Genomic DNA, 234,092 nt, shown 5'->3' with positions numbered 1-234,092 from the left:
TTTATACCTCACAATAGCAGCACTTAGTTAACCGGAGCAGCTCTAGCAGGGCAGAAGTAGATGAGCTGACTTGTTGGAAAGGGGATGTAGTTATTAAGCTGCATACACACTTAAATATTTTCTGTCCAACCATCCAAGTAGTTGATTGTTTGGAATGAAAATCTGGTAAGGTTTGAAAGCAAATGACAATCAGCAATTTGCTCCCATAACGCTGGAAAATGGATAAAAACTGTTTGTTAAATGTTTGATCTAAGCCAGTGGTTCTCAAACTCGGTCCTCAGGACTCCACACAGTTCACTTTTTGCAGGTCACCCAGCAGGTGCACAGGTGTATTCATTACTCACTGACACATTTTAAAGATCTACAGGTGCAGCTAACTATTTCACTAGTAATTATGTGAGGAGACCTGCAAAACATGCACTGTTTGGGGTCCTGAGGACAGAGTTTGAGAACCAGTGATCTAAACAATTTGTTCAAACTTATCTGAATGTCCATTTTCATCTGTTTTCTGGCATTTAGGAGCAAATTGCTGATCATCAGTTACTCCCATACGTTACCAGATTTTCATTCCAACCAATCAACTAGTTGGACAGAAAATCTTTACGTGTGTATGCAGCTTTACTGTGGAGAATTTGCCTATAGCAACCAATCAGCTCCTGTCATTTCATAGATTGTGCTAGATAAAGAATAGTTACAAGCTGATTGGTTGCTATATATCTAGCACAATCTAATCAGCTTGTAACTATTCTTTATCTAGCACAGTCTATGAAATGACAGAAGCTGATTTGGTTGCTATAGGCAACTTCTCAACTTTAAAGCTGACAATCATCTAAGTGGGCAGAAATGGCTAAATTAACCCTAGTGTATGTGTGCATCAGGGACTATAGACTGTAAGCTCCTCTAGGGCAGGGACTAATATGGAGGAGTCGTTCTCTGAAAAGCTTTGTGTAATATACAGGTGCTATATAAAAAACAGATAAATACTAGTGTCTCTTGTTTACACCATAAGTTCTATTGCGGAAAATAACTGGGGGGGGGGGGTAAATATCAGTTTTTAGACCTAAAAATGCATAATAACAAATAAGTTAACAGCACATAGTAAACAAAACACCATCTAATGTTACAAAAGAAATAGATTTTCTTAAAAATTTATTAAAAGGAGCGTAAAAGGACAGGGAGCATCCATAGCCCCGTTCAATTGGCAGGTATTAGGGATTTTGTTGGCAAAAACATATTTTTACAAAACAAAAAGTAAAGGTGCATACATACACAACGATTTTTTGAACTATTATCGATAAAGATATCGTTCAATCGTTGAGAAAAATCGTTCACTTTCTGAGTTAAAACGATTATCGTTCATGCGCGTTCACGTTTGTAGTTCAGCCAGACTGACCAACTCAACGATTTTCAGTAATTGCATATGCAAAAATCGTTTGTAGTTTACTAAAATCGTTCATTTACTAAATGCAATGAACGATTTTCGTTCATTTTTCCCTTGAAAAAATTATCGAAAATAGTTCATGAAAATTGTTCATTTACTAAACCGTTGTCTGTGTATGCAGCTTTAGATTGAGCTCTAACAATTTTGGCTGAGCAGCAAATTTTCCAGTGTATTTACATCAGCACTTTTTATCCTGAACTGCAAATCGCAAAAAAACAAAAATAAGAAACTGCAAAATCAAGTAACAGTCGCACATGCATGATTTCTGGCATTATTGCACATCATCGACATAATAAGTATGCCAAATTCAAAATGTCGTCCACATTTCATGACGTTTCCCTCTGTACCACCATTTAGCAACTGCAAACAATAAAAGATTCCAGAAGGTAAACTGCAGCATCAAGACCATGTGATTGTAAACTGGATTCTTATAGGGAGACTGAGCTTTGAAATTGACAGAACCTATAAAAGAAAAATATATATCATTATAACAGAGCAGAGGAGATATTACAAGAGGTTTGAAAATTAAATATCAATTTCAAGCGAATACAATGGTGGAATACATACAAGGACAAACAAATGTACACAATATATTACAAGTACTGGGTTTTGCTTAACTGGATATTTAAGAGGGTGGAAGGGAAGGAGAGGGTGCAGAATGGACAATCTCCAGGGTGCCAGCTTAGAGTATTCAAACTCCTTGAATCTTAAAATACAACATTCATGGTCTCTCTAGAAATTCCTGTCACGTCTCACTTGACCTTCTCATTCAGATATTATACCACTGGAATTAGTTATTCCTAATACTACCTGCAGGCAGCCTATTTCTACCTATCTGCACTGTAAAAAAATTACTGCTGTACCATCGTTTTACTACAGAAAAATCTTTGTTAAACATTTATTTATTTTTAACACCGCTCACTTGGTGCCAGATGCAAAACACCTAGATTAGGAAGCATGTCTCGCTACCCTGCACAATACATACGGTTTGGGGCCCTACAGCATGCAGGCCTAGGATGTGCATCTATTTTCATTCATAAAGTGCTTGGAATACATTTATATAACCACACGTTTGCTGTGAACAAGACATATGTACCTTTGTATCTGTTTTGTATGTGAAATCTTCAGTGGCCACCTGGTTAACCAGCACTTTGTTGGGAGGCCTGGGCACCCCGTACACTTCCACTGATGCCAGCTTTAGGCTGTCTGCTTGGCAGTTCACGTGCAGCACCTCACTCAGCAGTGCATTCTGTGACACAGAACCAGTATGAACTCAAAATATGCCCAATAGTACTACTGAGAAAACCATTACGTATTGAGAGATCACAAGCCTTACATTTGTAGCAATAAACAGCAATTGAGTATAATCCCTCCTTTCAATTGTATCTAAACTGTCTCCATCATCCCAAAATAGATCTCCCCGTGCAAATCCCTGGTCCGTAAGTGCCACCACCAACGTCAGACTATTGTTGCGGGTCTCCTGTGTAGTCATACCTGGTACCTGGGGAGACAAAATTGAGGATATTCTAATCTAATTCAATACAATTACAACAAACATTCAGAGAAAGCATTTAGCTACATGGCTGGCACAGTGACCGATGTACTGACAGAACTTGGATATGGCTGCATGGCAGGATGTACTGTATGTGGTTTATCTTGCTATAGTTCAGCCTGTAATATGTTAGAGACTACACTGAATGAAGCCATGCTGTGGGTTTGAAAAGCACATTAAAACATACATGCACTTTACATGAATTGGGCAGGACAGGAGGCTAGCAAGTGCCAGGCTTTACCTCTATTCACTGTTTGTATGACTTGTTACATAAAGAGTGTCATGAAAGTTCATACACTCAACTTTCCTGTACTTTAGTAGCTGTCAAAAAGTTTTTCAAGTAATCTGATAATCAGAACTCTTCAGGCAGACCCATGGGCCTAAAGCAGAGAGGACCTGTGCCAGTCTACAGCACAATTCTGCCTTACATTCACCTGTGCCTGTAGGTGCGGGAGAGGGGAAGGAAGGGGACATTCTAACAGGATAAGTAAAGACCGGTAGTAACACACATTATAGGTATTCTAGGAGGTGCAATACACGCTGAGGACAGATACGCTGCCTACTTAAAAGGTGGGCACCTATTGTGGTCATATGCTATCTATTGGTGTTTTTCACACCTATTTCTACTTCAGGGTCCATAGGGTATCCACAGGATACCTTGGGGTATAGGTGTGACGTCAGTCGCAGGGCACCAAAGAGTTAAGCTTTCAGCCTCCCAGGATGCACTAGGTCCCCCTCCTATACCCCGCCCCCGGGCCAAGGCACCTCAGTTTAGTTTGGTGCCCTGCCGGAGTCGGGTGCACCTGTTGGAGTGGGGGCTAGAAGAGCCCCTGAAGCTTATTCTTCATGCAGCTGTGGCTGCACAACTGGATGAACAGCATGGACAGTCAGTCCTGACGTCCATGCTGTCTTCCCTACACCCCGCCGGTACCAGAACGCCGGTACTGATCCGGGGATGCTGGTGGGCGTCTGGGGTCACAGCTAGCGGTGACCCCAGATGCTCCGGACCATGGCCGGATTCAAGGGGGACAGAGGTAAGCAGCGGGGTCCCGCGGTGGGTCCCCGCTGATCACATGGTCCTAAGTCCCCAGGCAGGGGGCTCCCTGGGGACTGGCTGCAGCGTGGAGCCAGGCGACCAACCTGCGCTTCCACTACCCCCTGGGACAGCGGACCGCAGCAGAGCGGTAGCGCTGCGGCGTCCCAGGGGTTAAATGCATGCCAGGGGAGCGCGCCTTCCCTGTCTCACAGCCGGCGCCTCCCCCGCTGCACACAGCCCTCTCTGCATGCTGCCGACTGGTCCTGTGGCAGCGCTCCTCCCCCAGGCCAGCCTCCTCTCTGCTCCTCGGCGGCCATCTTCTCCAGAACGCATGGTGAACGCTGCTGGAAGCGCTGGACGGAAGCATCGTGGTCTGGGTCCCCCCGCATACCTCTCCTCCGCTGTGGTCAGGTCTGTGTATGCAGCGCTGTGTCCTACCAGGCCCTGTGTCTGTGTAGTTGAGTGATCAGCGCTGTTAGTGCAGGAATTGTTATTTTTCTGCATTGTATGTGACTGTGCTAGCGCTGCTGCCTGTAATCTTTTCTTCTCTAAACTGTCAGCTTTATTACTGTCCCTGTTCTTTCTGCTAAAGCCCCTAAAGTGATTTTCCCCTCCGGCTACAGTGTACCACGTGCAAAGTACCGTTAGCGGAGGGGGAGGGTAGCGCGGAGGGCCTTTGCCGGCAGTGTTTGTCCATGGCGCGGCCTATTACGGTTACAGCACCGGTACAGGAGCCGCCCTGGGCTTGTTTCGCTCAGGCGTTAACAGCTTTAGTGGGCCAGTTAGCTCCGCAGCCCGCGTTTACTCCGATGGGTTTGTCCCAGCAGTCTGTGGTGTCGTCACCTATGCAGGGGTTCCCACGACAATTGGTGGTACCCCACAGTCTCCCTATTTCCCCGCTCCCGGGTTCTCAGGAGCCAGCGTGGGTTAACTCCCTGACGAGTTCTGTACAGCACTTGTCGGATGTGTTGCAAGGGGAGTCTGTGATGCGGTCTCATAAAAGGCCGGTGGCGTCTCTGTCCGCTCCTTATGAGGATGACGAAGGGACGTCTGATGATGGGGAGATTCTAGATCCTTACGATCAGGAACCTCTCCATACTAAGGACGCTGATGCTAAGTCCAAAGTATATATTCCTGGACTTATTCGGGCGGTCCGCACAGCCTTGGTGATTGAGGACGAAGTTCCCCCAGCGGCTAAATCTAAGTATGCCTTTTTCAAAGATGTGAAGGGCGATGCCACAGTCTTTCCTCTTTCGGGTCAGTTGGTGGACCATTTAGAGGAGGCGTGGAAACAACCTGGCAAAAGATACCAGCCGCAGAGACGCCTGGCGGTGGCTTATCCGTTCGCGGATAATTATTTTGCGAAGTGGGAATCCCCTCCACAGGTGGATTCTCACGTGACCCGTCTTGTCCGTAGTGCCACATTGCCGATGCCATCCATGTCCTCCCTTAAGGATGCTACGGACCGCAAGGTAGAAATCTGCCTGAAGTCCGCTTATTCCCTTGCAGGGGGGGCAGCACGGCCGGCTATGGCCATTTGCTGGGTTGCCAGAGCGATGGAGCGCTGGGCGGATTCATTAGAGGCTTCTTTTGAATCCGACTGTCCGGCCGATCAGGCGGAGTTGATTGGCAATCTCCGTGATTCGGCCACCTACATCAACGAGGCGGCTCTAGACATTAGTACTCTGGTGTCTAGAATTTCTTCAGCAGCGGTAGCTGCTCGTCGCACCTTGTGGCTGCGATCCTGGAAGGCGGACGCAGATTCCAAGAAAGGTCTGGAAGCGTTGCCGTTTACCGGAGAAGTTCTCTTCGGTCCGGATCTGGATAAGATTGTGGCCACGCTGGCGGCAGCCAAATCTGCCTGTCTCCCGTCGGCCGCTGCTCCTTCTGGTTCGGGACCATCGTCCTTTCGGTCATCTAGGGCCCAGGGCAGGCCCAAACCACAGTCGTTTCCTCGACAGGCTGGCCCTAAGAAATCGGTCAAGCCCCGGAAGCAGGCATGGAGTACCAGACGTCCGGCCCCCAAGCCAGATGACAAGCCTGCGGCCTGACGGTCCGGGCCTCCCTTTGGGGGATCCCAGGGTGGGAGGCCGCCTGCTACAGTTCGCCCAGTGTTGGTCGACCACTACGACAGACACTTGGGTTCTGGAGGTGGTTTCCCACGGATACGCCCTCTCCTTCCGGCACAGACCCCCGGCTCGCTTCTTCACCACGGGTCTCCCATCAGACCGGAACAAGGCTACGGAGCTGCGGAAGGTATTGCACACTATGCTCCAGGCTGGAGTTATAGTGGCGGTTCCATTCTCCCAGAGGGGCCAGGGTTTCTATTCGAATCTATTTTTGGTACAGAAACCCAATGGGTCATATCGTCCAATTCTCAACCTCAAAGCACTCAACAAGTCTTTGCGGGTCCCGAAGTTTCGGATGGAGACCCTACGGTCCATCATTCTGGCGCTGGAACCTGGGGACTACTTGGTGTCATTGGACATACAGGATGCTTACCTGCATGTCCCTATTCTTTGGCGCCATCAACAGTTCCTCAGGTTTGCAATCAGCAGCGACCACTTCCAGTTTCGGGCGTTACCTTTTGGCCTGGCAACAGCACCACGTGTTTTCACCAAGGTGATGGCGGTCATGGCGGCTTCTCTGCGGCTGCAGGGAGTCCGCATGTTGCCGTATTTGGACGACCTGTTATTGGTGGCAGGATCTCCAGAGCTCCTGTTACGCCACTTGGACCTGACCATTGCACTGCTGCAACGGCACGGCTGGCTAATCAACTGGCAGAAGTCCACTCTAATCCCGTCTCGGAGGATTCTGCATCTTGGAGCCTTATTGGACTCGGGACAGCAAAGGATCTTCGTGACGGAGGACAAGATCTCTGCTTTACAGTCAAGGGTGCGCAGTTGTCTGCACAGCCGCCGGGTGTCCTTACACTCGGCGATGAGGTTACTGGGCTCCATGGTGTCGGTGTTCGACATGGTGGAATACGCCCAGTTTCACTCCAGACCTCTGCAGCACCTGATCCTGTCCAAGTGGAACGGGCTGACTCAGTCTCTGAAGTCCCAGACGATTGTGCTCACCCAGGAGGTTCGCCTGTCCCTTACGTGGTGGTTACAGACGACCCACCTCAACAAGGGACGTCCGTTCTGGGTTCCAAATTGGGTCCTGTTGACAACGGACGCCAGTCTTCGGGGCTGGGGAGCAGTTTCGGGTCCACACTTGTTCCAGGGCAGGTGGACGCCGACAGAAGCGGAGCTTCCAATAAATATCTTGGAACTCCGTGCGGTCTTCAATGCTCTCCAGCAGGCACAGCGGTTTCTCCAGGGTCGCCCGGTGCAGGTCCAGTCGGACAATGCTACCACCGTGGCCTACATAAACAGGCAAGGAGGAACTCGCAGTCGGGCGGCTCTCGTAGAGGTCTCTCGGATCCTGGTTTGGGCGGAGCGCAATCTTCCGGCCATATCAGCGGTCTTCATCCCGGGAGTGCTCAATTGGGAGGCGGACTTTCTAAGTCGCCAGGACGTTCATCCGGGGGAATGGTCCCTGCACCCGGACGTTTTTCAACTACTGGTGGACAGGTGGGGTCTTCCAGAAATCGACCTCATGGCGTCCCGGCACAACAACAAGTTGCCGGTGTACGGGTCTCGCACAAGAGACGAAGGGGCGTCTCTGGTGGATGCTCTGTCCGTCCGGTGGACGTTCCGGTTCGCATACCTGTTCCCTCCGGTCTCCCTTCTTCCACGGGTAATCCGGAAATTCAAACAGGAAGGAGGGACGCTCCTGTTGATAGCTCCCGCGTGGCCCAGACGGCACTGGTTCTCAGACCTTCAGGGTCTGTCCGTGGACATTCCTCTGCGGTTGCCGCTACGACCGGACCTTCTGTCTCAGGGTCCTTGCCTTCACCCGGACCTGACTCGGCTGTCTTTGACGGCGTGGCTGTTGAGACGGCCATGCTGAGGTCCCGGGGGTTTTCCAGCTCTGTGGTGCGTACCATGTTGCGAGCTCGGAAACAGTCTTCCGCGAGGATATACCATCGCGTGTGGCATACGTTCTTCCAGTGGTGTTGACCGAGAGGTTATGCACCGCGGGAGTTTCGTCTGTCTCGGATTCTCGCCTTCCTGCAAGCGGGACTAGATCATGGGCTTCGCCTTGCTTCTTTGAAGGTACAGGTTTCGGCCCTATCTGTCTGGTTTCACCGTAGGATTGCTACAATCCCGGATGTGCGCACCTTTATGCAGGGTGTTCTCCGCATTCAGCCGCCCTTTGTTCCACCTGTGGCGCCTTGGGATTTGGCTGTGGTCCTGAGGGCTCTCCAAGGACCGCCGTTTGAACCACTGGGCTCAGTGGATCTTAAATGGCTAACAGCTAAGACTGTTTTCCTTCTGGCCATTGCTTCGGCCAGACGTGTTTCTGAGTTAGGGGCTCTTTCTTGTAGACCCCCTTTCTTGGTTTTTATGGGAACAGGGCAGTGCTCCGCACTCGGCCCGAGTTTCTTCCCAAAGTTGTTTCCCAGTTTCATATTAACGAGGAAATAGTTGTTCCGGCCTTTAACTCACCGGGTCTTTCCGTGGGTGAGGCCTCTTTGGATGTTGTGCGGGCCTTAAGGACTTATGTTGACCGCACTTCTTCGTTTAGGAAGTCGGACGCTTTGTTTGTCCTCTTTGGCTTCCGTAAAAAGGGTTGGCCTGCTTCAAAGCAAACTTTGGCAGCCTGGATCCGTATGGCTATTTCTGAAGCTTATCTTCATGAAGGCCTACCGGTCCCTCCTTCTCTGAAGGCTCATTCCACTAGGTCTGTGGGTCCTTCGTGGGCAGCTCGACGTGGTGCCTCGGCAGTTCAGATCTGCAAGGCTGCTACGTGGTCTTCTGTCCATACCTTCGTGAGGTATTACAGGTTTGACACCTTCGCCTCTCAGGATGCTTCCTTCGGGCGGCGGATTCTCCTTTCTGCACAGGAGCGTCCCCACCCTTAAAGGATACTGCTTTGGGACATCCCCAAGGTATCCTGTGGATACCCTATGGACCCTGAAGTAGAAAATATGAGATATGGTAAGAACTTACCCTTGTTATCTCTATTTCTACGAAGTCCATAGGGTTCCACAGGACTCCCGCCCTGTCGCACCTGTGCTGCAGATGGGCTTTGCTCTGGTCACCGGTTTTCCGTCTCCCTCTGGTGAGAATGTGATTCTTGTATGTGTCCAGATCTTTGTTCTCTCTCTTCCTTCTCCTCCTCCGGCCTATGGCTTGGTAACTAACTGAGGTGCCTTGGCCCGGGGGCGGGGTATAGGAGGGGGACCTAGTGCATCCTGGGAGGCTGAAAGCTTAACTCTTTGGTGCCCTGCGACTGACGTCACACCTATACCCCAAGGTATCCTGTGGAACCCTATGGACTTCGTAGAAATAGAGATAACAAGGGTAAGTTCTTACCATATCTCATATTTTTGCAAACACGTCTGCATCAGCCCCTTATATCCAGTAGACGTAAGCTATTATTACTGAGAAGCTGAAGGCCATTGGTTCTGGCAGATGATGTAGGACACAAGAGCTCAGACAGTGTTAGATAAACTAGAAGGATAACAAAAATGCAATCTATGGTGCATAGGCCGGGACGTTGCGTACAAGTCTAATTGAATATTAAAAAAATGCTGTATTGCAAGGGGTAGTTTGCCTCGTATATTTAGTACAAAGCCCAGAATACAAATCGGAGCCCCTATTCACAGTCCACATAACAACACTCACTATTACAATGGAGATAGCCATAAAAGCAGAAACCCCAGCCATTGCTTGCACTCATCTATTCTCCAGTAAAAAACACACAATAATTGTAAATGGATTCTTCTACGCCAGTGGTTCTCATACTCGGTCCTCAGAACTCCACACAGGTCATGTTTCCAAGGTCATCTAGCTGGGCACAGGTATAGTCATTACTCAACGGCACATTTTAAAAGATCCACAGGTGGAGCTAATTATTGCACTTATGATTCTGGGAGGAGACCTGGAAAACATGCACTGTTTGGGGGTCCTAAGGACAGAGTTTGAGAACCTGTGTTCTAGGCTGTTGGGAGCTCACAAATGGAGAAGCATCTGATCTGTCAGAAATATAGGCTAACTCTAAAGATTTGCAGGAAACTTCCAGATCCATTTTTTTATAGGAAGACTTTAAATTAGCAACTTTCTGAATTAAAGAACCTCTTAGAAATTAGTTAAAAGGTATCCCAGATAATTGCAGCAGATGCAGTGCCATTATTTAGTTAAAAAAATTCTTTCCATGTGGCCTCTAATTCCATCCCAGATCCCATACGTGACAACCAGAACTGGTTAAATTTCCAGAATAGTTGACCCCGTTGTCCCTCCATGTCCAGACTGACTGTTAATGGGGAATGGTCGAATATACCCCTAGTCTCAAAAATGATCTTATGTACTCTCGATAATAAACCTAATGTAATTAATGCCATATCTATCCTGGAAAACGATTAATGTGTATAGGAGAAACAAGAATATTGTCTCACAGTAGGATATCTCATCCTCCAGGCATCGACCAGGCCCATTCCCTGGACCATATTTGAAAAACCAGATCCCCTCCCCTGTGTACCTGGAGCAGACACTCTATGCCTGTCTAATTATGGGTCGAGGATATTATTAAAATCCCCCAGGCACAAGGCAGGTGTGTCCGGGAATATGGCCATAAACTCAGTCACCTTTCTGAGAACCTCATGTGAGTATGGTGGTGGAATGTATACCGCCAATAATAGTACAGATAGAGAGTTAATTTTGCATTTTAGGAACACATCTACCCCAGGCATCACACTGCACCTGCTCCATAGAAAATTGGACAGATTTAGGCACTAGTATGGACACACCCCTGGATGCAGAAGTGTGTGTAGAATGATGTGTCCAGCCAATCCACAGCTTTTTCAAAGACATCAATTTCCCTCCTATCAAATGAGTCTCCATCAGACAAATTCTATCTGCAGCATACTGTTTCACCTGCCTGAACACTAAATGATCTTTTGACTTTATCATTTAAACCCCTCACATTCCAATTAAGAATATTAACCTTTGGCAATGCCGTCATTTGATATATTTTAAAAAATATTTAAACAGCCTTGGAAACATAGAGAGGAAATGTAAACAATACAACACATAGCAGAAAGAAACCACTACACACAACTAATGAATAAAATATCCCATACCAACTGATATGAGCCCATCCCTTAAAACCTCCCCCACCCTGTATACCAAACCCAACCTAGGCATACCTTATACCTGAACACCCTACCCCACACTATTAAACTGAACTAGGCAATACAATTATAATATATTACCTTACTATTTAGTACTAACAAGTAACTGGAGCAAAATATATAATGGCAATATAACATAGCACATGGAGGTCTCCAGACACGGAGTTAACCCCCGGGAATAAACACACATCTTTGAAAATTCCAGTGTAAAATTAGTCGGTACCTAACCAGCAGAACACACTTGGTAATTTAACTATAAGAGATTAAAAATCTCAACACATAAATGGTGTAAATTAATATAGTCCCCAGACAATATGGAATAACAGATATTAGAAAAATATCCGTAGATATATGTCAGCAGCAGTTGACCCTTATATATATATATGTACTAGGAGCATTGACACACAAATTCAGTGGCGTAACTAAATTTTGCTCCCCCATGCCAAAAAAAGTTTCAGGCGCCCCCTCCCCCCCCCCCTTCCCCGCCCAAAGATCAAACACACCCAAAGACGATGTTAAAGGTGTGTGGTTACATGATACAGTAACGTGCCTTACACATTATGACACACTAAGTAATGCCACTTATAACACAGTGTACCACACCGGAATGCGCCTTACAACACATTATGCCACACAGCAATGCCATGTATAACACATAATGACATACAGTAATGCCCTTATAACAAATTTATGCCACGCTGTAATGCCCGTTTCACATTATGCCACACTGTAATGCCACATACAACACATTATGCCAAACAGTAATGCCCATTACATCCCACCCTGACAGATCTACTTCACCAACCCTCCTCTCTGCTCCTGCCAGTCTGTCACCTCAGCTCAAGAGAGGTTGCACAGATTTTATGTCCGTGTAGAACCAGATTATTGGGAACATAGTTTATAACCTGTAAACTGTGTGTATCAAGTTAGTGCCCCTTATACATTGCCCCCTATACTAGTGCCCCTTATGCAATGCCCCCTGTAATAGTGCCCCTTATGCAATGCCCCCTGTAATAGTGCCCATTGTGCAGGGTCCCCTGTAGTTGTGCCCATTAAAGTAGTGCCCCCTGTAGTTGTGCCCCATATGCAATGCCCCCTATACTAGTGCCCCTTATGCAATGCCCCCTGTAGTTGTGCCCATTATGCAGGGCCCCCTGTAGTTGTGCCCATTAAAGTAGTGCCCCCTGTAGTTGTGCCCCATATGCAGTGCCCCTTCTAGTAGTGCCCCACTGTAGTTGTGGCCTCCCCAAACCTCTCTCCCTCCCTCCCCCCCTCCCTCCCTCACTTACCTGACTTTGCGCGCTGTCATCCGCGTTGTCTCTCCCGCTGCCACACTGACTGGATCTAAATAGATCCAGCAGACGCGGCCGCGCAGGTTCCCCAGGTCGTGGGTGACGTCATGATGTCACCCGCGCACTGCATTACTGGGAACGCTGGCCTCTGAAGTGATCGGAGGCTTCCTTAGCCTCCGATCATTTCAGAGGCCAGCGCTCACAGTAATGCAGTGGCATTACGCCACTGCACAAATTATATATACTATAGCATAGAAAGAATAAACATTAGCCGTGTATCAACAAATGACTGATTTAGTACAAGATATCAATCATTAGCCATTGTATCCCTGGCGGGTCTGCGGCGATCCAGCCAGAGCGGCGCCTCCCGCAGAGTCGTGAAGAATTTGGTTTCACCATCAGCAACTACTCGGCGTTTAGATGGGTATAACATGGCATATGAAATATTGAGGTCCCGTAGGCGCCTTTTGATTGGGAGAAATTGGGCCCTGTCTTTTTGTATTTCCATAGCGAAATCCGGGAACACTGAGACACGAGTCCCGTTCCACTGTAAAGGACCACTAGTACGGGCCAGTTTAAGGACAGAGTCCCGGTCACGATAGTGCAGGAACTTTGCTATTAAAGTCCGCGGTGGCGCTCCAGGCGGCAAGGGTCTAAAAGGCACCCTGTGAGCTCTCTCAATTGTAAAATATGGGGAGAAAGAAGTAAAACCAAACGTGTCAGACAGCCATTTTTCTAGGAATTTTTCAGTGTTGGGACCCTCCTTCTCAGGTAGTCCGACGAATTGGACATTGTTGCGCCTCAAGCAACCCTCCATGTCAGACATTTTCCTCTGTATGGAAAGAAGCTGTGAATCCATAGAATCGACTCGGACACCTAAAGGTGCTATCTTATCTTCCAGGGTTGAAGTGCGGGTTTCCACCTCGCCAACTCTCTCACGCACACACTGCAGGTCATGGTGTATAATTGATAGATCTGACTGCACCTTTTCCAATTTTTTCTGACAACCTAGCCTCACAGGCTGTCTCTGCCTCGAGAACGCGTTGAAGCGCAGCGTCTGATGGCTCAACCGAGGACGCCGACTCTGCTGGATATGTAGGGGGGGGATTTTCTCCCCGTGCAGTAGAAGTGTATTGAGCAGGAGGCACTCTGGAGAATTTCTCCAACTTTGCCGCAGCAGCAGAATTTTTCCCCATCATGAGAGTGTATACGAGAGGGTCCGGTCGTATATTACTGTATAAAGCTGAGAAATAGTAGTGTAGAGGAGTATGTAGAAAGCGTCCCTCTTTTTTAAATATATGATACAGATGAAAACTATAGCAATACTAGCAGTGTCAGGAGGTATGGTGGGGAAGAGGCTGGTCCCGCCTGTATAACTGCATGCACTATAACACTGCCCTACAGTAGAAGCTCCAGGGCTGGGGCCACTTTAAAGAACAGAGGGGGTTAATCTCACCATCTGCCACTTCAGGGAGACAACTTGATGAAGCACCGCTCTACCGCTAGCCGCCGGGAAGGAGCGCCTCCAGCCAGTTACCAGCCGCTGCTGGGACTCTGCACATGCAGGGAAGAGGGCGCCGGCGTGACACGCGAGCAAGCTACGTCTCGTTCTGTTGCAGTGTGCCGGGTAAGACAGCCCCCGCAGCCGCAACCAAGCCGCTCACCACGGCTACTGAATCCTCCGCCAGCCAGACACCGCTATAGGATCCCGTGGGAGCCGTCAAGATTATACAGCCAGATATATGGGTCCGGAGAGCACACCAAGACGCGTGTTAGCTCATGCTCTCCGTGGCCACGCCCCCACCTCAGTACCAATTTAACCACCTGTGCTCAAATATGGATATCTCTAAAACCTGAACTGTTAGGGTGCCTTGAGGACCGTGTTTGGGAACCTCTGTCTTACTCCATCTCTGCATTGTAGTTTGAAATGATCTTCAATTTACATACAACTCCCATAATACTACTACTTTCCAATAGTAACATGGCAATGTAGTACATAACATTGTTTTCTGGAGTAAATGTTTACATTTATCTTTTGTGCAGTTACAGAGCTGCTTACTATTTCTAGCCCATGCAATTAGCTGCCCCAGTGTTGAAGCTTCTTACCAGTCCAGGCAAAATGCTGCCACCGCGAACGTGAACATTAATGGTGTCAATCGGTGCTGGAAGTGTAATCCACTGACCCTTACTTTCAATTTGTAAACCCTGTAAAGAGAACATATATTAATCCATGAATTTTGAACATACATTGCCAAAACAGAATATTTTATAAAAGGCAAGAACCCTGCTCACAAGAGTTTATAATCTAAAAGAAATGTGAACCCCTACAGGCTAGCCTACCCAATCCGGGCGGATGAGAAAGGGGAGGATGGGGTTTAATCTAGTTGCTAAACTTTTTTCAAAGAGCTTAAGGTCAGTGTTTAAGAGGAAGATCGAACAAAATTTAGTTACCAATTGGAGATCTTTACCTAGTTTTGGAATACCCGTAATTTTGGCCCAGGTAGTACTCCGGGAAAAAAAAAAAAAAACTACCATCCAGGATTTGGTTGAAAAGTGGTTGTGAGATGGTAGACTAGTGAACCCTGAAAGGTTTTATAGTAGAAGAAGGGAAGACCATAGTGGCCGGACGCTTTGGGGATTTAAGGGCATTAGAGACATCTTCAGTTACGGGAAGGTTAAGTGTCGCAGAAGTGGAGGAGTCAATCTGTGGTATGGAGCATACACATGGTAATATTTGTCAGATCTGTCAGATGAACGATTTGAATGATTTTACCAAAGATTTGAATGATTTGAACGATTTTTGACTGCATTAAAATTAATGGAATCGTCCAAGTCTGACTGTAAACACATCAGATGTCAGATATCGTTATCTGACCATCGGGAACGCGCATCGTTCATCTGACAGATATGTCAGATTTTCCTTCAGATATGAACGATTTTTTAAATAGTTATCGTTCAGATCTGAAGAAAAATCTGACTGTGTGTATGCACCAGTAGAGAGCAGGAGGACAGATATTCAGGGATGCGGAGAAGCATGATCCTGGAAATTATAGAGGCAGGAAAAGTAATACCTAAAAATAGAGTTGATTTTGGAGGGACTATATTGAAGACTACCAGAGGGATCCTTAAGCGCCGGAATCCCTGCACTGGCCTTAGGAGCCTTCAAGTGATTGGCTAGGAGAGTGTTCGCTTTATTGCTTTTCTCAGAAAATTGCCGACTTCTTTATCTTTTCAGAAAGTATGGCACTGAGGGCAGATTTTGCTGATGTGAGTTGTCTATAGAGGGCATCCGGGCACATTTATGAAGAGACTCTTAAGTGGTGGACCTGATCTGTAAGGAATCTGAGGAGTTGCTTTTGTTCCTTATTTCAGTATGAGGCAAAACTGATGACTTGGCCCCGGAGAATGGACTTATGAGCTTCCCAAACAAATGGGGAGCACCTGGAGTCAGGGACATTAAGGGAAAAAGAATTTTAAAATGTCTACGATCTTTGCCTGGAACTGAGTCGCCAAGAGGGGTGGGGAACCAGGGTGTCCAGAAGGTCAAAGGAGGAGGTGACAGTAGAATGGTTGGACCAACGGTTAGAAATGATCACAGAATTGAGATGTTTGGAGATAGGAAGACTGCAGAGAATGGGGTCAATCCTAGGGGATAGAGTAAAAGGTATAGTTCCTGAAGGACAGATTGAGGGAATGCCATGTATCAAAAAGACCAGCTTCTTTGATATATTTATTGAAGCATCTGGAGAGAGGAGATGCATGAGGACCGACCTGGCAGGTTTGTCTAGAATCGGGTCAAGAACGCAGTTAAAGTTGCCACCGAGAAACAGATGGCCAACTCGGTGCTTATGCAGTGTGCTAAAATAAAAAAATAAATAAAATAAATAAACTTAGGTGGCCTACATTAGGGGCACATACCGTAGCAATTGTGACATCTGTGTGACCAAGTCTGACAGTCAGAATAATATACCGACCATCTGTGTCACTGTGGAGAGAGTTTTGACTGAAAGGTAATTTATTATTAATTAAGATACCAACTCCATTATGCTTGGTTGTGCTGGAGGAAGAGAGCACAGTGGAGAAGCGCTTAGAGAGCAGAGAAAGATGGCCAGGGGCACGAAAATGGGTCTCCAGTAGAAGGACTATATCCGCCTATAGAGGGTGAATGGTGCAAACAAGTGCAACTGTCTCTGGGAGGTGTTAAGGCCTCGGACATTCATTGAGGCTATAGTCAAGGACATACTGGGAAAAGGTCACATAAAAGTACAGAAAGTAGGGCGAGGAGGACAGTATCCTCAGCGTGGATGGAGTAGGAGGAAAGGGAGGGAAAGAGAATAGAGGACAGAAAAAAACCAGACTAAAAGAATAAAGGAGAGTGAACAGGATCTGGGTTTGTAATCCCTGCCAGAAAGATGGAGGGAAGTGTACACAGGTTTCAGGGAGGTGTAAGCTGTAAAGCCTAGAACACTTCTAGGGAGAATGGGCGAGTGAAGTTAACTCAGAGATCCTAATTATGTACAGAGAAAGAATAGGAGAGGTTTGGAAGCAATAGCATCCCCCCTGGGTGTAGGGGGAGAGGGGATAGGAGAGCAATATGTAAAAGACAGGGACTAGGAGTAGTAAAGCAAGAATAGGAAAAAACAGTAGCCGGGAACCAGGAAAGTATGGAAAAGAAGGAGTAAGGAGAGATTATGTCAAAGCCAAAAAAAAGAGTAAATAATTACACTGCATCCGGAAACATTCACAACGCTTCACTTTTTCCACATTTTGTTATGTTACAGCCTTATTCCAAAATGGAATAAATTAATTTTTGTCCTCAAAATTCTACACACAATACCTCATAATGACCACGAGTAAATATTTTTACTCCTTCATCCACTAGGGGACACTGGAGCTTCATGACAGTGGGGTATAGACGGTGGGTTGAGTTGAGCCTGGCACTTTAAAAATCTACAAGTGTGACTGGCTCCTCCCCCTCTATGCCCCATCAGCCCCAGTTTTTAGAATGTGCCCGAATAGAGCCGGTGCACAGGGGCTGTCTCCAGCCCTTAAGTATATATATATTAATTTATAAAGAAGAAACAAGAGGACAGGCAGACTGTTAGCTGTGACAGTCTGCCTGCATCGTGGGAGCCGCCAGAGAGGGGACCACATGGCTACTGCAGCCTGTGTCCGGTCACCCTATGGAGGGGAGGCTGCCTTTTGGCAGTGAAGGAGTCATCAGACTCAGCGGGGCCCGCCACAGCTAACACTGGCTTGTGTCCGGGTCCCTGCTCTCCCCTCACAGCCCAGCGCTCTGGCCGCAGCAGCCCTGTGAGTATGCACACCTCTCCTGTCTAGCAGGAGAGGTGAAAATAATTTGCTGGGGTTTTTAACAGCGCGCGGCTGTCAGTGCCACGCTGGTGTTGCGGAAGAACACCAGCACTGGCTGTTAGGTAGGCTCTGCAGAGGAAGCGGCGGTCCTACCTGTGCGTGCCGGTGCTTGTGTAAAGGCACCGGCACGTTAATCACTGGCGGCAGTCGTGCCGCTGGCCCCCGCGTGCGGCTGGGATGCAGGGCTATGCCGCGCGCATATAATAGCGGCGGCCATTGACAAAAGGGGGTGGAGCTTATAGGCCCTCCTCCTCTTCCTCCTTCACTGCTGGGCTCGTTTGGCGCGCTCTGAGAGGGAGTGGCGCCTCTGTAGAGCTAGAGCGGATCGGAGGGGAGAAGACTGAGCTTCTACAGGGGGTCTGTAATTACAGTAAGGTAGTTCACTACCTTCTGTTTTTTTTTATTGATCTGCTCCTCCCTTATATTGCACTGTCTGCCCCTGTTACTGAGCTGCATTATTATTGAAATTCTGCTCCTCCCTTATTGCTCTGTCTGCTCCCATACTTGAGTAGCATTATTATTGAAATTCTGCTTCTCCCTATACTCCTTTTGCACTACTGAGTTGCACGTGGTGTCTGTCTGTGAATGAATGATGACATCCAGAACAGAAAAAGCTGCTTCACAAAAGCTGTTTGCCTGCAGTAAGTGCAGGAAAAAATTTACCCATGCTCGCTCCGAAGGGTCTTCCCTGTGCGAGACGTGTGAAGCAGAGAGTGCTAGCACGCAGTCTGTCACTCCCTCCTTCATAAATACTTTGGCAGGGGTCATGGCGGATCTTTCTTCTGAATTAGCCGCTTCCCATAGGGAACGGGAGGCCGCCAGAGATCTACCTAGCACATCTCACCCTTCTTTTCTAGCAACAGAACCAGCGTGGGCTCAGAATTTAGTCCGCTTGGTGAATAGCCTTGCTCAGGTTATGGGTTCTGCGTCTAAAGCTCCTGAAGCTACGGTAAGTCGCTCATCTAAGAAGAGGGCTCTTCCGGCGGTTCTCCAGTCGGATGAGGACTCGGCAGCGGATCACTCGTCTCAGGAGGAAGGGGAGATGCTGGACGAATCAGACGTAGAGACTTACTCACAAGAACCTGAGGCAATGCAAGGTATTGATTCACTCATCCTAGCGGTGAGGGAAGTTCTTAAGATTTCTGGCCCGGAAGCTCCAGAATCGTTAGAAGACTCCTTGTTTGCCAGGTCACAGAAGATTGCTATCACATTCCCTGATTCTCTCCAGTTGGACGAACAAATTCCAGATTCCTAAGCGTTTTTTCTCTCTTTACCCGTTTCCTGCCGAAAATAGAAAGAGGTGGGAGACCCCGCCACCTGTGGATTCTTCGGTTTCTCGGTTGTCAAAGAAGACCACGTTACCGGTTCCAGGAGCTACTACATTGAAGGAAACCTCAGAGCGGAGATTAGAAACCACTTTGAAATCCATTTATACGGCTGCAGGTGCTCTTCTCCGGCCGGCCTTGGTAGGATCTTGGGTCAACAAGGCTGTGGAAAAGTGGGCGGAACAATTGACTGAGGGTCTTAAATCCAACACTCCGCGGGCAGATCTGATTACCTTGGCAGAACATATTCAGGAGTCTGCAGTATACTTAGGAGACGCCTCCAGAGATATCGGCCAGGTAGGCTCTAGGATTTCTGGCAAGCGGATGCTGAGTCAAAGAGAGCAGTGGAAGCTCTTCCTTTCACAGGCGATAATTATTTGGTCCAGAGCTGGACAAGTGGATCTCGCTGGCCACTGGAGGTAAGAGTACTTTTCTACCTTCATCAGCACCTCCTCCGCGTCGCTCGTTTAGGGGACCTTCATTTCGTTCCTTTCGAGCATCTGCAAGATTTCAGGGACGATCGCGAGGTTCGTCTTCAGCGGGGCGAGGAGGCCGGGCTAGAGGACGTCAAGCGACTAATGCCCGCCGTCCAGATCCCAAGCCAGCAGACAAGCCTGTGGCATGACGGGCTCCCATCCCATCTCGGAGATCCGAAGGTGGGGGCTCGCCTCCAGCGTTTCTTGGAGATTTGGAGATGGACTTCTCCAGACACTTGGGTTCGGAATCTGGTATCTCAGGGATACAAGATCGAGTTCGCTTTCACTCCTCCTGTGCGTTATTTTACAACAGGTTTGCCCGTCGATCCCTTGAAGCAACTAATTTTGCGTCAAGCGATCGAGAAACTTTTGCTGGCCAAGGTTCTGGTGGCGGTTCCCACTGCACAAAGACAACAAGTCTTTTACTCAAACCTTTTTGTGGTTCCGAAACCGGATGGGTCAGTCAGACCCATTCTGAATCTGAAATCCTTGAACCAGTATCTTTCATTTCACAGGTTCAAAATGGAGTCTCTCCATTCTGTCATTGCGGGACTAGAGGCAGGAGAGTTTCTGGTGTCGATCGATATCAAGGACGCCTATCTGCATGTCCCAATTTGGGTTCCTCACCAGGCTTTCCTCAGATTTGCCATCAAGGAAGCTCATTATCAGTTTCAGGCCCTGCCGTTCGGTCTCTCGTCAGCTCCCAGGGTATTCACCAAGGTGACGGCCGTCATGGTATCCCACTTGCGCTCTCGGGGGGTGACGATAGTTCCGTACCTAGACGATTTACTCATCAAGGCTCCAACGGCAGAAGTCCTTTTACACCAAGTGTCCCTTACACATCAGATTCTCATTCAACACAGATGGATTGTGAACTTCCAGAAGTCTCAGTTGATGCCGTCCCAGAGACTTCAGTTCCTAGGAATGATTCTAGACACTGTTCTGCTTCGTGTATTCTTGCCAAGGGACAAGGCCATAGCCATACAGGAGCTGGTTCGTTTGGTGCTCAGACCCAGGAAAGTGTCCGTGCATCTTTGCATCCGTCTCCTGGGAAAGATGGTGGCTTCCTTCGAGGCCATCCAATTCGGCAGATTTCACTCCAGAATTTTTCAACTGGATCTTCTGTCTCAATGGTCCGGGTCCCACCTACAGATGCATCGGCTGGTGCGTCTGTCTCCCCGGACCCGCATATCCTTGCTCTGGTGGCTTCGGACGGCGCATCTGTTAGCGGGTCGGCGCTTTGGAATTGGACCTTGGTCACCACGGACGCCAGCCTCCGCGGATGGGGAGCTGTGGTTCTGGGCAGTCACTTCCAGGGGCTTTGGTCGCAGCAGGAATCCCTCTTACCAATCAATGTTCTCGAACTGCGGGCAGTCTACAGAGCTTTGATACAGGCTGCTCCTCTGTTACGAGGACTTCCGGTTCGGATACAATCCGACAACGCCACTGCAGTGGCATACATAAATCGCCAAGGAGGAACCCGCAGTCGTCTGGCAATGAGAGAAGCCAGTCGCATCCTTCTGTGGGCAGAAAGACACGTAGAGGTAATTTCCGCAGTGTTTATTCCGGGAGTCGACAACTGGGAAGCGGACTACCTCAGTCGTCAGGATCTTCATCCCGGGGAGTGGTCCCTTCATCCCGAGGTCTTTCATCAATTGGTTTGCAGATGGGGGAAACCACAGATAGACCTGATGGCATCACGGATAAATCATCAACTACCCCTTTACTGCTCCAGGACCATGGATCCGGCAGCGGTGGGAGCAGATGCTTTACTGATCCCTTGGCCGTACAGCCTTGTGTACCTGTTCCCACCGTTTCCGCTTCTCCCTCGGATTCTCAAGCGGATCAAACGAGAGTCGTCCACCGTCATCCTAGTGGCTCCGGATTGGCCTCGTCGGGTTTGGTACTCCGATCTCTTATTCCTTCTGGCAGACGAACCTTGGCCTCTTCCGCTACGATCGGACCTTCTACAGCAGGGTCCATGTGTGTACCCAGATTTACGGTGGCTTCGTTTAATGGCGTGGCTATTGAGACCGCCATACTAAGAAGCCATGGTGTTCCTAGGTCGGTCATTCCTACCATGCTTAGGGCTAGAAAACCGGTAACATCAGCGCATTATCATCGCATTTGGAGGGCTTATATCTCCTGGTGTGAGGGTCGTGGATCTTCCACTTCCTCTTTTCATTTACCTCGTCTTCTTCTTTTTCTTCAAAAAGGCCTTGATGCGGGGTTACGCTTGAGATCGCTTAAAGTGCAGATTTCTGCTCTTTCTATTTTTTTCCAGCGTCGCCTAGCTCTGATTCCGGAGGTTCAGACCTTTTTTCAAGGGGTACTTAGAATTCAGCCCCCCTTTGTGCCACCCACGGCTCCTTGGGACCTGAATCTTGTTTTATCTTTTCTTCAGTCATCCACCTTTGAGCCTTTGCAGGATGTGGAATTGAAGTATTTGACTTGGGAAGATGATCCTTTTATTGGCCCTGGCTTCGGCCAGACGAGTGTCTGAACTTGGAGCCTTGTCCTGCCGTTCTCCTTACTTGATTTTTCACGAAGATCGGGCGGAACTTCGTACCCGCCCTTCCTTTTTGCCCAAGGTGGTCTCGGGTTTTCATCTGAATCAGCCGATTGTAGTCCCAGCGTTGTCGGACTCTTCCGGGGATTCTCACTCTTTGGATGTGGTTTGGGCACTTCGCATTTATGTGGCCCGTACTGAGGGACTACGTAAATCAGAGGCTCTGTTCGTCCTTTATGATGCCAATCGGCGTGGCTGGCCTGCATCTAAGCAGACTTTGGCCAGGTGGATTCGTCTGACTATTCGTCAGGCATATGTTGCTTCTGCTCGACCACCGCCGGTATCCATTTCTGCGCATTCTAAGCGCTCTGTGGGTACTTCTTGGGCGGCACGTAGAGGTGTCTCGGCTTCACAGCTTTGTAGAGCAGCTACGTGGTCTTCGGTTCATACTTTTGTACGTTTCTACAAATTTGACACTTTTGCGGCTTCTGCTTCAAATTTTGGTCGCAGTGTCTTGCAGGGCGTTCAGCACTCTCCCCCCCAGGAGGGTAGCTTTGGGACGTCCCCACTGTCATGAAGCTCCAGTGTCCCCTAGTGGATGAAGGAGAAAACAGGATTTTGGTACTTACCGTTAAATCCATTTCTCCGATTCCACAGGGGACACTGGACGCCCACCCAGTGCTTCTTGCCTGTTATCAATTACTTGTTCTGCTTCAGTTCTGTTGCAGTTTGGTCTGTTTTCGTTGTGTGACTGTTTATCACTGCAGCCTGCTGTGTTCTTGCAGTGTGTCAGTATGTTGGATTGTTTCTTTCCTGTTCTCCTTCTCTGTTCTTCAGTCTGTTCTCCGTCTCCTCTCGGGCTCAGTTCTTTAAAACTGGGGCTGATGGGGCATAGAGGGGGAGGAGCCAGTCACACTTGTAGATTTTTAAAGTGCCAGGCTCAACTCAACCCACCGTCTATACCCCACTGTCATGAAGCTCCAGTGTCCCCTGTGGAATCGGAGAAATGGATTTAACGGTAAGTACCAAAATCCTGTTTTATTTATTTATTTTTTTACGATTTTTGCAAATTTAATTTTAAAAAAATAAACAACTAAGAAATCACATGTACATAAGTATTCACAACCTTTGCTCAATACTTTGTTGATGCACATGTGGCAGCAATTGCAGCCTCAAGTCTTTTTGAATATGATGCCACAAGCTTGGCACACCTATCTTTGGGCAGTTTCGCCCATTCCTCTTTGCAGCACCTCTCAAGCTCCATCAGGTTGGATGGAAAGCGTCGGTGCACAGCCATTTTCAGATCTCTCCAGAGATGTTCAATTGGATTCAAGTCTGGGCTCTGGCTGGGCCATTCAAGGACATTCACAGAAGCCACTCCTTTGATATCTTCTTGGCTGTCAGTGGCTTGGCAGTCTGAGGTCAAGAGCAGGTTTTCATCCAGGATGTCTCTGTACATTGCTGCATTCATCTTTCCCTATATCCTGACTAGTCTCCCAGTTCCTGCCGCTGAAAACATCCCCACAGCATGATGCTGCCATCACCATGCTTCACTGTAGGGATGTTGGCCCTAGTGATGAGCGGTGCCTGGTTTCCTCCAAACAGAACGCCTGGTGTTCATGCCAGAGAGTACAATCTTTGTCTCTCATGGTCTGAGAGTCCTTCAGATGCATTTTGGCAAACTCCAGGCAGGCTGCCATGTGCTTTTTACTAAGGAGTGGCTTGCGTCTGGCCACTCTACCATACAGGCCTGATTGGTAGTTTGCTGCAGAGATGGTTGTCCTTCTGGAAGGTTCTCCTCTCTCCACAGAGGAATGCTGTAGCTCTGACAGAGTGACCATCGGGTTCTTGGTCACCTCCCTGACTAGGGCCCTTCTCCCCCGATAGCTCAGTTTAGAAGGCCCGGCCAACTCTAGGAAGAGTCCTGGTGGTTCTGAACTCCTTCCATTTACGGATGATGGAGGCCACTGTGCTCATTGGGACCATCAAAGCAGCAGATATTTTTCTGTACCCTTTCCGAGATTTGTGCCTCGAGACAATCCTTGGACTTCATGCTTGGTTTGTGCTCTGACATGCACTGTCAAGTGTGGGACCTTATATAGACAGGTGTATACCTTTCAAAATCATGTCCAATCAACTGAATTTACCACAGTTGGACTCCAATTAAGCTGTATGAACATCTCAAGGATGATCAGTGGAAACAGGATACACCTGACCTCAATTTTGAGCTTCATGGCAAAGGCTGTGAATACGTACGTACATGTGATTTCTTAGTGGGGTTTTTTTAATAAAATTTACATAAATCTAAAAAAAAACTGTTTACACGTTGTCATTATGGGGTATTGTGTGTAGAATTTTGAGGACAAAAAAATAATTGATTCCATTTTGGAATAAGGCTGTAACATAAAATGTGGGAAAAGTGAATACATTCAAGAGGTTATACACATGAGAAAGTGTAGTAGAGAGAATATTGCATCTCCTATGCAACTGGATCAACTTGCCTCTTGGAATAAAGCTAGGGGGGCAATTATGCATATAAAAAGGGAGAAGGCTAGGAGGTGGCGCAGAGAACATATAGAGGGTAGTGAAATATAATCCATTGTCATTGAATAACATCTAAACAGTAAACTTTTAAGCAGATATAACAAAGCGAGGCCACAGAGAGAGAGATCACTCACGGATCGGTGAGATCTCCACCCGGGGGAGGGCCAGATTCCTCAAGATGATTAAGTCCTTGCACTCACAAATGTCATGGATGAGGACAGTTTTACCGTTCAGGTCAACTATAAGTTTGAAGCTAAACCCCCAGCGATACCCGATTCTCCTATAGCAAAGAGACCTGATCAAGAGTTCCTTGTCTTTGTAGCTTAGAAATCACGGACGTCGTCATGTGAAGGATCATTGTCCCTGGGTTTAGGCCGAAGAGCGCAGTATACCCTTTCCAGCAATAGCGTCCGGGATCTGAGATCAGGAAGAATGAGAGATTATTCAGATATGGTTCCAAGGCATCGGGGGCAACGTACTCCGGAATATTACAGATGCGTATTTTATTTCTGCGTTCTAGATTCTCCAAATTTTCGTTTGGAATGCAGTAATGATATGGTCCAGGTCCATGCCAGTTTCCTTCAAAGCTTTCTGGTTCTTGCGGCAAGGGTCGATATTTCAGTTTTGATGGAAGCGACCGTTTTGTCAAGCTTGGTTTTGAGAGAGTCCTTAAACTCTATAATAAGGGAGCAGAGGGCCAAGATATCCTCTTTGGTGGATGGAATAGGGGAGTGTGGGCTGTCTATTCATGGCAACCAGAGGAGGGGAGGGGGAGCCCCTGTGCTCGGAGAACTTTGTGCCCCTGGTGAAGTGTTACGAGATGTCACCTCCTCCTTACTTAGGAGTTTTGGCGGTAGACTTCTGCATATGTAAACTACCATAAATAGAAATCGCGGAAGAGAACAATGCCAGTAAATTAGATTGTGCAGGTGTGACAAGGTGCACACGTGAAGAGGAGATAATGGGGTCAGGGCACCCAGGGGGGCTTGCTCACAAGTGTGGCATAATATTAAGAGAGTTAGGCCAGCAGAATGGGTGGAAGGTAGGAGCATGGAGGGGGGTGAGGGGGGAGCACCACACTTTTTTGCAATTATGAGGGGGACCACTAGTGCTTGGAATATCCAGGCATAGTATAAAGTGGAGGTGTAGTGGAATTGGAATCAAAGGGGGCTGAGAGGAGGTGAATGTCCAACAAAGATAATGAAAATTCCCCCACTGCACCACAGAACTCACCACCACCGGTTCCTGTGCAAGGGAGTAGTTTCTCCTCTGGAAGCACTGCAACCACAGCACCGCAGTCTGTGGAAGCCTGCAGCCACAGTGTCCAGGGCCTAGACGGAATGGAGAGAGGTCTGGGGTGAATGAGGTGGGCAGGGAGAATTCCGGAACCCAGCCACACACTACCGCAGGTGAGCCACGTCACTGGAGGTTGCCTGGAAGCGGATGCTCCAGCGCCCAGAGAGTTATAGATACTTTGGTGAGTGGCATGGTGGGAGTGCTGGAACCGAAGACCAGGTTAACTGTGCCGACGCAGAGGATGGAGCAGCTCTCAGAGACTGCAGTCAAATTTAGTCTGGTGCTGCTGACAGCTGGGAAGGCTATAACCTGCAGGGACACTGGAGGTTTCCCCAGCTCTGCAGTTCATTCCCCGAATGCAGCAGATGTTAACAGGTGGGCCAAATCTGGTAAGGAGCTCGGGCAGTCGTATAAGAGGCTTCATTAGCAGGTATTTGCCGGGAGTCCAGGAAACCACATCCGCGCTGGTAGTTTGCTACGCCCCGCCCTCCTGTGCATATTTTAAAATGTGTCAGCCAGTACCTCTGTCCCAACTAGTAGATCTGTAAAACTTGCACTGTAATGAGTTCCTGAGGACTGGAAACACTGATATTGTAGATGAGTTAGCCTGATTCAAAGATGGACGTTAATGCAATAGCACTACTGTGAATTTATGCTAAGGCCGACTCCGATGGGCTGTCTACCGAGATGCCCCCTGGTTGCAACCGTAACTTATTTTATTTATTTATTTTTATTTATTAACAGTTTCTTATATAGCGCAGCATATTCCGCTGCACTTTACAATTGGCGTTCACTACAGTGTGCAAACGGTAGAACCAGTGAGTGCACACATCAGCCGCACAATCAGACAGAAAATGCTATGGTTGCTCAGAATGTCCAAGGGTACATGGCTGCTGGTGTCAGTGGAACTTTAACTTCCGACGCAGTCCCTGACACTGGCACACCCCCGGAATGCCTATCGAAATTGCATGGACCTCCAAGCAATTCCGATGTGTGTCCTCCTAGGGTAGCCATTGGGTGCTTGTGCCTCTGAATCAGGTCCTGTATGGCATGTTGCACTCTAGTCATGGGAATCCCATTGTAAACAAAAGATAAACAAAACCATAAAGATTGATGTTTGCAGGTCTGCATGCTAACTCATCTCATGGCAATGCTTTACTCAGACCACAAAGATACTCAAAGGTGTGGAAAACCTAACCTTGCTATTACGCTCTCAGCAAGACAGAATTTCAGTCCTATTACTAATTTCAAACATTAATGAGGCATTTAGGACCTAGGCCTGGACACTGTATTGATAGTGTACACTTTCTGAAAACACACACTTGCTCAATGCGGATGAATTTTACTTGGGTGTTTTAATTATATGGGGTGCACGTTATATGCACTTGGTGGGCAAAAAAATAAGCAATTTCCGTAATCTGTAAATGACCTTTATAGAGCAGTACACATCTATAAAATAAAGTTGTGTGTAAATAAAATAGTAATTAAAAACATGCAAGGAGAAAATAGGGTTTCCATGTTTTTTTGCTGTACCTAATACTCATATATACCTAATACTCAGATATACCAATCTCAATAATAGGTATATTTGTCTCCTACACCTATTTAGCCATAGTGTGTGTGGGAAAAACAAGAAGCACTCACTGTTTGAAGTGCATACCATGTCCCAAGAGGAAAATATCCATTGACTTCAGTTTTTCCTTGATCAAGTACAGGGGTAATCAGTAGACCATCCCCCCAAAGAAACTGGCGGTCAATTGTCCATGTGTTTGGATCAGTTGGGAACCTAAAGGAGAGAGACATCAGATCTTATTTGCAGACTCTCTCGATGTCAGAGAGCCACCCTGAAGAGTCTAGTAATCTCCCTGAGGCCTAAGCAGGTGAGTGCAACACAGGTGATTTGTGGCAAAGGAAAAATGCTGATTTAAAGAAGATGTGTGCTCCGTTACAGGGCATGGGTGCTGCATTGCAGGGGACGTGTGACAAATTGGATGAACTTGGTGGATGGGACAGAGTTAGAAGGGGGTCATTTAAGATACTACAAAATAGATGAATTCTGTATATTTGTACTGCACAGTCACAAGTATGGTAAAACATCTTGCACTAGTGGGTTCATGGCCTTAAGAGCAGATGTATTGGCCATTTGTGCAGGTTTTCTGTGACCATTGCAGACTTTTTTTTTCTTTAGGGTATTGCCGCATGATAATGCAGCCATACTACTCACAGACCCCTTTGTATACTTCATTTACTCCTTCAGCTTCATCATAACAACCCCCTTCAACATAATTACCCTGCAAACTCCCTCATCCCTCTAATAATTAACTCCCATATCGTCAACTATATTTATATACATTAACCCCCTAATTGTCTCCATCATTTACCTCATGATAAATATTAACACTTTCACCCTCATAATCACCCCCAAATTAAATCTGAGAGCGAGATGCTCTGTTGTGCTGTGGGTACCCTATGGTGACCACTGGGATGTTCTGGGTACCCTATGGCGACCACTGGGGCGCTTTATGCCAGGGGTTCCCAACCACGGTCATCAAGGCACACTAACAGTCCAGGTTTTAAGGATAGCCATACTTGAGCACAGGTGTCTTAATTAGTACCGCAGTTATTTTGATTTAACCATGTGTGCTTAAACATGGATATCACTAAAACCTGGACTGTTAGTGTGCCTTGAGGGCCGAGGTGGGAATCACTACTCTATGCACTTTATGGCAGTCACTGAGATGCTCAACAGTGTGTTAATTGTACACGGTAAATAAATAGTGGTATGAATTGATCTGACAATGGGGGGCCAAAAATGGTGTCTTGCCTGAGCCAATTGGGGTCTTAATCTGGCTCTGGATGGACAGAAGTACATTTTATAACATGCCTCTCAGATGTGGCAGTACACACCCTCTTCAGCACGGTGCACATTCAGATGTGTCCACATACAACTGTCCTCCGTGCGCTACACGTGGGAGCTTCGTGTGACTCGGCAGCGCAGAGCGTCTTTTCATGCGACTTTTTACCTTCAAATGTATGCGAATAGGTAGCACAAGCTTTTGCAGATTAAAATAATATGTAGCATGCCTGTGTTCTGTGTGCGACTGCAGTTGTATCTACTTGCGAAAAGCTACGTCACACACTGTAACATAGCATTTTGCATGCAGATACACCCACAGTTGCTCACAGAACATAGGCATGCTACATATTATTTTAATCAGCAGAAACTGCTTGTGCCATCTTTTCGCATTGCTGTGCAAATAAGACAGGATGGCGTGACTAGAAGCGCAAGGAGGCTAGATGTATAAGGACACATCTGTAGATGTTACTTTCACAATCTTTCTAAAAGGCTTTTCAAAAGTAGGCAAGTATGGGTTGGACCCTATATAGTACACTTAGCAGAGCAGACGCAGCCATAAAGTAGTACTTACTCTAGAAAGAGAGCACGAGCCACAGTCTCCCCTAGGTTGTGGGCTTTATAAAACAATGTGTACAGATATGGAAGCAGCGAGTATCGTATGTGCAATGCGTTCTTTATGGCGGTCTGAGCTTCCTTGCTGAAAACATATGGCTCCTGTGGCTGAAAGAGCAGTAAAATGGAACAACTACAACTGTTACATTTATACACATTCACCCTGAACAGGCTGCCAAATTATTTTCACTTTACAATTTTACTTATAGTAGAGCCTAAAAAATGGAAAATACAAAAAAATTCTAAAAAAAAACCCTTAAATTAAAAAAAAAACATTCACAGCATAGAAAAATAGATATAGTAATTACTCTTCAAATAAGGAGTAATTTTACACAAATACTGTCTATATCTCAATATATATATATATATATAGATCCAAGATTGAGCACTCACATCTCTTCATTTTCTTGCACATCGGTGGAGTGCACACCAGCTGTGTCTCCTAAGTCCGGGGTTCACCAGCAAAGATATATGTTAAGAAAGATGGCACTCACCAGTAGAATTGCAGCTTATTGGTGGATTGTATGGGGACTGTATTTGGTTGCCTCTTTGAAACTCAAGGCTTGATTGCTTGAAAAAGATCCGTTTGGGGACCGAAACGCCGCCTGTATGTAAGCCTACTGTCTACTTGACTAAAATAAGCTGCAATTCTACTGGTGAGTGCCATCTTTCTTGACATATATTTTATAATATATATATATATATATATATTTATTTATTTATTACAGTATTCAGAGACAGCACCCAGCTCTGCCCATGTCTCAGTGGCTCTGAATATCGGTCTTGGTTTGGTAGAGAAAAACATATATGTTACATAAAGAGATGCAGACCTGGTGCTTTCACCAGAAAACAGATGGTTGGAATGTGAGAATTTCTTTGGAAGAAGCAGCAATTGAAACATGTTCACACAAACCAGCTAACAAAATCCGTGAGCACAAAGTAAAATCTTGCAAAACAATGTAACTTCCAGAGTGGACCGTAATGGCCATTACATCGTCCCTCACCCGAGCATCCTGATTGTTATGGTTTCTCATAAATGGATAAAAAGCGCCAAGTTGACTCCATCGTACACACAGCTCCTCTGTGGTATTTCCGGCAAAGCCACAAATGTCGGCCCCCACCAGAGGGACACCATACAGGTTGAAAAGTAACATAGCTGGAATATAGGCAAAAGAACCAAGGAAATATCAAATGTACTGAAGGGAGAATGTGACATCAGCTCGTAGGTTAGATAGTAATGGTCAGTACATAACCTACCTGGCACTGAGTAGTACAGCTGTTCCCAAGTACTCTGCACATCACCTGTCCAGTGCCCAGCATAGTGGCCATGACTGGCAAATGTCGATCGAGATATAATAAAAGGACGCTTTTCCCGGATCTTCACCAAAGCACTAATAAAATGTGTAACAAATTTGAATGAAAGGAAGTCCTTAAAGACAAAAGATCTTATGTAAACAAGTACAGTTTTCAAGGATCTATTAAGAAAAATATCAACAAACATGGTATAACCTTGAGGCACGTTCTGATCAATAGGGATTTATATAGCAGCCTAATCTGTATTCCGTATGTCCACTGACCATACCCTTCTTCAATACTCTGTACTCACTTGAAGGATGCCATTGCCTCAGAGAGTCCATACAAGTTGTGAAGGTTGTAGTGTGAAGACACATACTGCTGACTAGAGGCACAGATGGTAGCATGTTGCAGCGAGCCTCCCATTACACCTGTTAGAAAAATGAAACAAATCAGATACTACCATTGTATTACACTTGTATCATACTGTGGAGAATAATGACATCTGAAGTTCTCTCAACTTGGCTGCACAACTATTTATTCTGCAAAGGGACTTGAATATTGTACTAGAATTGGTGGAGACTGAGCCCAGTCACTTTAATAAGACACATTTTGGGTCTTCCAGTTGCATTTCCCAAGAAAAGGCTGGTTCTAAAGTGGTAGCAGGTTGGTTTTTTGATGTAATGTATGTACAGCTACCTGCTCTGACAGCTCGCAGAGGCGTGTTCTGAGATTGCGGTGTAGGTTTACACCCTGAGGTGTGCTGGGTGGAACATTTCTCCGAATTTTTAATATGCCCCAGTGTTGCAGTTTGGCCACCCATAACTCTAATAGGAGCATCAGAAGGACAATGTGCCAGAATCTGAGACACAGATATACACTGTGGAACTCCCGCTCCAGGTATACATGCACACAGCACATTCTTCACTGTTACTACTCCTTATCTCAGTTACACAAGCTGCATGTAGGGATAGGATTTCACAGGTGCATCTGACTTTAAGTCATTTGAGAAATAAGTGACAATAGAAGCAGCCTCTAAATTCTCCGGTTAAGTCTGTACTTCCCGTGGGGTTATCAAAACTCACCAGGGACGTATGGGGGTTTTTCCAGTTTGTTGTCTGGGCAGTTATCTACTGAACCAAGGACAAAGTTGGATGGCTCGTTCATATCCTATCACAGAAGGAAAAAAAAGGAGCATTTTACAATATTGTATCATATAACTGTATCATATAACTGTATCATATAACTGAGGGTGAAAGTAAACAATTAGCTAGTAATCAATTCAGGTCACATTTTGTAAATGAAATGATAAAAGTGTCCTTCAGATGGACATGTGAAAGGTAGTGTTCTGCGCTGCATAGGAAACATAGCTTCACAGGTTGTCACAATTTTATTCCGATTACTCCTGAATCTGGCCACAGATGCCAATACAGTCTGTCTGAACGACATCTGAGAGATTACATTGACATGATAATCATCTTTAGCGGTTTTAGGTGCCACACACAACTAAATTTACAGCTAAATAAGTCTACAACGGCCTAGTTGTCTGCTAAAATGGTAGCGAGCATGGACATCTGTCCTTGGTTTAATTGTGACATTTTGTGTGGTCACCACTGTATACAATATGGCACATCTCTACGCATTTACAGTAAATATAACAAAAACCAGTACCACCCCAACTTTATCCTTCGCAAATAATTACATTACGTTATTGAAGCGCATAATCATTTCAGGGATAGATTGCTACACTTTAATGTATTTAAAAATGTTGATCATAATACACCATAGATGTCTCTATTGTAACGGTATAACAAAAGATGTAATATTAATGCAATATGCTTAATTAAATTTGGTCTTCAGTTCTTGCAGTCTTTCCATTAATTACTCTCATTTTTTAATGGGTTCAGAATAAAGGCCTGCGCCTTCTTATTAGGGCTGCCTAATTAATGAGACACATTAGTGAAGCCACTATCTTCATTGAAAATGAATTACTAATAAATGTTGATGTATGCAAATATAAGGGTAAGGCAAGTGATATACAGTGATAAACTACTTACTATCCACATGCCATCAAAAGGCACCTGCTCATAGAAACCCTTCACCATATCATACCACCAGCTGAATGTGTCAGGGTTTGTGAAGTCGGGGAACACAGTAAGACCTGGCCAAACCTGCACAACAGTGAATGAGAACATAACGGACAGACAAAGAGGAGACAATACATAGAACTATGAGCAGCATACATCTGTCCCATGACTCCTAAATCACTATGTAATGCAGGACATCACACAGCTGCATAAATTTACTAAAGTGCAGGTTTTTAGAAGTGGAGTTGTTGCCCATAGCAACCAATCAGATTCTACTTAACATATATCTAGCACCTTCTATAAGATAACAGCTAGATCTGATTGGTTACTATGGGCAACATCTCCACTTCTAAAAACTCACTGTAGTAAATATACCCCCTAAAAAAAATGTCCAACAGAGTGCATGGAGTTATACTTTTAATACGGTCGTTTTTGGTAGTGCAAAGCAATGATAATCCCTTATGAACACAGGTAATTGCAAATTTGGAAGCTTGTTTAATATGTTATTAAAAGGAGTGGGTAGACTGCTTAATGTCTGTATACATATTTCACCACTCATGGTGCACACATATAATCTAGTGGTCATTCTAGCACCCTGCACCTGTGCAGTTCCTCTTTCCTGCCTGTGGTGTCGCTCTCTGCCCTGGTGCTTCTAGCACACTCAGCTGATGCAGCAAACTGCCGAGATACAGACCAGAGTGTCTTCGAAGCACCAGAGAAGAGCGACACCCCAGACAGAAAAGAGGAAGGAACTACATGGGTTGTGACAGGTACAGGGTGCTATGAACACTATAATCCCATCAAGCAGAACAAGTATCAGTGGCAAAATATTGTGTTAACAAATAAGGTACTTATTCACAAAAGCAGTTTAAGGAATAAGACGATCGTGTACCTTGCCCACAAGAGGTTGGCCTGTCTCATTAGTAATGAAAACTCTTCTCTTCAGTCCATCATCATAAGGTGGGTAACATCCAGGGGGGCTGGAGCTGCTGATGGCTGGGTCCTGGAAAGTGTTATACTGTAATTCACTACTAAGCATTTTACCTTTAAATAAAAAAACAGCATTCCAAATAATACCCACCCGTTACCCCGGTTTTATATTAACCACCTTACCACAATCATGATGTATCTTAGACCTTGTGCATGGAATTCTTTAACCATCTCTGGATAATCTCCAAAACGTGTTTTGTCATAAGTAAAGTCTCGATATTCATCCATGTAGTCAATGTCATTCCACTGTACATCCTGAGGAGCCCCATATAAACATGTTAATGACTGAAGAAAACTCCTTTACCAGCAATCGATTTACAATGGGGCATTCTCAGCACTTACAGATAGATACATGTGTTTTAAATCTTTGAATATTGAGCAAACCAAGTCTGTCCCTCAGGGAAGTCTAAATGCCCCCATACACTAGCGACGGACTGTCACATTCCTGCGATCCAGAGACGCCGGGTTGCAGGATCGGTGAAATCCAACATATTCACTGATTTGCCGATCACAATCAGCAAATCAGTGAAATTTAACATGTGCAATTTCACAGATCCTCAGACGGCTCATGGAACATTGTTCGCCATCGGTCGGCATTTCCGACCAGCGTTCCGCGTTTCCGAGCTGATCACAGGATCACACAATATGTTGCCTGGTGTTTGGGGGCCTTTAGTGTTGGCTCATTAATGCAAACGAAAAAGCAGTCTAGGTTCTCTCATGGTAATATCCTAACCAGGAGAAATATCCTATTGGTGTCGATAAATTGTATAGGATATACTTTAGCAGCATCAAAAAGGTAGAAATGTGATACAGAAAATGTATATTAGGAATAAAAGGTTATGTTACAGATCAGCCATTCCTTACAAATGTTGTGGGGTGGGGAGGAGGAGGTGCTTAGGTTTAGGGCACCCCGGAGGGACTTGGGGTTAGGCACCCCCCGGGGAGGGTTAGGTGCCACCAGGGGGAGGTCAGGGTTAGGCATTCCCCCGGGAGGGTTAGGTTTAGGGTGTGGGGATTTAGGTTTAGGCAACCCTGTGAGGAGGTTAGGGTTAGGCACCCCTAAGGAAGTGTTAGGGAGGGAAAGAGAGTAGGGTTAGGTTACTTACGGGCCACTGTCGGGATTTCCTCCCTTCGGGCAGCCATCGGCATTTCAATCCCATACCCACAAAATTACATGTATGTATGTATGTATGTATGTATGTATTCCATAACTGGAATGTGCTAATGACAACAGATGTAGGACCTGTGATCAAATGTAAAATAAATTCCATTTCATGTTGCTCTCTTACCAAAGGTATACTGGCTTTACTCATATTCCTCACCACCTCCCGCGTAATATCAGAAGTGGAGTAACCCCAGCGGCATAAGTGGAAGCCCAGGCCCCAAAAGGGTGGCATGAAGGGAAGTCCTGCACAGGAAACAAATCATTGTTACACAGCTGAGGAATCAAGGAGTTCCCTTATTGTGATGGTCAGAAAGTATTACACAGATACAGAATTACAACACAGAAGAGAAAAGGAAATTTATTTCTTATCAAACTTAGGAATACTATCCTGCTTGTAGAAGTGTGATATTCAGACATGGGTGCAGGGAGGTAATTTTTGGGGGAGAAAAAAAAAAAATGTATCAATCTTGTAAAGATATACTCTCCTATCCCGTGTCTGATTGTACCCTACCCTTTAACAGATATATAAGGAGAGATTTACATAACATATTACACAAAGCAGACTTGGTGGAGTAAAACTGTGTAATCAGACACAGAGTTCCTCATGTACTAGGAGCAAAGCAAAAACAGGATCAAAAAAGGAGCAAGTTTACCCCTGGATAAACTATGTTGCAAGGTAAGAGGTGCAAATACATTTTTTCCATGCATGGTACGAGCTGCCACATGATTTTGCGCACAGTACACACACACACACACACACACACACACACACAAATACAGGGCAGCCTTGCTTTTGCATGGCAATTTAGAACTGAGCTAGGACACACAACTTCCCAATTCTAAATCTGTTTGCTCATTTTAAATTCCTCGTCCCTCCAGTGCTCCATGGTTTTGCTCCTTTTGAGCTTTGTCTCTGCCTCCACAATAGGCCCTGAATGTTCCAGTGGAGTTACTTCCATCATACCTCCCATTTATAAAGTGTTGTTCAAATCACCAAAGCCTGCACCAGCAGCAATATCAAAGTTGAAACTGGATTATCTGACCACTTACTTCGTACGAATCTGTTGATCTTAAAAGTAGTCAGTCACTCTTTTTAATGAATGGTCTTCCCCTGACACCCCACACCCACTTTTTACAGATACAAATACATTTGGAGTAATCACCCTATTCCAGCCACCAAAGTGTGTAGGGGGAAAACAAGCAACAAATAAATAAATGAAAGGTTATGTTCTATAGTTATGTATATAGTGCACAGTCTCATTTCCCATAATTCTCACCAATCACTTCCTGATACTGGCGGATCACAGCCTTAGGGTCTGGGCCAAGGAACATATAGAAGTCCAGGATTCCTCCTGTGGTTCTCCAGGTCAGGGCTGGAGCCGGCTGCAGAAGAACATCTACAGAAAAAACGAAAAGAAGAAAGATTGGAAAAACAAAAAAATTATAATGCCGATAGATATTACACAGTGCCCGATCACTCTTGTAGATTTATTTACTATCAGATCCACTACCTTAAATAACTGATCAGGAAGAAAATGTTCAAAATATGGTGTTACCTTCATTCATTTTTATTTGCAATACAATGGATAGCACAGGGGTGTGAGGTATATCGCAATAGGTGCTCAAAACTACACCAAAATATTGAATAGACTCCTTAGACAAAGAAATAAGAAAGTGTTGTTTTACTAAATTAAAAGAAATGAAAGCAGAAGCATTTATCATGATTTATAGAAAATTCTCTGGACAGATCGATTTCAAAAAGTCCGGCACTAATTATTAGCATAAATGCAGCATTTATGCACTGATAGGCGGTTAGATCAGAGCTTTTTATTTGGGCACTTGTTTTCATGGCACATTTTTGCACTTTTTTGACATACAATGTTGATTGCGAAAACATAAGTATTTGCTGCACTAACTGAGACTTTCTCATTGAAACTAAAAAAGTGTTGATATGGTTTACAAGGATTGGAAACAGAGTGTCTATTAAATGTATGTTAAATTGTTTCTATCTGCAGACTGTTGCAAGCATTAGAGTAGTGCTTCTTTACATATTACTGTCACTTGATATAGAACAACTGGGGTAGACAGGGAGGAAGGAGCATGTAGCAGCAAGTTAGGATGAGAGCTGGATGGCTGTGATGAAGTAGTGGGCCTTGAGAGCCCATTTGAAGGATTGTGGAGAATCTGATGGGGAGAGGAAGAGAATTCCAAAGGTGAGGAGCAGCACGGGCAAAATCTTGGGAGGCGGGAGTGGGAGGAAGTAATCAAGCAGTTGGCATGAGAGGCGGCGTGTATTTGTTGAACGAAGAGGGTGGACAGGAGAGTGAAGGGAGATTAGGTCAGATGTAAATGGGAGAGGAATGGGTGAGGGCTTTGTAAGCAAGCTTGACAACCTTGAATTGGGTTCTGAAAGGGAAGAGGAGCCAGAGGAGGGCTTGTAGGAGAGGGGAGGCAGATGTAGAGCGTTTTGAGAGGAAGATGAGCTGAGCAGCAGCATTAAGGACAGACTAAAGAGGAGAGAGATGGGAGTTGGGGAAGCCAGATAGGTTACAGTAGCCCAATCTGCAGATGACCAGTTAGTGTATGAGGGTTTTAGTATCATCCCAGGTGAGAAAGAGTCTGATCTTGGAAATATTTTTGAGATGGAAACGACAGGACTGCGACAGGTTCTGGATATGTGGTTTGAAGGAGAGGGAGGAGTCTAGGATAACTCCGACAGAGCATATTGGGGCTGGAGGAGATAGTTGTGCCATCAATTGATAAAGAAATAGTGGGAGGGTGGGAAGATGATCAGCTCAGTCTTATGCCATACACACTACAATTATCGGGGCGTTCCCCTTGATATTGGCGGATCGCCCCGAAAATTGGAGCGTGTGTGCGGACGACCGAGGGTTAAATATTGCTCGGTCGGGCATGCAGGATTGTCCAGCATGCCCGTCCGATGCGATATTTACCCGGTAACTGTCGGCCGCATCGGGCAGTGTATGCCCAGTGGGGCCGACAGACAGACATTTCCTGTGGACAGGGAAATGTCTCCTCCCCCGGGGGCGGAGCGCGGATGTCAGGCTGATACACTGTGAGATTTCTCTCACAGTGTATGCCGGCGACATCTGCGGCTGGCAGCCGGCCAGATAAAATGTCTGTCGGTCTGACAGACATTTTATCTGGCTGTGTATGCCCAGCATTAGACATATTAAGTTTAAGCAATCGCTGGGACATCCAGGAAGAGATAGCAGAGACACAGTTGGAAATATGAGAGAGGATAGAGGGGGAGAGGTCAGGGGTGGGAAAGGTAGATCTGAGTATCATCAGCATAAAGATAATAATGGAGGTCAAAGGAGCGGATGAGTTCACCTAGAGAGGACTATAGAGGGAGAATAGGAGGTCCAAGAACAGAACCTTGGGGAACACCAACTGTAAGAGGCTGGGGGGGAGGGGGGGGGAAGAGGAGTCATGAGAGGACACAGAAGGATCGGTCAGAGAGGTAGGACAGCCAGGAGGGGGCAGTGTCACGTAGACCAAGGGAGTGATGGATTTGCAGCAGGAGAGGGTGGTCCACAGTGTCGAAAGCAACAGAGAAGTCAAGGTGAATGAGCAGAGAATAGTGGCCCTGGGATTTGGCAGCAAGGTGGTCATTGCTGACTTTCGGTAGGGCAGTTCCTGTGGAGTGGAGAGAATGGAAGCCAGACTGAAAAGGGTCAAGGAGGGAGTGGGAGGAAAGAAAGGCGGTTGTAAACAATACACTCAAGGAGTTTGGAGGCAAAAAGGAGGAGAGAGATGGGTCGGTAGTTGGAGAGAGTTAGGATCAAGGGTAGGTTTTTTAAGAATAGGGGAGACAAGGACATGTTTGAATGCAGAAGGGACAGTCCCAGATGAGAGACTGAGGAGGTGGGGCAATATGGAAACAGGCAGAAGGAGAGAGGTAGCGGAGGAGACGTGAAGGGATAGGGTCAAAGGGGGGGAGGGAGGCCTGGATGAGGGCCAAGACTTCCTCTCCAGATACAGGGGAGAAGGATGTCAGAGTCTATAAAATTAATGGGGAGGGGTAATCCAGGAAATTGGAGTAATCCGAAATACCACAACAGTGAGTGAAGACCAGTTCAAGAGAATGCCCACTCACACGGGAGGATGAGGAGGTCCATTGGGAGAGACCAAATGAAGATGTGAGGGTAAAGAGTTTGGAGGCAGAGGATTCTGTGGGGATATCAATTGAGATATTGAAGTCACCTAGGATAATGGAGGGAAGGTCTGAGGAGAGAAAGTGAGGGAGCCAGGAAGCAAAATTGTCAAGGAACTTGGGGCCTGATTCAGAGCCGGACGCTCTGACAAGAGCGCTCGCTCTGAATCAGGGCCCTCCTACCTAATATTGGAGCGGCCTCCTGGCCGCTCGCATAGCTGTGGGTGATCACCCACAGCTTATGCGAGCGGCCAAAAAGATGGTCGCGATGGTCAAGACCATCGGGCTTGCGACAAGACCCTGCGGTAGGGTCTCGCTGCCGCAAGCCCAGGAGTGCTTTTGGCTCTATCAGTGATGTCAGTGGGGCCGGCCCCAGACGGTAGGCGTTCCCATGGGGACGGCTTGGCCGTCGATATTTCGGGTCTCGCGCATGCGCAAGACGGGGCTCCCTCAGTGCTCGCGAGCAGGTCTGAATCAGGCCCTTGGAGGGAGGGCCAGGGGGACGGTAAATGACAGCTACTCGCAGGTGTACTGGTTGGAAGAGGCATATAGCATGAACCTCAAATGTAAAGAAAGTAAGGGATGGTTCAGAGGGTAAGAGTTGGTAGGAGTAACCTGGAGATGGAAGTTTACCCCCAAACCTGGAGTAAGTTGGAAACAGACAGGTGGCGTAGTGTGTAGGAGTAGTACAAAAAGCAGCCAGTTTCAGGCAGGAGGGTGCGCTATCCATGGATAGCTAGAATAATGGTGACTGTCAGAAGGGGAGCCTTAGCAGTGCAAGGACTGGACTATGGGCCTGATTTGGTGGAGGACGCAGGAGAAGAAACCACTCAGATTCCAATGATCGGGAATCTGTGCATGTGCCGGACCTATACTACGCAAGTGCAGTACAGGTCTGCGACTTTGCACGGAGTTCGGAAGCAAATTGTCAGTGATTGACTGTCTGCTGCCATTTTGGGGTGGGGGTGGCGTAGGCCTCAATTTCCCAAAATGGAGGTGTGTCACCTCCATTGGGATGGAGTGATGAGGCCAAGATCTCTGTCGGCTGATGGACCTTTCCTGGCCTCTTTTGTGCATCTGCAGTAGCCGACCTGAGTGACCCCATGGGCCAATGAGCTGGCCAATGAACACGAAGATGATCCGATGTTACATTGTACAATGCAACTCGGATCAGTAATGCATGGAGGAGAAGTGGTGCCTCCTACTGCATTACCATATTAGTGCTATCGCAGCTACTACCATGATAGCAATTGCGATAGCAACTGCCTCCTCTGCTGAATCAGGCCCTATAAATGTTGTTGCTAAAGAGAAGTTTTTTGGTTCTTTGGAAATAGTGAACTGTACTTGTGGTGTTAAAAACTTAGCTAAAGCTTATTAAAGCTCATTTATGTTGCGAGAAATATGAGTTTATTGAATTTTGTTAATTTTTTGTAACTAAACACGATCACTAACAACTGACTGGTGCCTCTGAGCAATTACCATTATAAAAAAAAACATATATAATTATTTTTTCAATGTCTGATATATATGTGTAATTACCTCGCAAAAAGCCCAAATCATACACAACATAGATTATTTCATTTAATTTTTTTTATTCATAGTGTAGGAGACAATGTGTCTGGAAGCACTAATTATGAACCAGTAGGGTATTGACATACAGGAAGAACACTTACCCATGGCATTACTGTTGAGCAAGAACACTCCATGAGCTGAACCACCTTTTTCCAAAGCCAGGTAGAATGGATGAGAACCATAGAGGTTTGCATTTTTCTAGAACAGTAAGCAGGTAGATGGCAATACTAGCATTAAACAGAGCAGAAACATTGATGTCACTGTAATATAACCATGCCTCACTGAGTCATTGGGGTCTATTTACTAATCCTTGGATGGAGCTAAAATACCAGACAACCAGCTCCTAACTGTCATTTTTCAAACACAGCCTGTGACATGGCAGTTAGGAGCTGATTGGTTGGAACTTTATCTCCATCCAAGCCTTAGTAAATAGACCCTATTGACCCTCGTCTCACTACACTGCTGTGCATTGATTGAGTGCAGCAAAAATGTTCAAAAGCTTTTTCCCACCACTTCTCATATGTTCCTGCCACCAAAATTAAGATTTTTTTTTATTATTCAAAGAAAGGAGAATCATCTATACAAGATACTGTCCACTGAGAAACCTTAAGGCAGAGTCATCCCAACACGGAGGGCATTTGGGACAAATAGTTCCCCCACTAAAAGGAGTAATCTGGGCCAAGAAAGGAGCACTGGCCTCAATAAATAAATATTATGGATTATATCTGAGACAATAGTTCTGACAGGCGACCTAAATCTACTTATGTCCTTATAACATGCAATGTCATCTCTGGGGTTCTAAGTTCTGATTCTAGCTGGTATCCTATCAGATTGCCAAATACCCAATCTCCTGCAGGATTAGACAGAAAGACCCTCCGGCCTCAGCAAATGCTCGCCATTGAATACTGCCAGGACTTAACACCATAGTGCTCATCAATGAGCAGCGTCACGATCACACTTGCCTCACAATGCTGCTTTTCACAGGGACGTCACATTTAATAAAGTAAGCGTTTGGATTTGGAGTTAAACACAGAATTTAGTACAGTAACTGCAATGTAATATACTACTGTAAGTGTATAGACTTTTTACATGTTTCTTCTGAGCAATGCTTTGCCAGCATTCTTTTCTAGTTGCATATAGATCAATTGTGCTGTAATCTATGGTCCACGGTATACTGAAAAACCACACATTTATTGTATTACATGGCATAATTCTAAGTTTCAAATTTTGATCCAATATAGAGAAAAGTAAAATGATATACTGTATTATTCAATTAGAGACTAACATAGGATGGTGTATTACTTCATTATAAGAAAATAGCAGAATCATAATTTTCACAGATCTGAAAATAACTATGGATTCATCATGGGAAAGTCAATAGTTAACTGCATATTATAGTTAAGGCTAACCTGTGGCAAGGAGTGGCTCTAATTCTATATAATTCACTGTCATTTTCATAACACTGAATTTGGATCTTATCTAAGTGTTTGTTGATTTATTAAACAGGTAAGTAAATAATAATAGGTGTGCCCACTTTTGTCTTCCTACAGTAATAGTGAGCCTCGGTTTCCTTACCTGTGGTGTGAGGTCTCTGTTCCAGAATGTGAGCCGGTTCCAATTTAGGTCTAGGTTAAGGGAGGTGAGATGCTCCCCCAGACCATACAAATACCGGGAGGGCAGAGAAGTGGAAATCTGTATGAACTGATCTGCAAATAGCAATGGAGCCAGGGCAGTGTTCATCCTGTAATGAGGAGAAGTCAACCTCAAATATGGGGCTGATAAAAAGAGCAAACCATTGTTCCCAAGGGTCCTTTATATAAAAATAATTGAGCTTTAGTGCAATACATAGAATACACCCTAAACCCCTCATGTCTGAAACAGAATGTGAGCAGATATAAAATGACACAAGGTAGCTGGGCAATTGTGTTATATGGGGTAAACACATCCTAGAAAAATTGTGAAATCATGTGCCTTTGTGATGCAGGGTACACAATAGTCGATATATTGCTCGTAGTATCGACAAGCGATATATCGCAAATGCATCAGCGGTTGTGTACACTAGATATGTCTGTAAATGACTTAGTCCACAGACATATCAGGTCAGCCCTGCAGCACAGCACATCTGCCGGTGTGTATGGGCGACCTGCCAACCGCCTGTACACTTGCTGCAGGGACCGCCAACACGGCCATCTCAACTGGGCGGGCAAATTTAAAATGCCCATCCAGTTGTGATGTCAGTCCAGACATATTGAGTGGCCAATTGGTAAGTGTATATAGCTTACCAAGGCTGCTCTGATGGCAGTATGTACCAGCATTAGTGGCTAAAATAGGCAGACTGTAATAAGTCTGTGTGTAAGAAAATAGCTTCCCACTCAACTAATCTGTTGTGAGAAGACTCTGAGACTTTCACATATTTAGAGTTGTGACTTATTAGTATTATTTTGAATTTGGGGGATCTGCAATAGGCACTTATAAAGACCTTTGGCATGTAAATTAGATTCATTTAGTAAACTGGCTGCTCCAACTACAGAAGAAATTATGTTCTCAAAACGTTTGACTAGTCAAGTTTACATTACCATTTGAGGATTCAATAGATCCTGGAAACACACATTTTAAGAAACTCAATGTGTAAAGGAGAACACAATGGTGGCATTTCAATTATCTGTGATGTGTGGATGCGCAAATCATGGAAGAGCAACATCGCTCATTTTACTGCGCACCCCTAAGGGGGAGGTAAACTGAGTGGCATTGCAGTCGCAATGTGCCGTCATTATGAGTGTTCCTACAGGATGTAGTTACTATTCCAGCAGTTGGGATGCAGGCGCTCAGAGAACCGGTGCCGCAATCACGACAGAAGTTGGAATCCCGGCGCCAGAATCCCGTCTGCCAGCATCCCAACGGCAAGTATTAGGGTCAGGTTTAGGGGTTAGGCACTAGAGGGAGGGGAAGGAACAGGCTGCAGGGGGTGGGAGGGTTAGGGATAGGCTGCGGGAGGGGTGGGTTAGGAGAAGGGATAGTGGTTACTTACATTCAGGCGTCTGTATTCTGACTGTCGGGATGCCGCTGTCTGTATTCTGACCGCCGTGATCTCGGATCTAACCCTTTCCTACACTGTTCTGGCAGCACAATGTATTTGTTCCCAATAAGTTTATTACAGGTGTTATAGTACATTGCATTAGTGTATGGCAATAATCACCATAAGCACTCACAGGATCTGTAAACTGGACTTTCTTCTGACCAGTATACTGAATGGCTCTGCAGTAGTCTGGACATCATAGAGTGCATTGGATGCCTTTCCCTTGGTACAAGGTGTGTCTATTGGAACCTCATAGCGTTTCTGAGCAGGGTCCTTTATCTACAAATGGATATGAAGGAACAAAATATAAATATTATAACATAATGTAAAAGATAAACACATTGAAAATGTCAAAAACCATCCCCACTCCATTTAAATAGGGGAGCACCACCACAGTATCCTGTATATGCTCCATCTATCTATTGCTAAGCCAATTGCAGCAGGAGGTTATGAGAATATGGGCAGAACAGATATTAGACAATGGAGCATTGGTTGCCGGGATCAGGACCCAGCATGTTGCCTTAGTCATGCGTTAGTATAGGACTGCGGCAGCCAGTTACTCTAGCAAATATGTGAAGTTCCAAACACATTTCTATTGCCACCCATTAACGTTAGTGCAGCAATTAAAGTTTGGAATATGTTATTATTCTGTTAAAATATATATTTAGATGCTTTAGCTGTGAGGCCAAACAGGTCAATGAATTAGGAAGGAAGGAAGAAACTAAACTACAAACTGCTGGTGGAAAGATAATCTATTGTATATGTGATAAACCAATCATGATGATTACTCATTGCTTCTACCCATTAAAACAGGATTTTGGTACTTACCGATAAATCCCTTTCTACGATTCCACAGGGGACACTGGAGGACTTCAAGACAGTGGGGTATAGACGGTGCTGAGTGGAGCTAGGCACTTTAAATTTAAATGAAGTGTGACTAGCTCCTCCCCTCTATACCCCCCTATAGGCCAGTATTAGAACCGTGCCCGAGGGGAGCAGAGAAAAAATATTGACAGAAGAGGAGGAGGCGAAAGTACACAACAACTGAAAGGTGAAAAGAAAGTAACATAGAATGAAACAAGAGACGACAAACATGTCTCTAACATTCATAACATCACCCTAGACAAACATGTCGCCAACAGGCATAACAGGTGTGGCAGGAAGAACAGTGCAGGGTGGGCGTCCAGTGTCCCCTGTGGAATCGGAGAAAGGGATTTATCGGTAAGTATCAAAATCCTGTTTTCTCCTTCATCCACTAGGGGACACTGGAGGACTTCAAGACAGTGGGGACGTCCCAGAGCTCCCATCACGGGTGGGAAAGCGCTGAGAACCCTGCAAAACAGACCGACCATATTGCGCTGCAGAAGTCGCAAAGGTGTCAAATATGTAAAACCGAACAAAAGTATGCCGTCCTGACCAAGTAGCTGCCCGGCATAGAGATTCCATAGAAACGCCTCGAGCAGCCGCCCACGAGGCACCCACTGAGCGAGTGGAATGTGCGGTAATGGAAGATGGAGGTTCCCTAGACGAGGCCATATACGCCTGTCGTATGGTCAGACGAATCCATCGAGCCAGTGTCTGTTTGGAAGCTGGCCAACCCGGACGAGCAGCATCATACAAAACGAAGAGAGTATCTGTCTTGCGAACGGCTGCCGTCCTGTCTACATATATGTGAAGAGCTCTAACCACATCCAAGGATCTACAAGAAGGAGAATCCTGTGGAAGAATCGGAACCACAATAGGTTGATTGATGTGGAAGGCCGAAACCACCTTAGGCAGAAAATCCATTCTGGTGCGTAGCTCAGCTCTATCCTCATGAAATATCAAATATGGTGGAAGACATGATAAAGCTCCCAGCTCCAACACCCTCCTGGCGGAAGCTAGAGCCAGCAGAAGTATCACCTTCCATGAAAGATACTTCAATTCCACCGACTCCAAAGGCTCGAACAACGAAGACTGCAAGAAAGACAGGACGAAGTCCAAGTCCCATGGAGCTGTAGGAGGAACAAAGGGTGGTTGTAATCTAACCACACCCTGCAGAAAAGTCTGCACGTCCGGTAATAAGGCCAATTTCTTTTGGAAGAAAAACGAGAGTGCTGAAATTTGTACCTTCAGAGATCCCAACCGAAGGTCTGCTGAGAGACCTGCTTGCAGAAAAAGCAGAAATCTGGGAAGACTGAACTCCGTAGAAGGCAGAACTCTACGTTCGCACCAGGTTACATATGCCTTCCAAATACGATGGTAATGCTTGGAAGTAACTTCCTTCCTGGCTGTAAGCATCGTAGGAATCACCTTGGAAGGTATCCCTTTACGTCTTAAGATGGCCCTTTGAACAACCACGCCGTCAAACGTAGCTACTTTAAGTTTGGATAGAGTAAAGGACCCTGAAGGAGCAGATCCTCTCTGAGTGGTAAGGGCCACGGATTGTCTACCAACAGGAGCTGAATGTTGGAGTACCAAGCTCTGCGAGGCCAGTCCGGAGCTATCAGCAGGACCTTGGCCTGTTCCCTCTTGATGCGTTGAAGGATTCGAGGGAGAAGGGGAAATGGAGGAAATAGATAAATGAATTGGAACCGCCATGGTGTTGACAGTGCATCCACAGCCACCGCTTGTGGATCCCTTGTTCAAGAGCAGTAAAGGGGCAGTTGATTGTTCTGCCTGGATGTCGACCTGCGGAAGACCCCACCATTGGACCAGCTGTCGAAACACCTGTGGATGCCCATTCTCCTGGATGTACATCCTGATGACTGAGGTAATCTGCCTCCCAATTTTCAACGCCCGGAATGAAGATTGACGAAATCGACCTTGCGTAGCTTTCCGCCCAGATCAGAATCCTGCTGACTTCCTTCATTGCCGCATGACTTCTGGTGCCTCCTTGTTTGTTTATGTATGCCACTGCTGTGGCATTGTCGGACTGGACCCTGACTGCTCGGCCCCTCAGAAAGTGAGCTGCTGTCCGTAATTCATAGAAAACTGCTCTTAATTCCAATATGTTGATTGGAAGACTAGTTTCCTGTGCTGTCCAGCATCCCTGGTAGTGATGCTCTAGAATTACTGCCCCCCAGCCTCTTAGACTCGCATCCATGGTAAGAAGCGTCCAATCCCACTCCCCGAATCTCTTTCCCTCCGTAAGGTGAACTGACTTTAGCCACCACAGTAGGGAAATCCGAGTATTGGGTTATAACTGGACTCTCTTGTGAAGAAACAGGTGGGATCCCGACCATTGTGATAGTAGATCTAGCTGAAAAGGTCTGGAGTGAAAACGACCGTACTGGACAGCCTCGAAGGCTGCCACCATCTTCCCCAGAAGTCGGATACATGCATGAACCGAAACCTGCCGACGTCGAAGGACCAACCTCACCATCTCCTGAATGGAAGTTATCTTGTCCTGGGGAAGGAACACCCATTGAGACACGGTGTCCATGATCATTCCTAGAAACTGCAATCTCTGTGTCGGTTGCAGATGCGATTTGGGAAAATTCAGGATCCATCCATGACGAATGAGGAGGTTGTGCGTCATGGTGATGTCCTGTAATAGTTGATCCTTGGAATTCGCCTTCAGGAGTAGGTCGTCCAGGTACGGAATAATAGTGATTCCTTGTTTCCGAAGGAGACCCATCATCACAGCCATAACCTTTGTGAATACCCGTGGGGCCGTAGATAAGCCGAAGGGCAAGGCCTGAAACTGGAGATGTGAATCCCGAACTGCGAATCTCAGGAAAGCCTGGTGAGGTGGCCAAATGGGAATGTGCAGGTAGGCGTCCTTGATATCTAGAGATACCATGAACTCGCCCTCCTCCAAGCCTGCAATTACCGACTGAAGAGACTCCATCTTGAACCGGAAGATCCGTAAGTATGGATTGAGATCCTTTAAGTTTAGAATGGGTCTGACCGAGCCGTCCGGCTTCGGAATGACAAAAAGACTGGAGTAAAATCCTTTTCCCCTCTGATGACTGGGGACTTGGATTACCACTTTCATGGACAGAAGCCTGACTATTGCTTTCTCTAAGACCACACTTCTGTCGTTGGAAACTGGCAAACCTGTGGTAAAAAAAACGATTCGGGGGTTGCAGTTGGAAATCTAGCTCGTAGCCCCAAATTATTATATCTTGGACCCAAGCATCCGCACAGGTTTCCATCCAGACCTCTTTGAAGTCCCGAAGACGCGCTCCCACTCTGGGGTCCCCCAGGTGAGAGGGAAGCCCGTCATGCACTGGGTTTAGAAGTGGACTTAACTTCCTGTAGACTCGAGCCTTTGGTGGCTGCGGTTCTACCACGACCTTTGGTACCACGGGACGTTGATGATCCTCTGAAACGACCACGTGAACGACCCGGGGCCCGAAAGGACCGAAACGAAGGTCCTGAGTAAGATCGTCTAGGTGGAGGAGCTGCAGACGGTAGAAAAAGTGGATTTACCTCCAGTAGCCTGAGATATCCATTTATCTAGTTCTGCCCCGAATAGTACATGTCCAGTGAAAGGAAGTGCTCCCACAGCCTTTTTGGATTCCGCGTCAGCCTGCCAAGTTTTGAGCCACAGCGCCCGCCGTGCTGAAATTGCCAGAGCTGAAGTTCTGGAGGCAATAGAACAAACATCCTTAGACGCTTCTCCAAGGTAAGCTGCCGCTTCACCTATATGTTCTGCTAACGGAATGAGTTCCATCATAGGTAGTTGATCCTTCATTCCGTCCGCCAATTGCTTAGCCCAAATTTCAATAGCCTTGTTAGTCCAGCAGCTAACTATCGCTGGACGAAGAGTCACCCCTGCGGCGGTGTAAATGGACTTAAAAGAGTGCTCTCCAGTCTCCGATCGGACGTGTCCTTTAAAGACGTGACTCCAGGAACAGGGAGCGTAGTCTTTTTTGACAATCGCGATACAGATGAATCTACCGTAGGGGGAGTTTCACAAACCTTTCTATTATCTGCTGGAAAAGGGTAAAAGATAATAAACGCTGGGACATCTGAAACTTTTTATCTGGATGTTCCCAGGCTGTCGTTAGAAGGGAATCCAGCTCTTCCGATATAGGGAAAGCCGTAGCTTGTCTTTGTTTCTTAAGAAAGAAAGACTGTTTTGCAGGACCTGAGTCCTCTTCCTGTATGTGCAATACCTGTCGTATTGCAGCAATCAAGGCTTCTATTCCCTCTGATACCTGTTCAGTATCAGACTCCAGAGGCTCTTTAGGCAAATCTGGAGCATATTCACCCTCTTCTAATTCGGGCATATCCTCCTCCTCCTCTGGGTCATCCCAATGGAGGACTGAGGGTAACAATCTCTTTTTAGAGACCTGCGGAGCGGACGCTATTGTCATGGCTTTGGAAATCCCCTCCATAGAAACAGCTAGGGATCTCGCCCATGCTGGTTCCTCTGTAGCAGCTGACCTATAAGCCTCTCTTTCTCTACAAGAAGCCTCCAGTTCAGCCGAGAGAGAGGACATAACAGATGTAACCTGCGTCCAAGACGGTGGTTCTGACATCTCTGCAGATTGCTGATCCGTATAACAACAGTCACACAATCTGGAGGTAGATGACTGTCCCTGTGTATTTTACTCCACACTTTTTGCAGGTAAATAACTTTTGCGAAGCCTTAGACCTGCCAGTCATGCTACATACAGACGCCACACAAAACACAAAGAGGTTAAGTGACAGGGTAAGAAAAACAGAGTATACTGGGGTACAGAGAGATTGGAGACAGTCACACTTGCCCACCACAGCGCTCCTAGCAGTGCCAGAGCGCCAGGCAAAGATGAATTATTATTATGCTCTCTGTCTACATCAGCCTAAACCCCTGCTGTGATACATACAGGTCCGTGTAGGCTGTCCAGCGCTGCCGCTCCCCGTAATGGCCGCCAGCAAACTGCATGCAGTGACACGCTGGGGCTGATGGGAGGCAGGAGGAGGAAGTCGGAGCTAAGCTCCGCCCCCCGCATTCTAGCGCCGTTATTATAAACTGGCGCGTGTACCCAGTATAACTGTTATATATATATATATATATATATGTACTGCCTCTGTGCAGTATTGCTGAGACGCCTAATGCCGGGAAAACACCGGCTACCCTGCTTGTCAGGGAGCCGGTGCATACAGGAAGCCGCCTCTGTAGCGCTAAGCCGGCTTCCCTGCTAATCAGGAAGCCAGCTGTACTAACATCGCGCCGGTGGCTGAGCCGCCGGTGCGGATCGCTGTGGGGCCGCCTATTGAAGCGCTGAGCTGGCTGCCCTGCTAATCAGGGAGCCAGCTGTACTAAGACCTCACGCCGGTGTGTGAGCCGCCAGCGCAGTATAGGGGCCACCTACTGTACCAATAAGCTGGCTGCCCTGCTAATCAGGGAGCCAGCTGTACTCACAGGGAGACGTGTGGAGGCTTCCTGCTGCTGCCGGCGGCTGGCTCTGACTGGGGGGTCCGCATGTGCCCCCCCCCTGAAGACTGAGGGGACCCACTTGCAAGTGGGTCCCCTCCGGTAGCGTCCCGCGTAACAGACAGCCAGTTGCAGTTACTGCCTGTCTGTCCTCAGATTAGGAATTCTTCTTTTTTTTTTTAAAACCTATCCTAGCCCTAGCAGAAGAGATCCTTTTTTTGTGACCTGCTCCCACTCGGGCACAAACTAATACTGGCCTATAGGGGGGTATAGAGGGGAGGAGCTAGTCACACTTCATTTAAATTTAAAGTGCCTAGCTCCACTCAGCACCGTCTATACCCCACTGTCTTGAAGTCCTCCAGTGTCCCCTAGTGGATGAAGGAGAAATAACTTAATATCAATTAAATATAATTGATCCAATTGACATTCCAATATATTCAGACACTTAATGAAAAATCAAATTAAGTAAAGGATGACTAGTGATGAAAAATACTCACAGTAATACGCAGTCTTGAATCAGTCTGAAATGAAACTTCCAGCTGTAAGGTCATTATATCACTGGGCATGAAGGTCTGTACACTCCGTGTGAGCATGGCAGTAAAGCCATTTTCTGTTTCGGTTTTGTTGGACATCTTATAGTTGGGGTAGGTGGGTGGGTAAAAGCACCAGGGTTGTCCAATGCCTGGGCCATCTGCTGCTGGAGAATAACAGCACCCCCGATCCTCACATTCTTCTTTAGTTACACCTTTCTCTGGGGCACAGTCAAACCGACTGCCAGGGTCCACAGTACACTGTGAAGGGTCAGACTCTTTCACATAAGAGGGAAGTGCACAGCAAGCTGTACAGACCAGAAGAATAACACTGAGCCCCAATGCTAGATTTCCAGATCTCAGCTGTCTTCTTCCCAGAGAGCTTTTCCTGGGCATTGTGAAGCAGACGTGGACCCCCTGCAAAAGCCCAAACAAGTATTAGGAGCTACAAGTTCAGGTAACATGTTTCAAGGAGTCAATTTAACATTAAACATAAATTCTGCAAAGTGACAGGCAAAATATGTCAAATACAAGTCACAAACTGAACAATAAGCACTTCCAATGGCATTGGAAGGACTCATTGTTATATTATCTACTCCTGAATTACAAAGAGGTATAAATGTTTATATGCAACATAACGCTGACATAGGGTGACACCTTTCCAACAAGTCAGTACATTCAACTGAAAGAGCTGCTGTTGTAACGTGGCCACGTCTAAGAGCTCAGTCGTGTAGCGGTATACTACTCCATTTACACAACGGGACTGCCATGTGCTGAATCATGTATCAATCGTCTATCCTCCAATGCAGCACTCATTACAGTGTTGCACACTGCCTTAGGAAGCAACATCATCACAAGGTTTATAAGGCCAGGCATGAAAGGCCTATTGCCAAACATCTTTACATGACCATAATAATGCTCTTGTGACTGAATGGATGCAAATCTTTGCAGCCATGTCCAAACATCTAGTGATAAGATTTCTCAGGAGAGTACAGGCTGTTCTAAGAGCAAAAGGGGGAGGGTAACTCCATAGTAATGCCCATGGTTCCCATGGTTTTGGAACGAAATGTTCAGCAAGCACATATTGATGTGATATTCAGGCATCCAAACACTTTTGGCCTTGTAGTGTATATTCATAATGCATAAATGTTCTTACAGGAAACTCTTAATCTGGCCTCCAACATACTGTGGTCCATTCACTGTTAATATTCATGTTCACGGTTCCATAGGCATTTTGTTAAATTCATTGTATCACCACCACTATATTAGTGGGGTATAGTGCTACCTTACACCGGGGCATATAACACCCAGGCGCCCGACACACTACAATGACCAGTATGCTCTAGGTGCAACAGTACTATTGTTTACACACCTGTTATATGCCTGTGTCATGTGCTACTTGTTCTACCTGCCTTGTTCAACTAACCTAAGACCTGGTTAAGCTAGATCACGTGTGGACTAACCGCAACTAGCACCAAACAACTGCGCAACACATTTAACACCTTATGCATTCTGGCAAAGTGTATTGTCTACTACTTAGGGAGAGCAAGAGTGCACAACAATAATCCCATCTAGTGTTATCCTGCTACTACTACTCTGCTAATATGGGTTACATGAGGTGAATATACAGTAGTGTTCATTCTAGCACCCTGCACCTGTCACAACCCGAGCAATTCCTCTTTCATGCCTGGGGTGTCGCTCTCTGCTCTGGTACTTCTAGCACACTCAGCTAATGCAACAAACTGCTGAGATACATACCAGAGTGTGCTAGAAGCACCAGAGCAGAGAGCGACACCCCAGGCAGGAAAGAGGAACTGCACAGGTTGTGACCAGTGCAGGGTGCTAGAATGAACACTATACAGTAGTGTATAATGCACATATAACCACACTAGCACTATTTTAACTTGTTTGCTGAGCGTGTGGCTATGCAGATTACATGGCTGAATGTTTGACTTCATGCAGCTGTTATGCTGAAATGGACTAACACGCTAATTAGAATACATATACTTTTGCTATGCCGATTTGGTGCAAAATTGTTCCACTGTGAAACTTTCATCCATATTTAGAGTTACTTGCACTTTGTCCTTGGAAAGACTGATCACGGATGTTAATGTGCACATGCAATACCAAAAGGACGTGCAGACACATAAATGATGAATCTTATTCTGAGTTACATGGATCCTGAAATGCACTAGTAATGAGGTGAAAGGGTGGGTACACAATAGAACGACTGGCAATCTTGCAGATGGACGGATCAATTACCCTATGCAAGATTGCTGGAACACACTAGGAAGATTTAATGAACGAATGAACGATCACTCGTTACGTCCTTCATTAAATACACAGCCCTGCATGCTATATGATGCGATTGGCCATGCAGCACAGCTAATCACACAATATCACATGTGACCCACTGGATTGCACAAACACACTGCGCAAAATACCAGATTTGTCGTTCCGATGTGCTCGGAAACTATAAATTGGGCCGATATGGTGCAAGTGTGTACCCACCCCAAGTTTTCCATCTGCATAAACCAGATGCCAGGTTTTATAGTTTGTGATGGCTGCATCTTTTGCTTAGAGTGCATACTGTATATACTTTAGATTCAAAGCTGCATATAACTTAAAATGCCTTCAACTCAAAATAAAGATGTGGAATTCAAGTATCCATATGCATTTTTGATCATAAGCAAATCTTCACTCTGCCCACACTGCAGATATCAGTGTTTCAATGAAGATGCAATACTGGACTGTTAAAATATAAGTTATACCCAAATGGGTTCTCATTAACCAACAGGGTGTGCATAGGTGTGGGCACAAACAAATCTAATTACAGTCTTGTACATCATAAACCCTTAATGACATGCTGGGAAATATAATTTATTGTAGTTGGACATGAAAATATTCTAAATGTAGTTTAAGGGACTGGTCTCTGTTCCAAACAGATTTGGTACATTAAAATGACGGTCACCATTCATAATGGCGACACAGATTTACTAAGTATCATGTCCCGAAACACGGACAAAGGACCTGATTCAGCTTAGAACGGAATTGCAAAGCTGCACGCAGGCTGGCCGGCTTGCGAGGCCAGGAAACTGCGTTCGTGGATGCAACCCCTGGCCTTGCCACTCCTGGAAAACAGAGCGGACATGCCCTAATTTCCGGGAACACAGCAGTCTCCACCCCTTATATGCTTCTGAGGCGTATTTAGAATGGGTGCGTGTGCGGTGCACACGGGCCCCTGGGTCCAGGAGGGCCGCACCGCACACCTTGCACCCAAATTATACTCACCTCTCTGGAGTCCCACATTAGCGCTGTAAAAACGCCTGGAACATGGCAGCCGGTTTCCCATCGTTGTTTTGCGCATGTGCAGTACAGGGAAAATGGCCACTGCACCCATTGTCCCGGTGACCTGCGCATGCGCTATAGACTCTGGGCAAACTCTAGTGCTCAGAGTCTATCAGTGCACATTGGCCGCGTTGCGCTCAATGCGCTGCCGGTCGCTGGACTGAGAGGAAGGGGCCCATGACGGAGACTGCACACGGGCCCCCTCCTCTCTTGAAACACCCCTGGGCAGAGGCATAGAAGGAGCTGCGTGCAATCACGCAGGACCCGTTCTGCACAATCACAGAACGGGTCCTGTGCTCGCACAAATTGCCGACAGTGGGGTATTTGCGTTCAGCATTACACATACGTGGCCTAGAGGCCTCCAGTCTAGAAGCCCTTTAGTTCCTAACAAAAAATCCACCCCAATGCTTAGTTATTTCTGTTTAGCTTATTTTGTATTGTGTGTTTTTTTTTCATTCAAAAAGCACTTGAGTACTATTGGGAGAAAAGTGCTATATTAATTATTATTAGTAGTAGTAGTATTATTATCATTTATTTATATGGCACCACAAGTGTTCCTCAGCGCCTTACAAAGTACATGAACAAATAAGTAACCAGTGACATTCAATACAATACAAAGCAGGACATGGACATGTATAATAAACATTGCTATATTAGCGACCTTTACACCCACATAAGCAGCCGAGTGTTAGTTGCCCTAGTGGGGGTTAAGAGATAAACTAAAATACAGTAGGGAGAAGCACAAGAGGATGGACGGCCCTGCTCGAAAGAGGTTACATTCTTTAACCACTTGCCTGGCACGGTCGTATGAGATACGACCATACCAGACTGAGCTTTCCCTGACATGGTCGTATCTGATACGACCAGTCAGAAATGGCCACTAGGTGGCTATGGGAAATTAATCTTCCCACTGCCGCCTATATCAGAGGTACCTTCTGGTCCCTCTACACCCGTGGCTCCCCCTCCTTTGTGTCCCGATCACTGCTGGCCACAGTGATCGGGCACAGTCAGCACCCCCCTCCCGGCGAACTTCCATGGGCTAGCAACAGTAACCCGATCACTGTGGCCAGCAGTGATCGGGCAGCCGGACCCACCCCTTCAATAAGAAGCAGCAGCTGGTGGCTCTGGTAGCTGCCGCTCTGCTCTGTACCTGGGCCGCCAGCGGGACATCCTCCCGCTGCGGCTCCGGCTCTACAGTGATCACATAGTGATCACTGTGTAGGAGCAGCAGCGGCGGCTCTGGTAGCCGCCGCTCTGCTCTGTATCCGGGCCGACAGCGGGACATCCTCCCGCTGCGGCTCCGGTTCTACAGTGATCACTATGTGATCACTTCTGTGTAGAAGCATCAGCGGCGGCTCTGGTAGCCGCCGCTCTGCTATGTTCAGGGCCACTCCCTCCGGCCTCTGCAGCTCCTCCTCCTCCCTAATTATGTCCGTGTGTATAAGGGCCAGGCAATAATATATATATATATATATATATATATATATATATATACATACATACACACACACACACATATATATATATATATATATATATATATATAATCGATAGATATCGCAGAGCCTCTGATTTGGAATGGCAACCGATGGTCTGACTGAAAACAAGTGGTTTGCCATTGCTGGTGGCCATCAATGTTACACTATCGATGGCAACCCTCAATCGATGTTTCTGAAACATCGACAGTTGTGGTCTACACAGATTTCCTCGACCAATTGCTAAACAATTGATGGCTTCTAACGATGGTTGAACCATCAATGGTACAGCTGTCAATGGCCATCAATGCAGTATAACATACAAATTGCTATTTTTATAGTATACTGTCTTTTAAAAAAATATTTTTTTTAATATGATGGATAAGTTTAAAATTATGTTCTTGACCTAATTCAATCATAAAAGAAACCGACAATTTTGGAGCGGTTTTTGGAAAAATTATTTGTCAGTTAAGTGGTTAAGGGAGGGGACTACTGTTACTGCCATGAACAATGAAATATCACTGTAACCATAGACAAGAAAAAGTATTCTGTCAAAACACTCATTTATAGATCATAAGTCACAAACATATTTACATTACTAACACACATCATTTCCTCCTGTCAGATCAAGTAAACAAAACCAAAAATACTAAACACACTAATCTACATTTAGAGACAGAAATGCACACATAATATGAGATATGGTAAGAACTTACCCTTGTTATCTCTATTTCTACGAAGTCCATAGGGTTCCACAGGATACCTTGGGGTATAGGTGTGACGTCAGTCGCAGGGCACCAAAGAGTTAAGCTTTCAGCCTCCCAGGATGCACTAGGTCCCCCTCCTATACCCCGCCCCCGGGCCAAGGCACCTCAGTTAGTTACCAAGCCATAGGCCGGAGGAGGAGAAGGAAGAGAGAGAACAAAGATCTGGACACATACAAGAATCACATTCTCACCAGAGGGAGACGGAAAACCGGTGACCAGAGCAAAGCCCATCTGCAGCACAGGTGCGACAGGGCGGGAGTCCTGTGGAACCCTATGGACTTCGTAGAAATAGAGATAACAAGGGTAAGTTCTTACCATATCTCATATTTTCTACTTCAGGGTCCATAGGGTAATCACAGGATACCTTGGGGATGTCCCAAAGCAGTATCCTTTAAGGGTGGGGACGCTCCTGTGCAGAAAGGAGAATCCGCCGCCCGAAGGAAGCATCCTGAGAGGCGAAGGTGTCAAACCTGTAATACCTCACGAAGGAATGGACAGAAGACCACGTAGCAGCCTTGCAGATCTGAACTGCCGAGGCACCACGTCGAGCTGCCCACGAAGGACCCACAGACCTAGTGGAATGAGCCTTCAGAGAAGGAGGGACCGGTAGGCCTTCATGAAGATAAGCTTCAGAAATAGCCATACGGATCCAGGCTGCCAAAGTTTGCTTTGAAGCAGGCCAACCCTTTTTACGGAAGCCAAAGAGGACAAACAAAGCGTCCGACTTCCTAAACGAAGAAGTGCGGTCAACATAAGTCCTTAAGGCCCGCACAACATCCAAAGAGGCCTCACCCACGGAAAGACCCGGTGAGTTAAAGGCCGGAACAACTATTTCCTCGTTAATATGAAACTGGGAAACAACTTTGGGAAGAAACTCGGGCCGAGTGCGGAGCACTGCCCTGTTCCCATAAAAAACCAAGAAAGGGGGTCTACAAGAAAGAGCCCCTAACTCAGAAACACGTCTGGCCGAAGCAATGGCCAGAAGGAAAACAGTCTTAGCTGTTAGCCATTTAAGATCCACTGAGCCCAGTGGTTCAAACGGCGGTCCTTGGAGAGCCCTCAGGACCACAGCCAAATCCCAAGGCGCCACAGGTGGAACAAAGGGCGGCTGAATGCGGAGAACACCCTGCATAAAGGTGCGCACATCCGGGATTGTAGCAATCCTACGGTGAAACCAGACAGATAGGGCCGAAACCTGTACCTTCAAAGAAGCAAGGCGAAGCCCATGATCTAGTCCCGCTTGCAGGAAGGCGAGAATCCGAGACAGACGAAACTCCCGCGGTGCATAACCTCTCGGTCGACACCACTGGAAGAACGTATGCCACACGCGATGGTATATCCTCGCGGAAGACGGTTTCCGAGCTCGCAACATGGTACGCACCACAGAGCTGGAAAACCCCCGGGACCTCAGCATGGCCGTCTCAACAGCCACGCCGTCAAAGACAGCCGAGTCAGGTCCGGGTGAAGGCAAGGACCCTGAGACAGAAGGTCCGGTCGTAGCGGCAACCGCAGAGGAATGTCCACGGACAGACCCTGAAGGTCTGAGAACCAGTGCCGTCTGGGCCACGCGGGAGCTATCAACAGGAGCGTCCCTCCTTCCTGTTTGAATTTCCGGATTACCCGTGGAAGAAGGGAGACCGGAGGGAACAGGTATGCGAACCGGAACGTCCACCGGACGGACAGAGCATCCACCAGAGACGCCCCTTCGTCTCTTGTGCGAGACCCGTACACCGGCAACTTGTTGTTGTGCCGGGACGCCATGAGGTCGATTTCTGGAAGACCCCACCTGTCCACCAGTAGTTGAAAAACGTCCGGGTGCAGGGACCATTCCCCCGGATGAACGTCCTGGCGACTTAGAAAGTCCGCCTCCCAATTGAGCACTCCCGGGATGAAGACCGCTGATATGGCCGGAAGATTGCGCTCCGCCCAAACCAGGATCCGAGAGACCTCTACGAGAGCCGCCCGACTGCGAGTTCCTCCTTGCCTGTTTATGTAGGCCACGGTGGTAGCGTTGTCCGACTGGACCTGCACCGGGCGACCCTGGAGAAACCGCTGTGCCTGCTGGAGAGCATTGAAGACCGCACGGAGTTCCAAGATATTTATTGGAAGCTCCGCTTCTGTCGGCGTCCACCTGCCCTGGAACAAGTGTGGACCCGAAACTGCTCCCCAGCCCCGAAGACTGGCGTCCGTTGTCAACAGGACCCAATTTGGAACCCAGAACGGACGTCCCTTGTTGAGGTGGGTCGTCTGTAACCACCACGTAAGGGACAGGCGAACCTCCTGGGTGAGCACAATCGTCTGGGACTTCAGAGACTGAGTCAGCCCGTTCCACTTGGACAGGATCAGGTGCTGCAGAGGTCTGGAGTGAAACTGGGCGTATTCCACCATGTCGAACACCGACACCATGGAGCCCAGTAACCTCATCGCCGAGTGTAAGGACACCCGGCGGCTGTGCAGACAACTGCGCACCCTTGACTGTAAAGCAGAGATCTTGTCCTCCGTCACGAAGATCCTTTGCTGTCCCGAGTCCAATAAGGCTCCAAGATGCAGAATCCTCCGAGACGGGATTAGAGTGGACTTCTGCCAGTTGATTAGCCAGCCGTGCCGTTGCAGCAGTGCAATGGTCAGGTCCAAGTGGCGTAACAGGAGCTCTGGAGATCCTGCCACCAATAACAGGTCGTCCAAATACGGCAACATGCGGACTCCCTGCAGCCGCAGAGAAGCCGCCATGACCGCCATCACCTTGGTGAAAACACGTGGTGCTGTTGCCAGGCCAAAAGGTAACGCCCGAAACTGGAAGTGGTCGCTGCTGATTGCGAACCTGAGGAACTGTTGATGGCGCCAAAGAATAGGGACATGCAGGTAAGCGTCCTGTATGTCCAATGACACCAAGTAGTCCCCAGGTTCCAGCGCCAGAATGATGGACCGTAGGGTCTCCATCCGAAACTTCGGGACCCGCAAAGACTTGTTGAGTGCTTTGAGGTTGAGAATCGGACGATATGACCCATTGGGTTTCTGTACCAAAAATAGATTTGAATAGAAACCCTGGCCCCTCTGGGAGAATGGAACCGCCACTATAACTCCAGCCTGGAGCATAGTGTGCAATACCTTCCGCAGCTCCGTAGCCTTGTTCCGGTCTGATGGGAGACCCGTGGTGAAGAAGCGAGCCGGGGGTCTGTGCCGGAAGGAGAGGGCGTATCCGTGGGAAACCACCTCCAGAACCCAAGTGTCTGTCGTAGTGGTCGACCAACACTGGGCGAACTGTAGCAGGCGGCCTCCCACCCTGGGATCCCCCAAAGGGAGGCCTGGACCGTCAGGCCGCAGGCTTGTCATCTGGCTTGGGGGCCGGACGTCTGGTACTCCATGCCTGCTTCCGGGGCTTGACCGATTTCTTAGGGCCAGCCTGTCGAGGAAACGACTGTGGTTTGGGCCTGCCCTGGGCCCTAGATGACCGAAAGGACGATGGTCCCGAACCAGAAGGAGCAGCGGCCGACGGGAGACAGGCAGATTTGGCTGCCGCCAGCGTGGCCACAATCTTATCCAGATCCGGACCGAAGAGAACTTCTCCGGTAAACGGCAACGCTTCCAGACCTTTCTTGGAATCTGCGTCCGCCTTCCAGGATCGCAGCCACAAGGTGCGACGAGCAGCTACCGCTGCTGAAGAAATTCTAGACACCAGAGTACTAATGTCTAGAGCCGCCTCGTTGATGTAGGTGGCCGAATCACGGAGATTGCCAATCAACTCCGCCTGATCGGCCGGACAGTCGGATTCAAAAGAAGCCTCTAATGAATCCGCCCAGCGCTCCATCGCTCTGGCAACCCAGCAAATGGCCATAGCCGGCCGTGCTGCCCCCCCTGCAAGGGAATAAGCGGACTTCAGGCAGATTTCTACCTTGCGGTCCGTAGCATCCTTAAGGGAGGACATGGATGGCATCGGCAATGTGGCACTACGGACAAGACGGGTCACGTGAGAATCCACCTGTGGAGGGGATTCCCACTTCGCAAAATAATTATCCGCGAACGGATAAGCCACCGCCAGGCGTCTCTGCGGCTGGTATCTTTTGCCAGGTTGTTTCCACGCCTCCTCTAAATGGTCCACCAACTGACCCGAAAGAGGAAAGACTGTGGCATCGCCCTTCACATCTTTGAAAAAGGCATACTTAGATTTAGCCGCTGGGGGAACTTCGTCCTCAATCACCAAGGCTGTGCGGACCGCCCGAATAAGTCCAGGAATATATACTTTGGACTTAGCATCAGCGTCCTTAGTATGGAGAGGTTCCTGATCGTAAGGATCTAGAATCTCCCCATCATCAGACGTCCCTTCGTCATCCTCATAAGGAGCGGACAGAGACGCCACCGGCCTTTTATGAGACCGCATCACAGACTCCCCTTGCAACACATCCGACAAGTGCTGTACAGAACTCGTCAGGGAGTTAACCCACGCTGGCTCCTGAGAACCCGGGAGCGGGGAAATAGGGAGACTGTGGGGTACCACCAATTGTCGTGGGAACCCCTGCATGGGTGACGACACCACAGACTGCTGGGACAAACCCATCGGAGTAAACGCGGGCTGCGGAGCTAACTGGCCCACTAAAGCTGTTAACGCCTGAGCGAAACAAGCCCAGGGCGGCTCCTGTACCGGTGCTGTAACCGTAATAGGCCGCACCATGGACAAACACTGCCGGCAAAGGCCCTCCGCGCTACCCTCCCCCTCCGCTAACGGTACTTTGCACGTGGTACACTGTAGCCGGAGGGGAAAATCACTTTCAGACATGATGGCACCACGTATGTGACCTCTCTCACCAATTAAGTATTAAATAGGCGAGAGACCACCCTGCAGCACCGCACCGCAAGGGCTTTAGCAGAAAGAACAGGGACAGTAATAAAGCTGACAGTTTAGATGAAGAAAAGATTACAGGCAGCAGCGCTAGCACAGTCACATACAATGCAGAGAAATAACAATTCCTGCACTAACAGCGCTGATCACTCAACTACACAGACACAGGGCCTGGTAGGACACAGCGCTGCATACACAGACCTGACCACAGCGGAGGAGAGGTATGCGGGGGGACCCAGACCACGATGCTTCCGTCCAGCGCTTCCAGCAGCGTTCACCATGCGTTCTGGAGAAGATGGCCGCCGAGGAGCAGAGAGGAGGCTGGCCTGGGGGAGGAGCGCTGCCACAGGACCAGTCGGCAGCATGCAGAGAGGGCTGTGTGCAGCGGGGGAGGCGCCGGCTGTGAGACAGGGAAGGCGCGCTCCCCTGGCATGCATTTAACCCCTGGGACGCCGCAGCGCTACCGCTCTGCTGCGGTCCGCTGTCCCAGGGGGTAGTGGAAGCGCAGGTTGGTCGCCTGGCTCCACGCTGCAGCCAGTCCCCAGGGAGCCCCCTGCCTGGGGACTTAGGACCATGTGATCAGCGGGGACCCACCGCGGGACCCCGCTGCTTACCTCTGTCCCCCTTGAATCCGGCCATGGTCCGGAGCATCTGGGGTCACCACTAGCTGTGACCCCAGACGCCCACCAGCATCCCCGGATCAGTACCGGCGTTCTGGTACCGGCGGGGTGTAGGGAAGACAGCATGGACGTCAGGACTGACTGTCCATGCTGTACATCCAGTTGTGCAGCCACAGCTGCATGAAGAATAAGCTTCAGGGGCTCTTCTAGCCCCCACTCCAACAGGTGCACCCGACTCCGGCCGGGCACCAAACTAAACTGAGGTGCCTTGGCCCGGGGGCGGGGTATAGGAGGGGGACCTAGTGCATCCTGGGAGGCTGAAAGCTTAACTCTTTGGTGCCCTGCGACTGACGTCACACCTATACCCCAAGGTATCCTGTGGATACCCTATGGACCCTGAAGTAGAAAATTCAATATCAGTTTGACCCAATAAATATCTGCTGCTATTAGGCAAAATATATTTTACCATGTGATTATTCCTATTAAACATTCACTATCGTATCAGTCAAAGAAACACACATAGCTCCTGCCCCCACCCAGTGATCATACAATGCAGGTACAGACAATAGCTTCCCCCAATGTCCCATTTACCCATTACAAGATTTATACATATAATAAAAAAACAGGTACAGTAGCAGATAATTTCCACGACTATGTAAGCCGATATATATAGTATGCTCATCATGTAACTGCATCCATGAACCTGGATATAATCTAGTGCAGTTTATTCGGAACATCCACTCACCGTTCCCACATACAGCATCTGCTCCCTGACCTATATGTGCCAGCAGCAGCAGGACCTTAATAACAGAGGGTCATGTGACTTAGAAGTCATGTGACTTGGAAGTCACGTGAGAGGACAAGCAAAGCGTCTGAAAAGGGAAGTGTCATGTTTTAGTGCAATACTAGTGCATATAGGGAAACACAGTGACAGAAAGTTCAAAGTTTTGTGGCTACGAACTACGCACACACACTCCACACACAGCCTGCACGTATGCCTTAATAATCAAAACAATACTGACACCTAGCACCGAGCTGTTGCAAAAACTGGGTGAACAGTGAAGAAATATATATAGAGCACATATACACACATATGATATTAAACAGATCAAGTTATTCACATATGGGTTCAGGTTCGGGATACCGGCGCTCGGGATTCCGACGGTCAAAATACCGACGCCGACAGGGTTAGGAGTATCGACACCTCTCGGCAGTGCTATTTTTAGGCAGGAACTCAGTTGCTGAACCTCTCATTATTTATAATGTAATGGCCTGGGCCAAAATATATTTGAATCCCTTTTGAGTGTCTTTGTTTCTAAATATTATATATGTAAGTGTATATAATATATATATATGTATATATAAAATTGATTTTTCTATAGCTCCACCCACTGTTCCTGAACCTAAGGAAGGTATTCTAACCCTTGCTCCTCAGTACCTAAACCTAACCCCCCACACCAAACCCTAAACCTAACCCTCCCCCTATGGCCTAACCCTAACCCCGCTACTTATCTTTATAATGCCAGTGGGCGGGATACCGGCACCGGGATGCTGACAGGTGTCAGGATTCTGGCGCCAGGATTCTAAGTGCCAGCATCCCCTGTGTCGGGATATTGACCATATATATATATATATATATATATATATATATATATATATATATATAGAAGCAGGTGGACGGCACTCGTAGGACTTGTAAATAATCAGGGGAAATACTTGACCTTTAGGCCATTTATTGCCAACGTTTCAATCCCGCTCCGGGGATTTTTCTCAAGGCTCAACAAGAATATACAAAAGACAGACATTTAAATAGAGACAAACAACTCACCCAAGTGCTGAGACTGGACGCCGCGAACAGGAAGGAGTGACGTCACCTGGCTGTGTCCCGCAGTCCACATGTTCACCCCCGCGTCATTAACGTTAACCGGGGCAACCAGGACGCCAGCTCCGACATACAGGAGACGCAGAAGGGATACAGGGACCACATCGCAGCAGAGTATCACTGTCAACAGATCCTGAGAAGGCATCAATGAATAAGTGACATCAAACCACAACCAATAATTTGAAAACTAAAATAAACAAAATTACCAAAAATGCACATAGAGAGAAAATATCTACGAATAGGGACTAATAGTATAGGTACACATGTAAACAGAAAAATGGTAGAATATGTCTAAAATTAGTATCAGAAGCTATTGGAAAAAAAAGTAAAAAAAAAATTAATTATATACCTCAGGCGGTATATGACCCACAAAATATCGATAATGTAGTGGAACACAAAAGAGGGACCAAAGGCAATATGTAAAAATTATTATAATGCAACTTCCGGTGGGCGGGGCACCCAGTGTGGCCGCATTTTACCTGGGCTCCAGCTTTAAACCTCATAATTGACCTAGAACTAGGTTTCTTCAATTGAATTTACTCTTCCAAGTTGACTACTGCAGTGCCACTATATCAAGGACTGGCTTGTTTCAGTTATTGGGTCTGGAACCCCTATTTCTCCGCCGGAGTCAAGCCTGCAAGATTCAGGCATATATGACCACCCACCCGCCATCTTGGGCGCGATAAGTTGGGAGAAGGCTCTCCTGCCATGACTGACATCCCTGCTTGGATTGTCCTCCCTGAATCAGAGACCGTGAGTGCTGCCTGACTGCTCGACGGTGTATGCTCTATGCTGATTAATGCAGCTGTATTACCAATCACTTGCAGCAGCGCTGTAGGCTGTCTACTCGTTACACGGCTCGCTGGCGGTTTCTGCCGGACCACCTTGCTAGATCTGGCTTCTCTCTCCACCGGTCTCTTGGGCTGTACTTCAGATCGCGGTCCTACCTCTCGCACTTCAGCACTATTGAACTGCCGTGAACCCTTCTGGTGTACTGGAGATCTCTGCCTTGTTGAATATGGAGGTCGCATTTGCCATTCGTCTAGCTGAGGAATTGAGCGCCATCCTGTTACCTTATCTAGATGACCGCATCAGTGGTATGCTGTCCCGTTTAGACTCTCTCTTGGACTCTCAGGGTACCCCTTCTTGCGATGAGGCTTCTCTGGGAGAAATGGATCACTCCGAGTCTGACTCTATTTCATTTACAGCAGTCTGCATATCTGTTGTCTCGGAGCCCCAGCATCTGGAAGAAGATAGTCCAGCTGCTTTACTTTGCCTACAGGACACTAACGGTACTAGTGCTCAGTTGGATATGGACTATTATTATGGGTGTTTGGAGGACCTGGAGCCTGCCTTCTTACTGACACAGACCCTGGCTCCTGACCAGAGGATGAAGCCAATGGCAGATTCTTTTCAGGTGCCTAACTGGGTCCTGTCAGATGTCTCCGAATGTAGTTTTTCTCAACTGAATATTTGGTCTATGCCTTCTATCCACGTAATGCCGCTGCCCATATGGCAACTTGATAGTTACCCCCCTTTTCTATGACTGGTCTCTGCTTCTAGGTCTCCTGGGGGCTGTTACTTGAATGCTATTATTCTTATATGCATGATGACCTAATGCCGATTTATATGATATAACCCACCAATACTGATTAGATTGAGTCTGACAATTCATAAGGTTCCTGTCTGTTTTCCTCTCTCTCTCTCTCATATAGCTCATAATTTACTAGTATGTACTGAAGAGATTTACCTAGGAAATGTACTCCTTGCTCTCTCCATGGAGTGGATGTGTTTTTACTCCTTTGTACTATTTTACTGTTTTTATTATATTATATGTTTTGCCCCTAGGATTTCATTTGTTTTGTTCCTATGCAACCCTTTTCCCCATATTACTAAGATACTTTTATTCCATATAGTTATAATTAGGTTATCCCTATTTCAGGGCTTTTTTGGAGAATGCTACTCGATTGATGTTTTCTATTTGTACACCCCTTTGTCCTCTGTACACTGGATTTTTTTAATTTGTTCTATAACTTTGTATAATTACAATAACTTCATATAATTATCTGCAAGTACTTTTTTTTTATTTAGTATTTGGTAGTTTATTGTTAGACCGTGGACTACGACCGTAGTTCCATTCTTCCATTATGGATAGGAAAATTTAGTGTTAGAAGATATGCATTGCTATATAATTCTGCACGGAGTATTTGACACTTTATTCCGCACGTCTCATATAATTTATTGACTGATTTGAGTCAAAAGTTGTATTATTTTATGTTATATTTCCTTTTCACTATGTATATAATTGACTTGCTGTCTGTTTGATTTGCACCAATGCATATGCTTCAATAAAAAAAATATAAAAAATAAAATAAAATTATTATAATGCTCCAATTGATCAAATGAATATCAATCAATCGGAAAAAACATCGATTAATCAAAAAAAAATAACTATAAATCAAAAACATAATCCAGTTAAACTGAAAAAGGAAAAACTATTTATTGGGGCTATTGGAACACCAAATAGACACCAGAAACTACTGGTAAAGACTTGTAAGGTTACTAATTGTAGGGACTTATAATACACCTGAACATAACAGGTCCCAAATCTAAACCAAAAAAGAAAAAAATGCAAAAAATGTAAAAAAGCTTTTTATAGAAAGTTATAAAAAACAGGAAAGTTGTAAATTTTTATTTCAGCCCATGAGGGGCCACACTGTTCATCCGATGGATCCATCGGGCTTCCAATCTTAAAAGGGCTTTTTCCCTATCGCCTCCTCTAATAAGAGGTGGAATGTGGTCAACCACTTTGTACCGTAAGGTGGCTAAAGAGTGATTATTTAATTTAAAATGGTGTGCGACCGGCTCGTCCGATTCTCTTCCATTTAGAGCAAGGCGGATGGCTGAACGGTGTTGCGCAATCCTTTCACTGAATTGACAGATGGTCTTCCCGATGTATACCAGGCCACACGGACATCATGCACCGGAATATGGGTGCATGATATAATCGCCTGTCTCCATATACCTGCAAGTAACACACCCAAGGCATCGATAACAACCTGGTCTTGTAGTAAGTAAATTATCTAGAGATATTTTTAGAAATCCAGTAATGTCATTTCTGACTAGATGATCCATCAAATTTGGGCCCCTATGGTAGGCTTGCATCACTGTATAGTCCTTTAGGCATTTCAAATTAGGATCCGAGGTAATTAAAGGCCAATGTTTCTTAACCGAGTGCCTAATGGAAATGCTGGCTTTGTTGAATGAATTTACAAAAATCATTTTCTTTTGATTTTCATGTTTTGGTTTTGGTAATTGTTGTAGCGATATTTCTCTCGGGATACTAAGGGCCTTAGTTTGAGCCCTCTCCAAATCCTTCAAACAATAGCCTCTACAGAGAAATTTATGGAACATGAGGTCCATTTGTTTTTTTTTCCTCTTCATCACTGACAATTCTTCTGATTTTCATGAATTGTGAGAAGGGTAAACCCATTTTTAGTGCTGGAGGGTGGTGGCTAGTGGCATGCAGGAAAGTATTCCTGTCTGTGGGCTTTGTGAAGATATTCGTATCAATCGTCGATCCGTTCCACAATAGTTCAACATCTAGAAAATGGATTTTGTGAGGATCATGTTCAAAAGTGAACTTGATGGAATGGTGTACAGAATTGATAGACAACATAGTTTCTTCAAACTCCAAAGCTGTACCAGACCAGACGACCAGAATGTCGTCTAAGTAGCGAGTGTAGAGTAAACAATTGGCAATAAATGGCCTAAAGGTCAAGTGTTTCTCCTGATTATTTACAAGTCCTGTGAGTGCCCCCCACCTGCTACTATATCGTTTGGGGTCACACCCTTGGTAAGGCAACAAGGCAAGGTTTTCTACCCTATTGTGGAGTGCCAGTCACTTGTTAAACTAATATATATATATATATATATATATATATATATATACATACAAAAAGAGGTTCGGTCCGGCACTCCTTAGAACAAACAACTGGCTCCGGTGCCCTCAGCAAATACTGAAATGTGAAGTAGAACAAAAAAGGCTGCGGCACTCTGAGACTTGTAGCAAAGTAAATATATTAAATAGTGTCACATGGAGAAAGCCAACGTTTCGGAGCGCTAAGCCCCTTTGTCACACCTTGACAAAGCAAAGCACTTTTATCAGGACTAAAATATACACAATACACACTCACCTTATAAAGAAAGACACCCAGTGCACACCATTACTTGGAAGCGGGATGGAATGTGATAGATCCCCTTCCGTTTCTGTACGATGATGTCATCAGCCAGTGTCCAACATTATTCCCTACCATCAAAGTGGGCATAGAGAGGAAATATATTCTTGTGGTGAGCGAAGCGAGCCCACAAGGGGCTGACCTTCTTATTTTCCTGGAAAGTGTGGGCAGAAACCTTTACTTCCGCCCTCACTCATATCACTTCCAGGTATGGCTACTGAAGGGGTTTTATACTCTTCTGAAGCGGGACGAGTTCCCCGGCCGGCGGCTACTGATAATGACATCATCACGCATGATGCGTCATACTGTGCTGACCCATCGCCATAGCATTCTGACAAACTAATAAAACAATATAGAACTGGAAATATACATATGAAATATAGCCTATTTGTATAGACATATGCTATAATATAGAGATACATAAACATATAAGCATGGAAGACATATATAGATAAGATAACATATAGCTAATGACTACAAGAAAATAAATATTGTGCAAACTACAAGTCATCTGTTAGAAATACCACTAGTAAAGGGGATATAGGCCCTATAGTATATATATATATATATATATATAGACTCATAAGAGCATCTATCCAGTGTAGTCAGATAGTCATCATTAAATCCATCAAACAATGGGCCTCATTTACTAATGAGTTTTAACACCAAAACGAGTGATAAATTTCACTGTGTACGATAAATGGTGCTCCAGCCAATCAGCTCCCAACTGTTAACTGTCAGAAAAATGACTTGTTAGTAAATGGGGGCCAATATACCTATACTATACCAACTAATATAAATTTGTATTAACGATGGTAGGTATATGAATTCTGTCATAGGGATATTCACTGGAAATTACTAAGACCCAGGGAATCATTAAGGCCCTTGGGAACAAGGGTGCCAAGCTTATAGATCCACTTGGTTTCCATTTGCTTGAGCTTCAAACCACAATCTCCACCTCGTAACATACGAGGTACATGGTCAATCATGCAGTATCAAGGGTGGAAAGTGTATGAGTTAATGTGAAAAAGTGCCTAGCAACAGGCTGATCACTATTTTCCGTATTAATAGCAGCTCTCATACCCGACCGATGGGTGGTCATACGTTCCTTAAACATCCTCTCCGTGTTTTCCACATACGCAAGACCACACGGACACGTAATCAAATAGATGATATATTTAGAATTACATGTTAGTCTATAATTTATCTTATAAGGCATCAAATGGGTGTTATCCAATTTTAATTCAGCATCTAATTGTACAATTGGCCATAGTTTTTTTGGAAATATTATTAATGGCTGGACTGGCCTGATTGAATTGAGATAGAATTGATGCTGCGATCAGCTAGTCTGGGAGCAGCGCCTCTGAGTTTAGGAAGAGTGTCAGATGACAGAGTCCAACATGGCTGCGCCCATGCTGTGGTTTAGGAACTCTGGCATGCATCTTGTGTGCCATCATGCTGGGAAGACACGCTGTGAGCAAGGAGCTGCGGAGAGACATCTCCATGCTCAGTGACAGGACACTGAGTGGACAGGGCAGGAGCAGCACAGACAGGCCTAAGTACCACCCAGGAGCGATGTGCAGCTTGAGAGGACCTATGTGCTATCCGGGAGTGATGCACAGCACAAGCGGACCTCAGCGCTAGCCTGGACAGGTCCTGGAGAGATAAAAAAGTGTATTTAATCAAAGTTTCAGGGCTTTATTTGGAGCCCTTTCACCAGGATAGCTAAATTGGAAGGCATCCGGCGCTACTATGTTCCCCTCCATTCCATGGTAATGCCAGGTAAGCATTGTTACACGAAAATTCCCTCTAATGAAAATGCACTTATTACATTGTAATATTTTTCCTTAGAATACCCCTGCTTCAATGACACCAGGAAATTTCTCAAAAAACTAAAAGACGCCCATACACGGGGTGCAATTTGTATACGATGCGATCTCATGTGCAATCGGCCTTTAACTCTCTCCGGCAGCTGAAGTGAACGATGTGCAGCAAAACAGCACAATGTTCACCCAATCTATCGTGCACAAGCTAATAATTTGCATAGTCATTAGATCGAGTGCGATATGACACAGATGCATGTAGCATTGACCAGGGAGATCCGTGCTACCTGCATCGGTGTCACTGACACAGAGCACGTGCGGGATCAGAGAGGCCCGTCTTTGCGGCTGCGGTAAAAAAAAAAATGGTGTGCCCCCAACCCCCAAATAAAAGAGCAACCAGCCCAGGGCTTTTAGTGACCCAGCCTGGTTGCCAAAATACGGGGGACAAATTATGTAGGGGTCCCCCGTACTTTGCGCAACCAGCACTAGACTCTGATCCGATCCTGGTTCTGGAAATACAGGGGGGAAAATATTAGTAGGGTCCACCAGTGTTATCCAGAACCAGCACCGGACTTTTTGTAGTGGGGGGTTAATGCCACAGCCAGGGGAGCCCTTTTACTGGGCCCCCCAGTCAAAGCATTAACCCTGACCGCTAGTCAGCCAGGCCGGGGATCCACAATAAAGGGGTCCCACTCTCCAGGGCACCCCAGACCTAGGCTGATAGTCCGGGGCTATCCCTGGCACCCCTGGGGCGGTGGGTGCCAGGTTGATAGTGTAGTGTAGTGCATTTGATAAAAGTTAAAATATTGTCTGTTGCTATGAAACTGCAGGTCCCAGCAAGGCTCCCCTGCATGCTGGTACTTGGAGAACCACAAGTACCAGCAAGCAGGGCATTGCGGGCCCACTGGTACCTGTAGTTCCACAGCAAAAGCAATATTAAAATAAACACAGGACACACACCATAGACAGTTAAATTATTTAAACACGCATGTACACATACCTATGTATCCCTGAAGCCCCTCGTGTCCTCTTCTCCATGTTGAAAATCCATAGAGTACCTGTAAAAAAAATATCCATACTCACCTTCACCTATCCGAAGTTCGGGTCCTCTTCGTTACAAAGTAGGCATCCCCAGACTTGGCAAAACAAAAACACGGAAATACACGAGCCCCCGGATAATAGTACCGTCCTACAAGAACGGTACTTCCCAAATGAGAGTTCAGCAGCATCACTATGGAAACCCTACCGCTGAGCACTCATTGGCTGAGAGAATCGAGCCTTCCGCCTCTCGATAGATCGAAATCTATGTACTAATGGTGGTGAATGAAGTTAAAGAAACCTTTATAGGAATATAGGGCACCGCTAGTAGGTGAGTGCCCAAGTGATTATCCCGTCTCATTGTATACGTTTTTGTTGGATTGACTCTTAATTATTGCTCCCCTGTCTGAGACATATCGCATCCAGAAAACGGGAGAGGATGGCATATTTGTGATTGCGCCTGTGGAACGCTTACTTTTGTCTGTATATGTATCAGGAGGAGTGGTGCTTCTAAAGCTTGTACTGGGCTGCAGTCTCAGGGCGCAGGCGGTTTGGATTTTTTGTTTTATTGGCAAACCTGAATAAGGCCCAGTGGTCGCTACACACAATGTATACCATACGGATTTGAGTACAGCAGGAACAAAAGATTCTCAGTTGGAAACACCAATGTATGTGAAGCCAGCACCTGCCCTAGAGCTGCAGGCAGGAGAGGAATGTGGGAGAGTGAGATCTGCCCCAGGCCTCCAGACACAGTTATTATTGTACCATGGTGATGTCAGACTGGTCTCCTTCATCTACAGCAAGTCACAGCAGTACAATAAATACACAGAGCAGGCATGTACTGATGGAAAAGCAGCAATGGGCAACCTGTGACATGCCAAATACTGGAGAACTACAAGTTCCAGCAGGACATAATGGGACCTGTAGTCCATCAACAGCAGTTGAGCCCCGAAATATATATGTACTTTTGTGTAGCGCTGCCAGTACTAGATGCCAAGGCTAGGGGCACACTGCTTTCATGGTACAAGTGCTGGGTATGATAGTACCTAGCAATGAGATGAGGGAGACCGGACTGTCACTGTGAGCAGGTGAAATACAGTATAACATTCACTCCTACCTGTCCTGTGAACATTTTTCACTTCCCATTATCTGTTTCCACACTTACTTCTTATGGGTAAATATATTAGGCAAGCCACCACTTCTCAGTGTTTTGCTTTGAATATTATTTTTTTTAATTCTTGCTTAAACAAGTCGGGATTACAAAAGCCACCTCTTTATAAATTCGCCCCTTCAGGGCTATTATTTAAAGCCACTAGCTTGAGGGTTGGAGCTGAAAATTTAAACCGGCACTAACATTCAGTGTACAGCACACCAGGCTTTACCCTGAATATTAGTGCAGCTTTAAATCTTCAGTTCCAACCCACAGAGAAGCCACTGCGTAAATATAGCCCTTAGACTTTGCTCACTAATAACATCTTTCTTAGGTTCTTCTATTACCTGAGGATCACCCTGTTACACCTAGGCCATGATAAGTCCCATTATTCTGGTCATGCATTTCGTATAGTAACCACCACATCTGCCTCACGTAACCAAATTCCACCCACATTATACTGACATTCTGTTAGTGACCACGATCATTCTTTACATGCTGGATACACAACACAGACACTGGAATTCAATAAGCATGTTCTTCCCTTTTTTCTTTTTTATAGACCCAGAAGGTGGTCATGGTCCTAAAAGGGTTGTTTCTAGCTGGAATCTCTGCTGCTTGCCAAGGGTTCTAATCTTTCCCATCTTCTACACCAGGCTAAAGTAGGAGTTTTTTATTTTTTGTAGCTACACCAAGTCATCACATCACCATTACTACTCTAAATAAAGTCAGCATACATTATTAGTGTTGAATCTTATGGTTTTACCTGCTACATTCTGTCAATAGTAACCTTGCTGGAAGATATCGTTATCATTCCCTACCTTGCAAAATGAAACCCTCTTTTGTGGATCATTAAGCTAAAATGTAATAAGCCTTTCTTCAGACCCACAATCTGATGGGTTGAGGGAGGGGCTGAGCACCTATTTCTGCTTGGCCACGTCGCTGTCACCCCTTTTTATATATTTTTCGCAACCAAGTATAAATTTTCTATCAATGTCACAATGTTACGGGACTTATTATATCAGAACTCTACTGGTCATTTTTTAAATCAGCAACATGCATGGACACAAATGGTAACATCTACCAAAACTAGCTATATACTTTCTCTACAAACACTGCATGACAGATGCTACAAATACATCTTGTAAAATACACGATAGACCCTTGGGGATCCAAGCTTCATAGGGTATTTTTTCATATTGTCATTCTTCAGATTTATCATTCAATTGTATTTCTTGTAGACTGTGGGTAGTTCTTTTTCCTGAACAATAAGTTGTTATATGATTTTGTTTACAAGCATCTGTCTATATTTTTATTTTCCTTTATTTAGGTGGTCGCAGCCACCTCTCGGCAGCTGAACCGTCACAATCCCCCCCCCCCACAAACACAACCACTTTCTCCTCCTTTTCCTCTTGTTGCCCAGCGCCTAGGGTTACTTCTTTTTTATTGTTATACCTATTTTCATGTTCCTTTATAGTATAAATGCACATAGACATAGACTTCAATACATCTTGTTTCAGTGTATGTTTGTGATTTTATATATTATAATTTTCCATGTTGTACAGAGCTGCGAATAATGTCACTTGTGTAAATACAGAATATTCATACTGATGTGTACTTCCTAGTACAGTATAAATATATAACATAATATTAGTTATAAAATGAAAGCACAACCTACATAGACTGTAAAGCATTTTGTCTTTTCAGAAGCTATGTAATTTGTAACAGCTAGCCAGCAGATAATGGCTGTATGTTCTGACATCAGCATTGCTCCTTCATCTCTATGTAATATATGCAGGTGATATTATATTATTATTCACGGTGCCCTCTCTGTAGCATTTTCCTGGGATCCGAGTCTGGCTTCCAGGGTGAGACTAATGCTGCGCAGGGAGCTCTGGTACTGGGGATACTCCTGCTGGATCTGGTGAATGATGGTACTGACTGTGTGTATGCGAGCTTCTTGTTTCTGTTGTTCTGCTTCCAATGCTTGTGGATTGCTGAAAACTGCAGTGTATTTTCCGTCTTTTGCAGCTTGCAAATGCTTCAAACGAGTCTGAAAGGCCACAATCTGCGACAGATTCTAATAATATAGAGAAGGGGAATTGGCAGTGAAGTTTTAGCAGAAAAACGACAAAATCAATGTGAAATGAATGGCTTAAGTACTTTAAAAAAGATGTAATAGCACAGTCAGTTTTATGTTTTACAGTTTTAAAAGATAAAGACCAGCTTAAATTACCTGCCGCTTCTTTTCTTGTAGTTGTTCAATGTCAGTCTCCATGGAGCTGGTGTCCAGTTTCAGGCTGGAGAGGTTATGCTGTTTCTCTGCAATGGCCTCACTGAGTGACCTCTGATCAGCTTCAAGGTCAGAGAGGGTGTTGTTGTATTCTTCAGTGTTCTATTCAGTATAGAACAAGCCATAGTTATAACTGGCCACTTCATTCCACTGTACAACATAATGCCCCTCAATATGTCAATGGAATCATTTCATCTGAATTTATCTCCACATTATTTAGAATGATAGGGAACTGCGATATTGGTTACTAAGCCAATGTGAAACAATTCAAATTGAATTATACAGTATATCAGATACTCCAAATCGTTTGTTTCCAAATTAGTTTCCATATGAATCATAGAATACTTGCTTATGTGCAATAACATATGAATGGCTACTTTTTTTTTTTTTTAAAGCAGGCGAGTACCCCTGTTGTGTTAATTCTTTTACAAGAATAACATTACAGCCAAAAGGCTGGTGCAAGTATTGACGTGCGACCGATGGTTCATCTAAAGAAGTACCGGGCGGCATGCACTTTCTTAAAGTGCTGCAAGTGGGTGTCTCAGTATTTTACTGATAGAGCCATACTAGATGCTATTCTCAGTCTCCTTTCTATGCATGTCTATCTGTGTCAGTGTGTGTCTGGATCTCATGTTTGTTTGAGGCATGGGAGAGGTTTGAGGGCCTTGCATGTTTCATTACTATGTCACACAATATCTGATAGCATCCTTGTATATGGCTATGGCTACAGCTATTCACAAGGCTAAACTCTCTATTCAGAGAGCTTGCTTGGATACGCAGGCAGATCAGTGTAAACCTTCCAACACTGCAACGCACTGAGAACAATGGTGATTAAGTGGTCTCCGTCTTTTTCTATCTTTTGAAACTACTCAGTTACAACATTTGGGCCCTGATTCAGACCCACTCGTGAGCGGCTGTCCGCTCGCAAGTGGGTCGATGTTCTGCACTGAGCATGCGCACGACGGAGGGAGCTCCGTCGTGCGCATGCGCCAGACGCGACGAGCGAAGGAAAGTCCTTCGCTCGTTGTGTCTGATCAAAGGGGGCGTGCTGTCGATGTTGATTGACAGGATTGACAGCACGCCCCCTTTGGTGGGCGTGCCGGGGGCGTGCCTCCCTGACGTGGGCGTTCCCACGGGAACGCCTCCCGTCAGAAGCCGGCCCACTGACATCACTAGTGATGTCAGTGGGAGTGATTTTGTCTCTGATAGAGCCAAAATCACTCCGGGGCTTGCGGTTGAAAACCTCAACCGCAGGCTCCGGCTCGCAGTTTCGATGGTCGCGATGGTCACGACCATCGCGGCCATCAAACTGCACGCTCGTATAGGCTGTGGGTGGTGACCCACAGCTATACGAGCGTCCAGGAGGACGCTCCATTTTTATGGAGGGCGGCCCTCATTCAGAGCGTGCGCTCTGCTCAGAGCGTACGGCTCTGAATGAGGGCCTTGGTTTGCAAAGTATCTTGTGGAGCTGCCCCAATTTTTGCTTGATATCACTGGTGGGAGGTCCCTTAAATTATGGTGTACAATGTTTGAGCTAAATATCAATGGTTAGTATGTATATCTTATCATTCAACCTTCACTCCACTTTGGGCTAATTCCCATCATCCAAGTCTGCTAAACCGGGGGAAGAACAGGCCTGGATTAAGCATGGCATCTCTATGCTACATCAGTTATATGCTTATATTATACATAAGACTGTCTCTGATTTGCAGTCTGAGTTCTGGATACATAAGTGACATTTTTTTAATACTTACAGCTCTGGCATTCACATAGAGATACTGGTTGAGTGTAATATTTGGAGCATAATGAAATGCCAGCAGGCTAAATCCCTAATACATATTGTAGGACTATGAAGGAGTTAACTCGTACATCAGGCAAAAAGGGAAGCAGATGTTGGAGGACTATATGTCCGGCAATGGCTTTATACAATAAACTTGCACAAATCTACATTTTACATAGAAAATGATACATCCTCAGCCCATGGATTTGGGATTACAGTGCTTCTTGATTCCAAACTCTAGGCTGACTTTAATGTAATGAAAACCCTTTAAATTTGCACCTAGGAAGCTTCTTGTTCTGGCCTGAAAACCTATTGCCCAGTGTTAGAGGACTCCTGATACACAAACCCTTGATAACTAGAAAGCCATGAAATCAAATAGAACAACTGGATAATGATCGCAGCACAGTGGTTGGATGCATTTGTACCTAAATCATTCATCTGTAACCTTATTTGCATGGGTGTAACTGCCATAGGTACAAGGGGTGCAGTGCTATGGGGCCCAGAGCTGAGGGCGGCCATCTTCCTTGTCACAGTTACATGTGTTATATACATTTTTCACCATTGTGTGGTGAATCGCTTGCAAATCACGCATGCATCGGGCATGTTTTGGTCGGAAGCGACCAGCGATGCACGTGCCCGCTGATCGCTTCCGACATCGCCCGTACATGCTGGTCAACCTGACAATCTCGTCAGGTTCAGCACTGGGGTTGAGGGATGTGCCGGGACTGAACGTTCAGTCTAGGCACATCACTAGCTATACAAACGAGAGCACGACTGCAATGTTGTAATCCTGCTCTCATTTGTATATCTACAAGTGGATACCCGCCATTACACACTTTTACTATGGGGCCTTCAAATAGCTAGTTACAACCCTGCTTATTTGCTAACTATACTGGAAGTAAAATGGTCAGTTACACATGCATAGAAGAAGCATTCTCATTATATGAGCAGCAAGCTTAAAGCTATTACGTTACCTTCTGGATTTCTTTTATTTTCTTCAATAGTTCTTGCAGTTTCCCCCGAAAATCGCTCGCTGTTGGGTGCTTTTTGTCCTTCTCATTCTGATTCTTTCCCCGCATCACAATCGTCTCTCGCCGAGCAATCACTGCTTCCATATCACAGACCATTTTCTCTTGATGTTTCATAAGCTGTGTATGTCGAACCTATAGACAAGTATAAAGTTCAGATATATCTAAAATCTTCACATGAGATGTGTTACTAAAATGTACCATCATTTATAGACTCAGGATCTCATTCAAAGTTAAAAGTAAAATGTGACAGGACAAAAATAAAATAAAATAAAAAAAAAAAAATCGCATTTTTTCTACATATGTAAAGTTTGTCACAAAATGCAAGATGCAACCAACTCTTCATAGGTAGCAAACCAGCCTCTCTCCCCATGAAGGTAACAGGAGCAGATGTGGCAGGAATACAATAGGAGCAAAAGCACAGTACACAATTCATACACATTACAGTAAATGGCGGGAAAGTGTAGATAAAAAAAATACTACCAAGTCGCTTGGAGCCTCTTGAATGAAACTCATACAAGAAGCAAATGTAAGATGTTAACTTTTTTAATGTCCACGCTAATAAATATATCAGCAGCCTTCTCTTTCCCAAACAGAGTTAGAAACATGCTTTATATTTTACGTGTTCAGTACACTAATCCTAGTATAAGGCTGCAGCTCTAGAAGTTTCACCACATTATACATAATTGGAAGTGTCTTAGATGCATCAGGCGAATCAGTGACGGCCAGCGGTTATCACCACCATCATCTCACACCTTACACCAGGGTTCAAGTAGCCGCAAGTCATGTTCTTTCAAACAGGCACATTTGCGTTAGGTGGCCACCGTAGCCACATTTTACGCACACATGCCTTTATTTTACTTTGGCCTTGTCTACACACCCCATACAACCCCCATCCTGGCCCCCTTGTCAATAGGAGGCATAAGTGCAACTTGCCTAGTAAAAAGATGCACATCCCAAAAAAACAGAATATGTGTTGCAGACAAAAAAAAGCGTCAGCTTGCGTTTACATGTGACTCTGAAATGAGGCCCAGTGTGAGAAAGCACACAGAGATTCCGCTTACTTGCATGCGATGGATCTCTGCTTTCATTGCACTGATCTCTCCTTGGCCAGTCTCTGAGTCCACCGCGTTCCGCATCTCCTTTGCCAGCTGAATCTTTTTTTCCCAAAGCATGACTTGATGCCTGTTGGTAGAAATGAATGGATCTTTTATATGAAGTGCTCCTAAAATCCATAATAACTAGAAATGCACAGTTTGTGATGGCGTTAGATGGTAACAGCTTTCTGTTCAGTGTACAACCAAACATATTAACACTGAACGGCTTAGCACAATCGGTCTACATACTTAGTTTAACTGTTACATAATTTATCATACACAAGAAAATAAACAAATACAGGATGCTTTTGCATGTAGTAAACAAATACTGGACAGCTTTGTTTTTACACTGAAATTTAGATTCAGGCCAGGACACGACCCTTCTTAACTATCTCTGGAAATTGTAATTCTGCCCCTCCTGCAGTGCGACATAGTTTTACCAAAGTGCAAATTGCTCCCTTATTTGCTTTGCTCCTAACTCTGAATCAGACCCGAAGTTGGTAATAACTTAATAGTTTGTACCACAGCATAAGGTAGATATAATGTAATATATATTTTCCCTGCATGCAACAAATAATACAAAATGCAATTGCACCCCTTTCATTGGTATGTTCCAGGAGCAATTTGCTCCTTTTTCCTCCTTTTTTTTATTTGCTCCTATAGCACTGAGTGCTAACCACTCCAACCTGGCTGATGCAGGACAGAACTATTATCATTCAGGGTATGGACAGGAATGATAATTGTTTAATGCTGAAAATGGCAGAAAAACAGTCAGGATTATTTGACGTCAATATCAATCAGGTTTGATTATCCAGACCGACGTTCTACCTCTTTCATTTGATCATGCAGTGTATGGCCAGCATAACTCTGAATCAGGCCCTTAATCAATAAAGGGCAGAACTAATTTACAACATTACATACCATTTTGTAATCTAGGTGTAAGTTATTGCCATTTGTAGAGAGCGGATACATTCACGGGTGCAAGGTTACTAAGATTAATGAAGTAACAAAAATCATAAATTAACAGAGCAGTTAGACATCTTATGATAAATTGACAGAAATACTACAAATGGTGTTAGCTAAGCAAAAGTATATCACTTTGACAAATGACTTGGGCACAACTTGAAACAGTATTAAATGTTATAAACAACAAATAAATAAATAACAATACAGCAATGTTGTGCATTTAGGATATATTTTTAATTGGCTTACAAGTAACGTTTTACCAGAGATCCTATCTAGATGTTTGCATCCTTCAATTTCAACATAGTTGAAGAACCTTATTTTATTGAGAACTATGCTGAGTTTCAGTGCTGACATTTATTTGAATAGTGGTTTTTGCGTAAACTGCTGTCTATGGGGGTGATTCAGTTTTGGACGGAATAACAAAGCTGCACGCAGGTAGCTTTGCAATACCGTCCTTGCTAATATGCAAATGCAGCAGGTGGTATATGACACCCCCTGCTACATTTGTGATCCTGGCACTGTGATCAAGGTGGAGGGCGCCGGGCCGCCAGCCAGCTGAGTAAGCAGAGGTTTACTCAGACTGGACGGCTTGCGAGGCCAGGAAACTGCATCCGTGGTCTTGCCACTCCTGGAAAATGGGTCCGCACGCCCTTTTTTCCAGGAACGCCTGTCAATCAGGCAGAGACATAGAAGGGTCTGTGTGCGATCACGCAGGACCTGTTCTGTACCTTCGCAGAATGGAACCTGCGCACGTGCAGATTCCCGATAATTGGGAATCTACATTCAGCATTGCTCATACGTGTAATACTGGATCAGGCCCTATGTGACTTATGAGCCCTTGTGCACTTCTGCTTTGATCTCCACGGTGATCCCTACAGTGGCCATTAATAAGACGTTTAACAACAACAACAACAAAAAATGGCTTCCCTTATCTCCAGTGTTTTTGTTCTTACATATCTTGTACTATCTGCATTTATGGTATGGTTGTGAACATTACCTGCAGCCTTTGCACTTAGCAACATGAATTGTACTGTAGGTGATATATTATAAACTTACCCAAAATACAGTAAAGTCAGTATATAGGCTAAACTGTACTTCATATTCACTGGACAAGCAGAAAAAACATTTTTATTTATATACAATTAGAACATCTTCCTCTGGGAATAATAGACATGTTTTGATTATATACAACAAACAACATTATTGTGTCACCAAGTGGCGCTGGATATACAAATTAAAAAACACAAAGCAAGGAGTGTAAATATAGTACTTAATCCTTATCATGGGTGGAAAATCCTGGCGTACATCACTTTGTATGTAGAATTCTCAGGGTCTCCAAGAGTTTTCCATATGGTACATAAAATAAATGTAAATACAGGAAAAACTTTCTTAATGGTCTAATGTAATATTCCTGCTAACGTCTATATGAAACAGAATGGCGTAGTTTTTGTCAGATGGGCAGATGTATTAAATGCATACCCCAACTCACATTCAAATATGTGGTTATAATCCCAAAGAGGTTTCTTTGTTCCTCCCACCCAATTAATGGAACGAGGCCAGAGTACAGCACAGAGCAACTACCTCCACCGGTCTCGTTCCAGGCTTCCTATCCTCTCTCTCTATATCAAACATCGGGCTGTAGTGCCGCACCTCTCTTCGGTGACAGGATATATCACATGGGGATTAATTTCAAGAACATCCCCGGGACAACTGAAAGAAACCTTTATATGCAGATCACAGCATCTATACCACGTGAGTAGGGTACGCACCATTCTACCCTTCCTGCAAGAAGTGTGGACTTATATAAGAGACCAGTTTGGAACATTAATTGGGTGGGAGGAACAAAGAAACCTCTTTGGGAATATAACCACATATTTGAATGTGAGTTGGGGTACGCATTTAATACATCTGCCCATCTGACAAAAACTACGCCATTCTCTTTCATATAGACGTTTGCAGGAATATTACCATTAGACCATTAAGACAGTTTTTTCCTGTATTTATATTTATTTCATGTACCATATGGAAAACTCTTGGAGACCATGAGAATTCTACATACAAAGTGATGTACGCCAGGATTTTCCACCCATGATAAGGATTAAGTACTATATTTACACTCCTTGCTTTGTGTTTTTTAATTTGTTTATCCAGCGCCACTTGGTGACACAATAATGTTGTTTGTTGTATTGCATCTATTGGAGCTGGGTGAGTCTCCATTTTTGTGTTAGACCAGGGGCAGCAGGTTTTGCGCACCATACTTTTTAGTTATTTTTCTACAATACATGTTTTGATTATGTTTCTTGTGCTTGTATTTAGTTTGATGTGTACGTATGAGCACTAGCTACTCACTCTGTCTCCACTAGGCTGTGCAATAGTCTTTCCTTCTCCTCTTGTAGGTTTCCCAGATTCTCCTGCATTTCAATTGACTCTCTCTCTGCCTCCTGCAAAACAGAAGTGAAACGTTCACTTCTAGGCCCAGCAAGTTCAGCTGGGCGACATGATGCTTCTCCTGGCACTGACCCGCAGAGCTCGCATGAACTCGCTCTCCATCAGCTGGTTGTGCTGCTGTAACTGTTCCTTGGAGCTTGCGTTCTTGCTCAGCAGCAGGTTCAGACGCAGCATGTCATTTTTCAAGTTTCTCATGTGATTTTCAATATCCTTCTGCTCATTCTTCTCCTGTTCAATATCATCTGTCAAGGAACATTAGTGTTGATGGTGACACTGTTAAGCAGCACCACAAAAGATTTCATAGGAAGTGAGAAAAGTGACAATTTATTAACATCTTTGTTTAAAAAAGTAATTCTAGTACTGTTGCAATCTAAGTAAAATTAGCATAATTTACCAAAACGTATTTTTCCAGTAACTTACTCTCTGTACGAATTTTCCTCTGCTGCAATATAGTGAGTTCTTTCTTCAACATCTCCACTGAAGCATCCTGCTCTTCCCTCTGATTGGTCATCCTGACCATCTCTGTCTGCAGACGGAGCCAATACTGCTGCACTGACACAATGTCCGAATTGCATTCCTCTATTTGCTTGGTCAGTGCAGTGATCTGGATCTCCAGAGGTCCCAGCTCTTTACCCTTGGAACAGAAACATTGAAGCATAATAAGTTAAAATATGATCTGTAAGGGATATTTATTGTGGCAATGATGAGTTGCCAGCCATTACACATACAGTATAGTTACAGATGATTAGATTGTACTATGGTGTACAATGAAAGTCCTAATTTGGAAACTTCAGAGAGTGAAGCGAAAAAGACCTATAGAAGTAAACTACAATGAAATTATATAAGCAGATATTGTAAATAAAATGACAACATTATATATGCAGTAAATGATTCATATCATACTTAGGCATACCCCAATCTGTGCAAGAGTTGACTCTATCTGCTTGCTGTATAAATTAATGTTGGATTGCTTCCTCTCAATAACTATGGTGCGCTTGGCAATTTCACTCTGGCTGCGGGAGATCAGCTCATTTGTGTCCTGAATCTTATTCTCTAGATCAGCCAGGTTCCTCTGTAGAGTTTGGATATGCGATGAGCTGTGGTTAATCTCCAGCTGTACCTGAGCTGTCTCATTCTCCATCTTAGAATACTCTAGCTCCTGTAAGAATAAGGCAGACAGATTATACAGTTTATTCAGCCTGGTATATATCTAAACCATCAGCCCAAGAAGTCATGTTTAAATTGAAAGCATATTGGCAGAAAGCAGTGTTAATTTTAGTACGACTTTGTATAAAATGCTTTCTGTGACTTCATTACAGGTATTTCTAGGAATACATCAATGTACATAGAACATCCCATTACTAACTTCGTTACTGGAAGATAGTTACTCAGAATGATGCCTGTCTTTCCCCATATAATACTGATGTAACATAGAGGTAGACTTATGTACTAAAGCACAGGTTCTCAAACTCGGTCCTCAGGACCCCAAACAGTGCATGTTTTCCAGGTCTCATCACAGAACCACAAGTGAGATAACTATCTCCACCTGTGGATCTTTTAAAATGTGTCAGTGAGTAATGAATACACCTGTGCACCTGCTGGATGGCTTGGAAAACGTGAACTGTGTGGGGTCCTGAGGACCGAGTTTGAGAACCACTGTACTAAAGTATAAATACATCACTTACACCAGCTACATCACTTCACTTGTTGCTAATGTTCAACAACATAGTTTAGTTGGTGAACAAACTCACATACCAGTTCTAGCTTTCTTCTATGTAGTTTATTTGTCAGATGGGAGGAATATTTAGCTGCTTTGCCAGATGTCAACTTCTCCTGAAGCTTTTCCATGATCTGAGTTTCCAGAGCTCCCTTTATTTGGGATTCCTTTTCGATCTGCTTCCGTAGTGTGGCCAGCTTACTCCAGTGCCCAGCACGTTCCTGATCAGATAAGACATGTTGGATATTGAATAGTGGATTAATCCTGAATTAACAGATTACATTATAAGGAATACTTTATCATTGGAAATTAGTTATAGTTATGGAAGTGGATTGCATTTGCAAATAAAACAAAAAAAAGTAATTTAAATTGATACCTTTAGTGGCTGTGTATAGTGAAAATGACAGCAAGCTGTGAGATGCAAGGGTTGTGTTATTGCAGAACATTTTTATTTATTTTTTTAATCTTTTTATTTTAAACACACTACATACAAACAATATAAATTTGCCCAAAAAAGATAGCAGAATATGGGTATCAAAAATAGGAAATATAACACAATAACAGAAGTATAACATTCTGTTTTTCCATCTTATTACAAATAGTGTAATTTTATAATTTTTACTAATCTTCAAAAATTCCATATATATAAAACAATATATCAAAAACAACTGTTATATTAAATACAACTTTAAGAGAGGAGAAAGGGAGGGTAAAAGGGGGAGAAAAAAAAAGAAAAGCAGAAGATGGTGTTTTGCTGCTGATATCCACTGTGACATAAATATCAATGGGGTGCTCCTGGCAGTGAGGAGCTGTGATAGGTGAACCAAGGGCTCCATACCTGTTGGTATGTAGGTACTGTGTTGTTAAGCAGGGAAGTAATATATTCCATAGAAGAAATATACCATAACCTGTTCATTAAAACTGTTTTGTTAGGAGGGTGAGGAGATTTCCAATGTTTGGCTATCAAAAGTTTAGACGCATTGCATATATGCCAATCAATTTATTTTCAGGCTTTGACGCCAAACTCAGAGGCTCTTGGAGAAGTATTACAAGCGGATCCATGGGTACAACAAGGGAGATCATTTCTGACATTAAGGTTATCTTCATAGACCAAAACTGATGGATCACGGGGCAATCCCACCAAATGTGGAGAAAAAAAACTTCCATACCGCAATTACACCAACATCTATTGGAGGAGTTTGGATACATGTGATATAGTTTGTCAGGTATTAAGTACCAGCGGGTGTAGACTTTGAAGGATGTTTCCCTGGTGCTTACACTAATAGAGGCTTTTGATATTTGCAGTCATATACGGGCCCATCCCTCGTCATCTAGTTGTATCCCAAAATCACGTTCCCAAGCCAATTCAAATTTTTCTTTGGGAGGTTGTTCGGCGGCCAAAAACATGGTATAACAGAGAGATCACACCTTTACGCACCACCGAATACAGACATTGGCGTTCAAACTGGGTGGGTTGACGAAGAGCTCTAGATTGACATTGAGTCCGTATAAAATGGGTAATCTGGAGATAAGGGTAGTGAAGGTTGGAAGGGAGGTGATATCTTTCTTGAAGATTTGCAAAGCTGGGTGGAGTGAACTCTCCAGAGAAATGCGAAAAAAGTGTTATACCTGATGAGAGCCATGGCGCAGCCCAGTTGGTCGAGAAACCTGGAGGAAATAGAGGATGTTTCCATATAGGAGTTAAAGGAGATGGAAATTATGTGAGTGAAGAACGACGATTAATTGTATTCCATGTCGCCAGAGTAAATTGGATGGAAGGGTGAGAGTAGGCCGAGGCTGGTCTGTGAATCTGTGGAAGCCAGGGAAAAAAGGCTACTCCTAAATCCAGGGAGGATGTGTTTTCTATATCAACCCATTTTTTTTGTGCCTGGGAAAGTGTGCCAGGAAATTATATGGCTCAATTGGGTGGCGTAATAATAATTCTGTATTAGTGGAAGACCTAAACCACCATTTCCCTGTTGGTTTGGACAAAGTTAAACGGCTCAATCGTGGTTTTTTACCTCCCCAAATAAATCTCCCAAACAACTTTTGCAACGACTGTATTACATGCATAGGGACACGAATGAGTGCGTTCATTTTGACTGCATTTATTTTACTTATCCAGGAAATATACAATACTTTCCAAGTCGATATGTCTCTCTGCAGTGCCTGAATCAGGGGGGGAGTAGTTTGCGCGGTACAACTGGGTGTACTGTTTGGTGATATAGATGCCTAAGTAGTTTCACCGGGCGCTATTGAAATTCTATAAGTGGACTCCAAGCTAACCCTTATGTGACGTGGGATATGCAAAGCGAGTGCTTCAGATTTTGATTCATTAACCTTGTATCCCGAGATCTCACCGAATTGGTGCAAATCCAGGAACAAGGAAGGGAGAGATACAGTTGGATTGGACAATGTGAAAAGCACATCATCGGCAAACAATGATATTTTGTATTGTTGGGATCCCAAACTTACTCCAGTGATATTAGAATTTGCTCTAATGTGTGCCGCTAATGGCTCTATATATAGAGCAAAAAGCTAGGGTCTAGCAGCCCTGTCTAGTCCCATTTCCCAGGTTGAACACATCTGAGCAAATACCGTTAGTTGTAACCAATGAAAGCGGATTCTGATTAGAAAGCTGCAGAACATTTTATTTTATGATATATATATAGGATGCAAATGGCATAGTAAGTGTAGTTACAATGACTTAGGGGGTTATTCATGAAAGCTTTGAGATAAAGTACCAACCAAACTGCTCTTAACTGTCACTTTACAGGCTGTGTTGAAAAATGACAGTTAGGAGCTGATTAATTGGTACTTTATATTTCACAACTTTATCACTCTCCAAGCTTTCATGAATACCCCCCTTAATATGGTATTTGGGATTTTGGAGTGGTTCTTATTTACATGACAAAGCAACATTTCTCCTGTTCAAACATCCAAGTAGTGTACTGGCTAAAAGTCTCAATACCTGTACTACATTACAGCTAATAAATTATGATCTGAACTATATTAAAGATAACTAAATAACACCAACATGTGCTACAAAAATATGACATACAATGACATTTAAATGAGAAAATAAAAGGGGCCCTGGCTAAATGAGCTTACAATTCAGGCGGTATAGGGGACCACATGCCAAGGGAGGGGGGGGGAGAGATTTAGAATCTGCACTGGATCATGATAATTATTTGTATGTGTCCAAATATTAGACCAACCTATTGATATCTTGTTTCAAAGACATTTTTTATAGTGTTGGTGGAGCATCATGGAGCATATAGTACAATATACTCAAAAACGGAGGATATAGACCGCAAATGTTGGTCCATAAAAAAACAAAACTCCTTTTTGGAGCACAGTTATATGTAAATTACATATAAGAGTGCAAGAAAAAGGAGTTTTCTTTTTATGGACCAACATCTGTGGTCCATATCCTCAATTTTTTGGTGCAGGGGAACACGCCATATAGAAGGTAGAAGTAGAATTACAATGATAGACGTGGGTGGGAGACACCAGACTAAGGGAGAAGAGATTACAAAGATAAAGGATATGCTTGGTTTAAAACAGTGGTTACCAAACTTTCTTAATCACAGCACCTTTTTCATTTTTTCAGGACACCCCAAGGCCAAAAATGTCTTATTGAGATAATCAGCACGATATATTAGATTAAGTAAATTGTGTTTACCGGTCATCCTTAGTGTCTGTTTAGTGGTTGTGGACATGGTTGTGCTTCTGTTTGTCCGCGTATTACATGTTTGCAAGCCACCATTACTGGTATTGCCTATGCCATTGACCATAAATCATTTGATTTGGGACTAGATCACCCCCTGTAACATTCCTACAGGTGACCTGAAGCACCCCAGGGTGCCACGGCATCCGTTCTGGGAACCACTGGTTTAAGAGATGTGTCTTCAGGGAGCACATGATTGTTAAAGTTGAGGAGTGTATGTTAGGGTGAGGTAGAAAGTCATCTAGATGTGGAAATGAATGGAAAAGGTGACATTAGAAGGTTACTACAGGAGCACAGAGGGCAACTAGTAGAGTGTTTATGGGTAAGGCCCTGAATATAGGTGTGACAGAAATTATGTAGGATTTAATAGGCAACGTTCAACATTATTAATTTTGTTCTGACGGCTATCTGTAGCCAATGTAAGGACCAGGCTCGTAACAGGGTGGTGCGACCTGTGTCATGGCACAGGAAACCGCAGGGCAGGGGGCACCGTTTGGGCCTGTCCATTTTCCTGTTTATTATAATAGGGGAGGGGGGGGGCGCCAATGTTCTCTCTGGCACAGGGCACCAAAAAATCTAGTTACGGCTCTGGTAAGGACTGACAATGAGAAACGAGATGAGGAATGGCGAGATGTGAAAATGAGGATTGCACCAACATTCAGGATTGATTGCTCTAGTTATAGTACAGAAACAGGGAGGCAGAAAGTAGGAAGTTGCAACAATCAGACAGGGAATTCAAGGGACTTCGTTTAGGAGCTTGGTGACATCTTGTGGAAGTGTGTTACTTCTGGAAACAGCATGACTGGAGGTTGGCTGGTATAAAGGAGAGTGAGGAGCCAAAGGTAACTCGGACATTGAAAAAAGAACAGCGCTGCCAGTGATATATTTCAGGAGCAGGTTTGGAAGATGATGGAAAAACCGTATCAGTTCTAATCTATCTATGCTCAGATTTAGGTGTATTTAAGAATTCAGAGCAGATAGTTAGAAGACATTTGGAGATCATTTGCGACCAACTTGCCTACAGAAACTGGGAACGCTGGCCTCTGATCACTTCAGTGTTCCCAGTGATACAGTGCGCAAGTCAAGACTTCACCCTCGCACTGCATCACTGGGAACGTGTGAGGAGCCTGCGCGCCTGCTGTATCCAGTTTCATCCAGTCAGTGGCAGCGGGAGCGATGCCCAGCATGAACTTCAGTCAGGTAAGTTCTGCACGGGGGTATGGGGGCTACTACTAGGGATGCACTGCATAAGTGGCACTACTACAAGGGGTACTGCATACGGGGCACTAGTACAGGGGGCATTACATATAAGGGGCACTACTACAGTGGACATTGTATAAGGGGCAGTACTGTATGCATTGCGTATCAGGGGAAGTACTGTATGTCGTAACGTGAATACTTTACACTACTATGTAGTGTAATGTGAATAAGATTGTGCTGCGGTGTGGCGCATTTTAAATTGGGAATATTATGTATCATTTTGGCAGGCAAGCCCCTACGCCCCTTGCTGCGAGGTCACGTCACGTTTACATGCCAAGCCCGCTTTTTCAGACTCGGTAGATCATGAAAGGTTTTTAACTTTAAAATTAGATCACAGAGTCCAAAAGTATGGCCACCCCTGATGTAAGGGACGTAATGACTTCTCTCCACAGCTCCTCATGGCTACAATCCAGTTGTAGTCAGAACAGTAGGATTTTATAAAGAAACTAATTGAGAATGCACTTACTGTAGTGACCCTGCTTAATGCTTGCTCGGTCTCCTCTAATGTACGCATGTATGTGCTGAACTCTACTCTCAGAGCTTCCTGTCTAGCTTGACACTGAGTAATCAGCTTCTTGACCATGGCTGAGTCGCTCTCAGCACGGTTAATCATAAAAGCGAGTTTCTCATTCTTTTCCTCTTCCTTGGTAACAGACTTCTTGTAGCCTTCTATTTCTGTGTCCATAGATTGAAGCTCTTGCTGCGCCAAACTGAAAAAGCAAAATTACAAATGTTACTATTTATTTTTTCATTGTCCACAAGTGTTTCAACCTTGGTTTTGCTCTCCATGAAGGGGCTTAGCTTGTGACTAAAAGGTGATTCATAGACAATGTAAAATGAATATTAGTTATAAGGGGCCAAAATGTACATCTACAAAGGTGTACAGTGATAGCTGAGGCCCCGCCCCCTCATAGCAGCTGAGGCCCCGCCCTCTCATAGCTTTCATTGGCTGCCTGACTGACACAGTCTCTCTTCTACCCTGCCAGCACTGTTTGTTTTGATGCACAGGCCTGAAAGGTAAATGGAGAGATTATCTAATACCCTAAAGTAATCAATAGATAGGACATTTATCCTAAAAGAAAAAAATTACATTTAGGGTTGTCTTATGAAAAATAGATACATCCACTAAAAATAGACTTGTTCTCTTAGACCTAATTGGACACAAATACAGTGTATGGGTCAAAAAAACCTCTACATGTAACTAATAGTGCAATGCTAATTAGCCAGATTTTTCAGCTATGACTAAACATGTATATGTAAATGTATATTGAAATTCAACTGAGATTCTGGGCCTCATTCAGAGGCGGTCGGAGGATGCAAGCAGTCGCTCAGAAACTGGGCGGCCACTTGCATCCTGACCGCCCGCCTCTGTTGCGGTCATTAGGCTGTGGGTTAACATCCACAGCTCTAACGACCGCTCGGGTGATGGTCGCGATGCCATCGGGGCTTACGACGAGACCCTAGGGTAGGGTCTCACTTGTCGTAAGCCCCGGAGAGCTTCTGGCTCTGTCTGAGCCGGAAGCTCTCCAATGACATCACTAGTGATGTCAGTGGGGCCTCCCCCAAACGGCAGGCGTTCCCATAGGAATACCTCCGTTGGGCTGCCACCCCCCCGGTCCGCCTTCCAAACGGGGCGAGCTGTCAATCAACATCGACAGCTCGCCCCCTTTGGAAAGAGACCCGCTACGACCAGCGCTGTTGGTCGTAGCGGGTCTCACGCATGCGCACGAGGAAGCCGGCTCCCTCGTGCGCATGCGCACTGGCAAAACATCGAGGCGGCCGTGCGGTCGTAGACCGTACGGCCGCCTCTGAATAAGCTCCTCAGTCTCTTGCTGGTCTGCTTTAAGTAATCTGTGAGCATTGGTAGGAAGATTCAATATGTTACACTCAAGGTATTGTTAAACCTGTTACCCAATAATGGACTTCCAGTGGCGGAGCCAAGGTGCGCAGGAGAGTCTGAAGCTGGTTTACAAGAAGTCTTAACAAGAACAATAGATATGAAGAAAGCATGGTCAGAGAAGCCAGGTCCAGTACATAACATGTCAGTCTGGATTACATAGAAATTGCAGTAGCACAGAAGAATAATTACAGGTATATTGCAGGAAATGTGGAATTGAAATTCAGAAGCAGCAATGACAGGGCACAAGTGATGGTATAGCAAAAACACAGGAGGCAGGAGTAGGTAGTCAGAGGTTACTGGATGCAGGTTTGGAGTGGCCCACAGGGGTACAGGGGAAATCCCTGGTGGGCCCCACAGCCTGTGGGTCCACACTTCCTCCTCTAGGTTTCAGGTTCTAGACCTCAAATTATAGATTGTCACTCTATTAGAGAGTCAGTTACCTGCTGGAGCAGGACCACTGATCAGCATGGTTCCCTTCTATAGAAACTACAAGAAAATGTGCCTAATGGTTAGCCAAGCATCTGTGATGGATGACCGCACCCCCTCTGGTGGAAGACCACTCCCCTTAAGCATAGGCCCCTATCACTGCATTTCCCCAGTGGGCCCTTCATGTCCCAGTCCGACACTGACTGGATGCAAGAAATTCAGAAACCAAAACACAAGGTATTGCTTACCTAGCCAAGCACTGAATGAGAGTTTGAGACTTCCCATAACAGGGCCAGAGCATTTGCCGATATCTGATGACAGCGCTGTAGGGAATTTGGCGCCATCGTATGTCAGCTGTGGCCCAGACCTGGAGGAGGTGAGTGCTGTGCCGGCACTGGTGAGCCAAGGTGGCATATTGCCGAAAATCAAAGCAGTGGGCAAGTCATTGGAAATGACTATCCTGGACTTTGTGCGGCATGGCCGCTGAGAATTTATCAGCACTGTTTGTGACTCAGTAATCCTGTCACTACAGTACGTTCCACTTTTGTATCCTGATCACTGGTCTAAATATTACATTGACTATGCTTGGTAGATTTTCCCTTTTTAAGACAAAAAATCCCTGTGAGCCATTTTGTTTCCTGTCTTTAATAAGGATAATCTGTGGCAGCCATCTTTACCAGACTATGGTGAGTAATTCCCTTAGTCCAAAATTCATGTCAATTTATTGATTAAATTCTCCCTTACTGACTTCCACTACATTTAATTATTCTGATGCCTACAAGCCTGTCACCATCACTACATCTAATTATCTGATTGCGTGAGCTTATTGGGACCTCACCACAACCTTACCTGCCGTGACCGTTAAACATTAAAGTGGACATCACCTTTACTTTAGAAAAAGTAATCACAAATTAACCCCGGTGCCTGGTGGGGACCTGTAATGAATGTAGCTCAGAGGATGTAGCTGCCAATTTGCAGAATAGGAGATTGCCTGTCTCCAATACAAAAGAGACTAAAACAGGGATATGCTGCAAAGGCGCTTATAGCATCATGATCGCTCTATCAGACCGAAAGCAGTATAAAATAGATATTTATTATACACATAAATAGAAATAATTGCTCCCGGGAGTAAGTAAATAATATCACATAACAATCATTAAAATCAATAAATAAGAGCTGAATAACTGGTAGTGGCTGATAACAGAAAAAAAGTAAAATGAGATTCGAATGTAGGTAATTTGTGAGACTGGATATTAAGTGAAAGTCACAAAATGGAAATTAAATGTCCAGTGTTGTTTTAAAGTAAAAGGTGAATGTGAATATATCTTCCACGGCCGTATAGATAACCCGCAGATGAGCTGAAGTTATAAGCCTTAGTGGGAATAAAGATAGTTTATGGGACAATACGTAGAAGGCCCTGGTTATTAACTGCAATACAGTCCTCTGTGTCAGACTCCAGTCTGAATGTGCAGCGTGGTGTGTCCAGCGGCTGCTGAGCGCGGTGTAGTTGCCGGGCTGTGAATAGAGGACCACGGGAGCCAACTCCAGATGGTCGTATTCAGCTGACCGCCAGTCTCCCATGTGAGTCTTGGGCCTCCGTAAGCAGGGTCTCCGTGAAGGTGCGTACACTTGCTCCAGCAAGCTGACTAAACAACGCTCTGATGTGTAACGGGTGGCAAGTGGATGCTCCGGAATAGATGGCACCTGTAACTTCGACGCGTTTCCCCGTGGTACACGGCTTTATCAAGAAGCAGGTGTACCTTTACTTTACCATTAAGGTTAGAGCTCAGTTGCAAATATACATACCTGAGAGCCTCCTGTACAGCAGCATAGGCTTCATCCCGTCTGGTCATCCCAATTAGGCTGCTATTCCACTGCTGTAGCAGCTGCTTCTTTTCAAGACCAATTGTTTCGATTTCCATGTTGGCCTGTAATTAAAGTGAACTTTGTTTATCTTGTTTATTCGTTTATTATTTGTTGTTATAATATTAATGACAGTAATTATTCCAGGTAGGAAGTATTAATGCCTACCTCTGACACTGCTTCTCGGGCAGCTTTTGTGTCTTCTCTCTGAGCAGAAATTTGGGATTCATACAAAGCAATCTGCTCCCGCAGCCGGTCAGCTTCTCGTGTCAGTCGATCCACAAACATATCCTAAGAGTGAAGCAACATAATATCATGAAGATGTGTCTGTCTCCAAGTAACAAACACAAAGAAAAAACTTTTGACATGAATTACATACAAAAACTTTAAAAAGAAGATCTATCCTATCACATCATTATTTATGGGAACAACAACATTATGCCTGTAGTCTCTCAACATTATGTTCTTATGGTTTAAGGCAGCTCCTGGGCTATCATAATAATAATAATAATAATAATGTTTATGTCTAAGAATACTGACAATTCCCAGTACTAACTCCTGATTCATTGTTAGAAATACTGGAAGGAATAATGATGGCTTACAGGGATGTGTACTCCTTCCAGATCAAAATGTACATGTATTGTTAATAAATTCCTAATGAATAAGATGGGTTACACATAGATAGATATTAAAAAGATAAATATCTTGAACATACTACTTGTACATTGCAGATCATCATACCTGCTTCTTTTTTTCCACCTCCGCCTGAATCTTCTCAGCTTCAGCCTTTTGAACAGCACGTTTCATCACCGAGATGTCTGAGCGCACACCGCGGTTCATATTCTCCATATAGAACAAGCGCAATGCCAAGTTCTCAACCTCTGTTTGCATAGAGGTCACTGAAATAAAGGAAAGTGGTGGTTTCACTGGAGGTCAATAGAGTCACATGCAGAGTAATAGGGCTGATTCTGAGTCACATGCAAAGTGGCTGTACAGTAGTTGAGGGGAGCAGCGGAAGCCTGATTCTATAGTGGGTGGAAAGCCGTGCCGCCTATTCATTTTACACAAACCGCTAAAACTAAATCATTAGCATCCGCTCTAGTGCCAGCCCCATGCTAGGTGCAAGAGATCTATCAGGAATAGGCTTCCCTTCCCCATACACAGGACTCGCGCAGAGCTTTACATACATGCTCACAACACTCCCACAAGTCAGGGCGGTTCCGTGCGCTGCATTGTTGCTGCCAAGTTGCCACCCCAAAATGCCCAATTTCACGGAAAGACAGGTTTGGCCATGTTCTGTGCGGCTCGAAATAGGACACACATATGCAAAAATAGGTAAATTTGCATGCATGCAAGACCTCACCGTTTGCATCAGTGCACAGAGAACCGTCTGGCTCAGCATCCGCCACTAAGTCTCTATAAGATGCAACTTACAAAGAGAAATCCTTCCGGCAACACTAACCAATAAATTGTGTATATTAATGAGAAAGAACAATGTTTCCACCTTGGCCAAGAAAGCATTGACATATTATAATACTGTATATAAATCCTGTGTTATAAAATATAAACCTATAAAATAAATCACAGAGGATTTCAGTGACAATATAAAGGCTGGATGTTCCCCTCTGTACCAGAGAGGTGAGTGCATATAAATGTAATTTAATGGCATGTTGGGCATATATGCTTGGTAGGAACTTGCAGAGATTGACGCCGGGCTGCAAATTTAAATGTTTTCATCAAGATCCCCATGCTACATACATCCAAATTTGCAGTATACTAATGTTACCGCTGATAACAAAAGTTTAGTTCCAAGTTACTCTAGTGCAGGAATGTGTCTACTGATGTACCCAGTTGCAGGATGAGATTAATTCAGGTCATTTATTGAACAATTCATTTTCTTCAAGAATAGCTCTCATCCTCTGGGGCATATTCAATTCCTAGTAATGTGGCTGCCGGACATCACTGCAATGCTCGGGTGCACATTACCATTTAGTAAGGTAGGCAATCGTTCCTTTTCCTGCGCACCCCTATGGGTTGTAAATGACTGACCATATTGGCCATAAAGTGCCTTCTTTCGACTGTTCCCTATGCTTTTACTGAAACGCATTTAGTGACTTCCCGTTGCATGTTTGCAGAAAAGCACATTTCAATGAAAAAAACACAATTCATTGAGATAAGAAAATTCAAACACATAAGTGACACATACAGTATAATAAAGAGTCTTGGTGGTATACAGGAGCGTTTCTAGAGAGGAGGGGGCCCGTGTACAGTCTCCGATACGGGACACCTCCTCTCTGTTCGGCGGCCGGCAGCGCACTGAGCTGTGCACGGCCAGTGCCGGAGTTATAGACTCGGGGCACTAGAGTGAGCCCATAGTCTATAGAGTATGCGTTGGTCACCGGGAAAATGGCAGCAGCGGCCATTCTCCCTGTACTGCACATGCGCAAACGGCGGGAAAATGGCAGCAGAGGCATATTTTCCGGGAGTTTTTACAGCGTTGGACCCCCGCACCGATGTGGGACTCTGGAGACGTAAGTAATACTATGGGTGCAGGGTGTGCGGTGCGGGGCCCCTGCACACATTATAGATACGCCCCTTTCTTGAAGGAGCTTACACTATCTAGTGCCAGCTCTCAGCACCAGATCTTTCCTTCATACTTTGTTGCGAGTTCTCATTTAAGCTAGGTACACACTAGACCACAGGTTCTCAAACTCTGTCCTCAGGATCCCAAACAATGCATGTTTTCCATGTCTCCGCACAAAATCACAAGTGAAATAATTATCTCCACCTGTTGATATTTTAAAATATGTCAGTGAGTAATGAATACACCTGTGCACATGCTGGGTGACCTGGAAAACATGAACTGTGTGGGGTCCTGAGGACCGAGTTTGAGAACCACTGCACTAGATGACTTGCAAACGATGTCAGCGATTCCCTTGAACTCCTGGACAAACGATAGATTGTACAGTGTGTATGCACTAGAACAAACGACCAAACGATATATCTTGCATAATGTAACCATATGGCCTGATCAACCGGTAGTGTGTAGAGATTAGGGTAATCATTAACAAGATTCTACCTGCATATAGAGAAGATCTGAAGGTGCGACGGACAATACAACGGGAGCGCGAATGGTGCGTACATACTTGACGATTTGACATTCCGATGACGTTCAAAATATCTTCTAGTGAGTTGGGGCCTTTAGCTTGCCTGGTGATGGGTAATAGGGCTAAACAGATCTCTGTTATTTGCCGTGATCTATGGCAGCTGAACTGTGTTAATATGCAGTCAGTGTTGGCCATCATGTCTCTCTTGCACCACACACCCAACTAGAAACAATATTCCTATACATTTCAGGCCCTACTTGATCCTAAGCTTTTTATTTCAAATTCATGATCGCTTAATTCTTATTCCAATAATGTTTACTTCCCTTATTGTATGAGCCCCTGCCATCTCTGTTGGATGGCTATTCTACCATTTACAGCTCAAGAAACTTCTCTGGTTTTAGTGCATGTCTTCCTGCTGTAATACGTTACTTCCTCTACATTGTTAAAATATTTGATACTAGCTGGGATACCCGGCGTTGCCCGAGTTGAAGACTGGACCCTGAAGTACACCTGCAACCTTCATTTATTTACATTGTCCTTGCCTATAACCTGGATAACTATGCACATTAGGAGTAAATGACAGTGCAGACAGGTGTATTCTCATACTGTTTGGAATGGGATATATCAGGAGCAGACTGACTTACAGCACAGAAATCAGTATAATTTCTAAAATCACTGAGTATCAGAAATCACTGCAGAACAGATGGGGTGATTCAACTACAGACGGATATGCTATCACAGCTGCTAATATGTTACCTGCGACATCTGTAATATGGTAATGCAGCAGGAGGTGTCACACCTCCTGCATGCGTTACTGATCTGAGCTGCGTCCAAGGATGTAGCATCGGATCATCTGCGATCCCTTCGGCCGGCTGAGTGACCATGGGGTTACGCAAGCCGGCCGCCACAGATTAGTAAAAAAAGGCCAGGTAATCTCTATCAGCCGACATGCCTCCATTTTGGGAAACTGAGTTCGTCGCCACCACTCCCCATCTAGAAATGGCAACAGACAATGACAATCACTGACAGTCTGCTGCTGGACCGTGTGTTGTATCGCAGACCCATACTACACATGCGCAATAATTGGGAATCTGCGTGACCCTTATCACTGCTCCGCAACTGATCCACCCCTCTGCAGCACAACATTGAAGAACATGTCTAGCAGGGCTACCATTAGGGGGGAAATGGCGGGACTGGAGTCCTGTTCCTGGACAGAATGGGGCCTGTCCGCAGTGGCACTGTGTGGCTGCGATCAATCTCCCCTGCTGTTTGTAATCTCTGTATGCTAAGCCACAGGTTATTAAACTTTGTCCTTAGGACCCCAAACAGTGCATGTTTTCCAGATCTCCTCACAGAATCACAAGTGAATTTATTAGCTCCACCTATGGATCTTTTAAAATGTGTGAGTTATGAATAAACCTGTGCACCTGCTAGGTGACCTGGAAAACGTGAACTGTTTGGGGTCCGGAGGACTGAGTTTGTGAACCACTGTGCTAAGTTTTGCGAGAATCAAAGATTGTGGATTGATTATGCTGTCTGCCACAGTCTGAATGTATCGAGTGCTGAGCTGCTCATGAGACTGCCAGAGTTTGACAGTGTGTGTATGAGCCAGCCCCTGAGCCCCAGAACCTGTGTAATGTAAGAGTGTCCCAGTTTTATGGGATAGTGTGACAATGTGTGGCCCTGATGAAGTTCAAACCTAGGCAAAAACCTAATCCTGGTCAAACTACACAATTATGCCAAATTTGGTGGAGCTAGGTACAAAACTATGGGCGTGCGAAGGGCTTTTTAGAAAGAAAAAAAACTTTTCAATTTCTTCCTGAATGTCTTCTTCTTTCCTCATACCATGTAAACGCCAATGTTTGTCACACCACTATTGCATAACTAGAAGTTCTAAGCCCTAAGCAGTTTCGTCTTGTTAAACAGCAGCTTGTTATCTCTACTGGTGCAATATAACACCTACTGTAAGTGAGAAATGTATTTATTCATATTTAATTATATACAACCAGCATATTCTGTTGTGCTTTTTTAATTGGGAACAAAACAGTAATAAAAACAGACTGGGTAATAATGAACATACAAAGAGGTACGAGGCTCTGCTCACAAGCTTATAATCTATAGGGAAAAATGCATTTGATACATGAGGTTAAGTGCTACAAATTGCAACTTGGTCTAGCTAGAGCAGGGGTGGCCAACCAGTCGGAGGCAAAGAGCCAAAAAATATATGCAGTCAATCGAAAGAGCCGATAGCATGCGCGCGCCATGGCGCGCGGTCAAAAAAAGGGACGTGGCCTATCTGGCACAAGGCCACGCCCCATTTTGTGCGCACGCCTTTGGTATGACATTTGCAGGAGCATGACCTTGTGTCACACCCCCGTTTTTAGTCACGCTGGGAGCGAGCCCAGAATATTAAAAATAAACATTTTACATAATCTTCCCAATATACATTTTGCACTGTTGAAGTGTAAGGAATAGCCAGAGCAACATAGAAAACATTGAAATACCCACGTTCACATAAAATACATATTGAAATCCAGAACCACATAAAATACATTGAGAATGCCAGTGCCCATTATGCTGTGCCCCTTCTGCAATGCCCCCTGTAGTTGTGCCCCTTCTGCAATGTCCCCTGTAGTTGTGCCCATTAATCAATATGTATGTATTTTAAACCCCCAGGAAAAGTCTGTTTTACCAAGCAGATTTGAGTGTCGGCTTTTGGTAAAAGCCGGATAATGGGTCCTCGGGGTGTGGGTGTGAGAGAGAAGGGAGGGCTCCATCCACAGGGCCGCTTCAGGTGTTGGGCTTTTCAGCCTGAGAGCAGGCTAATTAATTATTACACCTGGAAGTGGCTCATAAGAGCTGTGTAGAGTTTTGATGCAGTGTCTCACACACCCTGGGGAGAACAGACATTGAGGTTTTGTTCTGAGACACTGTGACATTGGTATGTACTATGTTTGGGGTAAGGCAGTAGGCACTGCCACATGCAGAGAGGGAGTTACCGGTCTAGTTAGAGCCCAGACGGGCTAGGGTTTATTTTTATGTTTTGTTTGTTTGATTATTGGTGTCTCACAATAAAAACTGGTGCCGACCAGCTTGCACGAAAACCCACGACTACTGCCGTTTCCTGGCTGCTGTGTGTAAGGAGGTGTCCGTCTATCCCAGGAGAGGGACCGCTACCCCGATCTTATCACAAAAAAAAAAAAAATATATATATATATATATATATATATATATATATATATATACATACACACACACTCTTGTGTTACTCCCGGTCACTTTCACAATACAGAACACTGCTAGACTTCCATGTCATTGCTGTTTTGTGCGTCTGTTGCTTCCATATAACACAGTGCAGGTGCTTTGTTCTTGCGGTAAAACAATATCCCTGCAAAGTTTTCAAGTGAGAATGTAGAACACATCCTTAAGCTGCCCTCACACTGGCAGACCAGTCATTTAGCATGAACATTAAACAACTGGTTCTGTGGCCCTGATTCAGAGTCGGACGCTCTGACAGAGCACTCGCTCTGAATCAGGGCCGTCCCCCTGAATTTAGCGAGCGGCCAAAATGATGGTTGCGATGGTCAAGACCATCGCGACCATCGGGCTTGCGACGAGACCCTTGCGGTAGGGACTCGTTGCCGCAAGCCCTGGAATGCTTTTGGCTCTATCAGAGCCAAAAGCACTCCCACTGACATCACTTGTGATGTCAGTGGGGCCGGCCCCAGACGGTAGGCGTTCCCATGGGAACGCCTCCGTCTGGGCAGCCCCGACCCGCCCACCAAAGGGGGTGTGCTGTCACTCAGCATCGACAGCACGCCACCTTTGGTGCGAGACCCATAACGACGGCTTGGCCGTCGTTGTTCGGGTCTCGCGCATGCGCACGACGGAGGCAGCGCACTTGGCCAACATCGACCCGCTTGCGAGCGCTCAGCGCTCGCAAGCGGGTCTGAATTAGGCCCTGTGTCCACAATGACCACACAAATGGCTGGCTGGACTGGTCCGATGTTTTCTTTTAGTGCTCAGGCCACACAAAAGGATGACTAGGTACCTATACATTTCTACATTGCTGATCAAATTATGAGCCAAATGCCATTATAATGAGGGTGGCGCTATAAAGGGGGCGACCTATAATGCAACCTATTTGAATGAACATTTGGGAGGACAATATCCATCCCCCGGGAGCCCTAAAACCTAACCCTCCTCCCCCGCACGGCTTACCTTTGTTCGGTATGCCGGGCGTCGGGCTCCCGGCATAGGTCTAAGGACAGGCATCAGGATTTCGACGCCTGTCATTAGTACCTTGCCGGGATTTGACAGTCGGGAAGCCGGCGTGTCGGCATTTCGACTGTCGGCTTCCTGACTGCATCCCTTTTTTATATAGTTATGGTCTAACAATATGGTCAGACGTTATACTTACCCATCTTACGCTCTCTGTCTGTAGTCTGGTGAGTTTTCTTGTACAAATTCCTGATGGTCTCCAGCTCCTCTTCCATTTGCCGACGCAAGGTGGAGACCTGCGCGTGTTTATCATGATGCTGCTCCAGTCCCATCTGCAGACGAGCCAACTCCTGCTGTATGCCGTAAAGGATCACACCAAGATCCTCACGTTCACTTTTATTCTTCTTCATTGATGTGCTCTGCGAAGATATTAGTAGTACATTGTATAATCCTACATGTATTTTGAGTTAACTATAATAAATTTGTCAATTCATATCCGACTTACTAAAGAAAAAATAAAAGTAGGAGCCTAATATAGGGCATCTCAACCCTACTAAGTATATTTCATTTTACCTTTGGAACACATGTGCATAATTGAGATATGCTAGGTGGTAATATGCCATAGGATAGAGATGCTGGAAAACTACAACCTTATTTAGCTTCAAATAATGCTGAAAGCCACAAAAAGAGGGTGTATGTACGTACAGTCAGTACAGTGGACAAGCAGTAGAAGTATAATATAAAAACAAGAACCACACATTTTGAACCTATGATACTTTGTAGAAATGTGAAAATAGCACAATACAGTATTAATCTCCATATATGGAAGAACTGGATAGTAAGAGTAATGTGTAACAGTGCCTGTGGTAATGACAGGCAAAATAAACAGTGCTGTAGAAGAGAAGGAATGTCTGCATAATATAAGTAGACTTGTTTATGTCTGTGTAACTGTATAGGTGTACATGGCATCAGGGCTGGCGCTACCATTAGGCAGCTTTAGGCAGGTGCCTATGGGTGTAAGCCACTAGAGGGCGCTGTATAGTTAGTGACAGTGAATGACTCGAGAATTAGAGTGTACTACGAGCGGCGGCTACTGCACCGCACTATGGCCCTCATTCAGACCCGCTCGATGGTGAGGCACTGCGCACGCGCAAGCCCCAGAGCGAGTGAGAAATTCACTCGCTCCTGGGCTCGCTACAAACTGGGCGGCTGTCGATGTTGATTGACAGCTCGCCCCGTTTTGTAGGTGGGGAAGGGGGGGAGTGGCTGGACAAACGGAGGCATTCCTGAAGGAACGCCTGCCGTTTGTGGGCGGCCTTACTGACATCACTCGAGATGTCAGTAGTGAGCTTCCTGCTCTATTAGAGCAGGTAGCTCACTGGGGCTTGCGGCAGACGAGACCCTGCCACAAGGGTCTCGTCGAAAGCCCGATGGTCGCGATCATCACCTGGCCGCTCGCAAAAGCTGTGGGTGGTCACCCACAGCTTAGCGAGCGGCCAGGAGGCCGGCTAAAAAAAAAAAAAAAAAAGCGGACATCCTCATTCAGAGCAAGCGCTCGCTTTTTGCGAGCGGCTCTGAATGAGGTCCTATGTCTACTCTGGCAGGCGGCAGCTGACACAGGCCGCTGTGCCCTGCCCTGTAGGTCCAGTAACTTTTCTGACACCTCCTGCTTAAAACCCAAAAAGTCAGAAGGATCGTGAGGCCCCGCTTTCACGGTCTGTATTCATACTGAAAATCAAGATCAAGCGAGCTTTTGCCCTTTTTCGTGTTTTCTGGTGTTTGGGAGGAAATTGCTGATTGTCATTTGCTCCCATACATTACCGGGTTTTCATTCCAACCAACCAACTAGTTGGAGGAAAGCTGGTCTGGTGTGTGGCCAGCTTAACACTTGTCAAGTAACTCCTTCAGCAGAATTCATTATAAAAATATTGAGGCTCATCCTCTAAAATGCTGCATGTGGAAATTGCCTATTTACAGCAATATGCTGAGTTGTATCCAGACAACTACTTTTTTCTTAATTAATTACAAATGAAAAAAAAATCCCTGACATTACCCCCTTTTGCTAAAACACATCTAAATAAACCATGGGGCAATTGGTTGTCTTTATGCATTTCACCATGCGCATTTTCTAGTTTATCTGTAACCCTGGGTGAGGATTAATTCTCTGAGGGACAATAAAATGCACCTTTACATTGGCTGGGCAGCAAGACGCTGTATCTGCTGAAATATGGAAGCAGTGTGGGTCTGCGTTTTTAACACACACTACTAAACAATATGTCTGCCAGAGAAAAGCAACTGAAAATATCAAAATGAGGTTATATGGTGCTTTAAGAAAGAAAAATGTTGCACGACAATTGCATGTGCTTATGTTTTATGAGTACGTAATGTTCATCTGTACATACCATTTCACGCAGCTCCAAGTCCAGGCTTTGTATCTGTTTGGTCAGGTAATTCTTCAGAGCGGTTTGAAATCTTGTCATCAGCGGCTGACATAAAAATATTCTGTGTCATTATCATCATTCCACACACTATATCTAAAGTGCTTCACAAGGGACCATTTCATGCTTGCATTATTTTACTGTACACTATTGTGCTTATTAAATAACATGACACAAACTCTGGCAGTAAATAGGAATTAGCACACCTTATTCCTATTCCTTACTAACTTGCACTAGCTTGATCAAAAGTAATAACTCATAGGTTGTCGGATTTACGTGCTGCTTCATGGAAATATTATATAAAAAAAATGTCTGGCTGTCAGTTTCTTACATGCTCTGGATCCAAAACCACCAGTTCTGACTCCTCTTCATCATTATCATCATCTTTCTGCTCCTCCGTGGGTCCTCCTTCCCCCTCATCATCATTAGTGATGTCCAATTGCTTGCTGAGCTGATGGAGAGAGGAGTATGGTGAGGAGGTCACAACCCCAGTGTCACCTGAAACCGGAGCATAGGCCAGAGTGAAGCAAATAAGTAACTGCTTAGTTTGCCACCAACATTATAGAAGACACAATGGTATTAGAATGTAAGTAGATTGTAACCTATTTGAAGCAGCATTTTATTTAATGTGCATTCAACTACTAGTTTTCTTGTGCAATATTATTTAAAGAAGGTCTTTTTCTTTATATTATGTGTATAAATCTAGAAAGGCACACCTACCCAACTCTGACAGATTCTCCATGTCTTGGGACAAATCAGAGCTGGAGATACTGGCTGTAGAGGAGACAGGGCCGAGGCTACGACTGCTAGGTACCACTGGATTCTCCTCATCATCTGTCTTTTCAATCATCTGCAAAGAAGTAGCATCCTTAAAAAGAAAAAAGCATAATAGCAACAGAAGTGTGATACGTGCTTACATTACATTGCACTAAATGTATTGATTGCTTCCTTTATCCACAGTAAAAATTCTGGTATTCTACAGCAGAGTGGTTAGCCTTCTGTCCCACAACACCCATGGGGGCCGAGAGGGAGGGGGCGGGTACTAATTACTCGGACTGGGCTTGTTGGAGGGGCCCGGGTCTGATGCTGCCTATTCAGCAGCCCAGCACACGCTACTGTTTGCTGGGCTGCAGTGGGAGACCAGAGAGACTGTTCAATGCTGCCGCTGAGGGGAGTGCCCCCCCCCCCTGGATTTGCGCCGGTCTGAGGGTCTCAAAGCACCCCACTCCCGAGCACGCTATAGGGTTTTTCTAAGGGGGCGTGGCCAAGGACCTTTGATAGTAATGGGGCCCGAGCCGGATCTCTATGGCCCTGACAACACCGAAGTCAGTGGTTCAATTCTAACCAGGTCCCTATTTATGTGTGGCTTGTATGTTCTACCTGTGTATGCAAGGGTTTCCTCTGGGTACTCTGGTTTCCTTCCGCAATCCAAAACATACTGATGTGTCAAGTGGCTTTTTAAAAAAACAAAAAATTAAGCCATGTTTGTGTGTCTCCATGTGATAGGAAATATAGATTGTAAAGACCGACCGCCTGATATGCCGCTCCCCCTGCCCCCATAGCGCTGCATGGGATCGCCACTCGGTTCGCCTGATGTTTTGAACATGCAGAAAGATCATGCCAATGACGGACGACCCCACGGGAGTGCGCAATGCATGATATCGGGCATACACACGGAACGATAGTGCTGATTTATTGCTAAAATTCGTCGGATCATTGGCAATATTGTTCCGTGTGTAGGTGCCTTAAGGTGGCTACACACGGTACGATATGTACCCATGGATATGACCGACAATCCGAGGGCCAACATATCAGTGCCTGACCACCCGATATGCCGCCCCCCCCATAGCGCTGCATGGGATTGTCAGTCGCATCGTCTGATCTTTTGAACATGCAGAAAGATCAGGCGAATAGGCGGACGACCCCATGGGAGCGCACAATGCACGATATCGTGCATACACAAGAAACAATATTGCTGAATTATCGTTCCAATCCGTCGGTTCATTGGCAATATCGTTCCCTGTGTAAGGGTCTTTAGCTTTACTGTTGCAGGGATCGATCAGAATGACAAAATATTTTATGTAAAGTGCTGCACAATATGTGTGCTATATAATCAATGGTAAATATATTTGAAATCATACTGCATGGGATAGCTCCTACTGTCCCCAAATATTCCTGTTAGAAGTGTGTGTGCCTGTGTGTGTACAGAAAGTTATGTGAGTGATTACATATTCTCTGTACAGCTCTACCTTATACGAAATAAACAATAATAAAATGTAAATTCATGGCCTATGAAGGTGTTGTTTTTCAGAATAGATATTATTCCATAATAAAAGGACACAAAACATTTCGACTAATGTTAGAAGAAATTACTTTAGTAATCCTATCTTAATTGCGATACAGGATAGACATAGGTCTGTAATGAAGATGAAATGAAAAGAATAACACAATACTCCTTTTTCGTGGCAATGTACACAAACTTTGTTTAATGCACAAAATTATTAAAAATATAGTATAAAATAACCTTCAGGCTGTGTGTATAAGGTGTATATGAAATTCATTTATGTTTCATGTGTGTACACAAACTTTTTTTGATGCACAAAATTATTAAAAATATTGTATAAAATGACCTGCAGGTTGTGTGTAGAAGGTGTATATAAAACATAAATGCATTCTGTGTTTATATTTGGGTCCCATTCCCAAGATATTTCATTATGGTATGCAATTATTCCAAAATACGGACTATCCAGATATCCAAAATGCCCCTCGTCCCAAGCATTTTGGATATGGGAGACTCAACCTGTACTGAGACGAACATACAGCACTAGTAAAATGTTATACCCCTTTTCCACCTAAATTCCGGGTCTGACCCGGAGTTGGAACAAAGTTCCTATCCGGACCAGACCCGGAATTTTGTCGGCACCGACTCGGGATATTCCCGAGTCAGCGCCGCTCACACCGCAGTCGGGTCTGCATAGACCCGGCTTTTGCGGAGTGAAAGTGGTCGCTTGGAGATGACGTCATCTCCAAGCGCCACTGAAGCCGGACCAATTGGTTGGCTAGCAGCGCACTCCAGGTCATCGTGACCAGGAGTGCGCTGTTCTCACAGAAGGGTTTCACGGGCTACGCCCGTGTTAAACCCTGCTAGTTACCTGGGTTGGATTGCCGGGTCCCTCGACCCGGCGATCCAACTCTCTCCCCTTTTACACCAGGGAGCTGCCCGGGTTAACCCTTCAAAAACCCAGGTTTTAGCTCCGGTGTAAAAGGGGTATTATTGTGGTCATGGTGTGGGTAGTTACTGAAAAATGCTTATAAAAGGACATTTGACACACTTTAAGAACCCCAAATAGTTTGCTTTGGGCCACTAACAGAGTTCTATACTGTTATTCTATATTGGTTTACATTTTTGGGGGGTAGAGGCTGATCTCCCCATTTTCACCTATGCTTAATATGTGTAACACCTGCAATAATTATCTCCCAAATGCTACTTGCATAGTAAAGGACAGAAAAGGCAATTTTTGTTTTTATACAGTCAGGTGCATAAATATTGGGACATTGACAGAATTTTCATATTTTGGCCTCTATTCACCAGCACAATGGCTTTGAAATGAAACAAACAAGCTGTGCATTAACTGCAGACTTTCAGATTTAATTTGAGGGTAATTACATCCAAATCAGGTGAACGGTGTAGGAATTACAACGGTATCTATATGTGCCTCCCACTTTTTAAGGGGCCAAAAGTAATGAGACAAACTAAACAATCCTAAATCTAACTTTCACTTTTTAATACTTTGTTGCAAATCCTTTGCAGGCAATTACAGCCTGAAGTCTGGAACGCATAGACATCACCAGACGCTGGGTTTCATCCCTGGTGATGCTCTGCCAGGCCTCTACTGCAAATGTCTTCAGTTCCTGCTTGTTCTTGGGGCATATTCCCTTCAATTTTGTCTTCATCAAGTGAAATGCATGCTCATTCGGATTCAAGTCAGGGGATTGACTTGGCCATTGCATAACATTCCACTTTTTAGCCTTAGTGCATATCGCCACGTGTATAGGCCGCTTTAGATATTGTATAATATAACCATACTTGCATACTCTCCCGAAATGGTTGGAAGGCTCCCGAAAAATTGTGTGCGCTCCAAGCCACCCGAAAAAGTAGGTAAGTCTCCCGGAATTGGTGGCCATCTGCCAGCACCACCCTTAGCTGCCCACTTCCTGAGCAAAAGTGGGCAGTGCAGGGGGCCGATATCGCGATTTGCGCTGTAATATCGGCTCTGTACAGCGGGTAAGGGCCACGATGACGCCCCGCACTGCCCACCCATTGCTACAACAGGCAGCCCTGCAGTGATGTTGACGCAGACCTGGCTGCCCCCATGGAGGGGGCAGCCAGAAAGTAGGTAGGTCTGAATTAAACCCATGACCTCAGTATTGTGAGGCATAAACGCTAACCATTACATCATCCATGCTGCCAACCATCCAAAGCACTCACTTATATTTAGGTGGTGCATGTAAGTGTGACAGTATTGGCACCGCAACTTCTCCAATCACACTACAGTTTATTACAAACCTCTGGAATGGTTGGTTCATATTACTCATCCTCTTTACATATTTGGTGCTGAAATCTTATTTAAATGACAGAGAAGTGCGGAAATGAATATGAGGTAATGGTGGAGGTCTCTGAGTGGGGCAGAGTACAATGACTAGCTATTCAGAGGGTTATAGAATAAGTCAGATTTGTACTAAACAGGACATACCCAATAGGATTTTTTAAAAATATTATTGCTTGGCAATGCCCCTTAATCCCTGGGTTCTGCAACACATTCCAGGGAACCAGGTACCCTACTAGTCTGCCCTAAGAGGGAGTTTCTGAAATCTTCAGGAAGAGAGACGCCTAATGCTACAAGACTTTAATAGATTGCGCCATAAACAGATGACATAAAAAGGGGGCTATTTGGCTACATTTGTAAAATATCTCGAGGACTAGTCAAAAGAACATATCAAAAGAAAGCACTGGAGAAAAACGAAGTGCCAATTGTTCAAATGCAGTACCTGATAGACATACTGTCTTCCCTGTTATAGGTTAGGGTTTACTAGCTAGTATATCAGACATATACCACATGGGTTCTTATATCATAATAAAGTGACATGTACAGTAAATATATATACATGGATATTAATATGGATCAATCACCTTAATATAATGCACCTACAAATGTATATACCTTCTTAAAAATAACTTTCACATGATGATGACTATTTATGTGGATTTGAGAGTTTAAACATTATGTTTATGCATAATTGAAAGTAGGCACTGTATACACCGTTATACATGTGTAATGGTTTCCAGGTAATTCCTGAAGAGCGCTAGAGTTGATAGTTTAGCTACCCTTTCCCTCTATTGACTGCGGCCTATCTCAATGAGTAATTCTCTTATCAGTTGTCCAATGCATTAGTAAGACACCTGACAGCAGAAAATTGAGCAACGACGTCCCTGTCAGTCTGTTGTTTCCAAGGGTAACTGCTTTCTTCTGATCACTCACTCCTCACAGATAGCTGCGGCAAAGGTGGGGAGCAGCAGATTGGGGATAAGCAGTCCTTTACCCTGACGTTTCTAACTCTTATATGAGGTATATCTTCAGACGTGTATAAATATAAATAAATTTGGTAGACCTTATGATACAATTAAGGGTACAAACTTGAACTACGATGCTGTGAAAATCTATTAATAATGAATTTATATATGTATTCATTATATTTCGCCATGAACATAGAGGATCATTATATATTTTTATACTTGTAATATAGATATCAGTCTATTTCTTTCATATGGTGCATTATATTAGGTGATTGATCCATATTAATATATATGTATATATATATTTACTGTACATGTACCTTTATTCGTGATATAAGAATCTTTTTGCTGATATTTTTGTGATTATATGTTTGTTTGTCTTGTGTTGTTTGATACCAGGTAGCATTTATTTTATTAGACAGAATAAAAGTTACAGTTTATACTTTATCTACTACTACATGTATCTACTAAGAGTGCTCACCAAACAGAGCTTTTCCTTTTCTTTGCCCTATTCACTAATTGCCCTGAACTCTAGTGCGCACCGCCACTACCTATTAAACGCTTACCAAATCATTTCCATCTCATTTATCAAAGGAACAGTGGCTAATATATATATAATCATCAGCATTTATATTTACACACACCAGTATACATATCTTTTTTGCCTGTGCGACGTCACTCCCTTTCCCCTTTCCTTGTTATTTACATATCCCACATGGGTACAGACAGATCTTAAATGAAGCCTATCCAAATGACAGAGAAGTGATGTAACGTGATGCAAACCTGCCTGCTTTCTTACCTCATCGCTTGTCACTTGTAGATCTCTTTCAGTACCAGAAACATCTCCGGCTTCAGATCTAGGACTAAACAATTAAATAATTCATTAGGTCTACTATAAAGATTCTATATTGGAGCATACTCATAATATCACATGTAGCATTTGTACTAAGTAAGAATATCATAAACTGATAGTGTAAGTCGTCTTCATTAGAGAAAGATTTTCCCCATTGTGGTTTAGTAGGTAGAATCATGCTGCAGCATTAGGGACGGACATGGTAGAGACAGAAAAGAGTAGTGGTTCAAGTGAGGCTAGAATAGGGTGAGATCAAGACAATTGTGTTGTCTGTGGTGTGCAGGAGGCAAGATGAGGTAGAAGTAAATGAGGTTTTGGATACTGTGAGTTAGTAGCTAGTGATGGCACAAAGATGGGAGATCAGAAGATCCAGGGAGTGTCCAATCGTGACTGGTGGGAGATGATGTTCATTGGAGAGTAAGCATGGGGACACTAGAGGATGGACTCCCAGTAGGACTGTTGATGGGGATGTTGAAATCACTTAGGATAATAGTGGGTAGGTCATTGGAAAGGAAGCAAGAAAGCCAGGTTGCAAGTTGTTGAGGAATTGGTGGGCAATAGGTGACTGTTGTGAGTTATCTAAGACATGAATAAGTATTTAGAATAAATACTAAAAAACTGTAACTCATTAAAGGGGTAGTCCAAAGTAATTTGCTTTTACGGACATAAATATTCCATTCTGGACCCACAATGCCCATACATTTTTGCTAAAAGTGCCTGCATAGAGCACTATCCAAAAGTGGAAAAAGAGTGTCTACCTACTGCATGTTTATGCATTTGTGGAAGGCTAGATACATTGTGCTTGTGCTTAGACCACTGTAATAAAAACTTGCTACAGATTATTAATGTGATACACTGTGCAGCACCTTAATACTATAAATCATCATTCCGACTTTTCTTGCCCTCACAATTCTGACTTTTAAAATCAGACCCAAAACCATTGGTGACTGAAGATAACATACAAATTAGTTCTGATCTCTAATATGTCTAACACAGCAAAAGCTGCACTAACTTTTTATTGTCATAACATTTATATTAATGTTTTGACAGTCAGACCCTACATCAGGGCAGCCATATATAGGGCCAGAGAGATCACTGGTGGAAGGGGGAGAAGGGACAGGCAGGTTAAACTCTGCCAGCGCCCTCAACTCTTTCGCCATTAATATCTCGCCCACTCTCTTGTTAGATGGTTACTCATAGGGGAGACAGGTAGCCATGAGCAACATCAGCTAACATCTCCCAGCTGCCATATACTAGTCACAGACTGAAATCCTCACATACACTAACCAGCAGAGGGAAGGTACTATAATACTTTAGCTCCCACTCCCAGACTGGAGGTTGGCTATACACAAAACACTATACTGGAGATGACTGCCACATACTAGTGATGGATAACATGCAGCCCTCCGAGTCCTCACTTGTGGCCCCCATCCCCTTCTTACTTTGTAGCATTATCTGTTTGTTATAGCTTTTAAAGATTGTTTTTTTTTTTAAAACTGCTGATGTGCTGATGTGTTATTACAGAGAGGTGTCTTTTTCATTAACTAAAATATACAGAGGCATCACAACAGGTAGTGATACCCGGGTCAGCACCTCCCGACCCTTCACACGTAGAAATTATCTGTTTCATTTTAGGGGTGTTTTGCATAGCGCACAGTGTGGATGCAGATGCACGTGTCATCTATCACCGCTGCAGCTCTGCTTCGCAGCACCATCTGAGGAGGTGACACCAAAATAGCAGAGCAGCTTTGCTACTTTGGTGTCATTCCTCGGATGGTGTCACCCCGTCCGACCCGCACCTCCCTAGCGATGACACTCTAAATATATGTAACTTATTGCTGAGACTAAAAGTAAGGTGTAACCCTTTTCAAGGTTAGAGGTACCCTGTAACTACAATACAGAGGCACCTGTATAGACTATAGAGGAGACACGCTGTGCACTGTAAATAGGGTATAGAGGAGGAACGTTGTTCCTGCTGTAACTACGGTATAGAGGTGGCACATCATGCCCTGTAACTATGGTATAGAGGAGGCACACTGGTGCCCTTTAACTACAATATAGAGGAGGAATACCGTGCCATGTAACTAGGGTATAGAAGAGGCACGTCGTACCCTGTAACTAGGGTATAGAGGAGGCACGTAGTGCCCTGTAACTGGGGTATAGAGGAGGCAGGCTGTGCACTGTAACTAGGGTATAGAGGAGGAAGGCTGTACCCTGTAACTATGGTATAGAGGAGGCACACCATGCCCTGTAACTACAATAAAGAAGGTGCCCACTGTAACTACGGTATAGAGGAGGCATGCCGTGCCATGTAAGTAGGCAATAGAAGAGGCACAGAGTGCCCTGTAACTGGGGCATAGGAGGCACACCATACCCTGTAACTATGGTATGGAGGAGGCACACCATGCCCTGTAACTACAATAAAGAGGGTGCCCACTGTAACTACGGTATAGAGGAGGCATGCCGTGCCATATAACTAGGGTATAAAAGAGGCAGAGTGCCCTGTAACTGGGGTATAGAGGAGGCACATCATACCCTGTAACTACAATAAAGAGGGTGCCCACTGTAACTACGGTATAGAGGAGTTGTAAGGTGCCATGTAAGTAGGCTATAGAAGAGGCACAGAGTGCCCTGTAACTGGGGTATAGGAGGCACACCATACCCTGTAACTATGGTATGGAGGAGGCACACCATGCCCTGTGACTACAATAAACAGGGTGCCCACTGTAACTACGGTATAGAGGAGGCATGCCGTGCCATGTAAGTAGGGTACAGAAGAGGCACAAAGTGCCCTGTAACTGGGGTATAGAGGAGGCACACCATGCCCTGTAACTATGGTATAGAGGAGGCACACCATGCCCTGTAACTACAATAAAGAAGGTGCCCACTGTAACTACGGTATAGAGGAGGCATGCCGTGCCATATAACTAGGGTATAAAAGAGGCAGAGTGCCCTGTAACTGGGGTATAGAGGAGGCAAATCATACCCTGTAACTACAATAAAGAGGGTGCCCACTGTAACTACGGTATAGAGGAGGCATGCCGTGCCATGTAAGTAGGGTATAGAAGAGGCACATCATGCCCTGTAACTGGGGTATAGAGGAGGCTCACCATACCCTGTAACTATGGTATAGATAAGGCACACCATGCCCTGTAACTACAATATAGAGGGTGTCCGTTGTAACTACGGTATAGAGGAGTCACGCCATGATGATGACTTTACAGGGGCCACAGAGACTCTATCTATGGCCATGCTCAGGGGCAGCAGCTCTACACCCTGGTTCCCGGAACCGATTCCCCATCGCCAGCAGCTATACCCGACAGACCCCGTTACTCCTATATCACAACTACTCGCGCTGTGCTGTTAGTAATAAAAAATTAATAATAAAATACTACAACGTTAAACAGTGAGGAAAGAAACCGGTGCTCACCTCCCTGTAGCAGACATAACTGTTGCTAAGCAACCCCATCAACTTCCGGGAGAGACCTGGCGTCTGCGGACAGTACCATGAATGAAGGGGTGGGCGGTATGGTAGTGCCGGGTCGGCAGTGTTGTATCAGGGAGGAGGGCTGTATGACGCCCCCGAGAGGGAGAGTGGTGGTTGTGTCCCCAGGGAATATTTAAATGTCCCCTGTTAGGCACAGCAGCTGGCTGGAGTATAGTGGGGAGGAAGAAAGCGGTGTACAGCTGTACATGTAGTAACGGCGCTCTCTTTGCTAGAGTAACAGGAGGCTATCAGGATGCTAATGACAAGTAACGAGCTATAATGCCAGTTGTCTTATCGGTCTCCTCTCCTGATGGGCTGTCTAGCTGTCACATTCACAGACTATATAGTATATGTATACAGTATTCAGAATAAAGGCAGAGGAGTGATATCTGCCCTGTGCCTGAGTACAACACGCTGCACCAGTCAGGGCCACTGGCTCTCAGTATATTGCATCCTCCTGTAGAGTCTGGCAGGGAAGGAGTTACCCGGATCCGCCCCGCCCGCTCACTGTATGCTGCTGCCAGTGGATGATCAGGCCGGACGGGGCAGTGAGCTGCGTGTCCCACTGCTGGCAGCAGGGAGCGGGCTCCGGGCAGTGATCGGGCAGAGCGGCGTGGGCAGGTAGGACAAAGCGCATGAGGAGGGGTCACAGGGACACCACACACATAGGACAACATGGGTGACTGGTACAGGCTCTCAGGGTGCTGTTCACACGGACATGTTTGTTATATACATGTAAGTGCTTCTTCCTATAACAGCTGTCCCCATACCCTAAATACATGAGGTCTGCTAGCACTGCCACTAGAGAATAGCATGCTGTTATTTGTTAGGGCATTTATAGAAATTCTGAAGGGTCACCTGGCTGCTGCTATGTGCACATTAGTGGTGTCAGCTGCATGTTTTGTTTTAGTGAACTTAATTTATTGGTGGTGACCTTTTTGCTAAGGGTAGAAAAAATGTCTACAATGTCTGTTTTAGCTGTGGCATGTAACTATAGTTCATATTTTAGAATGAAACAGACTACAGACATCACCCCCATCTCCCAGAGTTGCTAACTCTCCCAGATTGTAAAGGATGGTGCCAGGTATGAAAGATTTGCCTGTATTTCAGTGTAGATCAGTGGCACAGTAAAATTCCCGTTTGTCTGCATGTTCAATGTGGTTCTTGCAGTTTATTTTTTTAGACTATAGAAGTTAATATTTGTTGAAAAGGGTTATTTCAAATGCAAAATATTACACCATTAGCAGATTCAATAAACAATGCTTCAAGACCGTTTTGTAAATATCCTGCATGTATGCCCAAAGTATAAATACAATTACAATGTCACTCTGCATTCTAAGTATTTTATACCCAGTTACACTATATAAACACCCTTTTACATATAGAGCTGTGAGCATGACTCAAAACATGGCTTTTGTCAGATTCAGCACTTAGTTAGCACATAGTTGCATCAAGTGTCTTTTGTATAAAAACGCACTTCATTGTACTTATGGATTTGCTTGTACCTAGACAGGGATATTTATCCATAATCTAATCTCTCTTCCACCTCTTCCCCCACCCCCCCATATGGGCTCTCAAGACCCAGAAGCCATTCAGCTGTCACACTGACTTGTTCATTGCTTTATACAGTGACCACTGCTCCATGCTCACTGTCTACCTCACCTGTCAGCCTAGGGATGACCATTGATGATTCATAAACATTGATGGTTTATGGCCGATGTTGAATGCTTTTACCATCGATGGGGAGTAGCGGATGGTTTCCCTCCATCGATGGATCAGCATAACCAAATGTGTTTTTGTTTTTTTGTTTTTTGTATTACAAGGTGCCGTGACATGGAGAATAGCTCTGCCCCTGACACTAATGAAGCCCTGTCTCAAGGTCCTGAATGGCCCACAGGCTCAAGAACAGGGATAACCCTCGGTTGGTGAAACCATCGATGGCCAATTGCTATATTGCCATCAATAGTAACCACACCGATGGCAATCCCTATGTCAGCCCCTCCCTTTTAGACTGTAAGCTCTCGTGAGCAGGGCCTTCTACAATTGTGTGCTTTTCTTTCCCTTCCTTACACCATCATCTACAGTACAGGCTACAGTGGCACCCATCTCTTGGGTTCTGCTGCCTATTTGAGTGTTATGACTGCTAATGCAGCAATATTCTGTACTGTAAGTCACTTTTATTCTCATTTGCTAATTCCAAAGTATACGGACGGCACTGCCGCAGCATTACTGGCTTCCTGGTGCCATTCCAGGTACCCTGCTAGCCATAAGCAAGGGCCATGGGGCAGCAATGGTGGCGGCACCAGGCACACACCCCTAGTTACGGCCATAACCTATCTACTTTGTAAGGTACTGCGGACCCCTTGTGACACTATATAAATGATAATAATAGCAGCATTATTATTCTGTCAATACATTATACAGCTGTGTGCATAAAAAAATAGCATACACAGTATATGGTCATCTATATTATTGCTTTCATTCTGAGTAAGATACTTTTGCTGTCTTTATCTAAAATGTTGTGGGATATTTTGTTGGTATAGTTTAAATGGCAGTGATCCTTTTGGCATGTTCTGATCATCCTCATAGCTGCAATTATCTCCATTTAGTTTTGCTAAAACCAAGTTATTCTTTTGTCAGGATCTTATGACCGCTCCTCCCCCATCTCTGTCAGTTATCTCACATTGGATTTGTAGTAAGATGCTTCTGGTATGGAGCCAGAGAAACACAAACATGTGATAGCCACATGGGAGGAAACCGCAGATCCTGCTGCAAAGACGGATTTCACAATCAGAGGCTGAAAGTCGACACGGTCTTGCACACTGACTTGTTCATTGCTTTATACAGTGACCATATCCATCATCTGCTGTATACATTAAAATGAAGAGGCAATGATAATATTAAGGAATCCTACTGTCTTATGACACAGTGAGAAAAATATTAGTTTTGCTTCATGCTTTAGCTTATTTCGTTATTTTAGTCTCATGGAAACTGAATAAAACCCACACAGAAATGTATAGTTTAAAGTAGAGATGTGCGCCGAACCATTTTTGCTGGTTTTGGTTCTAATTCGTCGGCCAGTTTAGGTTTGCCAAACCGCCGTGACTTGTTTTGGATTATTTTCCAAAACTTGACAAAAAAATGCTAATATCATATAATTGTATCCTTTTTCTTGCTCCTACAGTATTATTAACCTCAATAACATTAGTCAATTGTCACCAGCTCACAAAATTGTTTTCATCCAGTTTAGGCAAAAAGGTTGCACCGACCTATCTGGCTTATGAAGCTAAGCGACAGCAGTGGGCGGCACAAACGTGGCAGTTCAACTTCAAACATGGCACATGGCTCACACTGCATGGAGTCACAGGGCTTATATATGCACGTGAACAAAACGCACTAGGGTAAAGTGCACCTAACAGTACAAACAATAGAAGGAAGATTATCTTTATTTTTTACTTCGTAGCTCTACTTTCAGTGCGGCAATTCAAAGGGGTTTTATTTAATTATGTACGTGATTGATAACGCACAGGGGTACAGCGCACACAGGTTGTGCAAACTTATAATCAATTTGTTTAACTTTATTTTACATTTTTTTACTTTTTTTTTTTTACACAACTGACAGTGACAATACACAATGTAGTACAGCTTGTGAACAGCCACTCTAGATGGACACAGCAGAGTACAGTGCAGCAGACAGCAGCGTGCCCCTTTATACACTGACTATACAGAGCACAGTCACTTGTGAGTTTGGACACAGCTCAGTATATTTACAGCAGAGTACAGTGCAGCAAACAGCGTGCCTGCCAGAGAAATGGCGAATCCCGACCTCGGCGCCTTATATACAATCCAAAACTCGCAATCTGATGCCGGGAGGATGACGTTTTGCCTCGAAGTGGAATCTGAGTCTGGTGGGAAGAAACAACCCGCCACTCGGATACCAGAAGTTCGGGCTTGTTTGGATTACATGTAATCCAAACAGTTTATCTCTAGTTTAAAGGGGTTTCTTCTTAGGATAACCCTTTAATTAATAATCCCCCATGTATATAAAATAGGTAAGCTTCCCCTGCTTGACACACTATGGAAGAATTATTCCTCCTGCATTTAGAGCTGGTATTAGGTGGTGGTTGTTGTTATTAGATGGAATTTAGCATCTTTTAAGATGGGTGCAGATTAGACAATGTGTACCCAGCAATCAGACAGCCGACGGGCCGCCATATCGGGTGGCCGGTACACATTAAAAGATCCGGAGCCCGACCGCGCAATATGTCGGAATCACCCGCATCCCACTGCATGGGGCCATCAGTCGCATTGTCAGATTGAGCTGCATGTAGGGCCGACCTGATTATGCGACTGGCGACTAAACGGGAGTGCGGATGGGCTGACATAGTGGGTACACATTAGGCGATTTTGACAATTTATTGGATAGATCAGTCGTATCTGCCAAAATATCATCTATTCTGTACCCAGGTTTACATCTTCCATGAGTGCCCACTCTCCTGTTATCTGTGTCTCAAGATGAGGCAGATGTGTTCCCATGAAAAAGAGAGGAGACTATGGAACGCTAATGCACAAGATAGGGGTGTTGCAGAAAAATTCAAGCCACCATAAAACTGATATAAAGATGCATCTCTTTTAATCAGAAAAAAATAAAGATGCAAATATTAAAAAAAAAAGCCATGTTACATTAAACACGGGACAGACTCTGTCTTAATGATTTTAAATCTCTTAATCACACAGTGTGTTCTTATTCAGAATAGATATATTTATATCAGAGTTATTTCCACATAAAACATCAAGTGCTATATTTACTAAAGTGCGGGTTTTTAGAAGTGGAAATGTCTATGATAACCAATCAGATTCTAGCTATTATGTTCTAGAATGTGCTAGATAAATGTTAAGTAGAATCTGATTTGTTGCTATGGGCAATATCTCCACTCCTAAAAACCTGCATATGTAAATATACCTGTCCTTTGCATTTTTTCGGCATAATTAACGCCAGCATGCATGCAACGAGTGGCAGATGCAAGCAATGATGCATCCCCCACCCTTAGTCTTAATGCCTAGTAGTATTGTCAACTGAAATGCAGGCCAGTCTACAGGGTAAATATTGAGGTGCCTGATGCAGAGTTGGAACCAATATTGAGTGTAAATAGCGCCTGATTCATGTTTGTACGCATATGCCGATGTTTATGCAGATTGAACAAGTAATAGCCACTACGCACGCATAGACATTACGTTCGCACAGAGGATTCATACGCAATGTGAATGACAGGTAGTCAGCGTTTGGGGGAGGTAACGGGGTGATTAGAAAAAGGCAGACGTGTCTGATCATTTAAACACTGTTTTCTGGCTTACATAAATTAGCCACTGTGTTCTTGCTCGCAGCAGTAGAGCTTTCTGTGTGCATGGAGATCCGCTGTGTCTGTTACAGGTTATACTTACTCAGAAGGCTGATGGCCGCCTGACTGCGTTCAAAGTTATGTGCGTGTGCGGCGGATGTGAGATGCTTTCAGTTGGCGTTTCTATGCGCTGGACGGCAGGGGAAGTCATTAGCATATTTGCGCAATTGAGATCTGTGAGGGACTGCGATTGCATTTGCGTACAAACATGAATCAAGCCCATTGTTCAAAACAACATGTGCACAGAAAAATATGTTCATGCAGAGTTGTACGCATCTCAGCATATGTTCCTGGTTTGCTACAAGTCATCATCATCAGTGAGCACCCTCATAAAAGGTGTATTTTACCTTATGGCCATCCCTACATAGTTTACCCGCTAGGCTGCGGCAAGAGCAGGGTGCTGGGGGTCCGACAGGGAGTCTGCGCGTGCTGAGAAGAGGGCGTGGGGGGGGCTTGTCCTTGGGACACGTCTCCAATTTGTCACACTTGTGGGCCTGCCCAACACTTATGGAGGTGCTGGACTTTCCGCAAGCTCTCCCCTCACAGTGAATAGATGCCGTGCTCCTGCGCGTGGCTTCTCTTCACCCGGCGGAGATCGTTAACTGCAACTTGTCCCACCCGTGGGACACAGCGGTCCTTGGGTGGGGAAGGCTCAGGACTTGCTGTTTTAGCGCTAAAACTAGATAGCGGGAACACTACCTTCTGGTGGGTGGCCCCTAACCCGAAGTCCCCCGGGAGCCCGAAACCTAAACCCCCGTGTCTGTCGGCGCCCGGCTTACCTTCATTCGGTATGCCGGGCGTCGGTCCTCCGGCGTATGGTTTTTAAATTTCTTTTATTCTTCAGAGCAATAATACAACAAAGATACATCCGTTGATAGTATTGGCAAGTAATACATAGAACAAAAATCCATTAATGGTAATAACATACAGGTAGTATAAGATCAATAATATGTATATATAATTTTCTTCGTAGAGCAGAACCAGAATAAAACATATATTCCTTAAAATAATCTAGACATGGCCGACACACCCCTCAAAAGTAAATAAAATATCCAAAATCTAATTATAGACAGGTTCCCTCTTAACCTGTGGTAGGAAGCATAATAGGCGGATCGTCTTGTAAAATTCTTGTTTCATACCAAGAGGTATTTCTAAAGCATAAATGAATTTGGTTTCGTAGTTCCGCCGTAAGGGAGTCTATAAAGCCTTCCCACAATTGAAAAAAATCTGCTGTCTTAGCCTCCTTATGTAGTGTAGTCTCTAGCCAGTCCATTTGAAAAGCAAAAAATAATTTAGCCCTAAATAAAGAAACAGATGGGGGATCTGCATGGGTCCATCTCTGCAATATACATTTACGAGCTACCGCAGATATAATCAATAATAATTTTTTACTATCTCTCCTACCCAAAACAAATGGTGGTAAAATACCCAAAATCGCCCACTCCGCTGATAATGGGAGGTAACTAACCAGACATCTAGATGCAAATCTATTAACTGATGACCAGAATCCACAGATAAGGGGACATTCCCACATACAATGAATGAAGGTTGCTTCAGAAGCCCCACATTTAGCACAGTTACTATTATCGGACAATCCCATCAAGAACCTGCGATGAGGGGAGAAATACCCATTATGATGAATATTGTAAAACATTTCTTTATACATGCTCGATGAAAGTACTGATTGAGAATAGAGGAATGAGCGTAATAAACCTTCCATAGTGACATGGGGAAACACACTACACCAAGTAGATAATCCCGTGGAGATTTTTGAATGGTCTAAAGGAGTCTGAAGAATTTTATAGTGAAGGGAAATTACTCCCCTGCCTATCATAGGTCTAGTTAATAGTAGGTCCAAAGAGTTGGACCTTTCTACTGGAGAGAGAACGCGGATCATGGAGCTCACATAATGCTACGCCTGGTACATTGCCAAAGAGTGGGAATGAGGCAAATTATATTTATTCACCAGTTCCGCCACTCGATAGGGTCTACGGTTCTCGATGTCGACCAATGCCTGGACATAAGGTATTCCCCTATCTGGCCATGACGAGAAGGGCACTGAAGCCTCCCCATTTTGAAACTCGGGATTTAGTAGTAATGGGAGAAAAAGAGAATGGTGATAATTTTAATTTCTTTGTTTTCTAGTGTATTGCCAAACTCTCCATGTAACCATCAGTAAGAGATTATTAATAATATCCTCAGAAATCTCCTGTTTATGGGAATGAAGGAACGCCAATATGTGTTGGTCAGGTAAAAAAAATCGATCCATCTGTGAGTCAGTAAATAGGTCAGTCTTGTGTATCCAATCTCGTATATATCTCAAGATTCCAGCATGACTATACAATTTTAGGTTAGGTAAGTTAACCCCTCCATTGGCTCTAGTTTGCTGGAGTTTCAATAAGCCAATACGAGGTCGTTTGTTCTTCCAAATAAATTCCCTAAATGTTTTATACAGGGATTTTTCATCCTCCTGAGAAAGCAAAATCGGCAACATCTGTAAGGGATATAACAATTTCGGGAAAGATATAATTTTCAGTAAATGAATTCTGCCCAAGTATGATAACATGAGGTGCCGCCATTTAGACAAGTCCCCCATCACCTCTCGAATAAGTGATTTCATGTTAAGATCATATAAATCCCTTATATATCGAGGTAATTCAATTCCCAAATATCTAAGTGAGATAGGGACCCATACTACCGAATATAAATCACCCCAGTGTGGTTTTACTATAGGACCCAAGTATAGTGCCTCTGATTTATCTGAGTTAATATTAAAACCCGAAACCTTGGCAAAATCTGACATTTTATTAAAAATTTTTGGAAGAGTTTGTTCTGGATCCGAAATATAGAGTAATAAATCATCAGCGAAAGCCTGAACTTTAAGTTCTTCTCCGGCGTATGGTTAATGACAGGCTTCGAGTTTTCGACGCCTGTCATTAGTACCACGCCGGGATTAGAAAGTCTGGAAGCCAGCAGTCGGCATTTAGACCATCGGCTTCCAGACTACATCCCCTCTGCATTACTCATACTTGTGTGTATGGATGTTAGGCTCATGCACATTTTGAATTTACACAAGATAAATTGTGCAAGCTGCTGTAGCATACATTCGACTGTGCATCAGTCCTTCTGTCTTCCTAGTACTAATCAGTTCTGTAATTTGTGCCTTGCATGATATGTTTAGGAATTCCAGCTTTCCAACATTTCTGAATTTAAGCATAAGATTTATAGTTTTGCTGTTATTTCACTTAAAAATTATTAATATTCCAGCAACTACTTAGCAATGAAAGCTCCTCAGCCTTCAGAGGTGGAGATTTGAATAGATGAAGCATACGTTATACTTATAACCAGGAACTCAAGAGGCTTGCACAGAGCCGTCAGACCAGATGGTAAGGTTTATCAGGTTGGACAACATCTCTCTAAGCATATATAAGTCAGGCACAGCCTATAAACTGTACAAACAATAACTATTTTAGACCTCTATACTGTTTAATTGGAAAACACTTCCAAAGATTCAGCTTTGTGCTATGAGTGAAAAATGAAGTGAACATTAATCGAGTTTATAAATGAAGGATAAATATGCTTCTAGTTTTTTATGTAGTCAGAGTAGCTGACAAGACTTTTGTGATTCATGGATGTTAGAGGTATCCACTAACACAGATAAGAAGTACTGAAAGAGCAAGGAAACGGATGTTTCCTTCAGCCCATGATTGCGCTGCAGGAGTAATGTGAGACAGGAAGTTAATTAGGCAATTGTTGACCAACCTCTACCAATCCTGTATCTAACAGCTAGGCAAAGTGGTGTTTTTTGCTTTGTTTTTTCTTAATCAAATCTTTTTATTCATTTATTCAGATTGTAACATTACTGACAGAATAACAAACCAATTTGTAAGATTATAAATTACAAAGTCAATTAAGCAAAACGTAAGTAGCAAGCTATAACAACATTTCAAATAGTGTAAAGGAAGCAGAGGGAAGGGAAAAATGGTTGGTTTTAAATAGATTACATGACTTGCTTCAGAACAGAGGTGGCCAACCAGTCAGAAACTAATAGCCAAAACATATTTATTGATCCAGCAGATCCATGTATTCACACATCTTCACATGCCCATCAGTCCTCCCCACGTGCTCTCAGTTTTTCACCTCTGTCATCATATGCCCTTACACCCCATCAGATATCCCCACATACCCCTTACATGAACAATAAACCGATATACATGCCTTTTACATGTCTGTTAAACCTTCCAATATGAGTCCTCCCTTCATGCTTCGAGATCTCCCTCATGTCACTTACATTCCCATCAGACCTTCCCAAATGCCATCAATCTCCAGGAACTCAAGAGGCTTGCAGCAGAGCCGTTAGACACCAGATGGTAAGGTTTATCAGGTTGGACAACATCTCTCTAAGCATATATAAGCCAGGCACAGCCTATAAACTGTACAAACAATAACTAATTTAGACCTCTATACTGTTTAATAGGAAAACACTCCCAGCTTTGTGCTATGAGCAGAGCCGGCCCTAGCCAATTTGGTGCCCTAGGCAAGATTTCAACCAGTGCCCCCTAGCGTATGTGTGTGTATATATATATATATATATATATATGTAGTTATGAGACCACTGCGATTTCGCTGGTCTCAATACCGACATCCAAATCGCGACAAGGGACTTATATACCGACGAAGTACCGACGCCTATCTTAATCCCAATGCCTAGCCGAAAGGAGTAAGGCAGGGACACCCTTAGCGTAACCGTGGGGGGAGAGGGTTAGGTTTAGGGAGCGTAGCAGGGTTAGGGTTAGCTTTTTTAGGGGGTGGTAAAGGTTATGCATCACAGGGGGGGGGGTTAGGGTGCAAGAAGGGAGGGTTGAGGGGGAGGGTAAGTATACTTACCTGACCCCTGCCAGGATACCAACCATCGGGATGCTGCTGTCAAGTATTCTGTCAGGAGACAGCAAAGAAAAAGCACTCACGTTTAGATGATGAAGTGTTTATTTACATAGACATCAGTGTTCAGTCATGCAGAGCTGGATTAAGGTTTTAGGGGGCCATGGGCACTTAAGACTGGGGGGCCCTAAAGAGCATAATTTGGGACACTGGGATCGTGTTCTTGAGCACAAGCCTTTGGTGTGATTATTTACACAAAGGACAGCTACTCCAATAAAAGCTGCCCTTTGTGATGTGAGGACTTCCGGGTTTATTACCCGGGAGTCCTACTTCACATGTGCGGCCGCGGGGGACAATGTGAGGGATCCTATTGGATCCATTTTGAGGAGTTAAGCGTAAAGAAGTGGTAAGTATTAAAAATATGGATGCAGGGTGTGCGGTGTGTGTGCCCCGCACACCCTGCACCCATTATATTAACGCCCCTGCACATACATAAACGCACTTATACTTACAGACATATACAGTGGTGGCCAAAATTGCGGACACTTTTTGAAATTTGAATGTTTTTCAACTTCGAATGCTTATAAAAACTTCCACTTCACGCAGTGCAATGATTCATATATCAAATGAAAGGAAATTTGATGCTGAATTCAACACAATAAGCAGAGGTCAGATATTTGCATTACAAGGGAAGTTATGCAGTGAAATCAACACTTATGGAGCATACACACGGTCAGATTTGTCAGATGAACGATTTGAACGATTTTACCAAAGTTTTGAACGTTTGAACGATTTTTGACTGCATTAAAATTAATGGAATCTCCAAGTCTGACTGCAAACACATCAGATGTCAGATATCGTTATCTGACAAACGGGAACGCGCATCGTTCATCGTCCATCGTTCAGGCATGTCAGATATGTCAGATTTTCCTTCAGATATGAACGACTGAACGATTTTTAAATCGTTATCTTTCAGATCTGAAGGAAAAATCTGACCGTGTGTATGCACCATTAGGGTGAAAATCCCTGTGTACTTATGATGTTATTGTCCTATCAGTATTTCATTGGCTCTCCTTTATTTTTCAAGACAGCAGCACAGCGATGTGTCATTGAGCCAACCAATGTTTTGAGCTCTTCCTTCTTTTTTATTTGGTGCCATGAGACAATTATAGCCTCAATTAATTGTTTTTTATTGGATGGACGCCTCAGATGTACCAGTTTTTTAAAACAGAACCACAGATGTTCTATGGGGTTCAGGTCTGGGCTGTTTCCTGGCCATCCCAGCACCTGTATGTCATTCACCGTGAACTCCTTTTTGCATGTCCGTGCAGTGTCACAGGGAGCTGAATCCTGCTGGAAAAAAATGGGGCATTATCTGGAAAAAGATCCCTGATAGAAGGTAGAAGTTTTGGGTGTAGGATGGTGTCAATGTACTTTCTGCTGTTCAGTGTGCAATCTATGACATAAAGGCAGCCTACAGCATCTGCTGTCATACATGCCCAGATCATAACACTTGTAGGATTCTTTGTTGTCGCTTGAATAAAATCTGGATGTACCTCTTCCCCGATGTGACGTCTCTCACATTTTCTCCCATCACTACCAAATATCGATATCTTAGTTTCGTCACTCCATATCACTTGTATCCACTGACCTTCTGTCCGTGCAATGTGTTCTTTTGCCCACTGTATTCGTTTCTATCGCTGCTTTTTATTCAGCAATGGCTTTTTTCGGGGAATCCTACCTTTTAGGCCAACCTCTGTTAGTCGTCTCCGTTCCGTTCTTGTACTGACAAAAATACCAGTTGCACTCAGTTTACTGCTAATGGCCACAGATGACATCCATCTGTCCCTGTAGTTTAGCTTTGCCCTTATGCAGTGCCCCCTGGCTGAAGTAGTGCCCCTATGTAGTACCCCCAGGCTGCCCCCTTATGCAGTGCCCCCAGGCTTAAATAGTGCCCCCAGGTTGGCCCCTTTATGCAGTGTCACCAGGCTGGCTCCTTTATGCAGTGCCCCCAGGCTGGCTCCTTTATGCAGTGCCCCCAGGCTGGCTCCTTTATGCAGCGCCCCCAAGCTGGCCCCTTTGTGCAGTGCCCCCAGGCTGGCCCCTTTGTGCAGTGCCCCCAGGCTGGCCCCTTTGTGCAGTGCCCCCAGGCTGGCCCCTTTGTGCAGTGCCCTCAGACTGGTCCCGGTCCCGGCCCCAGCACTTACCTTTACATGCTGGCTGGTCTCCCGCTCGCCGCTGCTGCTGCCGCACGCTGACTGGATCTAACTAGATCCAGCAGGCGCGCAGAGAAGGCTCCTCACATCGCGGGTGATGTCATGACGTCACCCGCGCAGTGCATCACTGGGAACGCTGGCCTCTGAAGTAATCGGAGGCTTCTTTAGCCGACGGTCACTTCAGAGGCCAGTGTTCCACAGCGAGGGTCGGCAGGGAAAAGTGCCGGGCAGCAGGCTGTTTCTGCCGGGCGATGCGCCCGAGGAGAACACTATATATATATATATATATATATATATATACACACACACAGTAACACAACTTATACACACATCCGTAAATACAGTTGCAGATACAACTACATACATACACACACTTACAGACACACATACAGACAGGAAGTATAGTGCCCCCCCCTTCTCACCTTACAGGATGCAGGTACACTACACTAGCTCCTCCATCCCTTCCTCTCTCCCATGCTGTGCTGGCCTGAGTGAAACTTAGTGGCATGTAGCTCCGCCCCCCCTGCCCGACTTCCCCTCCCTTTCAGTCTCCCTAGCTCGAAGTGCAGTCCTGCTGCACTGGAGCTGTAATAAATGGCAGGGGGGCCCTGAGAGAGGGGGGCAGAGGTGAAGTCCCCCTTATGCTCCCCTTAATCTGGCTCTGCAGTCATGCATTATTACTGCAACAACAAAAGCCCGAAGTCCTGCTAGAGCCCGCTAGAAGCTCATTGGTTGGCGTGTGTCAGATGTGTGGGTGGGGCACCACATGTAAACAAGCAGCCCCGAGCGTCTGTGCTGGCTGGGCTGTCAGTGTGTGTTCACTGCAGTGCGCTATGTCAGAGCGGCTGCTGTAACGGAGGTAACACACACTAAACCACCAATGAAACAAGTGTAATAAAGCAGCCGCTCTACAGCGCGCTGAGTTCCGATTGTGGCAGATGCTGGGGGAGCCAGAGCCGTGGGATGCCCCTAAGGCATTCCAGATGCCCTAGGCAATTGCTTAGAATGAATATGCCTAGGGCCGGCTCTAGCTATGAGTGAAAAATAAAGTGAACATTAATCGAGTTTACAAATGAAGGATAAATATGCTTCTAGTTTTTTATGTAGTCAGAGTAGCTGACAAGACTTTTGTGATTCATGGATGTTAGAGGTATCCACTAACACAGATAAGAAGTACTGAAAGAGCAAGGAAACGGATGTTTCCTTCAGCCCATGATTGCGCTGCAGGAGTAATGTGAGACAGGAAGTTAATTAGGCAATTGTTGACCAACCTCTACCAATCCTGTATCTAACAGCTAGGCAAAGTGGTGTTTTTTGTTTTGTTTTTTCTTAATCAAATCTTTTTATTCATTTATTCAGATTGTAACATTACTGACAGAATAACAAACCAATTTGTAAGATTATAAATTACAAAGTCAATTAAGCAAAACGTAAGTAGCAAGCTATAACAACATTTCAAATAGTGTAAAGGAAGCAGAGGGAAGGGAAAAATGGTTGGTTTTAAATAGATTACATGACTTGCTTCAGAACAGAGGTGGCCAACCAGTCAGAAACTAATAGCCAAAACATATTTATTGATCCAGCAGATCCATGTATTCACACATCTTCACATGCCCATCAGTCCTCCCCACGTGCTCTCAGATTTTTACCTCTGTCCTCATATGTCCTTACAGCCCATCAGATATCCCCACATACCCCTTACATGAACAATAAACCGATATACATGCCTTTTACATGTCTGTTAAACCTTCCAATATGAGTCCTCCCTACATGCTTCGAGATCTCCCCCATGCCACTTACATTCCCATCAGACCTTCCCAAATGCCATCAATCTCCCCATATTCTCTTTGCATGTTCATCAGACCTCTTTGCCCATCAGTAAGCAGGCCCCACTTTCAAACCCTTTAGACCTCCCTATATGCTCAGACTTCCCTCCATACATGTTACATGCACATCAGACCTCCCCACATGCCCCTTGCATGCTCATCAGACCTCTTCGCCCATCAGACCTGCCCACATGCCTTTTACAGCCAGTCAAACATATTCACATGTTCCTTACTTTCCCATTAACATGCAGAAACATCTCCAAATGCCCCTTTCATACCCAGCAGACTTTCCCATATGCCTCTAACATCTTCCCATGTGCCTTCTATATATCCCCCACTTACCTTTAGGGAGAGCACGCTATTGCCCCTCCTCCTCCTCTGATTGGTTGTCTTGCATGACCTCCTTATAGTGTGCACAATATGCCCCTGCCCAAACCCAGCGCACCTACAGCTGGAAGCTATAGTTACAAGTTCAATGAGCCACAGCTTGACTGCCTCTGTTTTAGAATGTGATAGGGCAGCAGTTTAAATTTTTTAGGTCCAGTGCTATAAAATAAGAGCACTAGATGTCTATTTTCAAGGTAGAGACAATAAGTTTATTTTATGGTGTTTACATTTATTTTTATCATAAAAGGCCAGTACCATTAGCCTCAAAAAATGTAACCTCCTTCCCAGTCATAACATGGGGGTTTCTTCTCTGGGTAATCACAGTGAGCAGGGCTGAGAAAAGATGTCAGGCCTCTGCTCATAGGACATGTATATCTATTTGTTCAGCCTGCCACAGTGGTTCCGCTCTCAATACTTTAAAGATTCCTGCATTCTTAATGCTTGGGGGAGTTTTGGGGAGAGACCTGTGGTCACAAACAACAGGTTATGAAGTGGAAGAGAAGATTTAAAAGAGAATGAGATCCTTTACTAGGTTTATTACTTATTCCATGCAGCTCATAACTCGTCTAGACCTTCATGATATCCTCAAGTCAAGTATAATTGCAATGGGACTCTATGGTGAAGTAACTACAATACAGTATATTGGGAATGGGTATGAAATCCCACCGGTCGCATGGCCGGTGGTTCGATTCCCGTCAGCGGCAGCCCGACAAGAGCAGAGTTAGAAGCAGCGGAAGCCCGACAGCGCTGGAAATCCCGATCATGGATAGGTAAGTATGTACTAACCTAATCCCCCTAACCCTAACCCTCCTTAGGGGTGCCTAACCCTAACCACCCCCTTCCCCGCTGCCTAAACCTAAGTCCCCCGGGGGAGTGCCTAACCCTAAGTCCCCCCCGGGAGCCCTAAACCTAACCCTCCTCCCCTGCGGCTGTCCGCTCGCGTCGCCCGGCACCACTACGATCGGGATGCCGGGCGCCGGTCTCCCGGCGTCGGGGAAATGCGGGCGTCTACATCTAGACGCCTGGCATTTCACCCTTGCCGGGAAATGACAGTCGGGAAGGCAGCTGCCGGTATTTAGGCAGTCGGCTTCCCGATTGCTTCCCGTATATTGTATAGCAGAGTGTATATCCCATGAGTACCCACCCCACCTGGAGTGACAGAAAATAGTTTGGGGTGGGGCTTGATATCACGTTCCAGCATAATCAAATAATAATGCTATAGCTTCTTATCCACATGATTCCCCCCTAGTCTTGAGGTATGCTTTTTAGAAAAGTAGCAGTGATTAGAGGTCAGGGCTGTCTCCGTTGCATTGAGTACAATTGGAGGGGTGTAGGCCACTGTTAGTACTGCTAATTTAATCCTATATGGTCACTATCTTCAGTATTTCATCCCTAATTAATATGTCAAATCGCCTTGATTAAAACTTGAAACTCGTTTTTTTTTTGTTTGTGTTTTTATCCTGGTCTATGTGGATCATGTTCTCGAGAGGAGTTAAAGAGCCTCAGTAACTTGAACTATGATTTTGGATCTTAGAAAGTTCAATGCCTTTGTACTAGATAAATCTAAATAGAATAAAGCTAAAGTTCAGGAGCATTCGCCTCAGCGGAAGATAACAGATGGTTTGTATGTGTGAAAAATCATGCTGACACTTTAGTATTTACTGAGAAACAAAACGACAACTATCTGATCTATTTGAGTGTAAGTTCCTGTGTTACCATGGTATATTTAATGTGTTGAAAGGTTGCCCTATATAAACACCACAGAGTAATAATAATGTGCAACAATCTAATCAAACTGTTTCTTCATTCTCTTACATGGGGTTTAATGGCTGAATCAACCTAGCGTTGTACTGAATGCAATTGTAGATAGGTTTGATTAATATAGTTTTGTGCTTTCGTATATAAAGGACCTTATGCAGAGTTAGGCACATATACTTCTCAAACACGGGGCCTCTGGGTCCTGCAGTGCACTTGTAGTGGGCAATTCAATTGTTTATTTTTGAATCGCCCGACGGAGCATTTCAATTGTGCTCCTTTTGAGCGCGATAGCTGCCGGCATTTCTAAAAATGTTCGAGTAACTCCTGGTTAGAGCGCCCTAACTTGGACTTTAGACTGTTTTAGCCGTTTAACACGGCTAAGCCCGGTCTAATAGGGCGTGTAGAGAGCCACAATTAATGAGTGCCCAGAACAATTGAATTGCAAAACTGGGAGCTCATTATCGTGGCCCACATAACTATTGTATTACCCCCGTAGAATGAAAATAATGACGACATGTAAATCGTGAATTTTTTTTTTTTTATAAAATAAACAACACCCCTGATCACCAAATTATTACTCACTCTGATCCACATGGAAAGGGTCCTCTTAATTCAATGTAGGCACCCTGGGAATCTTGTAAAAAAAAAAAAAAAAACACACATTGGCAACGCACAAATACATTAATGGGAGCAATTGCAAGAGTTCTCTCCCTGTCACTGCCATATGGATGCATTGGCGTTCTCGGATTGGTCAGAACGTGTGAACAGCCAGGCATAGAATTTACTGTAGATTCTCTGAATGCCACACCAAAGGATTTATAGTGATTTATGTCCTGTATTTAGGATTTCTTTCCTTAGATCCTGCAACCACCAGCAACTAAACCTTTCATACTTTGGAGAACCTGGCTCACATGCAAGAATTGATAAATTTACTGGACACTTGTAAGATGCTTGAACATGTGGGCATAAATGATTGCTTGTAGGACCTCTCTCACAGTACCCCCAGTTTTAGCGTATCTATTTACATGCTACTACATAGGCTTGGTTGTCAGTGACATCTTCTAATTAAATATTTATTTATTTTTAAAGTAAATGACAGTTATATGGGGTGCACACTGGGCCCACAGATTGGCCGTCCTGCTTTACCGATCCAACGATTGGTAAGGTTTATGTACAAACTATCTTGTGCACACACACCAATCTTCTGCCCAATATGTTGGCCCAGCAGACTCCATTTGAATATGCCTTCCCACTTGGGACGTCATATTCAATGGATTCTGTGCCCGATATAGCGTTCTATTGTGTGAACACAGCGAACAATGAGAATTACATATCTACACGATGTATCGCGTCTGCCATGCAGCACGGCAGATGCGATATACCTGTGAACGGCATTGGTCACAGATATATCGTGTGAACACAGTGACCGATAGTGGGGACGATATATCGGCCAGTGTGTATCCCAGCATTAATCACTCACGCAATTTGTGTAGGCTAAACCTTTAATAAAGTACACAAATTTGGTTTTCTCTGTAAATGTTATGTTGATTAATAAAATCAAGGTATTTCAAATAGGTATATTTTCTTGGTTTACAAAAAGTTTACTGTTGAATAACGGAAAAATGGGTTGAATAATGGATAAATAGACAATCTTTGAAATTGTCTATTTATCTTTATTTAAAACTTTTTTTGTTTTATTGGTAGCTATTACTACTATACTACCGGAATCAGTATGAGATGCCGGTGGCTGAGTAGTCGCCCGTTCAAATACCAAAAATGAAAGGCTGAATGGTGAAGATCCCACCTAGAGGTGGTATGTAGCCTAACCCTCCCCTCTCCCCCCTATCGCTCCCTTAGTGGTGCCTAACATTCCCGGGGGGGGGGGAGGGGGTGCCTAACCCTAAACTCCCCCCTGATGGTGCCTAACGCTTAACCAACCCCTTCCCTAACCTAACACTCCCTGGGGGGTGCCTAACCTTTACCTCCCTATCCCCCCCATCCCCAGCTAAGCACGCATACTTACCGCCGTCCAAACGTTCGGGCTTTCCGACGGTCGGGATGCCGAAGCTTGTATCCTGACATCTATCGGCGTCGGTATTATGCCGGCCGCCGGGATATCGGTATCGGTATTTCAACTGCATCCCATACTACCATATAATGCCAGTTACCAGCGGATACACCACAATTCCATCATTGTCACTTCCATGTCAGTGTGTTAGCCAATAATATACCCCAGAATTGTCAGATTATTTCTCTAATATCTCTGAGGTATGTGAGACAATTGCACCTTGCCAGAATCATTCAGTAGTTCAAAGGATGTGTCTCATCCACTTTGAGGGGGTTGTTACATTTGTAGCAAATGCTACGATTGGGAAGTAAAATATCTCTGGGTATTGAAATGCAAGCGGATTGTAGTGTGGGACAAAAGTATAAATGGAAAAAAAATTGAATGAGGAAATAAAATAAAGCATAAGTTTCTAGCAGTCAGTGTAGGTGTGTATTTGTTTTGGTGTAGTGTAGGTCTCATATGCTTGTCGCTGTATTGCTTCAGATTTCCAGTGTGTGTGTCTTTATTAGGACACGTGTGCTGTTCTTTTCAGTTGTAGTAGGAATAAATAGCCTGTTGTAGTGAACGATTAGATACCCTATGGCCTGCAAAGTGCAAACTCTATTCATATTCTTTCATTTACAGTAGGGAGTACATAATCCCATATGAAATGCCAGTTACAATATTTTCTTTTATAGGTAATTAAAAAAAAAAAAACCTGATCAGCTGTGAAAAAAATAAGTTAACATTTGCTTGGATAGAGTTATTCCCAGTGAACCCATCACAAATCAACAAGGTGAATGATGGTCACTAGAACTGACACTTATTAAATATAGTAATTGAATAATAATTCTGCAAGACATCTATACTGGTTTATATCATGTTACCGTGCTTTGGGGTACTGATCATGTTCTAGAAAGAGTTCCTGTTTCGGTTCTGCATTGTATTTCTGTATTGTATGTTCCATGTATTATTGCATGACATTTTATGCTCTGGGCTTGGTACACTATTCTACACTAAGGGGTAAATTTACTAAAATGGGAGTTCTATTAAGAAGTGATGTTGCCCATAGCAACCAATCAGATTCTCATTTATCTAGCACCTTCTAGAAGATAATACCTGGAATCTGATTGTGTTTATCAGTCATTGTTTTGGTGTCCTTTTTAAATATGGTGGCCAAAACCACCGTAAAAGGAAATCTTTAAAATGCCGCCACTTAGTAAACATACCCCTATGAATCAAATTGTAATACTGGCTATGGATTATTGCTTAATCCAAGGCTTTTGTGCAGTGTTACAGAACATTAGAATATAATCTTCTCAAACAACACTGCATTAGACTCTTCACGCTCTTCAGCATTACTTTACTTTGTGGCACTCCCGTTTAACCAACACAGATTTCTAGCAAAGTAGAATTAAGCACCCTGTTTGCAGAGTGGGAAGGGTATGTCTTAGAATGTGAACTGGTGCCAAACTTCTCCGTGGCGTACTGATTAAATCCTAGATCATATCTAGTGCCATGTGTATAAATACACACTATTTACGCAAACATCATTTCAGCTACACAGAAACTTTTTTGTGTACTTACAGTCTGTTGCTTTTTTGTACATTTTTAGGTTTATTTTTTTTGTTAGAGGTTAATATTTAAGCAATGCACAAAAGTTTTGAAAGAAATGCAAGAAATGCACAAGATTCTTAATTCTATAAAAGCTTTAAGACATCAAGGGCCTGATTCAGACCCACTCGCGAGCGGCTGTCTGCTCGCAAGTGGGTCGATGGTGTGCACTGCGCGTGTATCGCTCCCTCCGTCGTGCGCATGCGCGAGACGCTCGTTGTGTCTGATCAAAGGGGGCGTGCTGTCGATGTTGATTGACAGCACGCCCCCTTTGGTGGGCGTGCCGGGGGCGTGCCTGCCAGACGGAGGCGTTCCCAAGGGAACGCCTACCGTCAGAAGCCGGCCCCACTGACATCACTAGTGATGTCAGTGGGAGTGATTTTGGCTCTGATAGAGCCAAAATCACTCTTGGCCTTGCGGTTGAGAAACTCAACCGCAGGCTTCTGCTCGCACTGGGGATGGTCGCGACCATCGCGACCATCATCCTGCACGCTCGTATAGGCTGTGGGTGGTGACCCACAGCTATATGAGCGTCCAGGAGGACGCTCCATATTTATGGAGGTGGGCCCTGATTCAAAGCAAGTGCTCTGGTCAGAGCGTCCGGCTCTGAATCAGGGCCTTATTCAGAGTCAGATGCACATGGGGCAGCAAAGAGCTTCCACATTTTTTTTAAGTTTGGCAGCCTGTTCCGAAGAGGTCGCTTTCTCCAGTCTGTAGCTCTGGCTCCCTCCCTTTTTTTCATGTACCTGTGTCTGGTGCGGCTTATGTATGACTGGAGGCAAGGCTTCACTGCAAGGAATGAAAATGCTAAAAATCGCAATACACAATGGAAACGGTACAGTTATTGGCTAGATAGAGCATAGGAGTACAGATAGAGCATATGAGTAGTACTCAGGTGTATTGGAGCACCTGAAAGTCATCATCATCGTGCAACTTACACAAGGGTTAAAGTACTTGTAACTGAAATCCCTGCTGGTGGCTATGTTTGTGTCTTTCCACCAGCTATTTTATTTACAGTTCGCGACTAAGCGCCCATACGGTGCCTTTACTGTACTTTGGCTTCGTCTGGACGCCCGTTGCAGTCATGGCCCCTAGACATATACAGTCACACATCAGGTATATGACTGAAAAAAGACTTGCATTGCGAAAACATGAGCACTAAAGTATAGCGCAACTGGATGCAATAAGGCATTGAGGGCCTAATTTATCAACAAGTTTTATCACTCATAACCAGGGACGGATTAACGGGGGGGCGACAGGGGCGGTCGTCCCTGGGGCCCCACACATTAAGGGCCCCCACACCCACCGGGGTTAAAGTGGGCCGCATGGGAGACGGAACTAGTTCTGTCTCCACCGGCCCACCTAACCCGGGCGCCCGCTGAGATTTTGTTACCAGCGGGCGCCCGGCTCCCTACCCACAGCAGCAGCCGGAGGCTGGAACTCACTCCTGAACTACGGCTCCCGCAGTGCAGTATGGGAGGAGCCAAGTGGACCGGATGGCAGCGGGAGTGGGGCTTAAGGTAAGTATTAGTTGTTTTTTTTTGTGCGCAAGCGGCTTCATTATTGGGGGCACTACTAGGGGCATTACTCAGGGGGCATTACTATTGGGGGCTCTACTAGTGAGGGCATTTATACAGGTGGCACTACTACAGGGAGCATTACTATTGGAGGCTCTACTAGTGGGGGCATTTATACAGGTGGCACTATTACATGGAGCATTACTACTGGGGCATTACTATTGTGGGCACTACTAATGGGGGTATTGCATAGTGGGCACTGTATAAGAAGCACTACTACTGGAGGCACTGCATAAAGGGCACCACTTCTGTGGGCTCTACAAAAGGGGTACTACCACTGTGGGCACTGTCACTACTGGGGGCACTGGATAAGGGGCACCACTACTGGGGACACTGCAAACGGGGCACTACCACTACTGGGGGAATTGCATTAAGGAGCATTACCACTACTTGGAGCACTACTGCTGCGGGCATTGTGTAAGAGGCACTACTTCTGTGGGCATTATGTTTATTAGGGGCACTACTACTCTGGGCATTGTGTAAAAGGGGCACTACTGTGTGTCATAACATGAATAAGGGGCACTAGTACTATGTGGTGTAATGTGGATAAGATTGTGCAACTGGTGAGTAATATTTCAGGTGGGTGCCTATATATGGGTTTTTTTTCCTGTGGGTGTATATTGTGTGCTTTTTTTCTTGTGTGTGCTTGAAGTTTGATTTCTCTGGGGAGACAGTGCTAAAGAAATTATGTCACTTGCTAAATGTCCTTCTTACAGTATTTAACAAACAGCACTAAGCTTAGCTTATCGCTGTTTGTCAATGTACCGCTTACGAGCTATATGGTCCCCATTGCGCATACTCCCATTTCATCCATATTTAATAGGGGCCCCCACATGTTTGTTGCCCAGGGGCCCACAGACCTTAATCCGGCCCTGCTCACAATGAGTGATAAAACTCATTGCGTCTGATAAATGGTGCTCCAGCCAAACAGCTTCAGACTGTCATTTTTCAAAAAGATGACAGTTGGTAACTGATTGACTGGAGCACCATTATCATATCCAACGAGTTTTATCACTCGTTGTGAGTGATAAAACTTTTTGATAAATGAGGCCTTTAGTGTGAGTCAAGCTATACCTCGTTTCTCACAATGAGGTGTTAAAAGCTGATATTTTTCTAGCCCTTCTGATGTTCCCCAGATCCCCAGGGCACTGAGAATGGGACAATGGTATCGAACATCGTGGTATAATCATCTATGCTTAGACTTAATGGGGACGATTCAATTAAGTGCAAGGTGAATAACGCTGGGAAGTTGCTATACAATTCACCTTGCTGTTTAGTCCAACTATAACAACTTAAGTTGGAGAATGTTGGTTCTCACGACCTAACCTGGGTTTCTAGTCGCGATAACTGGCATTCTCCGACTAAAGTGCCGGCTGTTAGCGCCGCGCTAAGCCAGTAGACAGCCTTGCAACTTGCATTTAGTCAGATTTCTGCTCCCACCCTCAGGAGGGTGCAAGAATAAATTCTATATTTCTTTAACATCTGTTGTCTATCTAGACAGTGTCGACCTTTTTACTGTCTGTCTTTGAGTGGAACCACTATAAAATAGCTGAAACAGCGGAGTCTGATAGATAGCTGCTCTTCTGCTCCACCGGAGGTTTCTGTCCTCCCTGAGCCGCCTTAGGACACCTGCGTTACGGTTTGACAGGTGTAAGTTTAAATTCTTCCCCAACCGGGGTAAAGAACTAGTGCATGATCACAAACACTTGTAGGGTTGGATCTATTTGCGCCCTGAACATTTTGCAGGAAACGATCTACAAATGAAAAGAGTATACTTGCATAAATTCATCTCTAGCTCAGCATCAGAAGCATGTACGGCAAGTCCACATCAGGAGCAACAAGTACAGCATAGAGATGTGGTTTATAGTTTTAGAAGTAAGTGCGCAAGTCCCATTACCCCATTTCTTAACAATATATTAATCTAATGAAGTCTGGGCAGTTTTATTAATAAAGACAAAAGTCACTTTTACTTTGTACAATATGATTGAATACAAACATTATTTCCTCCTTAAAAATAACTTCATATAATATAGTAGCTATACTAATTAATTCAGTACATGATCACTGTGCCTTCTAACGCCAGTCCTCCAGCAGCCTGAATACAAGAGGCAAAATTCACCCTCCACACCCTCAATCAATAGCACAGGTCAGCACAAAATAATTATATATGGATTCTCACTGGCGTTGTCATGCCTGAGGGTTGGTTTGGGCTGGAACAGGCATGAGATGCTGAAGAGGAGACTTGGGAGGTGTGAATAAACCTGGGTGGCTTGAGTCAGGACTTCTTCATGTATTGCTATGAGGAGGTAACGGAGCTGCAGAGGATGATGGGCCCGAAGACGAAAACAAGAATGGAATGTCTTTGTTAAACAGCAGGTTGGAATGAGAACTGGAGATGATAATACTGAATGAATAAGCAGAATCGTATTGGGACCGATGGTGCAGGATTGAGAGCTGGATCGGGTTGAGACCGATGTTGATGATTTGAAGAACTTAATTGGTAAGAGTCAGATGTTGAAGAATTAATGTACTTGATCGGTTGGGACCGTTGTTGATGAATTGAGGAACTTAATTGATATGATGGTTAGATGTCTCAGCTGGAACCGATGCTGACTGTAAGAACAAGTCTCAGTGGTAAAAACCAGACTGGTATGCAAGATGATATAGGAGACTTGTTTACCAGATATAGGAACTGGATATAACGGACTGGGGGTCTGATTCAGCAAGGATCGATAATATTGCGATTTCGCGCGCAGACAGCTAATACTGCATACTGCATATGCAGTGCGCATGCGCGAAGGCTCCTCTGCAATCGCAGAGGCCACGCAGACCAATCGCAGACTGATTGACAGGAAGTGACCGCTTGGGGGTGTTGTTGGAGGGGTGGTCGGGGAAACGCAGGTGTGTCTGCGTTTTAACGCTGTTACAGGGGCACGCATAAATTAGCCACTGCGATGGCATAGGCAGCTTGAGCTTTCACTGTGTGCGATGAGGTTAGCAAATTCTGAGTAAGGTTAGACCTGTTGAAATTGTGAGGCTCCGATGGTACTCGATGTTATTGATGGTTTCGCAGACTTGCAAGGTATTACGGATGTAAGGGGATGTGGGCGTCCTTATGTTGGGCTGTGACGGCATTGAGATTGCAGACAGCATATTTTCGTAGTGGGTCTGCATGCGTAATCGCAGCTGCGATCGCAATAGCGATCTGTAATGAAGCAGGCCCAGGGACCGTTCAGATACAGAGTAGCTGGGAGCTCCGCACTGAGCTGTAACTCTAGCAAGCTCTCACGAGCAGGGCCCTTTTCTCTCATCTGCTTCTCCTTATACTTTCTTCTACTCCTTATTCCCCACAAGGGCATCTAACACTTGATTGTTAACAGCCTGCTGCTTAATTTGAGTGTTATAATCGCTAATGCAGCCTATCTCTTTCCACAGTGGTGTAAGTTTACCCCAGACGCCCCGGAGGCAAGTTATCATTTGGTGCCCCCCCCCAAATATGTGACTGTTTCTATTGGCCTATTTACTAAAGTCAATTTGCAGGATATCCCCCAAAAACTCTCTTTTACGGGAGATATTTGCAGATTTATAGAATCCCCCAAATGTACTGTATCTGCATTCCGGAGACTGGCCCCGGTAGCTAATACTATGGAAAACCACCTGATGTGGGGGCTTTGAGGACTGAGTTTTAGTTAAGATACTGTAAGACTGCCACTGTGGTGGGACTATAAATCACCAAATGAGCAGTCTACCGTCGATTGCTTCACATGCCGGGAAGTTTCTCAACTAAAGATCTGCCCCCAGACTCAGGCCCCCGCCTCCCATGCACTCTTGCTTGCAGCTCCGTCTGGTGCATCCTTATTGACATCCAGCTCCTGGAAGATCTGCAGCCACGCTTATGCTTGAGCCCGTCGCACAGGTCTGTGGCTAGAGCTATTGCCAGGGAGGAGTGGGACGGTGAGTTGTGGGTGAAGAAGGGGGTGGGGGACATGTCTCACTGGCATAAGAAGCTGCTGAGGAGCAGCGACACCAATGAGCAGGCACAGGCTATATAGATGGATGGAAGTGGTAGTTGATGGTCTGGCACAGCCCTAGTATATGGTTATGGTAGCTTCTCAGGTACCGGGAAGTGGTGCCATGTATTGAGCGGCCGTGATGGTACGCTCCGGGTACATATTTACAGCCCTAAGTGGGGTGAATATATTGTGGGCAATGGAGGAGGTGCCCCTTCAGTGCTGGCACCCGGTGGAAGGCACCTCCATTGTCTCCCATAGTTCTGCCCCTGTTTGTCCTGTATTGTAAGTATTGTACCTCCTCAGTGCCTGTCCAGGCTAGCGCTAAGGTCCGCTCGCGCTGTGCATCTCTCCCAATAGCACAGATGCTGGCTATGGTGCAAATCGCACATCTACTCCTGCCCCATCTGCTCAGTGTCCTGTCACTGAGCATGGAAATGGCTCTCCGCAGTAACTTGCTCACAGCGTGTCTCCCCAGCATGATGGTATACAAGCTGCACGCCAGAGATTCTTCCAGAACAGTGGTGTCGAACTCGGACCCTCCAGCTGCAGTTCAACTACACATCCCAGCATGCAGTGCCACAGTTTTGCTATTAGGGCATGCTAAAACTGTGGCAGGGCATGCTGGGATATGTAGTCCCACAAAAGCTGAAGGGCTCGAGTTTGACACCACTGCTCCAGAACAATAGTATGGGCACAGCCATGTTTTACTGACACCTGACTCTCCTCCACCACTCAGTGCTGCTCCCAGACCAGCCGATCACAGCATCCAATCCCTGGGGATCCTCCCCTATAAGTTCCATTTCCTGACTGGCCTCTGTGACAGTACATCGTTCTTGCTGAAGTTACAGCTCAGCGCTGAGCTCCCAGGTACTCTGTATCTGAACGATCCCAGGGCCTGATTCAGCAAGGATCGCAATTGCAAAGCTGCACGCAAGTAGCTTTACATTTGCGATCCTTGCAGATATAGTAATGCAGCAGGAGGCCTCACGCCTCTTGTGCATTGCTTATCCAAGCTGCGTTGTCCAATGCAGTATCGGATAATATGCGTAACATCGGCTGGCTAAGGTGACCCATGGGGTCACGCAGCCGACCGCCACAGTTGAGAGGAAGAGGCCAGGAAATCTCCATCAGCCGATGGAGATCCTGGCCTCTTCCGTCCCCCCAAATGCCGGTGACATGCCTCCGATTCAGGAAACGGAGGCCATCGCCGACTCCTCCCTGCCCACAAATAGCAGCAGAATGTCAATCAATGCCAGTCTGCGAGTGGGATCGCATACCCGTTCTGCACATGTGCAGAACGGGTTATGCGTCTGCGCAGATTCCCGGACATCAGGAATCTGCATTCAGCAGTTCACTAGCGTGTATATCCAGTGCACCAGTCCGTTACATCTAGTTCCTAGATCTGGTAAACAAGTCTCCTATACCATCTTGCACACTAGTCTGTTTTTTACCACTGAGACTTGTTCTTACAGCCACCATCAGTTCCAGCCTATACAACCAACCATCGGTCTCATCCATAAAGTTCTTAAAATCTTCAACATTGGCCTCAAACCAATCTAGCTCCCAATCGAGCATCATCAGTCCCAATCTGATTCTGCTCATTCATTTAGTATTATCATCTCCAGTTCTCATCCCAACCTGCTGTTTAATAAAGACATTCTATTTCTGTCCTCTCCTTCGGGCCCATCATCCACTGCCGCATCTGTCGCCTCACATCACTACATGAGGAAATCCTGGTTCAAGCCACCCAAGTTCCTTCACTCATCTCTGATCTTCCCTCCAGCCTCCCACGCCTGTTCCTACCCAAACCAACCCTCAGGCGTGACAGACGGTATATGTGAAGAAGTGAACAATTCCAAGTCTGTGAGTACCTTAAACAAAGGATGCCCACAGTAGGCGCTATAGGTGGTGAAATATCACAACAAATATGCAGGCAATTTACAATTATACAAATGGCGCACCACTGTCATATAATATATATGAATATGCTGAGTGGGTATATCCAAGCATTATAAATAAAAAGTACACAGTGCTGCGCTTGTAAAGTGTCAACTGCTCATTAGGTTATAATACAATGAATTGGGTGTTTATGAGCGCTCTACAGAAATAAAATAAAATAATTTAAAATAAATAATTATATTAGTGGCACCTGTGGAAAAATATTTGTTAAAACGTAGTGTTTATAGCTCCTTTATGAGGATATTGTTTTAAGGTGAGGTCCGGTTTAACACGTAAGTTGGATCGCACTGTATTAGTCCAAAATCTGTCCCTACCTTGCCCTCATAGAGATGGTGCAGCGGGACAGGTCCGGATTATGATGTTACGTTGGTGGAGAGCAGCCTGGCCTCGGCTCTCTCTCCACGTGCTGCCAGCGTCTGGCCGTGCGCGGCTGCTATAGATGACGTCAGCGGGACAGTGCGGGTAGTGTAAGCGGCTTCCACGAAGGTCAGCTTGCTGCCGGATACCAATCACCTGAATGCCTCCAATGCGTTTCGTACCATTCGGTACTTTGTCAAGGATAGCATTGGGCTGATCTTAGGTCCTTTATATACCTATAACTTTATTAACTAATTGTTTAAAACACAGGAAGTTGTCACCGGAATCACTTTAATAAAGGCGGTAACCACATGTTTGTCCTCCATTTTTATGGATTCTCCTATAATTTAATAAATAAATACGGTGCCACTGAAATTGTTAAAAGGATTAAAGATAAGAGAAAAAAAAAAAAGGGGGTGAACGTTATATAGTTATAAAAATGCATTTAATTCAATATCGATATTGAGACCAGATGGTTGTAATGTTCGAAGATCATAAATCCACCTGGTTTCATTTCTTTTAAGGCTATCTACAATGTCGCCACCTCTCCAATTTTTGTGGATTTTTTGAATGGCTGAAACTTCAGACCCATAGGGTTTCTTTGGTGTACGAGGGCAAAATGATTGGACACACTATGAGTCTGTAAGCCTCTCTTTATGTTGTAAATATGTTCAGCTAGCCTTATTTTTATCTTTCGTTTAGTCTGGCCTACATATTGGAGTCCGCAAGGGCATTCCAATAAATAGATCACCTCTTCACTCTCACAAGAAATGAATTCTTTTATTTTATACGTTTTTCCCGTTATATTAGATTTGAATTCATGTTTAGGTTTAGTAGATATTGTTTTTTGATTTTTACACGCTACACAGCTTTAACAGTAGTGATATCCTTTGTTCTTCAATGATTTCTCATGGTCCAAAGGGTTAGAAATGGGAATCCTAAATAAAAAAGAACTCCATTTCATTTGGGAAAGAAATCCAAAAATTCCAACTTTTTATTTTCTCCCCAAGTTACATAAAGACCTACAGAACCCTCCCGGCCGGCCGATTATATCAGGCATTAACTCAATCACGAGCAACTTATCCAAATATATAGATTTCTTTCTGCAAGAACTAGTGTCCCAACAAAGAAGCCATCTCAAAGATACCATTAGTATATTACAAATTTTAGAAACAATATCCTGGAAGGAACAATACATTTTAGGTACAAGCGATGTTAAATCCCTGTACACATGCATATCACATGGAAATGGATGTGACAGTACGAGATACTTCCTCTCCACTAAAACAGAAATTAAAAATGAACAGATCAATTTTATCATGACAATCATTGAATTCATTTTAACACGTAATTATTTCTGGTACGAGGGGCGGTTCTATCTGCAAAAACGAGGAACCGCTATGGGAACCTCCTTCGCACCCAGCTATGCGAATCTCTTCGTTTCAAAATGGGAGGAGGAATGCATATGGGAAAACAACGAATACAAGTCATACTTGATCTGTTGGAAAAGGTACATCGACGAAAAATTAAAAGAATTCATTGAATACATTAACAGAAACGATTTGAATTTAGAATTCACCACGGTTACAAGTAAAGAAAGTGTCATTTTCCTCGATTTGGAAATTTATATCAAAGAAAACCAGTTACAATCAAGAACTCATATAAAGGAAGTTAGTGGCAACAATGCCCTACCTGTATCAAGCAATCACCATAGACAGTGGATTAAGAACATACCTGAAGGGCAATTTAGACGGATAAAACGAAATTGCACAGAAAATCAGGAATATGTTAAACAAAGTCAAACATTGAAAACAAATTTCATCAGTAAAGGATACAAACCGAAAGAATTAGACACTCAAATACTTAAAACCGAAAAATTAGAAAGGAAAGAATTAATTACTTATCAAAATAAAAATAAGCCTACAGAGAACAGAATTTCATTCATTACACAGTACAACAGCAATATCACAACAATAGAAGATTTACTGAAGAAACATTGGCATGTTCTTAAACTGGATACTGATTTAAACCCATACATTTCTGAAAATCCACACATCATTTATCGTAAAGCGAAAAACATGCAACAGGAACTAGTAAAAAGCTTCATCCCTTTGGACCATGAGAAATCATTGAAGAACAAAGGATATCACTACTGTTTAAGCTGTGTAGCGTGTAAAAATCAAAAAACAATATCTACTAAACCTAAACATGAATTCAAATCTAATATAACGGGAAAAACATATAAAATAAAATAATTCATTTCTTGTGAGAGTGAAGAGGTGATCTATTTATTGGAATGCCCTTGCGGACTCCAATATGTAGGCCAGACTAAACGAAAGATAAAAATAAGGCTAGCTGAACATATTTACAACATAAAGAGAGGCTTACAGACCCATAGTGTGTCCAATCATTTTGCCCTCGTACACCAAAGAAACCCTATGGGTCTGAAGTTTACAGCCATTCAAAAAATCCACAAAAATTGGAGAGGTGGCGACATTGTAGATAGCCTTAAAAGAAATGAAACCAGGTGGATTTATGATCTTCGAACATTACAACCATCTGGTTTCAATATCGATATTGAATTAAATGCATTTTTATAACTATGTAACGTTCACCCCCTTTTTTTTTTTCTCTTATTTTTAATCCTTTTAACAATTTCAGTGGCACCGTATTTATTTATTAAATTATAGGAGAATCCATAAAAATGGAGGACAAACATGTGGTTACCGCCTTTATTAAAGTGATTCCGGTGACAACTTCCTGTGTTTTAAACAATTAGTTAATAAAGTTATAGGTATATAAAGGACCTAAGATCAGCCCAATGCTATCCTTGACAAAGTACCAAATGGTACGAAACGCATTGGAGGCATTCAGGTGATTGGTATCCAGCAGCAAGCTGACCTTCGTGGAAGCCGCTTACACTACCCGCACTGTCCCGCTGACGTCATCTATAGCAGCCGCGCACGGCCAGACGCCGGCAGCACGTGGAGAGAGAGCCGAGGCCAGGCCGCTCTCCACCAACGTAACATCATAATCCGGACCTGTCCCGCTGCACCATCTCTATGAGGGCAAGGTAGGGACAGATTTTGGACTAATACAGTGCGATCCAACTTACGTGTTAAACCGGACCTCACCTTAAAACAATATCCTCATAAAGGAGCTATAAACACTATGTTTTAACAAATATTTTTCCACAGGTGCCACTAATATAATTATTTATTTTAATTTATTTTATTTTATTTCTGTAGAGCGCTCATAAACACCCAATTCATCATATCCAAGCATTAGTTCACTCCTAAAGATAAATGTATGGCACTAAGGTAATATAATTGGATATGAAGGAGTAACATTAATGGAGTGCTGCAACTTCTGTTGGTCTCGTTGACCGTGAACATAGATTAGAGAGTCACATGAATGCCCCTGAGAGTAGAGAGGGTACTATGGTAGTCAAAGTGGTGAGAGAGCCACAATTTGAAGGGTACAGCCCTATGAAATGTAAAATAGTGGAGTAAGAACAGTGTTGTAGGGTTTGTATGAAGATGTCTCTTCTGCTGTCCACTGTTTGCCTAGGGCAGTGAACAGTGGATGAGATGTGTACTCATGTATAACAAACCATCAATCAAGTGAGGTGAGTATAGAGGAAGTGGTAATTCACCATGTTATGAAACATGAGTGGTAAATCGATATTTTGTATAGAGGCAGTACTTAGTATAATACAATAAATGGTGTGAGCTTATCCTCACCCAAAGATCTATCATACGCCTCTAATAGTAAGGTGGCTGCGTGCAAATAGAAGTTTGATATGAATAATGTGAACCACTCACTTCAGAATTAAACACTTCAAGATAAAGCATAAATCAGTTTAAAACATCTTTCATTGAAATCAAAACCAAACCAAAATAGAAATGAAAGCAAAACGCCCAGGCAAGACGTTGTTTAGTCAAAGGAGTTTTGAGTCAAATGAGTTGAATCAAGGAATTCATACACATGTATCATGAGATCCAAAGCAAAAGACAGTTCTGTCTAGTGGAGCCAGAAATGAAACACTGTAAGTGGGTTATATAGATAGACTCAAGAATATAATTACAAGAAGCCAAAATAATGAGGCACAGGTTGGTCAAGTATTACATGGTATACATAAATATTAGATAATTGTAGGCTTGGATAAATCAGAGAAGTGTAAATACCTTAGATATAGAAACCATCAGGAGGACTTTGGTGCAGCAGGCTCCCAGTATGCCCACATTGGGAACCCCTGGATGCTCTTAACCTATTGGATCAAACATCTATTTTCCTATAGACCAGTGGTTCTCAAACTCGTTCCTCAAGACCCCACACAGTTCATATTTTCCAGGTCACCTAGCAGTAGCACAGGTGTATTCATTACTCACTGACACATTTCAAAAGATCCACAGGTGAAGCTAATTATTTCACTTGTGATTCTGTGAGGAGGAGGAGGAAAACGCACTGTTTGGGGTCCTGAGGGCCGAGTTTGAGAACCTGTGCTATAGACCATAGGTTCTCAAACTTGGTCCTCAGACCCACAAACAGTTCATGTTTTCTAGGTCTCCTCACATAATCACAAGTAAAATAATTAGCTCCACCTGTAGATCTTTTAAATGTGTCAGTGAGTAATGAATGCATCTGCTAGGGACCTATACTAAAGACCAGGGGTGGCCAACCAGTCAGAGGCAAAGAGCCTAAAAATGTCTGTAAGTATGTCAAAGAGCTGAGATCACGGGCACGCCAAAGGGGCACATGCAAAAAGGGGCATGGCCAGCTATTCCACGCCCCTGGTATGATGTTTGTAGGAGCATGTAAAAGTGCATGCACACAATCACCATGAAGGTAACTATTAAAGTGAAAGAAAATATAAAAACATATTGAAAAATAATAGAGCCACATACAATACACTAAAACAAGCCAAATCCACATAAAATACACTGAAAAAGCCACATACACAAATTATACACTGAAAAGCCACTCCCAGCAGCCCCTCATGTGTCACAACAGCAGACCCTTATGTGCCACTCCAGCCTCTCTCACCGGCCCACTTCAGTCCAGCCACCTTCCCCCACACTCCCTTCCACTCCCCGGGCCACTCCAGCCCCCCACATGTCACAAATAAAATGAAAAATCAAATCTAAAACTCCCACAGCTCTTACCCTGTTTTGACTGTGTCACGTAGGTAGGCTCCAGCATCTGCGACCGCGTCCTCATGAGCTTTGCCTCCTGTTTTCGGCATGACATCACCACATCGCCCATACATGCCTCCAGAGCTTAGCAGACTGCTGCAACAAAGGACGAGACTCCTCTGAACAGCTTACTGCTTTACCCAGGGCCGCCGCTGTCTACTCCATTTGCGGTGCCTGGCAGCTCCTTCTCTGCAGCAGCAGCTGGAGCTGACTCCTGAGCTCTACCTTCCGGCTCCCGCAGTGGGTGAAGGGAGAGATGTCTTGTCGTTTCTCCCATAGTGTTAAGCGCGAGGAGCAGTAAGAGGACAGCGGCAGGAGCAGAGATTCTGGTAAGTATAGTGCTTTGTGCGTGTCTTTATGTGTAAGGGGCACCACTACTGGGGGCACTGCATAACAGACACTAACACTTGGACACTGCAAAAGGGGCATTAATACTGGGGCACTACTACTGAGGTATTGCATAAGGGTCACTACTACTGGGGGCATTGTATAAGGGGCACTACTGCAGTGGACATTGCATAAGGGGAACTACTACCGTGGGCATTATGTGTATAAGGGGCACTACTGTGTAACGTGAATAAGGGACACTATAATGTGGTGTAATGTGAATAAGATTGTGCTACTGTGTGGTGTAATTTGAATTGGTGATACTATGTGTGATTTCGGCAGGACAGATCCCATGCCCCTTGCTGCGAGGTCACCCCCTCTTTTGCATGACACCTAAGGATATTGAGTTAGAACCTCTATACACTCCTGCCTATACCTTCTAATATCCTGCCTATACCTTCTAATATCCTGCCTATAAACCTCTAAGGATGACGCTATTTTGCGTACGCAGTCATATAGTAAATAAAGACTCCAGACCTTTTACCTGTGGTTCCAAAGCACAAAGTGATATTTCAAGTAAAAGTACAGCCAGTTACACGCTATGATCTAAGTACAATTTAGCGCAAAGAATTATACAGACCCAAGTACAGTTATACATACGCAGCGCTTCTGGACCAGATGTAGGCTGGCTTCAGCAAGAAACCCCCGTCTATCGGCATTCAGCAAGAAGACTCAGACTGGGGTCACAACACACACGTTTATACTCTCACAGAAACAGACAACACAATAGAGAGGCTTGTCCCTGATGCCATTGGTTCCCAGGAAGATGCATCTGTTGCAGAGCATTTAACAGGTTGATTCAAATAGACACAGTCCAGCCTCTAACAACTGGTTGTCTCTGGTTTCCTGTTCATGTACATCCTAACAGTTGGTCATATAATGTACATTTCGGTGCTTTAAGTCTCTGCGGTCCATAAGTTGAGAATGCATGTTGCGATCTTCACACTGACGATATCAAAATGCTTTTGAAAGAGTGCAGATCAGTATAATATCAAACATGACTTACTTATCATGTATTAAACCTTAGCTACCAAATAACCTTTATTTCTCAGCAATTACAATAAATGAACAAACTTGAATCTTATACTTTAAAGCTTATGAGACCTTTTATGTGAATATGTACTGTGTAAGTATTTGGGGTTTGATATAAAGACGGTAGTTAACTTGCGGCAGATGCGTGCGCATGAAGCTACTAAACAGCGTTTTCATACAGGATCTTATGCATTCACTAATATGCGACTAGTTAACAGCGCATTTATGCGTATTAATGTGTGTATGAGAAATGGTGAAAGATGCAATCGCATGATGCTAATAGTAATATCGCCATATGTACTTAAGTGTGAGTTTACCTAAAATGGCGCTTGGGCGGCCATTCACAAAATGCGATCTCATTTTCTAAAATGGCGTCTTGCGACCAGTCGCAAGATGGCGTCTTTACGATCTAATTTTAAGCTGATCTTGTCTCAGCCAATTATCCAGCTTTGAAACACCCTCCGTTTTCAGGATCGGTAGATCACAATAGGGTTTCAGCTTTATAAATAGATCACCGAGTTCAAAAGTCTTGGCCACCCCTGCTGTTAACATCTAGTTTTGTGTGTTGTCATTTGTAAGATGTTGCAGAGCATTCTGTTGCTATATTATAAATGTTTATACATGTTTGCCTATTTTTAATTTCCCTGGAGGGGAAATGGGGCTGTCCTCTAATGGGGGCGGGGCTCCCGAAAATGAATGAGTCTCCTACACGCTTCAGGAGATTAGATAAGTATGTTTTGTTTTTTGTTTTTTTTATATAACCATTTAAAGTCAAGAAACGTGAACAAAATGTGCCAGCAGGAGGAGGCATCTGAATACTGGGTTGAGGGGATTTGCTAGATATAAATGTCCTATAATGAAGAAATGAGAATTGGGAATTTTAATTTATAATGCAGTTGTTGAAATGAAAACACATGACCACCTGGGTCAAAGACATCTGAATTGGCCTTTGCCCCTTTACATTTCTACAGATAAGTATGTGTTCTAATTTTGGTGATAGTGTTCCTTTAAACCAAAATATATTTACTTAGGTGTAGTTATCCAATGCAATGTAAACATCTCATTCTGGAGTGTTTGTTTGTGAAATAGATAACATTAATTTGTTCTTCTGTTCTAAACTGGTGTATCAGCTACAATGGGAGTGGAGCAGGTGTAAGTGACATTTTCTGATGCAGGGCAGTGACAGAACCAGCATGAAGTAAAGTTTCTCACTTCACCTAATGTTAAAGTCACAGACTGTAGCAACACAATGTTTTGTTATCTACTCTAGTGTTGGCGATTAAAGAAGTTAAACTTCCAAGCTAAACATTTCCTGTTGATGTAGAGTTGGACATATCCAGCCTGATTCAGATATGTATGTAATCCCGATGGATTATAAGCATATCCAATTGTAAGTGGTCGCGATGGTGATCCCAAGCTGCCGTCTACGGACGCTGCACTCAGATGGCAGATGCCAGCAGGTGTCTATTTCCTACAGACACCTCCTGCTGCTTTAGCATATTAGATGGCCAGAGGCTGTGAAGTACCCTCCACATTAAGAATCAGGCCTATTGTACATCAGAAATGCAGACATAAAATCCAAATTATTGATGCATTTTGCACAGTATGGGGGGAATGCAATTGTTTTCTGGGCACGCGTTCTAAGATACAAAACAATGGTGACGTTGTGAATTGTCTATGTGTAAGGTAAATATATATCTCCTGTTGTGAATTAGAAGATAAATATAGCACACTCTGTTGACCACCTTGACTAAGGCTTTTGTAGTGAAACTACCTGTGAGGATAAATCTTTTATCAGCGGTTGCTTCACGCAGACTTTGAAGGACATTTCTTAATTGCACAAATCCTGGGACTAAACTACTGTGCATCAATTCTGATCTGAAAGTTATCATCTTCACATTGGGCAGGATATGTATTAAGCACTAAAATATCCAAAGCTTAAATACTTTATATGTTACTGCTATATTGTATACACTTTTTTCTTCTCTGCTCCTCAATGGCAGCCATTACTCTGGGTTAGTAACCCATTCTCCTAGGGTTAGGCAGGAAGTTTTTCCAAAGTAACCACCCACCTGGTGTATATATATCCCAGTTCCTCCTCGTCCCTCTTTTTTGTTTGGAGTGTCTCCCCTTACTTGCTTCCTGGAACAAACATCTATCTGTGAGTATAAGCTGCTGCTTTATTCTTCGCCCCCGCCATGGCAGCCATTACTCTGTGATGTGCCCAAGCAGAACACAGGTAGGGCTAATAACAACTCAATACTTCAAAGTATATTCTTGTACAAGTGCAATTTATTTCTTTATTTAATGAAATGTTCCTTGAAGAATACTACATCAGAAGTAGGCATCCACAATATTTAACGTATAGTGACTCGTGAACGTATGTATAGAGGACCAAGCAACTGCTCCACAGATATCCTACACAGACGACTGAGCCTTCCAAGCCCATGAGGTCGATACTGCCCTAGTGTTCCCTTAAGAAGGAAGATACCTTACGTCCTTCCTTCTTATAAACGAAGATGATTGATTAATCCTCTGATCCATCTTGCAATGGTTTGCTTAGTTGGTACACAGCCTTTCTTTATTCCTGATGGGAGAACAAGCAGGTGTTCCATTTTTTTCGGAATTCTTTCACTCTGATCCAGTAAATAGATATTGTTCTTACAAGATGTTGCATACAGAATGTATCTTCTCTTCTATGATCCTTATGTTGAGGGAAGAGAGATGGTTGCGTGATCGCCTGGTTCAGATGGAATGAGGAAACTACTTTTGGCAGAAAGGATTTGTTCTCAGTACTGATATTCAAGAAAGGCTGTTAATTCTGTGCATTAGGGCCTGACAATGCTGGTGCTTCGTTCAGGGCAGGGTTGGTCGCACGAACCATTTAATTAGCTTCCTGCCACTTTAGACGGGAGCTAATTATCTCAAACAATTGAATTGTCCCCTTTATCTTCCCAGTGTTGTTAAAAAATAAAACTTTTAACATTTTATTTCTTTTTCTTTTTTCTTTTGGCAGCACAACAATAGTATCAAATGGGCATTTGGAAAAAATATATCCTGCCTAAAAGATTTCCATTTGCCAGTGAAAAATAAATATTTTCACAATTTCCAAGGGTGTGATACACAGAAAACAGTTGGCATATCTATAGCGTTATCCACAAATAAAACACAGTGATTGCAAGGGATTCATTTTTGTTTATATAAAAATAAAAATCACACTTTTTTTTTACTAAGCAATTCAAAAACCGAGGAGCAAACTGAAGAAACACGGGGACCTCTTTTGAAAAAGAATATGTCATTTTGATTGTTTTATCTGTATATTTCTATTGTGAGGTGAATACCCCGTTATATGTTATAGTTTTCCCCTGTTGGTGACAGCACACCAATACTGTGATTTTGCAAATGATCACAGTTCTAAATATATGGCACAGTGATAAGTATTGCTGTCTCATTGCGCTTGGGTTATGGGTTCGATTCTGGCCAGGGCTCTATCTGTGTGGAGTTTGTATGTTCTATTTTGTGTAGGTTTGCCCCATAAGTCTGAGAACTAACTTCTTAGAAAAATGGACCCTAGTGTTTGATAGGGAATTTAATCAGAAACCTCCACAGAGAGGCTGTAGAAATGAACCTCTTGAAATATTGGGTCTCCCCTGTTGATTTTGTGAATTGTTATTTTGTAAAGTCTATATATTGCCAGAAAGTATTCATAAAGGCTAACAGGGCAAACAGTGTGTGGTGCTCAATAATTCAAAAGTGGAGTGTGAATACAAACCTTCATGTAAGGCAAACTGTAATGTCATGTCAGTATGTTGTTTAAAGAACAACGTGTGGTTTGTAGTCAAAAGCTTAAGATCATTGCTATGACTAAGTTCAGAAGGAAGGTTTGTTATATAGTGTGTGTAGTCCAAGGCCATGATCAAGTCACATTGTTCTATTTTTATGTATGGATAGTGTTACATTTAACCTTAGCTGGGCAAGCAATAATCTATGCATGTTAATGAAAGTGAACATGTCTCCTATGTCAGTGTGTCCCTGATGCTTTAATATGCAAAAAGAGAAGCTCAGCCAAAGAGGCTGAGCTTATTGGTGTGGCTGCTGCGGCATGACCTTTAGGGAAGGTAAGTAGATAAGTGCCAGTAAATGTATGTATGCAGGCCTGACATAACATTAGCTTTACATTGTTTCTCTCTGCCATACAGTATATGCAATTTTATGGTTAAAGTTACATTTCTATTCTTCATAATTAGTGAGTAGTAAGAAGGTAGACTGCTAACTTATTGCAGACATACTACCATAAAATGAGTGTGGATTGAAAGATCTACAGTATTTAAGGTGCCTATCCACTAGACGATTAAAATGAGCGATTGAACGATAATGATATCTATATTGTTCGATAATCATTTGAACATCGTTTGAAAATTTGGTCTTTTAGACATCTATCATCGTGCAAACATGCTGGTCAACCTGACGAGATCGTCAGGTTCAGCATGTTTGCAGATGATTGTGCCTACACTAAATGACATATCGTTCAGTGTGGGCACCCTGCAGTGTACTGAACGATAACGATATCGTTATCATTCAGTCTTTTCACTGTCGGGTAGTGGATACCCGCCTTTAGTTAGACAGTCAATAGGTTGGCACCAAATGGTCGACAGGCACTAGGTTGAGAGGGTTAAAAGGTAAACAGGGTTAAATGGTCAACATGGACTAAGGTCGACAGGGTCCATTGGTTGGCCCCGAAAAGGTTGACAATTTTTTATTTTGCTATTTTAACCCTAATTCTCACCCTAACACTCCCCCCCCAGTGCCTAACCCTAACCGTACCCTTCCACAGTCTAACCCTAACCCTCCACCAAGTGCCTAAACCTTACCCAAAAAATTGTCTACCATTTTGTGTGACATCCTTTTGACTCTGTCGACCATTTGACCCTGTCGATCTAAGTTCATGTTGACCATTTGACACTATCGACCTTTTGACCCTGTCTACCTATTGTCTGTCAACCATTTGGTGTCAATCTATTGACTGTCTGTTATAGACACTGTAGATCTTCCATACCTGTACCCATAAAATATAGTGGACCAATCAAAAATCACAAAGCACTAAATCATAATATACAAGATAGATGGTATTAGCAATGTTGGAGACAGGAGACAAACCATACTTTACCCATACAATACGTCAAAACCAAAGTAGACAGATTAAACTTCTGTGGGGCCCTGGCGAAGACTCAGAGCCGGCCCTAAGCATAGGCATAATAAGCTTATGCCTAAGGGCGACCTGAATGCCTATGGGCATTCAAGGCTCTGCCGCTGCCGCGTTCGGAGCTCCGCTCCGACCTGGCAGCGTACCTGTCAGCCGGTTAGAATGAGCTTCTGCACAGAAGCTCATTCCGACCCGGTCCCCATTATTTAAATAGTTGAAGTCGGAGCGGACCCGCTTCGGCTGCTTCGGCTCCACCAACATAACAGCCACCCCCCGCCGCGGCCCGGCCCGGCCCCTTGTTATGACACGGTGCACGTGACGTCATGCGCGCCGTGTCATAACAAGGGGCCGGGCTGCTGGAAGGAGAGGATCAAGAGGAGCCGCGGAAAAGAAGCAGCCAAGGTAAGTGGCGGCTCTGGGGCGGGGAGGCTGAGACGCACTGGGGCTGGGAGGGGGAAGGCTGAGACACGCACTGGGGCTGGGGGGAGAAGGCTGAGACACACACTGGGGATGGGGGGGGAGGCTGACACATGCACTGGGGAGGGGAAGGCTGAGACACGCACTGGAGCTGGGGGGGGAAGGCTGAGACACGCACTGGGGATGGGGGGGGAGGCTGAGACATGCACTGGGGCTGGGGGGGGAAGGCTGAGACACGCACTGGGGCTGGGCTGAGACACGCACTGGGGCTGGGGGGGGAGGCTGAGACACGCACTGGGGCTGGGGGGAGAAGGCTGAGATACACGGGCTGGAGGGGGAAGGCAAGGCTGAGACACACTCTGGGGCTTGGGGGGGAGGCTGAGACATGCACTGGGGATGGGGGGGAGGCTGAGACATGCACTGGGGCTGGGGGGGGGGAAGGTTGAGACACGCACTGGGGCTGGGCTGAGACACGCACTGGGGCTGGGGGGGAGGCTGAGACTCACACTGGGGCTGGGGGGAGAAGGCTGAGATACACTGGGGCTGGAGGGGGAAGGCAAGGCTGAGACACACTCTGGGGCTTGGGGGGAGAAAGAGGCAGACACGCTGGGGGTGGGGGGAAAGAGGCTGACACACTGGGGCTGGGAAACATGCTGGAGGGTAGAATGATGCTGACACACCCTGGGGCTGAGGGGAGAATGAGGCTGACACAGTGGGGAAATGGTGCCGAGAGACACACTGGGTCTAAGGGAATGGGGCCGAGACACACACTAGATCTGGGGCAATGGGGCTGAGAAAATCACTTGGTCTGGGGTAATGGGGCTAGGGGGCATTAACCAAAAATTTTGCCTTGGGCACCGAATTGGCTAGGGCCAGCTCTGCGAAGACTCACAATTTGCCTTTCTGACTAATCAAATTATAGAATGTATTTGGCTGCATGGCACAGGGAGTCTTATGCTGGCCATACACCAGTACGACCAGCCTAAGATAAGATTCATCTTACGATTTCCCTTGAATTCCCTGGCAGCTCCCTGGCAGTCCCGAATGCACTTTGGATCGTGCGCCTGCTGAAAAACTGTTCATCATTCTTCAAAATGTCACTGAAATGACAGCGGTTGGACGCACGATGCATCGCATGGTGAAAAACACGGCACGATCAGCATACGAATACGACGGATCATATGGGCTGCACATATGATCATACGATATGTTTTAGGAGCTGCTGGAGCACGCATCAGATCGTATCCTACTTAAAAAATACACGATTCCCACATGATTCATCTTACGACGCGTCGGAAATCGGGCAATCGGCCTGAAATCGTGCTAGTGTATGGCCACCATTACTTGACATACTTATTTTTCAAAACCTAGGCAGAAAATGAAACATGGGTTTTCATTTATGTTCACAGTAGTGCATGACAGAGTACATTTCTAGCATGCATGGTACAGCAACAAAACTAAGATGCACAACACACCTATCTGGTGTGCACTTATTGGCAAAGCAAGCTGCATATCGCTCCATAGCCTGTAGATTACTTTATACCCCTACATACAGTCATTCTCTCTAAAATGTAAGTTCTTGCAAGCAGGGCCCTCTCTCCTTCCATGGTTTCTATGTAATTATGTCATCTGATGGTTGTATGTATTTATGTAAGGTGAAGTCAGCACTACCCTCAGTATCACTAGCACCTCACATACTTTCCTATTACAGTCTATGAGATGTCATCTGTGATTTTTTTGAAGTAGCTTGAGCCTGATGTCAACCTCCTGATCCCTAGTTCTAGAAAGATATCTTGAAACTGCTGTAACCAGATATGTTGAATCACTTCCTTGTTTAACTCTCATTCTCCTGGGTGGACCTGATATAGAGTGAGGTAATCTGTCTCCTTGTTGTCCTTTCCCACTACCGTGTTTCCCCGATAATAAGCCCTACCCCGAAAATAAGCCCTAACTAAATCCCCATTTTGTCTGGTCCCTGCCTGCGCTACACTAAAATGCCCCCAGCTCTGCCCCCCCGCATGAAATGGATGCCGCTGTTAAAGATTTAACAGTGGCATCCAATCACAGCTGCAGCGTCTCACTCTCTCACAGTGAGCGTGCAGCAGCTGGCGTGCATGGCAGCGTCATTTAGACCATCGCCGCAGAGGAGAGGAGAGAAAAAGAGGACAAAAAATAAAGGTAAGTAAAGAATTGTATTGAATTATTGAAATTGCTATCAATGGTATTTAAAATAAGCCCTACCCCGAAAATAATCCCTATGGAGTTTTTTGGACCAAAAAAAAATAATAAGAGTTTTATTATCGGGGAAACACAGTACATGAAGTCTTGTAAGGAAATTAGTCTCTTCTCTGCCCTTTACCTGTGTTGATCTCTTTTTCATACCGCATCTGGTTTAGGTGCTTCATTGCCTTTTTTTATAGACCATATTTCTGGTTCCTCTATTACCGGGAAATTATGTTATGTCACAGTAGTTATACACTATGTAGACAAAAGTGATTGGACACTGACAGCAAATAGATCAACGAGATTTTATTGATGTCAGTACTTTGTAGGTCCACCACGTGCAGTGATTACTGCAGACACCCTTCTTGGCAAACTGTCCACAAGTTCCTGGCAACAGCAGGCGGTATGTTTTCCCATTCCACCTTCACTACAGTGACCAACTGTAACACTGAAAAAGTAGAGTCGGCTTAGAATGCACCCATCGCTCTAATTCGTCCCAGAGGTCCTCAATGGGGTTAAGATCTGAACTCTAAGCTGGCCAGTCCATCTGGGTTACCGAATTTTCTGTATACCAGTCCAGTGTCGCCCTGGAAACATGACAGGTGGCATTGTCGTACTGATAAAAAATATTTGCTGTTTCTGTAGAACTGCAAGTACATTGGTTTCCCTACGAAGTGTTCTTGTCGAAACAGCAACATTAGTGGCCATTTGGAACTCATGTGCAATGGTATGCATTTTGCTTGTGCGGGGGTGTCCAATCACTTTTGTCAACATAGGGCCATATTCAATTAGCGGCAAAAACTGCCGTTTTTATTGCCATAGGTGAAACCGGCCGTTTTTCGCCAAAAAACTTCGATATTTTCGCCAAAAAACAGGCGAAAATGCAATTGGAGAAAAAAAACAGGAGAAAAGTTTTCTCCATCCCCAGATCAGCCGAAAAAAAAATGCAAAATCCCTATTTTTAGCTAAAAATGTGGGGATTTCTTTCAGAACCCTTTGGACAGCCCCCCTAATGATACTTTAGAGGAAAAAAAATTGTAAGATGCGCCCTTTGGCGAAAATCAACCGCTGACATTCGGAGTGTCATAAGGATGCATCAAGTGTTCTAAACATCGCACGTGGTTGGCGCAGGCATTTTTTTAGCGGTTATAAAAAACCATCGTTATCACTCCATTGCTAGGTATAATCGCCTAGTGGATGGGCAGCATAAGTCATATACTTTAATTTTACCTTAGATAAACACATTTTGGTTTTTGTGTAACTGCCCAGGTTTTCACTAATTGGGTTACAGTAACATTGTGAAAAATAATACCTGTTTTAACCTGTTTAATTACAAAACATATATATTTTTCACTGTGCTACAGCAGGAAAGACTTAGGGGTAAATTTACTAAAGTGAGAGTTTTTATAAGTGGAGATGTTGCCCATAGGAACCAATCAGATTCTACTTAACATTTACCTAGCACCTTCTAGAAGATCATAGCAACAATCTGATTGGTTGCTATGGGCAACATCTCCACTTAGAGAGAGAGAGATATTACTTTAAATATATTGGAAAAACTGGTGAAAAACTTATAATTAACCATTAGCTGACCGCCTGCACACTTGCAGCAGAGGCCGCAGGGTGGGGGGGTGCGACAGATGATGGTTGTTCAGTGTGTATGAGCAACCATCATCTGCAGATATATCTACAGATCACTCGATTTGCAGATATATCTGTTAGGTGTGTACCCAGCTTAAGTGTAGCATTAGATCCATATACTAATAACTGCTTGTTTGAGGAATCTAAACCTTGCCGTTCTGCAGTTACAGGGTGGTTAACAGCAAATAAACCCCACAGATCCAGTTCAAAATAAATGCTTAAAGCAAAAACGGATAATTACAGTATGTACAAATCTGCCTTCATTTGTTCTGTCCATGATATGCTGAAATGGTCTCAGTGGATCCTGAAGCACTGCCATCTATTGCCATATCATATTGCATCAGTTTTATTATAAAACAATTTTTTCCCAGTAAAAATGCTCCTCTTTAATAAATATTAACTTAAGCCCAGAGGAGAAAAAACAGTGGTAAGAATTGCATATAATTTTTATAATCAGGTCTTCAGTACTGAAAAGAAGGACATTTCCATGAATGTCTTTCAAACCTTGGACTGTCCCTGAAATTAGAGACTGTTGGCAATTCTGAATACAAATGTTTAACAATAATAAGTAATTGACAGTGATAAATCCTGATCAATGATTAATACAAAATAAATAGCAGGTATTCAATTAGGCCTAATGGACTCCTTGTGGTATAATTGTGTAATAAGTGTGGGTTTTTAGAAGTGGAGATGTTGCCCATAGCAAGCAATAAGATTCTACTTAACATTTATCTAGCACCTTCTAGAAGATAATAGCTAGAATTCCATTGGTTGCTATGGGCAACAACCGCACTTTAGTAAATCTACCCCCTTGTATTTAATGACATGAGCTATATACAGTATCATAGTTGCCTACTGTCCCGAAATTGTCGGGAGCCTCCCGAAAATCAGGTGTCGCACCTGGCTCCCCGGTAGGGGGGGCAAGTCTCCCGGCCAGCACAGATGCAAATTTTCAATAGCATAAAGTCGCCTTAAAGTTTTCACCACCTCCTGAGCAGATGAAAGCCCTATTTCAAGATAAAAATGTCCATCCTTAATGACTAATTATGCAAAAAGAAGTTTTTAATTAGCTGAATTTGGCCAATAATTACATTTTTTTGGGGGGAAAAAGTACAACGTGCTGGAAAATGAGTTAATTGATGTGGGACAGGTATATGGGTGTGCTATATGAATGGGGCAGGTGTTTTTAAGAACGCAGGTGTGTATTACAGGCATATTCTGAAGGTTTTTAAAAGCGTCTTTAAATAACACAAATATGTACTTTGTACCATTTCATGCACCTTCCAATTTAAAAAGAATATTTATTTTTGCAAAAAAAACCACTCACTTTCTATCATTATTTGGCTGCTTTAGAAATTGGAATAAAACAGCCAATTTAAGAACCTCCCCAAATACATTTATTAGGCCACTAATACACTTCTGTACTGTTATCCTATATCACTTTGCCTTTTTTTGGGGGTACAGGCAGATTTCCCCATTTTCACCTATACTTATCGCCGGTAAAAGGAAGAATTTTCACGCAAATGCCGGATTGCATTGTGTACAATGCATGGCATGCATAGGCACAATAAGCGAAATTTCCACACGAAGGGTGCGTAAACGTAGAGCATGAAAAAATTACTGCATTATCGCGGCTAATTGAGTTTGCCCCTATATACTCTAGTGGGTGCCTGTTTTCTAGTGTCTACAAATGTATATATTTGCAGTTATTAAAAATTTACTGATTTACCTATATATCAATTTGATTCATTTATTATGGTACCTTATTTTATTTTATAGGAGTTTGTCATGATTACTGTACACCTAATGATTGCCTTTAAATTAGTTAAAAATAGAAAAAAAGCAGATTCTATTCATTTTCTGTATTTTAGTTTCTTGATCTATGGTATTAACTGTTTTAGGCTGTAATACACAATGTGAGACGTTAAAACAAGTAGAACAACCCATCCATGAGATTTATTATACCAGTATGCATCTGATTCCTGTCATGTTATAGATATTGAGAATTGGAAACTTTCAATTTCATCACTGATGGTTTTTTTTTGTATTCAGTTATTAGAGCTTCAGGCTGGTATCCGTTTATCTGCTTGTCATAACTGATGTTTTTATTGCCTCGATAAGCAGCGATATAAAATAAGGGGGTTTAATATAAAGACTCTCTGCTGTGCTGTGTCACATTTCCTGTCATCACGGTTTTTGTGTACACGGCTTGCAGATTTTACTTTTCAAAATAACAGGCTTTTAACATGTGGGAGGATTTCTTCAGAACTGATAATAGTAATATATGAAATCATGAATAATAATGATAATATAAAGCATTGTCCTTCCACCAAAGAGAGACAGATTTATTTGCAACTGTAAAATATGGAATAGTTTGTCTAAAGTTCATAGGGTTCGATCACATATGTTTAGATCACCAAGAGAGTGGCCATGCACTAACGCAGCTCTGCAAACAAACCACATGTGCAGAGTAGGTTGGGCTGAGTGACAGCTTTGCCAGATTAGTCCATGTTCTAGTATGATAGTCCAGGTAAGTATGTTTAAAGTACTCATGATGTATCCTATTTGCCCTTGCTATTACTATACATACAATGGCCATTTTTGGTGTGACATCCTTATGTGACACATGCATATGACATTGACATACATCCCATGTCATACGACACTCATTGCTTCTTTTTCTTCACTTAGTATCCATTGTAGTTCTGCAACCTTCCCCTACTGCTGGTCTGCACCCTCCTGCATTATTAGCTGTAAGCTGATGAGGTGAATAAAGGACATAGATGGTATCTTTATGACCTACTGTGATGTGATTCTCCTTGTGCTGCAGGAGGTTTGAAGCTCAACAGATGATGGAATTGGTGCCATGTCTCTGGGACGGCTTCTTCGTCGTGCTTCCTCCAAGGCTTCCGACCTCCTGACCTTAGGCTCTGGGGGAGGAACATCCTCCATATTGGATGGAGAGATCATCTTCTCTAAAAACAATGTATGTGTGCACCCCCCAGAGCTGCTGCAGAATGTTGCATCCCATCATCCAGGTGAGAACAACTGACTAATGGACATGAGTGGGTTGTCTGTAGTCTGGTAATAGCACAGTTTATATTGCACATGAACAATAAGATATCAAGCATATCCAATGTACAGTCTTTGTAATGTATGCAGAGCATGTAAGCTGTGAATAAACTTTTCATACTGTAGTTCACAGCAGCCTGCTTCCTATGAGTTGCCTATGCATAATTCTAATCCTAGCTATTTGTTTTTAATTTTTATTATGTCACATACACCCCTATATATGTAGCTTAACCTTCTTTTTGGACCATAAACCCTTAGGGGTCTATTTACAAAGCCTTGGATGGAGATAAAGTTAACAGAGATAATGTACCAACCAATCAGCTCCTAACTGTCATGTCACAGGCTGTGTTTGAAAAATGACAGTTAGGAGCTGGTTGGCTGGCGCCTTATCTCCATCGATTTTATCTCCATCCAAGGCTTAGTAAACAGACCCCTGCGCAAAGTATTATGGTACATGCCGTCTAGTTCTATGGCACAATTATGTTGCAGCGCATTTTGGGACTCTCTGCCTGAAGACAATGATGCTTGGAAGGAGGAGTCATCAGTTTATAGAGCGTAATACAAACTAGAGAAGAGACTGGAGCAAGGCCTTAAAGTTTAAGCTTTGTCCTTTAAAAGTAACCATACAGTAGCTTTCATTATTACTATCTGTAAATTACATTTCCTCTTATTTAGAACATTGAATTAAATTCTCACCATCTGCTCTGATTCTCTGGGCTTTATAAGTTAATATTTATTGAAGAGTATTTGCAGTATAAACAAAGAAAGTTCAGTAAACATGTGATAATGGGAATAGTGTTACTTAAAGCTATGCCTAGATAACATATCTGCAGGATACTCCTGCTCATGGACAAAATGCCCCAGGACATAAACTTTCAATATGTTGGCCTTTATGGAAATGTGCACACCCTTAGTGACTGAGGGCTTGATTCAGAGGTGGATGTAGTCCTGATGTTTGTGCAGTGGGCCCATGTATTTTGAACTGTTCATGTGGCCGAGTGGCACAGCGCATGCGTCTCGATGTTACCACCAGGGGACGCAGAATGATTTTGTCACAGAGAGAGGCAATTTCGGTGGGTGGTCCTGGGAGGTAAAAGGGGAGTGGCTAGTCTGGCACTGATGTGTCATGGCCAATGCACCTTTTTTCACAGTTGCACTGGCACAGGCAGCCATATTCTGAAAAACATTCTGAGCAACCATAGGGCTTTTTAATGTCCAATGGACGAACAATGGTGGTGCAGAAGGTGCAACTTTTTACGCAAAGTATCGGATTAGAGCCACAGCCGGTCTGCATCTCGGTACAAATTCCATCAGCTGCGTCATTATCATTAAGTTGCATTGGCTCTGCATAAAAAGACACCTCTGAATCGCTCACTGAATCCCGTGGGTACCTGTAGTCTAGTGTCTCCAAGTGTGCATGTTAGTAAATGACCAAGATTAGTACATGGTGGCAGGCTAAAATAAGGTATCAATGTCTTTTGTTCAGGATACTTGTGTGTGTACATGGAGAAGGATGAGTCTTTGGGAACAACCCTTATCTTGGCTTGGGTCCCTAACTCTCGTATCCAGCGACAAGATGAGGAGGCTCTGCGATATATCACCCCTGAGAGTTCCCCTGTCAGAAAAGCCCAGCGCAAAAGAAATAGACACTCTGCAAATACTGTACCTTCCACATGTCTAAAACCATCTGTACTCACCAAGGAGACCACCGGGGATAACTCCAGACAGACAGAAGCCAGCTCTCCGGCAGAGCAGAATCCCTTTGGTGACTCTGGAGAGGGGACAGGGGACTCTGTAGAACAGGTGGAGGATGAGCGCTCTCTGGACATATCTTCTGATGAAGTGAGCAAAGACAGCACTCTGGACTCTGATTCGGATGCCTTCTCTTCCCCCTTTTGCATGTCGCCTATAAGTGAAGCCCTTGGAGAAAGCAGTAGTTCCGTGTTTTTGGAGAATGAGATCAGGTAAGTTAACTGAACATAGACATTACAATTAGGCATTCTACAGAAAACACAACGCACAGCATAAATATCATCGGGTCAACTTGTCCTTCATAAATGTAATGCTTAAGATAGTTAAAACATTTAGGCATCGTTTTGAGGACCTTCTATTAATTCAATCATTCCATAAAGAGTAATGATTGTAAAGAACAAATAAACACATTTTCATGTCAAACCTCATCAGACATTGACAACAGGATACTTTCAGTATGCCGGCACAGGGGATGCCGGTGATTAGAATACCGGCAGCCGGAACCCTGACACTATCAGAATCCTGGCACCAGCATCCCGAGGGTAATTAGCGGGGTTGGGGGTTTATATTAGACAGTAGGGGGAGGGTTAGGCACTAGGGGGGGAGGGTTAGGTTTAGGGTGCAGGGAGGGGGAGGTTAGATTTAGGCACTAGGGGGGAGGGTTAGGTTTAGGGTGCGGGGAGGGGGAAGTTAGGTTTAGGCACTGGGGGGAGGTTAGATATAGGCACAAGGGGGAGAGGTTGGGTTCAGGCACAGAGGAGGGGTAGGGTAGGGAGAGGGTTAGGATACCTACCGGTGTTGGATTTTGACCGCCGGCATCTCGTACTCATCCCATTAACAACACCTGTATATTTACTAATAAAAGCTCCAAAACACAAACCTTATCTATTTCATTGGTGCCAACTTTAATCCCACTATTAGCAAATATCGCTCTATTCTGCATAATGTCTGACCCGGGTGGAACGTCTAAACCTCTTTCCTCCAACTTTCCCAGTACTTAGTGACCTAATTGACAGTATTTACAGTACCTTCAGTGCTTTCAAAGCCAAAGAGCAGCTCACAGTTATTCATGATGTGCACGACTGCATGTAATTACTACCTGTACCTGTTTTATGCAGTGCTCTGTTTAATTAAAGGATAAATGTGTGGACAGATGGAAACTGTATGCTGATTTGCAAAACTTGCCAGACTGTATGGTGCTCTAGAAATTACAGATACAGTGCCCAAATGTAATAGCCAGCAAGTTTCGGCAAGTGGCGAGATTTCGTAGGTGTCTGACTGTCCCTGAAAGATTACCTTCTATACTAAAGGGGGTACATTACAAACAGCCACCACAGTTTGAAGTGGGATTCTTGAACCGCTGATTGAGCATTTAAGGGTTCGTTAAACTGATAATTATATCCTATTGTTTTGTTGTGAGCTTTGTTTTTAGGGAATCGATATGTAATGCTGGCTGTCGGGATGAGTCCTGTCAAAATTTTGACAGCGGCATCCCGATGGTTAGTATCCCGACAAGGGTTGGGTAAGTATACTTACCCTCCCCCCTTCTTGTAGCCTAACCCTAACCCTCCCCACCTCGCACCCTAACACTCCCCGTTAGTGCCTAAACCTAAGTCTCCCCCCTTCATGCCTAAACCTAACCCTCCCCCCTAGGGATGCCTAACCCTAACCTCCGCCCCCAAAAAACCTAACCGTAACCACGCTACGCTGCCTAAACCTAGCCCTCCCCCTTCTTGGCTAACAGCTAAGATGCCCCCGGACTTACCTCGTTCGGGCTGGCGTCCTTCTGGATTCCGGCGTCAGTATTAAGATAGGCGTCGGTATTTCGGCACCTATCTTAAGTTCTGTGTCGGGCTTCCCCCGTCGGGATTTAGACCAGTGGCATTGCGGCCGCCGGTCTCATAACTACATCCCGGTTTTAGCTCTAGTTGGTTTGGCTATGTAGCAAATTCATTGTAGTCTCCAAGTGGCTGTTAACTCCTGTTTAGTGGTGGTTAAGAAAAAGGGGATCCCTCCAACAATAAGGGTTCCCTTACTCATTATTTATAAGGCCAGGAAGATAGGTTAGAGATTTGTTCTACGCTGTAGTGTGAGCCAGGAGAGGTCCTGGAAAACTTGGATATTGTGCTATCCATGTATCTTGAGTAATCCATAAAATGAGCCATTCACCCTGTGTGGTCTATGCACTGATCAGAAGTCTATCAGTGAGTATTATGCCCTGTGATTCGTTTTCTACCTTTAATACAATTCTCTGATTGTTGCCGCTGTAGTCTCCTATAACAATGTCCTCAATATGCCTTTATAGTGATTAACTGCACTTGATGTTATCTGAAAGTCTGAAATTTTGTCATGATGTTTTAAAGGAGTTATCATCAGTTTATTTTCTTTGTTGGTCTGTAGCTTCAGTCGCTGACTGTTTTATGTCCTGCAGTTATGCAGCAAACTAGGCCTCTTTTTACAGTTGTTTCAGGTGTTCTTGAAGGTACAAGCAAGGCTGTAGTAAGAGTTATCTCTGACAATACACCTATCAGATAATGTTATAATGTGTCATGAGGCTAGGGAAGTTATCTTAGATGATTTGACAGTTGGGTCTTATAGGTTTGTACTAAGCCTTATGCCGAGTATCCACTAGACGATATCCTCCATGAGCAATATCGTCTAGTGTTTCCCCGGCAGTGGATGTGCTCATTGTCGTTAACCAAATTGAGCACCCACACTGAATGATATCATTCAGTGCCAGCACCCTCCCACATCCCCGTACTTGCAAGAACCTGATGATATTGTCAGATTGCTCTGCAAGTACGGGCGATGAAAGATGTCGTTAACAACCAGCGGGAGCGCGCACCGCTTGTCGTTGACAGCATATTCACTGGACAATATTGCGGACGATAACGATATTGTTATTGTTCAAAACGTCCAATGTATATCGTCTAATGGATATAGAGAGAGATAAAGTGGACAGAGATTGTACCAACCAATCAGCTCCTAACTGTCATTTTTCAAACACAGCCTGTAAAGTGACAGGAGCTGATTGGTTGGTACTTTATCTCCGTCCACTTTATCTCCCTCCAGGGCTTAGTACTCTTTGATCAGTTTGAAAAACTTCCTGCTATACTAAACGAAACTGTAAGTATTCGCCCATAATTATTAAATTGATCAACAGCTGTCATTTTAGTGTGGTCTGAAAGAAAAATGATCTCTCATGCTGGTATCCAGCCAGGCCCTGTAAGAGGTGTTTATAATATAGTAGAATTTTCTTTTATTTTTAAAAAAGCTGACGAAACTATAGAACATGCGCGATTACGGACAGCGGCACACGCCTATACCACATGCGCCTCTACTCACATCTCCAATTGCTACTACTAATGCCACACAATGTTAGCATCCTTCATTCATCAGTCACAGCAGCTGGAGACTGACATCATGGGCGGCATGTAATGGAGTGCGAGGTTTTAGTAAAAAAACAACTTGCACCTGCTCGTGTGTTTAGAAGGTGCGAGCTGGTGCTGCAACTCGCAAATGTAATAGCCTGCGAACTTTTGAGTTTGAGGCTATTACAGTATGCAAATCTGTGCGACTAGCATTAAAAGGTCAGAGTTATACAGAAGCCTTCACAGATCAGTGAGATCCGTGAAGGTTTCTGTGTATTAAAAAAGTAGTAACAGTAAAATAATTTAAAATTACATGCCCCCCTCCCCCACAAGCATAATCAGCGCCAAGCTCTGTAGAGTCGGTTCTGGTTCTTAAAATACAGTGGAAAAAATGTGTAGGGGTCCCCTGTATTTAAAGAACCAGCACTGGGCTCTGCTAAGCTGGTCCTGGTTGTGGAAATACAATGGACAAAATGAGTAGGGTCCCCTGTGTTTTCCATAACCAGCACTGGACTCTTTCTAACGGGGGTGTAATGCCACAGCCAGAAGAACCCTTTCACCAGGTCCCCCGGCCAAAGCATTACACCTGACCGCCACACAGCCCAGGTCGAGGATCCCGGGGAGGTGGGGACCTCCAATAAAGGGGTCCCACTCTCCAGGGTACCCCAAGCCTGAGCTGATAGCCTGGGGCTATCCCCGGTAGCCCTGGCCAGTGGATGCTGGGTTTATCGTGTTAAGGTGTATGTAAAAAATATATGTAATAATATTGTCTTTTGCTGGAGAACTACAGGTCCCAGCAAGCCTCCCCTGCATGCTGGTACCTGTAGTTCATCTGCAAAATAAATATTAAAATAACCACAAAACATACTGTGCCACTAACGGGGAGTATTTTTTTTTTTTTCCCTGTCCGCTCACTAAGCTGTGGGTGCGATTATCGCGACCATCGGCATTGCGAGGAGACACTAAGGTAGGGTCTCAGCACTCGCAATGCCGAGTGGACTTCCAGCTCTAATAGAGCCGGAAGTCCACTACTGACATCACAAGTGATGTCAGTAGGGACGCCCACAAACGGCAGGCGTTCCTTCTGGAACCCCTCCGTTTGTTCAGCCAACCCCCCTACCCGCCTACAAAACGGGGCGAGCTGTCGATCAACATCGTCAGCCGCCCTGCTTTGCTGCGAGCTCCGGAGCGAGTGAAAGTCTCACTCGCTACGGGGCTGGCGCGCGCACTGGGCCACCATCGACCTGCTTGCGAGCGGGTCTGAATCAGGCCCTCAGTCTCTGGTCTAACGATGAGGAAGATGCTTTTTATTGAATGAGACTAATAGAATTGTTATTACCAGTAAAAAAGGAATACCATTGAGGGGACAGTACATTTCTAATATATTGCAAATAGTGAATAGCCATCAATCATTATCACCTTTTGTCCAACAAGTGCATACACAAGTGTAGCCCTCAAAATGTTTTGCCCAACCACTTGCAGATCCACCTGGAAATACGCAGGTGGGAAGAGTACACACGTCATTCCAAAGTCTGTCCTTATAATCTCTATAACTCTACAGCCTTCCCGTCATTATTTTCAGATTTGGCTATATTCTTCTAATATAATGCTGGTTGGAGCCTGGGCGACATTCTAGTGCAGGTGCTTTCCATAGGTGGCATCATGAAAAACAATTCCAGTTGTGCCACTCGGCCCATTTTTGCAGCTTTTTGTACGACTCTTACAGAATATGAAATGTTGTCTTCGTATGTGGTTAGTGCAGAGTGTAAGTTTAATCTTTAAACATATAAAACAGAATACATTTTTGCATCCTCCTAATAACAGTCGTATATTTAGCAAACTGTTATGACATTATTGCTGCTCTCTGGTGGATAAATGATTTCTTACATTGTTTCTAACCTTTAAAACTGTGCGTGCTGGCTACTTCAGCCACCATGTGTCAACTGAGTTTGAATACAAGAAATTGCTCTGTCATATCTCCCTTCTCTATTCACTACAGTATTCAGCTAAGTCCACTGATATATTTTCTTGTTAGAACTATGTTGAAATCGTCTGCAAAATGCTGCCGGGGAACGGTGTACAGTTAATATGCTGGATTCCAGCCGTAATGCTAGGTACCCACTGGCATTTTTACAAGTATGACATTGGTTCCTACTCCTGTGTTTACATGTTCCAAGTGTTTACATGCTGTATATACATGTGAATAGAACAAAATGCTGGTAACAATGCATGTGAGTATAGTTTACATGTGTTCTAATAGCATTTAAAATGCTAGTAATGTACACCATACTAATGCCAATGGGTAGAAGGTCTAAAGCTGTCAGCACATGGTTTACTTGTGTTAATAAAGAGACCCTTTAAAGTCCTATCCTCTGGTACAATGTATTGCAAACGCTAAGGTAGAATGCCTAAATCTGTTGTTACCAGGGCCGGATTATGGCTTGTGGGGGCCCCAGGGCAACTAAGTTGCGGGGGCCCCCTTCAAGCCACACAGAGCCCAGCCATGCCCCCAGTAGCAGTCCCCCCTCAACAGTAGTCCCCCCAGGAGTACCCCTAGTAGTAATCACCCTCTATGCTGTGTCCCACAGTAGTGGTCGCAGCAGTGTGCATTGCCCCCAGTAGTATCCCCAGCAGTGCCCCCAGCAGTGTCCCTAGTAATAGTCCAATCCCCCCCAGCAGTGCCCCTAGTAGTACCCCCAGAAGTCCCTAGTAGTAGTCCTTCCCCCCCCCAGCAGTGCCCCCAGTAGTACCCCCATAAGTCCCTAGTAGTAGTCCTTCCCCCCACAGCAGTGCCCCTAGTAGTACCCCCATAAGTCCCTAGTAGTAGTCTCCTCCCCCCCCCCCACAGCAGTGCCCCTAGTAGTAGTCATCCTTTCCCCCCCTAGCAGTATCCCTGGTAGTACTCGTCCTCCCCCCCCCACAGCAGTGCCCCTAGTAGTACATCCCCCCCCACACAGCAGTGCCCCTAGTAGTACACCCCCCCCACACACAGCAGTGCCCCTAGTAGTATTTCCCCCCTCCCACAGCAGTGCCCCTAGTAGTACTTCCCCCCTCACAGCAGTGCCACTAGTAGTACATCCCCCCCCACACAGCGGTGCCCCTAGTAGTATTTTCCCCCTCCCACAGCAGTGCCCCTAGTAGTACTTCCCCCCCACAGCAGTGTCCCTAGTAGTACTCCCCCCCCCACACAGCAGTGGACCTAGTAGTACTCCCCCCCCACACAGCAGTGCCCCTAGTAGTAGTCCAAATGCAGCAGTGCCCTTAGGAGTAGTTGTCCCCACCCCCAGACACACACACTGAAAAAAAAAAAAAATTCTCCACTTACCTTAAGCCCCGCTCCGGCATCTTCTCTTCCGTCCGGCGTCCTCCCAGGCCGGCCCGCTCCGCCACTGCGGGAGCCGGAAGACGGAGGCTCCGGCAGTGGGCCGCAGCGCAGCAGCCGATGAGAGTCTGTGTGACTCTCATCGGCTACTAAAACAAACACACAACTGCCGGCGCCGGTGGCTGTGTGTTTGTGCTGTGTAGTGCGGACCGCACTTATGTGCCGTCCACACTGCCGCCCTGCCCCAAGCTGATGCAGCAGCACTGAATGTGCTGCTGCATGCAGTAGTGTGGGGGCCCTCTGTGTGTGGGGGCCCAGGGACGACCGCCCCTGTCGCCCCTCCCTTAATCCGGCCCTGGTTGTTACATTGTTATTAGTGTTTGCAATTAATTTACTCTAGAGGATATGACTTGTGCTTTGACACAGGAGGTGACGCTGATCAGTTATGTCTTGGGTGGTATCAGATTCTTGTCTCACTGGGTCGTCCGATGTGCCTCTCTCAGTACCAATGCCCAGAGCGTTCAGTTATGCCAGCAATTTCTCTCAGACCCCGGTAATGTGTGTAGTGACACTTGTGGGTAGCGCAGCTGGCCGATATGTCGTTCATAGATATATATATCCGGAGGTGAGAGCACTGTGACTCTCAAAACAAACCCACATCAGAATCATAATAGATACTTATATTGTTTTTAAAGAGAGAGCACTGTGACTCTCAAAATAAACCCTCATTTTCCTATTAACATTCTGCCTTACCTCTTAATAAACATTACAGCAGCAAAAAAGCACAAGAAGGTGTAGCGCTTTAGCAACCACTTCCCCCCCTCCTCCCCTCCTCCCCACCCCACTCAGTAACAAAGTTCTATCCAGGAGAAGGGGCAAGTCCAGTCTATTAGCAGCTCCTGAACCTGTGACCAAGCACCCACGAGTGCAGTTCCCCCCTCCACCAATCATCCAGCCTTGGGTAGCCTAGTGAGTCTCTTTACCTTGTCTGGGCACCTGAAGCCAGTGTACTGCATGATCTGATTGGCATCTCTCAGGACTAATCATTTAATGCACAAGCATCCGAATGGACATTAATCATAACTATATACTGTGCCTCGTTGCACCATTGGCGGCATGTCGCTGTAAGATATAAATGTATATAAAATTGTACCCTACTAATTATCCTTTATGTATTTGCAAAAGGTCTAAAGCAGAAAAGTTGAATATCCTGACGTGTGCATGTGTTATATTGTCTCTGTATCAGACCTTATAACCTTATAACCTAATGATAGCGTACCTGTACAGAGAGTACAACGAAGGAAGATAGCCAAATGTTTTTTCAGATAACTAATGAAGGGAGTTTGATCTACCCACAAAGACCAGTTTTGCTTAGAAAATGAGGGTAATGTTTGATCTGAACAATCCCAAAAAGTTGTGTAAATTAGACACTGGGAGATTTAGAGAATCTTTGGCAGTTCTCCACAGTGTTACTGGCTGCTGGAGTTGTAGGGGCAATAGGAGAGGTGGCACAGGCAGAGGTTGGCAGAAATGTGCGTCTGTACAGATTTTTGTGGGTAGAGGGGTTACAGCAGTGGTTCCCAAACTGTTTTGAATCACGGCGCCCTAAAGTATCAGAATTGTTTTCACGGCAGCCCTAAGCCAAAAGTTTGTCATTGAAAAATTCTGAAAAAAATGTAGTGAAGTAGTAAAGTGAAGTGAATTGTGCTGACCGGTCATCCCTAGGCTCAGTTATGTGGTGGTGGACAGGTTTCCACTTCTGATTGTCCACATATTTACATTACATTGACCATAAATAATTTGATTTGGTGCTGGACCACGAACCTGAGGCACCCTAGGGTGCCACGGCTCACAGTTTGGGAACCACTTGGTTACAGTATATCTGTGCAATTGTTGGCTGCCAGTTTTGGAGGAATATTTTGTCCTATGTACAGTATGTAAGTGATTTTCATAATCTGCCAACCGTAATATATATCTTCCATTAGACTCCTGTATCCTTACCCATACTATACATTCTCACCATAGTACTACATACCTATATATGTCCATAATTATATACAACACCTAGTCTACATCATATTCAACAGTACATTTATTTAAACCATGTCTGTTCAGCTTGCAATTTGTAGTCTTCATGAAGAATTGCTAGGCTTCTATTTTGGCTTACAGGTTTACTCCCTTGGTTTCAGCTTGTCAACTTGTACTAATATCTTTGTGTAGTATAAATCTCGAGTTGCATTGATAGATATGTAGATAGATATAAAATGCCATGCAGTGAGTAATACTGCTCTGTATAGTCTTTCTTTGCCACAAGAGGGAGCCTCACTCACTATCAATTTATCATTTGAGTAGTTTTCTGACAACACTGCATGCCTTACACAGTGTTTTGTATAAGAGCTTCTATACAGCTGAAACCGGCGGCTCTCATAACTACATCCCCTGTAGGGGACCTATAGAAGAAATATATTTGCCAAAATTGTATTTCTTTTTACATGTCCTATACGAAATAGATGAATTTATGGGTAATATATAAACGCTCCAGCCCCTGTCTCTTTACACTTGTGTGATGAGCCACCACAGTTTGGGGGTCACATAATTTGAAACTAAAAACTTTTACAGCCATGTGAACTGGAGATTGTTTAGACCAGTATTAAATACACTTGTTTTTGAGTGCCAAATTGGGTAAAACATTTATAAAAAAATATATATCTTTCCAGTGATTCTTTTATTTAGAAGCTACCACGACCATCCTGGGTTAAAACAGAACAGGATGTTAAAGGTCAAATCCTGCAGGTTACAGAGACACCACTGACATATCTGTTGGGCATGATTTTCATTTTTTATTGTCCAGTTTGTTTATGAAAGCTGATGCACAGGACAAACATGGGGCATCACCTATTCACTCCACCAGTTCTCGGGACACACAGACCTCCATCAACCTCAACTGTCTCCAACCTGAATACTCAATTGTAAATTGCTGCCCTTTGTTGGCTAACATCTTTCCTTTTATCTAGCTTCATTTCAGCGCCTTGCAGCTCCTGTATGTTGGAATGGGTAATTATGCCGCCGTGTGGGAGGTCCTTTGACCTACCACTGCCAACCCCTACAACCTTTTCCTGCATCCATACTAGCATGACACATACATGTGCATCATAGATACTTCTCCTGTACAAGATTTCCATGTATAGTTTATATGGGGATGTTCCAGTGTGACATGCCTTGTGTCCTTTATCCACCATTTTCACAGCTGTGGTTTAATTTATTCCTGGATCTATCCATGGATTGAGTTATTCTTATTCCTGTGATTGTTTTTATATTGGTCCTTTGTACTGTAGTTATACTGGTTCGTGTGCATGTATTGCTGTTGGTCATTGGGGTCTGCAATTAAATTGGCCACTGAGGTTGTGCATTTTTGTATCTGTCTCTAGAGCTGTATTATGGTAAATATGGTAAATATTGCATAGTCTGTCCATTTGGGGTTGTAATTCTGCTCATCTGGCACATCTGATACCCATTACTGACTGACGGGACTGTTCTTGCATAATCAACTGGTATACAGTATCTCACTTTGGGGGAGATGTATCAAACAGAGAGAGATACAATGGAGTAGTTGCCCAAAACAACCAATCAGCTTCTAACTGTCCTTTCTAAGACTGCTAGATAAATGACAGTCAGAAGCTGATTGGTTGGTTTGGGCATCTTCTCCACTTTATCAGTCTCCAAGACTTTGTTTTTGTTATGATATTTTCCTTCATATTACATCGGAAACATGTGAGTAAAAGCTTGCTGTGTTTATTATTAGAGTATAAAGATTATAAAGAAGAGCCTCTTTGTTTTTGTGTCCTCTGTTCAGGCAAGATGCTGACAGTCACATGGCGTCCTATGCATCCAGCCCAGATGCCAATTCCCAATACAGAGTGGTGAATGGCCGGGGAACCCCCGCTAGGTGGGAGGAGCAGCAGAAGCTCTTGGCTCTAGAGCAAACGTGTGGAGTATTCCGAGTCGATTTGGGTCAAATGCGTTCACTGCGTCTCTTCTTCAGGTAAGGAGGAAGCGGAAGATTGTTGTTTTGAGCAAAATATACCATTGTTACATATAGCAGCACAGAGGTACTAAATACTGGTTTTAACCTTTTCTGACATGTTTAGAGACAAACCAATTGGAAGATCAATACCATTTACCTGCTTCTGTAAAATGCGTTTTTAAATATTTAGTTTAGGCCGTCAGACAGTCTGCGAATGATGCTGAATAAGTACTGCGCAGGTGTGCACAGCGTGTCCTACATCAGGGCCGCAACTAAGGGGAGGGCTGGAGGTGCATGTACGCCGCTGCACCCGCTGCCAGTGTCCTCCGGCCCCGCAGGGGGCTCCAAGCCGGACGCCCGTTGAGATTTTATTTCCAGCGGGCGCCCTGCTCCTTCCCTGCAGCGCCGCGGAGGCTGGAGTTCTCTCCTGAACTCCAGCTTTCCGGCTCTCCCCACGGGCACTATGGGAGAGACGTCATGACGTCTCTCCCATAGTTCCGAGGAGCAGCTGGGCGGACCGGGCGGTGGCGGACGCAGGAGCGTGGTTTAAGGTAAGTATTGTTTTTTTTTTTTGTGTAAGCGGCACTACATGGGGGCATTACCATATGTGCACTACCAGGGCCGGACTGGGACTAAAAATAGGCCCTGGCATTTAAAGCACACAGGCCCACCTCGCATGAACACATGGCTCCTGACATAGACTCCTCCTCTTACTATTCCTGACTCCTCCCACTTCTTATTCTATGCTGTTACAAATATAATTAATATTAGAACACCGTACAAGTATACATTATTCTCTGTATTAAAATACACACAACAGGAGACATTCTGCAGGGGATTCAAACGTTCCATAGTCATACATTTGGTATTTGGTTCGTTCTGTTAGGTAAAGCTGACACTTCATTTGGTGTAGGTACACACAAGGATCAGGGAAGGCATTTTCCCAATTGGCCGAGACCTAGCTTAGCAATTATATAAGATTAGATAGTATCACTGTAGGAATTTTTAGTGCCGGGGGGCTGAATACAAAGGATGACACGTGTGCCCCCAAAGCCATAACTACACATTTTGGTGTGTACATAAAGAACATTGGTGCTGCCATCCATAATAGAAGCAGGGAGAGTGCGCGCCACACAGAGCCCTTTCACGTTAAGCCACACAGTAGTACTCCTTAAAACACATTATGCCACACACAGTAATGCCCCTTAAAACACATTATGCCACACACAGGAACACCCTTTAACACACATTATGCCACACACAGGCATGCCACTTAAAACACATTATAGAAAACAATGAGTAATAACACTGCGCACATGGGATTGATGTAATAGGCGGGGTGTGCTGCATCTACAAAGAAGGGTGCCCTCCCTACTGCATATGTACAAAAAGTATGCTATGCAGCTAGATGGCCTGTCGTGTCAGCTCCGTAATTTACCAAAAAAAGGGTTATTACAAAACTGTAAAATGATCAAACTTTTATGCAATCAAATCTCAAGATACATGTACAAACTTGACCTGATAAACTAAAACTACATATCAGATCAGGTCAGGGGTAAATAGGGAGTGTTCAATGGTCATGACTAAAAACAATAAACTGTAGGATACATGTTCAGAGTAGGAAACAAAAACATATGAAAATGTAAATATAGCACTGGAGTCGCTGTAGATTATAGTCCACCCCAGTATGTTTAATGTAAATAGAACGGTGATGTGCAGAATAGTATAAGAGTCAGTACTTGGAGAACTTCGGTGTGGAGCAGGAGCGGTGTCCCGCTACTCACCCCTCTAGATGCTGTTAGTCCTTGTGATACCACAGTGAAGCGTCCGTTGCCCAGGGTGATCAAGGTGGAATACCAGGTTGACTGGGGTGGGTCTAGAAGCAGGGACTCCAGACAAGGACACAGATGCTGACGGTGCAGACCAGAGCTGCGTCTGATTGAAACACCCCTCACTGTCCACGTGATACCAGGTCTGTGTCCTGGGGAGGCAGTGTAACTGGTTTAGATGGTCAGGCCTTCACACATTATGCCTTTTAAAACACATTATGCCACACAGTAATGCTCCTTTAAAACACATGAAGTGTGTATATGACTTCTCTGACCAGCAGCTTCGACCCCCCCCAACGCAACGTGACCTTCTAGCAGCATCTCCCTGTGTCTCTCCATTCCCACCAGAGTAACCACCCCCAACACCCCCGCATCCCTCTAGCAGCAGCTCCCTATGTCTCCTCTCCCACCAGAATCCAACCACCCCTCCCTATAGCAGCAGCTCCCTGCCCTGTGTCTCCTCTCCCAGCAGATTACACCCCCTCCCCCGTCGGTTGTTGCTAGATCCATCTTGAAGAAAGGACCTCTGATGTCACAACCACGTGACCGTTATGACAGGGCCGGACCGCTACCAGTGTTACTAGACACGTGGGCATAGAGAGGAAATATAAACCGTGCGTGAATTGTGACGAGCAAACACTTTTAGCCCCTGTTCTAAACCTTGCCCCTCCCCCTTTGGTCACCGGTTACGTCAAAGGTCCTGTGAAGTATTTCGTTCTAGACCTAACCCCATCCTTATAACAGCAGCTCCCTGTCCTGTGTCTCCTCTCCCACCAGATGACCCCTCCCCCATCCTATAGCACCAGCTCCCTGTCCTGTGTCTCCTCTCCCACAAGATGATCCCCCCCTGTCCTATAGCACCAGCTCCCTGTCCTGTGTCTCCTCTCCCAGTAGATGATCCCCCCCTTCCCTATAGCATCAGCTCCCTATCATGTGTCTCCTCTCCCAGTAGATGACCCCTCCCCTATAGCAGCAGCTCCCTGTCCTGTCTCCTCTCCCAGCAGTTGATTCCCCCCCATAGCAGCAGCTCCCTATCCTGTCTCCTCTCCAGCAGATTTCCCCCCCCCCCATAGCAGCAGCTCCCTGTCCTGTCTCCTCTCCAGCAGATGACCCCCCCCCCCCTATGGCAGCAGCTCCCTGTCCTGTCTCCTCTCCCAGCAGATGATCCCCCCCCATAGCAGCAGCTCCCTGTCCTGTCTCCTCTCCCAGCAGATGATCCCCCCCCCTCTATAGCAGCAGCTCCCTGTCCTGTCTCCTCTCCCAGCAGATGATCCCCCCCCCTCTATAGCAGCAGCTCCCTGACCTGTCTCTTCTCCCAGCAGATGATCCCCCCCCCTCTATAGCAGAAGCTCCCTGTCCTGTCTCCTCTCCCAGCAGATGGTAACCCCCCCCTATAGCAGCAGCTCCCTGTCCTGTCTCTTCTCCCAGCAGATGATCCCCCCCCCCTCTATAGCAGCAGCTCCCTGTCCTGTCTCTTCTCCCAGCAGATGATTTACCCCCCCCCCCTCTATAGCAGCAGCTCCCTGTCCTGTCTCCTCTCCCAGCAGATGATTCCCCCCCCTATAGCAGCAGCTCCCTGTCCTTTCTCTTCTCCCAGCAGATGATTCCCCCCCCTATAGCAGCAGCTCCCTGTCCTTTCTCTTCTCCCAGCAGATGTTTCCCCCCCCCCCTCTATAGCAGCAGCTCCCTGTCCTGTCTCCTCTCCAGCAGATGATTCCCCCCCTATAGCAGCAGCTCCCTGTCCTGTCTCCTCTCCCAGCAGATGATTTCCCCCCCCCCATAGCAGCAGCTCCCTGTCCTGTCTCCTCTCCCAGCAGATGATCCCCCCCCCCTCTATAGCAGCAGCTCCCTGACCTGTCTCTTCTCCCAGCAGATGATCCCCCCCCCCTCTATAGCAGAAGCTCCCTGTCCTGTCTCCTCTCCCAGCAGATGGTAACCCCCCCCTATAGCAGCAGCTCCCTGTCCTGTCTCTTCTCCCAGCAGATGATCCCCCCCCCTCTATAGCAGCAGCTCCCTGTCCTGTCTCTTCTCCCAGCAGATGATTTACCCCCCCCCCTCTATAGCAGCAGCTCCCTGTCCTGTCTCCTCTCCCAGCAGATGATTCCCCCCCCTATAGCAGCAGCTCCCTGTCCTTTCTCTTCTCCCAGCAGATGATTCCCCCCCCTATAGCAGCAGCTCCCTGTCCTTTCTCTTCTCCCAGCAGATGTTTCCCCCCCCCCTCTATAGCAGCAGCTCCCTGTCCTGTCTCCTCTCCAGCAGATGATTCCCCCCCTATAGCAGCAGCTCCCTGTCCTGTCTCCTCTCCCAGCAGATGATTTCCCCCCCCCATAGCAGCAGCTCCCTGTCCTGTCTCCTCTCCCAGCAGATGATTCCCCCCCCCCCATAGCAGCAGCTCCCTGTCCTGTCTCCTCTCCCAGCAGATGATCCCCCCCCCATAGCAGCAGCTCCCTGTCCTGTCTCCTCTCCCAGCAGATAATTCCCCCCCCTATAGCAGCAGCTCCCTGTCCTGTCTCCTCTGCCAGCAGATGATCCCCCCCATAGCAGCAGCACCCTGTCCTGTCTCCTCTCCCAGCAGATGATCCCCCTCCCCCGTCCCTATAACGCCAGCTCCCTGTCCTGTGTCAACCTCACTTGTTCCTGAACTTCCCACCCCTCCCCTGTATGTATAGTAGCAACTTCCTTATCGCCCAGTCTCTGCCGGCCCCACTCACCTTCTATAGCTTCTCGGATCCTGTCCATTCCTGGTCCCAGCTTCTCTTCTCGCTGTTCGCGACTCCTCAGTGGTGGCGACAGCATGACGTTTCAAAAAAGGAACCGCCGGGACGTCATGAAGGCTGCACAATGGTGAGTGATAGGAGGGGCGGGCCACTGGTGAAGGACGAGGAGGAGCAATGATTGAGCTGGAGGGGAAGGCTGCTCGGCGTCACTGACCGGACTGGCCCATTTGGCCATCGGGCATTACTATTGGGGCATTACCATATTGGCACTACTACAGGAGCATTACCTCAGGGGGCATTACTATAGGTGCACTGCTTACTATGAGGGAATTACCAGAGGGGACGCCAACTTACTGTCTTGCTCCAGGTGACAGAAATCCTAGTTTCAGCCCTGCTTACATAAAATAGCTCTGCTCATACTCATTAAAGCAAATGCATGCGTTTTGCAGCTATATAGACCTGTGTGATTCTGCCACTTATACCTGGGTCGGGGAGGGAAAGGCGTTCTTTTGTAGGCTGTGTACAGTAAGGGATTGTTCTTGCTTTTGCCAACACATACCGACCAGAACACAGACGCATATACACTTGAAAAAGCCGTATTATATGTGGGTGGTCAAGGGCAGGTGCAAATAGACATGATGGCGATGACTTTCGCAAGCACTAGCAAACCGCCTGTGATTGGCTGATAAGAGATGCACAATTGACACTGGTGATTTCTTTGTTGCTCAAGCACATAATCTGCTTTTTTGTGTGTATTTCAGCCCTTTTTGTACAAGCAACTGCTGTATTAGAGAAGTATTTGAAGTTGTATTACTGCCTAAGGGAAACAGTCAGGAAGCCGATGGACGGAATCCCGACCGCCGGCTTCCAGACTGTATAATCCCGACAAGGGTTAAGTGACAGGCATCGAAATCCCGACGCCTGTCATTTTCCCTATGCCTGGAGCCCGACACCCGGCTTACCGATCGAAGGTAAGCAAGGGGGGGGAGAGGGTTAGGTTTAGGGTTCCCGGGAGGTTAGATTTAGGCTAGGGGAAGGGGGGGTTAGGGTTAGGCACCCCCAGGGGGAGTTAGGGTTAGGCTCTCCCCCGGGGGACTTAGGTTTAGGCGGTGGGAAAGGGGGGGTTAGGTTTAGGCACTTAGAGGGGGGATTAGGGTTAGACACTTGGGGGGGGGGTTAGGGTTAGGCAACCCTAAGGGAGGGTTAGGGCGGGGAATTAGGTGAATACTTACCAACAACGATCAGGATTTTCATCCTTGTCGGGCTGCCGCTGTCGGCAGTAAGTCATACTGAATCCCTCCCTAATAATGAATGCATATTGCATTGGCAAAACAAATGATTAGAACCATGGGCATAAGTGTATGTGTGGTGTATGCCTGGCGTATGATACTGTTGCCAACCTGAACACATCTTGCAAAAGCAAGAGTTTTGTAAATGCACGTTATTGCTGCTTTTTTCTGAACGCATTTTCTACCTGTGGTTTGTGGCGCAGTTGTGGCCTAAATGAGCTCCTCAGTGTCTTCTGTGGCAGCTTGGTGCAGAGGACTAGTCTGGTGGATTTCATTAGATAAGTATAAAGTTCTAGTTATTTCATGTACATTCTTCTGCTCAACCTTAAGGGGAGATGTTTTAAGCCTTGAGGGCCTATTTATCAATAAATATTTACGGCATATTCCCTGAAAATACCCATTTTCAAGGGAAAACCCACAAATATTTAGTACTTCTCAGATGTATTATGGAGGGACCACAGCAGATATCTGAGATATCTGCAGCGGTCCCTCTATTTCTGATAGCAGCCGCAACCCCCATAGATTTCTATGGGAGATTAGCGTTCCCTATTTCTAAAGGACAGGAAGCACCCTGCCCTCCGGCCCGGCACCCTGCTGAAACAGCCTGCGGGTTTTGTCCCCTCCCGTGGGCCGCACTGTCCCGCGGGTGGGGAAAACGGCGGTGCAGCGGTCACCGCCGGTGAATGGATGCCAGGCACATGCGCCCAGCATACATTCACAGTGACTGCAGTGCTTGGGGGCTGCCAGGCATGTCCGTAAGTGCCAGGCACGCCCCCGAGAGTGATGAAAAGGGGATGCGTCATAAAGACACCCCCTTTTCATTGGTCACGCCCCCTTTTCAGGCGCGCGCAGAAGTGCCCTTTCTCTAGGTCCGGCGCCCTGTCTGGCGCTGGACCTTGAGTGAACACTAGGAGATGCGAGGCTCTCATATTTGCGAAGCTTGGCCCCTGCAGCTAATGCCCTGGTGTAGTCCTATAGCGTATGGACTACACATTGCAAAACTTACTGAGATAGTGTTCCAGAGGCAATGAAACTATATACAATTCAAAAGTCCATGAATGATGATGTTTGCCCATGCAAAATGACGTTTTGCCTCTTTGTGAGTCCAGTTTTTCTGCGGAAAAATCCGAACTTGTCGTGGAATCCGAACTAATCCGAACCCGCTCATCTCTAAAAAAAAAAAAAAAAAAAAAACTGAAGTCGAAGTCATGGTACATCTGTGTCTGGTCGCACCTTCAGCACTTTTGAGCGCCAGTGGGCACCATGGAAGATGACCCAGGAGGACTCCACTTTCGAAAAAAAAAAAAAAAAAAAGCCAGAATGGAATTTGCTAAAATAACATGCCACAATGCATCAGTTCTATGTTCACAGATGAAAAAATGAAGCTGCTATGAACCATGGAGGAGACTCGGTTATGTTTTGGGGCTGCTTTGCTACTTCTAGTATGGGGTGCCTTCAATTTGTGTAAGGCACAATGAAATCTCAAGACTATGAAATCATTCTGAAGCGAAACATACTGCCCTGTGTCAGATAGCACTGTCAGTTGCAGGTCATGGGTACTCCAACAGGATAATGCATCCAAGAATGAATAAGAACAAGAAATTGGACTATCCTGAAGTGGCACTCATCAAACCTGAGACAACTGGAGCAGTTTGCTCAGGAAGAAGAGGCCAAGCTACCTGCTGACAGGTGCTGAAATCTCCTTGAGCACTACAGAAATGTATTGATTGCAGTGATTGCCTTCTCATTTTACTCTTCACATCAATAGCATTTATCATTATCCAAGTAATATCCTAAATTACAGTTATATAGTGCTTATGGTATCAAGATTGCCTGGCACACCTTATTAAACAATGATTAATATGATAAAATACTAAATTCCTAATGGATATACCATGTAATATAACAATATGACATACAGTAAATGCAAAAAGAGGTTTTTGTTATCAAATTAGAAGACCCCCCTCCCCCTCCCAGAAAATAACAATTTAGGTCATTTTAATTTCTTATCTCTGTGATGGGAGAACTCCAGAAATCTGGATCATACCCCAATCTAATTAGTGTTCAGGTTAATCTAATTAGTGTTCAGGTTAATTAACATCTGACAGAACATTTTAAAGCTAAAGCAATCTTCCCTTCTCTAGCCCCCATTACCTGCCTCTGACATTCAAGCAGGATTGTGTAAATTCAAATTAAGTTCTTATGGATTTTTTTCAAATCATCCCCTACATTAGAGAGTCTTAAGCTGGCCACACACTAGACCAACTTACATCCAACCATCCCAACTAGTGGATTGGTTGGAATGAAAATCTGGTAAGGGATGAAAGCAAATGACAATCAGCAATTTGGTCCTAAACGCCGGAAAATGGACAAAAATTTTGTTTGAACAAATTGTTTAGATCAAACATGTAACAAATTTGTCTGAACTTCCATTTTCATCAGTTTTCTGGCATTTAGGAGCAAATTGCTGATCATCATTTACTCCCAGATTTTCATTCCAACCAATCAACTAGTTGGATGGTTGGATAAAAGTTGGTGTAGTGTGTGGCCAGCTTTAGGGGCATATTTATTAAACTCATTTTGAAAGAAATATCCTGAAAATGGCCATATTAGGGAGATACCCACAGAATGTAAGCTTCCCCAGGATGTATGCTAGGATACTGCAGCAGATATCAGCGATATATCTGCGCGATTCACCCATTTCTGATTGCAGTAGCAGGCCCCATTCTATGGGTGCTGCTCTATTGTGAGATTTACTAAGCTCCAGATTGTGAAGCATTCCAGAGCTTTGCTTTGGTAGCTAACGCTTTCTGTAGATGGTATTCGCCCTTGTAGCCTATGGGTAACACTCCACAACATTTAACTGGAGAAGAATCCGTAGGACCCCTCACCTACAATAGCCGCTCTGACATGCATGGTTTGATGACTGTGCATATGAAGTAGTATGCCAGGGTCCCAGAGCATTAGTGATCACTTTTACACATCACAGGGCTTCTGTCGGAGCCTCTTTCACTGCGTGGTATTCATTATGTCAACCCAGTGGTAAATCATTTCTTATTGCCAAGATAAAAGCCTGATAATCTATAAGTAGGCAGGTAGAGAGGACATATGTACAAGTGAAACGAAAATAAAAGGTGAAAATCTCCTTATTCTTTAGAGAACAAACATAACTGATAAATATTATTTTTACCAATCATATACAAAATAAAGTCTTAAATATGTGATATCCTTCTAGATTAACATAATCACCATTAGGGGGAGCTCTACTATCACTTTATTAGGCTACTTCTGATACATTTCATCAGTTCCCCAAAATACAAGCAGTCTTGTTCTGGTTTTTAATTTCTAGATATTAGTATAAGGTCTAAGAGATTAAACAAAGGATTTTCCACATTTACAGCCTCCATTGTAAAAGGTCATTTGTGTTCTCTTATTCAGCTGGCCTCTTATATACCATCTTTAGAACACAGGTCTTCAATGCAGATGGCAATCTACATCAACACCCCTTACTTACAGATATTAATCTAAGTTGTGTTTGTGAATTTAGATTTTACGAATACATTTGTTAAATACAATATTTAATTATACTGCTGTACCTTGCAATACTATCAATGGCAGCAATTGTAAATTGTGTGTCTTTTCAGTGATGAAGCTTGTACCAGTGGACAATTGGTTGTAGCCAGCAGGGAAAGTCAGTACAAAGTGTTCCATTTCCATCACGGAGGTCTGGGAAAGTTATCAGAAGTGTTCCAGCAGTGGAAATACTGCCGAGAGACGCAACTCAAGGAGCAGGTGAGGAGGACGGAGGCTCATACTTGGGGGAAAAGACAAGCTTGGATTTTGGGAAGAAAGAAAATAATGCCTAAAAAAATATTTCCAAATAGAAAAACATTTTGGGACATTCATGGAAAGTGTGGCACTGAAAGAGGCAAAATAGTGTAACAAGTGATTATTAGGCAGTTATGCTCTAGATTATAGCAAGTGTTTTTTTTACCTTAAATGTGCCCATACTAGAGTATTGCATATTTTCTACTGAAGATCTAACATATCATAAGACAAGTGCCGCCTACTAATAGCGCTAGTGTTATAGCTGTAGGTGCTACGTGCTTTTGGTAAGTGTAATGACGCGGATCTCACACTAGTACATGAAATGATAAGTTACTGCTCACCCTGCCTCATAGGCATGCATATAAAATGAGCAGCACTATTGTTAATTGCTTCATTTGAAAAATAGTTTTATAAATGCTCCAGTGTAGGTTATTTATTAGTAACCTGCAAATGTGCAGCAACACCAAGTAGCCAATTAGACATGACTGAGCAAAGCTAAGTGCTGATGGATTGCTGTCAGTTGCTGTAAATTTTCACTTGGTTATTGATTAAAGCCCAATGAGTTAAACAAGAGGCGTATTAGTGAGAGAGATGCATGGCGTGAATCAGACCTAACAGGAGAGAAAGGAAAATGAGTATATTTAAACTGTAGATTTTTGAATCAGAGTTAGTCCATCAGACATGTTTTCATGCTCTTACATTTACAACCCCCCAGAGAGTTTCGTCATAGCAGTTGTATCCTGTCCCTGCTGCTGTGGTGGCGGGTGATGGGAATGAATTATTCTTCTGCAGCCTGCAAGCCCTAGTGGTTGCATGCAGCTTGTCTGGTGACACAGGCCATTTGTAATATACAGTCTTGCTGGATAATATCCAGCTTGTTACTGCCTGAGGGCAGGACTGGACTTCTGGGCAGATTATCCAGATCTTATGATAGCAAAAGGGAATGGGTTAATCAGTCGTAATTAATTGGAGTTAAAGACCCTCTCTTGAGAGAAGCAACTCTCCTTTTCCACTTTTATTAGGATTAACGTGCATCAATGTAACGTTCTTCTGAGTATTGTGAACCCACTGGCAATAAGCAATGATGCCATGTCTTTTATATTAGGCATTTGTAGCATACAAATAAAATACACTGCACTAACACTGGATGTACACTCTACATGTGGATGCACTAACACAGAGATACTGTACAGTACAAGCGCTCTAGCAACAATAATGTACACATAACTAATAATTGGTTATTCACCAATTTGCTCTCCAAACTGCACCCCCTCCCCTGTTGTCTTGTTTTTTTTTTATTCTACTCTTTTCTCCTCTCCTGTACAGAAAGCAAGAACCCCATCTTTCAGTTGTCGCCAGTACCCCAAGATTGTTCTGATATTATGTATATTGAACAAATAGCAAACTGATGTTTTTGGAAATGCCACATTCCATTAAAAAACAACAACAAAACAACAACTGCTCCATTACTTGAAATTACCACACTAGTTGTTATCCAAGATATAAATACATTAATACATAATAAACATGTCTGTTATATTTATAATAATAATAATATTATATTTGTATTGTTTTTGTTATAAAGTTACAATTATGCTGCAGGTTGCATGAGTAGTTCAATGTTGTAGGTTGACACTGATGAAATATCAACATGGTCAAAATGTTGACGATTCATTTGTAATGTATCGCTAACGTCAATGTTTTCATTATGTCAACATATCATATGTCGATATTTTGTCCATGTGGACATCATAACTGTCGGTATTATAAACGTTGACTTAGTGATTGTTGACTAAGTGACTGCATACCGTATTTTCATATTCAGATCCTGAAATGTGTTGAATTTTTTATTTCAAAGATCACTTAAATCATTACATATATATGTGATAACAAATATGTATAAAAATGCAGTTATCTAGTATAATGGTATAACACACTTTACACATACAGGTTTTACTGAAAGTGTGATTCCAGTGAAACCATCCATGATCTTACAGCTTACCAACAAACCAAGGCCCAACATGTTTTACCCAAACAATTCTCTGCTGAAGCCTCTGAAACGCTTCAGGGCTTTGGTTTGCGGGATGCGCTATTCACCCAGTCCCATGTTACCCAAATGCAAGGCCTCTACCTAACTAACAGAATTGCAGGGGTTCCCGTGCTAAGACCCCTCTGTAGTGCTAGATTACTACCTTGCCCACCCTGGAGATATTGAATCCGAACAATGCAGGGACATTTTAAGAGAGGAGGGGGCCCGTGTGCAGACTCCGTGCGGGCCCCCTCCTCTCTCTGGTGGTGCTGTAGATTCTGGCTTAGTGACAGAATCTAGTGCACATGTGCGGGGCCCATGCCGTTTTCCCAGGGACACCAGTACTGCACATGTGTGAGTCACAGGGAAAATGGCCGCCGCCATTTTCCCAGTGATTTTTGCTGCTCTGCAGCGCTGGTCAGGCGCTGCAGAGCAGCACTCTCTAGACTGCAGACAGGTAAGTTTAAGACTATATGGGTCTAGGATGTAAAATCTCAATCATCTTCCCAGTGTAATCCTATGTAGTGCACCTAAAATGGCTGCCTCATCTGGACCCTGAATGGGTAGGATGAATAATCTTGCAACTGATGACCCTAAATGGCTGCCAAAACCATTTTAGTATCTCCATGCTCTCTGTAGTTTATGAAGAGCTTTTCTGTATTTCATTGTTCCTGTACTGTACAGTATTATGTCTCATTCTGTTAAGCTCCTTGAGTCCTACTGGACAAAGAGCACTATATAAATAAAATTATTATTATTATTTAAATAGAAATTATCACCCCACCCCACCACAAATTCCAATACAGACAGCTGCAGCTTGTGAATTGTGACATCCTTACCCCACCTCTGTGTAGGAATCATCCAGTCCACACAGTGCATTTCTAAAAAGCCAGTTGGATGTGACTGTCTGCTTGTATTGTGAGAATAGAACAGTGGTCAGGGGGTTATGGACTAAGCCTTGGAGAAGGATAAAGTACCAACCAATCAGCTCCTAACTGTCATTTAAAAAAAATGGTCTGTAAAATTGGAAGTTAAGAGCTGATTGGTTGGTACTTTATCACTCTCCACTTTATCACTCTCCAGGGCTAATGCTGGGTACACACTGGCAGATATATTGACCGAACAATTGATTGGACAATATATTGTGTGCGCGTTGGGCCAGTATGTACCAGCGATATATCTGTGAACGACGTTGTGCTCTGTGTACGGCCGTCCACACACTTGCTGCAGGGGACGCGCAGCTACCCCACGGTCAGCGGGACCCGTGGCCAGGAGCTGGCTAGCAACTTTTAGCCTGGGGGGCAAATGCATGCAGGCGGCCCTGGCAGAGGAGTAGCGTGTAGCCAGGGTGCCCGAAGAACGTGCGTGCTACAGCGACCCCCCTCCCCCCCAAGTGTTCCAGGGTGGAGGCGGGTCCATATGGGATTAATGTAAAGTCAAAATAAAGATTAGGGACAGCCCCGTCGTGGTGCCCATATGCAGTGCCCCAGGAGAGGATCCCCTTATGCTTGCCCCCAGTAGTGGTCCCCCCTGTGCAGTGCCCCTTGTGCACCCAGTAGTAAGCCCCTTATATAGTTTCCCCAGTAGTGGTACCCCCTATGCAGTGCTCCTTATATAGTGCCCCCAGTAGCAGTCCACACCCCATGCAGTACCCCAAATAGTGGTAACCCTTATGCAGTGCCCCTTAAATAGTGGCCCCAGTTGTAGTCTCCCCCCTATGCAGTACCCCCAGTATTGCCCTTTTTGTAGAGCCCCCAGCAGTGGTCCCTCGATGCAGTGCCCCCAGTGGTAGTCCCCTCCCCCCTATGTAGTGCACCTAGTAGTAGTCCCCTCCCCCCTATGCAGTGCCCCTAGCAGTAGTCCCCTCCCCCTATGCAGTACCCCTAGTAGTTGTCCCCTCCCCTTGTAGTGCCCCAGTAGTAGTCCCCCCTTGTAGTAGTAGTCCCCCCCATTGTAGTGCCCCCAGTAGTAGTCCCCCCCAGTTGTAGTCCCCCCACCTTGAGGTGCCTCAAGTTATAATCCCCAGTAGTGGTCCCCCCTTGTAGTGCCCCCTCCTGTAGTGCCCCCAGTAGTGATCTCTCCCTTGTAGTGCCCCCAGTAGTGGTCTCCCTCTTGTAGTGCCCCCAGTAGCAGTCCCTCCCTCTTGTAGTGTCCCCAGTAGTGGTTCCCCCTTTGATGTGCCCCCAGCAATCCCCCCCCTTGTAGTGCCCCCAGTAGTAGTAGTCCCCCCCTTGTATTGCCCCATTAGTAGTAGTCCCCCCCTTGCAGTGCCTCCAGTAGTGGTTGCCCCCTTGTGGTGCCCCCAGTAGTGGTCTCCCCCTTGTAGTGCCAGCCCCCCCCCCCCAATAGACACATAGACACACATAGTAAAAAAAAAACCACTTACCTGAATCCCCGCTCCCGCTGTCGCCATCCGCTCCTCCGTCTGTCCTTCCCGGGCATTATGGGAGAGACGTCATATGATGTCATGACGCCTCTCCCATTGCCCACTGCGGGAGCTGGAAGATGGAGCGGCTCCTGCAGTGGGCGCAGCAGCAGCTAATGAGAGTCTGACAGACTCTCATTGGCTGCTGCTTACAACAAACACACAGCTGCCGGAGCTGGCGGCTGTGTGTTTGTCACTTGTGTAGCGCTGACCGAACTCCGTCCGGTCAGCGCTACACGCGCGGAGCAGTCTGTGTCACAATGACACAGACTGCACGCGGTCTGCATGACGCTGCGGCCCGGGGGGCACATGGCACCCTGCCCCCCGGCCCAGCCCACCATTGCCCGTGGCCATATGACAGATGATGGTTGTTTAGTGTGTATGAACAACCATCATACATCTGCAGAAGAGTCGATCTGCAGATATCTGTTAGGTGTGTACCCAGCTTAGTTCTCATATATATTATTCACTCCATACTGCACAGCCTTTGATATATAGCAGTGCCAAATACTGGCTTTATTTGCTCTGTAAATTATGGGAAAAGTGATGTAGGATGTGGCAGGTGTCTGGTCATCTAACAAATATATTTGCAGGTGATAGTTTCATACACACTGAACAACCATCATCTGGCGGGTCCTGCTGCCGGGGGCGTGTCGTGCCCCCCTCCCCGCGGCCTCTGCAGCAAGTGTACGTCCGTACACAGAGCACGATGGACAGATCTAGGTGAAGATATATCTCCCATTGGCTGTGCAGCACAGCCGACGCAATATGTCTGTGAACGACGTCGTTCACAGACATACCGCTGGTACACACTGGCCGACGGGCACCCGATATATTGGCCAATCAATTGATCGGCCAATATATCTGCCAGTGTGTACCCAGCATTAGTCTGAAGCAGAAAACTGATACACACCTAGAGGGGTATTCAATATGAAACGTTAACTTCACTGTCGAAGTTCACGTTTCATATCGGAGTTTTCACCTGCGTTAAAGTATCGGGTGCGCTCCCGCTTATCCCCGTATTCAATATAAAATTAATGAAAACGGGAAACTCCGAAGTTGGATTTGCGTAAAGTTACGAATTTTTCCTTAAAAAAATTGTAAGACCCCCCTAAAGTTGTAAAAACATGGGGGAACACTATGGGTACCCCCGTTTTAGCCTTTAATTGAAAGTCAGGGATTTAAATAGCCGCAGCAGGTGTTTTTTTCCCGACATTGAAGAAGTGATGCAGAAGAGCACATAGGTTATTTTTTTCGTTTTTTTAAGTGGTCCCATCAAATTTGGGGTACATGAAAATGGGTACTAGCATATTTTTAAGTCCCTAAAGTAAATTTTTTTAAATTCTGCATTTGTGCACCTGCCGCTATAATTCTATTCTTCAAAACACCTGCCGCATACATGCAGAATAGCCCTGAACCTATTTCCCTATTGTTAAACAATTTTTTCCCAATATTTTTTTTTCTCCCCAATTTTTACATTCATTTTTTGGGGTGTCCCTATTTTTTGTAAAAACTTTTTTTGACACAGTTCTTTTTTAAATGTCATTCCCAGGGGTGCAGGCTTTTTTTTTTAAGCCTGCACCCCTAAACCCCAATTCTGCACTTTTTTTCGACACCTATTCAATGGTGAAAAGTTATCCCCGTTTTTTATCAAAGACTTTTCAAAACTGCTATAAGTCTTTCAAATTGAATACCGTGTAAAAGTAAAACCTGCAATAATGACGTCATACCTCCGATATTAACGCAAAAATGATGTTATCTCTCCCATATTGCATACCCCTGCTAAACTCTATTTACTGTGGCATGTACTTTACTTGTATTGTGCATATCTTGATTTGACAACATTACTCACTTCAATTTGATTTAGGATCTTGAGTTTTTCAGATGAGCTTTCTTATTTACCCCTGCAGCAGGTAACAGACGAGAAGACTTGTCTCCATTTTTCTATTCAGAGGCCCAACTTCCCCTCCATAGAGTCTCATCCTGAGGAAGGCATGTACCAGAAGCTGGACGTAACCAGGTGGTTGCAGCATCTCAATGATACCGGACAGGTGGAGGAAGAATATAAACTGCGCAAGGTAAGAATAATAACTAAAAGGAAATAAATAGGCATCTTAAAGCCTCAACAAACCAAAAATATTGTGCAATATATTTACCTAAGACTACAGACTAAAGGGGGTGGGTTATAGTGGCTGAAAATGGAGCTTCCACAGAATTACCTCACTGAAACTGCATTTTACTATTATTGGACCATTAAACTAACAGGAAGGTTTCTTTCTGTTGTATTATTATCAGAATGCCCATCACTGTTTATCCCTGGGATATATTTCTTCTACCTGTTTAAGAAGCAGCTGTGTGTCAGTAACGCTGCTTTATTGGCAACATTTTCCATATAAAATTGTTACTGTTTGTAAAAGGTATTAGCCAGCATGGTTCCACGACTTGGGGGGTCCTGTGTGTTTCCCTAGGTCCAACAACGCCGATGTAGCTAGGAAGAGCCCCTGCACTTTCCAGTACAATAAACCTTATTTTTTGTTTGACCCTTGTCTACTAAAAGCAATCCACCCGGCACTTAGTAACCTCGGGTTTGGTCACTGCGATTGTGGGAACCCATTGCTGTGAGTCTGCTTAAAGTTTTAGTAAGCAGCACAGTAATGGACAGGTGGTGTTCTGGATCTTTTGTTCGTGAAACAAGGTTCCTGGGAAGGCAGAGTAGTTATTTCTTCTTGGGAGAGTTCCCATTTCTTTTTCTAGCACTCACAAAGAAGTACTGCCAATTATCAGGGCAATTTGTAGAGAGTCCAACCCCTGTTTTCTTGCCTCTCCTTGTCCATCTCTTACCAATCAGGCATCTGTTCACCTTAATGAAGGGACATCCAGTGTTCTAAGTCTTCACAAATGCTTAGCAGCTAGGGGTGTGGTATGTTATGACGACATTTCTCATGTCGACGTGAGAATGTTGACATGGTTGCCATTCATCATGTCCATATGGATGACATGATAGAATGTCGACCTAACGTCCCTGGTGGCCCAAGGTCATTTACCTGAACTTGGTGGTAGCGGCACCTCCAGCAGGGTCTTTAGGATTCCAGCGGTCATGTGACCAGATTTTCTGGCAGAGTTGTCTGATGGAGCCGATGAGTATTCTAACCCTTCCCCTAATGGCTAACCCTGACTCCCCATCCCCCGCAGTCTAACCCTCACCCTCCTGGATGCTCCTTATCAGCATTCTGGGTATGTCTACATTTTACATGGCAGCATTTTAGATCTTGACATTGGGCCTGATTCAGAGGTGGACGCTATTGCAATTTGCACGCAGACTGAGCGATTGTTTGCCATTGCGCATGCATATGCATCGCAGTGTGTGTGTGCGAAAGCTGCAGTGCGATCCCACAGCGATCGCCGTTCGAGGCCGCAGACCACAAAGGCCCATTGCAGATTGATTAACAGGAAGTGACCATTTGGGGGTATTGACTGGGAGGTGGTTAACGAAATGCAGGCGTGCGTGGGCGTGCATAAATTTACCACTGCAAGTGCATACGCAGTTCTGCGTGACAGAAGAGCTCCCTAGGCTGCGGAAAGTCAGACCAGCCGCAAGTGTTAAATGGCCGTCGATGTCCTTTGATGTTACCGATATTTATGCGTGCATGCGATCACGCATGCAAGTACGAAGGCAGCAGTGGGCGTCTTTATGCTTGGATGATCTTTGCTAACATTAGCATATTTTCACAGCTGCGAGCGTGGGAATGCGCGGCTGCGTACGCATAGCGTCCACCTCTGAATCAGACCCATTGTGAGCATGTCGACATTCTGGGGATGTCGACATGTTGAACCATGTTGTTATTCTAATGTGAGTATTGTGGTGTTGACATTATGAATGTCTGCATGGTAACTGTCGACCATGTGACTGGATCCCGCAGCCAGTACAGTTGTTATATGCAGCTGTTCCTTTTAATTCATTAAGCAAGCCCAAATCAGTACCATGGTGGTTTCCATTGTGGTAGTATGTTGTATTTATAGGAAAAGTGTGTGGGAGGGTCTGTGCAGTCATTTCTCTGTGGACTCCATGGCTAGTCTCACAGTCCTGGCAGAAAGGTGTCTATCTGATGTTTTCAGAGAGAAGTTAGTAGGAGGACCAATGGAAAGCTGCAATTTCAGACTTTGCATATTCTCATTGGTCCGCACGCTCACGTCCCTACAGCCACTTTAGATGGTAATGCAGCTTTAAGTAACTATAATGTGAATACAAAGGTTCTTAGACAGAGAATAAGGTAAATTTAATTGGGTTAATTAGTAGTAGACTTAGTGTTGTGAAAGTAAAGGATGAGTTAAATGAGTAAAGTAACCTAAGGCAGTTGGAAGTGTGAATAACAAGTTGTTTGTATAAGTGAACATGTAAGTGGGAGTGTTTTGCATGCATGTGCTGTAATGCTGTCCTTTCACCATAGAATGCTACGCTAATAGCAGAGTGTGTATTCCTGTGGCAGAGAATTCATACCTTCTACACAGGTGAAGTGTGACTATGGGGCAATTAAACATGGGTGCAAAATTTTGTTTCTATGGCAAATTATACCTAAGTCTGTGATATGGCATATAGAAGGAGAGCATGTAAGTATGTTTTTCCATGCAGCAGTTGTGTTGTGCCAATAAGCCATTTGAGATGTTTACAATATTGAGTTTTCCATAGGTTAATTTATTAAAAGCAAAGTACAAATGACATAATCATAGAAAATTCTTGCATAAGGATCCCATGCCGTGTTAAAATGGCTGTCCCAATTAGCTTACAATGCAGGGCTTAAAGAAATGTAAAAAAATACTCACACTCTTAAAATTAGCCTACATTGTAATAAAAGAACACATGTGCACTACACGATGAAATGAGCTTGTACAGCAAGTACAAAGACACATCATTAGAAAAGATTTAGATAGAACAACAGATTTTCTTATTGTCTGATTCTCACATACATGTGACACTTGACATCTTGTAGCTAACTCATATGTTCTCTTGAGAGCCAAGGTCAAATGACTGTATAACTCTCTTTGTTATGTAAATTCTGACACATCTTACAATTCTACCACTAAAGGAAAACTGTTTTAGTTCTTTTTAAGCTTTACCCTTCATTTACCCTCATATTCTTTCCTCTTGTACTTATTGAAACATAGCGGCAGTAAAGCCATTTACAGAACTAGTAATAAGCAGATTACTAGAACAAATGATGCGATGCAGGCTTGTCCTCTTCACACTTCCTGATTTCTAGGATCACAATGACGTAGATGTAGGCAGTATGGGACCCCAGTTCAGGGTCGTACTGGCCCACAGGGTACAGGGGAAATCTTCGGTGGGCCTCATTGCCGGAGGGCCCCACCTTCTCTTCCTGTCAGGTTTCATACAGTGCACTCAAATTATAGATTGTTACCTGGTAGAGCAGGAACATGGATGAACAGACCATGCACTGTAGTATCCATGTTGTCTGCAGGCTATGGCCTCTATAATGGTTGGCCAAGTCTCTGTGGTGTCTGGCCACACCCCTGAAGCATAGGCCTTACCACTGCCTTCCCCCGGTGTGCCCGTCATGTTCCAGTCCGACACTGTCCCAGTTCCTTGAATATCACAACCTGTAGGTGGACAGACTGGACATATATTATAAGTGTCTTAGGAAAACCCAGAATAAATTATGCAGTTAGTTCAGACAATTATAGTAGAAATCCATCAATCTGTCATGAGAGCATAGTCCTATCTTGCTATTATTGGTGGATTATTAGGGTTATCAAGCCATTTTAATCCGGGCAATGCGCATATTCTGAGAAGTTAATTTTTTTTAATACTTTGTTCATACACACATTGCCGGTGCAAAGTTTCTCAGCGACCTAGGCATAGCTTCAGCCTAGCGCGCCCCACCCCACCCGCCCTCAACCTCAGTACAGCTGCCATCTACAGACTAGTATTAATTAATTTATAAGTTGCATAATTCATTTTTTTTATGTTCTGCAGACTGCTGCAGCATATACTAGCAGACCCCTCTGCTGGTGGTATAGACTATATAGTGGTCTTGCTGTGTGATTGTATACAAATAATTATTTACACTAACTACACAGACAGCCTAAAGCTTGCTGAGCTGACTTACCAGTGGCTGTCACTCAGACAAGTTAGACATTTGTTTTTTAATAATCTTCTGTCCAATACTTGACTCAGCCAGCAGCCCGGCAGCCTGCTCCTTGTCCTCTGTAAAGGAAGAGGAGGAGTGAAGGCAGGGACGTAGAGAGCGGGTCAGGGGGCGGATGGCCACACTTGTAAGCAGCACAGCATTTTCAATAAAACAGAAAAACACCAAGCTCCCATTCAGAGTGTAACCCCCTTTACTCTGTATAAAGGGTCACCAGGTTACTAACCCCCTTACTGTCTAATATTTACCTACCATTAACCTCCCATTAAGTGGTGTTTTTCTACATCAGTGCCTCCACCCAAGTATTAATAGTCATTATGAACCTACTTGGGAAAACCCACTTAAAAGTTACAACTAACGTCTGTGTTTTTTATTAGGGAGCTATACAACCCAACCCATATACTTTGACACAGGATATTACAGTGTATAAATGATGTAAACCTGTTCTTCTTTCCCAGAGATTCTTCAAGTGTTCTTGAATCTTTTAGGCAAATAATACAATTTACATATAATTCCAAGTTTTATATTAGCATCTTCTTTAGAAATAGCAACATAACTTTCAGGTACACGTCAGACAATAGCATGCACCGCTTGTACATATATATGCATTTACGTTTTAATTGAACAAAAGAACAATACATTACACCGATGACAACACAACAATGAATATACTTATTAAACCTTAGTGTCCATGTCAATTGCTGAAAGTCCTGTTTTAGGACTCGGTATCATTTACCGCCGGACGCCTGCCCGGCGGTTCAAATCCCTACAGCGGCTGCCGGACATGGGTGAAAACCCTGATCGTCCCTAAGGTAAGTATTCACTAACATAATTCCCTCCCCTAACCCTCCTTAGGGGTGCCTAACCCTAACCTTCCCCCCAGTGCCTAACCCTAATCCCCCCTCTAAGTGCCTAACCCTAAACCCCGCCGCCTAAACCTAAGTCCCCCGGGGGGGTGCCCAACCCTAAGTCCCCCCTGGGGGTGCCTAACCCTAACCCTCCCTCTCCCTAGCCTAACCCTAACCTCCCGGGGGGGGGGCCCAACCCTAAGTCCCCCTCAGTGGCCCCCAACCTAACCCTCTCCCCGCGCGGCTGTCCGTGCTCGGCGCCCGGCATCACTTCGATCGGGATGCCGGGCGCCGGTCTCCCGGCATCAGTAAAATGACAAGCGTCTAGATTTAGACGCCTGTCATTTAACCCTCGCCGGGATAAAGCAGTCGGGAAGCCGGCTGTCGGTATTAGGTCCGCCGGCTTCCCGACTGCATACCCTGTTGCATCTCCTTGGTTAGGTAAGTAGATTATTCATCTACCTTTAGTATGATCCTCTCCACTAAACTTAATTTTAGTCCATAAATACTGCATATAGATGCTTTCCTGAGGAATATGATCAGTTATACTATTAATCCTCTATGTATAATGATGACTGTGGTGCTGCCTAATGGTGCATACACACGGTCAGATTTGTCAGTTGTGTCAGATGAACGTTTGAACGATTTGATGAACGTTTTGACCAATGATTTGAACGATTTGAACTATGAACGATTTTTGACTGCATTAAAATGACTGAAATCGTCCAAAACAGACTGCAAACACATCAGATATCGTTATCTGACCATCGGGAACGCGCATCGTTCATCGTTCAAACATGTCAGATTTTCCTTCAGATATGAATGATTGAACGATTTTTAAAATCGTTATCATTCAGATCTGAAGAAAAATCTGACCGTGTGTATGCACCATTAGGCTCAGATCTTTCCACTTCTTAGCACTTTTAGTGTAATTATCCTTTCCTTGCCGGCTGCATGACACTTTACAGCTTAGGATGTCGCTTATACAGCACCTATGTCTAAGTCCCTATTTACCTGCATACCTTGTAACAGTGTCTATGGGCCTGATTCAGACCCACTCGCGAGCGGCTGTCCGCTCGCAAGTGGGTCGATGTTATGGACTGAGCATGCGCCAGACGCGACGAGCGAAGGAAAGTCCTTTGCTCGTTGTGTCCGATCAAAGGGGGTGTGCTGTCAATGTTGATTGACAGCACGCCCCCTTTGGTGGGCGTGCCGGGGGCGTGCCTCCCTGACGGGGGCGTTCCCACGGGAACGCCTCCCGTCAGAAGCCGGCCCACTGACATCACTAGTGATGACAGTGGGAGTGATTTTGGCTCTGATAGAGCCAAAATCACTCCGGAGCTTGCGGTTGAAAACCTCAACCGCAGGCTCCGGCTAGCAATTTCGACCATCGCGGCCATCACAAAGCACGCTCGTATAGCCTGTGGGTGGTGACCCACAGCTATACGAGCGTCCAGGAGGACGCTCCATGAAAATGGAGCCCGGCCCTCATTCAGAGCGTGCGCTCTGCTCAGAGCGTACGGCTCTGAATGAGGGCCCAAGATTCCAAGGTTTCGAGGGAGTAGGCAGTGGACTTAGAAGACCCATAGGAGTAGTCCGGAGTGTCTTATTCCTGGAACAGATGTCACAAGCAAACACAAACTCACGAGTATCCCGAGACATGGACTGCCACCAAACTGACCGGGACAGTAGTTCAAGAGTCCTAGAGATGCCTGGATGACCAATTGCCTTGGAGTAGTGAAAGTCTTTCAAGACTGCTTTACAGAATTTCTCGGGAACAAAAGGCAATCCTGAAGGCTTTCCAGAAGGAGCTTCAGATTGACACTCCCAGAGAGAATCTGCCAAATTTCTAGTCAAGGCCAAGTGAATACAGGAAGCTGCTCAGAGCGTACGGCTCTGAATGAGGGCCTATGTCAGTACCAGTCTTTAGGTAGCATTGGCTACTTTATAGTCTATTTGTTATAGATGAAGATCCCTCCTTGTCCATAGTACCGCATTGGTAGTATGGTTTATAACTACACCCTGAGTTTTATCAATTAACTGTAACCCAGTTGTATAGATATTTATTCCTCTCAAACGGTTGGCACTTAGACTCAGTAACTGGTATGGTGTTATTAAGAATTTAAATTTAACAGTGCTCACCACTGTGCTGACGCTGTATCAGGCAGAGCAACCACCGCACAGCCGCATCCTCCTCCTGTCAGCTGTGCAGTTTCTCCCTATCACTCCCTGCTCTGTGACTGACACTGCCTCTGGACGGGAGCTAGTATCATGGCCGCCTATGAGAAACTGTCCTGGCCTCCAAACCTCACACCATACCTCGACTGTCCCGCATCCAGCGGGACAGTCCCGTTTTTCTAGGACTGACCCGCTGGCCGCAGTGTCACGCGGTGGGGGGGAAGTTGGGGAGAGCACAAACCGCTGCTCTGCATAGCCAACTTAGGAGCCGACCGCCTTAGGAACTCCACTGCCGCTGCTGCCACCGGCAACCTGACCACTGCTTCCACCTCTCTGGCAGGGAGAGTAACTCAGCTCCCCATCAGATTCACAGCTCCTGCTGTGACAGGCTCCCTCTCCAGCTCCACCTCCTGCGCCTGGCAGCTCGTCAATAGCTCAGCTGCCAAACAGGACACAGGGGGTGGGACTCAAGGAAGTGATCTCCAGGCTAATTGTCAGCTGTTGCTGACAGTTCTTATATACCTCTCTCAAAACCGGAACCTCTTTCCCTGACAGGCACCAAATCACTCCTACTTTTATCACTCCGCCCCTTCCTCCACAGTGCATGTCTATCGCTAACACTGGGGCACAATTTTACCTCATTAATACATAGTATACATAAAAGTTATATAAATGTACATTAATTTATACACAAGTCCTCAACAAACAATATAGTTACATAAAGTACCACATTTTACCTCAGGAATGTGCAAAACATGAAATATGTACATATAAAGTACCTGTCATCCTCAGCAATTGTCATTTGTCACATATATATTTTTATTAGAACTGTAGTTACTACAGTCCCTAACCAGGGCTACAAGAGCAATACCTCACTTCTTTACCCCTCTCTATCCAAAGGACAGCTACACTGCTTGCTGCTCTCCCTTTAGAGGCTGGAAACTCAAACAATCTATGGATATATGAGGTTCCTTCATCAACCAGTCTCTGGAGCCTCTCGCTGAGGTCTATCCTCAGCTTCTGTGTTATCTGTCTTGCGTTATACAGAACACACCAAAGCTGAGCCATCTCCTCCCCAACAAACTGCAGGTGGTTGTGACATTGAACAGGTTGCAGGCAAGTGCCACCTATTCTGAAAGCATCACACATACATCTCCCCAGCTCATAATTTCAGGCGTGAGTGACTTTGTGGTGAGGACAGTTATGCTGGAGTCGCACTTCCATTATTTGATCAGTTTTTCCACCAACATCTGCATCTATCGGCTTCCACCCATAGCCGCGCTTCACCATTGCCGGCAGCCCACGCCACATTGTTGAAGTCAGCCCGGCAAGTGTACAACGACAGGTCCCCTTCAGGAACGGATCCCGGTGTTCTACCAGGACTGGACTTTCTTCCATCATACATGGCTTTTTTCAGATGGCAGTTTACAGGTGATTTACCATCTTCCAAATTGTGGCATATTCATGTGCATTTTCCTCACTATTATAACATTCCAGAGGATCATTTGTCATTCAGGAGTGGACATTTATTTAGAACTATTCTGGAGAACTACCACGTTTACTGATCCATTCATGGTTCTTAATCATTTGAATTGAAGTTCACTGATCCATTATTGTGGTTCATGCTATTATCTGTTCTTTGTTTATTCTCTTATTACATTTTTATATGTAATTAGTGTGGTCATCTGTTTTTACCAGCGCTCCACATCTCTTCTTTATTCTTTATTATATTGTTTAGCAGGAGCAGCACCTGCTGTGTGAGCAGCTTGTCAAATCAGTAATATTTATCTGCCCAGTCAGCGCACCTTCTTTTAGTACAGTTTTATTGTAAGCAAGGCTCCTACTTCAGTTTTATACAAAACCACAGGAGCGGCAGTGACCCAGCATAGAGGAAGACCTCTTATTTCCTGATCAGTCCAGCAGCAGCCATAACCACTAGCCATCCCAGACACCCAGCGTCACACCAATGATTCGCAGAGTCTCCTTGTCACTGACACAACCTTTTATCCTGCTTTGTCTTGCCGCATTAGGAGTAATATGAATGAGAGCCGGCCTGGTGGGTCCAGGTCTTTGAACCACACTCACCTTTCATAAATGCTGATTCACATACTTGTGAGCCTGTTTACTGTCTTTCCAATAAAACCCACAAACGTTTAACTGTAAGTTAACAATTTACAGGTACTTTACGGGCCGGATTCCATTAGACAATCCGGGGGCTTCGCGCATTAAGCCTCAGAAGGCTAGTTTTTGTCGCAGCCTGTGGAGGTGCGAGCAGAATCAGCCTACCATAACTGGCCAGGAAATGCTGCATGCAAGCTGCCTCCTTTAAAGACAAAATATTCAGTTGACACTGCAATATGACACTTTTCTCTCTTGTTATTTCTTCATACATGCAGAAACTATTATATTTAAATAATGTTCCATAGCAATTTGGGCACTCACAACCTCCAGATTTAACGGTCACATAGCAGAAAAATTTTATTTTATACACACCGTGCTAAAGGTAGGTGTTTAACTTATTTATATTATTATTATTAATAATAATAATTGTGTATATATATAGGGCCTAATTCTGATTTGTACGCTTCTGCAACTTCCCCAACCGCTGCAGCATTTGTGCTTATGTTCATATGTGACAATCGGCCGAACCAAGTCACAAATCTGTTTCTCTGCAAGCCTATCTCGCCCACTGTTTTAGCATTTGCAGATGTAGTTATGGAAGTACTGAAGCGCTACACCATACAATGTTGCTATATAATGATGATCTATTGTGTATATACTAAACACACACTGATGTATCAAAAATGTAAAATGTTTTACTCAATTCAAAAATTACATGAACATATATAGTAAGAAAAAATGAAAGCAAAAAAAAAATATGAAACAAAATTGATATTTAAATAAATAAAGTCAATGAAATTATATGCATAATCCTCAACGTATACAAATAATGCAGTTAAGATGAATGATTGCAAATGAGGAACGTAGTGACAAATCACTGTAAGGTCACTGTTCCCCTCTGGTAATAATAAGACAGTACTTAGAATCCCGATTATTGTCAGTGTGTCAGATTTGCGGCGTCCCGCTATCTGGCTGGGTGAGAGAATATAAGTTGCTGGTGGTATATGCGAAAGTGATGCCCCGGGGTAGTCTTCCCAGGGCAGGAGTACAGCTCTTGTCTGGGTGTGCAGGGATAGAGGAAAGGCCCTAGACGTGATGTATACCCCCCTATCCAGACAGTACACCGGCGCTTGGGCTGGGCGTCCCAGACCAGCACCAGTGTGTTTGCTGGAGGCTGGTAATCAAAACGTCTGGGGAGTGGATGTAACAGTGTGGGCTCTCACGGAGCTGGCTGCCGTAGATCCTCTCCTATGCGGCACTTACATCCCCTTGCGTGTCCCAGGTGGCCGCTCCTGCCCCTTGCCGGCTAGCGGTGTCTTCCGTCTCCTGTGTACAAGCGCTGCCTGTGGTCACGTGATCGCGAAGTCCGGATGAGTGTGGCAAATGAATGCGGCTTGTAGAGATAAGTCAAAGTAGCCTGTGGGGATTCCTCTGTCTGCCTCGTATGAGTGCTGTGGATCAACGCGTTTCAGCTTCCACCTTTGTCAAGGAGCAATATCCTGTTGTTACAGCTGATGTTATAAATCCTTGTTGCTTCATTCTGATAGGTAGTCAATTGAGAGTGGGTGTGTTTTCTTAAAGAGACTATTCTGAGTCTCTGTGCCTCAATCAGGCTAACTATGTATTCTAAAGAAGATGCTCATGGTGTATAAGGACTTATTCCAATAATAATGGCATAAACAGGAAGATTAAGAGATTAAATTAATTGAGTTGCTGATAGGAAAAGATAATCTTGCTTGTTGAAGCGGCATGTTGTATTGTCCTAATTCTTAATTTGTGAATGGGGGGGAAAGAAAAGAGCGGAGTTTTGGCAGTGTTGGATTGGGGGGAAGGGGGGGAAAGAGATTGGGGTTTGTAAATGGGGAAAGGACATGGGATAGTGAATCCTTACAGGGCACAATAACGACATAGGACAAATACTGACCTACTGCTAATTCTGGATTACTCTACTAATTGTATATGAAAAGGGGATGTACACCATATTATCCAATAATGGAATTCATCCTATGGGGAGATTATTATTATTCTATAAAAGATGGTTGCCACTGTACCTAATATTGTCACTAGGTCATTAAACTGGTTATGTTAAAATCAATGTTCAGACCCCGAGGTTCCAATGTGTTTAGGATATAGATCCATTTTGCTTCTCTTTTGTTCAGCACTCGTAAAAAGTCACCTCCCCTCCAATTGTGTATCAGTCTTTCTAATATTAGAAAATCAGTGCCTGATGGGTTTGAGTCATGGTGTTTTTTATCGTGTCTGGAGACACTATGATCTTCTTTTCCTATCTTTATATTCCGAATATGTTCATATAATCTTTGTCTCAGTGGTCTAATGGTCCTACCTACATATTCTAAACCGCAGGGGCATCTAATAAGATAAACTACCCCTTTGGTATCACATGATGTACGATTTTTTAGTCTGTGTGTTTCTCCTGTCGTGGATGAAGTAAAGGTATTGATAGCTTTGGTGCTTTGTTTATTCAGAATTCTGCAAGCTGTACATCTCCCGCAGTAGCAAAATCCTCCTATTTTCTCACTGTCGCCACCATATAGTGTGGTTTGGATGGTCTTACCTTGAGGAATATGATTGTGAACTAAACGGTTCTTTATATCAGGGGCTTTGGTATATACTATATCTGGATGTTCTTTCAGAATATGTTTGAGATCTTGATCCTGTAAAAGTATATTCCAATGTTTACTCAGTATTTTTTTTATGTCATTAGCTGATTCATTATATAGTGTAATGAAGAACGTACAATCTGATTTGGGGTTATTGTAAACATTAGAGTTCTAAGGTTTCAGTAAGGTGTCTATCTAGAGCCTTGACTGTTTGGTATTCTTGTTGTACAAGATTTGTCTCATAGTTCTTCTCTAGAAATAATTCTGTTAATTGAGACGCTTGAGATTCATAGTCTTTTAGTCTACTGCAATTCCTTCTTAGTCTAGTGTATTGTCCTTTGGGTATATTTGTCAACCAGTTATGATGATGTCCACTAGTGGCTAGGATGTAGCTATTAACATCCACACTTTTTCTAAAGTTCTTTGTATGTATTTGTCCATCCTCAATGAATATTTCTAAGTCTAGGAACTCTACTCTGGTTTTGCTGGCAGTGCTGGTAAAAGTCAGGTTGTTGGAATTGTTACCCATATGTTTCATGAAATCCTGAAGGTTGTCGTAAGTGCCCTTCCAAATAAAAATGATATCATCAATGTATCGTCGCCAGAGAACGAGGTTTGCTCCAAAGCCATGCCCCCTCCATATATAATCCTCCTCCCACTTGCTCATAAAGAGGTTGGCATAGCTCGGAGCAAACTTCGTTCCCATGGCGGACCCCTTGGTTTGTAAGTAAAAGGTATTGTTAAACCAGGTGTAGTTATGGTTTAAAATAAATTGAATGGTCTTATTAATGAATTCAATTTGTATTGGTGATAAGTCAGTATCCTTCTCTAGAAAGTGTTACGCACTGTCTAATCCCTGCTGATGTTTAATGATAGTATATAGTGATGTCACATCACTAGTGACGAGCCAAAAATCTTCCTCCAATTTAATCTCACTGAGTGTTCTTATTATATCTGTAATATCTCTGACATATGAAGGTTGTATCTTCACTATTTCTTGTAAATATGAGTCTATATATTGAGAGAGATTGGACGTAAGTGATCCAATCCCTGAAATTATGGGACGTCCTGGTGGGTGTTCCCTGTCTTTATGGACCTTAGGAAGGTAATAAAAGACAGGGATCACAGGGTGTAGTGTATTGAGATAATCATACTCAGATTTCATCAATATTCCATCCTCCATCCCTGTCTTTAATAATGCAGTCAACTCTTTCTGATAAAGTTTTGTCGGGTCTGATTTTAAAATTTTGTAGGTATCTGTATCCCCTAGAATTCTCAGTGATTTTTGTATGTAATCATGTCTAACTAGAATCACGATCCCTCCTCCCTTATCTGCCGGTTTTATCGTTATGTCATTATTTTGTGCCAGTTGTCTCAATGCTCGTCTTTCTCTATTGGTCATATTTTTCTTCTTATATTTATTTTGTTGTGTGTTGAGATTCTCTATGTCATTCTGTACCATGGTTTCAAATGTAGTGATGAAATTACCCTTCATATAAGTAGGATTGAATTGTGATGGGGGTTTAAAATTTGTATGTTTGTAGATGGAGTTTTCTGTGTTTCCTAGTGAATTCCTTAATATTCAAGTATTTTTTTTCAAATTTATAAAAAATTTTGTCGGGTGCAAATTTTAACCCTTTTTGTAGTACTGATGTCTGTATCTGATAATAGAGATGGCGCTAAGGTTAAATATCCCTGTCTCTGTTGTTGTGTCGTGTTTTTCAGTGAGAACATGGTTCATGTCATAGTCAGTGTTATTTACTGTTATATCGGTACATGTTTTGTCCTTTTGATATTTAGGATTGTGTCCCCCTCCTCTACATCCGCGTCTTGTTCTGTGTTTTTTCTCTTTGAGCGGTGTGGGTAATTTTGGGTCGGGGTGCAGGACCTTCTTCCTGCCTCCAAATCTAAAGCATTTGCACCTGCCCCATGCTAGGTGCAAAATATCTGTCAGAGACAGGCGTCCTTTTCTTGTATGCGCTACTCGCATGGAGCTGCACCCACAGCCAGACGTGGTTCTTAACCGTCCACTACCACTCCCCGCTATATAGCAGCGAAGCCGGAGTAGCACATCATGCAGGGAAAGAGAGGAGACTGCAGCTGCAACTGAGCAATAGCTGTCTTCTTTCTCTCCCTGCATGATGTGCCCCTGCGGCTGTGCTGCTATATAGCTGCCAGCGGTAGTGGACAGGTAAGAAGTATTAACTCGTCTCGCTATGCCAAATTCCCTCGTTAATGTTAGGAAAGTCAGTTTCCAATATAGGGATATGACATTTATCCTGGTTCTAGTTGAGCTGATAATTTTAATCAAAGTAAAAATAATTAAGCGTCTCAGTAGCGTGCGGCTTCGGTGGCCTGCCTGTCCGTCATTTGGAATGTTCCTACCACAACAGTAAAAGTAGAGAGTAAGTTCTTCTTCTAGTAATATTGTTTAATAGCAAGTGTGTTTGCCTATGGGTATGGATTCACAGATGTATTTTGTTAGGATATATACCTGACTTTCTTAAGGCCAACCATCCACATGTACTGCGTGATCTTTTACCCACCTAATATGACACGTCACTTACATAGGAAGCAAGAAAAATGGGAAAGAAAACATTTGCCCACCATAGACAAGAAGGAGCTAGACCTAGGGCCAATTCAAGATATATTCCCAACTCTAGTGTTCATTTTGTAGCGTATGATTTGAGACTACACTTCTTGTAGTGCAAGCAGCTATTTGGTGGGTACATGAAGCAGCTGGCTTTACAGCATAATGTACTCTGTGTCTCATTTTCTGTTTCATGACAGGCAATTTTTTTTGGTGGCATTGACCCATCTCTGAGAGGGGAAGTGTGGCCTTTTCTCCTCGGATACTACGGCTGGGAGACGATGTCTGAGGAACGTGAAGCTCTGCGGGTTCAGAGAAGAGAAGAATATGCTCAGATACAGAATAGACGGTATTCATTTCAGTCCTGTTTGTTAGTGTGGTAATTTAGGAAGACCTGTCATTCTGAACAGAAAAGAAATCTACTTTTGTTGTTTTTTTTTTTTTACTTCTGTTTGTTATTCTTCTCACCACTCATTTCCATTTTCTGTATATCACGCTACTTGTTTTCTTCCGTTCTCCGGAATATTCAGAGTCTCCATGAGCCCCGAGGCCCAGAAAGATTTCTGGAGGAACGTTCAGTTTACAGTGGATAAAGATGTTGTGAGGACAGATCGTAGTAACCAATTCTTCCGAGGCGAGGACAATCCCAATGTGGAGGCCATGAGGTGATAATCCTTTTAGTTTGCTTAGCAGTTGTAATGGGTGTAATCAATTAGCGACAAGATGTCGGCGTTCTGACCATCGCTCCTGCACTCCGCGTCTACCAACATTGCAGATTTTCCCTCTCGCTGCATAGAGGGGCGCAGGCAAATCTGCAATGTTGGGTTACCATAAATAGTGGTGATGTGCGCAGATGCTCATCCCAAACACACATTGCCACTCATTGACTATCTCCTATGAATCCAGTTTTAATGTATTCAAGAAGTTAACTGTTAAACTGTTTTTTTTATCCATTACATGACTGAGCTTTCCAATAGGGATACAATACAGTAATAGGTTATATTATGCATGTTATTTTTGTTTTAATGGATATGGCATATGTAGTAAACCACTTAAATGTAACTACATTTTAAAGAAAAGACTGTGCGTGCAAGATTAATTCCTGACAGCCCTTCATCTTTAATTTATGAAGTATTCTACCTGCAGCATCCTGAAGACTGTGCTGAAACTCTACTGCCAGGCAGGAGCTGATCAATGATTTATTAACATTTGAAGATTAAGAGATTATAACATAAATTATGTAGAGTCTAAATTATATGGAAGGGAAAAAGGATATGAGATTTAAATAGTGTTAATACATTCAGATGTCATTAACAGCTTAGGCCAGTTTGTGAATTTTTGCTGGCTAATACTATAAATTACATATCAATAGACATTGTATTTTGATGTTTCTGTAAATAACATTTGCTGCAATGAAACTCCACAAGCACAGTATATGTGTTTATACAACTTCTGTCAAACAGGTGCCCCCCACAGAGGCATGTAAAATATTTTAAACACACTGACAAATATATAGGGATCTTAAAAACAAATGTACGATACATGTATCAGTGACTACTCATAGAAAGACTGTCTCTGTTTAGAACATGAGCCATAAAATAATTACTTTAGGCCATAAGTGTAGAGTCTCGGTAACAGATCATCATAATATACTTTGGTATTACATGTAAGTAAGGCACTGATGGAGTGACTGAGGACCTGATTCAGACCCGGTTGCTAAGGAGTGATCGCTCGCTGCCGGGCGATTGTTGCTCAGTGCGCATGCGTGTAATTCGCAGTGCGCTTGCGCAAGCCAGTCTCAGCGATAGGGAATCATGCGCTCGTAGCACACAGACTGCCCGCTACTTTGAGTGACAGATAGTGCCGTTTGTGGGTGGTAACAGGGGAAGGTGCTTGTAAACGGGGGGAGTGGTGTTGCGAACGCAGGCGTGTCAGGCCAACAAAACGCAGTTTAAAGGGCGTGTATCATTAGCAAAGTTGCATCATTATACACGTCACCTGCATTTATTTCAGCCAGCACTGATCGCAGTGCTTGCGGCGGGGTAAGGCTACCTCAAGGGCTGCGAGCAGCTCCGATGGCTCTCTATGTTACCGATCAAATCAAACAGATCCAGGAGATGACGTGTGTTGCGAGGGGATAGGGGGCATCTTTATACACTTGCGAGCGCTCAGCGTGGTAGCTCGCTAAGACATAGAGGGCGTCCTTATGCCACGCAGTGCGAGCATTTAATTTAAATATCCGGCCCCTTTTTGCCAGTGAGCAGCCGCATCTTGCGAGCAGGTCTGAATGAGCTCCTGAGTACAATAATATAATGCAAAATAGTCAAGAAATGAAGATATACAAGTGCAACCCTAATAATCAACATCGAATTAGTACCTTTCACTGTGCTGCCAAATAGCGAAGAGTGGAGAGGAAATGTCACCCCTTGTCACATGAATATTGTAAACTGTGATTCTGCTAATTGGTCCAAGTGATACGAAATAATTTGTAGAAAGATCCATCTTTGAGTAAGTGCCTCTAAGTTAGTACCACGGTACTGGAAGCGTTTTGCTATAGAGGCTGTGCTGACTTTTACAGAAGAAGGTAAAGTCCCTATACTGTATGTTTCAACATGTATCTTCCACCTTCTTCAGGGGTAGCAATACAAAAGCTCCTTTTATATAGAATGATTGTATTGATGTAAGAGAATCAGGGCAGCACTGTATGCCTTCTCTTGCGGTCATAGGAGCAAGAAGAAAAGATAGATGTGGGGGTCACACTTTAAGTGCAAACCCAGGCATGGTGTCTGAGCTGTGTGAGGTTTCACGTTTTCCTGGCAAATCTCTGAAATGTGCAGTTATTGTGATAAAAAGCTTATTTACTAAGGTAGTCCTGTTCTGACTGCTAGATTTCTAATATAATGCTTGTTGGTTCAGTGGTAGCATTACTCCTACTAGCACCCAGGGCAATACCTGCTCCAGTAAAGATAGAAATAGTTGTGTTATGATACCAGGTGGGTGCTATTAGTGGGGAGGGGTGGGTTTAGGGTTTTTGGAGAACTGCTCTGATTACTATGTTACAGGTAGTACAGTAGGTACTAGCTACACTTGGGAAGGTTGCAGATGTGCTATAGGAAAATACGTTTAGAAAGCTGGACGAGATTGTAACCTACCAATTCGGGGTGGGCACTTTCCAACCTTATCTACACTTACAGCTTAGTGAGTGTAAACTGGGCATCCACACGTAGGTTAAGTGCTCTAAGGGTGTGTTGTGGGTGTGTAGACAGAGTTGCGGGCTATTCAGAGGTGAGCGTTCGCAGAGATCCTTTTGTTTTCAGACTGATCTCCTTCTAGGATAGGGCTGATCGTGATGATGGCTACTTCCATAAGTGGATGGATGGAGGAAATGCAGCATTTATTTCTGGGTACGCAATGCAGCCACGCCAGCAGCCGATTTGCATGCAGCTCTGACTCAGACACTTACGAGGCAGACCTACAGTCAGGCTGCATGTGGAAGCAGTCCAAGGAGGACTGGCAGCTACAGAGCCCAGTGTGCCTGGAGGCCATTGGGGGCCAGGGGACCTGAATCCGAACCTGCAGGAGGCAGGGTGGTCCGAAATACTCTAAAGACTGTATATGTGACATTGAAGCAGCTAAGATACAGGCTAGAGCCTATACCTGGAGGAGATCGGGAAGGTCATCAAGGCTGACTGTGTTTTATATAGCTGTGGCAGCCAAGCCAGAGTCTTTATTGGCAGACTAGCTGCACCATGATAGTCAGGGGTCAAGAAGTGAGTTACATGTCCTAAATAATGGCTAGTTTGTATATTATTCTCTGTTTCCTGGTTTCCATGCTAGAAAGTAAAGCACCATTCCATTTACTTACTTGAAAGCTGTGTGTGGACCCTCATTAAGCACCTAAACACTGCACCAATCCACCCTTTACCGAGCTAATTACCCCTGTGTCATCACAATATATATATATATATATATATATATATATATATACATACATTTTGCCCAGTTAGTGTTTCATATTCTTCCAATGACTTGGGTTCTTATTTCATACACTCTCCGGCCATTTACTGTAATATGCATACATTGTGTACTGTGATTGTTTTAGTATGTTTTGTGCTTACGGTCAAGCCAACACCACCTGTAGTATTCCTGGTGCAGCTGCTTCTGTTACTTGCATGAGGAGGGAACGAGGCACATTTGACTTTTCCTACTGACCGCATTTTGTGATTACTCAGAATAAGGTCCTGCATTTGTACATTTTGCTGAATTTATAGTATCTAGAACAGGCCTGGCCAACCTGTGGCTCTCCAGCTGTTATGAAACTGGGACTTGTAGTTTCACAACCGCCAGGTTGGCCTGGCCTGATCTAGAGTGTAGACTTTAGACTGTGAATTGAGCGGCCATTATGATTGTTAAGTAATTCTTCTTTTTAGTGGGGTTGGGGTAGGACTGTCAGTGAGTTACGTTCTCGTGCACGTGGAGAGAGCCCTACATAAATTGGGTGCACGTTTTGGAGTTGATGATGATTGTTGCATCTTTGCTCAGAATAGATCTGTGCTAGATTTAAAGTCGCAAGTAACTCAAAATAAGTGTTAAAAATGTAAGTGCACAGGCAAAACCATGCACAAACACAAATATTGGCATCTTAGTTTCAAATCAGGCCTTATAATGGACAATCATAGTGTATTTTCTAATTCCACCATTTTTCAGTTTTTACTTTTTGTGTATCACTACTCTGCTATTAATCATAATTCCTAATTCTAAATTAGTGTTTTTCAAACAAATGTCCCCACTATGTAATGATGATCACTACGCTAGTTGTGTCTGGCCACACTGGCTGAAGAAACAGAAGAAATTAAGAACCGCATAATAATAATAATACAAATTTCATCAAAAGAATGCACTTGGTACCAATCAAATAAAGCGGTCAATCCTATTATGTGTGAAGGGAACGAGTTGCCACTGCAGTGGCGTTAAAATGCCGGCAACGGACTGGCACCTCGCACCCTTCGCTGCCAACTCCGAGCCCGAATTCGCTGAATTTTGCTCTGAGCCCTATGGGGCTGCGAGCAAAATTCAGCAAATCCGGGCTACCTTAAACGCGATGACTCGCACCGGCGAGATTATCGCAGCTAATAGGATTGACCTGAAAGTGTATGGTTTAGTTATATTTAATTGTACGCAGTATTATTGTTATTATTATTATCATTGTTATTATTAATAATAATCTTTGTTTTCTACTGTATGTTTTAGGGCTCAATCCAATTAGCCGCGAAGAGTGCGAGTTGCCGTTGCTGCCACGGCGTTAAAACGCTGTCAACTGCACTGCATCTCGCACCTCTCGTGGCCGACTCCGAGCCCGAATTCGCACAATTTTGTTTGGAACCCTATGGGGCCGCGAGCACTGGTGAGTTTGGGCTGCTATAAAGTGCGGCTATTGCCGCGATTATTCACACCCGCGAGATCATCGCGGCTAATTGGATTGAACTACTTATACTACTCAAGCGTTGTCATTTTTCCAACAAACAATTTAAAAATAGAACTGTAGGAGTGACTATTTCTGTATAAATGGTCCCTATTTTTACAACTGAATTCATCAAACTTGATATAAACTGTAAATGATTTTGTCATATTTCCAGCGTTCCTTTTAGTATATGATGAACATGCTGTTGGGCTTTGAATGAGGGATGCAAGATACAATTGTAGCAACAAGTAATAGTTGCAGGCATCCTCCTTGTATAAATGTACACTTGTGGTTATTTAACTGTCAAAATTAATTTCCACATAGTATAAATGCCTCCTTGTATCTTTTGTGCTTACGGCCAATTTCACTCTCCGCCCCAGGAGGATCCTTCTGAATTATGCCGTGTTGAGCCCTGGAGTGGGCTACTCACAGGGAATGTCCGATCTGGTGGCCCCGCTGCTGACAGAAGTGTTAGATGAGTCTGATACGTTCTGGTGCTTTGTTGGCCTGATGCAGAATACTATATTTATCAGCTCACCCTGTGATGAGGACATGGAAAAGCAATTAGTAAGTGGTCTCCCTGATACATTCACTAGAACTGCTTCCTAATTTATTATACTACCCTATGCATACAATATATATATGTGTGCTCTTTTACTGTCTGAAAATAATCACATTACTTTTACAGATTTCAAGGATTTCGTAGTAATATATTTTTTCTTTAGGAATGTGATTTGATAGACTACCATAGGGCCTCTATTATAGCTGGGACTGACTCAAGCATTCTTTGGTCTAGCATATACAGGTGCCAACAGATACACTCTGCTACAGAATGTATCTAACCAATGAAGCAAGTTAGAGGTCAAGGCATTTACAAATCACTAATATATATATTTTTTACCCCCTCCCATAACAATGGATTATTAAATGCTACAGTTATTTGTTACTCAGGGGTCTATTCATCAATACTAAAAAATATTTTGTGATAATTAAGTTTTGAACTCGCATTGAGGGCCTGATTCAGAGCCGGATGCTCTGACAAGAGCACTCGCTCTGATTCAGGGCCTTCCTACCTATTATTGGAGTGGCCTCCTGGCCACTCGCATAGCTGTGGGTGACCACCCACAGCTTATGCGAGCGGCCAAAAAGATGGTCGCGACCATCGGGCTTGCGACGAGACCCTGCGGTAGGGTCTCGCTGCCGTAACCCCAGGAGTGCTTTTGGCACTAGTGATGTCAGTGGGGCCGGCCCCAGACGGTAGGCGTTCCCATGGGAACGCCTCTGTCTGGGCAGCAGCGCCCCGACACGCTCACCATCGACAGCACGCCCCCTTTGGTGCGAGACCCATAGCGACGGCTTGGCCGTCGCTATTCGGGTCTCGCGCATGCGCACGACGGAGCTCCCTCCGTCGTGCACATGCGCACTAGGGCACCATCGACCCGCTTGCGAGCGCTCAGCGCTCGCGAGCGGGTCTGAATCAGGCCTTGAGTTCAGTCCCAATATCGGAGGCATTTATCATGCCTCCTTTACATAAGTATCTCTTCCGAAAAGCTGCTTTTTCTACTTCAGGGTCCATAGGGTATCCACAGGATACCTTGGGGTATAGGTGATGATGTCAGGCATCGGGCACCATAGAGTTAAGTTTTCAGCCTCCCAGGATGCACTAGGGTCCCCCTCCTATACCCCGCCCCCGAGCCAAGGCATCTCAGTTTCGTTGGTGCCCGGCTCGGAGTCGGATGCACCCGTTTAGAGGGGGGCTAAGGATAGCCCCTGAAGTTTTTCTACAAGGCAGCCGTGGCTGCACATCTGGAGGTACAGCATGGACAGTCATTCTTGACGTCCATGCTGTCTTCCCTACACCCCGCCGGTACCAGAACGCCGGTACTGATCCGGGGATGCTGGTAGGCATCTGGGGTCACAGCTAGCGGTGACCCCAGATGATTGGGACCATGGCCGGATTTAAGGGGGACAGCAGGTAAGCAGCGGGGTCCCGCGGTGGGTCCCGCTGGAACATGGTCCGGAGTCCCCAGGCAAGGGGCTCCCTGGGGACTGACTGCAGCATGGAGCCAGGTTTCGGACCTGCGCTTCCACTAGCCACCTAGGACAGCGGACCGCAGCTGAGCGGTAGCGCTGCGGCGTCCCAGGGGTTAATTGCATGCCAGGGGAGTGCGCCTTCCCTGTACACAGCCGGCGCCTCCCCCTCTGCACACAGTCCTCTCTGCACCTGCCGATTGGCCCTGTGGCAGCGCTCCTCCCCCAGGCCGGCCTCCTCTCTGCTCCTCGGAAGCATGGTGAACGCTGCTGGAAGCTGCTGATCGGTGGCATCGTGGTCTGGGTCTGGGTATGCAGCGCTGAGTCCTACCAGGCCCTGTGTCTGCGTAGTTGAGGATCAGCGCTGATAGTGCAGGGATTGATTTCTTTGCATCGCATGTGACTGCTGCTAGTGTCTGCTGCCTGTACTTTCACTTTCTACTGTCAGCCTTTTCACTGTCCCTGTTCTTCTTCTGCTAAAGCCCTTGCGGTGCGGTGATTGCAGGGCGGTTCTCTCACTATACTAACGCGTATCAGTGAGAGGGGTCACATACTTGCCATCATGTCTGAAAGTGATTTTCCTCTCCAGCTTCTGTGTACTACATGTAAGGTACCTATAGCGGGGGGAAGGGTAGCGAGGAGGGGCTATGTCGGCAGTGTTTTTTATTGACGCGGCCAATTACTGTCACGGCTCCGGTACAGGAACCGCCCTGGGCTTGTTTCGCTAAAGCGCTTACAACCCTAGTGGACCAGCTAGCTCCGCAACCTGCGTTCCCTCAAATGGGATTGTCCCAGCAGTCAGTGGTGTCGTCACCCATGCCGGGGTTCCCGAGACAACTGATGGTACCCCACAGTCTCCCTATTTCCCTCCTCAGGTCTCTCAGGAGCCTGCGTGGGTTAATTCTCTGACAAGTTCTGTGCAGCATTTGTCAGTCGTGTTACAAGGGGAGTCTGTGTTGCGGCCTCACAAGCGGCCGGTGGCGCCTCTGTCCACTCCTTATGAGGATGACGAGGGGACGACCGATGATGGGGAGATTCTGGATCTGTCGGACCAAGAACCTCTCCGTACTAAAGAGTCGGACGCTAAGTCTAAGGTTTATATTCCTGGTCTTATTCGTGCAGTCCGCACAGCTTTAGTTATTGAGGATGATGAACCTCCAGTATCAAAATCCAAATATGCCTTTTTCAAAGATGTTAGGGGTGACGCCACAGTGTTTCCTCTTTAAGGTCAATTGGTGGACCACTTGGAGGAAGCGTGGAAACATCCTGGCAGACGGTATCAGCCTCAAAAACGTTTAGCAGTGGCTTATCCGTTTGCGGACAATTATTTTGCTAAGTGGGAATCCCCACCACAGGTGGATTCTCATGTGACATGCCTGGTCCGAAGTGCCACGTTGCCCATGCCCTCCATGTCCTCCTTAAAGGATGCCACGGACCGTAAGGTGGAAATCTGCCTGAAGTCTGTTTATTCCCTCGCGGGGGGGGGCAGCCAGGCCGGCTATGGCCATTTGTTGAGTAGCCAGAGCTATGAAGCGCTCGGCTGATAGTTTGGAGGCGTCTTTCGATTCCGACTGTTCGGCTGAACAGACCGAGTTGATAGGCAATCTCCTGGATTCGGCCACTTACATTAAGGAAGCGGCTTTAGATATCAGTACCCTGACTTCTCGGGTTTCTTCGGCAGTTGTGGCGGCTCGTCGCACCTTATGGTTGCGATCTTAGAAGGCGGATGCTGATTCCAAAGAGGTTTTGGAAGCTTTGCCTTTTAATGGAGAAGTCCTATTTGGTCCGGATCTGGACAAAATTGTAGCCACGCTGGCGGCAGCCAAATCGGCATGTCTCCCATCTGCTGCAGTTCCTTCCAGTTCAGGTACGTCGTCCTTTCGGCCTTACAGGGCCCAGGGTAGGCCTAAAGCACAGTCCTTCCCCCGTCAGGCTGGCCCCAAAAAATCGGCCAAGCCCCGGAAGCACCTGGAGTACCAGACGTCCGGCCCCGAAGTCCGATGACAAACCTGCGGCCTGATGGTCCGGGCCTCCCTTTGGGGGAACCCAGAGTGGGAGGCCGCCTGCTACGGTGCGCCCAGTGTTGGTCGGTAACCACGACAGACAGTTGGGTTCACAAGGTGGTTTCTCACAGGTATGCCCTCTCCTTTCGGCACAGGCCCCCATCCCAATTCGTCACCACGGGTCTTCCATCAGACGGAACAAAGCCTCAGAACTGCGGAAGGTTTTGCACACTATGCTCCAGGCTGGAGTTATAGTGCCTGTTCCTTTCTCCCAGAGGGGCCGGGGTTTCTATTCCAATCTGTTTTTGGTGCAGAAACCCAATGGGTCGTACCGTCCGATCCTCAACCTAACAGCACTCAACAAGTCCTTGCCGGTGCCGAGGTTTCGGATGGAGACCCTACGGTCCATCATTCTGGCGCTGGAACCTGGGGATTACATGGTGACGTTGGACATACAGGACGCTTACCTGCATGTCCCTATTCTTTCGCGCTATCAACAGTTCCTCAGGTTTGCAATCCGCAACGATCACTTCCAGTTCCGGGCGTTACCTTTTGGCCTGGCGACAGCACCACGTGTGTTCACCAAGGTTATGGCGGTCATGGCGGCTTCCCTGCGGCTGCAGGGAGTCCGCATGTTGCCGTACCTAGACGACCTTCTGTTGGTGGCAGGATCTCCGGAGCTCCTTCTACACCATTTGGATCTGACGATTGTAGTACTGCAACGGTACGGCTGGTTGATAAACTGGCAAAAGTACACCGTGATCCCGTCTCAGAGGATTCTGCACCTCGGAGCCTTGTTGGACTCCAGTCAGCAGAGGATCTTTGTGACGGGGGAAAAGATCTCTGCCTTGCAGTTAAGGGTGCGCAGTTGTCTGCAGAGTCGCCGTGTGTCTCTTCACTCGACAATGAGGTTACTAGGCTCCATGGTGTCCGTATTCGACATGGTGGAATATGCCCAGTTTCACTCCAGACCTCTGCAGCAATTGATCCTGTCCAAATGGAATGGACTGCCTCAGAGTCTCAAGTCCCAGACGATGGTGCTCACTTCGGAGGTTCGCCTGTCCCTTGCCTGGTGGTTGCAGATGACCCATCTCAACAAGGGTCATCCATTTTGGGTGGCGAACTGGGTCCTATTGAAGACAGACGCCAGTCTTCGGGGCTGGGGAGCGATCTCGGGTCCACACTTGTTCCAGGGCAGATGGACTCAGGCGGAAAAGGAGCTTCCGATAAACATCTTGGAACTCCGCGCCGTTTTCAATGCTCTCCAGCAGGCCCATCGGGTTCTCCACGGTCATCCCGTGCAGGTCCAGTCGGGCAATGCCACCACTGTAGCCTACATAAATCGGCAAGGAGGAACCCGAAGTTGGGCGGCACTCGTAGAGGTGTCCCGCATCCTGATCTGGGCGGAGCGCAATCTCCCGGCCATATCAGCGGTATTCATCCCGGGAGTCCTCAACTGGGAGGCCGACTTTCTCAGTCGCCAGGACGTTCATCCGGGGGAATGATCTTTGCACCAGGACGTCTTTCAACTTCTGGCGGACAGGTGGGGTCTTCCAGAGATCGACCTCATGGCGTCACGGCACAACAACAAATTGCCGGTGTACTGGTCTCGCACAAGAGACGAAAAGGCGTCTCTGGTGGATGCCCTGTCCGTCCAGTGGACGTTCCGGTTTGCCTACCTCTTTCCTCCGTTTTCCCTTCTTCCACAGGTAATCTGGAAATTCAAACAGGAAGGAGGGATGCTCCTGTTGATAGCTCCAGCATGGCCCAGACGGCACTGGTTCTCAGACCTTCAGGGTCTGTCCATGGACATCCCTCTGCGGTTGCCGCTACGACCGGACCTACTGTCACAGGGTCCTTGTCTTCACCCGGAACCTGACTCGGCTGTCTTTGACGGCGTGGCTGTTGAGACGGCCATGTTAAGGTCCAGGGGGTTTTCCAGCTCTGTAGTACGCACTATGCTGAGAGCTCGGAAACCGTCTTCTGCAAGAATATACCATCGTGTGTGGCATACGTTCTTCCAGTGGTGTCGACCGAGAGGTTATGCACCTCGGGAGTTCCTTCTGTCTAGAGTGCTAGCCTTCCTACAGGCGGGACTAGACTATGGGCTTCGCCTTGCTTCTTTGAAGGTGCAGGTGTCTGCCCTGTCTGTCTGGTTCCATCGTAGGATTGCTACACCTTTATGCAAGGTGTTCTTAGAATTCAGCCGCCATTTGTTCCACCGGTGGCACCTTGGGATTTAGCTGTGGTCCTGAGGGCTCTCCAGGTACCGCCGTTTGAACCACTGGGCTTAGTGGATCTTAAATGGCTGACAGCTAAAACAATTTTCCTTCTGGCCATCGCTTCAGCCAGACGTGTTTCTGATTTAGGGGCTCTCTCTTGTAGATCCCCTTTCTTGATTTTTTATAGGAACAGGGCGGTGCTGCGCACTCGTCCTGATTTTCTTCCCAAAGTTGTTTCCCGTTTTCATATCAACGGGGAAATAGTTGTGCCGGCTTTTAACTCACCTGACCTGTCGGTGGGTGAGGCCACTTTGGACGTTGTGCGGACCTTAAGGATTTATGTTGACCATACTTCTTCGTTTAGGAAGTCGGACGCCTTGTTTGTCCTCTATGGCTTCCGTAAAAAGGGTTGGTCTGCTTCAAAGCAAACTTTGGCAGCTTGGATCCGTATGGCCATTTCAGAAGCTTAGCTTCATGAGGGCCTGTCGGTTCCATCCTCTGTGAGGGCTCATTCCACTAGGTCTGTGGGTCCTTCGTGGGCAGCTCGACATGCCTCTGCAGTCCAGATCTGCAAGGCTGCCACGTGGTCCTCGGTCCATACATTTGTGAGGTATTACGCGTTTGACACCTTTGCCTCTCAGGATGCTTCCTTCTGGCGGCGGATTCTCCTTTCAACACAGGAGCGTCCCCTCCCTTGAAGGATACTGCTTTGGGACATCCCCAAGGTATCCTGTGGATACCCTATGGACCCTGAAGTAGAAAATATGAGATATGGTAAGAACTTACCTTTGTTATCTCTATTTCTACGAAGTCCATAGGGTTCCACAGGACTCCCGCCCTGTCGCACCTGTGCTGCAGATGGGCTTTGCTCTGGTCACCGGTTTTTCCGTCTCCCTCTGGTGAGAATGTGATTCTTGTGTGTGTGTCCAGATCTTTTTTCTCTCTCTTCCTTATCCTCCTCCGGCCTATGGCTTGGTACGTAACTGAGATGCCTTGGCCCGGGGGCGGGGTATAGGAGGGGGACCCTAGTGCATCCTGGGAGGCTGAAAACTTAACTCTATGGTGTCTGATGCCTGACGTCATCACCTATACCCCAAGGTATCCTGTGGAACCCTATGGACTTCATAGAAATAGAGATAACAAAGGTAAGTTCTTACCATAGCTCATATTTTTTGCAGAGACAGCTTTTCAGAAGTACTAGAATGGGGCCCAGGTCCCCGCACTCTACCCGCACCCTATGCTCAGTTTACCCGCTCCATCACCTCGAGTTGTGCAGGGATCAGTCCCCCGGTGGCAGGTCCGGCTTCCCCCACCTCCCATCCTCCGTCCCTCTCACCCCGCCGCCCCCTTCCCCCTGTCTGCCCAGTTTTCATATAGAAGCTGCAGCCACAGGACTGCCCAGCTGGAAGCTAGCAGCTGCGGGATCTGTCTCCCGGTGTTGTTTCCGGTCCCCTCCCGCACCGTATGTGAACGCACCCAGCGCACCTCCTTGGCCGCATCTGCCCAGCTTTCATATATATGCTGCAGCCGCTGGTCTGCCCAGCTGGAAGATCCGGCCCTACTCCCCGTATCCTTTGTTCCCCCCTACCCCATTCTGCCCGGCTGTCATATACATGTTGCAGCCGCTGGGGCTGCCTAGCTGTTATACTAACGATGCAGGAGAAATAAGAGCTCTGAAACAGCGGCTTTAAGGGATGCGGCCGGCAGGGGGAAGCAGTGTCTGCACCGGCTGCGGCTCCCTGCTGTGTGCCAGCTGCAGTTTGGAGCTGGGCACCTGGGGATGGAGGCTGTGGGCAGGAGCTGGTCAGAGGGGACTGCAGATTCTGGCCACTGAGCTGGGGGCAGTGGGGAGACATCGGAATGGGATCTGAAAGATCCCTTTCCCGCACAAGCTGCAGTGTAAATGCCAGCTTGTAATCCAATTCGGAGCTGTACGCCATCTGTTGATGGCGTACAGTTACACAGTCAATTTCCGAACAAATATGATTTTCGGAAGTTATTGAATAGCTTAATTTCTACATCCCCATACTATTGTATTGGGAGTGTGGAAATTATCGTGGCAGGACTGTAACCAGATACAAGATTAATGAATGACGCGAACACTTAAAAATTACATATTTATGTAAAAACAGTGTTAAAATCGTTATTTATAGGATGATGAATGGACCCCTCAGTTGTACAAAAATCTCACTTTTTGGGTTTTGCTAACCAATGAATCACAGAATTATGAAAATAGGTCTGATATTTCATATGCACCTGTTACCATGACTAAACATTTGCTGGTTTAACAGCATATATAGTACTGTCCATTTAGCATGTTTGCTATTTGTCACAGAGATATTTACTTTGTAGTTATTTTGCAGTCTGTATACTCCATTTCTTACAAATTCTGCCTGTTGAAAGTGGTTTTGCGGGGAAATGAACAGGAGACGAGAGATGAAGCATCATTGTGTTATAGAAATCTAGCTTCTGCCACTGTGTGTGCTTTAGGGTGAGGATAGAAAAGGTGTGATTACGCCAGTTGCTTCCTGTAATAACAAGTGGCATTTTTGCATTATTTTTTATTTATTTTTATTGTCTGTACTCATTACATATACAATCTAAACAGTGCGTAACACTTACATTACATATGTCATACTGACAATAAGCATAGTCAAACATAACAAAAAAAATATTGTACCTCTGGTCTCTGTACACTGTCAAAGTCTTAGGATATAAGAAACTGCATTTGCTCTTAGTTGTCATAATACTATGGAGCCGGAGGACTGAGTAGTATTTTCACTGGAAATATTTCCATGTATATGATCAAATCATACATTAAATGCAGTGCACATTATATAGATAGAACATATTTTGGAATATGGCTGTTTAAGCAATATTTCCATTAAGCCTTAGATTTATGTTTGTATTATGTTACAGAACATAACATGACCACATACGAGGCCTGGGAATAATGGCCTATTTCCATTTTGTCTGGCAAACTTTTGAGCTATTAGAATGAGTGACCACTGCTCACTTATCTAATAAAACAGACTCATGATTATTACTATTAATATTATTATCCTTTATTTATAAGAAAACATATTGTGCAGCGCTGTACATTGTGAGGATTGTGATTGGAATAAGTAACATATGACAATGACATGAAACTGAAGTAGAGATGGCCATAGTGAAATGAGCAATCTAAGAGGTGTCGGGAAAAAGTGTAATGTAAGATAGTGTGATGATAATAATAGTACCTGGCAATGGGGAAAGTTTGATTACTGACGGGCAGAAGCATTATTAGCCATCCATATTAAAGCAGGCTTTGTGGTGGCAGTTGCTGCAACCATGGAGCCTGCAAAGATCACCAAATGGAAAAGAGTCAACCAACAGTACAGTTCTGGTAACAGGTTAATAGCTGTTGTATACATCTGCATTTCTAATATATATGTGTCAGGTTCCACTGTTCTATCTCTTCCACTGGAGGAACTGTGGGAGTAGTGGAATTCTGAGACTAAAAATGTAAGTAAACAAGAAGACACTGAAGAGAAGAATAACAATATAACTATAACTGTGATAATAGTGTCCATTTTCTACCAATCAAATAAATTGTTAGGGTGTCATCAATTTTTTTAAATGCTGGTTGCTCTTTAATAAAAGAGGGAGGCCACACACACAAAGTATCAGCCATACTACCATACTATTAGCATGTTTCCATGCCCTAGACTGCTGACACTACACATCAATATAACAGCCTGTAGTGTAGCCCTATAACATAGAGCTGTCACATTCTTTGTCCTCTTAGTGCATGAAGTATAAAGTACACTATCCTCCTCAGCACTGAGCTACTGGTCTCCAGTGTTAATACTGTACACTCCAGACAGTGGGCCTGATTCAGAGCCGGACGCTCTTGAAGAGCGCTCGCTCTGAATCGGGGCGTTTTGGTTTTTCTTGTGCGGTCTCCTGGCCGCTCGCATAGCTGTGGGTGACCACCCACAGCTATTGTGAGCAGCCAGGTGAAGGTCGCGATGGTCTCGACCATCGTGACCATCGGGGCTTGTGACGAGACCCTTGTGGTAGGGTCTCGTTCCCGCAAGCCCCAGTGAGCTTCTGGCTCTTAATAGCCTGCTCCGGCATGTGCATGCGCAGTGGCCAAACATTGACCCACTCGCGAGCGCATAGAAAAGTGGGCGTCTTTATACCGGCATGCGCTCACTCTGCCGTCGCTCTCTAAGACATAGAGGGCGTCCTTACACCAGACAGTGTGATTGCAGAATTTGCATACCCGGCCCCTTTTGGCAGCGAGAGAGCGCAGCTTAGTGTCCGGGTCTGAATCGACCCCTCAGTCCTCTCTTCCCCCTTTCTCTTTCTCTCTCTCTCTCCCCCCATTCCCCCACCCACCATTCTATTTCTCTGCCTCTTCCCCACTCCCCGTTCTTTTGCTCTCTCTCTTCTCCCACCCCATTCTATGTTACCCCAAAACTTCAAACTTTTAATCTCTCTATATTCCCCCACTTTCCCCACCCTCATTCTCTCTTCCTCCTCTATCCATTCTCCCTCAATTTTCCCCACCTTTCGTTCTCTTTACTGCATGTATATAATTTTCTTGTTGGAGGTTATTATTTCCCACTCTCACTGGGCAGAATGCAATGCATCCCGCCGCTCTTCGCATGCATGCAGGCCTTGGTAATGCCGGTATGCATGACGAACATAGCAAAGGAGCACTCTCTCAGTAAGAGCGACCCTTTTGCGATGGAGTGACTGCATAACACGCGGGCCGCAGGGGGTGCTTGGTGGGATCCAATCTCAGCACTCTCCCGATAGAAGCCTATAGACTTCTATAGGGTAACGCCATCAGGAAGATGGCATTACCCACCGCAACCAAGCCCCAGAGTGCATTACATTCCGGGGCTTGGTGCATATGAGAAATGCAGTCAAACACACATTTTTGGGGTTTGACCGCATGTCTACCTTTGCCGCATCCCACCCCATATCTGTCCCACCTTTTCCTTTATCTCTCTGGCTCTCTCTTCTCCTTCTGTCCTATTCCTTATCTAGCTCTCCCCATTGCCCTCCCTTTTTTCCTATCTCTCTCTTTACCCATGTTCCCCCATCTATCTCTCCCCCTTTTGCCCCATCTCTCTTCTCTCTGGGGATGGAATGTACTAAAGTGAAAATGCAGAAAAAAACTGCCATTTGTGCTGGTGTTGAGGACAGAGCGAATAGCATGGCTGGACAGACGGGGAAGGTGGGCTGGTGTCGAGGACAGAGAGAGAATAGCATTGCTGGGAAGACAGGGAAGGTGGGCTGGTGTCGAGGACAGAGAGAGAATAGCATTGCTGGGAAGACAGGGAAGGTGGGCTGGTGTTGAGGACAGAGAGAGAATAGCATTGCTGGGCAGACTGGGAAAGTGTGCTGGTGTTGAAGACAGAGAGAGAATAGCATGGCTGGACAGACTGGAAAGGTTGGTTGGTGTTGAGGACAGAGAGAGAATAGCATGGCTGGAGGACAGACGGGTAGGGTGAGCTGGTGTTGAGGACAGAGAGAGAATAGCATGGCTGGACAGATGGGGAAGGTGGGCTGGTGTTGAGGACAGAGAGAGAATAGTATGGCTGGGCAGATGGGGAAGGTTGTCTGGAGGCAGGTGGTGCAGGCCCTATGTCGCTGTAGCTGCGCGGGCCTCCCTTCATCTCTAGTGCACAACTGTGGAGCCCATTATATAATAGATATACCAGTTATGTTGTTATCAGTTTTGGCATTATTGCACTACAGAAAGCTACAATAGCGTAAACATTTGATTATAAAGATGGCTGTCCTGAACAACAAATGTGAGGAAGGGGTGACATGTGGCAATGCAAAATAGAAGAGAGTAGGTTGAGCCTTAACAAAAAAAAAAAACTCCAGTTAAATTCTATTTTAGGGGCAGGAACTGTCTTCTAAATCCTCAGTTTAGCTACCAAACTATCAACCACTTCTTCCAATGTGTCACCTCTGTCAATCAATTTATTGCGTGATTTAGCGAACACTGCAGTTTTATCTCGATGCACGAGGTCTAGTCTCTCAGATGTGCTCTGTCTGCTTGGATGATAATTTGTTTAGAATCTTCCTGGGGAGACTCTCTGTTTTCAAGAGTATGGAGAGCTCTGGAAAGACAAGGCAGCCTCCAATAGATCAGATGCAGGTTAAAACTAAAATGAATGAATTAATGTATAAAATGCACTTACAAGACTGTAGTGTTTTTAGAGCATAAAATATACATGCCATCGCTCTTTCTTCTCGTGGGAACAGCAGTGATTTCATTGTACTCTAAAAACACTACATACATTGTGAGTGCATTGTATACATAAATTCATTCCATCTTTTATACTACATCTGATCTAGTGGAAGCGTCCTCCTTTTACCGTGGTTCTCTATACTGTCACTATTTCTATGTGCAGGTATTCCAGAGGTGGAGCGGCAGTAGGGAAGCACATTTATTACCCTGAAGACTTCACCACTAATTTACTTCCGTTCGTGTTCTTATCTGGTTGTATAACCATAAATATAGCGCGGCCTCTGTGACAAGAGTATCTAGAGGTATAGATAATTGCCATACCTCCATTTTACTGTGACTTGGAAGGAGGAAGTGGAGGATCCCATATGGTATTAATGCCTAAATGTCACCATTTTTGAAGTGGAGCTTGCATTATCTGGCAGAGGAATAATCTGTGCGAGTTTTGTCTGTTTCTGTCCATTACATTGTTAGGAGGGTGTCTATGGTGGTTGTTAAGCTGGTCAGTGTACAACAAGCCAGGGTATACCATAATTATTCCTCCAGTGACCAGAGCTGCTAGATAACACGTATGCATATAGGAGTCTATACTTTATATTATTAAAGATGTTTCAGTAATTGATTAAATATTGAAAAATATCAATCACCTGCATCTGGAGCTACAAAGCACTGGCGCCACATTGTTAGCAGACTAAGGGCCTGATTTAGCAGTGCACGCTAGTGTACTGCTGAACACAGATTCCCGATGTTTGGAAATCTACGCAGGTGCCAGACCCGTTCTGCGCATGTGCAGAACGGGTCTGCGAGTACACTTGCGAACTGGCAGCAGACTGTCAGTGATTGACAATCTGCTGCCGTTTGGGGCGGGGAGGGGGCGGCGACAGTCTCCGTTGCCCGAAACGTTGGGGGGTAGGGAAGAGGCCAGGCTCTTCGGTGACAGAGATTTCCTGGCCTCTTCCTGTAAACTGCGGCGTCCGGCTGTGGAACCCTATGGGTCACCGCAGCCAGCCTATGGTACGCAGATTAACCGATGCTGCTCGGTTAAGTAATGCACAGGAGGCGTGATTCCTCCTGCTGCATTACCATATCTGCAAGGATTGCAATTGCAAAGCTGCCAGCGTGCATACATCATATCTATAGCCTGCTTGCAGCTTTGCTATTACGATCCTTAATGAATCAGGCCCTAAGTCATCTTAATACAAGTTACTGTTTATAAAAGAGCACCCAATAGTGTGATTGTGTGTGGCATGTGTGTGTGTCATGTGTGTGAGTGTGCGTGTGTAGATTTTTCAATCATTTATCAAAAATTGAGCTTCCTGCGATGATAAATGTTCATGTTGTATTTTGATATGTATACGCAGGGGAGTTGCGGTCAGTGGGCCTGATTCAGCAAGGAACGCACAGGAGAGAACGTATGCACTTGGCCGTTGTGTTAGCTCTGTGTATGCATCGCAGTGCACATGCGCAAACTAGTTATTGCAATGGGTGCTGGGTTTGCAGAGGCTACGCAGACCCCGAGCACATTGATTGACAGGTAATGCAATTTGTGGGTGGTGACGGGGGGGGGGGGGGGGGGGTGGTCGGGCGAACGCAGGCGTGCCTGTGCAGGTCGGACGCCGTTGCAGGGGTGTGCATAATTTATCCACTGCAATACCATACACAGCCTGAGGCCTCATAACGTGTGCTGAAGGGATTCAGTATGATTTACCGCACGGCCGGCGGTTCAAATCCTGACAGCGGCATCCCGGCAGCACTGAAAATCCTGATTGTCCCCAGGTAAGTATTCTCTACCCTATTCTACCCCCTAACCCTCCCTTAGGGGTGCCTAACCCTAACCCACTTAAGTGCCTAACCCTAATCCCCCCCCTCTAAGTGCCTAAACCTAACCCCCACCTTCACCGCCGCCTAAACCTAAGTCCCCCGGGGGGTGCCTAACCCTGCCCTACCCCGGGGGTGCCTAACCCTAACCCACCCTTCCCTTAGCCTAAAGCTAACCTCCCAGGGGGGGTGCCTAACCCTAAGTCCCCCTCGGGAAACCTAAACCTAATCCTCCCGCGCCCGGCTTACCTTCGAGATCGGTAAGCCGGGTGTCGGGCTCTCGGCGTAGGGAAAATGACAGGCGTTGGGATTTCGACACCTGTCATTTAACCCTTGCCGGGATTATACAGTCAGGAAGCCGGTGGTCGGGATTCCGTCCATCGCCGTCCCGACTGTTTCCCGTGCTGAAGTTAGCAATTCCTGAGTGAGGTCTGACCTGCCTTAACTGTGCGTATGGGTCCAATGTTACTCGATGTTGCCGATTATTTTGCTATGTTACCCAAGTATACGGATGTGTGTAAGGGGGCGTGGGCGTGCTTATGGTAAGTTGTGATCAAAATGCGATTTCCCCGCTAATACAGTATTAGCAACTGCAGTGCGTGCTGTCTAGCAGAATAGCGATCCTTGCTGAATCAGGCCCAGTGTACCTATAACAGAAGGCTATAAAAGACAAAAAGAGTTTGCCTTTTGCTGAATATTAAATGTCAATAGAAATTCTGACATATTTCAAAATATTGAGACTTACATAACTGAGATAAGAAATAGTAGTTGATTATATAATATTGTTGAAATAGATAAGAAGTGCAGTAATCAACTGTGTGTTTCTGCATTTCTAGCTCAGGGTAAATTGTAGAAACAATATCTGATTGTCACTGAGGTGTTACAAAACCATTTTTCCACTTAAATGCATTTCAGTGGTGGTTATAATGTTCATTCTAGCACCCTGCACCTGTCACAATCCGTGCAGTTCCTCTTTCCTGCCTGGGGATGTTTGTAGCACATGCTGGTCTGTATATCAGAAGTTTGTTGCATCAGCTGAGTGTGCTAGAAGCACCAGAGCAGAGAGCGACACCCCAGGCAGGAAAGAGGAATTGCATGGGTTGTGATAGGTGCAGGGTGCTAAAATGAACACTATGGTTAAGACCTTTTTGGTCTGAGAGAATGGGCATTAGTTGTGTGATGTCATACACAATTGGTATAATGTAAATCATTTAGGTAACTATGTGCCTATTTCAGATGTATCTTCGCGAGTTACTGCGTCTCATGTATCATCGTTTCCACCAACACTTACTGTCTCTGGGAGAAGATGGTCTCCAAATGCTGTTCTGTCACAGGTGGATCCTGCTCTGTTTCAAAAGAGAATTCTCTGACTCTGAAGCTCTCAGAATGTGGGAAGCGTGCTGGGCGCACTACCAGGTACCAATCTTAGTAGCAATAGGTTTAGTTCCATTTATGGCATTAAACAATACATAAGTGTTTAGAGCTGAAGTTAAATAATAATGAAATATTGTCAAAATAGAGTAGTGATAAGTAAGGACTACGTATTGCTATTGATGGAAATGGCACAGAGTCTGGTTCATACTTCCAAACGTGTTGATCCAGAGGAAGGGAAAACAACACCCCAAGTGCAACGGTTCCAATTTAGCCTCATGGGAGGGGGAGGGAGAGGATTCCTTCCTGACCCCTAACATGGCATTCTCCTAGATTCCCTGAATTAATCACATCAGTAATTTCCTCTGAGTTATAGCTACAGACACCACAGTGCCCTTTTTAAATTCTGGTAATGCATTTGCCATCACCGCCACCAGAATATGGTAATGAATTCCACAGCTTATCCAGCCACTGTCCTATTCTCATGGTGAGACTTGCTTTCTTCCGGTAACCATCTTTTTACTGATCTTAAATATACTGTATTTATACCTACTATGTCTTAAGGCACCTCTATTGGAAAGAATTGAAGGCATGTCCATTTATAGATGTTGTAATTCTGAGTCGCAGGCGACGTGTCTGCATCTTTTTGCCAGTCGCAGCATCTGTTGGTGCGTCTGAGTTTTCTACCACTGCAGCGATACGCCACCAACACTCCCAATATCACGCCCATAAGACGGACTGTTCTAGGGCTGATTGTAAGTCAGATGCACTGCTGGTGTCTGACTCAGGTGAGCAGTTTTTTTCTATTGCGCCTGCGCCCAGAGACTCACTGCGCAGAGTGCGTGCACACAGAGTCACAGATGCGATTGAGACACAAGGTCTTGAAAATGTATTGACCACTCCTGGGCAGTGAGAGGAAGGTGGCTAAGCGATCGCATGGAAATAGACCATCTTATGGGAGTATCGTGGGTGTATCGCTGTATTGGTTGTGAACTCAGGTGCACATTGGAGGCCATTTCTGACAGAGAAATATGCACCTAGCATGTGTCTAAAGATGCACCAAGTGGTATTTCAGCGAATAAAGACTCATAAAGTGGGCATCTCCGTCCCTGCATGTTCAGAGCCCCGGCTGTACACTAGGGCAGGGCTGGTTACATAAAGTCACAGACGTGCGACCGGTGAAAGACGCAGACATCGACATCGATGTGTGCGACTCAGAATCAGCCTTATAATTTCTAGCCCATCTACAGGGTCAATAGTAAACCAATAGAGAAGCACATGGCCCTCCTCTGCTCCATGTTACAGTGCACTAATACCCACATATGGCTCACCACGTCACATGCTTACTTAAAGACATGGCTGTAGAGTTCCACAACCTTTGGGAAAGTGGTATTTATATAATTACTTCTTACTGTTTTGATCTTTATAATCCCTCCTGCCCTATCCCCTTATTCTGGTGAGAGATGCCTATGCATTTGCAGAGTGTCCAAGAGAGGGGTGAGATGGATACAGATAACTCGGGCCCAGTCTGTCTAAAGGGCTCTGGTCAGCTGAGCAACACCGCCCATCCCTGGTGCACCCATTACTATCAATGGAGAATATGTACAGAGGAGCATGTACACACACCCACATCATCATTGGGGGCTGTATGCTTCCTGCTCTGAGGCATTATAGATGTCATCCTTTGCTGCTCCTCTACTACCTCCCTCTCCCAGACTACTCTTTATATTTACTAATAAAGCATCTAGGCTGAATATGTCCAGAAGGTCACTTGTCATGATATTTGTTCTTTGATTTGAGCGTAATAGTACCCTACAAATGTGTGACTCAGGGGTCTATTTACTAAGCCTTGGATGGAGATAAAGTACCAATCAGCTCCTAACTGCCATGTCACAGGCTGTGTTTGAAAAATGACAGTTAGGAGCTGGTTAGCTGGTACTTTATCTCAGTCCTCTTTATCTCCATCCAAGGCTTAGTAAATAGACCCCTCTGTGTATATTACTTGTCGATACTAATAAACAGATTTACTGGCCCTGTACTGGTACTGACCTCTCTGATACAGCGCTACAACATCATTTATAATAATTTTTTTAAATCCACGTGAGCTTTTATATTTTTTATTTATATATATAAATATATATATATATATATATATATATACACACACACATATATATCTCATGCACTATGTTACTCTGTGTCTGTGAGTTGCTGCAGCATGTAATAACAAATGTTTGATGTGGTTTTATGACACTTACTGTATATCTTCTTTAGACAGACTATTTCCACCTCTTTCTCTGTGTTGCGATAATTGTGCTATACGGAGATGATGTCATTGAGCAGCAATTTCCTACGGACCAGATGCTGCTATATTTCAGTAACTTAGCCATGCATATGAATGGAGAGCTGGTTCTCAGAAAGGTGAGTTGCAACATTTAACTGTGTATAATGTTTTCTCAAATGCTGGCCATACATCTAACATGTTAAAAATTCCTGACTCGACGATTACAACCACTTTTTGGTTCGGAATCAGGGAATCGATATTGTCCAACATGTTGGATTTAACTGATTCCCCGAACCCGCTGTCATCAGAACAGTGAATTGCCACGATACAAGCTAGATATATAGGCCCCATACACTAAGTGATCTGTAATTGAAAAATGTACAAGCTCACTATAATATGAATGACAACTGAATTGAGATACACTTCTGTGTAACCCTGCAGAAAGGACTTTTCCATTCTCGGATACCTTGGTATAAATGGAACATTTCTGTGTGTGATGAAACCGCGTATTCCTGTACTGTCAAGTCTTACATGTATACAAAACTGCATTATTTCCTGCCCTGTATTCTATTCCTCCTGCACCCCAACTGCTTTCCTCTGCTCCCCTCTGGTCCTCCTCCTTCTACCAACTAAACTGCTACATTTTCTTCCATTGATTTACACCTTACATTTTCTATGACTTTTTTTTTTTTCCAGTCATCTACTTGCTCCACAAATAGTCCTTTATTTCTGTAACACCTCTTCTTTCTCCCTGTGTCCAGGCAAGGAGTTTGCTTTATCAGTTTCGGCTCTTACCCAAAATCCCCTGCAGCCTGCATGACTTGTGTAAGTTGTGTAGTTCAGGAATGTGGGACAGTGGCTACATCCCTACAGTGGAGTGCACAGGCCAGCACCCAGATCCCAAGAGCTGCCTGTACGGCGGCACCATAGTGGAACCGCCACCACCTCTCCCCAAAGACAGCAAGAAAAGACACAAATCACTTGATGTATTCACCTTCAGAAAATAGAGCAATCAGCCCCAAAGGCCAGGAGAGGAGCAGCCACCTCTGATTTAGATGGTGATCGTGATTATGATCCTTTAGATATTTGTGAGAAGGAACCTGGAGGACACAGTCTACCTACCAGAGCCTCAGGATTTTCCTGGAGATGGAATTGTTAATCCTTACAGTTCAGTATGATTTGTTTTTCACATTCCGAACTACTACAGCAGGAGTTATACGTGAAGTGTATAATTAAAAGTCTCTATAACAGATGCCTAGATGTCACCACTGCACCTGATGCTGTCATTAGGTCCAACCTTGAAGAATGACAAACATTATTTGGTTTGGGGAATGTCTTTTACTGTAAGTCCCCGTTTGTGACTGAATAGGGGCCTGTTCTATACTGATTTGGTAGTTCCGATCACTCTGAAGTGTGCTGTGGGTTGTATAATGCTTGAACATGTTATTTAGGATGGGTTGGAAAATGTTACTGTTAGAAGGTGTACTGGCAAATTATTGTTCTGATCTTATTTTATCCCAGACAATGAGCATGTGAAATTTTTAAGAAATCTTTGATATCACCCAGCCTTTGCCAGCGAAGCACAATCCTGTCCCATTTTTGTTTTCACCAAAAAAACTTTTATTTTAAGATAATTATATAATATAACACAATAAAATATCTTACACCGGGCTTTCACCAATCAATTTTTTCTAATAAAAAAAAAAAAATCACCATCTGTTTTGTTATTTGTTTTCTCTGCCATGGATTTTAAATTATTACCCTCAGATATGTAAATGCATTCAGATAATGTCTCAAAATACTATTTTGCTTTGAAGGTCTACCGTTACCAGCAATTTATATAAACTAGGTTCCTTCAGAGCACTGCACAATAAGGTATATGTGCTTTCACTTTTAAAATATATTTTACTCAATGTTTGGATGTAAATCGCCTCCACCATTCCAAGTGGTCTGTCACAAATAGCATGTATGCCTAGTGTGTAGCTATCTTATGGGCTAAACCAATTTGGCCTATAAATTAATTAATAGTGAATAAGTCCAGTGGAATGGCTGTTTCTTTGGTAAACAGTGTGCGCAACATCAGACATGCTGAAAATACAGGCAGAGGCCACCATAACTAGCTTGCAGTTAATTCTATTATTAGGTGCATATTGGGCATTAAAAAAAACAGTATCTTAAAAAAATACCCTTTCATTGTCTGGGGCACATAAATAAATACAAATTATTCCCTTGGAAACTGAGCAAAAAACCCACACACTGCTGACCATACTTTAGAATTGCACATATTATTCATAACTGTTATGGCAGAATTGCTCTCTTGCTACTTTTGCCTAGTCTGAGAGTAAAGTGTTTGCTAACAGGGCTCTTTTATATGTAGAAACACCTTTTTGCTACTGCAATTAGATATACACATTGGGGGGTATTCAATTTGGGAGCGAAAAGTCCGTGCTGGACTTTTCGCTCCACATCGCAGGTTTTCCCGCTTTATCCCCGTATTCAATTACGATGCAATGAAAACGGGAGCCAGTAGAAAGGTAAGTATCGCAAAAACTTAGGGAATTTTGGGGAAATGTCCCTGGGTCCCCCCTAAAGATATCCAGACATGGGGGTTCATTATGGGTACCCCCATTTTAGCCTGTTGAAGGAAGTTGGGGATTGTAAAAGTCGCGGCAGGTGCATAAATGTGGCTAATGAAGAAGTGGTGAAGAATAGCAATTAGGGTTTTTTGGGGGGAAAAATAACTTGTTCCATCAAATTTTGGGTACATGAAAATGGGTGCAAGCATATTTCAAAGTCCCTAAAATGATTTTTAAAAATTCTTCAAAAATGCACCTGTCGCTACTCCGGCAATGAAGAAAACACCTGCCGCATATAAGGGAACCCCTCTGGATTTAATTTGGCTTTTTTATAAGTGTGTTCTGTATTCTTTTTTTTTTTTTTTTCTCACCCCAAATTTAAAGGTAATTTTTTTATGCTTGTATTGCTTAAGGTGGTTTGTATCAGTTTTTCTTTCTTGATGTGGTTTTTCACTAATCTTTGTTTTAAATCGGGTGCCTCTCTATAGATGATCTTGGACTTGTCTGGTAACATGTCTGCTAGGGCCTCATCCTCCATTAGAACATGACAGTGTTTGTTCAAAATCTGGTTAAATTTTCTCGTATCCTTGCTATACTGTGTAATGAATGACGTTGTGTAATGTTTGTTTTCCTCCGTTTCTCTTTCTTGTTCTGCCTTAAGATAAGCCTCCTTCTGCTTTTTGGCTAGGAACTGTTTTTTCAATTCTTGGCTTTGAGTTCTGAAATGTTCTAATTTGGTACAGTTCCTTCTGATTCTGGTGAACTGGCTGGTGGGAATACTCTGTAACCAGTTTGGGTGGTGACCACTACTTGAGAGTATATAGCTATTTACATCCACGGGTTTGATGTATGTTTTAGTATGTAGCTTTTGATCCTCGGCATACTCTGTGATGTCAAGAAAGTCACACTCTTTTGATTGTATTCTGTTGCAAATGTCAAATTGTGGTTGTTATTGTTGATGTGGTCCAAAAACTGTAAGAGTGTTTGTTTTTTCATCCCCCTTCCAGATAAAAAACACGTAATCTATGAACCTGCGCCAAAGCTATGCCCAGGCCAGATGTTGGTGTCTTCCCAGAAACTCATAAAGTTGGTAGCATAGCTTTGCACAAATCTAGTCCCCATCGCGGACCCTGTCATCTGGCAGTAGTACTCACCACCAAACCAGAAGTAGTTGTGCTTCAGTATGTAATGGATAGCTTGTGCTATGAAGTGTACTTGTTCTGGTTGTAACTTGTCATCCTGTGATAGGTAATTTCGTATTTAATCAAGTCTCTGTTTATGGTCAATGACTGTGTAGAAGGGCGTGATGTCAAACCCCTCCAAGTGCATGATTATTTATTGGGATGGGTGTACCAGAGGTTCTGCACTGTGGGCCATATTCAGAGTTGGACACAAAATCGTACGCAGCCGCGCATTCCCACGCTCGCAGCTGTGTATATATGCTAATGTAAGCAAAGATCACCCGAGCATAAAGACGCCCACTGCTGCCTTCGTACTTGCATGCGCGATCACATGTACACATAAATATCGGTAACATTGAAGGACATCGGCGGCAAATTTACCCTTGTGGCAGGTCTGACCTGCCCCAGCCTAGGGAGCTCTTCTGCCAAGCAGGTCTGCGTATGCACTTGCAGTGGCTAATTTATGCACGCCCACGTAACGGCGTTCAAACGCCCAGACACGCCTGCATTTCCTTAACCACCCCCTGTCAACACCCCCAAATGGTCACTTCCTGTCAATCAATCTGCAATGGGCCTCCGTGGTCTGCGGCATCGCACGGTGAGTGCTGTGGGATCACACAGCTGCCTTCGCGCACTGCGATGCATACGCATTGGCAAACAATCGCTCAGTCTGTGTGCGAATTGTAATAGCGTCCACCTCTGAATCAGGCCCTATGTATCAACATTATACCTTAAATATAGATTTTCCCTAATGTTTCACCTTCTCAGGGGGCTGTGCACAAAAAAGTGAGTGTCCTCTGAAAAAGCAATGGGAGTTTGGAATTGGATTGCAAATGAAATTCGCAGTGCGAGTTCACCGTGAGAACTGCTCACAGAACCCATCTCACACCTAACTGGACTGACCCCGTTTTCTTGTGTTTTCCTGTATAAAGTCTTCCTAAAATGAAATTAAAAGCACAAATCAGTGCAATCCGATTAAAAGCCTAGTTTAGGGTGTGAAACAAGCCTTTGAAAGGTAAGTATACATTTTGTTGGTTTATTTTACCTCATGCAGATCTACCCAAAGGGACAAAAGATGACTTAGTTGGACATACATTCAAAATATTTCTTATCCATTTGAGACCGGGACAGTCCCAAATCTTACAGGGCTCTCTCAAATTCCCAATAGAATTGGCATTTCTCCCGTGGTGGACTGCCCAGGGAATGGATGACACAATGGGGACTGTGCTTTAACACTTGCATTAGAGTCTAAATAAATAGCTTCTTTACTTAATTTAGTGATAATCATGTAGAAAGTGCTTTTTCTGCAGGGTTACTAAGGCAAATAAAATTGATAAATAGACCTCTGTTTGGGCCAGAGTTAGCATTAAATACATATTTTTAAAATAGAGCTATCTAGGTACTTGTATCTCCTCAACAGCATTAGTTGTCAGTTCTTAGTGGATATGTACAGGTGAGATCTTTGCATTGTGTCACAGTTGTGTTACTATTATGATATTCTCACACATTAGAGTTCATTCAGTATGACAGGTGTAGCAGCTCCCATGGTCACATGATGGCAAGAGAAGTACATGCAGCAATCAGTCTGATGTCACCTTAGTCCCTTGAGTCCTTACTATTGCAACACTTGTTTAGAGAAAATCAGTACCAGGTAACCACGCAACTCCCAGATCAGTTGACAAGCAAAGCCATGTGTGATTGTAAAGAGAAGGCTGCACGTCACTCTGGGACCTAGATGGATCCCTAAGATGGTGCAATAAGCTGACTGTGGTCTGTGGATGACACAACTTGTCTGCAACATCATGAAACTATTGTGATTTATTGCATAGTATTTAACTATAAGGTGCACAGAACACCTAGAATGGTGCAGAAAGATAGGTAATCATGGTGTCTCAATAACCAGGGCAGATTTATAGAGGAGAGCATAAATCTACACAAACAGCATTTAGAAGGTTTCTAAGCAGTTTATTTAATATCTAAAATATTTCTTTAAGTGACAACAAAATTTATACTGATTTCAAGTTTATAAAATAAATGTTTTTATAATTTCTTGGTATAAAGTTCATTTGATTAACTACAAGTGGAAACTGAAATGAATCTTCTGTATATAGAACAATGATCTTTCTATATATGATTGAGGAGGGAGCTGCATGTTATATGGGCAATATGATGATGTGTGGAGGGGAATGGAAGTAAGGGGTTAATTGTAGTAGGTGCAGAGTCCCTCAACACTGATGTGGGAAGATTGTGGGGTCAAATGCACCTATAGTATTCTAAATTCATACATATGCCGGTATTTGTAATTTCTACTTTGAATGCTCAGAGTTACAGATCATGAGAGGTAAACATTTTGAGTTGGTGGTGGTGGTTTCATTTGTCCAAAATGGTCACACTACATATGTCTAGTGTGTGCAAATATAACACAGGTGGAGCCTGAGATAGATAATGAATAGCTACCAGTCACATGGTGCATGCGGGATGGCAGGCCATTCAGATGCTGCATTCACCAATATGGCACCAGACAGCACCTATTCTCCGCACTGTCATGTGCTGGATTACACCACTTGTTTATGATAATGGTCACCTCACCTGAGTAGTCTTATTGAAACCTTTCACTGGCAATGACGTAGTTTGTTGGGCAGTATCTATAAAAGACTGAAAATTAGTAGGACCTGTTCTTTGGCCGTGCATTATATATTGAAGTAATATTTGCATACTCTAATGGAATATTTAGGAGATTCCTTGATCTTAATGTGGGATATTGCCTTTTTCCCCAGTGAACTGTGGGCCTGATTCAGAGCCGGACGCTATTTGCGCTCGCTCGTTCAGAAAAAGGGGCCGGATATTTTAATAGAGCGCTCGCTCTTTGCGGTCTGTTGACGCCTCTATGTCTGAGCGAGCGAAATAAATATGCGCTCGCTATTTTGTAAAGACGCCCCCTAGCCATTCGCATCATACGTCATCTCCGCTATTTATTAGATTAATCGAGTACATCGAAAGGCGTCTGAACTGCTCGCAGTGCTTGTGGTTGGATTTTCCTACCGCAATCATGCGAACAGTTCAGGCTAAGAGACAACCAAGTGACGTGGCCGATGACGCTGCTTTGTTATTTATGCACACCCTTAAAACGCCCGTTTTGACCGCTTGGCACGCCTGCGTTCGGATCTCCACTACCCATTTTCAAGCACCTTCCCCTGTTACCACCCACAAACGCCTCATCCTGTCACTCAAATTAGCAGGCACTCGCTATTTTGCGAACACACGATTTCCGACCACAATGACTGGTTGGCGCATGCGAATTACGACCCATACGCATGCGCAGATGTGCGAACATCGCTCGGAGCGAACGAGCGGCCGCTTATGAGCGGCTCTGAATCAGGCCCTGTGTGCTCCAGGGGCTTTATGATGAGATTTGTGTTGAGCTGCATCATCATATGACTCCGCTGTACAATTCTGGTAATAGTGGCATTGTACAGCGGGGTTTGGGGTCAAGATTATGTTATCACGGTGCCACGTCTCAGTTCAACATACACACACACACCCACTCCGCTGATTCTGCCAGAGCAACCTAGATTTGTGTAGGAGAAAGGTTTACACAGGTGAATGTGTTAGGTGTAGTGAAGTTGTTCTTACTCAAGTTCGGGATCCTCATCTGTCAAAATCATGTGCTGTAAATATTGTGACTACGTACACACTGCTGGAGGAGCATTGGCAGAAGCATCGGACAGAGCTATCGAAAACGCATACACACTTCAAATTTTGTCCGATATTGTACCATTGCATCTGATGAATATTAGGAAGCACATGAGACCTTGGCCCTGATTCAGGGGCGCACGCTATTTGCGTGCGCCCGCTTTGAATCAGGGACTCCCTTTTTTGGGGGGGACCGGCCTCCAGGCCGCTCACACAGCTGTGGGTGACCACCCACAGCGTGTGCATGCAGCCTGGCGATGGTCGCAATTATCGCGACCATCGGGCTTGCGAGGAGACCCTGTGGTAGGGTCTCAAGTCTCGCAAGCCTGAGTGGACTTCATGCTCTAATAGAGCAGGAAGTCCACTACTGACATCACTAGTGATGTCAGTAGGGCCGCCCACAAACGGCAGGCGTTCCTTAAGGAACGCCTCAGTTTGTGCAGCCACCCCCCCTCCCCGCCCTGTCTTGTAGCGAGCCCCAGAGCGAGTGATTTCTCACTCGCTCACGCAATGGCCCACCATCGTCCCGCTTGCAAGCCCAATGCGCTCACGAGCGGATCTGAATCAGGCCCCTTGTCTTTAGATGTGATTCGTTTTCTTCTGATAAAACATGATCGAAGATGCATACACACTCTTTGGATATCTCATGAATTTTGGTGTGTATCTAGCTTTAGCAAAAGAGTAGAACAAAAAATAGATTTTATTTTATAGTGTAATGAGATTTT

The 234,092-nt window shown here is 44.8% G+C and overlaps 3 protein-coding genes across 8 annotated transcripts; 1 reads left to right on the top strand and 2 right to left on the bottom strand.

The window, feature by feature from the left end:
- Positions 1 to 1,132: 1,132 nt before the first annotated feature.
- On the bottom strand, positions 1,133 to 62,661 carry GAA (alpha glucosidase). 2 transcript variants are annotated; one of them, XM_088482651.1, is made up of 20 exons: positions 62,588 to 62,661; positions 50,763 to 51,212; positions 44,050 to 44,195; positions 42,416 to 42,581; positions 40,942 to 41,038; positions 36,369 to 36,488; positions 35,216 to 35,334; positions 34,050 to 34,181; positions 33,829 to 33,939; positions 32,907 to 33,020; positions 31,935 to 32,019; positions 31,163 to 31,280; positions 30,814 to 30,947; positions 30,561 to 30,712; positions 29,516 to 29,664; positions 27,732 to 27,873; positions 14,671 to 14,769; positions 2,778 to 2,942; positions 2,538 to 2,690; positions 1,133 to 1,903 (listed from the first exon to the last, which is right to left on the bottom strand). In XM_088482651.1, the coding sequence occupies exons 1-20, from the start codon at positions 62,603 to 62,605 to the stop codon at positions 1,841 to 1,843; spliced, it is 2,733 nt and encodes a 910-aa protein (XP_088338777.1). In that variant the 5' UTR covers positions 62,606 to 62,661; the 3' UTR covers positions 1,133 to 1,840. The 2 variants fall into 2 exon arrangements, with proteins under 2 accessions (XP_088338777.1, XP_088338778.1); XM_088482652.1 differs by lacking the exon at positions 32,907 to 33,020.
- Positions 62,662 to 73,498: 10,837 nt separating this feature from the next.
- CCDC40 (coiled-coil domain 40 molecular ruler complex subunit) lies at positions 73,499 to 112,192 on the bottom strand. 2 transcript variants are annotated; one of them, XM_088482718.1, is made up of 19 exons: positions 112,106 to 112,192; positions 108,622 to 108,685; positions 102,968 to 103,115; positions 102,579 to 102,745; positions 102,212 to 102,295; positions 100,009 to 100,228; positions 93,223 to 93,380; positions 92,650 to 92,772; positions 92,425 to 92,546; positions 88,759 to 89,002; positions 83,341 to 83,523; positions 82,499 to 82,744; positions 82,006 to 82,219; positions 81,658 to 81,827; positions 81,487 to 81,578; positions 78,139 to 78,259; positions 77,021 to 77,209; positions 74,210 to 74,368; positions 73,499 to 74,053 (listed from the first exon to the last, which is right to left on the bottom strand). In XM_088482718.1, the coding sequence occupies exons 1-19, from the start codon at positions 112,120 to 112,122 to the stop codon at positions 73,790 to 73,792; spliced, it is 2,985 nt and encodes a 994-aa protein (XP_088338844.1). In that variant the 5' UTR covers positions 112,123 to 112,192; the 3' UTR covers positions 73,499 to 73,789. The 2 variants fall into 2 exon arrangements, with proteins under 2 accessions (XP_088338844.1, XP_088338845.1); XM_088482719.1 differs by having other exon boundaries at positions 102,968 to 103,097.
- Positions 112,193 to 112,335: 143 nt separating this feature from the next.
- On the top strand, positions 112,336 to 227,629 carry TBC1D16 (TBC1 domain family member 16). Of its 4 annotated transcripts, none has more exons than XM_088482649.1 (13): positions 112,339 to 112,428; positions 113,172 to 113,246; positions 159,125 to 159,332; positions 160,853 to 161,330; positions 171,665 to 171,853; positions 181,315 to 181,462; positions 187,863 to 188,030; positions 202,675 to 202,823; positions 203,005 to 203,139; positions 208,316 to 208,502; positions 223,499 to 223,678; positions 225,908 to 226,054; positions 226,679 to 227,629. In XM_088482649.1, exons 3-13 carry the CDS (start codon positions 159,161 to 159,163, stop codon positions 226,922 to 226,924), a joined length of 2,199 nt encoding a protein of 732 aa, XP_088338775.1. In that variant the 5' UTR covers positions 112,339 to 112,428; positions 113,172 to 113,246; positions 159,125 to 159,160; the 3' UTR covers positions 226,925 to 227,629. The 4 variants fall into 4 exon arrangements, with proteins under 4 accessions (XP_088338776.1, XP_088338775.1, XP_088338773.1 ...); XM_088482648.1 differs by lacking the exon at positions 112,339 to 112,428 and adding an exon at positions 112,698 to 112,783; XM_088482650.1 differs by lacking the exon at positions 113,172 to 113,246 and having other exon boundaries at positions 112,336 to 112,428.
- The last annotated feature ends 6,463 nt before the right edge of the window (positions 227,630 to 234,092 follow it).

Source organism: Taudactylus pleione, unplaced genomic scaffold (assembly GCF_031769625.1).
Source record: "Taudactylus pleione unplaced genomic scaffold, aTauple2 ptg000290l, whole genome shotgun sequence".
Classification (NCBI taxonomy): domain Eukaryota; kingdom Metazoa; phylum Chordata; class Amphibia; order Anura; family Myobatrachidae; genus Taudactylus; species Taudactylus pleione.
The sequence above is the reverse complement of the archived record's forward strand: the minus strand, read 5'-3'. Positions and strand labels throughout refer to the sequence as shown.

Bases quoted from the DNA above. Each gene is read 5' to 3' on its own strand.
- GAA (XM_088482651.1), bottom strand. The intron at 30,948-31,162 runs GTGAGTACAGAG...ACATTTTATTAG, and splicing joins GAGGCAATGGCATCCTTCAA to TGCTTTGGTGAAGATCCGGG. The intron at 2,943-14,670 runs GTAAGAAGCTTC...TTGTCTCCCCAG, and splicing joins GCAGCATTTTGCCTGGACTG to GTACCAGGTATGACTACACA.
- CCDC40 (XM_088482718.1), bottom strand. The intron at 102,746-102,967 runs GTAGGTGTGCCT...CTCCGGTTTCAG, and splicing joins GGAGAATCTGTCAGAGTTGG to GTGACACTGGGGTTGTGACC. The intron at 74,369-77,020 runs GTAACGTAATAG...TATACTGAATAG, and splicing joins AAATAAAAGAAATCCAGAAG to AACACTGAAGAATACAACAA.
- TBC1D16 (XM_088482650.1), top strand. From the start codon at position 159,161: ATGTCTCTGGGACGGCTTCTTCGTCGTGCTTCCTCCAAGGCTTCCGAC. The intron at 171,854-181,314 runs GTAAGGAGGAAG...GTGTCTTTTCAG, and splicing joins TCACTGCGTCTCTTCTTCAG to TGATGAAGCTTGTACCAGTG. The intron at 188,031-202,674 runs GTAAGAATAATA...GTTTCATGACAG, and splicing joins AAGAATATAAACTGCGCAAG to GCAATTTTTTTTGGTGGCAT.